Below are 234,836 nucleotides of genomic sequence, written 5' to 3'. Positions count from 1 at the left end.
TAGCTGTGAAAATTTAATTTAGTTACATCAATAATTAATTATAAAAATCAATAAATATAACTTATGTATATTGAAAATGCATAATAAACGGGGCGAAAAAATTATAATAAAATAGATTAATGAGTGTTTCAAAATTATCAGAATTTTCTTAATTTGTAAAAATTTTAAATTGTTATATTCAGACTAATTATCTTAAGCATGTTTATATATATGTATATAGGCCTATATATAAAATACGCAAGAGAATATATATATATGTATATATTATATTTAAAATCATAAATTTTAGAATAATTTTCTTAAGTACATAAGCTTAAACAAGTTTAAAATATTAAAGGAATTAAAATTATAAAGGAAGCTTATGGTAAAAAACTTGAAATATTTTCCAAAAATATTCACCTGGGGCTAAAAATATGTTTTTTTTTTGTGTGTGTAAAACGAGTAAAAAATTTGCTTTTCGAAAAAAATTTTAAATAAAAGTACAGAGAAAATGTAAAAATATTCATTACTTTCGATCAATTGAAAGAAATAAAACAGCTTTTCTAATAAATAAATAGCGATAAAATATATAAAATTTTGCATTTAAAATATACGATAAATTTGTTTAGTGCTCTTTATAAATGTTCAATTTGGTTTGAAATTAGGTTTGAAAATTTAACTAAATATTATGCAATAATAATATAATTCAATAAATATTTCATTATAATTATATTTTCATTTGTAATTTTATAAACACAGTTAAAATTCAATCATAAACTTTACTATTGAAATAATCCCTTGATACGTTTTTAAATAATACATTTTCTGAAATTGTGAAAATATATAATGAAAACAAAAGGGCCTACAGATGCTTAAAATGGTTTGTTTTTTTTTAATTATATAAAATTTAGTACATATTATTTGTAATTATATAATAATTTTTTTTAGTTGAATGGAAAATTTTGACGTCCTCAAAACTTCAATTTCTGTGGGCGTCATTTCATTTCTTCGAAACTAATCTTTCTGTCAATTATTTTTAACAACTTCTAATACCATTAAGGTATGGTCTTGTATCTTATAACAGTCTCACTTGTATCGATCATTAATTACTGAAATGAGAAAGTTTTTATTGAGCTAAACTTTAGATTTTCGTCGTGAACTCAATGAAATTTCACTTATCCTGCTTTGTAAGAATGAGTTCGTTCAATCAGTTAAAATCAAATATTATACATCAAAGTTTGCATCATTTGAAACCTCTGAAATTTTGAATTTCAAGTGAATAATATAGAAAATTATTCGGTCTTCTTGAAAATCAAATTCTTCAATCCACAGACACTACAATAATGGCCATTGAAATCGCACCACTGGTATATATATGGTAATAATGGTATGTATCACTTATGATACATACCAAAAACCGTTCAATTGATGTGCAAAATAGCATATTTAAATTACGATTGTAATTTATAACGATAACTTATGTAGTGAAGAGAAGATATCAAGAAAAATAAATATACAGTAGATCCCCCTATAACGCTTAGATACGTTCCATTTTATAAGAATTTTACGTTGTAGGAATCCTTAAATACACGAGTCAATCACAGCCCGATACGTGGGAAGTTTACGGACTAAGGCTGTTTGAAAGGTTTTCTTCTATAAAATTAACCGATTCTAGACTAATTCGACTCAACATTTCCAAAACACGTATAATTTTATGGGAATAATCCGTATAAACAATGCTATAAACAAAAAATTGTATCGTTCGACTACGCCGAGTGTGCACCGTTCGATTACGCCGTTGCTTACGCTTGTTTTCGTCGCGGAGCGGCGCACCAAATGGCGGCCGCATTTTCTGATAAGTTATTTTTCTGCGAAAAATTCGTTGAACTTTGGAGACATCATTAATAGAAATAATTTTTATGGCCGTTGAATAAGAAATGTTTTCTCACAAGAAATGTATAAAATTAATGCTGTATTAGACTTACGGTACCTAATTTACATACTGTACAGACGATAATAAACTCAACTTACTAGCCTAAAATCTCCGTAGCGTGTTGCCAGGCGGCAGAAAGCATATATATAATTATAATAAAGTTACAATAAATTAAGTTAATATATAATTATATATATAGTACCTAATTTATATATAATTAATATATAATTATATGTACAGTACCTAATTTATATATAATACTGTACAGACGATAACAAACTCAATTTACCCGCCTAAACTTTCCGTAGCGTGGCGCTGGACGGCGGAAAATAGTTCGGCTGCTCATCCACTACTGGTCCAGATTCGACCAATGTTGTCGCAACACCAGTCGGCGACGACGTTTTACGAGTCCCTTTATACGAATACTGCCGCATTTTTTTCGCTACGTTATAGGAATTTCCGTTATAGGAACCCACGTTATGGGGGGATCGACTGTAATTTAAAATTTAATTAAAAAAACATATAACTATAATTCTAAAAATGTTAAAAGATGTAAAATATAAACCGTATATGAAACCTTTTTTTAAATATAAATTGTTTATATAAAAAATATAAAAGTAAATTAATGATTTTTCTACACGTATCATCGCCTGTCAAAAAATAGGTAGTAGTGTAGGTTATGAAATGCATTAAATTTTATTTATAATAAAGAAGAAAAAGGAAAAAAATCAGGAACTTGATGTCGCAGGTGTAGTATATAAACTTTTATGTAGGTGTCCTCAACCAAAATTTACCCAGGCGAAACAAAACGGAAGCTGGAAAAAAGACCAAAAGAACTTGAAGCAACAATACGATTAAAATATAAAGAATCTCCTTGGTTTCAACATTGTAATAAATTTGATTGTAAAATTAATAGAAATAATATAAAACGTCTTCTTGGAAAATCGTTCTTGGAAGATCTCATAAACCCAAATTTAATTCTTTGCCTAAAAAAGTAAATATAGTTAAATTGTAATTAATTATTTTATTTAAAATTCATTTTAAACAGTTAAATTTAATCATTATGTTCTACGACGTAAAAATTACTTCAAATTTTATATTTGTCTTCAAATTATGAATATTTTAAACCAATCTATTTCTTGAATTTTTATTTTATTTCACTGGCAAACTTTTTTACTTGCATNAATCTCCTTGGTTTCAACATTGTAATAAATTTGATTGTAAAATTAATAGAAATAATATAAAAATAATTGTTTAAAGAAAATAATATAAATAAACGTCGTGTTAAAGAACACTTCGGTATACTGAAATATATAAATAACATAAGCTTAAATACAGTACTGGAATGCCATTAGATGCATGCTGGGATAGGTATAGGGGGAGGAGAGGGAGCTCACCAATGATCCTGGTCTGGAGGCCCAGCTGTAGGATGTGGGGGTCACGGTTTTAACTATTCTATATTTTAACTTTTTAAAATTTTTTGAATTATAGTTTTTTTTTTAAATTCAATTTTAAACATATAACCGATCCTATTGAATAATTTTTCATCTTAAAAGCAATTTATTAAATTGTACTTGCGTTATTTTGCAGCATAGCTTCACTAATTTAATAAACCATCCAGTTATGAATGCAAAAAAGATGGTTTTACAGCATAAGTGCTCTATGTGTTATATTTTTCGGGCCTAATTTCTCATTTAATGGGATCACAATACTTCATACGGCCACTTCGAGTCTTAATAACAGCTTTTCGGAGCTCCGGCATAGAGCGGATGTGTTTCTTCAAGTATTCTATAACAAGTACTGTACGTGATACCAAACTCTTCAAAATACACTTCCGCAATTGCAGTTTATTTTCATGCTTCTTCTTTACAATTTTCTTGCCCGCAAGGTTGAGATCAGAGCCAGCTTAGGCATCTGATCAAGGCCTTTTCCAGTAATTTTTTTTTACTAAAACAGCAATTTATGTGGCAGTTTGATTGACAATAATACTAACAAACCGTAAATAAAGAACAATTATACTTTATCACCATCTTGGAGCAGCGACATCGTGCAGAGTCGTCCAGGAAAATGCAGGATTTCGTGACCCGAAATTATTCCTTGATTGAATTAGCTTGACAGATAAGATATTTTCGTAGCACTATGCATTCACAGACCCATTTATAAAGTGTAGTCTGTCGATACTTTTACTGGATAAACATCCACTTACAGTTTGACTGACCGGAAACTTCACTGTCTGCATCAAGCAATTCCTGTTTAAGGCTTTGCCTTTCTACATCTAACACAGCGTTTACTGTAAGATCCGTGCAAGTTGATTTTGGATTCATTTGAAAACAACAGAACCCCACATGTCAACATTCCAGTTTGCACGCTGTTTAACTCAGATAAGCGATGTCTGTGAGCGTTTTAGTCATAGTAATAACTTCTTACGCGTGAACGGCAGACTTTTAAACGCGTGTTGCACAGACGACGTCACACTGTTTATGCACTCGCTTTTACGCTTCTATACTTTTCTCACTTTAATTTTAATTTGGAAGAACTACAAGTTGCATTGCTGCAGGCTGAGACGCTTCAGCATCCTATCCTGATACAGTGGACTCATACGTTTACCTGCTGGTCCAGCTTTGCTTTTAATGTTATGTTCACATCCCTTTTGTAACAAACGCACAATTGTTGATGATGACGATGCCCTCAGCGCTGTTTTACGAGACAAAACACCTTAAGTATTGAAATAAACAATTAAGAACTTACTTTTTACACAGTGTTAACTATTGGAACTTTCCACTTTGTAAAAGTGTACCACCTTTGCACGGAATTTAAATCAATAGATGATACAATTACAGGTAGTGTTGTTGCAATAGATTTTGTCACGTAATGAAAAGCGTTTTTATATTTTCATCATCCATGGCATCATAATCATTACGGTTTCTTATAGGTCTGCAGTAATATGATGTTTTAATTTAAAAAATAACATATTTTAATAGGATTTTATAAGCGAAGCAATTTTCCGTGCCCGTTTCTACACAAATAGGCTATCGACTATACCAAAGCCAGATCGTTTTTTTAGACAATATAAAGTTCTACTTAAACATTAAATAAGTTTATATGACAGATATTTTTTGATAATTCGTTAAATATAGTCAAGATCTCTATGTAAATGTAATAAGTAAAAGAAAGAGAAATTTGATAAATGTTGTCAAACGAATGCGATTTACTAGATCGTTTTTCTCTCTTTATCTAAAAAACAAAACAAAAAAAAAACAAAAACGAAAATTTTCTGAATTTCTTCTTTTAATAATAACTTTAAAGAAATATGAGATATATTTATAGAAGTGATTAAGTAGCAAGTCATAAATAATGGCGAAAAATTAATTTCAAAATATTTGTTTTTAAGTAATTTAAATTTAATATTTTCCCATTATATACAGCTTTATACTTAATAATTTATGTAAATAGTTTTATTATTTATTTAGAAAAGTAAGATTTTATAATTTGCCATATCCATTTACTTTGGTTCATTCATTTTCGGAATGCAATGAATAGTTACTTTATAATAATTGAAGATTATTGAATATTTTCTTAAAAATATGTATTGATAAATATGCATCGTATTTAAAATTTTTGACTTTAGAATTTTGTGATATATTTGCCAGTTGTTTGATTGTACGTTTGTGTGTTTCTGTTGAACTCTTTTCGTATTGTGTACTTTGCTATTGCTCTATGTTGTGTACCCTCTCCAGTTGTTTGCTGATTAAATTTTGAGTTATATTTAATGATATATTTTCAATTATTTTGCTGTGATTCGTCAATGAGCAGGATATTTTAATTAAAAATTGCATTTACTGACTGAGTTGTCATTGTCATTTAATTATAAATCATAATACAACGTTTTGATTTTTTAAGTCTCATTCCATAATTTACGTTTAAAAAGTGTGGCTTTAAGTCTCCCAATTGCATATAACTTTATACTAGAATATTATTGACAGTGTCTTTGCATTCTGAATTATCTTTCTTCGAAAAAAAATATTTAAAATTGTAAATTAGTTATGGCATTTAAAATTTTTAATGTATTTATTACATTTACTCGATTAATTTAAATGAAATTTAGTTTTGTATTAGATTGCAATAAAGCAATCTAATACAATAACAATATTCAAGTTTTGTGTATTATTTATTGATTGATCGATCTATCAATTCATTCTACTACAAAAATTTTACTTTCAGAAGATATTTATTAATTATTTTACTTTAAAAAAAACTATTACTTAATAAGTAAATAGTATCTACAGTTCATTTCCTGTTAAGTACTCTGGCCTACTTTAATTACACGATTCATGCTTTTTTGAATGCTCTGAGGGAAAATTAAAGAGTGTTGAGTAGTTATTCATTTTCTTCTAGCAATCAATTACTTGCATCAGCTCTCAATCTAGAACCATAAAATTTTTTCCTTCCAACGCATGGTTTTTGAACTGTACGAGATTTGAAATATATCGACATATTCCATTAAAAACTATTTTAAAAGATTTAGTGAAAGAGAGAATTTCTAATAGAAAATTTTCTAAAATATCTAGAAGAAATACGTCAACAACATTCAGAGAAGATGTTTTAGGAAAAATTTTTCATGGACTTTCTATCGTTTCCATCACCCGCAGAAAAGTAATTTTGAAAAGGAAATTGTTATAAAAAAGAATATAGGAGAGTAATTGAAGATGTGATGAATGTTAATTCTGAGATTTAAATACATCAGAAGACAATTGTTTGCGAATGGAAATACGTTGAAATACGCATTGCGTTTATGAATCTTCCCAATTGGGCAATAAATTTAGAAACAACTTTTTGAATTAAATGGTAAAGTATTGAATTTTTTACATTTTGAAAATGCTTTACTCTATCCAAAACAACGTTTCGGCTGTATTAAATAGCTATTATCATTAATAAGAAAAATTTATTTTTAAATCAATTATTGTAATTGTAGAATCAATCATAAAAACTTTATAAATTTCAATTTTAACTTCTTATCAATTGCTTTTTTTTACTCAATAATGAATAGCTTCCCGCTACAGATAAGAAATTGCTATACTTTAAATCGAGACATTCTTCTCCATGCTTTCCAACAGATATCTATAATCACTGGCTTAACTGAAAATTTTAGTTCCTTTACCATATTTTCCATGAAGCCATAGGAATTTAAATAAAATTTTTAATCGTTAGGAAATATTATAGTTACATAGGGGAGACCGGGGCAACTTCGGCATGCGGGGCAAGTTTGTCAAGCGCTTTTTTTTAAAAACAAATTAAAAGGAGACTTTGGTTATAGGTTAGGCAGTTGAGTTTTATTGGTGGCTTGTTGATGTAGTGTTTTTATTGTTCTCCAACAAGCGTAGTTGAATTATCAAGCAAATTTTCATTTTCGTTCAATTCCATATAATATTTTTTTTCCATTAATATTGAATTGGCAGGTTTTGTTATAATTCCATGATAACGAAAGTTACTTTTCCTGTTAGAAGGATGTAACTTCAACTTATTCACGTGGCCAGATCGTGGCTTGGCATTCTGTTCTCAGGGTTGTACTTAATGTTTCGAAATCATGACTAGCGGGGTAAGATCGGCAACATAAAGCCACATTAGAAGCAAAGGATAAAAATCAAACAGATGATAAATGAAAACATGTTTGCATTTGTTATTCATGTATATATGTCTTTGAACTTGCATTTCGTTGTAATAATATTAAATGGGTGTTGGATTTGTATTTCTTTGTTTTAATAGTGAATTCCAATTTATACATTGTTAATAACATAATTTTATATACGTGCCTATCTTGCCCCATTACTGTTGCCCCTATACCAGGGGCAACTTTAATAAAAAGAATTAAAATAATTAGAACTTTACAAAAAGAGAGAAGTTGCCGATCTTGCCCCTATACACGGGGCAACTTCGTCAATTTCTCTCTTCTTGTAAAGTTGTAATTATTTTAATTATTTTTATTTCCAAACTGATTTTAACCAGTTCTATAGTAAGGTAACATTCCAATAGACAACATGCAAAGCTTATTTTTCAGTTTACAGCAGTATTTATTACACAAAATTTAAGTAAAGCTTAACATGCCGATCTTGCCCCGGTCTCCCCTATATTCAAAATTTCTTATGTTGTAAGTAAAGTTTAATATCAAACAAAAAACGAAAAATACATCCCAAAAGTAATTTGTAAAAACATTTATAAACAAAATACAACTTATTAGTTGTAAGTCTAACAAAAAAGTAATATAGATTTTAAAAAATTGCAAAATTACAATAGAATTACAAAAATAATTACAATAATCGCATAAGGTTTACAGTCAGTAGTTCGGTTAAATAATTTGGTAATGGATAAATAGTATAAATACACGTAATACGTTCACCAAATTAAAAACTTGAAATCTATTATTTCTATTAAATATATCTCGTATAAGTGATGCCATTATAAAACAGACTCGTTCTCGGCATATTATTGGCCAACTATAATCAGATAATGTTGTAAATAAAGTTATACTTGCCATTTTATAAAAATAAACTGTAATAATTGTCTAAAATAAATAATATATGTTTATTTAAAATTAATTGTTCGTAGTCAGAGAAACACAAAAAATATTAATATTAATTTAAAATTTTTTCATATTTATACTGTTTCATAGAAATAGTACACAGGGTTTGGTCTGGGTCCTTTGTCTCGCTTATAAGCGTCGCTTAACCGTGCTAATATTAATAGTAGTTATGCTACTGAACTATAAGATGACTATTAAAAATACAGAATGTGTGTATATGTAAGTAATATTATTCCTTACAGAACTACTCATACATTAGAGAACATGCAGTTGATATTCGGAGTTAGAATGAAATGTCACATTATTATCGTCATAATTTAGTTCCTTCATGTTTTCTCTTGAATGTTTCAACTTTTCAACAAATTTAGCATGGTTAAAATCAAAGTTTGATATAATAGCGAGGGCTTCTTAAGATCACTTTAGATTCACTCAAGCTAGCATATTGCTAATACCGCGATGTTACTCATAGTTATCTTATAGATATCTGTTAGAAAGAGAGCATCTCTTTAACGCTTTCTAACAGGAACTAAGTGGGACTCTTTCATGCTTTGTAACTGGAAATACAGATAAGAAATTAGTGTTTAAAAAAGATAGCAATTTATTATCTGTAACATGGAACTATTTATTATTCAGATAAACAAGACATATACTTAATAGGAATTTTGTTATTAAAATTTACAACTATTAAGTTTTATATTATTAGTTTAATTTATAAATTTTTAAAATATATATTTTATTAATGTATAATTTGGTTATTATAATTTAATTTATTGTATTTAAATTTGTAAATAATAGCCTAAAACATATGTTGTGTAGAAGCTAAAGCTCTATTGGGTATGAAAGAGTTGTGAGCAGATACGCATTGCGATCAGACCGCAACAGGTTGAATATAGATTTACCATTCCTATTAATTCTTTAATAATGAAACTGATTCGGGAATAGAATTTTGGTATTTTTCGATGATCATGGTAATCGTCAAAGTTCAAATTCATTATTATGTCGGTCGTTAATTAAATTCCATCTGCATTGCGACGAGTCTACTTCCCTTTTCTGTTACCATAGTTACATGAGATGCTGTGGCATTTGAACTTTAGTCAGGCAGCCTATTTGTCGCTCGGCTTGTCACTTCTTAAGAACCATATTTAGATCTGTAATATAACTATTTAATTTCAATATATCGGTTTTGAACTAAATAATATTCAGTTCTATTTTTGTTGTTCTGTATTCAGTTCTGTTCGAACTGTCACCATAATTATTATTCGAAAAATCCGTGCATGTAAAATTACCTTTAAGATTACTTTTCTAAAAATATTTAATTGATTATCTATAATTAATTCAAAAAATGTTTTTATATTTAACAAAAACATTATTACAATTGTTAAACTAAATTATCAAATATTATCATTAATGGAAAGTTTGCCTATAACAACATCAAAGGAAATAACGTAATAATAGTTATTGGTGCATATTGTTACACAAATTAATTGTAGTTAATTTACTGTACTATATTTCTTAAGTAATTATAATTCACTTATTAGCCTGATTATTAATCGATATACGGATATTTATGTCTATTAAATTTATTATTATACTCTTTCTAATAGCTTATATACGGATTTTTAGATATTTTTTCCTGTAAAGTTTTGAGGGAAAATATGTTTAAAATTTTAATGTTTTCAAATTCATATTCATTCTTTCAATTAAATTATTTTTTCGGAGTATTACGAGTCGAATTAATATCTGCACGAAACTTAATTATTTAAGTTAACAGGAATTCTCTGTTACAGTCGACTGATATAAATCTTAGTATTTTTTACATACTCTTTGGGAAAACTTAACTTTTAGTAATTTTTTTAGAATTTATATTTGTAAATTTAATTATTTGCAAATCGCCCGAAAGGAATTTCCCAAAGAAACTATCCGTTTAGAGAGTTGTCACAAAGGAACTCTGATCAAATACCTGCCTTTATTCTTGCCATACGGGAAATTAACGAAGTGCTAACCGCAACGATCACAGATATACCGCTATACACAGGATATCGATTTTGTGGTCTCTTTTGTAACTATCCTTTCATTTTGTTTCAATATCTTAAGGCTAAGAAATACTAGTACTTTAATTAAAACATCGTTATTTAATATTAATAATCATTAAATTTAAATTTGGTTTCTCCAAATTTAAATGTAAATAAAAAGAATTAATTGCTTGAAAATAAAAAAAAAACAAATGTATGTCCTAAAAGATTTTACAGTTAAGCTTGATGTTCAATAAAGAAATTTCTTAAACGAAATGATAAAATATTCATTCACTTGCTGAATAATTGTAATATTTTTGCTGCGTTCGAAAATTAAGAGATTTCAATCTACTAAAAATGAATTACCGAACTTTATTTCTGGAAAAGTGGTGGAAAAACCTCAGCCAAAAGTCGAGCTAACAGAATTACTAAAGGCTGACAACAAATTCGATTCTGATTGAAAGTTGCACATAAGAATTAAAGTAAACATATTACATTGAAATTAAATTTAGTAAGACTTCCATGTTGCTTAATAAAGGAAAAAAAATTTTCTTACCTATCCAATTATATAAGCAGTAAAATTTTAAGTTCTCGCTAGAAAGAATAATAATCGAGAATTCTCTGAATTATCTGTCAGACATCGAATTGTTTTCTAGTAAAACAAAACTGCATGTATAAAGATTTTATATAAATGAATTTAATTAACATAGTGCTCATCAGAACCCGAGTGGACAAAGCCACAGAACAGTGGTGGTTGGTTCGTGCCTCACCAATGGATTGGTCACGTGGAGTTTTCCGTGTTTTCTTCATGTGTCTAATACTTAAATAGGGGCCAGTTTCCCATAAAAATACTTTCGAGAGAAATCGCCCTTATATTGCGTTGCCTAATCCTATAATTATCGTATAATTTTAGGGAAAGAGAGTTTTTAAACAGTACACAAATTATAATTAATTACTGTTATAAATTCTAAACTACAATAAGAAAGGGAAGTGTTATATATATATATATATATGTGTGTGAATAAAATTTTTTAAACTGACCAACAAGCATTTAAGGCTATTTATATTTCAGTGTTAAAATATTTTAAATATGTTTTCTTATAAAAATATATAATTTCATTAAACGAAATGCGAGAATAGTTAGAAATATTTAATTTATATCAATTTATATTTAAAAAAATAATAATAACAACTCAAGATAATTTGGAAAAAATATTTATCTTTAATAGAATAACGTATTTACAAAAAAATTTAACCCATCAATTTTCTGTAAATTTATGTACATGAAAACGACTAATGGGATTTAGCCACTGGCAATATTTTTCTTTACAAAAAATAAAAATACGCATATTGAATTTTATCACAATCTAATATATTTTTTTTTAATTACAAATTTTCATTTAGTTATTAGATATAAATTTATTCCAAAATTTTACCACAAAACAAAATTATTATCTCCATGATTAAGGATAAAAATGCAATCCCTTCAGATATAATAAGTAATTGTATCTTTGCTTAAAAACTAGAAAAAAACTTTCTTTCATCAATTTCTTTGCTCAATTTGTTTTAGTATTTTTCTCGTATCGTGTTGCTTATTAACTTTATTCTCATCAAGATAATCGGCTCCAATTAAAATAACTGATTTGTACATTCGNAATTTAATTCCTATGGGGAGGTCATGACGTGGTGGTCATGGTTAACAATAATATTGTTTGCGTGGATAAGATTGTTACGAGTCTTTATTCGGCAAAAAGAGAGAGTGCTTCTCAAACGTTTTCAAATTACTGTAATTATATTATGAACAATTCGACATTTTCAACAAATAAATTATAACTAGCTACCAATATCACATTGAATTGTTTTATATGTAACAATGAACTATCATCTTTCAATGCTTCTCTGGTTGCTTCTCTGGTATCTTCTCTGGTTTATTATTGTTTATATCATAACCATATTCCCTTTTTTAGCTAATAAAACAAGAGGATAGTAAAAATGAAGTTATAATGTAAAAATTATAAAATCTTAAAGTAAAAAATACTTATTCATTCCAGTTTTAAAAAAAAAAACTTTAAATTTATTTTAAACAATCCCGAAAACAAAAAGAAAATGCACATTTTTTTAATATGAAAAAGAGAAAAATTCCGTAAAATATATCTACTCATAAATCGCTAGGGATTTTTAACTTCGATTTTCTTGAAAACGTTTGCAAATCGCGCTTTCTCCATTTGTTCGATAAAGGTTCGTACCAAGGTTTACCCACACAAACAATATCACTGGAATCTGTGATGAACACGTCGTGACTTCCCTTTGCCATACGCTGTCTTCACGTCTTAATCTTCTTATGACATATAACTTACTAATAATATTAAAATTTATTCTAATCACCAATTGTACAATGTAATATCGATTCATTTATCATTATCAGGCTGTGTGAATATCGATCAGGATAACTTCACATACTGTAAAGAGCACACTACATTTTTCAAACGATATAACTATAAATAGTAAAATCTGTAGGAAAGTTTATACTGTTATCAACACTTTTACAATATAAAAACTTCGAATTATTTTTTTACAAATCATTTGTATCGTTTAATAACTTTTATATTATTTCATACCAATTTGTACTGTTTGCTATTATAAGAATAATTTGCGGACCACGTGGCTCTTTCGTTAATTATTACACAATGCTTAGCTATATAATAATGCATTAAACTTGAATTATCACGAAATATCAAGAGAATGAAATCAGGGAAGGAGTAGGATGTCCTGGTTTTATTGGGTTGCAAATTTGGTCTGTCTGTCCTTCCTTAATCTTGAGAACGGAGTTAGATAGATGAAAATCGAGACTTAGATATGGAAATATTAGGGGTAGGAGGCCTGGATTAATTATATACGAACTTCCGGTTTGATCGGAAGTCACGTTATTTCAATTAAAAAGTTTTCTACAGAATAGAGTTAGATAGATGACTGGAATGATTCTATTGTCAACAGGAAAAGTACAAGGGAAAGATTTGCTAAAATCGAGAGGATTGTGACGATGTTACAATAAATAATTGCTCGTGGTAACCTATATTTTCCTCGGTGTCCTAGATAGTCCCTCCGACAACTTTGGTCCGGATCGATCAAACTGTTTAGGAGATAATAGGAGAATGAAATTAGAATAAGGGATGAGAATCCAGGTTGTATTATAGACACGTCCATTGCAACTTCATCAAGGGGGGAATGGAATATATACCAACTATCACAATTATTGTTGAATCAAACTAATCGAGCTTATATCAGATAATTTACCACACTAATGGTAAATTACCTGATATAATATTGATTAGAATGTGGAAGACAATAGAATTTTCCCACGCTCTTTAGGGAATTAACTATAAGGTTCCAACTTCCAAACTCCCTGATTCGGTGGAGGCAAAGAACCTGTTCCCCCAGTCAACGTTGATGCTCACATTCATTAAAAAATACATTTTTAATAGTCTATACCAGTGTTTCTCAACCTCTAACGAATCATCGCCCCTTCAATAAAACAGTTACGAAGTATCGCCCCCTTCACTTCAAAATTCCGATGCCGAGGGCCAAGGCTAACGCCAAATTCGTACTGCATTGAATAGACTAGTGACTAGTATAATGTTATTTGTTTAATTATTGTACGATATAATGAATAAAATATCCAATTATTCTTAATATAATGTTTTACTCTATCGCCCAAAAAATTGTTTTTCGCCCCCAAAATATAAATTGTTACTAATCGCCCCCTCAACATGGAAAAACGCCCACAATTGAGAAACACTGGTCTATACAGTCCATTTTTATTTTGAAATATGTAATTTTGTATAAAATGCTTTTGCTTTATTGCATATTTCTATTGTAATTTACTACAAGATTTGAATTTTAAAAATTTCTTAGAAAGAAAAAAGAAATCTATTTTTTATAATATGGAATTTAATAAAATATGTATAAAATTATATATAGAAATTTTTATTGTTTTTCTGTCTTGGTAACAATATCATTTCTATTATTATTTCATAGTTGATAATATTAATATTCATAAATTTGATAGTTGATAATAAAGACTTTAATTTAATTCCTATGGGGAGGTCATGACGTGGTGGTCATGGTTAACAATAATATTGTTTGCGTGGATAAGATTGTTACGAGTCTTTATTCGGCAAAAAGAGAGAGTGCTTCTCAAACGTTTTCAAATTACTGTAATTATATTATGAACAATTCGACATTTTCAACAAATAAATTATAACTAGCTACCAATATCACATTGAATTGTTTTATATGTAACAATGAACTATCATCTTTCAATGCTTCTCTGGTTGCTTCTCTGGTATCTTCTCTGGTTTATTATTGTTTATATCATAACCATATTCCCTTTTTTAGCTAATAAAACAAGAGGATAGTAAAAATGAAGTTATAATGTAAAAATTATAAAATCTTAAAGTAAAAAATACTTATTCATTCCAGTTTTAAAAAAAAAAACTTTAAATTTATTTTAAACAATCCCGAAAACAAAAAGAAAATGCACATTTTTTTAATATGAAAAAGAGAAAAATTCCGTAAAATATATCTACTCATAAATCGCTAGGGATTTTTAACTTCGATTTTCTTGAAAACGTTTGCAAATCGCGCTTTCTCCATTTGTTCGATAAAGGTTCGTACCAAGGTTTACCCACACAAACAATATCACTGGAATCTGTGATGAACACGTCGTGACTTCCCTTTGCCATACGCTGTCTTCACGTCTTAATCTTCTTATGACGTATAACTTACTAATAATATTAAAATTTATTCTAATCACCAATTGTACAATGTAATATCGATTCATTTATCATTATCAGGCTGTGTGAATATCGATCAGGATAACTTCACATACTGTAAAGAGCACACTACATTTTTCAAACGATATAACTATAAATAGTAAAATCTGTAGGAAAGTTTATACTGTTATCAACACTTTTACAATATAAAAACTTCGAATTATTTTTTTACAAATCATTTGTATCGTTTAATAACTTTTATATTATTTCATACCAATTTGTACTGTTTGCTATTACTTTGCTATTAAATGTTAATTTTGAAATTAAGTAAATCAAAGAGTGCTTCATTTATATTTAATATGATTCATTAAGTTTAGTTTATTTTATTATTTTAGTTTTTTTTTAATTTATGTTTTAACTTAATTTATTTTTTACATATCAGGTTTCAATATATTGTATCTTTACTTATTTTAAAATATTTCTTCCTAATTAAAATTAGATACATTTAGTGAGGGATAATTTATTAATAATTCTAATAAAATTTATTTCTCCTAAACAAATATTTAATTGTTTGTTTACTGTACGAACTGTAAAAAATTATCTCAAAACCAGTTTAAACAGGACTAATTTGCATAATAAAAGTAATTTTATTATGCAAATTAGTCCTGTTATCGAAGTCCTGTAAAAACATAAAGAAGATAAATATGTGGCTTCGTATAAAAAAGAAGAAAAACTGTAAAAATTGATCTGTAAACAGAATGAAATAATTTGTATGTAGATGTTTGGATGCATTCTACAATTTCCTAAGATATTTGTTTACTTTTTTAAGTGTTTGCGTTCGTAAGTAAGGAATTCTGTGAAATGATACTTGACATCATTATATATTAATTGTATCTCCTGTTTACGCAAAGGAAAACTTTACCTAACTCTAGTAGAAAATCAGTAACGGATATAAATAAGAAGAAATATATATACTTCGATTTAAATTATATTGAAAAAAGAATCGATACAAAGTAAACACTATTCTATGCAACTACGGCAATAAAATATAAACACTCATAATTTCTGTATATCATGTTTGTAATTTTAAACCTATGTATATATTTGTACTTAACTCTTTCTGAATCAGAATGTTTCTTAAGCAATCCCAGGCTAATATTTTAACGAAAATCCAATTAATAAGATGTTAAAGTATGGCATAATAACTGCAGAAAGTAATTTTAAATTAATAGTATTACGTGAAAGAAAAAAATTACTTTACCATTATCTTCGAAAAAATAATAAAAAACAGATGAATTTTAATAGAAAAGCGTGCTTTTCGAGCTAATTTTCGAGCTATTAGGATCATTTACTATGAGTTGTGACATTTATAGCAGTCTTTTCGAACGATATATATATTTTTTAAATGAAGAAACTTTGAATAGACTTTTACAGACACACACACTACAATATCATAATAAATAATAGTCTACATTAAAAAATTTAAATAAACTATTTTTATTAAGTAAATTTATAAAAATGAACCTCTTACATCAGTAATAACTACTTATTTATACACACACACACACATACACACACACAATCTTTTATTTAGGTACATATAAAACGTACATTTCCGGTACCGCATAGGCATAACCGGATTAGTTATATATTTGTAACTATATTTAACAATTATTTAATAACAAATCATGAGTTTTTAATTAAAGTTTTCTTATTTATACACTGGAAAATTATATTCTAAATTAACTAATATATACAAAACACAGTAAAGACATTATTATTTGAAGATAAAGTTGAAATTTTCATCGCCAACTTTCTAAATTCTACTTGACTGACCATTTCCTGACCCATTAGCGTGATGCCAAAAATTACTTTCTGTAAAATAGACTAATCAATTGATCAGCCAAGTAGAATTGAGAAATTTAGTAATATAATTAAAATTCAAATTTTATATACTCAACATTTAATCTTTCATTTAAAAAAAACGAAAAAATTAGGCAATTTTAAAATCATTTTAAAATGAATTTGTTAAATAATTAAATGTATAAAAGTAGAAAATTTTCAAAATTAACATTGTTTTAACATATTAAAAGCACTCTGTTTCACATGGTAGCTCTTAATTTTCGTTGAGAGTACTGAACTATAAAGAGTGCATCTAACGTTACTTGAAAATATACAGTATATTGTATATACCTATATAGAAATAAAGTAAATCATGTTATATCTAAAAGAAAGCCCTTGATAAATTTAATGAAGCTTTGTTAAGAGGGCCATAAAAATAGTAATTTCTTTACTATTGGCTTTCCGTTGGCATTACGTCGATTTATCAATATTGTATATTAGCCTGTGCTGCCAATAAAGAAAATTAATTAATTGAATAAGAGAAAAATGATTAATTCGTTTTGCTTGATTATTTCTATTATTATATGCTCTATATTTACTATTATATAATAAAAATAACGAATGATAGTATATGATGCTACTATAAATAATCAATTACTGATTAATTTCCTCGAGTAATTTAAAACAACTAAATAATTTTTAACCAAATATCATTAAAATACATAAAATTTTCCATTAATTACTTGCTTTATTAAAGCATACAAGTCTTAAAACAAAAATAACTTTCATATTTTGTCAATATTGGATTTTTACATCAAAATTAAACAATAGAGACAAAAATATATAATTTGTAAACAATGCCAGGAACCACATAATCACTGTTGAAGTGCATGTAACTAATCGATAAGAGCAATTATGATACAGAAGATTATAGATAATCACATAAGACAATATGTGAAATATTAGTAGAACCGCCGCAACTCTATGCTGTAATAATAAGATATATATACTGTATNTTGGATGAAATCTTTGTCCGTTTGTAATTTCTCTACTTGATGTTTCAAACCATCAATCTCCCCTTTCATTTTTTTTCTGATTTTTCTTCGTTTCTCGAATATTTTCATGGATAATATCTGGTTCTTGTTTAATCACAACTATTTGATTAAAAAGTTTATCGTTAGTAGTGTTGATTAATTCTGATATTTTATTCCAAAGCACTGAAGTATAAGTGTCTGGGAATTTATCCGTTACATTAATCGAGGTCTGATCAGAAATAGTTGACTCACCTGAGTTGTCGTTTTCATAAATCTGTGATGAATTTAAATTGTAATTCTTATCACTAATGGATTCTTCATGAAGATTTTTTTCGGAAGTAAAGTTAAAGTCTATTAACGACTTGGAATTTGAAGAAGATGGCTGATTCTTCTTAGTATCTAATTTAGTACGATTCAATGGGGTCTACCCCTCTTGACTGGAGAACGTTGCATAATTATTCTTGTTATTACCGATATAAATAGTATTAATTAATAACAAAATTAGGCTTCTTGTAGTAGCAAATAATAAAAAAACACTTAATTCTTATTCTAGTATGAGTGGCCAGGTATAAAGAAAAATACGCCAACAGCCTCGACGGATGAACACGCCCCCCTCAATACAGGAAAGATTATTAAATAAATCTAATTTGAATTTAGTCGTCTAACTTTCGTAGTAAATAAATAATGGATAGGAAAACTTTATACTGAAATATAACCACTCCTTTGCTCAATAGTCGAATCGTTTGTTGTTTATGGAATTCTTTACATTTTTTATTGCAAGAGAATAGTTTTAAGCATTTTTTTTCTTTGCTTGCATAAAAAACATATTCTACATAATAAGTTTTCTATGAAAAAAAATCCATTTGTATCTGATTCATCATTAATAAGTGTGTTTAAAATGCATATAATATTAACACATTAAGAAAAGAATATACAACAATAATAATATAGAATAGAACAGAATAACATAATAAAGAATATACAATAATATATTCCTACAATAATATTATTATTGAATTTAAAGAAAACTTTTCTACGATAATTTTTCAAATACTGTATTAAATAATTATATTTTAATTAACTCGCCTTTGTATATCGATGCAATATCAACTACTATAATTTGTTGAATAGTCAACTACAGCAATTATAATAATTAAACGAAAATATTTACTAAAAACATAGATTTTAAACGAAAACTTCATTAAATTATAAAGAAACCTGTTTAATTTACACATATAATTTTTTAATACTAAATTAGAATTTTTATAAATATAATTAATTAAAGCATCATTTATATAACTTTTTGAGATTTTTATCCTTTACAAGTGTGGCAGAGTGGATTTTTTAAAACTCTTTCCACCCTGTGGGCAAGCTTCTTATGGGCTAACAGGGTCCCAGGTTGTAACAACAGGCTAACAGGTTGGTGAGGGGCGGGACCCGAAATATGTGAAATTCCTGAGGTTTTTCGACTCGTCCGGATTCGAACCCGGGTTACCCTGAGCAATATACTGCCACCTTAACCGTCCGGCCGTCTGACAGTATGAATGAAACTACTTAACATTAGTCGTTCGCGCCTGATCAACGAGTTAGACATGTGGAGTTTTTTCGTATCTAATACCTAAATAGGGACCAGTTTCCCATAGAAAGACCTCCCAGGAGTCATCATCTCCTTTGGCAGATCGCACATATATTTGTCACCTTATTCCACTAATCCAATACTTTACAATATTTCAGATATTTAATTTACATCATTTTATTACATATTAGTTCTTTCTTTACCATTATTATATATGAGATGCCCTATTTTGTTATATATGATATAGTAAGATTTCAGAGAATATTATGTATCAAATATAAAAGAGAAACAATAGACTAGATATTATTATTTGCTCAATATTAATTAAAATTTAGTACATTATTCAGTCAAAATGAGTTCTTGTTTACAAGAAAATTACTTTTCAAAATGAAAATAATTAAAAAGTATTTTCATTAAATTCTAAAATAGAACAGAATGTAACTTTATCGCCAAAAATATGGAAAAAATTCAAATTTTTACTTAAAAATTCCATTTCTTATGTAAAAACATTGCAGAATCGAAGAACAATATCTGACACAAAGAAATAATTGCAGAGTAAAAATATATCATGAAAAATTCTCAATTTTACAATAAAATATTTTAATATTTCAAGAAATATAAGATCTTTAAAAACATAACATGGTCTAGCAAGACCACTTAAATAACAATAACATTATTTGGTGAATTTAGACAATACAAACATAAAGTAACTTAATGATACATTATCAATGATTTAAAACAACAATGTAAATCAAATAATTAAATATTAAAAAGAAATTTTTTCAGTGTATTTGACAAAAAATTATAAATTCTATAAACATTATTTTCTTTTGATATTTTTTAAGTTATTTTTGAAGTCTAGAGATGAGCTACCAGTACATATATTTCTATTAATTATTATCCACGTCTGTTTACATGCTCATCCCTCGAGAGGCGGTTGATTTGCATTAAAAAATTATTACCTTCATATTTAGAGTCCATATTATCCGCAATTCTTGCATTGAAATCGCCCAAAATTATGGAATGAGGAGTCATATTTTGCCAGATCTTCATTTGTTTAGTTATTTCATTCAAAGTTATTATGTCATCAGGTGAAATATAGGTAAGCATCAAAGTTATTGAATTATTCGTAATATTAGCAAGAGCAGATTTAATGATTTGAACAAGGAGCAGAATAAAATTATTAGATTTTTTTTGTTTGTAAGATTTTGCAAAGATCTCCACTTGGGCGGCCTGAACCTATTAGTTTTTTTTTTTTTTTTGTCAAAACTATTGTAAAATTTTCAAAGAAGGTAGAATTGTAGTTTATTTCAGAACATATCCAGGTTTCAGTGATTGCAATAATATCCGGATCATATTTAGAAATAAATGCATCTATTTGAAGTATTTTATATTTAAGTCCTTGACTATTCCAGTTTATAATTGAGAGGCATTGATTATTAGGGTAGAGTTTGCAGGATTGAGTTTTATCTTGCTTATTAATATGTCATTTAGTTAAATTTGCTATTCTTGTTGATGGAAGAAAAGTATCTATATGCACCAGTTTTCCCGTGTTTAAATTATAAGTTAGCTTTTCGCGATCAATTATTAAGATGCCATTTCGTAGTTTTATCTGAGGGTTTTGTTTACGTAATTCATAAAAATTTGGCAGTAAATGTTTCCTTCTATTTCTCGAGTTGTTAGTTAAATCCTGAGAAATCTGTTATTTTGCCATCCCTCTAGTAGACTTTAGTTGTATTTTTTCGTATGAAGGTAGAAAAAATAAGATCTCTAGTTTGATTATTATTAAATGTTATTCTTGTTGTTAAATTTGGCGTTTTCGATAGTTGAACTACCTCNAAAAAAAATTTTCCTTGCATAAGAGTTTCACTTTAGTAAGGAGTTTGGGAAACTGTGGTTTAATATATTCTTTGATATTTTACTTAAAAAATAAATTTCAAAGGACTTTGCGAACTTGTGTATTTGAAGTAATGATTGACTTGGTGTTGTTTTCAATAATAATACCGAGAGCAAATACTATTTATTTAACAAACATAAGAATAATATGTATAATAAATTTTTATATTAATTATATAAATTATTATATTACTTATCCACATTACATTACATTGACGATAGTGGAGTGCTGCAGCTCTCGCCTTTCACTCCGGAAGAAGCAGTGGGGATGATCGCACAGCGACCGAAGAGGCGGCCTTATCGAAGACTACCAATCCGAGGAAGACAGGAGAGAGATCACGAAACGACCAAAGCCGGTGGGCGAGTGGTCTCCGTTGCCGCTCATTGCGGTGACCAGACCCTAAACACTGGGAAGTTCGGTCGTGGGTTCGCGCCACGATCGGACAGGCTGGCTGCAAGGAGTTTTCCGGGTTTTCTCCTTGCCAATAACGACTGAATAGGAGGCCAGTTCCCCATAAAAGTCCTCCCGGAAGGCACTCTTTCCCGCGTGCGCGTATAAGCCGTTAGATACGGCTGGCTCTTCGGTCGCATAGCGATCAATAAATTCGTCTCTCGGAGAAAAAGCATTTCAGGCTATAATCTTCATATGAACCAAAGGTGTTGAATAAGAATAAGAACGACCAAAGCCGGCTTATAGTAGACGACCTACGCGAGAAGGGGAGACAGAATGCCTTCCGGGAAGATTTGGAGGGGAAGCTGGTCCCTATTCAGGCGTCATTGGCAAGGAGGAAAACCCGGAAAAACTCCCGCTGCCAGCTCGTCCGAGTGAGGCACGAACTCCGGTGTTTAGGGTCCGGTGGTTAGGGTCCAATTACTTATCCACTTACATTTAATCACAATAAATTATCAGAGTGCAAGCCGTTCTCTCTTCCTTTCTTTTAGAAATTGTAAATTATTGAAAAATTGTTTCAATATTTAATTAATATTTGTATGTTGATGAGTTGCTGCAATGTCATGACATGAATATTACTATGGTAACTAGAATCGATATTAGTAGGCCTGAATTAGAACGTGCAAAAATTTTGTTTTTCGAATACAAAATAATATTTAAAAGAGATACAACAACTACGCAGAAATGAAATAAAAATTGATACATTTAATATATTTAAAACAAAAAATGTTTATAATTGAAAAAAAATATCAAACACCGATACATATTAAATTCTTGGAAAAGTATTTACAGTAATAAATTTCCTAATTGATTGATATCATTAAATTCTTTTAAGAATGGTTTATTTAGATAACTAATATAATATTTTTGATTAAAATTCTTGTTAGGTTAATGGTGAAAGACACAGACATTAAAGTAAATGTATCATATATTTATTAACAAAATTTTTCTTGTCAAATTTCTCTATAATAAAATTTTGTATAATTAATGCTTCGATATTTACAGATTTTAATTATTAGTACTTTGCTTTTTAGTTATTAAAGATATTAAAATTAATTTCTATACTTATTATAAAAGTTAATGAGTTGGAATAAGTCGAATTATTTTACAGGTTTTTTTTTGTTTAAATTAAATTTCTAATTATAAATAGAAGACATTTTTGTGGAAATGGATGAAACTTCAAATAAAAAGTCTAGAAAATTTCAAAGAATAAACGGATTATCTTTTTATATATAACATTTGTCGATGAACCGAGAAAAAGCAAATCTTCGAAGTAAACTTAGGTCAAACTTTTGATAATAATCGGTTGATAATAATCCATTTAATAGGATCTATAATTGAACAGGCCCGTCCCGAAACGGGGCTGGGAATTTTTTTCTCGGACTCAAGAAAACTAAATCGTCCGTATAGGTTTATATTTCAAGAAATATAAGATCTTGAATCATATTCTGAAGTTCGATTTTCACTCATACAAAATAATAATGTTAGTTAGCCTTTTCTTAGGAGTTTCGTGATGTATATTACAGTATATTTAATATTTTGTACTTTCCCGGCTCTATTATATATAACAGAGGAAAAGTATGGCGATCGGTCAGAAAGTGACCCCTCCCAAAAATTTTTATATTTTTAGGCTCAGAGAACTTTGAAACATCGAGAAATGCGAAGTAATTCTGGGGATTTCTGTACATATGGATATTAATGTGTGTGGTACAATTTTGTTTACCCTGTTTAAAGCTTAATAACTCCTGTGCATTTTGTCNGTTAAAAACTGGAAAGAAAAAATCGAGAATCATGATATTAACTCCTTTCACTCTAGTGAATTTTACATTCTAGGCTCAAAGAGGTGTGGAGATAGAAGGGGCATGGGACTTAATGAAAATTTTACTCGCTATTGGCATTTACAATATTTTTTAAAAACTAATCTCCACTTTTTTTTGTCTTTTTGTAATACTGTAATTTCTAGTATAAAATCTGTTATAAGCTTTTAATAAAAGCTTATAAGCTTTTAATAAAAGCTTTTAATAAAAGCTTATAACAGATGACGCTACAAATAATAATTACTTTGAGCAAGTGCCATAATGTTTTTAAATTTAAATATTTTTTAAAGAAATTTTTATCATAATTCAAAAAGAAAAAAAATTACTCCTTTTAAAATTTTGTTAGTATTTAAATTTTATATCGTAGTATAACTGAGCATTTCCGAACTTTCTAATGGCCCCCTTAACCGCCTGTTCAAGTGCCAGAAAGCCCTTGCCAGCTTTTCTTTTTAATAAATTTAGTTCCATGTTTTATATAATTTCCTAAGCTGTATTTGAGCTATTTTTATATAACATATAGAGATCGAAAATTACTTTTTTCATAATATCAATTGTAAATACTAACATGTACCGGCTTCATGGGAACGATGTATTTATAAATGGCTCACGTTTAAAAGGGTTTACAGAGACTCCTCTCAGTTAATGCTCGGCCTTCTTGAAAGTCCCGGAATTTATATTTTACGCTACGTTTAAAGTGTACATTTTAAATAAAATAATATTTATATCAATGCAAAAATTAATTTCAATAGTAATTACATATTTTTTGTAATTACAATGATTAAAGTGCATGTAACAAAATGACAAAATGTTTTAGGCTATTAAAAACTCTTCTATTAGCTATTAAAGAATTCTTGGTTATAAATAAATTAAAATTCATGTTGTTAAATTCTACAGTTAAAGTAACATTACTTATGTAACATCTGAGAAAAATATCGGATACTTTAGATGAACGCTTCAATTAATTTTATTTCATGTAAGAAATAAAAGAGAAGGCATTAATTATTCATTAAGAGATATTTTACTTTATAAATGGATGGAATTATTCAGAAGGCTTTCATGAATACAGACATTTTATGGATAGACCTCGTTTAAATCGATAATTCTGATAGGAGGCTAACAACAATTCCTGAATCAATAAATATACGATAATTGTTATAATCGCGTGATTTTGAAAATTAAAATAACGTTTGAATATATTTATTCGTTTTTGAGAGATTTTCTGACATACTGTTTGTCGAACGTTCATTTAATTCATGAAATCGGGTTGAACCATTGCTAGCCACGGTTTAACATGATTTCAATCATTGATCCAATGGTTTAAAAATTTTTTAGGATTTCTGTTGGAAGTGCTGATGAAAATTTAATATAAGAATAAATACGTTTGATGATTTCCTGAAAATAAATTCATCTTAAAATTACTTGTAAAAGAATTGTCTATAAAAGAATTTGTATTCTTTTGCAGGTAACTACGTAGAATAATGACTAAATCTTACTTTATTTGATAGATATCTTAAATGGACATTAATGAATTATATTTTAATACATTTAAATGTTTAAATATCTTTCTATCGTTTTAGTGTTATCGTTTAGCGTCTCACTAATGTACTGGCTACGTGAGGTATTCTGGGTTTACTTCAAGTGTCTAACACCAAAATAAGGGCCAGTTTCCCATAGAAAGTCTACCCTTGGCAGATCGTTCATGTGTTGCGTTACCTTATTCCATCAATCCAATTCAAAGTAATGCAGAGGAAAATAAAATCGATCAGATTGTGAGCTGATCGAAATGGAATCCAGAAAGAGAATAATTAAGTTTTTAAATGATTTAATTCATTGAATTTTTCGTAGAGTTTCGAAGTTTCATCATTAATATAAAATTTAGAAAGTAAAATTTTCAAATATCGATCAATAAATTGATAAGTAAACCGTTATGGAATGTTTACATAATTACATTACATAAATATAATATTATGCATAATTATACGTTATATAATTATAATATAATATATTATAAAATATAATAGAAATTATTTAAAAATTATTACAGGTAGAACAGTCAAAAAAGCATTAATATGAATGGTTTAAAATTTTAAAGATAACTGAAAACTTTTAATACATCCAATACATTTCTTCTTAATCATTACACGACGGTGTATTAATAGCATTATATAAACTGAATCTCTTACAATACACTAATTAAGTTATTAGTGAATGAATTCAAATATAAGTAATTTCGTTTAGTACATTTCATATAAATATTATATTAATTTCATTTAATATTATTAAGCTATAAAATAATCTGACATTATTAGTAATTAATTTAGCTGAATTATTATTATTCATAATATATAATATTATATATTAAATTATAATATATATTTCAGAATGAGAAATTACAAATTAATATCGAATAGAATTTAGTTCTACGTTATAAATGACAAATCAAAATTTTCATTATATCGTCAATCTCTTGTTATTATAAAGTTTCCAAATATGAATATGTATATATAGAAGTACATGGTGCTAGTAAAGTAATAACACTCAAAATATTAATATTAGTATATTAAACTATATTCACTAATGATCAGACAGGAAAGAATGGACGAGTCCCTAACCTTGGTTTTTACTAACATAAGCAGAAAATATTTAATTTTATGGTGAACACAATGAATATTTAGCTAAATGCTAAGCATATTCAACACGACACTCGTATTAAATCTTGAAATTAAAGTATCTCACAATGAGCCTTCGGTTATACAGTAAACATGCATATAACTATATATACAGGCTTAATTTCTGAATTCTTCGAAATAAGTTATAGGAATTTCACACGGATAGAGAAAGAAAAAGTCAAGATTAGCAAATATTCAACGTAACTTTTATTATATTTTTGTTTAAATACAGTATAAGCACTAAGTTAATGTAAATGTTAAGCTTGGATTTATTGTAAAACACACACAAAAATCAAATATCAATTAACTCATAAAAAAATTTAAAAGCAAATTCATTAATAACATTTTTAAAATGATTCTTATAACTTCATTATTTCTTATTGTAAATAGTATAGAGTATAAATAAAATATATAGTTAAATTATAATAAAATATTTTAAATTTGTGAATTTTTATTAGAATGAAAACTTAAAAATGTGTGAGCAAATGTAAGAACGATATTTAATAATTATAACATAAATTAGTCTATTGAAATATTATATATGAATACAGATAGTAAAAGTAAAAAAATTTGATAAATTAAAGCAAATTTAATGTAACTTTACAGTGAAATTACGGTACATTTATCGTTTGATCTATTGCATACGATGAAAAAAATAGGATAAGATTTTTACAAGGTTTAAAACTAAATAACAAATATATACTTTCTGTTTCGATCCACATTTACTTTAAAATAACAATTGGATAGATATATTTGGGTCTTACAGTTAAATTTATGTGAGTCACGAATTTAAAAAGGAATTTGATGAAGGTATCAGATTTTACACTTATCCTTTTACCAATAAGCTACTCTAAGAAAAGCTTGAGATTTGTTATCCGCATGTATTGTGTCTTATATTGATCAGTAGAGATTTCAGAGACGAGAGTGATTTTCTTTTTAAAAAAAGAAAAAATCTCCGAAACTATTCGATGCTGAGATAATGCGTAACAGGCAGATATCTAACTCTATTACATTACGTTCTTGAAATTCGAATAAATTCTATTCCAGAAAATAATGCGAGGAGTACGTAGAAGCACTAACTTTTCAGAAGTTTATTCGCAACATGTTTGGTCTTCCAATGACCGAATGATGAACTGTGAAAGTAACGAACACTAATAATTGGTACTGGGTTCGCCGATACCAATTATTAGTGTTTGTTTCTTCACATTATTAGTTCAATAGTTTCTTCACGTGTGTAACACCTAAACAGCGGCCACTTCCCCATAGAAAGTCTTCCAAAAGCACCCTTGTCCGATCGTCTGTGTATCGCCTTAACCCATCAATACAAACAAAATTTTTAATTGAAGGTTAAATTTTATTACGGATGTTCATTCAAACATTCAAAAAATTAATCTATACTTATTGAAATCTTAAGAAATTTAATTTCGCAAAATAAGAAGATTTGCATATTAAATTATCCAAATAATATATAGTGTTTACTTTTATTTTAATTTTTAATTATAAAACAAAACACTTTCGTTTTAAAATTTATCCAAAATTGATAATAAATTTCGAGAATATGATTAATATTTATCAGATGTTGCCCGACAGTTTAATTAAATTCACTTGTTTAACTTTGTGACGTTAAAATTTTTTAAGCCCAATAGAGAAAATGAAGTTAACATCAGTTTTATTAATATAAAATTTAATTATTTTTGAATCGTTGCTGGAAAAAACAAAAAAGAAGTCTTTTTTATGCGGTATTCTCACAGGATAAACGTTATAAAGAGATAAATTAAAATTAATAAAAATTTAAAAGAAATAATTAAAAAGTGTTTTATATACATAAATAAATTATTTAAAAATTAATAACGGTTTAATTGCTAATTTTATTAAAAGAAAGACATAAACTTGCATTGTAAAATGAAAGAAATATAAAAATATTACATAAAAATAATCATCTAATATTATCTTAAGCCAAATTATTGTGAAAGTTTTAAAATTCAACTATTATATCATAAATCTTCTGTAGTATTTCTTTTGTTTATACCTGTATATTTATTTAAAAGCCGATAAGTGCTCTTATATGATTTTCTCGGTACTCATATTTACAAAGTTAAAGTTATGTATGGTGCCATCTGTTATGAAATTTTATTAAACGAAAATAATTTTATATTATTAATTATTATAAAAAGGCAAAAGGCTTATTAGGAGTGAGTTTATAAAGAAATTGTAAACGCCAATAACGAGTAAAATTTTCATTAAGTCCGACCCCCACTCGAGATATGACACATGACCTTCTTTATCTCTCCACCCTCTTGTCCTTTAATCGTCAAACTTTAACAGCATCAATTCCCCATATATAAAAATAATCCTGCTAAATTTCAGAATGTTTGGTTCATCCAGTCCTGAGATATAATGCGAAATAGACGCCCACACACAGAATTTCATACAGTTTTTTGTTGTTTTTCTTTATATTTTTGAACTCCTGGAGTGTCAAAACATCGAGAAATAAAGACCGAGGGTCAAAATTTGACCGATTACCATACTTTTCCTACATTATAATCTATAACAGCTGGGAATGTAAAAATAATGGAAAATATTTAATAAACATTCAACTAATAAACATATTTTATAAAATAAAATTATAAATTTTCAAATTAAAAATATTATTGAATATTGATATTGTTATAATGATTAACGAATTTAAAATATTCTTTGTTATACAGTTAATTTATTATGCATTATAGTGTAAGTTGAGTATGGTTTAATCTTTCATTATGATACAATTGATAATGATCTGAATGAACTAATCTGATATCGGAGATGATTACTACTTGAATTTTTTCATCTAAAAAACAGTTTAAACTATAAATGTCATTTTAAATTATTCTCATAAATAATTGTTTCGAATAAAGTTATAAACAGTATTCAAACGGTGGATTTTTAATAATTTAAAGTGGTGTTTATAATGAAATATGTTCTTAGAGAAAATTCAGTAATTGAGGATAAGAGTTTTATTGAAAGATTTTAACCCATCTGCAATTAAATATAAGTTTTAAAATAATGTATAGAGGGTGTCCCAAAACAATGTATACATACGTCTATCGTTATTTTCTTAATTATCATTTGAAAATTTGAAAATATAGATTTCAATTTTACATTGTAATAGTTATTCTACATTAGATTATTAAGTTAAAATTAAGAAATTAACAATAGAAATTATTAACAATCAAAGTGTGTATACAATCCTATATATAGTTTAATACCGAATTGTTAAATGGGACAGATTATTTAACCAAGAATGTATTTAATAAAAGCTTAAACACTTTGAATAAATCAATAAATGAATACATGTAATTCATATGACGCAATAGGAAATTACAATTCCTGATATTACATGGAAAGTTATTAACTTCAATAGTATAAATATATTTTTAGGCATTTAAACTTTCATATTATTCACTCCTTTACATCAACGATTATCATTTTAATATATTTTATTAATTTTAAAAAATATTGAAATTGTAATGTTGTAATATTTTTAATGTTTTTCTTTAAATTAAAAGTAAAGACACTTATAAAATGACTCTTTGTTTAATATTGATTTAATAATAATAATAATTTTCCTAAAATAAGAAATAGTGTGATTTAAATTAAGATATTTTGAATCAGACTTTCTTAAATAGTAACTTAAATGTCATATTTATAATTTTTAAAAGTTAATTATTCAAAAAATAAGTAAATATTTCATTATTTGAGGCAATTTTTAGATGCTGAATTAATGCCTCAACATTAACTATTTTCTTTTCTTTTCACAAAAGTTAATTTTAATTTTTTATAAAAAGTAATGATAAATTACAGTAATTACATATAATAATCGAAGGCAATCTAAAAAATTTTAAAATTTATTTTATAAAAAAACATTTGCATTAAATGAATTATAAATTTCTTCATATTTTAATAAAGCTCTCACTCGTCAGCTTGGAATTAAAAATTTACTATTGATAAGTTGGTAAAATTTTATCGCTAACGGAAATTGACAAAACAAAGTAACGTTTTCAATTTTAAAACAGTAATTTAATAGGCAAACGTTTTCTCAGTTCAGAAAAGAGAAAAGAAGAAGAAGAAGAAGAAAAAAAATACAATTCTTGAAGATTTAATAAAGAATTCGTGCAGATTAAATAATTAGAGATTGCTTGTAGATTTTACTTTATAGAATTTTAGAACCAAAAATATTTAAAAATCTCTTTATAAGGTTGATTGATTGGTGACGCGAAATATTTTCACTATGAACGGCATGGCCGGTTCCAATTTTGTCCATTAAGGCGGATCTGACTAGCAAAAGAATCTATCTGTGTGGCTGGAGAGCAGTCTGAATTCTTACTAACCGTAAAAAGTCAGAAGAATCTGAATAGAATTTAAATGTGGATTTCTTATAACTTCGCCGTATAACTTAACTTCTTATAAAATATTTTCACGCTCAGTTATCCAACCAATTTTATGCTCACCAGTAGCCGAATGGATAAAACTATTGAATGCTAGTAATTGGTCGCGGGTTGCTCCTCACCAACCAGCTGGCCACGTGAAACTTTCCGGGTTTTCTTTACGTGTCTAACACCTAAACAGGAACCAGTTTTCCATAGAAAGTCCTCCCGGGAAGCAGATCGCCCATGTATTGCTTACCTTTTACCTTTTCCCATCAATCCAATCGAATCAATTTCAGTAAAAAGAAAAAAATTAAGTGATTTTGAAATATTTTTTCAAAAAACGATAAAGTTAAAACAAATAAAAGGTATACCTAATAGAAAAAATGGGAATTTCGTGATAACTAGAGCAACATCTTTAAGAATATTATAAAATAATTCATTTGAGTACTTTAATTGAACTAAATAAAACCTAATTAACCTAACAATATTTTTAAATAATTTAAAAATAAATGTAATAAAATATAGAAAAAAATTATTTTTGTATAGGTGCAAAAATTTAGAAAGTAAGTTAATTTTTGTAGTTTCTAGGCATTAATATTTATTTTTATATATTATATCTCAATCAGCTGAACTGGAAAACGTACCTTGTATATTCATCTTAATAACTAAACTGCACTATTATAATTTTGTAATTTTTGTAATAATAATGCAATTTTTAAATTCGAAAATTAATTAATTAAAATAAATAATAATTAAAAATAATAATAAATAAAAATACATTCGAATAATACGAATACCTCAAGGTATTCGTAATATTCGAATGTATTTTTTATGCGGATCCAGAAGTACTCAAAAAGGGCTAACTCAAAAATTAAAAATACTTGAATAATTAATAAGTACCTTAAAAATAAATTTCGAAATTTAATTAAAATGAATATTGAAAAGAATTCAAGGATGTCTGTATCAAGAATTCCCATTCGAAAAAGTGATACTTAATTACTAATTGCAATCTTGAATGCTATGAATTCCATAATAACAGAAATTCGAGTAAAAAGTAAATTATTTATTTTATATTATTTTATAAAAGCTATACATGTATGATATACTTTATAATACTAAAGCCACTATTTACATAAAAATGCATTTATTTCATGAACATCTGTAAAGTTATTGGCGATAGTAGAACGGTTTGTTTTGTGAAACAATCGTCTTTCCTTGGAAAAATAAACCGCATGAATAAGTTTTCAATATTAAATTATTCCAAATTATATTTAGTTATTCAATACATTATTATTTAACGTAATACATATGTATTATTTAAATTGTTTTATTTATTTTAATACATTAATATACTAATAAAGTAAAGCAAAAAGTAAAACAGAAAAGCAATTTACTAAATTTTAGGAAATGAAACTAAACTTTTAATCTTGACTTTGAGTTATAGAATGGCTTTTTTTAGGTACGCCCATCTGAATTACATTAGATTAACAAATAATTATTCTCATTTTCACCTATACAGATTTTTAAGAATTTGAAAACGTTAAGTGTCTATTTTACTTGTTTTCTAGTTACAAATTAAACTAAAGATGCTGAAGAAGCGCTGTCTGTAAGTAGTGGCGGATATAATACCACTGACACAAAAAAATATATATATTAAAATTCATTTGTTCGAACTTCAAAATGGTTTTTTTAAATATATATTTAAGATGGTAAATATAATTTATTGGGCAATTCTCAATACAATCGCCGTGCAAGTGTTAATAAAAGTTACTTAGTAATTATTCAAGTATTTATAATTTTTGAGTTAACTCCTATTTGAGTACTTTTGGATTCATCACTGTGATTGTGTATGGAATGGTATTGGAGGTATTCGTAGTATTGGAATGTATTTTTTATCAATGCAATGTTCGAGTATTCACGGATAGAATTCTTCTATTTCTAATTTTTAAGTTATATTTTTGTGAATAATATTTTAAATTTTAGAAAAATTTTAAATAAAATTTTAATATAAATTATTATTAAGATTGATTTTACCACGATGTATTTATACTGTGAATTGTTAAACAAATAAAATAAATTATTCAAATGTTGTGCAATTTAGTAATCTCTGTTAAAAGAATTAAATAAGATATTAAAATAATCAAAACCTTAACAATATATTTAAAGCACGAACTGAAAGTAAAATTCAATAGAATCTTTTCTGTTAATTATTTTACTCAATTTGATAAAATTAATTAAGTAATTTAAAGAACAATTCACATATTTATATATATAAATATTTTTCTTGAATTTTATTGATTTTTTTCAAATCATTAAAATAATCAATTTTAACTTAATGCATGATATTACTTGTTAAAAGTCATTGTTTTATTAATCTGTATTTTTAAGAATAATTTATAATTATTAACAAGCACCTAAGCCAAATTATATAAAGCTGAATATAACGCATGGAAGATGCCAAACAAATATAGAAGAGATCAATTTCTGAAGATAAATTAATATTTAAAGAAATGAAAAATGTTTTATGTAAAAAATAGCTAAATATAAATTTGTAGAAAAGAATCCTGAGAAATCTTTACCTGGAGCATTGGCACATGAGTCATTAATGCAGCTGGAAAGAAACTGAAAGCTTTTAAACCCTAGTCGTACATAAAATGTTAAAGATCAATGGGATAAAAAAAGAAATCAAATGGTAGAAATTGGAGAGCAAAGAACATTACTGTCAATAAAAAGAAAGCAAAGATTAGTGTGATGGTCCACACCATATGACATGATAGTTTTTCGTAAGAACCATTGCTGAGGATTATATTGAAAGAAAAAAAATTTTAATATTTGCCTAATAAGAGACAACCTATGCAAGATTTCCTTGATAAGCGAATATGCAAAGATAAAAATAGTAAAATACATTTCAATGAAACAGAACGAAATGAATATAGACTAGTACTGTCAAAATTTAGAAATTCTCGAAATCAGTTAATCTGCTTTCAATAAAACCGGCTTTTAAATATTAGATGCCAAACCGGTTTCAAAACCGTTTGGAATTTAGTAGAATTAATGTTTTAATATTGTATTTTACTAATATAAATAAAGTACTACAGTAAATATTAGTCACGTATTATTCCCACACAAAAGAGGTCAGTGTTTCAGATGTTGGTAAATTCTGGAGTCTTAAGTATTTAACAAATAACATTTGAAAAGTTTGTAATTTTAAAATTAATTTACTCTAGTTTCTACATTGATTTTAATTTTAAAATTTAAATATGAATAATGTGTAGCGTTATTTGAAAAAAGTCAAGGATGATAAATTGATTTTGTGTACAAATTCTAACGTTACACTGAAATTTTCTACTAGTACATCAGCTATGTGGAATCATCTTAAATGTAAGCATGCTTTACTGCCAACTAAAAGTAAAAAATTGCAAGTAAACACAATGATACCATAATAATAACACTGATTTCATTACCTTTTCAAAATCGGTTTTCTGTTTTTTCTAAAACCGCGGTTTATCGAAAACCGGTTAATTGGTTGGTTTGCTAGAACTAATATAGACGTCTAGTCTAATAGCAAACCAGTCCAAATGGGTTACAAAAATAAAGAATTCAATTTCAAAGAATTTCAGAAGATACTCTTGATCTATAATCATTGCTGAAATTCGCATGATATTACAGTAAAGCACCAATTGGGTAAATTGAAACATTTTCGATAAATATTTGCAGTAAAATAATTAATTTTAAAAAATAACTTCTATATTTGAAACTTTTAAAATTTTGTAATATTAATAATTTACTGTATTTTAATGTATATAATTCGTTTTATATTAATACAAATACATGTTTAAAGAAAAACTATATCGACTTGAATGTTTTTCGGTTATCGAAGGAAAGAGACGTTAAAAATAGACTTGGTGGGAGAAAGTTTCCTTTTTACTGAATAATGATTGCAGATGTGATCGTTATTTTATACTTTTTTCAGAAATGTGATTAAATAAGTTATTTTTTTTAACAATATAAGTTAAAATTATTTATTTTTCATAAAATATTTTATTATAAGTAGTGTCTATATCCCTTAACCGTATCATAAGATACTGCAGTTTCACTGTCGTCCAGAGAGGGGAACGAGGATTTTTATCCGTATCCGGATAAAACTTAGGGACCTGTAGTGGTTTCTATTTATATAAATTAATGCTATTTTTACTTACAAAAAATATTTAAAACTGATATGTATTATTATATAAACATTCTATGTGTTATCATTTGTTCAAAAATATTTTTAAAAAATGGCAAAAGGGGGCCGATCACTCCAGGGTTCTATACAAGCTCCACGCCTGGATATTATGCAAGAGCTTATAGTATAATCTTAATTTTTATTACGTTATTTATTCCGTTTGATTCCATATAAATTCTCCTAAAAATCACTTACATTGTTTAGAAAACAATGTTATTTTAGACTATCTCAATTTTGTTTTTATTCCATTTCTGGTTTTCATTATAATCTTTTTATCTAAATATAAAATTAGAGATAAAATCTTATATTTTAAAATTTATAAATTTAACTTAAGAACTAAATTAATTTTTTGTATGATTTAACAGAAGTTTTATATTTTAATTTGTAATTAGTTGAGACTGGTTGTTTTTTTTTGTGCAAATAGAATAAGATAAATTATTGTATTAATGCAGATAAATATTTATTAATATCATGTGTAGGTGGAAATGTTTACGATACGTTATAATAAGCAAATTACATTATTAACTGAAAATATAAAATAAAAAATACAATTTATATAAGGTCAAAACAGAATTTTTAAACAATTTTTCAATATTTGCATATTTAAAAACTACGTCTCGATTCCATTATTAAAGTACTGTAATTGAAGAGAATTAAATATTGAAGAGAATTAATTATTCAATTTTATTTATCTTCATGTTATTTGGTTCAAAAAATAATCAAAATTTTATTAAATACTATTGAGTAATAAATTATATTTCTCAATTTCTTAAATAAACTACAGTATTTCTAAATTTAATGTTTTCATTTTTCAAATTTTGCCTATAAGGACATTGCCTGTAGTATTTGTAAATATTCATAAATAAGTAAATAAATAAAACCTTATACCCTATAAGAAATTTATTGGTTTAGAAATTTCAATATAATATTTTTAAATATATTTTGTTAGTAATGAATAAACTAAATAATTAATTACCTTAAATTAGATCTGAATTATTTAAAATTTATATACTAATACATTTCTACATATCAAGTTAAAATGCAATAGTTTTTAAATACTTAATGAAGCAATTTTTTCCCTTTACATGTTTTACATTATTTATTAATGAATAACATTTATGCTTAATAAATAAAATTACTACCTGATAAGCATATCTTCTTTAACGTACAGTAAATAAAGTTATCAGTAAATTAGTGATAATAACGTTTTCTAGAAGTTATATCACATATATTTATATATCTGTAACAACATATGAGTAAATAAATTAATAATTTCAATATACTGTATATTAAATGTTAAATGTATTTAAGTCATGGCTGAAATTATAAGAACAATATATGGAAATAAAAACAATGAATACACTCGTTGACAAAGAAATGAGCAATACATCCAGTTAGAATTGTCCGACATTGCTAAATTCGGCATATATTTGTCTCAGACAGGTATGTAAATAATTACACATGTGGTCAATTGCACGCCAGGTAATGTCTTAAAATCGCTATCCCAGTATTCTATAAAAAGGTCTACAAATATTCAATGTGTTCACAATTTTCAGTGTACCTGTTGTTTGGAGATCTTCAAACGCCAGACACGTCTGTACGACGCTGTCAAAGACATTACGCACAGCTGACGGAGTTCGAGAAAGGCTGCGTCATCGGGTTCGTGGAAGCAGGATAACCGTTTCGGCGAATAACTTACCAGCTCGACCGTTTGCATAATAGATGCATAACAGCCAGGCTCTGGACACCCAGACAGATCACAGTATAGATAATCGTTTGTCTGATCGTAAGATAAGCAGCAACAGCTTCAACGGCATGTTGAAATCCTCAGCGATAGAAAAAAAGCCTCGTTACAGAAGGTTGTCTCTTACAAAATCATTGGCAGGTAACTAGCAAAGATAAATTTGTAGGCGCCGCGACAGCTACGCAATCTGCCATTAGCAATTCACTTGGCTTCGTTCGCAGGTGTGTGCCATAAAAAAATGGACTGCATTAACAATTATCATCTTTAGCGACAAATCTCGGTTTTGTTTGAAAATAGATAACCACCGTGTTGTTAGTCATGGGCTCCAACTTAGAAAAATTATTGAGGGCCGGAGCAAAGATTTCCACAGAAAAATGGTAGTTAAAACTCATGTTTTACAAATAATTTATAATTTCAAATTTATTTGAGTTCATTGAGATATTTTAAATGTGCTAAGAACACTGGGATCGATTGTTGTGAGTAAAAATAAACTTTAAAAAAATTATTTAAATTTAAATTTATATCTTTACAATATTTATGAAGATTGACTTTCGCATCTCTGCTCTAGAAATAGCACAGTATCCAAGTATGGTATCCAAGTTTAAAAATTTAGTTTCCTCTAGATGAACACTCAGGATAGCAGGATGGTTCAGACGCCTCTGGGTCATTATAGATTTGAGGTAACTTTTCAGTCTCCAGAGGCTGGAAAATGATCTTTCTGCTTTAGCAGTTGATACAGGAAGAGTCGGATGAACTTCACTAGCAGTGAAAACGTCCTTAAAAAAAATCTGCAAGTGAAGATCGTTTACGACAGATTCTACGTTGTCATCCCTTTCATGTCTTGTTTCAAGATGTCTAGAAACATGTATCTTTAAAGATACATGTTTTTTATATATTATGTATAATTAAAGATGATTATGTATATTTTAAAGATTACACACAGAGTGTGTCATCTTTAAAATATTCACTGAGTCCATAGAAATAATTTTCCACGCCGTAAGAAAATGTTCTACGTTTACTATGAAGGCTATTTATTGTTTTAAATCTTAAGCGGGAAGTAATGCATTCTACAATCGTATTGACAACTTCGTTGAAAGTCTGAAAGTACAACTTTTGGAACGTTGGATGGAAGAATGTCTTTGTTGCTTGAATAATCCAATCTTTGGAAGCCCTTCTTCCTTTTGGTAATGTTCACTATAAAACATCCATAATTTCTGCTTTTGCATTAGTTTTATTCAGGAAAGTTGATGTTGTGTCGTGAGATTTCTCAGGATTTCAAGCCGTGTCTTGAGATTTCTCAGGATTTCAAGCAACATAGTAACCATTTCTGAAATCTGCTGGAAGTAAAACATTTTTCCTTGAAAAACACTGTTTACCATATTTACTAGGCCAAAAATTTTCCAAAGAAAAATTCAAAAGTTGCCATTTGAATTAAGAACTTGTTTGCTTTAGCACCAGCATCCGATTTTCTGATTCACCTAATTCGTCCATGTTTTAAGAACTCAAAATTTGGGAGCATAAACAAGGTATTAAAAGCAGATTGCCCACTTAATTGAACAAAAAGAGAGCGGATTATTCGAAGGTTCGTCTCCAACCTGATTTTGAAGAGTTTTGAAGAAGCTCAATCTTTTTGGAAAGTCACGAACGAAGTTTGTTATGTGTTGTACCCTGGTTAATTTCTTTTGCTATGTTCTGTACCGCAAGACTCAGAGACGATGTCTGTCCGGAAAGTTCGCGAACTTTTTAAATTACATATCAACCGATAATTGAATCTGAATGCAACATGCACAACGCTCTAGCCGCAAGTATTTTGTATTGTCTGTGGAAAGAAGTTTGTTCTATCTTCATTTGTTGTTACGTTACATTCATTTGTGTAAATAAACACTTGTTGATTGCATTTTGCGATTTTCTTTCCGTGAATGCAATTGAGTGAAGAATAATGGGTCGGGCTACGTCTGATAAAAATTTCTTGAAAAACATCATCACAAAACGTCAGTAGGTGGGAAAATCTTTACCGTGGCCCAAAAAGGCGCGACAAGTTAGATCGAATGTGGAAGTCTTGCTCACTGTTTTGTTCGACTGCGATGTCATTCAACAGAAATTTCTTCTAGAAGGGAAGAAAGTAAATAAAGAATGTCATCTGGAGGATGAAACGTCTTCGTGAAGCAGTGACGATGAAAAGACCGACTGCAGGGAGAGAACAACATCGTGACAATACTTTCGTCCACGCATCACTGCTGATAACAGTTTTTGGCCAAGAACTTCATTACCTTTCACTCATATCACACTCACTTTTGAGATGACTTGTGCTATTCGTTTGTTTCTGAATACCATTTCGAATCAGTAAAGCTGAATAAGTGTAAAGTGAGAGTGAGTGGTCATTGAGTGATGTTTCTGAATTCCACCTTTAGAGTTTGTGTTCGCATGAAACCCAGAAATAAGTCCTCAATTTTCAGAATTTGTTACCATTCTGAAGCATTTAAAATTTGTTTCTGAACAGATATGTCAAAAGTTATGTCCACGATAACCTCGTGATGTTTGGCATAAAAGATCTGAGAAATCAGAATACGTCATCTGATGACTCATTATTTCCAGAACATTGTTATAAGCTTTATGTGCGCATTATTAAAATCAATCCTGATTCGTCCACTTTTTAAAAACTGGGCTGTCTTCCATCGCACTCTCAAAAAGTTTGCAAAGTTGCCTGAGTCATCAGTGTGTCCACGGATTTCAAGTTCTTGGATGACCAGAAATTGAAGAAAAAACAGTATTTTTAACTTCGAGATAAGGAAAACAACATTTGACATTAAAAAGTTGGTACGAAACATTCACTCCAGCTTTTCATTGATCCTCACTTCAAGATAGCTTTTCATCACATTTCAATCTTTCGTGTTTCTTGAATTTTTCCAGTTTTTTTCTATTTTGAAAGCCCGTTTCAATGAAAATCAATTTTAATTTTGAAGAGAAATTCAAGCATTTTTGATCAAATTCTGGTTTGCAAATTTTACATAACATTTCATCTTTTGATTTTTCATATTCCAGCCATGTGTAAGTTTTCAGACAGTGGGACTGAAAATAACTTTTGTGAACGTTTTGTTCTTGTTTTTTTTGCACACGAATAGTTTGGCCTCAAGAAGACGAACTGACTTCTGCTGCTGACATTTTTCTCTGTTCCTGTGAAGTTCTGACCTTCCTTCCTAACATACAGACGATACTTTTCCGCTTTCAATAGAAGGTTTTCGTTTTTTTTTCACTAAAAACATATATCCATTTCACTTTTTTCTTCGCACAAATACTTCTATATTCTACTGAAAAATAGAAAAATTTATAATACGGTAATGTACTGTACATCTTACAACACTATTTACTTTCAACACTATTAAAAGTTGCTAATTATAATATTGTTTAGTAGTTAGTAATATAAAACGGTGAATTCGAAATTCAACTATGTAATTATTTAATTGAGTTATTGTTTAGTTTAAATAAAAAGTGTGAATAAGTAAAAAGTAGCCTTTGAGAAAGACCGAGGGTACAACCAAATTTACGATGTGTAAAAGCTGATAAAACACTGCATTTGAGAGTACAGACTAACTTCCGATAAATTTTGACTGCTTTAAACCTTTTGAGTTTGAGAAAATTCCTGTATTCTGTCGCTAGAATTGGGTAATGATCGAGAAAATTCTGGAACGGGTTAGAATTTTCAGTTTGTCCACGTAGATTTGGTTATTCTTCTTACAAAAAAGGGGCATATTGATAATTTTTGTTTTTTTTCCTTTAGTATGCGTAAAGTAATAAATAAAATGAATAAAAATTATTTTAAAAATTAAATTGACAAATAACTTTTTAATGAAATGTTTTAAAATTGAATTGAAATGAAATCTTTTAAACTTATCTGACAAACGCTCTCTAAAAGAAAAGCAAAGTCTTTAAATAAAGTGAAATTTATTTTGTTTATTTACTTATTTTACTATCTTCGTCAGTCTATATTTTTTTATATTTTTATCCTTTAATTTTGAAGGTCGGCCCCTTTTAAAATATTATTGAGGACCGAACGGATTCCAGCCCCCTGGGGTTGGTGCTCATGAGATTAGTGCATGGAAGATAATTCAAGAATCCTTCAATCCCACCTTTACCGTTGAACGGCACACTGTCCTTACTGATGTTTTGGGGAGCCATCTCGTATGACAGCCGGTCAATGACGCGAGGGACATCGGTACATTCAGTAAATCTTGCGTTTTCATGTGTTATCTTTTATGGCAGGGCTGCAAATAGCCATTTTCCTTCAAAATAATGCTAGACCGCACACAGCTAGGATTCCCCTAGAATGTCATGATGCCATATTTGCTTGGCCAACCCGATCTCCAGATTTGTCACCATCGAGCAGTTATGGGATGAGCTTTTACCTGACTCCCACAGTCTCCCACAGTCTTGATGACTTTGGGAGTCCGAAGTGGTAGCTACAACTTCTGTAGGTAATCTGTTGCAGGACAGTTTACGGTACTTATGTTTTCATGCATAACCGTATTTCCGCATGTATCCAGGCAAGAAGATGTCCTACAAAGTAGTAAGGATTCCTTTAAATTACATTGTTGTTGCATAGGAAATTGTCTCTTTGCATTTATTATTATCTGTCATTACGTTCGCACCAATTGGAAATGAGATTTCACTCAATTCCAATGTATCGTTCTTAGTGATTTATATTTTTTGTCGCTTTATCCTGTATCCTGGTGCATTGTTCTTGTTCCTTCCTTTTCCTGCATATATTGTTTGACTTATTTGGTGTCGGAACAATCTCTATATGGGACACCATCAACTTGAGTAACTGGGCGACAAAATAAGAGATGAACAATAGATAAAAATACAAATTTTTCTGTTCTCTTTAAAATCAGCATTCTTTTCTATTGGTCTACTACCCGGTAAATTTAAATAATATTTTTAAGAAACGAGTTAAATCAGTTAAAAGAACGATTTTGTAATTAACAAACATATTTTTACATAATACATACCTTATTTATTTATTTATTTTTATAAGTAAATAGAAAAGTCTCGAAGGACAGTTGATATCTACCCCCAAAATTAACAAACATACATAAAAACAATTATGTGTTACAACAATTGCATAAAATTAAAAATACATTAATATTATACATTAAATACAATATAAATTAAAAGAAAAGGTATAAAAGTTTTCGAAGAACTGCTCTTCTTTGATTTGCTTTGTTAACCATTCTGACATAAAATAATTAACGATGCTGCAGTATGTTATTGGAAAACATTTCCTTTTTTTTAACTTGGAAATAATCGTAACTCGTAGTTCATAACTTATAACTCTTATTTCGTAAGTCTTAACCATATTTATATTTATATATAATTTACCAATATTTACCAAAATAAAAATAAAAAATATCCGCTCAAATCGTATGCTTCTAAGCGTGCAAAAATTTTTAAGTTTCTGTCGCCTAGTTGTCGTGTACCCCTCTATATTAATAACACTATTTCTTCTCGCCTCTATAGGGTCTTCTATTGTTCTTTCACGTCGATCATTGAAACACCAAGGTACTTATCAACGTTTCGGTATGTTGAAAAATTTTTTCTTTTCAATTTTTAATTTGAAACGATGATTTAGTAACTCGAGAAAGGAATGTGTAATAATCTGAACGAGTCCAAAAACTGATATTGCCGCGCGGGCCTTGCTTTCTTAGTGTTAGTGATTTCCCGGAACTATTGTTTTTCTCTATTTAGTTTTATATTCCATTCCTTAAAAACACAATGCATCGAGATTTTAATGTAATTGGAAATTTTTTAGTGATAAAACAAAATGAAAATTTTATCTGCGCCCTGTCCCACCGTTGTGTCTTTCTAAAGTATTTGTAAACACGTTTGTGTTTGAATTCGTGGTATTGTTGAATTTGGTCTTTTTTTTTTTATCAATTGTCCTTTTAAAAATTTATCTTTGTTTCTATATATATGCTCCTACAAATCTATTCTATTATATTTTATAGAAAAAATGCACAAATTTCTTTCAAATAACTTTAAAAAAGTTATTTTAGCAAACGATTCTTTGACGTCACTGTCACAAAAACACAACACGGGTTATTTCCCGTTTGCGAATGGTATATTAATAAAACAATTTAATTATTAATTCGTTAGATATACTGTACATAAATATGATTATAAAATAATCTGAAAATATACTTAAAATGTTTATTAATCAGAATAAAGTTATTCGATTTGGAAGCAATAGTGAAATTAAAGTGGTAAGTTTATTTTTATATTATTATGCTAATATGAAAATATGAAATTTCTCTTTTACTAAACTATTTTCTTACCCTCTAAGCTCGACGGCCGGATGGGAGACGATTAAGGTGTCAGTCTAACTCTGGGGGCTCTGGGATCGAATCTGGATGGATTAAACATGAAGAACATAATTACTGTTTTAATTGCTCGGTATATTCTTAAAAAGTTTTTCCGGGTAATTATCATATGTTATAAGTATTGCCAGTGTAATTTTAGATATGGTAATCCTTGCTAAGTTAGTAAAACATATTTTAAAAAAATGAAACGTTTATTTTAATTCACAAACATTTAATGTTTATAATATGCTTACAAGAGCTAGAATTCTGTGATATTGGAGTTGTGAAGAAATACAGATTTCGAAGAATTCGGGAAACTTAAGAATTATTAAGCTACAATTTGAAAAACTTGTAGACCTGTAAATTCCTACTGTCGTCCGTCTGTTGTCTGTCCTTCCTTAATCTCGAGAAGGACGTTAGATAGTCGAAAGCCGAGAAAGGTATGGAAATATTAAGGGTATGAAACCCAGATTTGTACCAGAAGTCATGTTATTTCAATTTAAAAACTTTCCTTTGAATGGAGTTAGATAGATGATTGGCACGACTCCATTGCTAGCGGAAAACTATGATGTACAGGGACAAGACACTACAGTACTAATTTTGGATGGAGAGCATATATTTTAAATTAAATAAATTTAAAAATATGATTAAAAATTGCAGCCCGGCTTTGCGACGATGTCACAATAATTATTTGTTATTATTCGAATTATTCTTAAGTTTAAAAATATATAATATTTAAATATAATAATAATTTTGTATTTTTAGCGCATTTAGTTATATTATATAGAAAATAAATATAAAATAGTGGCCATTCTTCTTGTTTATATTAATATAAAGGTATAGTTTTAAGTAGATTTTAATAAAATATGTATCACGCGTACATATTACAAATCGTATATCAAACACAAAGAATTTTATTATTCTAATAAAAGTAGAAAATGTTTTATTTATTATATGCGTGTTTTTCTTGTAGCTAATTCTATAATATATAATTTAATATATTAGATAAAATGTTTCTAAATTTATATAATAAAACAGTACGAGAGGTTCATTAAATAAGCAATTTCTTAATAAATTAGAGAATAATTATCTGTTTAATTAATTAAAGAAATTTATCAGCAAAATAAATTAAATAAGTTTAACAATACTATAAATAAATTATAAGACAATAATCGACATAAAATTCGTGTAAATTTAATTAAGTAGATAAATAATTATTAATAAGTTAGTGTAATAGAAATAATTCATTAACTTTTATTCGAGAGTTTATATTTTAAAAATAAAACTATATTGTGCGTCTACGCAATTGCCAAAATCAACGTTCAAACATACCAAAAAACCTCTAAGGGCTTCTTAAGCTTTCTTTAGACTAAGCGGTTAAGGTGGCAGTCTACCACTCTGGAAGATCCGGGATCCGAAGGGTAAAAAAAAAACAGAAAGATTTCTGGAGGTGGTCCATCCGGATATGTCGGGAAAGCTCATTATGGTTCGATGGTGGTCACACCATCGAACCATAATGAGCTTGCTAAGAAAGGCCTCTTAGTGCCAACAGGAAGGAAAAAACCTTTCTTCAGAGGTTTCTTATTCAAACATTCCTAAAAATATTTCTACAAATGATTGGGTTGTACATAATTTTTAGCATTATTCAGAACGGAAACATTTTAGATACGACTCAGAAATGTCTACAAATAGGTTAAGACTATTATGTTTTTAATGTTGATTTTGGCAATTGTATGGGTGAACAGTACTTTTATTCATAAATAATTAATTTAAAATTTTAAAAATTGATTTTATTTCGTTGTAAACAAAATGTACTGTTTCTAGCATAAATTTTTCATAAAATGAGATTAATTTTATATAAATCTGCTAAAAATATATTGTAATATTTGAACAGAACAGAACTATGTGTTAATAATATATTATTTGTTCTGTAGTCGCATGTAACTTGAAATATATTAAAACATAAAAGTTTAATAATATATCAATAGAACTTTTATACTTTAAAATTTTTACAAATAAAAATTGATTGTGAAATACTTTAATTGTAATTATTATTATTATTATTATTAATGAAAGAGAAATATCAATTGCGGTATTATAAAAAGTGATAAAATATATAGGAAATATTCCTTTTGGTTTTAATTAAAAAACGAAATACAAGGTGAGTCAGAAGTTTCTTAACATTCTTATAAAACCGAACTGTGCTGGGCATGGAAAATTTTGGCTTGCATAAGAGCATAACACGTTTCTATCATGCCAAAATTATTTACAGTCGACTCCTCTATAACGCGGGTTCATATAATGCGGATACGTATATCGCGGGGAAAAAATTGCGACAATATTCGTATAAAGACGCTAAAAGAGATTCGTAAAATGCGGTAAAACATCATCGCCAACTCGTGTCGCGACAGGATTGGTCGAATCTGGACCAATAGTGGACGAGCAGCCGAACTACTTACACGCTACGGAGAGTTTATGAGGGTAAGTTGAGTTTACTATGGTCTGTACAGTATATAAATTAGGTACTGTAAGTCTAATACAGTACTGTAATTTTATACATTTCTTATTCAACGGACATAAAAATTATTTTTATTAATGATGTGTCCAAAGTTCAACGAATTTTTCGCAGAAAAATAACTTATTAGAAAACGCGCCCGCCGTTTGGTGCGCTGCTCCGCGACGAAAACAAGCTTAAGCAATGGCATCGTCGAACGGTGCACACTCAAAAAGTAATCCTACAATTTTTTGTTTATAGCATAGTTTATACGGATTCTTCCCAAAAAATTATACGTGTTTTGGAAATGTTAAGTCAAATTAGTCTAGAATCGATTAATTTTATGGAAAAAAAAACCTTTCAAACAGTCGTAGTCCGTAAACTGCACACGTGCCGGGCTGTGATTGGCTCATATATTTAAGAATTCCTACAACGCGAAATTCTTATAAAGTGGAACGTATCTANTTTCAAACAGCCGTAGTCCGTAAACTGCACACGTGCCGGGCTGTGATTGGCTCATATATTTAAGAATTCCTACAACGCGAAATTCTTATAAAGTGGAACGTATCTACCGCGTTATAGGGAGGTCGACTGTATTTACATAATTTTTCCCTACCCAACTCGATTCGTTTTTATAATGGCGTTAAGAAACTTTTGAGTCACCCTATAGAATAAAAATCAACATTCGTTAAATTAATATATTTAAACTAAAAAACCAAAAATTACAACAATTACATCGATTTATTAAAATTTTGATTTTCATAAAGTTTATATGTTGATCGTAAACATAGAGATTAGAGATTAACATTTTTTTATGTATATTAAATATTTTATGAATTTATTTTATAAATTTTGAAATCTTACAGTAATTCAGATTTGTAACAGCAGATCTAAAGTGCAATACAGACGAAATATATTAAACTCCATCCAAAATTTTCTTCGGAATTCAAAATTATTGTCATAATTTATTATTGTTTCCATTAAAACTTGGATTATTAAAAAGGAATAAAACTGTAATTTTCTTCTAGCAAAACGGCATAAAAGAATAAATATAATTAAGATTCTACTATAAATTTTATAAAATATTTTAAAACTGTGACCTTAATTTCTTATCGAAGCTCGGAATGGGATTCTTAGAAACTCAAAAGATTTATCCACGTTGAATACAAAAATCTTCGTGATCGGGGAGTAAATTGGTAACAAGGCAAACATTTCCCTTCTGTAAGTTAAAGATCAATATTAGTATTATTTCTAGAAGTACGGCTATCTGTCTTTTACCAACCAAATTTAGAATAGATAAAGACTAACTCAACGAAAGATAAGCCTGCTTTGTACTTATCAGAAGGATCACCTGATCGTATTCTTATTGAAGCTGTCAATTTTCAACACATCCAACTCAGAGAAAATTAATAGGATGTTATTGTTACTAAGATTACTTACCTGATACATATATTTTCGTGGTTCCGTCCGTTGTATGGAGGTTATTTTGTATGTATGAAAAAATGGCCGTTATTGAGAGGTGGTATTGGAAATTATGGTCGACTAAAGTAAAATATGTTAAAGAATCTTTTATAATCAATAAAATCTCAATTTTTAAAATATGTGTAATTAATATTTATATAAATATAACAGATAAGAAGCCGAATGTTACTTAAAAATTTTAAAATACAAAATCAAGAGGCAATTCAAATGAATATTCATTTATTTATAATAGCATAATTGATGCACAGTGATTTTCATGGAAAATTTTTATCGAATTTATTTAGCGGAAACATTTTACGTAAATATAATTAATATAATATGAGTTAAATAATTTAATTTAATGAAATGAATGAAATGAGTAGATATAATCAATGAAAATTTGTCAAGGTTCTTTCTCTTAAATTATTTTAAATTAGATTATTCACTATTATATTTCCCTTCTAGAATAATCGTAAATTAGTTCTTCTAATTTAACATTTTATTATTACTTATATAACATGCATTCATATAAGCGGTTAATTTAAGTAAAATTAAATCATTGATTTACAGTGTAAACTAATTTAAATAATAAATGCAAAGAGCTTATCCTTGTTATTTTCTCTAGAAAATATATTTAATTTTTAAATATACTTTGATGTAATAAAATAATCATTCATAAATATTTATTAATGCTTTAATAAATTAGTTGTATGCGTTAATAATGACTTTTCTATCATTAAAATTTATTTTTATAACATTTTATAATAATTAAAAGGTATTAATTAAATTATAAAATTTTTGAAATAGTTGTAAAGATTTATTATATTTTATTTAATTTGATAAATATTTTAAAGATAAAAATTTAACTCTTATAAGTCTTTAGTTATTTAAAAGCAGATGTCCAATAGGCAAGTAAAATATGTCCCTCTGGTAACATTACGCAATGCAGCAGCTGGACGATTTTTCTCGAAGAACAATAGTTTTATTCTGACTTTCACTTTATTCTCCGCGATATAATTGTATCTATTTGTCTCATAATTTCTCCATTCAACAATATCTATACGGTTAAATATTCTCATAAAGCTTAGTAATGAGATAATGTGTCGAAACCAGATCTGGAAGGAAAAATATCCATGTATACTACTAAATATATTAGATAATCACTCGAGAGCGTTATCCTTTGGATTTATCAAAAGCTATTAGTATCGTATATCAAATAAATACGTTTTAGTCGACATTTAGCTGTTGATATCACGAAACAATATTCACTTTTCTATTGATATTACTTTATAAAAACATCGTGGAAAGCGATATTTTTATTTTAAAGAAACATATTTTATTAAATTATAATTATTCAGCTTAATAACATTTTTAAAATTAAATCTCTTAATTATTATCTTCCTTTTTACTTTCCCGGCTCTGTTATATGTAAAAGAGGGAAAGTATAGCGATCGGTCAAAAAATGACACCCAAGATTTTTACAATTTTTGACTCAGGGACCTTCAAACGTCGAGAAATGCGGGTTTTTTCCTGTTTGTATGGATGTTAGTGTGTGTATAGGGGACATGGTTTTGTTCACCTTATTTGAAGCTTAACAACTCCTGTGCCTTTTGTCGAAAATTTCTGAAATTTTGCAGGGAGATTTCTATATTAGGGGAATTGATGCTATTAAATTTCGGTGTAAAAAGGTCGAGGGGATGGAGAGATAGAGGGGGTCGTGTGTCATATCTCGAGTAGGGCCGGACTTAATGAAGATTTTTATTTGTTATTAGCATTTATAATTTTTTTTATATAAAACCCATCCCTACCCTCAAAATTAAGCTTTTTGCTATTTTATAATAATTCATTAAATATTAAAAAAATTAATAAAATATCACAATAGATGGCGCCACACGCAGGTTTAAATGTTGCCGGGAAAATTAATCAACTCGTTGCTAGATTTTTTTCAGCCTATATAGACCCTTGAGTAAGATTTACAAATAAAAGTAAGTTAAATAATCAATTTTTATTTCATTATATTTGCAATATTTTAAGTTATTATTCAGAGTTTATTTTATTTCTAATCTATTTTTTCAAGTAATAGCAGAAAGTAAAGATAATCAAGATAATAAATAAATAGTGTATTTTTCACACTTTGAGATGAACTAATAAACTATTTAGATGAATTGAAACAATTTCTTTAATAAAAAAAGAAAAAATAAATCAAATATTGTAAATCAGGGCATTTAATAAGCTCCAGAAAATTTTCTTCGGAATTCAAAATTATTGTCATAATTTATTATTGTTTCCATTAAAACTTGGATTATTAAAAAGGAATAAAACTGTAATTTTCTTCTAGCAAAACGGCATAAAAGAATAAATATAATTAAGATTCTACTATAAATTTTATAAAATATTTTAAAACTGTGACCTTAATTTCTTATCGAAGCTCGGAATGGGATTCTTAGAAACTCAAAAGATTTATCCACGTTGAATACAAAAATCTTCGTGATCGGGGAGTAAATTGGTAACAAGGCAAACATTTCCCTTCTGTAAGTTAAAGATCAATATTAGTATTATTTCTAGAAGTACGGCTATCTGTCTTTTACCAACCAAATTTAGAATAGATAAAGACTAACTCAACGAAAGATAAGCCTGCTTTGTACTTATCAGAAGGATCACCTGATCGTATTCTTATTGAAGCTGTCAATTTTCAACACATCCAACTCAGAGAAAATTAATAGGATGTTATTGTTACTAAGATTACTTACCTGATACATATATTTTCGTGGTTCCGTCCGTTGTATGGAGGTTATTTTGTATGTATGAAAAAATGGCCGTTATTGAGAGGTGGTATTGGAAATTATGGTCGACTAAAGTAAAATATGTTAAAGAATCTTTTATAATCAATAAAATCTCAATTTTTAAAATATGTGTAATTAATATTTATATAAATATAACAGATAAGAAGCCGAATGTTACTTAAAAATTTTAAAATACAAAATCAAGAGGCAATTCAAATGAATATTCATTTATTTATAATAGCATAATTGATGCACAGTGATTTTCATGGAAAATTTTTATCGAATTTATTTAGCGGAAACATTTTACGTAAATATAATTAATATAATATGAGTTAAATAATTTAATTTAATGAAATGAATGAAATGAGTAGATATAATCAATGAAAATTTGTCAAGGTTCTTTCTCTTAAATTATTTTAAATTAGATTATTCACTATTATATTTCCCTTCTAGAATAATCGTAAATTAGTTCTTCTAATTTAACATTTTATTATTACTTATATAACATGCATTCATATAAGCGGTTAATTTAAGTAAAATTAAATCATTGATTTACAGTGTAAACTAATTTAAATAATAAATGCAAAGAGCTTATCCTTGTTATTTTCTCTAGAAAATATATTTAATTTTTAAATATACTTTGATGTAATAAAATAATCATTCATAANATAATTTTGGAATGCTTATAAATTATTTCGAATTTAATTTATTATATGCTTAAGTATTATTTACTGTTGTCACAAAAGGATCAGAATTAGATTAAATGACAATTAAAGATAATTCGATTCAGTGCGAAAATGTCTTTCTTCTTCCTAAATAAATTATAATTTGTCATCGTGTGATAGTGTTAAATAATATATACAGCATACACATGCTTTTTATAAAGTGTAAAATTTTACAATTTTATTTTTATTATTTTTCTTGTTGTTACACCGGCTTCGATCATTGATTAATATTATTTTTATTGTATTATTTAATTATTTTTAATTAAATTTTTAAATTATCATTAACTTTTTAACGTATAAACAAAGTTTTATTTTGTATTTTGTTTTAATTTAAGATTTCTAAATTTAATTAAATTTTATTCAATTATTTTAGATGTTAACATTTAAATTTCACATGATTATTATTATTTAACGTTTACGTTAAAACTATTTATCATAGTATTAAAAGGAAAGGATATTTGTTTGATTAACAATTTGGAATTTTACGTTCGTCCTGTCTTGTTAGATTGTTGAGGACTTTTGTTTGTTTGAATTTCACCAACTTGATTGAAGAGTTTCTATTTATGTCTGTAATTTTTTATCTCTTGTTAGGAACGGGAGAAAGACAACATCCTTTTTCTTGCCGAAAGTCTATGGGCATGCATATTTAACAGAGATTTTATAACTTGTTTAAAATACTATAATTATAAAGATAATTATTATTTAAAATACACTTATAATATAATCGTTATAATTACTGCTTAATAATTTAATTAAACAATNTTTGGTAAGAAGTAATTATAAAAGATAAGAAAAATGAGAAATAATTAGCACAAGAATTTCGAATTTTTAAAACTATTTAAAGAAAATATAATCTTAATTATTTTTAAATAATAAATTTTACCCTCAAGAAAATGTGAAAAATTTACTTACCGAAAAATATAATATTTAAATTATTTATTTTTAAAGTTTTTTTTTATTATTAAAAATGTAATTAATGGTTACACATACCTTAAATATGAGAGAATAAAATATATTTCGAGAACTGAAATAGTTTTATTTATTGTAATAGATTAAATAATGATAGATTATTGCACTGAATGGAACTTGGAATGGAATCCAGAAAAATAAAGGAGATATTAGATAAATCCCTTGATATATCGGAAACTGAGAAGTATCGAAATAGAGGAAGAATATTATTTATGATTTTAAGAAAAATTTAATAGGAATATATATTTTAGTCGACATTTAGCTGTTGGTAACGACAAACAATATTCACGTTTCTATTGATATTACTTTATAAATTTTGATCAGTTTGAACCAAATAAAATCGTCCCCACTCACTGAAAACGATATAAATGAATTTAGGCAAAGGACACGCGTTAGAAAGTTTATTTTAACATTATTTAAACGCGTAGAAACGTAGATGCTGTCCTTGCGCTTCTGTGTATGCGAAAACATGTTCAGACTGAAACTTATGTAAAACGTTGTTGTCAATAGCTTCTGAGAATGCTTTCTTCCAGTTTGTGCAGTTTTGAGATTGATCTCATACACTTTCCCTTTTAAATATCTCCTATAAACTTAACCTCACTAATGCTTCATAAAAAGTCCTTATAAAATTACTTATTTTTCATTACATTAGTCGATCCGCTATTTCTGACACTTCTTCATTCTTTATATAATTAAAACTGCATTTCTCTTTAAATATATTAATATAATTGTCCTTAACATTAAAGATTAACGTTTTTATTTAAGGTAATTAAATTTAAACAACATTATAAATAATTTATTACTGTGTTGTTTAAAAAGGACAAAAAATTTAAGTCTGTTAAAAAGCTTAAAAATTTTTAGATAACTTTTACTACTTAACTACTTTAAATTAATATTTATTATTTATTTCATAAAAATTTTACAAGTTATTTATTGATAACTTGTTTAATTTTCTATGAAATTCTATAATTTTATTTAGAAACATATTTAAGTATTTACTTTAATTAAGTGTAAAGAAACAAAAATAGAAAAGTAGAATGCAATGATCTGTACTTACAGGATTTTCTTTTATTTTCTAAGATAAATTACAACTTTACACAATCTAATAATAATAATAATAATAAAATCTGCAAATATAGATTATAGGATTGTTTCTTTACATATAATGAAAGTTCATACTTATATAAATTAAAATTTAAATGATCGAAAATTAATAATTTATTACTTTTACAATTCTATTCTAAAACTTTTATTATTTTATATACAATTTTTTAATTATTTTTATTAAATTTTTAATCATTTATATTTACAAATTCTTAATATATTTTTAAAGCCATCAATTTGCGTTATATTTACAGATAATTATACATTTGCAACCTCATTTAACTCTCATTTAAATATTTATCATAAATCACCACATTATTTTTAAAGATATTTGAGAAAAAGTAAAATAAGAATTCGTATTATTTTATGGCTGCTTAAATCTACCTGTTTAATGTGAAATAAATTATAATTTATTATCTCATTTCTTATAATATTTTTTCTTATTCCTTATAGGCCTAAATACTCGTATTATATAAGACATGTTGAAGAAAATTGTTCATCAGCTGTCAACTTAAAAACAGTAATTTTTGTCTTTATCAGTTTCTTACTGAAACACGCGAACGAGAAACATAATTTATTTGAAAAAGAATGAAACTTAATTTTTAAAATGTCTTCGAGTGTAGGAAATATACAAGCCTACATTTCAAGAAAATACAATAGGCTTCGATTTAACGGAATAATTGGGGAAAGGGGGTGCGCGCTATTATAGAAAGTCCATTAAATCGAGTGTGTTTTAAAAACGTATATTAATAACGAACTTACAACGTACAGGATTTATTAAAATGCTGTTATACTGTATAAGTATAAATAAAATATTATAATGTAGGTTATATTGAGTAATTTATACGCGTTGATCCTTCTTTCAGCGTGCTCCATTCGCGAATTAAAAATGAAGTTTTTACGTTTATCTTTAAGGCAGAAAGTTTTTTGTTCGTTAAATTGAGGGTCTACCGCTCTTTTCTTATATATTTTCTTTCAATAATAGATTATTATTTTTTTCATATTGGAATGTAATGTTTAGAATCAAATAGAAATTACTTTTCTCAGTTGAATGAAAACATGAAAGAAATATTAACATAATTTTATTTGTAAAGAAGACCATGCGTAAAATTTAATTCTAATTTTCAAATTTGCAATGATTTACGAATCAATGATCTACATAATTTACAAATGATTTTTGGAAAATATTCTTAATGACAAGAATCTAAAACAGAATTTTTCTTCCAAAAAAACTACTAAATTAATTTAGGAAATGTTATCGAAATAATTTTGGAATGCTTATAAATTATTTCGAATTTAATTTATTATATGCTTAAGTATTATTTACTGTTGTCACAAAAGGATCAGAATTAGATTAAATGACAATTAAAGATAATTCGATTCAGTGCGAAAATGTCTTTCTTCTTCCTAAATAAATTATAATTTATTATCTCATTTCTTATAATATTTTTTCTTATTCCTTATAGGCCTAAATACTCGTATTATATAAGACATGTTGAAGAAAATTGTTCATCAGCTGTCAACTTAAAAACAGTAATTTTTGTCTTTATCAGTTTCTTACTGAAACACGCGAACGAGAAACATAATTTATTTGAAAAAGAATGAAACTTAATTTTTAAAATGTCTTCGAGTGTAGGAAATATACAAGCCTACATTTCAAGAAAATACAATAGGCTTCGATTTAACGGAATAATTGGGGAAAGGGGGTGCGCGCTATTATAGAAAGTCCATTAAATCGAGTGTGTTTTAAAAACGTATATTAATAACGAACTTACAACGTACAGGATTTATTAAAATGCTGTTATACTGTATAAGTATAAATAAAATATTATAATGTAGGTTATATTGAGTAATTTATACGCGTTGATCCTTCTTTCAGCGTGCTCCATTCGCGAATTAAAAATGAAGTTTTTACGTTTATCTTTAAGGCAGAAAGTTTTTTGTTCGTTAAATTGAGGGTCTACCGCTCTTTTCTTATATATTTTCTTTCAATAATAGATTATTATTTTTTTCATATTGGAATGTAATGTTTAGAATCAAATAGAAATTACTTTTCTCAGTTGAATGAAAACATGAAAGAAATATTAACATAATTTTATTTGTAAAGAAGACCATGCGTAAAATTTAATTCTAATTTTCAAATTTGCAATGATTTACGAATCAATGATCTACATAATTTACAAATGATTTTTGGAAAATATTCTTAATGACAAGAATCTAAAACAGAATTTTTCTTCCAAAAAAACTACTAAATTAATTTAGGAAATGTTATCGAAATAATTTTGGAATGCTTATAAATTATTTCGAATTTAATTTATTATATGCTTAAGTATTATTTACTGTTGTCACAAAAGGATCAGAATTAGATTAAATGACAATTAAAGATAATTCGATTCAGTGCGAAAATGTCTTTCTTCTTCCTAAATAAATTATAATTTGTCATCGTGTGATAGTGTTAAATAATATATACAGCATACACATGCTTTTTATAAAGTGTAAAATTTTACAATTTTATTTTTATTATTTTTCTTGTTGTTACACCGGCTTCGATCATTGATTAATATTATTTTTATTGTATTATTTAATTATTTTTAATTAAATTTTTAAATTATCATTAACTTTTTAACGTATAAACAAAGTTTTATTTTGTATTTTGTTTTAATTTAAGATTTCTAAATTTAATTAAATTTTATTCAATTATTTTAGATGTTAACATTTAAATTTCACATGATTATTATTATTTAACGTTTACGTTAAAACTATTTATCATAGTATTAAAAGGAAAGGATATTTGTTTGATTAACAATTTGGAATTTTACGTTCGTCCTGTCTTGTTAGATTGTTGAGGACTTTTGTTTGTTTGAATTTCACCAACTTGATTGAAGAGTTTCTATTTATGTCTGTAATTTTTTATCTCTTGTTAGGAACGGGAGAAAGACAACATCCTTTTTCTTGCCGAAAGTCTATGGGCATGCATATTTAACAGAGATTTTATAACTTGTTTAAAATACTATAATTATAAAGATAATTATTATTTAAAATACACTTATAATATAATCGTTATAATTACTGCTTAATAATTTAATTAAACAATCTCTGCTTATCTTATAATAATTTTTGTTATAATTAAATAAAGTTTAAATAATTTTTTCTTTTACTTTTAATTGAAATATTTGTTTTTTTTACATAACTTTAATTTTCCTTGTTATATAGGAGTTATGAAGTAAAGCTACATTTACAGGCGCACTTGTAAATTTTTAAAAGCGTTACATAAGATTATATAATAGCATATTTGAGTTTTCAAAGTGGATAAATAACAAATTTTATATCAACTAAGAGTATAAGAATATTCCTTATCTGGCGCGGTTATTCTTAAATCAGCCAATAGGAAGGTCGAATATACTACAGATGGTTGCACGCGCAGGTCTGGCACCCTGACTAACGTCAGTTGAACACCGACCACCTACCTGCTAAGAGCCACACACCATCAGGTCTAAGTATTTTACTTATACTGTGTGATTATTTGCTTGAATATATTCATTTTCGAAACGCAAATGAGTAAAATTTGGAAGAAAGAATATTTTTTACTTCTTAAGCTGAGAGGAAGCTTTTACATTTATTTATAAATTTTAATTNGTATATTTCAGAAGAAGAATAATGATTTTATAAAGTAGCCAAACTGGAAATGTTTTAATGTTAGAATGTTTTTATTTAAAAAGAAAAAAATTACTACTGAATGGTTATTACAAAGGTACTGAAAGAAAACATTGTTACACAATAGCTAAACAATAACTTTACATTGTGTTACAGAATTAGTACTGTAACAACGTTCTAACATGTCAGTAGGTTATACATTAGAAATGCTATAGTCTACTGTTTTTTATCTTTTATACTATTTTATCATTTACATTAATAGTTAAAGATATTAACACTAGTATTATCTTTTTTAGCAAGTGACTATTGCATTAGTATCCCGGAACAGTAAGTAAATAAAGCATACACGTATCCACCATTCAGTTTGACATATGAATAATACAAGTAATTAAAGAACATTTCTAAATCTTTTACAGTTTATGGCCTCTTTTCAGGTGAATTTCTTTCAATTTTTGAAAAATTAAAAAAATTTTTTTCAGTTAAATTTTAAAAAATTAAAATATTTTAATGGCAGAAAGAAACTTTCACTAAATATACGAGTGTAGATGTGTGTATTTGTCTTTAATTCGGTTCGTGTGCACAAACGAAATTCTTTTGGGAAAATAGACTAATGTTTGCTGACATTCGATGTAGCTGTTTTCAATAGATATTCTACCGAATGGATTAACACTCCTAGGCTTGAAATACTCTGATTACTAACGGACGACTAAATATATTCTACATGATTTTCGACAAAGCCAACTGAACCTTTGCCAGATTTAAGTCGAAAATTAAAATTAGTATTAAGAATCGTCTTTGGATAAACCCTAAACACATAATTTACCTTGATAAATTTTTACCTATCATCTAATATATACTCTATTTTTATCAATTACTTTAAAATAATTCCCGAAAATTTTGTTAAATTTACCATTTTATAAGTTTAATACGTAACAACATTTATATATTTAAAAGAGGATTAAGCTAATGCACGTTATTCTTTCATTTAGGAAAAATTAATATCTCCTATATTTATAAATCTAATTATGTTTTTAAAAATGAACAACTTGAAGCTTAAGATAATTAGTTTTTATTTGTTTACTTATAAAATTTGTTTATATTAGATTTAGTTCTTGTAAAAACTAAGGATATTTTTCTTATTAAAACAATATATGCAAGTTTTAAAAAATTGTAAATTTAAAATTTTTATACAATTTTATAATATATTTATTCTTAAAAAGTTAATTAATATTTATGCAAAACTTAAGTTTTTATTTATTATTATGTAATATAATAATTTCAATTTAAAATGTTTTATATCATTCATTTTAGAGTTATGAGGAAGTCGATCTATGAAAGATTGTATGCAATTAAGCATTTAAATAACTTAGACACTATTAATAGCTTGTTGATAGTAATTCTCATTAGCAATTAGTATATATATATATATATATAGCCTATATTAAGAGATGGTAAAATGGATAAATTTATTAAACGTCAATATCTTTATTATAAAATCTTAATTAAACCATATGCTAAATCCCAAGCTTAAATTAAAGATATTATTCGAGGTAATATATTTATTTTTAATAAATTAACAGGAAATAGTATTATGATATGTAATTCACAAATTTCTCGCGTTTTAAGACAATAAATTCATAAATATAATATAATATGAATAAAACAAAAATTTTATCATCTTCCCTTTTGGGACGTATATTAAAAAAAGTAAACAATATTTATTAAAAATCTTATTCGTATTTTAATATCTACAGAATCGTTTCTTACATTCTTTTAGCTCATATTTCTGTAACGTAATAGAAGTATGAGCTGTGGAAATATAAAGAATAATTCTGGAAATTAACAATTTCTTTACCTATTTTCAAGATAATTATACACTGTTATCGTTTCCTGATTCATCTTTTATAAATTAGATTTTTATTAAATATATTTATCGCGTAATATTTGTCAATAGCGCAACTAGAACCGATACTATAACCTGAAAACCTACATTCACTGCGGATATAGCCACAAGCGCTGTGAATGAAGATAAATCCTTACATATTGTATATAATGTCTATAAATGCGTTTGTCATATTCAAATTATTTTCCCTTAATTATTTAATATCTTCTTCATTTCTTTATTCGCAAAGGTAAGGGAGCACGGGCCTCCTCCTTTTCCGTCTTACGCTACTGATAATTGTTATTTATCTATGTTCCATTTTATCATAATGAATAGTGACCATAACGTTGAAGGTCAAGTCATTAACAGACAACTTCTGATAAATTGATTTCTGTAAGAGCTTTGTTTGGTACTGTAGGTCCTTCCTTCAAATTACCTCTTTTATAAATGGTAGAGATACATATAAAAGCAATTGAAACATTGATATTTTTCTCATATTTAATATTTATAATGTAATAACGTTAAATTAAAGCTTCAATAATTTTTATATTCAGTTTTATTAACGGTATATAAAACTCCTAACTTAAAATATTATTTTTTTGATAAATATAGCTATAGATAAGTTGAAAATCTTAAAAATGTATGTGATTAGAAGCGTTATGATTATAGTTATTTCCACTGAATGATATTAGAAAGTTTCAGAGCGATGGTTGCATTTTTAGTAGCCAATGTCTTGTTCGATTTGTCATAAACCTCGGAGGAAATTTCTCAACTTCCAGCATAATAGGGATGCCAATGAAATGTCAAGAAAGCCTAAGAGAATATAAACTTTTCCTACTTGCCAAAATAATAAATAATAATTATAATAACTGAATATAACAATGTTTAAAAATTAAAATGAAAAAAATTTACCGATAGTAGATAAAATTTTCTTTTCGAACTTTTAAATTTAAGAATATATTTAGACGGTATTACATAAGTTTTATTATATATATATAAATTCAAAAATTCTAAAAGATTTTAACTTTAAAAATAACTTTTGTGACAAAATATATAAATTTTGAAATTTTAGATGTAGAGATTTTCTTGTAGAAATGCAAAATAATAGACATCAGTTCTTTTTGAAACGTGTCATAAAGATAAGAATTCTTTATCGGGTTTTCAAAAGTCAAAAGTTAAAAGTTATATAATATATATAGGTCTGTATATAGCCGGACCGTCGAAATCTTGACACGGGGACGAGGTAGAGCGGGCCTTTTTGCTTTTTTTTTATTATTTTTTTTAATACAGGAGTACGTAGAGAATGTTTCTTTATTAATTAATAGCAGTCTTAAAGATTTCATATTTTGTTTGTAAAAATAAACATTAATTTTATTCTGGGATCAGAAAAAATTCCCCCAACTTCCTCTTCTCAGTGGCCCTGTATATAGGCTACAATTTAGCCCCAAACATGTAATAACAGAGAAAATACTTCAAAATTTTGAAATAATTCTTAATTTAATCTTTTTGTTTCGTTCCGTTTTATTTAAAAAAAGCATTTATTTAATAGAAGCTAACTTTCTAAAGACGACGTTAATGTACTTTTATTTCTTTTTTCCTTTTCCTTATTGTTTTTCCCTTACGTGTAAAATAATAACTTCCGGTAAGGCATGTATCCGCTTGAAGGAAATAGCTTTTCAGCTATCTAAAAATCCTCTTGTTATTTTTGTCTGATATCTGACATTTGTCAGGAAATCTTTCATTTTAACAGCTTAGAATCTCCACCGTGTATCATTGATTTAATACTGAACTATCAATCCAACATCTTCCTGTTTACACTATTTCAAGATGTGTTAATATGTATTATAGCTTGCAGCAGTTACAGAATAACTAGAGAATTATACAGATAAACAATTGTTATTTAACTTCTGATAATATATTTTAATAAATTGTATATTTATCCTGTTTGTTAAAATATTTATTAAAATTAATCTTATTTTTTCGCTTGATAAGAAATAGGAAAAAAAAATCAATATTTAAAAATGGTTTCTTTAATAGCTTATGACCAAAAATATGATCGGTAGGGAACCGAGCAATGCACATAAAAATAATATTTGTGTCTATGCTAAAATCACCATTAGATAACACCATTAAATATTGCTTCATTTGCTACATTAAACGCGATAACTTTATGTTATTGCCAATATTTATTGCATTACTAGAAAATTTTTCACTAGTTTATTCATTTCTTATATTAATTTAATGCCTAGACTTTTTATTTAATGATATTTACAGAGAGAAAATTATCTCAGGAATTATATTTCGGTTTAAACGTTATAAATCACTTTTTAAAATACTTTTTGCGTCTGATTTTTTTTAAAATATATACTACAAGTTTAAATAGTTGTAAATTTTAATAATTAATAACTTAAGAGATACTTAATTTCCTTTCATAAATGATTTAACAAAATAAAAAAATGATAATGCAAATAAATGTTATTATTTAAGGATTATATTTTACTTGTTGCTGATGAATGTATTCAGTAAATTTTTGATATTCATTAATTTATTACGGTTTACTAAACTCATTTAAATTTTGTTTGACACTTGAAAGTATAAAGAGGAAGAATAATTAAGCCTGATTAAACTAATATCATAATCTCTTTAACGTTGAAACATTAACAACAAATATATTTTAAATTCATAGAAATAAATCAACAAAATTGAAAGTTTTGCTATTGATTCTTAGTAATTTGTTAAGTTTACATTGTTTTATTTCTTTATTTTTATTTGTTGAACTTTTAAATGCCATTAAATTGATTTAATCTCAATCAGACAAATTACAGTAAATCAGTAGATGCATTGTTATAATGTGTTTCTCTTCTAATGCAATTTGGATTTGTATTCAAAGCATAGTTTACTAATTTCAACAAAACTTTGTTATTTAATTTACTTAAATAATTATACGAATTTATACATCTTGAAACAAATATTAAAACGTTGAACATTAAAAAAATATTACTTAAAACTTAAAAATATTATGTTACATATTCACTTTAAAATTTGTAAAAAGTATTAATGTTTTGATGAGTATTGTTTATGGCATTCATAAATATGTAATTTAAAATAACAATTGTATATAAATCAATTATTTAGCATAATTTATAAAGTTAGAACTTTATAACAATGGGTTATTTTAGTTAGAATTGGATTTGTATTAATGGGTTAAGGCAATACAATACATATGCGATGTGCCAAGAGGATTGCCTCCCAGAAGGACTTTCTATGGGAAACTGGTCCTTATTTAGGTGTTAGGTACGTGAATAAACCTGGAAATTCTACGTGACCAGCTCGTTGGTGAGGCGCGATCCCACGACTAACTACCAGTGCAGTGGTTTTATACACTCGTCTACTGGTTGGCTTATTCTAATTTTAAAATAAAAATAATTAATTTTCACACATTTTTTATTGGTCAGCTTAATTCTTAGATAATCTTTGAACTTCTTAAGTTTTATGTGAGAAATTATATGAGTATTAAAGACAACAATAAGCGTTTAAACATAAATAATGAAATAAATTTAAAAATTTTAATTTCCACGTTAATATTAAAGTATGTAAAACTTGTTACCGGTTAACTTCTGATGAAATTATGATTCAGATACTTGTTTTTTACATAATATTTCGTGTTAATATAAATTACTGAAGATAGTTTGTAAATTTAAAAAACAATACGTTCACCACAAACATCTAATCTGATTCAGCTGTAGAATGATCCATAACTGAATATCAGATAACGTTAGGTGACGGAAGAAAGGAATTCTTTTTGCGTTTTTGAAGATTTTTCTCCATCTTCTGAATGTCTGGTATATATCTTAGCTTTCAACGGAAATTTTTTGATTTCGCAGTTGAGTGAGCAGCAAGAATTGGTCTGTTCCCCAAATGCAATTTCAATAGACTAAATGCTATAACAGGGAGTCAAAGCTGATATTTCATTCCATAGAAACAACTTATCGAATTTTGGTTAAGTTAAACAGAACCCATACATCTTTATAAGATTAAGAATTTTTTTTTAAAATAAAAATAAAACATCGACGTTTTTTATAGTTAATTATTTCACTCGAGTTTAAGTTAAATATACGAATTATTAAAAAAATAGCGTTGATTTTAATTAACGTAAATTTTTTTCATTAAAATTGTAGAAGTCGAGAATGAAAATCGTTATTTATTGATTTTTATTCACTAGTTATTTGTTCTTAAAAATAAAAGTGAATGAATAAGTCTTAGTATTTTAATAATTAGACCACATGAGAGTTAAATTTATTAGTTTAATTCTGTCATTTTTTAAGTTATATTATGTAAAACTTCAATTTACTTAACACTTTCTGAAATGTTTAATTCTTTTCTTCTTTTTAAGTTCTTTTGTATTTAAATTATCATATCTTATATACTCGTCTGTAATTAAAGTAGAGTAAACTTAATAATAAAGCTTTTGATCCTTGTTAGATCCTTCTTGACGACGATAATAAAAAAAACTTCGGAAAATTTGATAGAATATATTTAAAAACTGCTTTAATATATTCAAAATTTCTTTTCTTATTTATGAGCATTATCTTTTCATAAAGATCTTACTAAAAACCTTTATTGTTATATAGCTGAGTTTTTCGATTCAAGAAGCTTAAACTGGGAAACATGTTTAATATTTAAAATTACCACATAATCTCTTACTGATAAAGTTTAATCATCAGCAATAGAAAACATTTATAAATTTTATTTAAAAATATGAATTTTCTACAGAAAACAATTACTTATTATGACGACAGAACCATCTGTTCGATTCTCAACATTATCATCCCGTAAGAATTGAGATGCCAAGTCAACTCTCATTTTTACTTACTCGATTTAAGTATTTAATTATTATTTTTATACGCTTTTCAATTTTATAACGAACGAAAAGACTCGTAGATAAAAATAAACAATTTAAATCGGATGCTGAAAGTTCTTAAACAATGATAATACGTAAAGCGCTTTCTACATATTTTTCAAATTGATTTTTCGCATAATTCACTTAAGCCTTACAAGAAGAAACGATTAAGATATTATCTGGATAGGATTTCGATTCGTGTTAGCCATTAAGTTAAAGTTTGATGATCAGCAATTTAAAGAATGACAGAAAAAGCCTCCGAACTATTAAGTGATAGAATAGCCTTTTGTGTGGGCTTGGCATCCACCACCAATTTCTTGCACAAAGAACATAAATGATGCCATTTTTTTCATCTTCTTTCAAATTAACTTCTTTCTAATTTACTATTTAATAGTTATCAATTATTGCTTTTAAATAAGTTCCTGAATATCAAATATCGAAACTTCGATCTTCATTTCAGGAAGAGCAATAATTTGGTTGCATTCGTGAAGTCAGTTAACTTTACTATGGCAGAAACTTTTTTCTACACTTAAATTATTCACCAGCTTTTAAAATCATCAACAAAATAAATTTTATTCAGAACTTTAAAAGAATTTCTTAGTTTTAAAATGTAACATTGTTTCATTTACTTTTCTTTAACAATAGTAGCAAAGAAAATCAAACTTCAATAACTATCAGTTTAAAATATGTTGTTATAAAAAAATCATTTTTAAAAGGTTAAAAATCGTTAATTTTATTATATAAATAAATATTTAATTTATGTCGTATCAAAAGTATACAACAAAAATCTCCATTCCTGTCACTTGCTGACATCAGCTAACATGGTAATGCTCTTCCACAACGAAAATCTGCATATCCAGTCAAGTATAAAATATGCTGTTGTTGGAAACTACATATTTTTGTTCTCAAACATTCTATTTTTTTGCTATACTGGCGATTTAATATTCCGAAGAATGAAAAGTGACAAATGGAACAAAAGAATTTTTTGCACAAAAGCCTTGGAAAAAATCTCTTTGAAAAGAATGTCTTTGGTAATTCCGTTCTTATTCAATAGAACAATTTACTGGAATATTTGTAAGCGATGTGTGATATATTTTGTTTAGGCTTTTAAGCCATTTTTCTTCTCTCAAAAGCTGTGGTAAGGAGACTTCTTAACAGCTAATTCCCGATTATCTTCGAAGATAATTAATGATTTTGACAGATTTTTCGTATCAATTTTTTATCAATTAAGATATAAGNAAAAATGGCCGCTATTGAGAGGTGGTATTGGAAATTATGGTCGACTAAAGTAAAATATGTTAAAGAATCTTTTATAATCAATAAAATCTCAATTTTTAAAATATGTGTAATTAATATTTATATAAATATAACAGATAAGAAGCCGAATGTTACTTAAAAATTTTAAAATACAAAATCAAGAGGCAATTCAAATGAATATTCATTTATTTATAATAGCATAATTGATGCACAGTGATTTTCATGGAAAATTTTTATCGAATTTATTTAGCGGAAACATTTTACGTAAATATAATTAATATAATATGAGTTAAATAATTTAATTTAATGAAATGAATGAAATGAGTAGATATAATCAATGAAAATTTGTCAAGGTTCTTTCTCTTAAATTATTTTAAATTAGATTATTCACTATTATATTTCCCTTCTAGAATAATCGTAAATTAGTTCTTCTAATTTAACATTTTATTATTACTTATATAACATGCATTCATATAAGCGGTTAATTTAAGTAAAATTAAATCATTGATTTACAGTGTAAACTAATTTAAATAATAAATGCAAAGAGCTTATCCTTGTTATTTTCTCTAGAAAATATATTTAATTTTTAAATATACTTTGATGTAATAAAATAATCATTCATAAATATTTATTAATGCTTTAATAAATTAGTTGTATGCGTTAATAATGACTTTTCTATCATTAAAATTTATTTTTATAACATTTTATAATAATTAAAAGGTATTAATTAAATTATAAAATTTTTGAAATAGTTGTAAAGATTTATTATATTTTATTTAATTTGATAAATATTTTAAAGATAAAAATTTAACTCTTATAAGTCTTTAGTTATTTAAAAGCAGATGTCCAATAGGCAAGTAAAATATGTCCCTCTGGTAACATTACGCAATGCAGCAGCTGGACGATTTTTCTCGAAGAACAATAGTTTTATTCTGACTTTCACTTTATTCTCCGCGATATAATTGTATCTATTTGTCTCATAATTTCTCCATTCAACAATATCTATACGGTTAAATATTCTCATAAAGCTTAGTAATGAGATAATGTGTCGAAACCAGATCTGGAAGGAAAAATATCCATGTATACTACTAAATATATTAGATAATCACTCGAGAGCGTTATCCTTTGGATTTATCAAAAGCTATTAGTATCGTATATCAAATAAATACGTTTTAGTCGACATTTAGCTGTTGGTAACGACAAACAATATTCACGTTTCTATTGATATTACTTTATAAAAACATCGTGGAAAGCGATATTTTTATTTTAAAGAAACATATTTTATTAAATTATAATTATTCAGCTTAATAACATTTTTAAAATTAAATCTTTTTAATTTATAACCTTTTAGTTATTCATAAATTGTAAAGAAATAGTTTGTTAAATATTCAGAATTGTTAAAAATTTTTAAAAAGAAATATTCTTGTAGACATTTTTCAATGTAAAAAATTGATGATAAATTGTATACGTCGCTTATTCTACATAAAAAAAAAATTTTGATTTATATTACTTCACACATATTTACGAAACAAGTGTGTAAACCTAAGGAGATTCTCCATATCCAGAATCTTATTCCTATGGGAGTGAAGTGTTCAAAATACACGTTTCAGTTGAAAAACCGGCATTGAACTTCGTTCTAGATCGAGTACTTTCGTTTAAGAAGACCAGATAACGAAGAAATGCATCCATAATTTGTTTTCTCCTCCATATAATGGGAATGGGGTCAAATATAGTTAGGATATCCAACGTTTTATATATAGGGAAAGAAGCCCTTTCTCAAATTCAATTTTACTATTGCTGTACAAAAGTCTATAATTGATTTTAAAAACGTGCAAAAATCATTACAGTATTATAATAAAATTACATCAAAAATAATTTTCCTCATCTAATTCTTCGTTAATAGAGTAAAAATGAGAATGGTGTCCAATTATCTTAATCAACTGCCAATAAATTGATTAAGATAACATATTTTGTTCCTATTATTGAAATATGAATGCACTTAGAGATTTAAATTTTAAATAAAATTATATCTTACAAAGATGATATTTTTGAAGAATTTTTCTTTATAAAAACTATTTTCGCTCTTCTATAAAAATGTAAACAGTGTACGCTATATTTGCATTAAAATTTCAAATGTTTATTTGTACCTTGACATTTTTTGTTGACATTGTATTCTATTATTACACAACTATTTAAAGTATTTTCTTTTGANTGCTGGTATAAAGTATCAAAATTGGGAATTCATTAAATTAAATTTGCCTGTTACTATAACTGTGACCAGCATCGGGTTACAGTACAAGAATCGAATAAAATTAGATTTACTACTGTAGCAATAAACCCAAGAGTAATAAGAACAATAGAGAAATTTTCAAAATAGTTATAATTCTAATTTTTATTTTAATTTTACTAACTGTAATCACAACATCTGCAAGTGTAAGATATAAGATAAATTTTAAAAATATGTTTTTCACTTACTTTATGTGTAATTTTTTATCTCTAAAGCCGAACTTAATGATTAATCGCTTGTAGTCATAATGAAAGTAAACAAAGATCACTACCTCCATTGATAATTTACCGCATTCAACATCAACACGACAATGTTTGTCGAATTAAAATTAAGAAAAACAAAGTATTGGAAAGAGAAATTGATGTTTGATCTTAATTTATTAATAAAACTAGTGATATATGGCTTGTGAGTTACAAGAATCACATAAATTTATTAAATTTCAAGAAATTTTTGGTCTTTGTTAGGTTATATTTACTTATGATTTCGAAAATTAAATGATATATACTCTATTTTTATCAATTACTTTAAAATAATTCCCGAAAATTTTGTTAAATTTACCATTTTATAAGTTTATACTTTTAATTGAAATATTTGTTTTTTTTACATAACTTTAATTTTCCTTGTTATATAGGAGTTATGAAGTAAAGCTACATTTACAGGCGCACTTGTAAATTTTTAAAAGCGTTACATAAGATTATATAATAGCATATTTGAGTTTTCAAAGTGGATAAATAACAAATTTTATATCAACTAAGAGTATAAGAATATTCCTTATCTGGCGCGGTTATTCTTAAATCAGCCAATAGGAAGGTCGAATATACTACAGATGGTTGCACGCGCAGGTCTGGCACCCTGACTAACGTCAGTTGAACACCGACCACCTACCTGCTAAGAGCCACACACCATCAGGTCTAAGTATTTTACTTATACTGTGTGATTATTTGCTTGAATATATTCATTTTCGAAACGCAAATGAGTAAAATTTGGAAGAAAGAATATTTTTTACTTCTTAAGCTGAGAGGAAGCTTTTACATTTATTTATAAATTTTAATTAGCNATTATGATATGCTTAATCCTATTCTTAATGTTTTTTTTTTTTTTAAATACGTACATAAACTTGTGAAATTAAATTTAATAACAATTAAATTTACAATTACTGTATCACTGTATTCAATTTCCCAATAATAAGAACTGCACAGTTCCAAAATGAATCAGTACCGAACTGTGACAAGTTACATCATTCATTGCTCTTAGGCAGGTCTTACACTTGATAATCCTACACATTCGCTAATCTGGCGGCAGTCTATGCAAGGAATTGCCGGATTAGCAAGTGTATATGTGTAATAAATTCAGAAAATACGGTTTAAATCAACCACTATCATAATATAGTTATTTTTATTAATATCAAATATAAAACTGAAAACGAATTAAAAGTTTATCTTAAACCAATTTAGATAGATAATTGAATTAGAATAAGATAATTGAATCTCATTAATATTCTAAAGTGAGTTAATTATAATTAAGATAGTGCATCTTCGAGATTCTATCGTAATTCATAGAATTGAAGAATATTTATTTTTATATCAAACAGAATGTTTTTAGACATGGAAAATAATTTGCATAAAATGAAAGTTTATAGTATGATTTTTCTATTTATATTGAAACTCGCGTAAGATAATTAAAGGGGAAGAAAATGTAGAATATCCAAAATGCAAAACAGATTTCCGGAAATTGTCGAAGTTGTTTAACCGTTAAGCATATTCTAATGAATATGGCGAAGAAAGAAATCAAATCAAATATATTTGCCGAGAGAAGAAGATTTTTCAATTTAGGAACCGATAACGACGGAAACGAAGAGAAAATAGAAATGTCCTTTATGTAATTGAATGTTTCCGAAAGGAAATGTGTAAGTAAAACTCTTTTAATCATCAAATAAACGATATCTCATTTTCCTAATCTATAACATTTTAAATTTTAATATTTCAAACTTATTTATTTGGTCGAAATTATTTTGAACTCGTCCATATCTTTCCTTTCTTTTACAGCTTACCAGTGGTCCAGTGGATAGAACCACAATACTGGTAGTTGAACGCGGGTTGCACCTCGCCAACGGGCTGGTCACGTCGAGTTTTCTGGATTTTCTTTGCGTGCTGAACATCTAAAAGTCCTCTCGAGAGGCAGATGGCCCTCGTATTGCGTTGCCTATCCCATCAATCTTACAACCCTTTCTTTATACAAATACTCTGTTTCTTTGCTTTAAGATATAAGAAACTTAGATGTGATAAGCAACATCATTGCTGATTTTTCTTTAGTAAAGATAATGTTTTTATAATTACGATCTTCCAATCAAATGTATCCTTAATTAGTTAAATTAATATCTTCCTAATTATCTAGCACAGTGTTTTTCTGTTGTATCAAAGAATCGATATTCCTCATTACGTAACTCTTTACGACTTGTTTGTTGATGTTTGTGAAAGTACTGTTCAAGATATGTTTTAATTGTATTAAATATGAATATTTTATTTTAAAACGTTATAAATAAATTTCTATAAAGCTGTGAATTTAATTAACAAATATTAATTTTTTTTTGGAATATCTATCAACGTAAAAATAGTTTTAAAATGAATTATTCTGCATGTTACACTTAAACGCAGATAAATTAAACTCGAAAAAGTTTTTTCTGAAAAAATAAGTTATTTTTTAAGGAAAGAACTTCTAAATACACTAAAGTAACATTATGATTAATTTTATTTTTGATTAATGGTTATTTTCAAGTTTAAAACGCATATTTATGTCGTGCAAACATCGTTTTCAATTCTACAAGATACACAGTTGCATTAGTATATAACTGAAAACATCTGATAGTATATTTAGGTTTGAGTAAAAAGATTTTCGCAAGGGAATCAAACCTTCTGTGTTCTTTCTATCCACAATTGAATGTTTCTAAAATACACTTTTTATATCTATATCTTCAATTCAACTGTTTCTTTTGGAGTTTTAAAGTCTTCACCTCAAAGCTCGGGATGCGGGATATTTTTAGCAAGAGTTAAAGCAGAATTTGCTTCTGTAAAATGGATTGAATTCTCTCCATCACCAAAGAGTAAAATGGGAATTCTTCGGGGACGAGATTTGTGAAAAATTTCCTAGAGTACCTTAAAAGCTTGAATAACTTGCTGGAGAGCTTAATGGGGTTTTGAATTCCTCTATATACTTCTAAAAACAGAAAAAGAAAGTTTGAAGAGATCTATTGATCGTAATCAAAAACAAAAAAAAAACGAAACTAAATATATTTGGATACTTGTAGATTGTAACCTTAAATAAAATAACTTAAAAATTTTACTATAACTTTCATATTTTTAATCATCCAAATTCTGTTCATAATCGTACTTTAATAAATGATATGTAAATATTTAATTAAACAATAAAATAAATTATAAAATAAACTATATATAAGTGCATTTTATAATAATAAATATAAATTAATTTACGATAGATCCATACTTTTTATAAAGGAAATTTGACATTCCTAAATCCAGAAAACAGATATCTTAAATAAACTTTACAGGAAATTTACATGTAATATAATAATGTAATTAATTGATCGTTAATTTTAAAATATTTGTATAAAATTTATCTCATTTAGATGTCTAAAGAAAATTTCATACATAAAGTTACGTAATAATTAGTGGGAAGCAGCATGAGAGAGAGAGAATACTTTAATACCCTGAAACAATTGTAAACGTGTTAATTGATCGTAAATTATATTTGCAAAACGTTAATTTAAGCGTTAATATCAGCCAATTATAGTTTAAATATATTATTTTGTTTATAATTTAAAATATATTATACATCACAGAAAAGGATATATTTGTTGTTTCCTGTTTTTATTATGTCTGCTTGTATTATTCTGCTATTAAAGTAGATATGACTCTAGTTAATAAATAATATATTAATTTAAATATTTAAGAATAAAACATTTCTTTATTATTAAAAAGAATGAATTGACAAAATCGATAATTTAAAGTTGTATGTATGCTTTCGAAGTTAAGATTTTATAAATATTTCATGTAACATTCATAAAGATTGCATTATGTTTTGACCATAAGCAACAGTATTTATCCTACTTTATCAATTCTATTAAGAAAAAGATATTTGAATTTTTGTTGTCTGATAAAATCTTTTGGTTTTAAATTATGTGACGGACAATGCAATAATTGATAAAGAAAATTAAGTTCGAATTCTTTAGTGAAAAAATGCACTTAAGTGTTTACAGTATTTTCAAATTTATTAAAGCGCGTAATATCTTTATACTAATTACTTTTACTAACTTTGCTGTAGATGAAATCAATTTTTGAAGAATCTCTCGAATTTCGGATAAAGTAAAGAAGGATTTGATAATCGATGTTCATCGACTACAACCATCTGTCATTACTAATGACGCTTCTCGGTGCTCCTTGTCAATAGCATATGCTCTTATTAAATCGTATAATTATCTATTCTGCACATGTTCATGATTGACTAAACAGCTCCGAATTTGAAAGTTTTTAATCTATAAACAAACGATCGATTAAAATAGTTTTTAATTAAATTGGTTTTTATTATTTAATAACTCTTTCTAAACTAGTTGTTTAAAACTTTTTTAATTTTATATCAAAATTTATTTAGAAATTTAGTAGTTGTTCTAGCTTGAGCAAACTCTTAAGCTAGCGCAAACTTGTAAGATTCTTTTGATATAAGTATTTTATAATATAAATATTTAATAAAATTAAATACAAAGCCCGTAATACTTGATATTGTATAAGATCTATGATTCTAACTAGTTAATACTGATAAGTTCTGATCCAATACTAGGTAGCTATATAGTACTGGATCAGGAATATATTTGATACAGATATGAGATATTTATGTGTAAATGCACAAACAACTTAAACGAAAAGATGATTAAAATTACTCAACTTTTAAAAATGTTTCAAATTTATTTCAGGCCCACCAGTGGCCGAGTGAATAAATCCACTGAACACTGGTAGTTAGTCGTAGGTTCGCTCTTGATCAACGGACTAGCCGCATAGAGTTTTCAGAGTTGTCTTCACGTGTCTAGTATCTAAATAGCGACCAGTTTTTTTCACATAAAGTCCTCCTATGAGACACAGTTTCCGAATTTGCTAACTAAACTATGTAGCTGCGTATTCCCCATAAAAGTACTTCCATTAGGACTTTCTATGGGGCATACGCAGCTTCATAGGTTAGTTTTTTCTTCAAACGGGTAAACTTCAAAAATTAGACCCTCTTTATCTGTAAGATAAAGAGGGTCTAACTTGTAACACAAAGATTTTACATCTTAACAAAAGTATCGTTATTTATTGACACTTTGCGTGCCCGGGAGGCACTGTTTGGCAAATCCCATGTTGAGTTGCCGTATCCCATAAAACCAACCAACCAAATTTATTTAATTTTTGATTGAATACTGTTTTGGAGTTCAATCCTGTCGGCGCAAGGCGGCATTGTAACCCTACTTTCGTTAAGATATAAAATCTTTGTGTTACAAGTTAGACCTTTATCTGTGCCTTTTGTGGCACAGAGACTAAATTATGTAGCTGCATATATATTTAGTTTGCTTTCTGTAGTCTACTCTACTTGTTCTTTAATAAATTAATGTAATCTCAGAAAAAGCTAGTTTATTGCATTTTATAACATATTTAATACTGTACTGTACATTAATTTATTTAATACATATAAGGCCGTGCTTTATGAAGTAGTGTATGTTCCCAGCTCACTGTTAATAAAGAGAATCGTTCGTAAATTGAAGAAAAATTATTTCAATATATTCCTTCAATATGGAAAGTTAATAAATTTTTAATTTTAATAAACAATTGAGGAATTTTATGGAAATTTGCATGAAGTTTTCATGAAGTGAATATCCACATTTATAAAATTCTGTTTGATATGCGTAATAAAATACTTAACTGTAAAAGGTATCCAAGTACTGTACTGTACATTTAGCTATCTTATTCCATAGAAATTCCAATTGTTCTTATTTCATAATTGTTTTACATAAATAATATTTATAAATAAAATAAGATAAAAATTAAAAACATATTTTAAAAAATCGTATAAGGAAAAAGCCTCAATAAAATGATTTTGATTGAAAATGATTTTGCATTTAGACCGATAGGCTTCGAAATCTTTCTGGCTAAGAACTGCAGTAAAGGGTGTCTTTTCCTAACTGTTTAGATGGTCTTATCCAGGTTCCTTAGAAATCGCTTATAAATGGTCTTTTCTCAAGTCTTTTCCCTTCTTTCCTCCAACATGTTATAATATGGCTTGAGAGCATTTGTTACGGCTCTTTGACTAGAAAAGCTGCGTTCCCAATTAGGATTATTATCCTAGACAAGAGATTCATAGGCAGTTTGTATCTGTGTTAAAACTTCTGTAAGTGTCTTTTTGGTGAGAGCACTAAATGGTATTATTTCCTAAACTTCTTTGTCTTTTTATTGACCTCTTTAGCAAGTTATACGGTCAACTCTTCCAAATATTTCTTTGAAAGTGGCTCTCAGTTGACACTAGCATTTCAAAATTCAATGTTTACATTTTGGCCATTTCACATGCGTCATCAACTATATTTGAAATAGGTTCAAACTCAGAAAAGTAAAAACTGTATCACGCCAGTTTCCTCCATATAAGACTGTGGCATTTCTTCTCAGGCTAGTGAAGCATTATAATGTTCGTTATGTTCATAAGAATATTAAACGCTTTCCAAAAAGTAGTTAGTCGTTTTTCACCAAAATAGCGCCAAGTTTGTTAACAAGTCACAATAGCATACTGTCAACATGTTTTGTCTTTTGATATGTTGAATTTTTGCTGCTCATTTTGAAATGTCTGTTAATGCGAATCTTCGTAAAAGAGAGAGAGAAAAAAAATAGACCTTACTGTATTCTGATGTCTTACTTAATTATAAAAACTTCTTTAACCTTGTTCGTACATTTAAAATATTTCTTGATAAATATTAATTGCAAGTATTCGGGTTAATTTTTTCCTCAAATTCTTGTAAAATAATAATGTTGAAATATGAAATTTTTTATAATTTAATTTTCTAAATATAACCTAAAAATTACATTGGTTTTTTTATATTTTGAAATAGATTCTTTCCACTTTTTTCTTTTTTAAAGCCAATATTGATTTAATTACGATTTAGTTTAGAAATAATTAAATTAGAAAGACTTCATAAAATATTTATGGTATATAACTTATTAGTTTCTATTCTCATATATTATTATTAGAATTTATGCTTAATAATTTACAGAAAATTTTTCAATTTTTTCCATTAAAAGTAAATTTTAAAATTTAATTAAAATTATCGCAATTAATTATAACATTTTCATCTTTTTTTTTTACTCTTTCCGCCTTATAGGCTCAAAGAGGGCCTTTTAATCAAGCTCATCATAGCCCATAATTGGGAACGAGGCCCAGATATACCTGGATATACAACACTCGAAGAATATCTGGGAATTTTCGACCGTCCGGATTCGATTCCGGATTCCCCAGAGTAATAGGCTGGCACTTTAACAGCTTGGCCATCCGGTCGTTTCGTCGGATTTATTATGAAAAATATAAAATAAAACGCAATGAAACTTTTGATAAAGCATCTCAGATAATAAAATGCAAATTTAATATATTCATATTCAATGTAGAATTAATAATGGAATGTAATTTAAAAGTTTATTAATGTTGGAGTAGTTAGTTCCATGACATTGTCTATACGGTGTCCTTGAATGTCTCATTTCTATTTTCAAATAAATGAAATTAGATTGGGTGTGAAGGTGTTGTGTGATGCAATATTAATAATTATTTTCATAATTATTTATAAATAGAATTTAAATTGAAAATTAATCGAATATTTGAATTTTAAATATTGGAAGTTGTCTTAATTAATTCAACTTTTCAGAGAGTTTGTATGAATAAAATTAAGAAGAATTTTAATGTGAAAGAGAAATGAGATTTTAGCCTCGTTAAGTTAATATTAAAAGTATAAAATTTGCATTTTTAGCATATTTCATTTCGAACTATTTAATCTGTGTTTTCGACCGTACTTTGAAGGTTATGTCTGAAGCATTATAAATATTTATGAACTTTTTATTTATCATTGATTCTATTTTTGTCTTTTGTTTACATAAATAATATTAATTATCGATATTATTGGTTATCATTCTAATCTCAAGCGTTTGCAACTAATCATCCCGCACTCTCGAGTGAAAAAAAAAAAGGAAAAACAGATAGAAAATTGATTTTACTTTACGTTCAAGGAGCCACTATAACCAATTTTACTTTTCATTTTATCGAATAGTTGAATGAATTCTGCAGACATGAAGTTCTACAATGTAAAGGCATCTATTCTTAGGTTAAATCAATACTAGATGCACAGGTTGTTCTTCTATAAACAATGAAATTTAATTGGGTTCGAATCGTGAAAATGATCTGAATTAGAAGAAAAAGTTGGTAGCAAAATATAAAACTTATTTACGAAATTCGAAAAAAAATCAATTTTAATAACCTAATTTTTATAAATGTACTGTACACAATTTCTAGTATACACACATTCACGACCATCGAGAGCTCGGAAATAGGGTGGGCTCATTTAGCCTTAATTTTATTTATTTATTTGTTTATTAAACCAATGAAATACGTAGATGTTTCTTTATTAATAAGAAGAAATTACAAAAAATAACATTAATTTTATAGGGGTGGGAACCACTACGGGCCATAAGTTTTTTTCGGACTTTAGGAAAATTTTCCTGCTTCTCCCTCTCATAGGCCCTGCATACATTAAATCTTAACTATTATGCATATTTATTCTTTTTATTCTAGGTTTTTTTAAATGCTGATGTTTATAAAGTTCCACTGTGTTAATTTTTAATCATTTTCTAGTTATTTTTGTATGCTATTTCAGTTTTTATTTCTATATTATAAATAATACCGAGAATAGTTTGTTGTTTAGACCAATCATAAACACACCTACTGTATATAAATAGATAAAAATAGCACATAATTTATATTTTATGTAAACTATTAATAATTTTTTAGGCGTAGATAATAAATTTAAAAAAATAGTCTATGTTTCAAGTGTTCTTTTCTCTTCTAAAATAAACATTGAGTGAAAGAATGTGGATGAGTCAAACCTCAAATTATGGGCACCCTACGAAGAATCTGTTGACTCATTGACAGTAAACGGAAAGACTGCTTAAAGTTGCTATAAAACGAAGTCAGGAAGTTCGAAGATATTATGGCCATGCAGTTTCTGTCAGCTCTAGAATTTCAAATTAGAAACAATCTCTTCATCTGTAAAGATAGTATAGAAGAAGAGAAATTACGTTACCCTGTCTATTTAGAGAATGAGGGATAAGACAGATATAATTGCTTTTATCTCTGCATTCGTTCGTGAATGGTTTGCTTACTTCATTTATTTTAATGTCTTTTTGAAAGAGGATAGCAGATAGTACGCTTTAAAAATCATTTAAATAAATTGTATCAGTTTAAAATAAATTATTTTAAGTAAAGTTTGTCATTTAAATTATTATTATTTGACAATTATAGTACCAAAAAAGAAATATATATATATATATATAAAGAAAAATGTTTCTCTTTACAAATCGATAATGAATAAAAATGTAATAAATAATGGTTCAACATAAATTACAATTTTATTCTAAACTTAAATAGAATCATTTAAATATATATTAAAAATATAAATTTTCATTTACGTTTACTAAAAATATCTTTAATCCTAACATTAAGATGCAAAAGTATTATCAATAATTGCTTATGCATTTATATTAAAATATGCTTTAAAATTAAAGAGTACATTAAAAGAATTTTCTAATAACTTTATTAATAATTATCTAATAATACTTGTTTTTTTTTATATTTATAGAATGAAGGTAGTTCTTATCGATCCATTATATACTGACTTGTATAACATGATGTAATCATTCCTTGAATAAACAAGAGCGTTTCTACTCTATACATCTAGATCCAGGTTATTATTTTATGATTAGATTTAAGCTAATAATTTAGTTTTTTAAACAATTTATTTATAATTTATTAACTGAAAATTTATAATAATTTTAAGCAAGGTAAGTTTACCTCCAATTTTTAAAAGAAAAGTAATATTCAAATGCCCTAACGCATCTATAAAGTTATTTTTATTGTGCATTTAAAATTGATTAAAAAATGTTTATATTTTTAATAAATTTCATTTATATCGTGGTAATGGTTTGTGCAGACAGACAGTCAGTCCATTTTTTATTTTGTTTTTTGCGTAGAATACTTTCTTCTTCAGCTGCATGGAAACATTCTTCCTCTCATTTCCTCAGGGATATATGTTAAAATTATTGAATTCGCAATAATTCAATAATTTATTGGATCTGGATAATTCTATATAAGAATCTCGAGGATAATTTTTTAATAATTAAGCTTTACGAATCGATAACTACCAGCGCTAAACATTACACAGTATTTTTTTAAATCTGTAAGAGTTACAAATTTAATTAATTAAATTATTTATCTTTTCAAATTCAATATTTACTTGGTATATTTAATTGCGTTATTAATTTCGTTTTTAAATTTTATACAAATAAAAATATATATATATTTTTTGTTTTAATGGATTTAAAGAAATGTGCAAAAATGTCTAGTATTTATTCAAATTAACATTAAATAAATAATAATAAATTAATGCTATACTTCTTTCATGTATATGCACAGCGTATTTTATCAGAAATGTGTCCTTTATGTTCATAAAATAAGCGTTTATTCTTTGTGAATTAAATCGATTTTTAATTTTGTATTACTTACAAAGTAATCCCTAAACTTTAGTTTTGAAAAATATTTGAATGGTTCTTGAACATATTTATCAGAGAATGGCTCTTGAAGATAATCTAATTAAGTATTCTGTATCTGAAGCTTCAAACCCAAGCCAACTGCTTAGAACAGATAAGAAATTACTGCTTTTATTAATTTGATTAGAACAAAATCTCCTTGACTACTTTTTGAATAAAAAGAGAATTCAATCTCCTTCTCGTATCTATATAACATATCATGAATAGCCTATACTAAAAAAATTCCAGATATATTTTATTAAATATGTTAGAATTTGAATGACATTTTAAAATTTTATGAACTGTTAAAATGTCATAACAACCGATCTAATTCTAACATGATTATTTTAAATTGTTAGAAAAATTATTTAATTAATAAAGTAAATTAAAAAATTATAGATTTAAATATAATTATGTATTGCTAAATGTCATATTAAATTTCATTTTTTATGTCGATATAAAGACAAAACAAGTAAAAGATTTACATATATTATTTAAGTAATAAAACTTACTTAATTGAATAAGTTTTTATTGTACAGATGTATCAAACATCTAATATTACAATCATTAAATCTGTTTAAAAACTTTTTTTAGAATAGTTAAAACTTTTAAAATATAAAAATTTTTTGGGTTTTTTTCTTCATTAAGCATTCTTTTGTTTCATAAATTTTTTCGATTTTGTTTTAAATTACATATTTATTTTGAGTTTTGAAAAATATTTGAGTAGGTCTTAAACATATTTATTGTACTGTCGAATATATTCATTATAAAATATATGCATGTGGACAATTTTCAATTATAAACAATATATGCTATTACAGTAGCAACGATGGAAGTTGCATCACCAATGACATCTGTTGAACGCTTTTTTCTTTGTCATATATGCAAAGAAGCAGGTGATTTTGATCGCAATTTGCAATGTGTAGTACAGAGAAGAAATCAAGAAGAATAAATCAAATGCAATTTATTACATATAATGCTAAATTGAACCCTACTTGTTATTATACCCTAGCTCATCCGTACTGTTATTGAGTAATGTAGCTAGAACGAAGCGCTCAGTTATAGAAGCGAAAAGGGAAGCGTTCACGGCATAAAAAGGCATGAAAAACAACACGAACAGTTATTTCTCGTTGAATTGGATCTTGTTACTTTGTAGGGAATCTCCAACTTTAATAACAGCTTTTCAGAGCTCTGGCTTAAAGCAGATGTGTTTCTTCAAGTATTCTATAACAAGTACGTGATACAAAACTCTTCAAAATACATTCTTATAGTTGCTGTCTATTTTCATGTTTCTTCTTTGCAATTTTCTTGCCCGTAAATTCCACCATTCTCAATAAGGTTGAAATCAGAACTGTCACTTAGCCAGCTTAGGCATCTGATCAAAGCCTCTTCCAGTAAATTTTTTTTTTACTAAAACAGCAATTTATGTGGCAGTTTGATTGACAATAATACTAACAAACCGTAGAGAAAGAACATTTATACTTTATCACCATATTGGCGCAGCGACATCGTGCAGAGTCGTCCAGGAAAATGCAGGATTTCGTGACCCGAAATTATTCCTTGATTGAATTAACTTGGCAGATAAGATATTTTCATAGCACTCTGCATTTACAGACCCATTTATAAAGTGTAGTCTGTCGATACTTTTACTGGATAAACATCTACTTACAGTTTGACTGGCCGGAAACTTCACTGTCTGCATCAAGTAATTCCTGTTTAAGGCTATGCCTTTCTACATCTAACACAGCGTTTATTGTAAGATCCGCGCAAGTTGATTTTGGATTCATTTGAAAACAACAGAACCCACATGTCAACATTCCAGTTTGCACGCTGTTTAACTCAGATAAGCCGATGTCTGTGAGCATTTTAGTCACAGTAATAACTTCTTACGCGTGAACGGTAGACTTTTAAACGCGTGTTGCACAGACTACGTCACACTGTTTATGCATTCGCTTTTCCGCTTCTATACTTTTCTCACTTTAATTTTAATTTGGAAGAACTACAAGTTGCATTGCTGCAGGCTGAGACGCTTCAGCATCCTATCCTGACACAGTGGACTCATACGTTTACCTGCTGGTCCAGCTTTGCTTTTAATGTTATGTTCACATCCCTTTTGTAACAAACGCACAATTGTTGATGATAACAATGCCCTCAGCGCTATTTTAGAAGACAAAACACGTTAAGCATTAAAATAAACAATTAAGAACTTACTTTTTTACATAGTGTTAACTATTGAAAACTCCATTTTGCTTAGAAAAGCGCACCACCTTCGCATGAATTTTTATACCACTGAATTAATGATACTGGTAGCATTGTTTGCAGTAGGCTTTGTCATCCAATGAAAAGCAATGTTATAGTTTATAATGTCACGAACGATGCAGATCTGCAGTAAGATGACACTTAAAAAAACTAATAAAAAACATTTTAATAGGATTTTATAAGTGATGCCATTTTCATGACAGCTACTATATATTTTAAAATCGAAATGAACTTATTTATAATTTCCGGAATTAGTTTATAAATATGTAAATATAACCGATAAATTAAAGTATTCCAACACTCTGTCATTAAAATTCTGTGTTTTTATCTGGTAAAATACGTAAATATAAATATTAATATTATTAATGGATAAATGTAGAATCAAATTAAATGCATTGTTTTTCTTGATCGAACTCTTAATAATGCGTGATTTTTTTTAATTCCAGTGTTTTAGGTGTTTTAGAATAAAATAATGATCGAAGATAATATGTTAAAATATATCACACAAATTAACTATAAAAAAATAAATTATTAATCGATAAAAATGATAATCAAGTTTTTGATTTAAATGGCATTTTTGCCTGTGGGAAAATAATTACTTATTAAAATGTTTGTGTATTACAGAGAACTTATAAAATATGTTTATTATTTTTAGTTAATGTAAAATAACATTTTATGATGTCTGTAAAAGTATTGTTTATATTTAACATGATTTGCTATTTTATTGATTTGTGGCCTACATCAGTGTGGCTAACCTTTTTCCGAAGGTGGGTCAAAATTGAATTCGAAATTTATTAACTTTAAATCGCTGGTCAAATGTTTAATTTAAGTAGTTATACGTCAAAAATAACAAAAAAAATTATAAATTATAAAAATAGGCCTACTTGTTAGATTTGAAAACTGCGTATGTAGTGAGAAAGCAAGCTCCTAAAGTTATCGTGAAAAGTCTTAAATGCTACTACAATAATTATGAATCTCCTTGAAATAGTCACAGGTTCGCCATCTGTGGCCAATAAACTAAAACCACTAAACACCTGGTAGTTGTCATGGGTTCGTGCTTGACCAATGGACTGGCCACGTGGAGTTTTCACGTGTAACACTTAAATAGGTACCAGTTTTCCATATAAAGTCCTACCGCAAATTTACTCAATTTAAATATAAATTTCATAAATTTCATAAATATTACATCAATATATATCATATATAGTATTTTATAATATATAAAGTATATTATACGCGTATATAATACACAATAATATTATTCGCTAATTATTATATATATTACAAACATGTTTATTAAACTTCTCTAATTATATTACAAAAAAAGTTCAAAAATTATCAATAGGCTATACGAATTNAAACTGAATTAAGTTTGAATACAAGTTTATTTTAAGCTTTTATATTGATTTCTTTCAGACATTCGAAGTAATTTATTAAGCAGCCTATTTCTTTTAATTTCTGCAAACTTTTTTATGCGGTTTTAAGTTAATTTTAACTTGTTGTTTTGGTTTTATGCGATTTCAGAAAATTACGGAACGTATCCCTACTTTTTCAAGGCAAGTAAAGTCTTTTTTTTAAGCGAATTTTTTATATGCGCTTTTCTGTAGAACGTATCCACCGCATAAAACGAGACTTTACAGTATACGATAGTATAATATTTTGTTGTAATTGCATAAATATCTTGAAATGCTCAAGAATATTTCGCCATTTAATCAAAATGGCGGGATCGGGCAAGTTGTTACAAAACGATTGGGGAATGTTAACTTTGTATTGTGTAAAATTTTGTGTAAAATTGTAAAAACATTGTAACAACTATGTTTGTATTCACTGTGTTTCTGATATATCAATGGACTCTCATTATGTTTTGTAAGAGCACATTTTGTTTTAAGAAATATGTTTTGAATTGGTGCAATGGCTTTTTCATGTGGAATATATAGCTAAGAGAATGCTTAACCTGTCAGCGGACTAAATTTTGTGATATAAAGAAAATCCAGGTTATCGTGGCGCTCTGCATAAGTAGATGATTTAAAAGCATCAAATAACATTAACCCAAAGACATTAAAGACAACACATGCTTAATTTTCTGATATACTAAACGGCAGGACATCGATCAGCTTGCGTTCTAATAGTATTAGAGCAATGTCCATTAATGTTTTTTTTTCACAGCACTTTTTACATTACATTCAAAATTACCATCTTTTAAAAAACAGTTCGCTATTGGCTCTCTAGTTTTTTTGGAAAACATAGCACTTTTTAAATTTTCGCTACTTACTTTCGATAAAGAAAAAAATTGTATTTATTTAAAACTTTCTCTCGAAAAAATATATGGAGGCATCTTGATAGACTTTTTTTTTGTGGAATAACATTATTCTTAATTTCATCTTCATTTCATATTTTTACCTTTTGAAATGTATATTATATGAAGACGTTTTATATTGAATTATTTGCGTTATACATTATAATATGATATTTACCAAATGTTACACTCCTATAAAAAGAAATTCTGCTACAATAGGTAGACTTTTATAGTTTATATTCTGAAGGAAAATTATTTTCTCACTTTATCTCGCATTTTTCCAAGTACAGTACTGTACATATGTATGTCCACTGAATACAAAATATATTAAAAATTGAGTAATATATGCTGATATACATATAATAATAACCATAATATTTATCATGAACAACAATAATATAAATATAAAACTATAAGGACATTCTCTGTTAAATTTAAATTAGAATTTAAGAAACTAATAATGTAAAATATTAGAAAAAAATATACATTTTTACGTTCTTGTTCTTTATAAATTTGTATAATACAAAATATCGACTTGTTTAACTTGCATTACTTAAAGCAATTAAAGCAATTACTGTAATTGTCTTTAAAAATATAATAGGTGGTCTTTTATTTTTAAAAACTTAAATATAATAATTAAAAATAATAAAAGTAAATTTCTAATATATATTAAAATCAATTTATTAAAAATAATCTCATTTTTTAAAGGAGACAGAAACGCTAAACTTTTCCCTAGCGGCTGAATTTTGAAGCGGAAATTTTTTCCGAAAACCAAAACTGCATACTCAATACAGCATGTAGGGAGACCGGGGTTAGTTGTTACACTAAGTTTTCTGAGCACTCGCAAGAGGCAGAACTTGCCAATTAACATGGTATTTGACACTTACGTCATTCTAACACTACGTGAAATTTGGCGGTAGGAGGAGCTGTTAGAGTTGTGATATCTTCGTTTGTATCATTTTTTAAGCTAAAAGTAATTTTTTTGTATTGTGATCCCTATCTACTTTTGAATACAAAATTGCGTGGTAAGTTTTCATTATTTAACATGCTTATTAACAGTACTGTAAGGTCTCTTTTTATGCGGATTATTTTTATGCGATTTTGAAGTTGTGCGGTTTGTATTTCATCCAAAAATTTCTTGGACAAACATACATATAGGCTTGTTTAGGAAGCCCGCGTATAGACAGTCTCCAAAAATCGTGGAACGCTCAAAGCTCACTCCATTTGTTCCACTGACATATAACGTTTATGGATGTAAAGGACAGCTAGATCTACCTTAATCGCTTTAGTTCCTAGCAATTTTTGATATAAATGTAATTAAACATTAAAAATACTTAAAACTAAAAAAAACGAAAGAAATGCGTTAATTTTGAAGAAAAAGCTTCAAAGTTTAACTTCCTTTGTCTTGCCCTTCTGTGAAATTTAACACCGATGAGTCATTGTTTATACATCTGGATGACCTTGAACACAGCTGGAGTTGGATTTCCCGGGGCATTCTCATAAACGTCGCGGGAAGACAAGGGTTTAAAGTAGAGTGAACACTAGCTGGCCGTATATTTTTTAATATTTTTAAAAAATTTGGAGACTTAAAAAACATTCCATAAATTCAAAAAAAGTGTAAAACTATATTACTTTTCAATAAAATAATCTGAATTAAGTTTGAATACAAGTTTATTTTAAGCTTTTATATTGATTTCTTTCAGACATTCGAAGTAATTTATTAAGCAGCCTATTTCTTTTAATTTCTGCAAACTTTTTTATGCGGTTTTAAGTTAATTTTAACTTGTTGTTTTGGTTTTATGCGATTTCAGAAAATTACGGAACGTATCCCTACTTTTTCAAGGCAAGTAAAGTCTTTTTTTTAAGCGAATTTTTTATATGCGCTTTTCTGTAGAACGTATCCACCGCATAAAACGAGACTTTACAGTATACGATAGTATAATATTTTGTTGTAATTGCATAAATATCTTGAAATGCTCAAGAATATTTCGCCATTTAATCAAAATGGCGGGATCGGGCAAGTTGTTACAAAACGATTGGGGAATGTTAACTTTGTATTGTGTAAAATTTTGTGTAAAATTGTAAAAACATTGTAACAACTATGTTTGTATTCACTGTGTTTCTGATATATCAATGGACTCTCATTATGTTTTGTAAGAGCACATTTTGTTTTAAGAAATATGTTTTGAATTGGTGCAATGGCTTTTTCATGTGGAATATATAGCTAAGAGAATGCTTAACCTGTCAGCGGACTTACAGATGTTAAGTCAAACCTTCATAAAAAAAAAATTTAAGTAAAAACTAAGTTCACAACTAACCCCGGTTTCCCCTATACCAAATTTGGTTGAGATTTTCAAACTAGTTCTTTCTACAGAGAATTCTGAACACCTACTCTTTAATAACGATTATCCTGTAGAATAAATAAAACAATTAAATAATTTAATAAAGCTGTTTAATAATTATTCATGCAATAAAATTTATTAATTTTACAAGATTAAAACTTAAGTGCTGAATTTTCTATGAGAAAATATTTTTAGGAGCACGAAATTTGTTTTAAACTTTACGCCTTGCAGGCAATACGAAAGCGATATAAGAAACTTTTTATTAAGTTCTCTGAAGTAAAAACTATAAAATTGAACTTTTGGATATTATTATTGAATTTTCGACACTAAAGTTGTCAATAATTTTATATTTATAATTATTAAAATAGATTAATTTATTTAAGAAACATTTTTTCGATTATTAAATTTAAAATGGCTATCCACTTTTAAAAATTCTGAAACTATATAAATGAATCAATTATGTTTAAAACTTTATTATTTAGATTGGCATGATAATAATTTTATATGTTAATTAACATGTAATATGATGCTAACAATAATATATGGTAATGTTGCTTCTTTAAAAAAAATACATTTATTTTATTAAATTTTTACTCAATTTTTTATTATTTATTCATTAAGAGAATTTTAAAATATTTCACAATTAAAGTTTTTGAAGTCATAACGTTTGTAAATTGTTTGTTTTGATTAAAATATTTATTATAATTTAATAAGTTATTTAGAAATTGTTTCTTAATTATCTGTTAATTCATTATATATTAATTGTATTATTAATGAAGAGAAAAATTGAAATGCATCATTTATCTTTAATAAAATTAGACTACAGGGAATTTCGTGTAAAGGAAAGTGTATATACGATTAATAACCTTTCTTGATTTATATTATACATATATCTTTTAGTTAATTTTTGGATGATTTCTGCTTGATTATCCAACATTTCTTTTATAACAACGAATTCAATCGTTGTAATATTCTATTTTCACGTTTAAAAAATATATAAAAACAGAGCAAGTAAATAATTTTAATAAATTTATAAGCTATTAATTATATTTTAATTATACATTTTCCATGTAATCCATTTCATATTAATACAACTTTATTAATGTATAGATACGTTCTAAAAATTGTTTACAGTGATTTTTATGATGTTACAATGTTAAATTCTTGTAGAATAAGTTAAAAAATTATATTTGATTTTAAAAAAATTACATCTTAAGCGAGTTTATAAAACAGCAAAAAACAGTTTACGTGAGGTATAAGAACGAAATTGTTCAATCAAAACTCGGACAGCAATATTTACACTGGCTTTTATTCGATTACCTATAAAAATGAAATATGGTTATAGTAAAATATAATATTCTTCCATAAACTTATAAAAAATTGCATAATAAATCTCACTCTCGACAGCTTATTTTAGAGTTAATTACATATACTCGTTATTTTATTAAAGAAATTTATACTTTAATTACATAGCTTATAACAAATATCTAGATACGGCTATAACAAAGCTACAGCTAGAATTGTGTGCAAGAGCATTCATCGATCATTTCTTATGATTTACTGCAGGGATTTTGTGGTAATGACTGCAGCAGAGTTTCTCGCCCGATTGACTTCTGAAATCGCTTTCCCAGAAATTGCATGACTAAACTTTCTAGTTCCTTATTGAGCCAACCAATGCCAAATAGGAAAATACTTCAAAATAAAAATTTTTTAAAAGAAAAACTCCAGTCTGTTGAGCTCTATGCGCAATTCCAGTATTTACGAACATTTAGTAACTCGAAGAAAATACTATAATTGACTGACTGACAGGAAAATTATAATACATTTGACATTTTCTCAATTTCCTTCGAGAGAGTGCATTTAATGTACGTTATATCATTATCCTTAGGGATTATTATATTTAATTAAACACATTGTGAATAGTCTGATAATGTTACCTCTTTAACAGTTAATTTCTGATATCTACGAAATTATCATCTAAATTGGTAACTAGAATGGCGACGTGATTACAAATCGATATAAAATGTTAATAGTAATAGAATTTCTTAATTTTTTTTTCATAAATTATTTAGATTATTAAACGATTTTCTTTTATAATTGTTTTATTATTTGATAAAATATTAATTTATTGTTAGAAACCCCCTGGCATTATAGAATTCCCTTATAATATACTATTTTCATTGCAGGCAACAAACGCATTGCAAGTTAAAAACTAATGTTCGGTGATATAAATATAGAAAATCTTTTCAACTTAGTTCCTTTCAGCTCAACAACGACTTGGTCATTTCTCACATTGTCATAATATTGACGTTAGAGCTGAGTGAATCTTTCATCTTTCTCGTTGGATTCTCCAGAGAGATAGTTCTAGCTAAAAGAATGAAAATGGGCATGCGCATTGCGACAATAACTGGAATGAAATATTACTAGACGTTCGTTAGTTCAAACATCTCTAGCGTATTTTTTATTATATTTTGAAATCTCTTGTCGTTACGAAACTATTTCCTTTTACGCCGTCTCGTTCTGTTCTCCTAGCGAATCTAATTTTCAAATCTTTTGCAGATGTTACCGAAGTAAACATAGATTCCTCCGAGGAATCTATTTAGTGTTAGTGAGTTTAATTTGAAACATAGAACATCCATTTTTTTTCTTTTTCGCTGAAAAAGCAAAGCTTTCTTTACCACAAAATAAAATAGAACTCTTAAATCTCATTTTGTTTTACATTTGAATATTGATAACTCTTGTTTTAAGCTTTACCGTTTAATGCAGATTCTCTATAATGTAGTTTATTTTCTAAGTAATGGAAACATTTGATAAAATTTAGAAAATCTTGAAAAATATTTGGAAGTGAATATGTCGAAAAGTTCTATAGTAAAGTATTTAATATCTCAGTTTTGTTGAAGATAAAGCAATTGAATTTGGAATCCAAGATGTAACGGAGTTATTAAATTCCTGTAGTGAAAAACTCACTAATAATGAACTTTAGGATTTACAATTCGGTGCTACTGTTGAAGAAGAAAATATTGACAATAATCTCTCATTAAACAAGAAATGCATGGATTTGTTGAAAGAACATGATAATGATTTATTTAAATGGGTGCTGCAAGACGAGATTATGATTAGTTAATCAAATATTACAAATAAATATTATGCACGAAGCGAAGAGAAGTAAAGCAAACTATCCTAGATTTCTTCTTTAAGATAGCCTATAAACTCAAAAATTAAACTGATCGATTTATTATATAATACTAGGACGCTCTATACGTTCTTGTAATTTTATTTAAATTATTTATAAACAAATTTTTAAAATATTATTTAAAATTTTCTTATTAATTCGGAGCGAATAAATAATAATAATAAGCATCTATTAAAGTTGGCAGATGGGGCTTAAAATCAATTTTTCGGGAGCAATAACTTTCTGTGAAAAATCGAGAATTAAATTTCGAAGATTCTTACAATATAAAATACTTTATGTTTTCTAGATTTTGATTTTTTTTTGGTAAGATTTGGAATTTGTTCTTTCGATTGTGTCATTTCGTTTTCTATAAGAATTCTCTTTCTGCTGAAATATTCCATGACAATCAATGAGTCAGTGAAAACAAATTAGCTTTATGTAAATACGTGAATATGTATGTATATAATGTTTTAATAAAATTGTAAATAATTATTATTTTTGTTATATTAAAAACCATTTAGGGAAAAAGCAACGAGTTACATAAAATAAGAAATAGGAAATTATTTCATTTAATGTAGAGATTCCTTCCAAACTAATTCCAGCATTAAATGAGAACTAATTATGTAGTTTCATTTGTTTTGATTTTTAAGTTTACAATTACTGCTATAAATAACAGAAAAGACAGAATGGCGTAAAAACCCTATCACTGTGATTGATAATTGAGACTGAATCTAACATATAACATCTAACAATTCTATTTTAATTTAATTAGTTGACGTGATATTAGTTAATTCTTGTAAACCAATAATATTCACGAAAACATGTTTATTTCTATAAGTAATTTATTTATTAGATTAATTTCAAATTATTTTGTTAGATAAAAAAAAAATATAAAGAAAATGATTGAAAGTATTTTTTTTTCTTTTTTCCTATAAATAAATAATGTAATTGATAATAGAAACATATATATTTCATGTATTCTTTAAAAATCTTTCGTTCAAATAAATGTTAACTGATATAATATATGTTATGTTGAGTAATAATAGTAAATGTTAACTGATATAATATATCAGTTAACATTTACTATTATTACTCAACATATTATGTTGAGTAATAACTACAGTATCTTTCAGAATTGTCACTCTAGAATCTTTATTTTCTAGGAAGTACACACATTTCTAGATACAATCAAAGCCTGTATGATTGAAGTTGGTAATGTTTACTCGATGTGTATTGAAGCCATTTTCAACAACTTTGATAAAAGGACCTATTGAATGTCAAGGATCATGGATCAAACTGATAGATTCATGATATAAAAACAAGTCATAAAATTGCAATTTCGATGCTATCTTTTAACAAACAATAATTAACTATAAAATCTCTTATTGGAAGTAAATATATCATTTATAAAATATCATTTTTGTTAAAAGATAATAATCTCGGAATCCCATGAATTTCTCTCTATGTACTGTACTGTACATACTTCTGACATACTTATTATGAAGTACTCTTCAAACTGTTTAATGGTTTTTAACTAAGTATAATAACAGCACAAATCATTCTTATCATACTGAAGAACCTTCAAAAACTAAGTTCAAAAATTCGGAATTAGGTTTGAACCTATAAATGTAAAAACATACAAAATAGAATTTTAAAGATCCTATAAAAGTGTCAATTGCAAAGGTTTAAACCAACAAAATCACAAAATTATACAGCAATAGAAAATTCAGTTCAAAAAATATCACATCTCAAAGGATAACACTATATTTTATTCGACGTTTGGACGTTCGATATGAATTAGAATTTTAAGGAAAGTCAAACAAACTAAAACTATAAACTTTTGAATTGCTTTCATTGAATATGACATGCAGCTTTTGTATCTATAAACTGTACAGTACATCATTTATTCCAAACGCTTTCATTCATAATGTGAATTAGTTTCTCTGCAGACATTCCCTGATCTGAATTTAATTGAAAAATATCAACTTTATCAGCATGTAAATGATTATAATATTTGATAAATATTTATAAACATGTTTTCTTAAATTTAGCTTAAATTCATATATATGTAAATTTATGATAAAATGTTATATAAGTTATATACTTTATCATAATGAGAATTTTATTTCAAAATATCTAATATAAACAAAGATTTAAAAATGTAAATAATTTATAAATAACCTGTAGACTGTGTTAACAACAATATTTCTTCTCTAATTACCTAGTAATTAGAGACGATGATCGAGTCGTCTGATACTGGTTATAATTTGAATAGTATTAAATGGATTTTATATATTAATTATTGNTATAATATATGTTATGTTGAGTAATAATAGTAAATGTTAACTGATATAATATATCAGTTAACATTTACTATTATTACTCAACATATTATGTTGAGTAATAACTACAGTATCTTTCAGAATTGTCACTCTAGAATCTTTATTTTCTAGGAAGTACACACATTTCTAGATACAATCAAAGCCTGTATGATTGAAGTTGGTAATGTTTACTCGATGTGTATTGAAGCCATTTTCAACAACTTTGATAAAAGGACCTATTGAATGTCAAGGATCATGGATCAAACTGATAGATTCATGATATAAAAACAAGTCATAAAATTGCAATTTCGATGCTATCTTTTAACAAACAATAATTAACTATAAAATCTCTTATTGGAAGTAAATATATCATTTATAAAATATCATTTTTGTTAAAATATAATTTCGGAATCTCGTAAATTTCTGTCTACAAATATTTTTTTATCATGCTTTATTAAGAAGAACTCTTCAAACTATTTTAAACTGTTTAGTGAATTGTGCCTAGGCCTGTCGATGGCCCTGGGCACACAATTCACGAAGTAGTTTAATTTTAACTATACTGATATGATACATTTTTTTCGTTTTTTACTTTGTCTAATAGGGTCTGAAAAAGAGTAGTGCCCACATGGGTTTGCCTAGGCTCACAATATGGCGGCTAGATGGTGAGGGATGGGGCCTGATATATCCGGGACAGATCCTCTAGATTCGATTCCGGCTCTTGTTTCAGCAATCCGACGATATGATACATTTATCATTTAATGTATTGTCGTATTATTTAAATATAATGTTTGCATCATTAACTGGAATGATTATTATATTATTAAATTATAAAATTTACTAAATGTACATAAGAAAATTTATTTTAAAAGTGTTTTAAATACATTAAACTAATTAAATGTAGATATTTTTACTGAAGAAATTACATAATATTTACACCTTTTACACACTTTAAAAAATAAAAATGTATGCGCTTTGCATAAATATGTTAGCAATAATTTAAATTAAATTTATTACGTTTAAGTCTATCGTTTACGGGAAATTTTAAATGTAAGTTTTCGCTAATCTATTAGGAAAAAAAGGGGATATGAAAAAAATTATTTTGCTATCATGTGTTTGATAAATATTAAATTCCCATGACAAAAAGTAAGGCACTAATGACTGAATCTTGAGAGATTAAAAAAATGTCTTTTTTCCATGGAGAGAGTAGTGATTGCAGGATTTACGTAGAGTTTTATTAGACATACCAAAATAATTATTAAAAATAATCCGAGATCAGTGTTTTGTTGCATAAAAAATGATTTTAAGAGAAAAAAATATATTTGAAAGAAGGTAAGAATATGTGCACTAATTTTCTGCTGTATAAAATTATCATTCTAAATCATTTGAATAACATGGAAAAGATTGCCGTGTACTAGAAGAGATGAATTTAATATTAAAAACAATAAAATATCGAAGATTATGTAATATAAATATTTTAATATTGTAAATTCAATTCTTGCATTTTAAGAATTTATATTGTATTCATATACATGATTAATGGCAAAGATTTGAGTTCTGCAATATAAGCAATGATAAACAATATTTTAGTAATCGTTTTTTTAAAAAAAAGTAAGTAAATTGTTGTGAATTTTTGTGAAATTTGTTGTAAGAAGAAGGACCTGTAGACAAGATATACTGTTTATATACAGTATAGCTTATATATAGGCTATAATAGTAATAATAGGAGATTGAACCGACAATACAGTGAACCATCTAATTATATACAGAACAGGAGTGCTTCTAGGAAAAGTTCACAAAAGTCTTTTAACATGTTGAGGCGATAAGTAAGGAATGTATTGATTATAGAGTTATTCTATAGTATTAAACAACAGAAATATCTGCTTCAGAAGATACAAGATCTTGTGCTTTATCAAAAAAGAAATTTATACATTAAAATAACTAAATATAAAATTTTAAAAAATGACATAATTAGAATCAAAACAGATTGTTATTCAATCAATAATATAATTTGAAAAACTTTATTATATTTCGTTAAAAAAAGTTACAACATGCATTTAATTTTTTGTTCTTGTTTAATATTTCTACTTACTGTGATAAATGTCAAAGTGGTTAAATTTTGATTAAGCGTCATGTTGTAAATAATTTTAAGTAGAATTTTTAGAGTATTACTTTAATTCTTATTAGCTACAACAAATCTTATTTTATAATAAAGTTAAAAAATAAATTATTTGTAATAAAAACTGAAAACCCTTTTAACGATTCTTTCAAAATTATGCGAATATGACCCACCATTGGCCGAGAGGATAGAACCATTGAACAGTGGTAGATGGTCGCGGGCTCGCACCTGACCAACGGGCTTACTGAGTGGAGTTTTCTGAGAGTTTTTACGAGTCTAATATCAAAACATGAGCTAGATTTCCATAGAAAGTTCTTCTGGGAGGCAGATCACACATGTCTTGAGTAGCCTTATTCCATCAATCCTATCCTATGTTGCTCAATAAAGAGACGTTAAATCTTAAATTAATCTTTAAAAATCTATAATTCTGTTTTAAAATAATCGTTAAAAATATATCTATTGAAAGTTAAATTTCATTCAAAATTACCATTATTTTATGATATTTTTAATAGGTTTAATCGCATAAATCATGAAATTATTTTGGGAAACTTTTGAAAAAATTCAATTATAAGGAGATATATGGCAATAAATTAATATAAAATCCAATTTTTTTTACAATCTTTTTATTTTTATTTGAATGGATGCTTTAATTCATTAAACAAGGTACTGTGCATATAAAAATTTAATTTGTTTTGATCGATTTTTAACACTACTAATAAGTTAATAAGTACGTTATCTAATGATTAATTAATTAATTGATTTAAATAATAAATAAATAATATCTGGAGTGTAAACTTGAATGTCAAAGGCATGTATCACATATTTATTCAATATAAGAAACTTTATATAGAATATTGCAAATGTATTCCATTTAGTGAATGTTTTTATATGGCGAGATAAAAGGTATTGACTTGACTCTTTATAAATAAAACTTAAATAGGAAAATGTTTTCTTTAGCACATATCCATTGAATCAATTTTAAACGTGACAACGTGATTGGCTTGGTCCAATGAAATCATTTGCATAAAATGAATTTTAATTATTTATTTTATAATCGTGATTAGTCGTTTCCGTTTATGCTTAAAAATAATTTTATTTACTGTTCGAACACACTTCCAATTTAATTTTTTCCTTTCTTTTTTTGAAATTTTATCAATATTTACGATTTTTACATTTTTTAAAATTTATATTTGGCATATAAGAGATATACAGTACTGTTATATAGTACTGTATACGAATGCTGATTGGTTACTTCTAATGACAAAGATATTGTTATGAACAAAGGTGACATGAAACGAATTTAACTCGAATATACTTGAACTTACATTATATTATGTGGTTATTTATGCATATATCATACTTTGCAAAATGATTATTCACATATTATACTACACTATACTAATAGTAATACTACAGTATCACACGTTTGTTTGTTTAGTTATGGCAACGCAACACTTGGGCGATTTGCCTAGGTGGGATGCCTTCCGGAGGGTCTTTTTAAGGGAAACTGGTCCCTATTTAGGCGTTACGGACATGGAAAAAACCTGGAAAACTCCACGTGGCCAGCCCGTTCGAGTGAGGCGCGAACCCAAGACAGAGCTCCCAGTGTTTAGGGTACGAAGACCGCTTGGCAACTGTGGGTCCAGTATCACACGTACTGTACAAGCCAACCAAGGATCGAGTAGATAAAATCACTGTTGCATCGTTATTTGGTCGCGGGTTCGCGCTTCACCAACGCACTTATGACGTGGATTTTCTTCACGTGTCCAACACCTAAATAGTGGCCAGTATCCTATAAAAGGTTCCTCCTTCGTGGTACTCTTTGGTAGATCGCCGTATATTGCGTTGCCGTATCCCACTAAAATAAAAGTAGCCTATATGTGTAAGATAAAGTATTAATTAGAATTTAATTTTTTATAGTAAACGAATATATGTAGAGTAATTTATGTTTAACTAATTAAATACAATTATTTATTTTTTAATCTCTAATTACTCTTTAATAATTATTAAAATGAAAACAATTTTATTTTTCGTTTCCAAAAGAAGTGTGTAATGCTCCTTTATTTATGTACCGAACAGCAAAATTGATAAATTTATTTACTTTCCCGAAAGAGCATTTTGTATCGCTTCAGGAAAATGTCGGATTAATCCAACATAAATTGGCAACGGTACGAAATTTGATAACTGATTAATATGCGTGTGACAAGATAGATATGAAGTTTTTATTTATAAAATTTCCTGGCCTATATGCTTCGAAAGAAAGAAGGAAAATTAAGGAATTATCTAGAGAAAGGTCCAGTAGCTACAGTTAGTTCTGTTCTTATTTAAATTAAGAAACAACTAAAATAAAATTTAATTTATTTCCTTGAATTATATCAATTGTCAATAAATGAAGTCATTTTATTGCTAACTTCATTCTTAGTAAGGTAAATCTCTTACTTATGTTAAATTGTTTTCTATACTTTGAAATGGCTTAGATTATTTGCTGAAATATAGATCGATAGAACAGACTTTGAAACGTCGATAAACCATTAGAAAAAAATTGATTTTAAAATTTTCAACCTGTCTCTGTTGATATTAGTTTGCTCTTAGAATACATAATGCTGTTACATTTCACATGTTGTCAAAATTAAGTACTTTTGACAATATATGAAATTTCTCACGTAAATATACGCTATACTTTATTAATTTTGAAATAAAATTCTTCACGGATCAAATCTTATTTTCTAAAATTCATAATAATAAGATAGGTTATAGATCGATAGATGGAAGAAATCTTTCTCTTAGAGTCTTAAGAACCTTCTTTTTAAGTAATATATTTTGTTCCTAATCCAATAGCAGATCCAGAAGCACTCAAAGGAGGGGACTAACTCAAAATTAAAAATATTTAAATAACTATTAACACGTGAACGACCATTGTATCGCGGGATATTTGCCATCATAAATGTTTTTTAAAAACAACGTTTTGAAGTCGAAAAAATCAATTTTAATTTTTCTGTTAATGGAGTGGGTTAAGACCCTGTAACACCCTTGAATCCTCTTTTTGCTTCTGTCGTAGATTTTTTCTCGGAAGTAAAAAAAAGAAATTGTAAAATTTCTTTATTCCAAATTCTCTAAGCTTAAACAGTCGCTTTCAAGTTTTATACATCTATTTTTAGTTCACTTATTTCGTCTTAAAATCAAATTCCCTATCAGATATTTTCATTGGTCTCCAAAATACGTTTAATAACTCAGTCTGTCTGACACATATTGCTTGTCAAGTCCTCAAGAATCAACACCTTTCTATTGTATGAATGACAAAATCTCCAGGCTTGGAACTATTGTTAGACATTTACATGACGATGGCTTCTTTTCTCGGATTTTCTTAAAATTCAAAGAAAATTCTCTGAACTAGAACTATTAACGCACAAAGTTATGTAAGAGATTATCCGCCTGTTTTCACTAAATATTTACGTCTATTTTAGCATTACGATTTAATTGCGACTCAACAAATATAAATTTTTATACAATAAGGTTACACAAAAATACAACTTATGCTAAAAAAAATAAATTTGCAATTTTTATTTCGGTGTTACAAACAATAAAAACACATATTCAATTGCTGTTTTCTCAAATAATAAAGGAATTTTCCGTAATAGAAAATACTTTTTTTTTAAATATAAATTCAACATTCTGTCAAATCTTTACTCAAATACCACTTTACTTATTTGTACAATACAATTCGAATCAGATAAGTATAACATTAAATTATATCCAATATTGTCTCTATAAGTTACATAAACCTTTGGTTTTCTTTATATGAATTTAATTTTATTTTTAATTTTTACTTCTTTAATGTTACATTATAAAGTTACGTCAGTGTTTTTATTAACTCGTGTAATGTTATGTAATATAAAAAATAAGGATAAAAATTTATATTAAATTCTTGTAATATATTTACTGTATTTATCATAAATAATATTAAATGTTATTCATCATTATCGTACTAACTTTAAAGGTATTTTAAATCATTTTCATTTTCAAATTAACGTTTAAAATCAATTAAGAGTTTCAAATTACAAAAATGTTGAGTGACATTGTTGAAAGCAATAATAATAATTAATTAATTTTAATGCGTGTAATTATTTTCTAAAAATTTATAAATTTTTAAAAAAACTTGTCATAGTTTTTCTACTTTTTAATACTTTTCTAATATAATCGAACCTCTGAACAACGGCCACTGACGGGTACAAAAAAATGGCCATTGTTTATAGATTATTTTGTTTAAAATAATCCCTGAAAAAATGGTCGCTGTTTAAAGATAGTCATTGTTGAGAGGAAGCCGTTATTAGAGATTCGACTGTATTAAAAATAATTATTTTTTAATTATAAGAGTTTTTTTTAATTATTTAGAAAAGGAATACTGTATAACCTAAAAGATTTAAATATCATTTTAGAGTATCTCATTACAACTTTCTCGTTATCATTTATAATTTATAAACGCCATTTTTTAAAGAAAATTTTAGTTTTGTAAAACGTAAGAACAACGTTTAATTATTTTAAAAGTAAAAGTTTAAATATAAATTTTAAAATAATTTTTAATGGGTTTGCATTATTTTCTTTGTTTTTGTTATTGTAATTATTAATAAAATTATATTTAAAATAATATATACAAGTAAATAATTCTGTTTAATACATAAATTTAAGCATATATTCTCTTGTTAACAACCGGAAAATAGAAAGATTAACAATAAATTCCACTTAATCTATTATAAGTCTGATGGCTATAAAAATTAGAAACGAGTTAATTCCATTAGACTTGTTTTCTAAAATTACAAAAAAAAAAAAATTTAGAGATTTAAATAGAATTTCTTTTAGATCAATAATTGTCAAATAATAAATGATATTCCTTAATTTATTTAAGCTAAATAAGTAATTACTGTGCTTATTATAAGTGTTTTTTTTTGCTAATAAATTTTGACATTTATCTATATAAAAATAAAAACTTAATAAGGACATAAATTTGAATTACATCTAAAATATTTTCAAAGAATAAAATTATGGTTAATATCAATCCTTACAAAATAATAATTACAAACGATTCTCGGCTTTCAGATAACTTACCATTTGTACAGTACTATACATACTAATTCAATACCTTTAACTCGATTTTCGTACAATTTTGTACATTTATGTCAATGGAACAAGTAAAACTTTCGAGCAATGCCGCTTTCTACTAGTTTTCTTTCGGTGAAATCAAATCATTTATGAAACTTAATTTATAATTTTAACGTTTTTACTTTCTCGGCTGTTATATATAACGGAGGGAAAGTATGGCGATCGGTCGAAAAATGACCCCCCCCCCAAGATTTTTACATTTTTGGACTCAGGGACCTTGAAACGTCGAGAAATACAAAAATATTCGGAGTTGTTTTCTGTATGTACGGATGTTAGTAAGTTATGTGTGTTGAGAGAGGCACGATTTTCTTCATTCACTTTGAAGCTTAATAACTCCTGTTCCTTTTCTTCAAAAATTTATAAAATTTTGCATGGAAGTTTGTGAATTAGGGAGATTAATGCTAATAAATTTTGATGATTAATTAAAGTCATGGGGTGGAGTTTGAGTTTTACATATCGTATCTCGAGTGGAATCGGACTTAATGAAGATTTTACTCGTTATTAGTAATTTTTTAAAAAAGTCGTCTCTCCCCTCAAAATTAAAGGTTTTTCCATTTTATAATTATAAATAAAAATATCATTTTATTAATTAAGTTTTATAACAGATGGCGCCATACACAATTTTAATTCTTTTTCCTGAAAAGTTACGCAACTCGTTGCTGAATTTTTAGTAATGTGTTGTATTTTGTTACATATTTACCATACAAAAACAAAACTTTCCTATCTGAATAAGAGCTTTTATATGGTATTTATTAAACTCTGCGACTCATTACAATATGCAACTATATTCAGGGCCAGATTTGCACATCAGTTTAGGGCCTTTATATGGTGGATTGGAAGGACCTGTTATACGTTATATCTTAGGGCCACAACAAGATGTTCAGTTCTGATTATTGCTCGATTTTCATACAAATTTTTACAAACTCAAATGGTTTTCTACTATTTGCATAACATATTATATTGCTATTGATTCTGACTATTCGTAACATTGGGTGCAGTATTTGAATGTAATAAATGATTAATGAATTAAATATTTTTAGTAATATAATTAAATAATCTGACACTTATTATTTGATGTTTGAAATTTATACAAGTGTTAATTCATTATCTAAAGGTTTAGATGTGATAATAACGCGCGCTTTCTCGTAGCCAAAGAAATTTAAAAATTTTTAAATAAACTTCCCTATTTTTTGTTGATATACACTTCATTTGATAAATGAGAATTTGAAAATCTTAGTCAAATTAGGTCGAAAATGTAAAAAAAAAAAACTTAATTAGTTTATTAATTCTTGCAGCTTTCAAAATAAGATTTTTATAGCGTTGAAAGGAAATTTTCTTACATATTCGATAAGCTTTCATCTAGATTGAAAAGGTTTTCATAATAAAAATTTACACTGGCAGATTTCTATTTATTCGCATAGCAAAACTAATTTAGTTATGACGTTTTCTTATCTTGTTACTAAAACAAAAAATTCTTTCTGTTTCAGAATAATTGATATTAATTCAAAAAGGATAAATTTCATTCAAATATTTAAGTTAAAATAAAAATATAATCCTCTTAAAGGATATATTTTAAACTTGATAATAAGATTTGTTTTTTCCTTTGCAATTCATAAAAGAATAAAATAAAACAATAATATTGCCAAATAGAATCTAAATAAATAATTATGTTCATCGATTAATAATAATTAAATATTAATTTTAAATATTTTATGTTTTATTTAAAATTTTATTATAATTTCGAAATTTTAACCAAATGATCAAACCTTCTACATTTGTGGAAAGCCTCATAATTTCTCCATATATTATTGTATACAAACAATTCATGTTATTAGAAGTTTAAAAACATTGAAAAATTTAAATTAAATTAATAGAAAATGAGAGAGAACAGTAAAAAAAAAGCCTTGCTTAATCTGATTCACGGTGACTTAGCTTATTATAATTCATGCAGTTTAGTATATCAGCTGAAATCTTTCATACCTACTGGCTAAAATCCACAAGGAAAGAATATATTTCTCATATTTTGTATGGTCAAATTATTCCATACACGCATATATGTGCCTGGTATTTATGCTCTCTGTTATTGTTATAAAATTAATTGGATAAACTCTTTATCTTTAAAAAAGAATAAGTAAAATTATTTACTAATAATTTAAGAGTTATTTCGATCGAAAAGCATTACATAAAATACCATAATTATATTTTCTAGCTGCAAATAAATTCTTTAATTTTTTATATAAGAGGAATCTAAAAATATGAATCCATTTTTAACTACAATATTAATTAATGTTAAGATCCATTTTTAGATAACATTCATTAATGTCAAACTTTTTCTAACAATATTAACTCTTAAGAAAACAAAATCTTAAATTTTAAAAATAATATTATGAAATTATAAATTATGATGGTGTAATCCTTTATTAAATATGTTTGATGCATTCTTTAACGATAAAGCGACAAGCTATGATGGGATGATGTATTGAGTTAAAATGCTGTTTATCACGAATTTCTCGATAATTATCTCTTTGTTAACTCTTTAATTAAAATTCATTTCATAAGAAAAATTATTAGAATTAATCACATTATTTTTAGTAAAGCGTATAATGATGAAAAATTAAAGAATTTCCCCGTAAAATTAAGGTTTTTGTTTTAAACTATACGTTTTTTACTGTTTAATAAATGAGAGAGAGACAGAGAATGTGTATGTAAACTAATTGTAATAGGGATTGACACGAAGAGATAGAATTGCATTTATAAATAGAACGAACTTTGGTTTCGAATGACAGAACGATCGGAAAGTGTAAACAAGAAAGATTAAATTCATATTTTATATTTCCTCGCTCAAGCATAAACTTTGGTTGACTGATGAAAGACGAATGTAACAAAGCTTAAAATATCAAAAGACATTTCAATAGAATTTAAAATCAAGCATTTTTGATGCTTGCTTTTAAATTCCGTTGAAATATTATATATTATACAAAAATATTATTATAATATTTTTACCGTTTNCAACTCTTCTAGAGTTTTTTTTTCCTTGTATTAAATTTTTTAATTCGCTTCTTTTATGGATTAAAACTAATTTCATTTTATAATTTCAAATTTCGCGTATTTTATTTGAACGAGACAAAGATATCGAAGCGAGTTTAAATTGATTTTATTTACAGAAATAAAGGGCTTATTTTGGCATCCGGACTAAAGGTCGACGAAGACGGTAACACAAACTGGAGGTTAAAGTATCGCGTTAATCACCAAACACGTAATTTAGACTATATAATCATTTATCTTCCGAAACAGATTAACATTTCACAAATTGCATTACTTAAATTTTATTTCGCTTTCTAACAAATTACATTTACATTCGACTTTCGGTCGCGAGTTCTTGTGCACAAAAATGTAAAATTTAACTTATTTAAATTACTTATGTAAATATTTTAAAGTCCGTTTAAGAGACAAAAATGTAAAATTTAACATTAAAACTACAATTTCAGATTTTAAACAAATGGTTAGTTTAGAATTTTGAATAATTTTGAAGGTTTTAAAATATTATAAACTGATTTATCTTCTTTAAATAAGATGTAACAGGTTATTAAAATAATAATTCATTAGATAAATACAGCGTATGGTTATAACTATGCAATTAAAAGTTAATTACAATGTAGTTAATAGCATATAATACACAGCTTGATTGGAAATACAATATATAAATGAGAATATAAATTATAATTATTGTTAAAATTAGACTCTTTATGGATTTGATTTTTTCTATTCTGTTTACTTAGTCGTCTTCTAATATCAGAGTACAGAATAAACAAAGTTTGATCTTTTTTCTATCCCTGGATTTTCCAGTCTTATTGGTTTCTTCTCTGATTGGTTGATTGATAAGTTCTATCTGGATTTTCTTTTATCCTTGTTCTTTTTCACTCTTCTCTATGTTAGAATTGATATGTTATTTCTGTTCTCAAAACCTAATCTACCTTTTTTCCTTTCTCATGTGGAGTTTGTTCGTAGAAAACAAGTAAACATTTCGCTCGCCTTGATATATAAAATAACTTACTTTCAGCGAATTGCAGTATATAATAATTATCAAAACTTGTACTTATAATTTTTTCTATCTGAATGATTATTATATATCCAGTGATACTTGTTACAGCTTGGTTTACAATTACTTGATGCCATAAGTGCCTCTTATCTATCAGGTTTTTGACGGTATAAGATTTCCTTCTCATTTTTTTCCTTTTGTATGAGAGAGAGAAAACGATCCTTTTGCTTTTCTCTATCACGAAACGCTTATTATTTTTCTCTTTAAAACACTAATTTGTATTTTATCAAGTTGTAAATATTTGAAATTTTTTAATGATTTATACAGCTCATTAAGCTGTATTTATTTCAATTAAAATAAAATATTAAACTTTTCTGTAATTGTAAGGATAATAATTTTTATTAATTAAAGATTTTAAACGTAGAAATATACTTCATATTTAGATGATGATTCATTAAGTGATAATTGTAATAATATATTTTAAATTTTTATCGACAAAATATATTTATGTTTAACGGGAAATGCAGAAATCAACTTATAAATTCGATTTCAACGAAAAGTAGTCTGCAGATAATATAAGCAGAGAGTCTACAACTCATTCAAATGAATTTTCTAGTCAGTGAAGTGAACAGGAGAAGTCTCTTCTACGCGATTGTTTATTTGCATCTAAGAAATTCAATGATCATTTGTTATTATAATTTTCCAAACAAAACAGTAGTGATATAAATTAGACGCTTATCCAATTACAGATAAACACTGTATAATGTTCATTAACCTAATAAAATTTAATTTTTAATTAAAAATCATATTGAATTATAAATGCAGTTAATTGCTTATTGAGTGTGTTTCGGTAGAAAACTTCGTGTTTCATTAGTAAACTTTCAAGGAAAATTCTTGTTTAATGATAAATGATGATATTATGCTTCAGTGATGAATGATTATATTTAATGATCTTTATTCCGGGACTAATGACATTTCGCTTTAATGATAGCAAAAAAATATAAATAAATAAATATAATAAAATAAAAATAATAATGATATTTCCTTCCCTCTTTTAGTATTTTTTCATTTATAATATTTACCGTAACGATATCGATTAATTATAAATATAATAGCTTATAATTTATAAATATTAATTTATATAAAGAATATGTATTAAAAATTCTATCAAAGCAACACAGAAATGACTAATTAATTAATTAATCCATTGTGAAGTTGAATCGTCAGTCATTCAATGAACTTAATAGCTAATTGCTAATTAATTGACATGTTGCATTAACAGTAAACTAATACATAATAATTTCACACACATATATATAATACTCTTAGTAATTAAGTTTCGAGATAAGTAATTTCAGATACAGTTTCTTATTAATATTTATTCTTAGTAAAGATTAATAACGCCTTCGTTTTCTTTATTAAGAATAAAAAGCAATTATTGTTATTAACAAAATTAATTAAGAATTATATATTTGCAGATAACATTGAAGATGAGTATCTGTCGTTCCTCACCCTTTTCTAGTCGTACTAAATCTCTACGAGAACGATTTGGTTCAAAGAGGAGTTACTCAGAATCCTTCAAGGATCCACCTACCACAACAGCCAGAAAGGACACCACTGGCGTTCGACCATCGTGTCCTGTACCTTTACCAGAATCGGGCAGGCAAGCAAGTACCGGAAGTATAAGAATCACGGAAATTCCCCCTGATCATTTTAATCCTTTTGCAGTATTACCAGAAGAAACGTATTGTAGCGCTTTAGATATTAACTGTCAACAAGGCGATCCACGCTTTCCCTGGCAAAGAGATGTTGCCGTTCAGTGCGATTTATCTCCAGCGGATAGCGGAATTACGATTTCTACACGAAACGGAAGAAAAAATTCCACAAAAAAAGATTCGATCTTATCTCAAATAACATCGGACTTAACTTCTCGATCCATCGGTTCTTCGATATCGTCCCTTACAGGATCACAAAGATCGATGAAGATCGCATCTACTATAGACGAAACACTAGCGGCAAATAAAAAAGTCCAGCCTAAGAAGAAAACTTCCATGCTACAAAGAGCTATGTCTCTAGAGCGTGGAAGATCGAGGCAAAAGTTGGTACATCAAGTATCGGTTGATGAAAGTAGAGTCGATCAGATGTACGTACCCCATCACGTTCAAACGTTAAGTACAAATCCGGAAGTGACCGTCGTGGCGGAAGACGAAGAAACTCCTATAATTACTAAAAATGTCACTCCGCCGTCCGATACTCCACCTCATACTCCACCCGCAACTCTACCACTTACAAGAAAGCCTAGTGTCAGTGATAGAAGAAAAATGTGTTTTATGAGGCAGCAAACTAATTCGGCACCAGATTCTTTCGATGAGAATATGCCACAAGATAATCCGGATAAATCTACTGTGGGCTATTTCAATTTTGACAGCATGCAACGTTTGCTGGATTTATCGATAACCGCTGCAGCTTCTCAGACGGGAAAACTCGATAACAGGACATTTCTTCTCAGCATACCAACACCTGCAGGTGAGTAATAGGTGTAAACATTTTTCTATCATTTTATAAATATTTAATTTATTATCGAAGTGATAAAAAAACTGACAGAAAATATTTAATAAAAAGTTATATAAGACTTTTACTGGAAAAAAAATTATTAAAGCTGTCTTATCTTTTCTTTTCTTTAAAGTGTTATCTCTTGCTATAACATGTTCTACTATTGTTAACAATAAATCGAAAAGAACGTGAGCGATATTTAATAATTAAAAACTTCTATATCGAAAAGTAAAGAAAACACTCAAAATAATTAATAAATACTTATAAAAAGATCTTTTATTATATACATTATTAACAAACTTATTACAATTATAAACAAAGATGATACATACAAATTAACAAGTGGTTTCTTAATTTCAAAAATTAATATCTTCGAATCGAATAAAAGAAATTATTTTTATAAGTTTTAGTTGAATTAACACATAATGAATCGTTTAGTAAGTTTTATACAATAAAAACCAGGGTTTTAAAGGCTTTTTTAACTAATTGTTCAAACATATACTTTGATAAAAAATCAATTTTTACGTATATGTCTGTAGGATATTTCTAATTTTATTTCTCTCTTCTCGTTAACGTTAAAAAAATAACTTGCAGCTAGAAATAAATCATCGAAAGCTCATTTTACATTTTACAAACTTCTTTATAACTTTTATTTAATATTGATTATCGCATTAATCATAAAAAGTTTCGAATTTCGGTCATCTTAAGGAATAAGATTCGAGTTGAAGGATTTACGATTAAAATTTAGCAATAAGCTTGTTTAATGGTTGATAAAATATTTGCGTTTTTAAATGTATTTATCCTTATTCTTTAGTGAACTTAAATTATAAATCACGCAAGATTCAGTTTACAATACGTAATCATTTTAACTCGTATAAATACCGTTAACAAAAAAATAATTGTATCCGATTGTAGATCTTTACGGAAGAAAATGTAGGAAAATGTTTTACTCTGACCCAATTAAAAACTGGCAAAAATCCATTTTGACACTTTTAGAAATATTTGGAATGGATTCAAATGTCGAAGCTGTTAACAGACATTTGGTGAATCAAACGTCATTTCGACAAGTGGTTCGACTCAAAAACAATTCTCGCTTACGTAAAAAAATAAGAAAAGAAAAAAGAAAATCAGAGTGGCTTATTTAAAATTCAACTTGAATAAATCAAGTAAAAAATCAATTGTCCTAGTTTCTAAGGTTTGAGATATGAGATAACTCATCGATTTAGACGCTCTCTGATCAATACACAACCGTGTCGATCGTTAACGATCTTTTCCTCCTTTTTGTAATTTTAAAACGTCAAAACATAATATTTAGTGTAAAAAGATGAATAAATTCTACTCTGTGGATAGTTTTATTTACTATGGCCATCGATTTATTTATCTCCGATATTGCGAACTAAACTTTTTTTTTATCATTAACAGCTACTGTTTACTGTTTTATTTGAAATCTCATTCTCCATCCCTTGTAACTATTCTTGGATTAAATCCTATTAAAAATAATTGGAGATTATTCAAACTTACTTCATTAGAGAGTTCTATACGAGTCATTAGATTCTAGTAATCACATTTTAGTAAGATGGGATTAAGTAGCTTTATGAACAATGTTCAATTCGAGTAGACTAATTTAAAGCAAAAAATAATAATAACAAAAGAGCTTAAAAAATGTCAACCCTATCAATTCTGTATAATCGGCTAATGTCTTGTTGATTAAAATTAAAAAAACCTCAATTTTCATTAATTAACGTCTATTAATTTACTTTCAGAAGTTAAAGCCAATGTAATTTCCTGTATTATTTTCTAATAAGAGCATATTTTCAACTAAAGATTTAAAATTAATTAGGCGCATGCATAATTTAAATGCGTTATTAATATAAATTGTCAACTCGCCTTCGGGAGAATGCCAAAATATTAATTTATTCTTCTATACGTTGAATATTTATTGGTATTTTGTATATTATTAATTCTGCTTCAATACTAAAGAAAATGTTAATATAGATCGATATTCATGTAAACTATTATTCAATTAAAGCTATTCTTTTTCTTCGTAAAATGATTCATTGGGCTGCAATTTTAAAAATATTGTAGATCTATAAATTCCCGCTTTCGTTCGTCTGTCTGTCTGTTCGTTCTTAATCTCGAGAACAGTGTTAGATAGATAAACATCAAGACCGGATATGGAAAGGGTATGGGCAGAAAGTCCTGATTAACTAAATACGAACTTCCGATATACATTGGAAGCCATATGATTTAAATTCATAATTCTTCCTCTAAATGGCAATACATAGATGACCGGCATGACTTTGTTGTTAGCAGGAAAAGTATGATTTACAGGCGAAGACCCTACTAATTTGAGATGGCGAACATATATAGTATTTTAAATTAAATAAGTTAAGAATATGATTAAAAATTATAGCTCGGCATTGTGACGATGTCACAATAAATAATTGCTCGTTTTGTGTTATATTTGATGTACTTTATTATTAATACCTTTTTCATTATTTGCATTATATTTTCTACATAATAGTTAGTTTCTTTTTTACTATATTAACTTTAAGTTTAATTGAAGAATTAATATAGTAGAAATTAAACTAATTATTATGCAGAAAGTACAATGCACGTAACGTAGAGTATTAATAATAAAGTACATCAAATATAACATCTTTGTAACGTTCTTCAGCTGTTCAAAGATGCATAGATTAATAGTTTGTTACCATTTTTATATTTAGCGAATCCTATTTTTAACTTTTCGGCTGTTTATAACGATTATAACAAAATCTATTTATAAATCTTGCATGTAATTATCATAAACCTATTTTTAGTATATCTTAAAAGTTATAGTATGCATGACATTTCGCTTCCTTTTTTTAGTTTATATAAAGATTTTATCAGTCATATTTTTTATCTTCTATTTTTTTAAACGAAATTTTAAGAATTTATACAGAATCATACGTATAACTTTTCAAAATTGAAAGTAGAAAGTTATATATTATTCGTTTTACGGTTTATCGCTATTTAGTTGACAGTTTTTTTATTTTGAAAGATTTATGTATTAAAGGAAGGGAAACATTCCATTGAAGTATAAATGAATAGTTTAAAAAATTCATTTTTTTAAAAGTTAAAAAACTTTTTCATCTTCTTTCCATTTTTCAATTGGAAGATCATTTATTTAAAATTACGTTCTATCATTGTCATATGTAAAATCGATAGAATAAAGTTTCACGACAAATCATAATCCGGAGGAGTTGTACAAGTTAGAAGTGAACGACAAAATCTGCTTTTTTTGGCCCTGTGAGCACTGAGAGAGTCTTTTTTCCAGGTCCATTATGGATTCGGCCATGCCAACAATGGAAAAAGCAGATGACCTGACATATTCGGGACAAACTGCCCATGAAAAATTCCCGGGGAGTTGATCTCTCGATCCGATCTTCGTTTCCTCATAAATGCAGGCTAATAACGTCTTAACTTCTTTGGCCTTAATCTGTTTAATTTAGTAAATCTATGATTGGTGAATGTAAGATGATGTCAGCTTGTCAAATCAATATCAATTTCCTCTTCCATCTTTCTTTATTCGGATAGCATTTATCACTAAAATAATATTTCTGGAAACAATCATATTTACATAATTTGTAAAGATAATATCGTAAATCTGCAAAAAAAAAAAAAAAAAAAATACATTATACTAATCGCGTTGGATAACTTGGAAACATCACAATCTTTCTTTTCGTTAGTTCCAAATATCATCTTAATATATTCTTTATTTTGTATACACGATAGGATATTGGATTTTTCTTTATATAAATAAGACACCACTCTTCCGGAGAGAAAAACAAATATATGATATCTCAAAAGGTATATTTTGATAAAGAGCATTCAACTCTGCTATATATTATCGTTTTCCATGATAAATATCGTGCTTTCTAACTATATATACATTTATGTGTTTTCATGTATCCTTGACTTGAAGTTCTCTTATGATATTTTTGTAAAATAAAACACATTTCTTGTTTCTATAAATGCAAAACTAATTAATTTATTCGTTTATCTTGCAACATTTTTAACTAACAGAACTTAATATCTACTCATTTTTATTCCATCCTTTAGAGCAAATACAATAATACCATAATATTATGTTAAGTTTATATTAAGTTTATATTATGTTAAGTTAATATTATGTTAAGTTTCCGAAATCTGCATTTTCCAGCGCTTATTCCAGTAGATAAAAGTAGAAACACCCCATAAGAAGAATGGAAAGCAAGATTTCTGTGTAACACCAGTTCCTTTTTTAAAAAGTTTTTTTAATTGGATGTAATTGTGTTTTTTAAAGGACTGTTTTTAAATTCTGGCGGCATGTAGCCTATAAAGGAAGGTCTGTCGCCGTGAATGTGAAGTCTGGAACACGAAAAATAAATGGTGGCCCCTTTTTGGGCAGACTGTCTTTAATTAATAATAATAATCTCCATTAGATGAAAATTTACAAAAATGTTAAGTTTAGTTATTAATTTTTTCAAAATTTTCGTAATAAACATTCATAAATTATTACACTTTTAATATAATATATTTTTTACTAATTGAATATTATAAGCTTTAAATAGACCTATTTCTTTAAAAACCACCATAATCTTTATCTGGCTCTGTATATTTTCCATAAATTTCCATTCTACAGTCGTTCATCATCGAACGGATCGACTTTTCCATTTTTGTGTAGTGCATAAAACTATTGAACACTGGTAGCAGGTTCGCACCTGACCAATTGTGCTGACCACGTGGAGTTTTCCGGTTTTTTTTGTACATGTCTAACACCTTAATCAGTGTCAGTTCCCCTTAAAAAGCCCTCCTGGAAGACACCCCCCTTGGCAGTTCATCCACGTGTTGCGTTACCCTCTTCCATCAAACTAAACCAACAAAATTATTATTTATTTTCCATAGATAAAAAATATACCTTAAACAGGAAGAAATAATCATGTTTATTGAGTCATAAATGATGTCATAATTAAAATGTATATATTAATAATTGATAAAATTAAAACTTGACACTGACAGATTTCTTCAACTTATTAAGTTATTTTAATAAGTAAATTTATAAATTAAAACATGCAAATAAAATAGTTGCATGGAGTATACCTAATAAATATTACAGATATAAATTAATTATTAAAATAAGTTTAGCTTTAAAGATTTTTAAAATTATTTTAAATAAATCTATTAAATTTTTGTCTTTTATCTGTAACTCTATTCAGATGTAATCTTATTTTATTTTTAAAATCTAATATTGACATAAATTCTAGAGAAATTCATTAAGAGAAGGAAAAATTGCTATAAACAAAGAATTTAAATTTAGTAGAGAAATTCAATAATTACAAAGAAACGAACGGAGAAAATTGCAATACGGTAACAAATATTTACATAAATTTCAAAATATATATATATTAAAATTTATTGATCAATAAAATAAAAAATTTAAATAATCAAATAAACGATTTAAAAGAATATTTTTGTTGAAATAAAAACATTAACGTAGAATATCCATAAATTATTTTATATCAACTTCATTGTGAAATTACACATTTCTTTAATTTTTTTATAAATATATTAATTTAAATTGATTTATCTCATGTTATAGTCTTCGTTATGTGTTATATACTTGTTATATTTTATTCTTCTAAAAATATTGAAAAGTTTTTTTAACTGGAAAGAAATTAGATAAATCTACTCGTTAAAATATAATTTATAATTATTTTATTTTTAAAATTACAATAATTCATATGATTAAACTATAACAAAGAAATAATAATTACATTACTTAAATTTGTTTAATGTTTAGAGTAAGTGAGAAATGTGTGGTAGTCTCTCACGAATAAATTATAAATTCAACAAAATAAAGCATTAAATACCTTGTATACAAACAATAGATATTCTAGTACAAAGTTCAAGGTTATGTACATGTGCATATATTTAAATTATGCAAAAATTCGAGCATAAAAATAGTAAATTAGAATGTGATACAAAGTAGATTAGAGATATATTTGAATGGAATGTTTTATTTGCCCTTCAATCATTCTAACAAAAAATTAATCTTCACTAAATGCGGCTTAAAAATTGATTAAAGAGTGAATCATAATACCTCGAGTTAGTATAATAGAAAGGCGATTCAAATGTCTATATTGAATTTTGTTATTATAGTGAAAGGACGTGTCAAGTATAATAAGTATACCGGAATATATAACTCGTCCTCAGTTAATTATTTAGTTGGTAAGTGATGCTATTTTAGTGAAATACGTTTTGTTGGCGTGGTGGGAGGCCGAATGAAGTGTTCCTTTCAAATATATCTGTCTTTTTTTGCATATAAATAGCATCGCATTTTAGTATAACTATTTCTCATAATAAAACTTTTGCATACAGTAAGTGTTAGTGCATTTCATTATTTACAAGAAATATATTTTACCAAGTAAATTTTTACATTTTTTTATAGTTTAAATTTCAAATTTTATTTATATTTTAAGAAATATTAAAATTTTATATCCTGTTTTACATAAGCATACATTTTTGAATAATAATAATTAAAGTAACATTCATCAAAAATTAGTTATGTGAAATGTGTACTTTATAAATATCAAATGAAATAAATATACAGGTTTGTGCAACTTAATGACAGGGATACATTCCGAAAAATACCTCGTTAAGCGAACATCATTTAGACCAGTGTTTCTCAACCTCGAATGAATCGTCTCCCCCTTCAACGTAGTATCGTCCCCTTCAATAAAACCGTTACGTAGTATCTCCCCCTTCACTTCAAAATTCCGATGCCGAGGGCCAAGGCTAACGCCAAATTCGTACTGCATTGAATAGACTAGTGACTAGTATAATGTTATTTGTTTAATTATTGTACGATATAACGAATAAAATATCTAATTATTCTTAATATAATGTTTTACTATATCACCCAGGAAATTGTTTTTCGCCCCCAAAATATAAATTGTTACTAATCGCCCCCTCAACATGGAAAAACGCCCACATGGGGGCGATATCGCTCCCGTTGAGAAACACTGATTTAGACAAACCTTATTTGATAACTTATGTGCAACACAACTGCAACAAAATAAGTATTAATGTACCTGAATATACCTAAACATAGAAAGGTAAAAAGGGCTACAAATTTTTCATCTCCATTATAAGGGATCGTTCGTAAATTAAGTGACGCTACTTTCAATGGCGTCCGCAGAACTATAGAAAAGGGGCAAACTATAAAAAAGGGCATCGAAGATTATGCAAGAAGCTTCAAACTATGATTCAACGTCGGATCAGCGCTCCCATAAGGTGGCGGTGGTTGCACTCGAGACTAATTTATCCTTCAGAAAAAGGAATGTGATTTTGGTCAATATACGACGAACAAATAACTGCATAAAAATAGCTGCGTGGGACAATGGACAGATATCGTTCATTGGTTTCTTTTATATTTGCAGAATAGGTTGGCCAGATGTCATGAATTTTTTGTTATTTATATTGATAATGAAATTTATGGCGCCCTTGGGGATAAGGAGAAAGGTAACACAAACGAAAAAGGGAGTACATGCCCCAAATGCTCCAATGTACAAGGCCCCTAGCTATTTTTACACTTTTCAACTAGAGTGCTATATTATCCCCCTATAATGTTCTGTAACTCTGTTTGACATACTCACTCCCAAAATTACGTAGCGCATATATCCTCCACGATCCCCTTAAATGTACTAAGGAACAATACACAAAAGTAAAGATTACATTATTTTATTAATTATATGTATAACAAGACATAAACAGTAGAATTTACTATGTAACATTCCAGAAATAAAAAGGAATCATTCTATATATTATACAAGGATTGCGTAACTTTTTATAAACACCCCCACTCTTTTGTAACACGTCGTACAATTACCTACATACCCACCTACTCATATCTTTGGTACATAATTTATGGACAGCTTCTAATCGTATGTTATGAGATCTGTCGTTAAACGGAACGTCGTTAAGTGCCGCATACCTGTACTACATTTTAATAATAATGTGTACTTTATAATATATGTAATGTATTATGTGTTATATTAATGTATACTCATGTCTCTCATTATATTTATTATATGAACATTTCGAATTTATCGCATTTATATTAATTAAAATTCTTTATTTTCTAGAATTTATGTAAATTGTGAATAACATGTAGTGGTCTTTATTATTGAAAACGTTAAATAATAAAAAAAAATTATCGTGAGGTTGTCATAATTCCTGGCAGCAATTTTTCATGATATTCTTAATTTATTTAATTTAAAATATGTTTTCTATCTCAAATTAGCGGTGTCTTGCCCCTTTACATCACACTTTTCCTTATAACAAAAGAGTTATGCCAATTACCTATGTAACGGCATCCAGGGAGAAATTTTTGAATTGAAATCACGTGACTTCCAGTCTAGACCGGGGGTTCCTATATAGTTAATAGGGGTCTTCTGCCCCCTAAGCTTTCCATATCCGGTCTTGAATTTTATCTATCTAACACCGTTCTGAAAAAAAATTATTTTTGGGGTGAAATTTTTTCAAATTTCAGCCCAAAAATAATTTTTTAATAGAAGTAATAACTTTTTAGTCGTTTAATATTTACGTTAATTTAAAGTGATGGTCATCCGAATTTCGCAGGAAAGCAAAAACAATATTTGAACATCAATTCATTTGCGTAACGATCTGAGGAGTTCAGATTCGAATCCGGTTAAAACGTAGAGGCTAAAACTTAAGAAAAATTTGAATAATTTTAAAAAAAATTCCAAATTAAATTTACCAATAGCTTTATTGGAGTGTAGAGTGATGAATTTAGTTTGTAAAGACAATCTTCGTGCATTCTATCATGAAGATATAGCTAGATATAATCTGGTTTCATTCAGATTACTCATTACTTCTGATATGTCTAAATAGATAGAACAGTTTTGGGGTTTTTTGAATTAGTTTCCTATTTCATTCTTTTATTAACCTACCGTTCAAAACTTTGACAAACGAATTCTCTAATTTTCTGTAAATTTATAAAATCGTAAAAAATTCGCAGAAAATTAATGAATTCGAGTTTCAAAATTTTGAACGGTAGGTTAATAAAAGAATTAAATAGAGCCTTAATGCAAAAAAAGTGTTTGGTTCTACTGTTTTAGTTTTCCATAATTTTCTGAAATGAATTTTCCCATAGAAATTCCCATATTATTTCGTAACGCCATCTGCTGGAGATTGCGTATATAACCAAAAAAAAGGTTACAATCAACCTTAATTCACGTCATTACCGATTATAACGTCAATCAATGGGAACAATAGAAAATGATATATAATTTTTCCTACTATTTAATAAATTAATAGTTACTCTATATACTATAACATCGAGTGCACTTGTGACTCTCAGTATCATAATGATTAAATGCATGATACATAGAGAGTCAACTGTCATTACCACAAAATGGAAGTTATTTTTATAGAGCTATCGACAACTTCCGGTTAAATTTCCGTTATAAGATACATTGTATCCCATGTAAGATACTTGGTAGCATCGTTGCTAATGTATAGACTACTCGACTGAGAATTTATCAGACTTCTAGATTTTATGTAACTTNCAAATTAAATTAAAACTAATTTAATTTTAAATTTTTATTTATTTTTCTTATTTTAAAATTATTTTTATTATTAAAGTAATTTAAAATTTTTGATTTAGAAACATATATAATAGTTGTCACTAATGAAAATTCAATTCGCTAGATGGTAGCACTAACGACAGGTATCGATTAATAGTCTTGCCATCTTTTCTATATGAGCGAAGTTATTATTTTAGAACAACAGATGGCATCAAAATCGAAGCATATAATTATACTCATAATCGAATATTTTTTTTCTTTTATTTCGTTTCAATTAGTTTTATAACATCGATTAAAGATGTCATCCGGTCATTGAAGTACATCTTTTGACATCTGTTCCGCCTCTTCTGTCATAAAATACGTGATTGAAACAATCTGCTAAGGTGTCAAACGCCACCTGTCTGTCTTCACTTATTTATGTCACACAGCAATAACGTCACAACTACAGAAATAGCACGAGACGGTACAAGTGATTGATGAATCCCAATAAATATATCACTTTATCGCATTTTGTTAAACCAAAACTTTGTTCTGCTATCAAATCTATTCGACCACATCTATAAATCCGCTGGTGGAGGCATTACATCCGGTTTATTTATTCTAAAAAAAGATTAGAATCGGTGACGAGAACGTTCATTAAATTGCACATCGAGTAATTTCAGCCTGAGTCACTAAACATACGCATCAGTTCGGTACAAATTTATACAACAGATCGAGTTACATCGCTCAAAATTTCTGAAAGTGTGAAGCAACGCAGCCTTTTCTGTATATTTCAAATGTTTCTTCCTCAAAATATTGCAAAATATGCAAAATACGTTTCCCTCTTTTGATTCATCTATCATTCGAAGTAACGTTCCAAAATATTCCAGTTCTAACTCCAGTCTCGCAGTTGAATTTATTTTATACTTTATTATGTGATAATAGCTAGATATAATCTGGTTTCATTCAGATTACTCATTACTTCTGATATGTCTAAATAGATAGAACAGTTTTGGGGTTTTTTGAATTAGTTTCCTATTTCATTCTTTTATTAACCTACCGTTCAAAACTTTGACAAACGAATTCTCTAATTTTCTGTAAATTTTTAAAATCGTAAAAAATTCGCAGAAAATTAATGAATTCGAGTTTCAAAATTTTGAACGGTAGGTTAATAAAAGAATTAAATAGAGCCTTAATGCAAAAAAAGTGTTTGGTTCTACTGTTTTAGTTTTCCATAATTTTCTGAAATGAATTTTCCCATAGAAATTCCCATATTATTTCGTAACGCCATCTGCTGGAGATTGCGTATATAACCAAAAAAAAGGTTACAATCAACCTTAATTGACGTCATTACCGATTATAACGTCAATCAATGGGAACAATAGAAAATGATATATAATTTTTCCTACTATTTAATAAATTAATAGTTACTCTATATACTATAACATCGAGTGCACTTGTGACTCTCAGTATCATAATGATTAAATGCATGATACATAGAGAGTCAACTGTCATTACCACAAAATGGAAGTTATTTTTATAGAGCTATCGACAACTTCCGGTTAAATTTCCGTTATAAGATACATTGTATCCCATGTAAGATACTTGGTAGCATCGTTGCTAATGTATAGACTACTCGACTGAGAATTTATCAGACTTCTAGATTTTATGTAACTTAATATTTAAAAATTGTACATTTGATGGGAGGAAAAAAGTATTTCTTTTTAACATATTCTAAAATTTGAAATAGCAGAAACTATTACTTTCATTTTAATTTCAAACAACTTTAAGATTGTAAAGAATGTCACTTTATAACAAATATACAAACAAAATACAGACATAGACTGTTGATTTGGCGGATTACGTTCCAGACCACTAAAGCGAATCATGGTCTTTTTTCGCTTACCAGTGCTTATAAATGCCTAAAAACATATTTACACTGGAATTTAAGTGCGCTATAGTGCTAGGACTAAATAAAGAAGTTAGATAAAAAGAATAAATAAGTAAATAACAAATATTCCCTTGAGAGTAAGGCAATTGCCGAAAATAATAAACATGAATATAATTGAAAAGCGATGTATTAGCAGAAATCGCTGTAAAGAAGTTAACTAAATACAGTTTAACATTTTAGAAAGTTGTTTCAGAATGATCATATTTCTACGAATACTTTATTTTAAAGATTTTTTTAAAATTTAATTATTATTACTGTTATTAACCCCTTCAGTATGGTATTCCACATTGTCCTTAAAAGTTTTGACAAGACAAAAACTGATAGGGACAATGTAAGAAACTCATCTATGGCTATTGATTGGTTGGGTTCGGTGGGATACGGCAACATAACACGTGGGCAATCTGATAAGGGATGCCTCCCAAGAGGGCTTTCAATAGCTCCTATGCATATGCTTATTAAAAACGATTCAAATTATCGAAATTTATAAATATAGAAAATATTTTTACATTTATTAATTCAACAAAATTATTGATTCAAATGAATGTATCTTTATTGTATTTAAATATTTGTATAATTTAACATTAATTATTTATAATTGTGAAGCAAAAAGTGTTAATGATAAGCTGGTAATCGAGTGAACCCATTTCACGAGCAATAATGATAGATTCGACAATCGTTTAACGTTGTTGCTACTAGATGTCAGGATATAACAGAAATGACAAGAACGCCATTCAGCGACTGACATTGATACTACAGGTGACATTTTCTATCTGTAGCCTTGGCTTTCATCTATGTTAATGCTGATATAAACAATAAGCCGATTGCTTGATTTTTTCTTTCTATCGAAAGTTTTCGTAATCAAATTTTGAATCTGACTTTTCTTTTTTTTAAATTTACTTTTATATTTTTAATAGATTTAAATTCTTGTTAATCTTGTTTGTAGTGGTCTTTATTATTGAAAACGTTAAATAATAAAAAAAAAATTATCGTGAGGTTGTCATAATTCCTGGCAGCAATTTTTCATGATATTCTTNTCAAAAATGAAAAACAGAAAGGAAAAAAACTATAAAAATTTACTGAAACTATTTATTACAACTTTAAAGTTTTCATTTCAATATACTTTAATTGGCTTTTAAATTGAATGAACTTAAATATTTTTTAATTATTTTGAATTCAAAGTTTTTGAAACATTAGTAACATATACGACTGATACTTCGAAATTTCTTTGAATTAAAATCAGTAGTTTATTTAATATTAATTCAAATGTTATTTGAATAGGTTAAGCTGATTATCTTTTAAAACATTACAACAGTAAGAAAATTTTCAAAGGATTATAATTTTGTAAATAAAATGTTTGAAATAAAAGAAAATATAAGATTTCAGTATTGAATATTTTCTTCACAAAATTTCAGATTTTTATACCATTTTATAATCTATTTTTCAATTTTTATTCGAATTTGTCCATCAACTATCGACTTTAAATTTTTATGTATGGCTTCTTAGCATTCATGACTTATTCAAAACAATTTTCTCTTTTATAAAACCGTACAGTACATATATAATTAAAAATGTTATAAATCATTTTTATGTTGAATCAAGGGGAAAAGGTTTCAATAGAAAATATCTATTTTTCCTGCAATTATTTGGAAATTTTGATGAGTCAGCTCAAGTCACGTCATTGGAATACAATGATTTTCATAATAGTTTATTTCAGTTATATATATATTTACAAGGACAGATATCGGAGAGGATTAAAATTCCGGAATTTATTGTTTAATATAAAATATAAAAGAATATTTAAATAAATCGAATTTTGCTAAAAATAATCTGTTAGTTGCATCTCAGTTTAAAGCGATTGTATGAGGATAAAATATTAATTGGGAGCATTGAGAAGATTGTGTAAGATGTTGGTGGAGTGTCGACCGCTTCTTTCATTCATGCCACTTTCAAGATCAACCAACCTTTACGGCCAATTGCGCAAACATGACGTCAGAGGGGTAGCGCAGGCGCTTCTAAACATTGCCTTGTTCCGTCTGCGTCGAAGTGCTTCTGTCTGTTGCGGCGCCTCGGTTTGTAACGACATTTACAGTGGGAAAGTAAAGCTCCACAGCATGAATGTTAAAGTGCGTGCATTCTTTACTATCTGAAGAAAAATTCGTCTTTCAAGCTTAAAATATACCTTCGAAACGCAAAAAAGAATGAGGATAATAATTTATCATTTATGAGGGGAAACATTTCGGTCAAGCTAACACGTTCGAATCAAGTGATTAAAGCTGTTCCATGTTGATTCTCATGGCTGAGGATTTCACTCCCAATCCGACTCCACGTTTCGTTTCGTGGTCCCGATTCGGAGGGAGTCAGTATAACAAAAGAAAGCACAAAAATGCACTTTGGGGTAAATCCTCCATTGGTTGTAGGGATGATGAAGGCACTCCTTTGGTGAACGAAGATGATGAAGATTTCATTAAATCCTCTCCAGTAATCAGCTCTTTATCAAGGTCCAGAGTTAAAGGTGAACAGTTTATTATAATTTATATTTTACAATTTTATAACTCTGTACTTTTAAAAAAACTTTTTATTCTCGAAACTGCACATGACTTTTAATACGATTAAATCATTTAATTGATATTTAATACGTAAATATGCTTTTTTTAAACGTTAAAAATATTAAAAGTAAAATTCCAATACTAGTAAAGTTTTTCAAGTGGTAAATACAACGAAACGATTTATTTCCACGCTCCATTTACATTGTAAAAGCCAACATTTAGAATCCGCTGTAGGTTAAAAAAAACGGCAATGTGAGGTGAGTATAGCATCTGCTTTGATTTGTGATATACACAAGAGACATGGTTTGACAAGGTGATATTGTCTGGATACGCCAGACGACAGCTACATGCCAAGTTGTAAAAATAAAATTCATATTATGTAAGAAACAGTTTTCATATCTTTAAATGACCATAAAAGTGATAAGTTTCGAGCCATTTGTTGCATTTCGAAACAATTTTCTAAGTAATATAAGAATATTCGCCAATGTAAATTTTTAGTTTCCAAATATTCAATAAATTTATTAACAAATTTCTTACACGATATATTACTTATTTACAATTCATATTTTTAAAAATTAACACTCAATAATATAATTATCAATTACAAAAGCATAGTGTAAGAGTACTTTTCATCATAATAAAATTTAACAATAAAGTACTTAGAAAAGGTGCGATACAATACACTATTAATGATTACTCGCTTAATATCTGATGATAACGATAATAGCGGTAACACCTGTCACTGCATATCTTATTTTGTCATATTGTTATCCATTGATATACAATTGGTAACACTAATTTTTCTACATTTATAAATCGCTATATAAAATTATATGTTAATAAATTCATAGTTTGATAAAGTAATTGAAACCATAAATAATAAATTATATATCTTTTAAAAACTTTTAAAATTATTAATCATAATTGAAATTTTATTATATAAAACGTAACTGCAATAGAGTTTAAGTTATATCGTTTATAAAGATAATAATATTTCGCTATTGATTCTTCATTAATAATAGAATTCATTTATCAGATATAAATAAATAAATAAAATTATTCAAATTTATTATTTAAATTTATTAGTAGAGAACATATCAATTTTTTTATCCTTTAAATTTGCTATTATAAAAAACAAATACGTATATAAAAATTTAATTTATTAATAATAAAATAGCATAAAATGTATATTAAAGTTACATAAGGGTTTAATTTTTATTGCTTGTTCTCTATTGTAAAAAGTTTATAGTCAGTATATAAGATTGCATGAAATTTTTATAACAAAAATAATGCAATAAAATAATATCTTTTTTTAGTAAATTTAATATGAGTTTCGCAATGTTTTATTACAAAATATATAGACTGTATATTATATAATAAAATAACATGCAATGTCTGTACATATGCAGACGTTCTATATTGCAAAGTTTCTATTTGCGATGTACTGAACATGTTTCATTCATATATAAATTTTTACAGCATACACATATATAAATATTGTAAAATAGTATATAATATAAAACATATAAATCACAAGTAAATGAACGTTCCTTATGTCATATATAAATTATTGCTAAAAGCAAAAAAAAAATTGATTGTGTTATGCGATTTTCTAAAAAAAAATGAAAATACTTTGCGTAATAACAGCATTATATTGGTATTATCTAATAATAATAGCTTCAATATTAAACATATAAATAAACTTTGTTCTACTTTTGATAATATATTTTAAAGCGTTGTTTCGTTTTACTTTTATATTGAAAAATAAACCTGTTACCCGCATCTCGAAAGAATGAATTAAAATCGATTTATAAGCTTTACATCTACAAATATGCTTGTGTAATAATAGAAATACTAAGCGTGAATAAGCTATTTTTAACCCTTGTATACTGAGTTGTATACTGTTTATATACTGTGAGTTATACATATACACGTAAACTAATCTTTATATATTAATACATGAAAAATTTAGAAAGAAAAACTGATTTCTTTGTATTAATTATACAAATAACTTTAGCCGCGACTAATTCCGTAACGCTTAGATGATGTTTGAGTCATTTGTCACATCCTGACTACATTAAAACGAACTGTTACGGTCAACGATTGTAACGGATGTAATGTTGTGACCGAGTTATCTGTTCAGGTAGTTTATAGTGGGGTATTCACGCGTGAGAATTATTGAAATCATTGATCAAACTTCTCACAGCGGGGAAAAAAACCCTCATTAAAATGGGATTAGTTCGGGAAAGAAGAAAATGTCTGTGTGAAGCCAGTGAATTAGATTCTAAAGTACATTGGGATCTTAAATCATAGGAAATGCATCACACAAGATGTTTTTTTTAGAATTAAATTTTAATTTCCATTATAATGTATCGGTGAATGTGAACTTCGTATCAAAATAAATAGTTTAAATAAGTTTCTTGAAGTCTACGAGATTTACTTATAAATTATACATTCCTGAACTCTATTTTCTAAATATAGAATAAATTCAATAGTTATGAATAAAATACATTTTATGTATGGTTCTATGTACGATGTAGTGTAACAGAAAGAAGGAATAAATATTTAGTTATTATTATAAATAAGTATATTTAGTAAGCTTTGGCATAAGGATATCTGATATAGAAAGACGTCAGATAAAAAGAAGAGCAAGTGCCAGACTTTAGATTAACTGAAGGACGAATCGAAAGTAGGTGGAGATGCTGACTTTGAGTATTTCTTGTTCTTGAATGTTCGACAAAACTTAACCAAGGTCATACTTTTCGATAGGTATGCAATCGATAATTTTTAATTTTCTAACATATAAGTTTGAAATTAAACTCGATTAAGAGTAAAAATTACTTTTTTTATTTACTAATTTTAAAATATTGAATAGTAGTCATTAAAAATAATTGATGCCGTGCCTTATATTTATAGAAATTTAAAATATATAATTGATATATATTTTTTAATAATATATATAGAAAATTCTGTAAAAAATTTTATCGTACATTTTAATATAAATATAAAATATAGCGTGAGAAATCGTAATTCTACAATAGGTAGGCTTATATCTCTTGATCATGACTGTTACATCAATACACAGTTTTACTAGCAATTTATTATGGATTACAATGTATTTAAAATAATAACCGTTATTAAAGGTTATCAAAATTGTTATAAGAAGGTAATTCAGTCGATGTAATATTTTCTTTTAAATTGGTTCACGTAAGGTCTACGCCCTTATTATTGTCTCTACCATGAGAAAATTTCAAATTAAACTGTTATATACTAACTCTACTCTTGAAAGATCGAGGTTATCTCACTTTTCGACGGATTAATTTAGATTATTGATCTTTATGATTCTTGAGAAGTTTGTAATGCACCACGAAATCGTGTAAGAAAGAAGAAGAAAAAACATTCGTATGAAATGAATAATTGCACCCTTTTAAAGAAAACATCATTAATACATTTTCGTATGGCATTCTTTTAAATCCTTATCGGTATTCAATTATAAACGTTCGACAAATTGATGATATAAACAGATGCAAGCAGGCAATTAACGGAAAGATCGATCTTCTTTAAGTAAAGGTCGCTTCGTTTTCTTTGGATTAAGCAACTCTCGTTTGATGCTAATCTTATGAAAATTTTATAATGATCTTACTTTAAGGTTCATTGAACTTTTTGAATTGCGTGTTTCTTTTACAAATATCAATTCACCAATACTATTTTATTAAAACTTTTTAATTCACTCTATTTAACTTCATCAGGGATTAACTTTAAAGTTTTAATACTAAATAATAATAATCAAGTATCGACTAGAACTCTCAGATCAAAGAAAATGTGGGTTTTTTTAAAATTGTTAATGGAAACAAATGGTATCTCTATATTAGATTAGCATTAGATCTATTTATTTAATTTAAATTTTCTAATTTTATTTGAGGTGAAACATGATTCAAAGACTGATAATATTTCAAGTTTTCAACCATCAATTTTACGATATTGTGAAACGAAGACTATTATAATTAAGGTCAATATTATTGTATAACGTCATAAATTCGATGTTTATGAAACGTTTTAGATGATTTTCCCTTTAGCAAACTTTTGTGCTAAATATAGTTTTGATATAACAAGTTATTTAATAAATATAACCCCCGTTTTAATCTATAACCATTTTGGAGTTGAATATTTATTATTCCAAATATAAGCAGTTAAAATAAAGAAAAAGTGGGTTATCTTATTAAATTAGTTGAATATTTTTATTTGATTACAGAAATATTACTTTTAAATACTAAAACTTAATATATTTATATCCATAAATGTATTGATTAAATTATGATATATTTGAGTAGAGAGTGTATAATATATATATAATCTACTGTATATTCTACGATTATTTTTCAAAAATTATATGAAACGTTATCTAATATTTTATACAGAAGTTATAGTGAAATAATAATAATCATACATCTCCGACACTTGAAAGATTCAAAGTTTTGAGATAGGTTAATGTTACAAAATAAAATAATTTAAAGATAAAGAAAANAAGTTGACTTTGTAATTTTCTTCAAACGTCAACACTTGTTCGTAACTTACTTGTCACTGTCGTGTTTTTCACCTGAAATTTCTGAAAAAAATTACAGTAAATAATACTAAATACACGTTAAAAAACGATATAAAATTTTTCTAATTTATATTAACTGTTTAATTAAATTATACTATAAATTTACTAACCATAATGTCTCAATAAAATGGAAATTAATCATTACTTTTCTATTTTAAAATTAAATTTATTTAGAAATATTGAATAAATTTGAAGATTTCAAAACAAATTAACATTCTCCACATATTTCAATCTAATTTCATTAAATAATAGTTAACAATGTTTAATCAACGTTATTAATGAGTCTGCTAATTGTATGAAACTCATCTCAACAGATTAGAAGTAAAATTGATAAACAAGAGTGTGAACGAACTCTTTCTAAGATGAATAACCTAGTTTCAAATATTTTTATACGTGACAAAATATATTTAAATTATAAAATTAATGTCTGTAAATTAATAATTTAAATATATTTGGTCACGTATAAGATAGACAACACTTTACAACAATACTGTATAGGTGTGTTTTTTAACATCTCCTGGCACTTTATTGTATCTCACTCTACATTGACGTTGGGATGCATTATGTATTTTTCGATTTTATCGGCCTACATTGAGATTTTCTATAAGTTTGGTAGAACTTGAAGATATGTATTGTTGGCTGAGGAGGGGATAAAAACCCCGAAACGTATCCCACGTCCATGTTGTACGGTGAGATCAAACAGAGTTCTGAAGTACAGTACCTATACGTCTAGTATTTGTTATACACATCACTATTTATATTTAAAAAATTATTTTATATATTTACGTTATAGTCTTTGGTTTTCGTTTCACTTAAAGAATCATTAAAATGTTAATAAACTCATTTCAAATTATATTTAAAGCTGCAATTAAATACATCTTAATTTATATAAAATAGCGTAATTAATAAACTTTAATAACCTTTCTAGATTATAAATTTTATTGACGTAATACAATTTTATGTCTAGAATTTGTCTATACAAAACATTTTTTTATATAGAATATTAATTAGTTGAATGTAATCCTCTTATGGAATTTTGAAAGTATTCGTTCAAATAATTACTTTTTGGATTAAAATTAAATGTTCAAATATATCAGTGTTTTAAATTATGTCGAGCAATGTTTAAATATGATATTTTTCAGTTATCTTATTGGAGTTAGAACATAGATGTCAAGTTACACAGCAACTTATATACAAGTTAAGCATAGTATCGCTCATTAAATATTAAATAATAGCTTAATATTTAGTACAGAAATTCTTGTTTTATAGGACGTTAATGAATGAATTAAGAAAATGATATAATTCACAAGACATTTTAGAAAAATGTGTAATTTTAAAATGAATAAAGCAGTTATTTCTATTCGTTTTTACGTCATTTAATAAGCGTTAAAATTTTGTAGGTCGCAACAATAAATAATTAAAGCTATTGATAAATTTAGATGAATTATCATTGGGAAAGCATGAACAAGTAGGTTAATGACAGTTAAATCCATGTTATATTGGAGCAACTAGTTGAATAAGCCGATTACAAGTATCGATTATGCTAAGGTAGTCAGGAGAATCATTTCGTGTGCAGACTGATACCAGTTGTTTGATTGTACCACGTTTAATTAATACAAATTATCACAATATTGTTACTTAATGTTTTAATGTATTTATGTTATTAGTAATATTTAAGTTTTTAACCAATAAATTCAATCGTGGCATAAAACATAAGGAATGATTTGGTGGAAAGGTATGCCTTATATCAATATAAATAAATAAATCTGGTGTTTTCTTTATTGACATTCAATTCTTTTTATAATTTAAATTGTATTTATCATTACATTACATACACAATAGTTTTTAAATTTTTATAACATTTAATATTTACATAATTTATAAAATAAATATAACATAAAAATCAGTAATTTATCAGAATTTCAAGTAAATAAAACTATCAATTTACGAGTTTGTTTTATAAAAATAAATTTTATTTGATATGAAATTCAATGAAGATAGTTCAAATGATTATTTTTATAATGAACTTTATATACAATGTACTATATAAATTATAATAAACTTATGAAAATTGACGAACGGATGGCCTATGCGATTAAGACGTCAGCCTATCTCTGGGGATCCGTCATCAGGCAACTCCAGGAATTTTCCCAGAAAAAATGTGGTCTATTCCAAGTTTTTTGGGCCTTGTCCCCCATCACTCGGTCGCCCATTGTGGACCTAACTGAATTGAAAATGGGTGTGGTTTAAAGATAGTGCCTCTTAATTAATGCCCACAGGGAGGAAGAGTCAAAAATGAAAAACAGAAAGGAAAAAAACTATAAAAATTTACTGAAACTATTTATTACAACTTTAAAGTTTTCATTTCAATATACTTTAATTGGCTTTTAAATTGAATGAACTTAAATATTTTTTAATTATTTTGAATTCAAAGTTTTTGAAACATTAGTAACATATACGACTGATACTTCGAAATTTCTTTGAATTAAAATCAGTAGTTTATTTAATATTAATTCAAATGTTATTTGAATAGGTTAAGCTGATTATCTTTTAAAACATTACAACAGTAAGAAAATTTTCAAAGGATTATAATTTTGTAAATAAAATGTTTGAAATAAAAGAAAATATAAGATTTCAGTATTGAATATTTTCTTCACAAAATTTCAGATTTTTATACCATTTTATAATCTATTTTTCAATTTTTATTCGAATTTGTCCATCAACTATCGACTTTAAATTTTTATGTATGGCTTCTTAGCATTCATGACTTATTCAAAACAATTTTCTCTTTTATAAAACCGTACAGTACATATATAATTAAAAATGTTATAAATCATTTTTATGTTGAATCAAAGGGAAAAGGTTTCAATAGAAAATATCTATTTTTCCTGCAATTATTTGGAAATTTTGATGAGTCAGCTCAAGTCACGTCATTGGAATACAATGATTTTCATAATAGTTTATTTCAGTTATATATATATTTACAAGGACAGATATCGGAGAGGATTAAAATTCCGGAATTTATTGTTTAATATAAAATATAAAAGAATATTTAAATAAATCGAATTTTGCTAAAAATAATCTGTTAGTTGCATCTCAGTTTAAAGCGATTGTATGAGGATAAAATATTAATTGGGAGCATTGAGAAGATTGTGTAAGATGTTGGTGGAGTGTCGACCGCTTCTTTCATTCATGCCACTTTCAAGATCAACCAACCTTTACGGCCAATTGCGCAAACATGACGTCAGAGGGGTAGCGCAGGCGCTTCTAAACATTGCCTTGTTCCGTCTGCGTCGAAGTGCTTCTGTCTGTTGCGGCGCCTCGGTTTGTAACGACATTTACACTGGGAAAGTAAAGCTCCACAGCATGAATGTTAAAGTGCGTGCATTCTTTACTATCTGAAGAAAAATTCGTCTTTCAAGCTTAAAATATACCTTCGAAACGCAAAAAAGAATGAGGATAATAATTTATCATTTATGAGGGGAAACATTTCGGTCAAGCTAACACGTTCGAATCAAGTGATTAAAGCTGTTCCATGTTGATTCTCATGGCTGAGGATTTCACTCCCAATCCGACTCCACGTTTCGTTTCGTGGTCCCGATTCGGAGGGAGTCAGTATAACAAAAGAAAGCACAAAAATGCACTTTGGGGTAAATCCTCCATTGGTTGTAGGGATGATGAAGGCACTCCTTTGGTGAACGAAGATGATGAAGATTTCATTAAATCCTCTCCAGTAATCAGCTCTTTATCAAGGTCCAGAGTTAAAGGTGAACAGTTTATTATAATTTATATTTTACAATTTTATAACTCTGTACTTTTAAAAAAACTTTTTATTCTCGAAACTGCACATGACTTTTAATACGATTAAATCATTTAATTGATATTTAATACGTAAATATGCTTTTTTTAAACGTTAAAAATATTAAAAGTAAAATTCCAATACTAGTAAAGTTTTTCAAGTGGTAAATACAACGAAACGATTTATTTCCACGCTCCATTTACATTGTAAAAGCCAACATTTAGAATCCGCTGTAGGTTAAAAAAAACGGCAATGTGAGGTGAGTATAGCATCTGCTTTGATTTGTGATATACACAAGAGACATGGTTTGACAAGGTGATATTGTCTGGATACGCCAGACGACAGCTACATGCCAAGTTGTAAAAATAAAATTCATATTATGTAAGAAACAGTTTTCATATCTTTAAATGACCATAAAAGTGATAAGTTTCGAGCCATTTGTTGCATTTCGAAACAATTTTCTAAGTAATATAAGAATATTCGCCAATGTAAATTTTTAGTTTCCAAATATTCAATAAATTTATTAACAAATTTCTTACACGATATATTACTTATTTACAATTCATATTTTTAAAAATTAACACTCAATAATATAATTATCAATTACAAAAGCATAGTGTAAGAGTACTTTTCATCATAATAAAATTTAACAATAAAGTACTTAGAAAAGGTGCGATACAATACACTATTAATGATTACTCGCTTAATATCTGATGATAACGATAATAGCGGTAACACCTGTCACTGCATATCTTATTTTGTCATATTGTTATCCATTGATATACAATTGGTAACACTAATTTTTCTACATTTATAAATCGCTATATAAAATTATATGTTAATAAATTCATAGTTTGATAAAGTAATTGAAACCATAAATAATAAATTATATATCTTTTAAAAACTTTTAAAATTATTAATCATAATTGAAATTTTATTATATAAAACGTAACTGCAATAGAGTTTAAGTTATATCGTTTATAAAGATAATAATATTTCGCTATTGATTCTTCATTAATAATAGAATTCATTTATCAGATATAAATAAATAAATAAAATTATTCAAATTTATTATTTAAATTTATTAGTAGAGAACATATCAATTTTTTTATCCTTTAAATTTGCTATTATAAAAAACAAATACGTATATAAAAATTTAATTTATTAATAATAAAATAGCATAAAATGTATATTAAAGTTACATAAGGGTTTAATTTTTATTGCTTGTTCTCTATTGTAAAAAGTTTATAGTCAGTATATAAGATTGCATGAAATTTTTATAACAAAAATAATGCAATAAAATAATATCTTTTTTTAGTAAATTTAATATGAGTTTCGCAATGTTTTATTACAAAATATATAGACTGTATATTATATAATAAAATAACATGCAATGTCTGTACATATGCAGACGTTCTATATTGCAAAGTTTCTATTTGCGATGTACTGAACATGTTTCATTCATATATAAATTTTTACAGCATACACATATATAAATATTGTAAAATAGTATATAATATAAAACATATAAATCACAAGTAAATGAACGTTCCTTATGTCATATATAAATTATTGCTAAAAGCAAAAAAAAAATTGATTGTGTTATGCGATTTTCTAAAAAAAAATGAAAATACTTTGCGTAATAACAGCATTATATTGGTATTATCTAATAATAATAGCTTCAATATTAAACATATAAATAAACTTTGTTCTACTTTTGATAATATATTTTAAAGCGTTGTTTCGTTTTACTTTTATATTGAAAAATAAACCTGTTACCCGCATCTCGAAAGAATGAATTAAAATCGATTTATAAGCTTTACATCTACAAATATGCTTGTGTAATAATAGAAATACTAAGCGTGAATAAGCTATTTTTAACCCTTGTATACTGAGTTGTATACTGTTTATATACTGTGAGTTATACATATACACGTAAACTAATCTTTATATATTAATACATGAAAAATTTAGAAAGAAAAACTGATTTCTTTGTATTAATTATACAAATAACTTTAGCCGCGACTAATTCCGTAACGCTTAGATGATGTTTGAGTCATTTGTCACATCCTGACTACATTAAAACGAACTGTTACGGTCAACGATTGTAACGGATGTAATGTTGTGACCGAGTTATCTGTTCAGGTAGTTTATAGTGGGGTATTCACGCGTGAGAATTATTGAAATCATTGATCAAACTTCTCACAGCGGGGAAAAAAACCCTCATTAAAATGGGATTAGTTCGGGAAAGAAGAAAATGTCTGTGTGAAGCCAGTGAATTAGATTCTAAAGTACATTGGGATCTTAAATCATAGGAAATGCATCACACAAGATGTTTTTTTTAGAATTAAATTTTAATTTCCATTATAATGTATCGGTGAATGTGAACTTCGTATCAAAATAAATAGTTTAAATAAGTTTCTTGAAGTCTACGAGATTTACTTATAAATTATACATTCCTGAACTCTATTTTCTAAATATAGAATAAATTCAATAGTTATGAATAAAATACATTTTATGTATGGTTCTATGTACGATGTAGTGTAACAGAAAGAAGGAATAAATATTTAGTTATTATTATAAATAAGTATATTTAGTAAGCTTTGGCATAAGGATATCTGATATAGAAAGACGTCAGATAAAAAGAAGAGCAAGTGCCAGACTTTAGATTAACTGAAGGACGAATCGAAAGTAGGTGGAGATGCTGACTTTGAGTATTTCTTGTTCTTGAATGTTCGACAAAACTTAACCAAGGTCATACTTTTCGATAGGTATGCAATCGATAATTTTTAATTTTCTAACATATAAGTTTGAAATTAAACTCGATTAAGAGTAAAAATTACTTTTTTTATTTACTAATTTTAAAATATTGAATAGTAGTCATTAAAAATAATTGATGCCGTGCCTTATATTTATAGAAATTTAAAATATATAATTGATATATATTTTTTAATAATATATATAGAAAATTCTGTAAAAAATTTTATCGTACATTTTAATATAAATATAAAATATAGCGTGAGAAATCGTAATTCTACAATAGGTAGGCTTATATCTCTTGATCATGACTGTTACATCAATACACAGTTTTACTAGCAATTTATTATGGATTACAATGTATTTAAAATAATAACCGTTATTAAAGGTTATCAAAATTGTTATAAGAAGGTAATTCAGTCGATGTAATATTTTCTTTTAAATTGGTTCACGTAAGGTCTACGCCCTTATTATTGTCTCTACCATGAGAAAATTTCAAATTAAACTGTTATATACTAACTCTACTCTTGAAAGATCGAGGTTATCTCACTTTTCGACGGATTAATTTAGATTATTGATCTTTATGATTCTTGAGAAGTTTGTAATGCACCACGAAATCGTGTAAGAAAGAAGAAGAAAAAACATTCGTATGAAATGAATAATTGCACCCTTTTAAAGAAAACATCATTAATACATTTTCGTATGGCATTCTTTTAAATCCTTATCGGTATTCAATTATAAACGTTCGACAAATTGATGATATAAACAGATGCAAGCAGGCAATTAACGGAAAGATCGATCTTCTTTAAGTAAAGGTCGCTTCGTTTTCTTTGGATTAAGCAACTCTCGTTTGATGCTAATCTTATGAAAATTTTATAATGATCTTACTTTAAGGTTCATTGAACTTTTTGAATTGCGTGTTTCTTTTACAAATATCAATTCACCAATACTATTTTATTAAAACTTTTTAATTCACTCTATTTAACTTCATCAGGGATTAACTTTAAAGTTTTAATACTAAATAATAATAATCAAGTATCGACTAGAACTCTCAGATCAAAGAAAATGTGGGTTTTTTTAAAATTGTTAATGGAAACAAATGGTATCTCTATATTAGATTAGCATTAGATCTATTTATTTAATTTAAATTTTCTAATTTTATTTGAGGTGAAACATGATTCAAAGACTGATAATATTTCAAGTTTTCAACCATCAATTTTACGATATTGTGAAACGAAGACTATTATAATTAAGGTCAATATTATTGTATAACGTCATAAATTCGATGTTTATGAAACGTTTTAGATGATTTTCCCTTTAGCAAACTTTTGTGCTAAATATAGTTTTGATATAACAAGTTATTTAATAAATATAACCCCCGTTTTAATCTATAACCATTTTGGAGTTGAATATTTATTATTCCAAATATAAGCAGTTAAAATAAAGAAAAAGTGGGTTATCTTATTAAATTAGTTGAATATTTTTATTTGATTACAGAAATATTACTTTTAAATACTAAAACTTAATATATTTATATCCATAAATGTATTGATTAAATTATGATATATTTGAGTAGAGAGTGTATAATATATATATAATCTACTGTATATTCTACGATTATTTTTCAAAAATTATATGAAACGTTATCTAATATTTTATACAGAAGTTATAGTGAAATAATAATAATCATACATCTCCGACACTTGAAAGATTCAAAGTTTTGAGATAGGTTAATGTTACAAAATAAAATAATTTAAAGATAAAGAAAACAAGAAACACGATTTACTCTTTATGCTAAAATTTATTGGACTGCAATTCAAATTGCAGATCTATACATTCCCACTGTCGTCCGTCTGGATGTCCGTTCGTCCGACCTTTGTTAATCTTGAGAACGGAGTTAGATAGATGAAAATCAAGACCAGACATGGAAAGCATATAGCCCTATTAACTATATACGAACTTCCCTCTGAACCGGTAGACACGTGCATTTTAAAATTAAAATACGATTAAAAATTGCAGCTCGGAATTGTAACAATGTCATAATAATGTATATTCGATTTTAACAAACTATCTTTAACCGAATATTACGCAACTTGTATTAAAGTAAGAGAATAAAACTTTCGAGAGTTTATTTAAATGATTGTAATTCTTTTTAATTATATTTAAAAATGTATTATGATAACATTTATGCACTTTTTTGTATCTTCCTTGTCTTTGCTATTTCTTTACAATTAAACGGGTATTAAAGTCTATATTTACAGTGTATAAACGTTATAAATCAATGGAAATTCATTACAATACTTTCGATTAACTTCTTTATTTATATTTTTTAATCTTATTTACAGGATTGCTATTTTAAAAGAGAAGCAATTTTCGTAATAAAATTTGTTCAAAAATCGATTAAAATGAACAACGATATTAAAGATTTATTAAATCATAAAAATTTTATTTTCTATACGATGTTATCGAATTATATTTTGCTATTGCTAAATATAGTTTAGCGAATTAAAAATAAATCATTATATTATTACACCGACAATGACGTTTAACTTACTTATTAGAAATTAAAAAATAGATTTAAATTGACTATAATGAGTTTTATCATAGAAACATCATAAAAAATTTTTTATTTCTTTTATAAAATTAAATTATGCTTGGTTAAACGATTAAGTGCAATTGTTTACCATAACCACTTTTTAAATTTATTATTAACCATTTAAGGAATTTCTTTTTTTAATTAGCTTAGATATAACAACTTAACTTTAATTAATTTCAATTTATTTTTTTTCTTATACAAACAACACATCTTACATAAATTTTCGTAATTATCTTAAATTAATGGCTTTAAAAGTTTATTTAAACGTATTTTTAAAACTAATTTTATTTTATATATTGCTCGAGTTAACAGTTTATCTTATACATATTCAAAATATTTGCTTAATTTGTCCAGAATAATAATAATTGTCACTTTTTATCACCTATTATTCAGCATTTGTCGACGCAAACACAAATTAAATAAGTCAAGTTACATCGAAATATTATTACTGTTGCGTTAAATAAAACACTAGAGAACCGAGTGACATTTGTCTTACACCTATTACTTAGTCCTTTCAGAGAGGAGTCCCGAATATTTTATCTCTTCCATCACCTTGACTGACAGCAAAACATAGCTCACAGACATGAATTACTGCCAAACATACGCGCTCATTTTTAACTAAAAGAATATAAAATTCTTCCATTCTACTTATTCCTTTGTCTATTATCATATAAACTATAAAAGTATTCTTATTAAACTATATTTTACTTTATAATTGACTAACTAAATTAGATTGGCTACATCTAAAACGTTTACTGAATAAATTTTTGCTTAAATCTTTAAATTACTTCTTAGAACGTTTGTTATATTAAATTTGTTTTATTTTATTCCTCTTTATTATCAATGAAAGTGCAAAAATAAATAATAAATTAATTAAATATAATTTAAAATATAATTAGTGTTTAGTATAAAAAATTTTGAGTAAAAATATGAAAATTTTCTCAACTTTTATAATCGATAAAAATGGCATTTTTATGCCTAACTTAGAAAAAGTTAGAATCCAAAAATCATAAAATCCGAAAGGTAAAAGTAAAGCAAGCGTGGAAATGACAGCAGGTGTTCTCTCTCGATGGGCTATCATCTAGAGCCTCTTATAGCCTAAATCTCGGTGTGTGACGTCAAATTGTTCTCTCCTCTTTGGAATCTATCTGCAAAGAACTGAAAAAGATATTATTGATGTTATTTGCTACTTTAGAGGACACACAAATAAAAATATATTTATCTCGACTTATTTATACATAAATTATGTTTAACGTTATATAAATGCAGTTTATATAATAGTAAATATAATTTGTTACAAATAAGAATTATTGAAAGGATACTTTTATCTTCCGACTCTTCCGATAAATTTATTTTCTTCAGAAATTCCGATTTGCTATAGATTTAACATTAACATTTATAAGACCACGTTTTTATTTTACTTAACTTATATAAATTCAAATAGATAAAAAATTTGTAGTTTTATTTATATTATATTATCAGATTTCGGAGGAATGATATATTTTTATTGCAATTTAAAAGTTATTTAAGACTGTTTTTAAAATTTTTATTCATTTTTCTGTTTAGTTTTATAAATTGAAAAATATTTTAATAAATGTTATAATTATTTATGAAAGGGATAATTTTCTTGGAATTGTTTTTTATGTAATGAAATCGAAGGAAAGAAACGTTGGACAACTTGATTGATTGATAAAATACAACCGTTTTCAGCAAGAAAGAAATAAGAGTTTTGTTTTTACTCAATTATCTACATGATACATAAATGTTTTTCTTGTTTATAAAGAATGGAACATAAATATATTTTAACATTTATCATCGAACTGCATGGATGTTTAAATGGATCTTTAGGGAAAAAATACACTTAGAGAAGAGAAGTTTTGTCAATATTTTCTATAGAATTTATTAAAGCGTAAAATAAATAAATTGAAAATATAAATTTGTAGTCTATGCATAAAATTTATTTCATAATGTAGTGTTTTGCATAGCCTGCAACTTTATAGAAATGTGTAAACATAATTTCATCCTCAGTTTTGTTATGGAAACTACTACTTTTATTTATAATATATTTTAAATATTTTTTATTATTTATATTTAATGATCAAAACTACAACACAAAGATAAGTTATAGTTCTGTATATTGCATACAATAGTTAAGATTATTCTACCTTTAAGTTATAAATTATTCTGGTACTTTTTATATCAACATTATCCAATACGAATCATAGCTTTGTGCAAAATGGTGGAAAGATTTTCAGCTAACAGTTTAGAAGTGATTTGCTAGCAGAAGAACGATTAGGAGAAAAGACATCCGAAAAATAAACGTGAGGCAAATGACAGTATGTCAGTGTAATATATTTTGATATAGATTTTCTTGTACTCAATACAGATTAGGATTTTATTTTTCTCCAAGAATTGGTTTTTTTAACGCTTTTTCCACATCCTTTCTGACTCTTATTGAGTAGATTTGAAGCCAATTTTTAATTCCAATAATATTTTCGAATGTTTCTATACCCTTTTTTTGTTAGCATAGGAGTAACTACGCCCAAATTCGGTAAAATTTGAGAAAAAGGACCAAAATAAAGATTAAAAAAAAAACAGGTAGAGAATGTAAGAAAAGGTCAACAAATCAGCATTAATGACAAATTAAAAATTGATACTTATGGTACTTATGTTTTTGTGTAAAAACTAGGACAAATCCACTCCTGTCTGTCCCCATAACTAAAGTGTCTCTATATACCCATGTTATTAACTGAAATAAACGACTTATTGTCTGTTATTTTATCGGATTAATTCTACTTTTCGTATATTATAATAAAATCATATTTCATGATTTACTCTTGACATAATTTGTAATAATGTTAAAAGTAATATAAGATGGAAAACCATTCGTCAGCTTTCATAATGAACTTTGTAATTCATAGTACTATATTTGCGTTTATATAAATTAATAATTTTTAATGTTAAAAAATAAAATTTATTGTTATTTTAATTTAAAATGCAATTAATTAAAAATTATAATTATAATTTTCTTGAGGACAAGTTATTACAAATTGAAAATAGTTCTAGTTGTGATTAAGATTGCAATATAAATTGTTAGTTTCCATTATCACTATTAGGTGATTATTTTCCTGATTTTATGGTTAAAGTTGCTGAAACATTTTGTTTAATCGCTTATTTTTAGTTACATAGATTGCAATAAATAAAATAATTGAATTTCTTGAAATATCTTTGTCAAATTTTTCGTTTTATTCTTACGATATTAATTATTTTCTGAGTAAATCTGTGTATTTTTTTTACATGCACAAGTACTATTTTATGGGCGTAGCATAAGAAAAACACATGTTTAAATCGATAAGAGAGTTACTAATTTAAGATGTATCAACTTCTAGATGGTGTTAGAAGTAATAATGAAGCAAATTCGGTTGATCGAAAAAGAAAAGAAAAGATTCTAATAATGGAAAGGTAATCGGTATTGGAAAACAGATGTTGCAATCCGGGTCAAAATTGACACAGAATTCATTTTTAGTGAGCTATCAAAATTTACTTTATTTTTTCCTCAATCAATCCCGATGTGTTTAAAGAGAATTTTCTCTTTTTTTTTTCTACTCGCTTAATGATATTTATCTTGCGACAAAATATTTGTTCGCTTGCTGAAGATTAAAATTCGTTTGAATTTTGTTTTCTTTAGGTTAATTTTTTTATGTTTTTTGTTATTTTTCCTCGAGAAAAGTTTTGCTCTTTATAAACTTGTTAACAATTCTTTATTATATTAGTTTTTAAACATGTCACGCTGCTATAATTTATAAACTCTCAATCAAAGAAAGTTTTCGTTTCTAAATATAAGGTTTTAATTTTGTGCAAAAATATTAATTTCTCTTAAAATGCATTTAAAAGGATATATTAATTATGTGATACAATAAATCTCATAGCATGCTTTTAGTAATAATAAAAAGCATCGACAGTTTACTTGAGATATTTTAATCTTACAATAATAAAACTATAATTATTATTATTTTTATTGTCTCAATTCGTAGTTCAGTCATGATAAAATTAGCCAAATTTCTCAAAATATTTTATTTTAAATTGTTTTTGTTTTTCAAATAAAAAGATGTTCCAAAATTTCACTGTCGTTGTTTGTGTTACCTGCACTCGTGGTGACTTTAACGAACTTTTCATTCTTTAAGAGTGCACATCAATGCAAATTAGTAAAGAAGAGCAAACTCTGTTTCCAACACATGATGACAAGATTTTTGCGCATGCTCTTTATTTCATACCGCATTAGCCCAATTGTCTGTCAGTCGAATTTTCTGAGCCCAGGTAACGCTCTCCAAATCGAACACCTACGTTGTTACTATAGAAACCAATCTTCTTTACTTCCGCATCGATACAGATCATACAAACAGCGCATGCTCAAAAGATGCGAGGGATACTTCTGAGGATGTGGATGATAATTCCATCAATTGGCTTCCCATCTTATGAAATGTCAGAATGTTGTTTATCTTAGAAAATATTTTATAAGTTAAAAGTAGGCCCTATTTATAATTAATAAATTAAAAGCTTTATAAATCTTACTTTCAAGACGAAATTTTTTCTTTTATTCGGAATTTTAACTTTTTACGAATTTATGAAAATTTTATTTAGTTGGCAATTACTTCCATCATCTGATGATTGGAGTGGCAAATAGCTGCAGAGCAGTCCACAAAAAAAGATTAACTTTGAGAAGGNATTCATATATAAATTTTTACAGCATACACATATATAAATATTGTAAAATAGTATATAATATAAAACATATAAATCACAAGTAAATGAACGTTCCTTATGTCATATATAAATTATTGCTAAAAGCAAAAAAAAAAATTGATTGTGTTATGCGATTTTCTAAAAAAAAAATGAAAATACTTTGCGTAATAACAGCATTATATTGCTATTATCTAATAATAATAGCTTCAATATTAAACATATAAATAAACTTTGTTCTACTTTTGATAATATATTTTAAAGCGTTGTTTCGTTTTACTTTTATATTGAAAAATAAACCTGTTACCCGCATCTCGAAAGAATGAATTAAAATCGATTTATAAGCTTTACATCTACAAATATGCTTGTGTAATAATAGAAATACTAAGCGTGAATAAGCTATTTTTAACCCTTGTATACTGAGTTGTATACTGTTTATATACTGTGAGTTATACATATACACGTAAACTAATCTTTATATATTAATACATGAAAAATTTAGAAAGAAAAACTGATTTCTTTGTATTAATTATACAAATAACTTTAGCCGCGACTAATTCCGTAACGCTTAGATGATGTTTGAGTCATTTGTCACATCCTGACTACATTAAAACGAACTGTTACGGTCAACGATTGTAACGGATGTAATGTTGTGACCGAGTTATCTGTTCAGGTAGTTTATAGTGGGGTATTCACGCGTGAGAATTATTGAAATCATTGATCAAACTTCTCACAGCGGGGAAAAAAACCCTCATTAAAATGGGATTAGTTCGGGAAAGAAGAAAATGTCTGTGTGAAGCCAGTGAATTAGATTCTAAAGTACATTGGGATCTTAAATCATAGGAAATGCATCACACAAGATGTTTTTTTTAGAATTAAATTTTAATTTCCATTATAATGTATCGGTGAATGTGAACTTCGTATCAAAATAAATAGTTTAAATAAGTTTCTTGAAGTCTACGAGATTTACTTATAAATTATACATTCCTGAACTCTATTTTCTAAATATAGAATAAATTCAATAGTTATGAATAAAATACATTTTATGTATGGTTCTATGTACGATGTAGTGTAACAGAAAGAAGGAATAAATATTTAGTTATTATTATAAATAAGTATATTTAGTAAGCTTTGGCATAAGGATATCTGATATAGAAAGACGTCAGATAAAAAGAAGAGCAAGTGCCAGACTTTAGATTAACTGAAGGACGAATCGAAAGTAGGTGGAGATGCTGACTTTGAGTATTTCTTGTTCTTGAATGTTCGACAAAACTTAACCAAGGTCATACTTTTCGATAGGTATGCAATCGATAATTTTTAATTTTCTAACATATAAGTTTGAAATTAAACTCGATTAAGAGTAAAAATTACTTTTTTTATTTACTAATTTTAAAATATTGAATAGTAGTCATTAAAAATAATTGATGCCGTGCCTTATATTTATAGAAATTTAAAATATATAATTGATATATATTTTTTAATAATATATATAGAAAATTCTGTAAAAAATTTTATCGTACATTTTAATATAAATATAAAATATAGCGTGAGAAATCGTAATTCTACAATAGGTAGGCTTATATCTCTTGATCATGACTGTTACATCAATACACAGTTTTACTAGCAATTTATTATGGATTACAATGTATTTAAAATAATAACCGTTATTAAAGGTTATCAAAATTGTTATAAGAAGGTAATTCAGTCGATGTAATATTTTCTTTTAAATTGGTTCACGTAAGGTCTACGCCCTTATTATTGTCTCTACCATGAGAAAATTTCAAATTAAACTGTTATATACTAACTCTACTCTTGAAAGATCGAGGTTATCTCACTTTTCGACGGATTAATTTAGATTATTGATCTTTATGATTCTTGAGAAGTTTGTAATGCACCACGAAATCGTGTAAGAAAGAAGAAGAAAAAACATTCGTATGAAATGAATAATTGCACCCTTTTAAAGAAAACATCATTAATACATTTTCGTATGGCATTCTTTTAAATCCTTATCGGTATTCAATTATAAACGTTCGACAAATTGATGATATAAACAGATGCAAGCAGGCAATTAACGGAAAGATCGATCTTCTTTAAGTAAAGGTCGCTTCGTTTTCTTTGGATTAAGCAACTCTCGTTTGATGCTAATCTTATGAAAATTTTATAATGATCTTACTTTAAGGTTCATTGAACTTTTTGAATTGCGTGTTTCTTTTACAAATATCAATTCACCAATACTATTTTATTAAAACTTTTTAATTCACTCTATTTAACTTCATCAGGGATTAACTTTAAAGTTTTAATACTAAATAATAATAATCAAGTATCGACTAGAACTCTCAGATCAAAGAAAATGTGGGTTTTTTTAAAATTGTTAATGGAAACAAATGGTATCTCTATATTAGATTAGCATTAGATCTATTTATTTAATTTAAATTTTCTAATTTTATTTGAGGTGAAACATGATTCAAAGACTGATAATATTTCAAGTTTTCAACCATCAATTTTACGATATTGTGAAACGAAGACTATTATAATTAAGGTCAATATTATTGTATAACGTCATAAATTCGATGTTTATGAAACGTTTTAGATGATTTTCCCTTTAGCAAACTTTTGTGCTAAATATAGTTTTGATATAACAAGTTATTTAATAAATATAACCCCCGTTTTAATCTATAACCATTTTGGAGTTGAATATTTATTATTCCAAATATAAGCAGTTAAAATAAAGAAAAAGTGGGTTATCTTATTAAATTAGTTGAATATTTTTATTTGATTACAGAAATATTACTTTTAAATACTAAAACTTAATATATTTATATCCATAAATGTATTGATTAAATTATGATATATTTGAGTAGAGAGTGTATAATATATATATAATCTACTGTATATTCTACGATTATTTTTCAAAAATTATATGAAACGTTATCTAATATTTTATACAGAAGTTATAGTGAAATAATAATAATCATACATCTCCGACACTTGAAAGATTCAAAGTTTTGAGATAGGTTAATGTTACAAAATAAAATAATTTAAAGATAAAGAAAACAAGAAACACGATTTACTCTTTATGCTAAAATTTATTGGACTGCAATTCAAATTGCAGATCTATACATTCCCACTGTCGTCCGTCTGGATGTCCGTTCGTCCGACCTTTGTTAATCTTGAGAACGGAGTTAGATAGATGAAAATCAAGACCAGACATGGAAAGCATATAGCCCTATTAACTATATACGAACTTCCCTCTGAACCGGTAGACACGTGCATTTTAAAATTAAAATACGATTAAAAATTGCAGCTCGGAATTGTAACAATGTCATAATAATGTATATTCGATTTTAACAAACTATCTTTAACCGAATATTACGCAACTTGTATTAAAGTAAGAGAATAAAACTTTCGAGAGTTTATTTAAATGATTGTAATTCTTTTTAATTATATTTAAAAATGTATTATGATAACATTTATGCACTTTTTTGTATCTTCCTTGTCTTTGCTATTTCTTTACAATTAAACGGGTATTAAAGTCTATATTTACAGTGTATAAACGTTATAAATCAATGGAAATTCATTACAATACTTTCGATTAACTTCTTTATTTATATTTTTTAATCTTATTTACAGGATTGCTATTTTAAAAGAGAAGCAATTTTCGTAATAAAATTTGTTCAAAAATCGATTAAAATGAACAACGATATTAAAGATTTATTAAATCATAAAAATTTTATTTTCTATACGATGTTATCGAATTATATTTTGCTATTGCTAAATATAGTTTAGCGAATTAAAAATAAATCATTATATTATTACACCGACAATGACGTTTAACTTACTTATTAGAAATTAAAAAATAGATTTAAATTGACTATAATGAGTTTTATCATAGAAACATCATAAAAAATTTTTTATTTCTTTTATAAAATTAAATTATGCTTGGTTAAACGATTAAGTGCAATTGTTTACCATAACCACTTTTTAAATTTATTATTAACCATTTAAGGAATTTCTTTTTTTAATTAGCTTAGATATAACAACTTAACTTTAATTAATTTCAATTTATTTTTTTTCTTATACAAACAACACATCTTACATAAATTTTCGTAATTATCTTAAATTAATGGCTTTAAAAGTTTATTTAAACGTATTTTTAAAACTAATTTTATTTTATATATTGCTCGAGTTAACAGTTTATCTTATACATATTCAAAATATTTGCTTAATTTGTCCAGAATAATAATAATTGTCACTTTTTATCACCTATTATTCAGCATTTGTCGACGCAAACACAAATTAAATAAGTCAAGTTACATCGAAATATTATTACTGTTGCGTTAAATAAAACACTAGAGAACCGAGTGACATTTGTCTTACACCTATTACTTAGTCCTTTCAGAGAGGAGTCCCGAATATTTTATCTCTTCCATCACCTTGACTGACAGCAAAACATAGCTCACAGACATGAATTACTGCCAAACATACGCGCTCATTTTTAACTAAAAGAATATAAAATTCTTCCATTCTACTTATTCCTTTGTCTATTATCATATAAACTATAAAAGTATTCTTATTAAACTATATTTTACTTTATAATTGACTAACTAAATTAGATTGGCTACATCTAAAACGTTTACTGAATAAATTTTTGCTTAAATCTTTAAATTACTTCTTAGAACGTTTGTTATATTAAATTTGTTTTATTTTATTCCTCTTTATTATCAATGAAAGTGCAAAAATAAATAATAAATTAATTAAATATAATTTAAAATATAATTAGTGTTTAGTATAAAAAATTTTGAGTAAAAATATGAAAATTTTCTCAACTTTTATAATCGATAAAAATGGCATTTTTATGCCTAACTTAGAAAAAGTTAGAATCCAAAAATCATAAAATCCGAAAGGTAAAAGTAAAGCAAGCGTGGAAATGACAGCAGGTGTTCTCTCTCGATGGGCTATCATCTAGAGCCTCTTATAGCCTAAATCTCGGTGTGTGACGTCAAATTGTTCTCTCCTCTTTGGAATCTATCTGCAAAGAACTGAAAAAGATATTATTGATGTTATTTGCTACTTTAGAGGACACACAAATAAAAATATATTTATCTCGACTTATTTATACATAAATTATGTTTAACGTTATATAAATGCAGTTTATATAATAGTAAATATAATTTGTTACAAATAAGAATTATTGAAAGGATACTTTTATCTTCCGACTCTTCCGATAAATTTATTTTCTTCAGAAATTCCGATTTGCTATAGATTTAACATTAACATTTATAAGACCACGTTTTTATTTTACTTAACTTATATAAATTCAAATAGATAAAAAATTTGTAGTTTTATTTATATTATATTATCAGATTTCGGAGGAATGATATATTTTTATTGCAATTTAAAAGTTATTTAAGACTGTTTTTAAAATTTTTATTCATTTTTCTGTTTAGTTTTATAAATTGAAAAATATTTTAATAAATGTTATAATTATTTATGAAAGGGATAATTTTCTTGGAATTGTTTTTTATGTAATGAAATCGAAGGAAAGAAACGTTGGACAACTTGATTGATTGATAAAATACAACCGTTTTCAGCAAGAAAGAAATAAGAGTTTTGTTTTTACTCAATTATCTACATGATACATAAATGTTTTTCTTGTTTATAAAGAATGGAACATAAATATATTTTAACATTTATCATCGAACTGCATGGATGTTTAAATGGATCTTTAGGGAAAAAATACACTTAGAGAAGAGAAGTTTTGTCAATATTTTCTATAGAATTTATTAAAGCGTAAAATAAATAAATTGAAAATATAAATTTGTAGTCTATGCATAAAATTTATTTCATAATGTAGTGTTTTGCATAGCCTGCAACTTTATAGAAATGTGTAAACATAATTTCATCCTCAGTTTTGTTATGGAAACTACTACTTTTATTTATAATATATTTTAAATATTTTTTATTATTTATATTTAATGATCAAAACTACAACACAAAGATAAGTTATAGTTCTGTATATTGCATACAATAGTTAAGATTATTCTACCTTTAAGTTATAAATTATTCTGGTACTTTTTATATCAACATTATCCAATACGAATCATAGCTTTGTGCAAAATGGTGGAAAGATTTTCAGCTAACAGTTTAGAAGTGATTTGCTAGCAGAAGAACGATTAGGAGAAAAGACATCCGAAAAATAAACGTGAGGCAAATGACAGTATGTCAGTGTAATATATTTTGATATAGATTTTCTTGTACTCAATACAGATTAGGATTTTATTTTTCTCCAAGAATTGGTTTTTTTAACGCTTTTTCCACATCCTTTCTGACTCTTATTGAGTAGATTTGAAGCCAATTTTTAATTCCAATAATATTTTCGAATGTTTCTATAGCCTTTTTTTGTTAGCATAGGAGTAACTACGCCCAAATTCGGTAAAATTTGAAAAAAAGGACCAAAATAAAGATTAAAAAAAACAGGTAGAGAATGTAAGAAAAGGTCAACAAATCAGCATTGATGACAAATTAAAAATTGATACTTATGGTACTTATGTTTTTGTGTAAAAACTAGGACAAATCCACTCCTGTCTGTCCCCATAACTAAAGTGTCTCTATATACCCATGTTATTAACTGAAATAAACGACTTATTGTCTGTTATTTTATCGGATTAATTCTACTTTTCGTATATTATAATAAAATCATATTTCATGATTTACTCTTGACATAATTTGTAATAATGTTAAAAGTAATATAAGATGGAAAACCATTCGTCAGCTTTCATAATGAACTTTGTAATTCATAGTACTATATTTGCGTTTATATAAATTAATAATTTTTAATGTTAAAAAATAAAATTTATTGTTATTTTAATTTAAAATGCAATTAATTAAAAATTATAATTATAATTTTCTTGAGGACAAGTTATTACAAATTGAAAATAGTTCTAGTTGTGATTAAGATTGCAATATAAATTGTTAGTTTCCATTATCACTATTAGGTGATTATTTTCCTGATTTTATGGTTAAAGTTGCTGAAACATTTTGTTTAATCGCTTATTTTTAGTTACATAGATTGCAATAAATAAAATAATTGAATTTCTTGAAATATCTTTGTCAAATTTTTCATTTTATTCTTACGATATTAATTATTTTCTGAGTAAATCTGTGTATTTTTTTTACATGCACAAGTACTATTTTATGGGCGTAGCATAAGAAAAACACATGTTTAAATCGATAAGAGAGTTACTAATTTAAGATGTATCAACTTCTAGATGGTGTTAGAAGTAATAATGAAGCAAATTCGGTTGATCGAAAAAGAAAAGAAAAGATTCTAATAATGGAAAGGTAATCGGTATTGGAAAACAGATGTTGCAATCCGGGTCAAAATTGACACAGAATTCATTTTTAGTGAGCTATCAAAATTTACTTTATTTTTTCCTCAATCAATCCCGATGTGTTTAAAGAGAATTTTCTCTTTTTTTTTTCTACTCGCTTAATGATATTTATCTTGCGACAAAATATTTGTTCGCTTGCTGAAGATTAAAATTCGTTTGAATTTTGTTTTCTTTAGGTTAATTTTTTTATGTTTTTTGTTATTTTTCCTCGAGAAAAGTTTTGCTCTTTATAAACTTGTTAACAATTCTTTATTATATTAGTTTTTAAACATGTCACGCTGCTATAATTTATAAACTCTCAATCAAAGAAAGTTTTCGTTTCTAAATATAAGGTTTTAATTTTGTGCAAAAATATTAATTTCTCTTAAAATGCATTTAAAAGAATATATTAATTATGTGATACAATAAATCTCATAGCATGCTTTTAGTAATAATAAAAAGCATCGACAGTTTACTTGAGATATTTTAATCTTACAATAATAAAACTATAATTATTATTATTTTTATTGTCTCAATTCGTAGTTCAGTCATGATAAAATTAGCCAAATTTCTCAAAATATTTTATTTTAAATTGTTTTTGTTTTTCAAATAAAAAGATGTTCCAAAATTTCACTGTCGTTGTTTGTGTTACCTGCACTCGTGGTGACTTTAACGAACTTTTCATTCTTTAAGAGTGCACATCAATGCAAATTAGTAAAGAAGAGCAAACTCTGTTTCCAACACATGATGACAAGATTTTTGCGCATGCTCTTTATTTCATACCGCATTAGCCCAATTGTCTGTCAGTCGAATTTTCTGAGCCCAGGTAACGCTCTCCAAATCGAACACCTACGTTGTTACTATAGAAACCAATCTTCTTTACTTCCGCATCGATACAGATCATACAAACAGCGCATGCTCAAAAGATGCGAGGGATACTTCTGAGGATGTGGATGATAATTCCATCAATTGGCTTCCCATCTTATGAAATGTCAGAATGTTGTTTATCTTAGAAAATATTTTATAAGTTAAAAGTAGGCCCTATTTATAATTAATAAATTAAAAGCTTTATAAATCTTACTTTCAAGACGAAATTTTTTCTTTTATTCGGAATTTTAACTTTTTACGAATTTATGAAAATTTTATTTAGTTATAACTTTTGATATAAATTGAATAAAAATAATTTAAATTAATGTTTATTTTTTAAAATTTATTTTAAGGAAATAGAAACTTTTTTTTCCTTCTTTAACACGCTCTACAGAATTTACATGCAATTCTTTTTGAACGAGTTAAATTTTTCCAAATTCAATTTTATTAAAACTTTAAATTATTCAAATGGTAAGATTAGAAATGATTTCTCATTGATTTATTTATGTAAATTATATTTAAAATATATGCAACTGGTCTAAATTATGTATAAATAAAGTTTTCCAGAATTGTTTATGTAATTACGATACTAAATCTTCGTTATCTGCAAGAAAATTTTCCTGAAAATAATTGAAATATTCATTCTCTGATTTTTTAACGTAAATAATTTGAATAATGCAAAGTATCACAGAGAAATAAATAAATTAAATAATTTGAACGGTAATAATATATTTAAAAAAAGAATTTTTATATAGAAAAATTGATATTTGACTTTAACAGTATTTCGTGAGCGAAATAATTAAAATTTCTTAATTTTAAAAGATTCAAATATAATATTTAAAATAGTTTACAATGGGAATATTATTAATTAATCAGCTAGTTCTTTTTTTAATATTGTAATTTATAAAGAAAAAAATAAGTCAAGCGTTGTCTTCAGTGCAAGGAAAAAGAGAAAATTTTATGTGTGAACAACATTCGCATTTTAATTTATTTTAAAACGTCATATATTTAATAAAAGTCATAACTTTTATTAATTATAACGTTTTAAGCGTTAATAATAGGTCGATCCCCAAGAAATTAGAAATAATTTTTTTATACTGAATTATATTTTAAATCTTGTGAATTTAGAAATTTCTATCGGAATATTTAATTGAATATTTAAATTTTAAATCGGGAAGAGATTATATAAAAGTGGGAAAAATACATAAAATTAAACTTTTAAATAATTACAATAGAAAATGCTACAGAATATTAATTTATATTATCAATTCATTTAAAGAAAACGAAAAATTAATCCTTGACCGGAAGCTTGACAGATTAAATTATTTTTTTTAATTAAAACCCTGATATTTAATTAATATGCAAGAAAAAAAATTAATACTTTACTACTGCTTAATAATAATTGTTTTGTTGGTATTATCTTCATTTTTAATATTTTCTTTGAGTAAAATTGTATTAAAAGCATTGTAGTAATGGTGTAAATCCTTTACGTATTAAAAATTAATGTAGCTTTTAATTGTGATAGTAATTAAATTTATCAAATGTAAATTTCCTTCTATTATACTGTATTTAGATAAATAATATATATTAATATTACATTATTTTTCAGCAGAATTTATCTTTAAAGACTTTGTTTCTATAGCATGTATCTATTAATTCCCAATGGAGATAGTTTCTAGTGCAGAATAAAATCAATCGTTCGAAAATTAATCGTTAACATCGCCTACTTAAAGTAGACAGTTATAGGTTATCGTTATTTTAAATTAATCTTCCGAAAATTACTCTAAAATACTAATACATTCAATAATTGTTAAAGATAAAGGTATACTAACCAAATGAATAATTTGTAAAATATTCTGATTTACGAATTTAATATTTATAATGAACTATTATTGATTTAAGAACGAAAATTTGATTTACGACCATATTCTTGGAACATTATCAAACATAAAATTTTGAAATTTTCGATTTTTCTATTAATAATTGAAGACCTTGGGGCAAAAAGGTGTTAACTCAGTTTCTTTGTTGAACGTTGTTGAATTTCTACAAATATAGAGCAGATATAATTTTCACATTCATGACCCATAGCTTTTCATAGACTAGACAACTTTTCTCAAACTATGGGTCGCGATTCAATATTGGGTTGCGTTAAATATGCATTTAATGGGTTGCGAAATGATACAACCTTCCGCAGAAATACTCAAAATATTTGTAATACTGAAATATTCAATAAGAACTAGGAACAATAGATGCATCTGTTGAGTACTGAAAATTTTTAATTACTTTTTTCTTATAATTATTTTTGTCATTTAGTAATAAAAGTTAGATTATAGAATGCGTATATATGAAATTGATTTCTCTTTTCTATTTTGAATAACATCAAAATTGATATTTTATGTAAGATTGCATTCATTTAAGTTGCAATGGTTTTGAAAATATTTCCTTTTTTATTCAAACTTTTAGGTTTATTTTTACACATAACAATAAATTATAAAAAATAAATAACGGATGAATTTTATCACAAGTAAATCATTAAATAATTATTAAAGAATTATTTTTGAGTCTATACAGAAAATGAAATTGATAAAATCCTCTTACAACCTGAAAAATACAGTTTTAAAATATGTTCATTGAGTTTATTAAAAAAAAAACTTGTAATACTTTTCAAATAAAAATAGACTCCTGAATAATTTTGAAACAATCTGTTTTATTCACAATCGTCAGTCTTACATTTATTAATAGTTAAATTTCAATAATAGAAACTAAAATTGAAGTAAGTTATTTGTTACAAATCGAAATTGGCCTGAACCGCTCTTAATAGAAATGTACTCGATGTTACATTTCACCTTTACAAACCTTTATAAACAAATATATTTGGCCATGAAAGCAAAAAGCTTGAGAAACGCTGGACTAGACCATCAACCTCTGATATTATTGTCCTAAAATACAGATTGATTTTTCCCTGAAACTTGAAAAAATGAGTTAACATGTTCTTTCCCTAAGATCTTCAATTATATTACAACATCTAAAATTTTATAAAATTTTGATTTTTTTAAGCTTTCTAATAAATATTTTCATTTAAATGAAAATATTTATTAAATACATGATCGAAGATAATATTTTAAATTTATTTATTTTTTATTATATTTTTCTCGAGAATATGTTCTTCACCAAGCTATATTACAGAAGTTAAAAATAGAATTGTCTAAGATAGTCCAACACAAAAGTAATCAAAACACAAGTGAGCAATACAATGTATACTTTACTAACAAGTAATATCTAAGTTTATCGATAGAAAAATACATGCTCTATATGTCTGCTATCGTGAGATTTCGATTACACACATTGCTGCTTCATTACACGACACTTACATTAACAATAAACTTCGGTTACCATATTTTTGGGCCACCCTGTTGTATATATACTTTTTCTATTGTCTTGAATTTCACTTCTATTATTAGATTATTACTTAAATCTTATGTCAATGTTACGTAAATTTTAATTTTAATAATAATTAGTTTTTCCGAAACGTTACAGTTTATAGTAAAACTCGAGATCATTTTCATTTATAATTTATAGAAAAATTACAATAAGGAAAATAATATATAAACTTAAGCACTTGATCTGTTTCATGATAATAAATCTAGGAATAGTTCGATTGAGATTAATATTTTAAATTTAAAAATAAATTTGTTTTGATGTATTACGATTTACTTCTCAATATTTTACAATAAACTAAACAAAATATATTTGAAGATAAATAAATTGTTCGAAACAATGGATAGACCTATTGAACTAATACATAATTTTGCGAATAAAAAGTTATTTATTGGAAAGAATAATATATTGAAGAATTTAGATTAAGTTAGAATAAAAGTAAATATAGATCTATATATCACTTTTAAAATAATAATATTTAGAGGGAAGAAATAGTATAATTTAAACTTTTAAAATAGTGATTTTATGCTAGATTATTAAATAAAATGAAATTAAGTAAATTAAAACGATGCATTGTTTAATATTAAATTTTTATGAAAATAATTTGGGAAATATTAACAGAATTATTTGAAAATAATGTACTTTTCCTTAATTCTATATATATATAGAATTAAGGAAAAGTATATTATTTAGCTTTAAGAATCTCCTATAATTACTTGTATTAAAAATCAAAATAAATAAATAAATTGTTGAAAATAAGGAAAGTATTCCTATTTATTGCATAACATTTTTGTAATAATAATATTTTTTAAAGTAGTAAAATCTTTTAAGTATGCAATGAATGTTGAATTTATAAACAATATAATAAAATCGAACATGTTTATGTCGTTTTACTTTTAAACAATCATCAAAGGCATTTGCTTTCTAGTAATAACTATTAAAACCCACCAGGATAAATCGATTAAAACAATAATTCAGCTTAAGTAATATGTTGCTACACATTTTTCTTTATACAATTAAAAATTATTGTTTTGTAGCTGATTATATAGGCCTATATATATTACTATTATTTGTAGTTAATTTTTTATCTACGTAAAATTTTTATCTATCACACTTAAGTTCTGATTCGATTTATTTAATACATTAAAAATTTATATGTCGTCATTTAAGAATATTAAAGTAATTTATAAAATTAAACAGACTAAATTGATATTTATACATTAAATACTTAAATAAATAAACAGATACTCGCTAGCTGTCAAGAGAGGATAATATAAGAATTTATAACAGTGATAAAATTTATTTTTATGATTATTATAAATTATCGCGTCACTTCATAACAAAAATTTATTTTAAAAATCGCAAATTAATTTTTCAGATAATTTTCTTCATTAAATAAACGAAACAAACTTGCCTGTAATAATTAAAAGTGCATAAAATCTATCCATAAGTTATTCTTATCATTTAATAACGTGCTTCGTACAAAGATAAACTTATAACAACTCAATTGAATTCGCAAACAAATATTTAATGTAGTAATATTAACATCGTATTACATAGAATTTGTTTGTTTACTTATGATACTTGTAATAAAATAAAATATCTTAAATTCTTTAAATAAAATTATATTTTTAATTTTAAAAAATTTTAAAAAGAAATAAATTAGTAGCAAGTAAAATATTAATCTTATATATTTCTTATAGGTCTTGCCACTAGAGACGGCAAAGAAGGTCCAGCCTATCTAAATCTTCCGTCTCCCAATCTACAAAACGAGGTAAGTTCGTAAATATTATTGTTGCAGATGTTAGAGAGAAACTATTTTAAATATATATATATATATATGTCTATGACGTTCCAATAGCAATTTTTTATCCGTCAGACAAAATATAATTTTAAAATATTCATACTCTAATATTTATGAGTTATTCATAAGCGAAATTTTCATTTTATTTGTCCTTTTTTTGTATTGAATCCTAAATTTTTTTTAATATGTTACTTCATATTTCAAATTTCAAACATTCATGTAAAGAGATATAAAATACAATCTTAATAAAATGTTCTCTCTATTTGTTTTTTATATTTTCTCAAGCAGAATCTTATTAATCACTTCAGTCGGAGAATAAGAAGTTTTAACACACAAAAAAAAAAAAAAAAAAAATTCATTGCTCAAATTTTTTTTTACTTTGTTACGAATATTTGTCGAAGTTTTAAATTATTAAGCCCTAGAAAATATAAAATTTAAATTAATTTGAAAAAAAAAAGTAAAATTTTCTTTAGACGTATAATTTTATCAAGGAAAAGTAAGAGCTTCTATTCCAAGATAAAAATATTTCGTACAATATTGGCTTTATACATGTAAGTAATTCAGGTAAGGATTGATTTTTAGAAAGCTTGGATCATTTCCAAGCTTTCATTTTTGCTGTCATCTGCGATAAAGGAGAAAGTTACGAGTTGGACTAATTCGCATTTCTCTGATTTTGGTGCTCTTATCGACCAAAATCACTCTTTAAATTTATAAAATGTGTTTTTCCCCTCATTTTCCATTAATTATTAACGTATTTACTTATCGCTATTGAATTTTATTATTATTTATATGATTATATAATTGAATAGGCTACATAATTTAATGAATATTATTCAGCGATATTAACTAAATCATGTCAATTAAATAAGTTTAATCTGTGGTACATTAAATTTAATTTAGATTTTTTTATTATTTTTTTTTTTACATATTTCGCTGAACTAAAATAAATTTCAGTAAGATAAATCTTCATCAACAATTTATAACTCTAATAACAATTTAAAATTTTATTAAAAATGAATATATTAATTATATCCGAAAGTAGCAGTCAGGTAATAAATTATATACGAATTATAGACATTAATGATTTAAAAAATTAATTGAATAGTTATTTACGGACATTAACAGATCAATTTTAGATAAGGAATAGTTTAGTTGATTTAAAAATGTTTTTTTTTTTCCATTTATTAAACGCGAATCATTTTTGGAAGGGTTCAATAATGAAATATTTAAATGATATATTCACATATAAAAATCAAATATCTAACTGTATCTTGCCTTAGAGCATAAACTAACGACTAGACAGAAATTCTAGAAGAAAAATGAGGAATGATAGAATCATCATTAGGTACAGTACAGTCTGATAGAACGGAATTGAGGTCAGACGGGAAATTTTCCACAACTTTAGTATCTATATCACTGACGGATTTCTCATTAGGTTCAGTAGACCCGGGCCTAGAGGCGCAAAAATTGTAAATAATAATAATAGTAATAAAAGAATAAAATAAAATAAGACATGTCAGTTGAGTAGTATAAATATATAAATGCATTTTGCACGAATAATTTACTAATGATGGGTCCTTTGCCCGCTTTTCTATATCGAAAATACAATTATTGCAGAATAAAAATTATAAAATAGAATTATTCGATGCAAAAATGACGCTATTAGTTTGGAGGCACTTGCATATTGTGGGCTAGGGGTTCCATATTTTTAATGTATACTAATGCACCCTTTCCTTTATAAGTATTAGCCAGGTTCAGGTGATTAAAAAAATTAGTTAATTAATTGCAACTTTGTCAAGAACTGAGAGTAATGATAAGACAATTAAAGACATTCTCTCGAATTACATAATTAGCGATAAAATTATGTTTTAAGGAAGTTTTTAATTTAAATCAATCAATATCAAATATAGGCTTCTCTATTATATGCAATTATGAAATTAAATTTTTATTAATAAATATAACCATTACTCGACAAGTTTTCTATGTTTAAATTTCATTGAAATAATCGATATATATTGAAAATGAATCCTTGATATATAATTCGGACCACACAATTGATTCTTCTATTCAATTGAGATCAATTGGAAGGAAAGCAATTTGGACATGTCATATAAAGAACTTGTGGTTGACAGTTCTTTGTAATAGCCGTCACGATTGCTTAATTACTATTAATTAAGTTTAAACAAGAGGAAGATCATTTTAATTTTGACGTTGTCGAAGCTCTTAAACTTAATAAATTTTAACATTATTACTATGTACGGTTAACGTTGTTTTTAAACGCATATTACATCAGAAGCAATTATACGATAATTTACAGAAGAAAATGTAAACAATTCTACTGGAAAAATAATTTGTTTAGAACCCGAAACTTACTTCAGGGAAACAAAATTTAATATTGAAACCCATTTTATAATATAGTAAAATGTATCTAGTTCGAATCATTAATCTGAAACGTTTGCATGTCTTCTTTACGAGAGAATAAGCAAATTAATTATNAATTAAAAATAAAACTCTATTAGACATATAGAAATTTAAAATAAATTCAATAAATGAATAAATAAAATGAATTACAGTAAAAACCTCGATTTAACGGACTAAATTTACGGTCAGTATATCATACGTAAAAATTAACACCCTATTAATTTTAAATTGCTTTTTATATGTAATTCAATTAACGGGTTATTTTTTTCAAATCTAAAAGTCACTATTCTTAACTTTACGCCACATCGATATATTATCATTGGAAGACATAAATGTCGGTACTCTCGACGCAAACCAATTTGACCCACTAGAGGGACCTTCCCAATAACAAAAGAAAAACGTTTTATGACCCTTTGTCTTCACTTGTTCCTTTGTTCGGACTACTATCTGTCGACATGTACGGACGTTCATCCTACTGTTATGTAAAGACTCATTTGTACATTAATTACTTGATTAAACGAAGATACCTTGATCAATACAATGTGTTTCGTCTGAGTGTCTCTCCGCTGATTCCGGATTAACGACAATAAATTGGAATATTTTTTTGTCAAATTTAATTTATTTTCTTTTTAAGGACATTATTTATCTGTAGTATAGTAAATTTATACTTAAATAGTTTCTAAGTGTAAATTTACTCCTCTGCAATTTATTAATGAATATACATATATATATTAGAATTAGAAGTTGTTGAAAAGTTCAAGGTAACAGTGTACAAATATTTAGACATTCGACATAATTAATCCAATCAATAACATTATATCAACAGTTTAATGTTTAGAAAGAATAAAGAAACAAATTATATAGTTGAGTCAATAGAAGAGTTTTCACTCTTTATGAGACATGGATGAAGATAATAAGTTCTTCATCCATCACGGGTTGTGACACATGTGGGTTGTGCAAAGAAAGATGGATAACGAAAGAGAAAACATCTTCAATAGCCAATGTTTTGCAAAAACATCCATTTATATTACTATTTAAGAAGAATAGATAAGCTGGAATAATAAATTCCCGTAAATTCCTTTTATTTTTGTTTTGCATGATTCATTTATCAATGTTAAATTAGTTGTGATTTGTGTAAAAATCACTTCTCTGCTTTGTTTTTCAAGTGTTAAAAATGATAATATACACGGATAATTCAATAAAGTAATTCTTACGTTAAATAATATATTTTATTATATAAATAAACTAATATGTAGTTTTTACCTTTTGAAATATTTTTAAAAACGAATTTAAAGCATTTTAAGTTATTTTTGACAGATGTCTTTAGAATTTGACATAAAAATTAAATAAAATCTTGGAAGCGATATTTTATATGCAACAAATTTTATGTAATAGCTGACCTTTCTTTAGATTTGTATTTATGATAATTACTGTAATAAAGAAAACAAACACAAAAACAATCAAAATGAAATAGAGAGAGATCGATTTTGCTGATCGTTTTGGAGATTAAACTGTATCGATTCCGGTCATGTGACATCAAGAATGACGTCTCCGCTCGATTCAGCTTTGAACACGTCATATAAAGAAAAAAAAGGATAATTCTATAATAACAATGTTAATAACAAAAGTATATCAATTTATAATATTTTAATTGTATTAAAAATTAATCATAGAACTTTTCTTAATACTTTATTGCTAATTATGGCAAAGAGAATATTACTTATATTATTTGGATTATTTTCAAAAAGAATATTTTAAAAATAATAGAATAAAAACATTATTACAAGACGTAATCATGTGTTGTTATTTAAAAATTTGAATAAAAATTATTATAGCATTTCTGATGAATTTGAATATATTAGAAATGCTATGAAATATTCGAAAAAATTTGCAAATTCAAGTCCATTTACAGTTTTATACACACAGAAAACAAACTTGTGTATGAATATTTATGTGTGTTTGTATGTGTAAAAACATATATACATACATACATACATACAAGAGTATACGATTAAAGTACGCAGAAATAGTAATAGGCATATACCTTATGAAACATTTGCTGGAGAAGCAAATTTTCTGGTCTGTTCAACAAGTTAAAGTCCTTCAGTATTATTTCAATATAACAATGAGCTTTGATTCTAATTCAAGTATATTTGATGGCTCAGGAGGTACGGGGATATAGTTATAATATAATTTTTGAAAAACCTAACTATCAGAAAAAAAATAACAATAAATAGAAAGCACTGTAAGGAATTTGATATTTACGTATGACTTAAATGGTGAAGTAATTGATGACTAAAAATTTAGGATTAAAAATTTGGAATTGTCACTCAGTCCCGTAGCAGGAATACATACAATTTAAAGGAAAGCTTGAGGAGCAAGTTGAACAAATTGTGACAGATGTTTTTTCTCTTTTCTAGCCAACACTATTCCTATTAGCTACAATTAGGTGAAAAAAATAATAGTAGTCTAAATTAAAGCGAAAATATTATCGTATATACTGCATATGGGTACCGCCGACCGAGTTGGGGGTCTTAGCTACCTCATAGCCCCATAGCTACGGCTCTTATGGACTCAAACTCTATACTTCTTAAAATACGACTCATAGAGTTATTCGAAAGTGACGTTGAAAATTGAAAACAAAATTATAAATTAAAATATATAAAAAATTTAAAAATCCAAAAACACTGAAAGTTTGTTGATAAAGTCAATTTCTTTTCTTTCTTCTTTTTCTTTTTGTAATTTAAGATCCGTTCAGTCTTGTCTTGAGTAAGGCGAGTCGAGAGCGTTTACCCTGAATAAATCATTAGCATGTTCGCATTTATTTTTAATGATGTTTAAGCTTTACGAATTTTCCTAAATATTCGAAAAAATTTGCAAATTCAAGTCCATTTACAGTTTTATACACACAGAAAACAAACTTGTGTATGAATATTTATGTGTGTTTGTATGTGTAAAAACATATATACATACATACATACATACAAGAGTATACGATTAAAGTACGCAGAAATAGTAATAGGCATATACCTTATGAAACATTTGCTGGAGAAGCAAATTTTCTGGTCTGTTCAACAAGTTAAAGTCCTTCAGTATTATTTCAATATAACAATGAGCTTTGATTCTAATTCAAGTATATTTGATGGCTCAGGAGGTACGGGGATATAGTTATAATATAATTTTTGAAAAACCTAACTATCAAGAAAAAAAATAACAATAAATAGAAAGCACTGTAAGGAATTTGATATTTACGTATGACTTAAATGGTGAAGTAATTGATGACTAAAAATTTAGGATTAAAAATTTGGAATTGTCACTCAGTCCCGTAGCAGGAATACATACAATTTAAAGGAAAGCTTGAGGAGCAAGTTGAACAAATTGTGACAGATGTTTTTTCTCTTTTCTAGCCAACACTATTCCTATTAGCTACAATTAGGTGAAAAAAATAATAGTAGTCTAAATTAAAGCGAAAATATTATCGTATATACTGCATATGGGTACCGCCGACCGAGTTGGGGGTCTTAGCTACCTCATAGCCCCATAGCTACGGCTCTTATGGACTCAAACTCTATACTTCTTAAAATACGACTCATAGAGTTATTCGAAAGTGACGTTGAAAATTGAAAACAAAATTATAAATTAAAATATATAAAAAATTTAAAAATCCAAAAACACTGAAAGTTTGTTGATAAAGTCAATTTCTTTTCTTTCTTCTTTTTCTTTTTGTAATTTAAGATCCGTTCAGTCTTGTCTTGAGTAAGGCGAGTCGAGAGCGTTTACCCTGAATAAATCATTAGCATGTTCGCATTTATTTTTAATGATGTTTAAGCTTTACGAATTTTCCTAAATATTCGAAAAAATATATTTTTAAATGAGAAAATCATTAAAAATTTAATTTATTTCAGAATTCGAATAATAAATTATTTTACGTTTTTTTTATTATAAATATAATTTTTCATAATATTTTTTCTACTTAATAACGTTTAAGTTAGAGACTCAACACATTTCTTCCAATAATAAACTTATAATCTCTGAATGAAAAGTTTTTATAATTTTACATACAAAAACCAATATTATAAAATCGAGATAAATAAATATTAAAAATAATCGAAAATTAAAAATAAAACTCTATTAGACATATAGAAATTTAAAATAAATTCAATAAATGAATAAATAAAATGAATTACAGTAAAAACCTCGATTTAACGGACTAAATTTACGGTCAGTATATCATACGTAAAAATTAACACCCTATTAATTTTAAATTGCTTTTTATATGTAATTCAATTAACGGGTTATTTTTTTCAAATCTAAAAGTCACTATTCTTAACTTTACGCCACATCGATATATTATCATTGGAAGACATAAATGTCGGTACTCTCGACGCAAACCAATTTGACCCACTAGAGGGACCTTCCCAATAACAAAAGAAAAACGTTTTATGACCCTTTGTCTTCACTTGTTCCTTTGTTCGGACTACTATCTGTCGACATGTACGGACGTTCATCCTACTGTTATGTAAAGACTCATTTGTACATTAATTACTTGATTAAACGAAGATACCTTGATCAATACAATGTGTTTCGTCTGAGTGTCTCTCCGCTGATTCCGGATTAACGACAATAAATTGGAATATTTTTTTGTCAAATTTAATTTATTTTCTTTTTAAGGACATTATTTATCTGTTTAGTTAAATACAATTAAAGTGTATTTTTCAAAAGAATGTTTATTTATCTCAATTTAGATCGTATACTTGTTTATTAGTCTCAGAACTAAGGTGAGTATATAACCAATAATACATATAGAAAAATTTTTCTGAGGAATTAAACTTCTCGTACATATTTAATTTAAATTACATAAACTAAACGACACTATGGCCTTTGGCCGTTTTCCAAGTGTCACAAAAAATTATACAAAAACAATAAACAAAACAAAAAAACAGCAAAAAAAAAATACACGAAACTAGATACAGTTCAATTTTTTAACAACTTGTTTAAATTGTCTATAAGTTCTCAGATCCTTAAATTCTTTTTTTAAAGCATTCCAGTTGTATATGAATTGGTAGATCGGTGCGTCTCGACGAAAACAGTGCTTAACTTTTGGTAGAATCAAATTATTTTTCCATCGATAGTTGTAGTTACAGGGCCAGAGTGTTTATTTAACTCATCACTTATATAAGATTCTTTCCTGCCAACCTTTATTAGTTTAAAGCTGTCTAAAAGAACTTGTTTTTTATATAAAACTTTTAATTTGTCGATATTGGTCTGATTATAATAAGAGGTGACAGAAGAATATAAGGTAACTTGTATAATGTTCTAATAAAGTTGTTTTGTGTGACTTGCAACCTATTCAATACAAAAGAAGAAGCTGTACCCCATACGGAAATACCATATCGATGTTTGGGTTCCATACAAGCGTGATATAAACGCTAAACAGTCTCAAAATTTATGTAACTCATTATTCTGTTCAATATTCCAATAAATCTAGATAAAGACAGTGTTAGATTATTTATATGATTGTTCCATAGTAATTTATCATTAATTTCAATACCCAAATATTTTACGGTATTAATGCATCAATTATAGAGGCCTGTCTTTTAAAACAATACTGGTTATTAGTTATTATATTTATTAACAAATCCAAAAATATTTTATAGAAAGCCATTTCAATTATTTTAGTTATACTCTGAATGATAGTAATCGGATGATAGCTCTCTAAGTCCTGTTTAGATCCTTTGTTTTTAAATGTTGGTATTAAGAGATTGTGTTTGAGCTTCTCTGGAAACCTACTGAAGGATTTATTAATTAAATAATATAATGGTGATGCAATAATATCTGCTATTTGTCTTAGAATAAATATATTTAACTTATCAATGTCCTGAGTATTAGCTTTTACACTCATAATATAATCAAAAATCTCTTTAGGAGAAGTTTCACCTAAAACAAAAGAATCGACCATACAGCATAAAGGAGGAATGTGAGAAAGAATTAGTTTTTAACGGTGATGTGACAAAACCTCCCATCTGTCTATAGTGATCAGCAAAAATATTACTTATTTTTTCTTCATTTTGGAAAAGTTTTCCATTACACTTCAACTGATTAATATGTATGTCGTTCTGTATTTTAACTATATCGATAAGCAGTTGTTTAATCTCTTGTCAAAACTCTATTGAGGAACGTGTTTTAGAGAATTGTCTCTCATAGTAATCTACCTCTTCTTTCCTAATTTTATTTTTAATATCTTTGGAGAGCCTTCTCACTTCCGTTAATATTCTTGCACGTCGATCTCCTGAAATACAACACTTGTTTAGATGTTTGAACAACCTCCTCTTCTGGCTAATTAACTTTATTGTATCACTTGAGATAATCTTTACCAAAAACGCCTTTTGCTTTATCTTGGTTTTCTTATTCAGTATTATAAAAGGAAGATATTTATTAATAAAAATCTGCAGGATATCCTGAAAGTAATCCGCCAATTGGTCAACAGAAAGATCTGAGGAATAATAGTAATCCCAAGCGAAACAAGCTGTCAGTGCATTACGTAAAAGATGTATTGACGTATTATTTATTTTTCTACGTGTTTTTAATGAATTAACACCAATTTCCGTATCTTTCCTTGGGAGAAAGAAAACTATCCGACAATAAATCATGGTGAATTAAAAATTCTGACTCACCAAGATTAGTTCATTAAATCGAGGTTTTACTGTATTTAAGACTGATTACTGTATCCTTGTATTTGAAAGGATAAATACTTTACATATTACCAAATATTACATCTTTATAAGATTTAATAAATATGATGAAAGTAATTATACTATTTTCTATTTTATCAAATCAGGAAAAAAAAAATATAGAGAGGACTAGAATCGAATTTATTGCATGTCGCACATTCATTATCCAATGGCATCTAGAGTATGTGTTTTATCTGGATCAATTAAATAGCGAATACTGCAATTATTGGATGCTTATTTATTAAAACTTTGAGTGAAAGATAAATCTTTTCTAATAAGAAACATAAATCCACTTCAAAATTCAAATTAAAGTAATTTTAATTAATTGGTTTTTTTCTTACGTTTATTTTGACCTTTGTCTTATTTCGTTATTAAATATATCATATCAAGTGAAATTATAAGAAATACTATTCAAAATATAATATGATTTTTCTAAAAGCTACGTACCATTTTACTTTTCCTAAAAATTTTTAAAATAGGCCTACTACTATTCTTTTCATTATTTAATTACCCAAAAGTCCAGTTAAATTTATACTGATATTTTTACAAATTTTTTAAAAAAATATACATTAAATTTGGCAAAATTCTCAATATCTATATTTATGAAATGTCTGTCTGTCTGTCTGTTCTCTATACAGGGTGACCATTTAAACGTTTATCCAGGAACAAAAAAAGATCTTTCCAGCAATGGTTTGGTCGGGTTTTGGACTGCAGCAGACGAATACACCGGATATTACGTCGCCATGACCAGTCCTCATTGCGCCGCTATCTGCAATCAGTACAACATGCTGAGAATGACGCAAAACGATTTGAGTGATGCAGCACGATGTTAAATTTATAGCATGACGAATCAAAACTCCTTCACCACACTTTACGGTCCAATGAGGTTTTCCCGGAATGGAGTATATAACCGTCACAATATGCACCACTGGACAGGGCGTGCCCCACGATGCACGCGACATATGCGACACCAATTGTGTTTTACCCTAAACGTCAGTAGTGGTGTTTGGAGTGAGCAGGTTTTTGGTCTCGTATTCATTGACGCACCCTGGATAGTGATCGATATCTGCAAATCATTAGCCACAATGGTGGGCGAATGGCTCGATAACTTGCCTTTGGTGCAACTACAACATGTTTGGTACCAGACGATAGCGCACCATCTCATTCCTGGACAGACGTGCTTCAGTGGCTCTCAGAGCAGTTTTGAACCACTGGATAGGACATGGCCTCGTACTATGGCCACCACATTTCCCAGACTTGACCCCTCTGGAGTTTTTCTAATGAGTCACCTAAAAGCATTAGTGTGTGCCAGCAGCATCGCGTGACGTTGGCGAACTGGAGAGCATACAAAAGGCCTGTTAAACGGTGACATCAGGAATGTTACATGCCATCCATAACCCCACGCTCGATCATTTGTATTGCTGCTGAGGGCGGACGTTTTGAACATAACAAAATAAAGTTTACTTTTATGTATCAATTTCTGCAATGTTCTTTTTATCCTTTACAGTTAGAGATTATTTGTACGCTATGATAAATTGTCTAAAATTGATTTCCTTCGGTTATTTTATCGCTGAAATAAGCATGCATTACATGCCTACAGTCATGTAATGCTGGAAAGATCTCTTTTGCCCTAGATAGTGGCCACTTTGTATTACACATTTCTAAACCTATGACCTAAATTTTTTCATACTTACTCTCTAGGAACCTGCGGAAAATATAAACTATCATAAAACCTCGATACTTCACCCCTCCCTGATTCCATCCTTTTGATATTTCGTGATAAACAAGAATAGTAGGCTAAAATAACAAAACTTTTAATGTTGCTTTTCATTTTAATGTTTGTCTTGTTACTTTTCGCCCGGGCAGCAGCAGGAAATTTTAATTTAATTTAAAAGTACTATTGTAATTTAATGAAATTAATGTTTTAAATATTACTTTTTAATTCTAAAGAAACTTGAAGTTTACGTTATCTCTCAAAATGTCCATTTACTAGTATTTTCTTATATGTAAGTGTTGTAAAATATTCTAAAACACTTTTAAATTTACATGTTGTTGGTGGATTTTAATTATCCAATATATTCCTGTCAGTGTCATCAATAAAAATAAATCTTAGGGATTGTCATATTCATTTTATTAGAAACATTTTAAAAACTCTATGTAGTCTATTATACATATACAGATATTCTTCTCTGTAATACTGCTTGTAATTTATTTTATATTGTAATTATAATTAACAATAATCATGTAAATATAAGTCCCACCAGTGCCAGAGTGCATAAAATCACCAAACACAGGGCGAACCCACGACTAAGTTGGTTACGTTTATTTTGAAGTTTATCTTATTTCGATATTAAATATGTTACATCAAATGAAACTATAAGAAACAGTTCTACTATTGAAAATATGTTACTGTTTTAAAAGTTAATTTTGTATTCCTTTATACACATTTTACTTCCTCCCAAACATTCATTAATATTACTATTCTTCTCTTTGTCTATTTAACTATCGAACATGTATTTAAATTTATACCGATATTTTTATAATGAAAATTTTTAATTATATATTGAATGTGACACAATTTTCCTTATCTACATATGTAAAATAGAATGTTGGTATGTCTATATATGAAAGCGCGAACCCACGACCAACTTGATTGTGGGTTCGCATCTTATCAATTACCTGGCCATGGGAAGTTTTCTGGATTTTCTCCAAGTGTCTAACGTGAGACAGTTGATAATGCGATTTTTACGATTGCAACATGTAGCGACAGTAAAGGATTCACATTGAGCACATACTGTAAATGTGTAAAATGTAATTTTATTCTTCTAATAAAATTTTGTTCACTTGTCTTATAATTGTCAGCTTTGCAGCACCACATTTTTTTCTTGGTGGTAAAAATTTCAACTAATTTTTCCCTTTGTAAATCTCTTCTTCATGATCTGCATTGCATATGAATCAGTGTTTTCATTCGATTCGGTTCAATACATATATACTGAATCGAATCGTGTATGTGTATGTATATATAACATACACGTGTATATTGTATAGGCCTATATATATATACGTGTGTGTGTGTTTATATCGTTAATATTTTTTTAAATATTCTTCTTCGATTTATAGTGTTTGTTATATTCGATATATCTATATCTGGCCTAGCGCATTAAATTTCCAGTAACAAGAAGAACCCTTCATGGGATCAAATTTCTATAAATTATGTTACTATTCAAAATTTATTTACTCTTCGTTATACAAAGATTAAGTTGTGGAATAAAAATAATTTCCTCTTAAATTTTCTTGAATTTGTTTACTTACATTAACAATTTCTTTATAATCTTAAGAAAATTTTATAAATAATTTATATAATCTTAAATTGTTATACTGTTTTATAATATGATATAAAATATTGTGGTTTAAACTAGAGCGACCCAAAAAAATTTTGTTTTCGTTTTATTTTATTATCGTAACTTTAAAATTACGTAGATTCTGTAAGACATTGATTCGATAAACTGACAATAGAAAATCTGATTTTGTCCTTTCCCTGATTTTACCTATTTTTGATGTAAAGTTTGTCTCATCACAATTCAGTTCAATAAATGAAAAAAAAAATAGTTCAAGTATAAAAACTGGCTTAAAGATTAAATAAAAGTTTTACTTATATTTGTAATATATAGTATAATATCAAAATTAATTTATTGAGAAGATATTTTTATTCAAAATGTTGTAATTCATCTATAAAACGATTCAGCCTAACATGGAGCATTTGAATTGAAAACATCAATATTTTTATGAAAACGAGATTGTTTTATTTGTGTTTATCGTGCGAACGAATTTCTATCTCTTTCTTGTCTTAAAAATAAAATAAATGGCACATAGTATATTGATAAGCCTTCATTACAGTTTTCACTTTTTAGATTTTATATATTTACTTATGCTGTAGCAACTCGATTATCTGAAACGGTTTACAAAAAAAAAATTAATAATAATAAAATATAATAAAAAGAAAAAAATAAAGCAAAATAGAACGCGTAGCGTTGTACTTGTATACACAGAGACCAAATTCTTCTTGTAACTGGAAATTACATCTGTCAATTGTAGCGCCGCGAAAATAGTTCACGTAACATTATGTTAGATTTTGAGTAAATTAACTTTCAAATACAGTAATTACTTTATAGTATTTATAATTCACGAAACTAATACATGGGTGTTTGATATACTCCAAACACAAAAACAAACGAGTTTCTGCATTATCCGAAATTTCGTTCATTGGAAAGATTCCTGGTGCCATCAAGTTCGGGTAATAGAATTTCCATTTCCAATTCCAACTTTTGTGTTTGTAGCTTAGTTAAAAGCTCGATAAAAATTTTATAATTTTCATTTCAAAGTAATCGTCAAGGCAATGCCAAAGCACAGTCAGTTCAAAAACTTTAAAATAATTTATCTTCATCACAAAGTGCCAAGCCTTGAGTGACAATAACTAGGTGAAATAAAAATTTATGAAAAGATTAAATAAATGGATATTTCTGACTTTTAGCTATATTTTAAAGTGTTAAAGAATCATAATTTTTCACTTACGGGAATAATATTCAAAAAATTTAGAATACTGTACAGTCGACCCCGTATAACACTGTTGATTATTCCGTTTTATATGAATTCCATGTTGTACGAGTCACTTAGATTTTACAAATACGTGTGCTGGGCTGTGAACGGCTCATGTATTTGTAAAATCTAAGTGACTCGTACAACATGGAATTCATATAAAACGGAATAATCAAGTGTTATAGGGGTCGACTGTATTTGAAATCGTGTATAAAAAGTTTAGAATATTTCATTCTAATAGTTGGTTAAATTTCCTTTATTACGAATTACAGGTTTTATTCTTTTTGGCATACTATCAATAAGTGATTGACATTTATCCAAGACTAATTTCAGACCAAATTTTTGTACATTTTTCTTACCTTATTTATTGGTTGGGTTAGATTCTTCCAGTCACATTTTACAAATGAACCAAATAATTTCAATTTGTCTTTAATTTAAAAAAAAACAACAAATATTTTCAATTGAGAGTCAGTTTCCGGGCCAATCTAAGAGCTTTACATTTTTATATGTAAATCATTCTTTGAATCTTTTGCATTAAGACATTTAACTCCATCCTGTTGAAAGATTATATCATCTTGAAAGTGATCTTCCATTGTTGGGATGAGAAAATATTTATTGTCTCATTAAGATATCAAAATTTTTCAAATCTATTATTGTCAAATGAGCCCCACACCATAAATTTAGTGGGAAATTTAATGATCGTTGTAAACAATCTGGATTGTTTGTTTCATATTTCAAGCGCCAAACTTTACCTCCATAATTTAAATCAACACAAAATTTACTGTACTTTTGTCGCTAAAAATGACATTTTTCCGTTATTCAGGTGTAAAATACTTATATTTTTTGGCCTAGATTAATCGTTTTTTCTTTTGAACTTTTATTAGATGAGGTTTCTTTTCTGGTTCTATCTGCTTTACAACCTATCTCCTTCAAACAATTGTAAACGGTTGTTTTTTGAAACTGGTTTCCAATCATAGATTTCAATTCTTATGACATTTGTTCCAAGCTTGCATGTCTATTTTCTTTTACAATTTTTCTAAGTGCTAATTTTTCTGTCGTTTCTGAAGTAAATTTTGGAAGACCAGAGCATTTTTCAGCATTCAAACTTCCAGTTTCACTAAACTTTTTCATTAGTTTAAGCACTTTTGACTGTGAATAATTCACTTTTCTCGCTATTTCTTGTTGCTTAATATTTTATTCGTGTAAATCAATAATTTTGGCTCTTTAATCCAGGCTTAATTGTCATTTCTTGCTCATTTTATATATCCTTCTTTTGTGACAATTGCCGAATTGTAATTTATACAACACTTCCTGTGGTACAATTTACATAACTGCAGTAAATTACACGCACTATTATTTAAAATTGAACATTATTTTATTAATTTATTTCATATTATTTTGAACATTTTGAACAAGATTTCAAATATTCTAACTTTTTTGAATATCGTTTACTTAAGAAAAAAATATGACTTTCTTAACACTTTATTTAGAAATTAATATTTTTAGATGAAAATATAGTTAAAAGACCAGGCTAATTATCCCCTATTTCGTCGTTTCATAATTTTTTATTTTACCTAGTAATTATCATTCAAAGGTTGGCACTTTGTGATGGAGTTACATTAACTTATTCTAAACTTTTTGAAATGACTATTTGTTAACACTTGTGACGTTCCGAATGGATAATTTAGATGAATTAACGATGAACGAATCCTACGACATCTCGCAAATTTAATTATACGAATAATCGGAAAATTCCTTGATTGAAAACATTCTGTTCTTTTTATTTTGTATTTATATCTTTGCAAAAATAATAATAATAATATTTTTATACAAAAAATAATATTAATTCAGCAACTCAACAGGTTTATATTTTATTTGCGATGACAAATGTATAAAATTTTTTCTCCTTTGATATATTTAATCGAGTATTACACAACGAGATCGTGTAATATGATTACATATATCATGAGATAGAAAATATTATAAGTATCAAAATTCTCTTTTAATATTTATAGGTTTTACTTAAAAAAACCGTTATAAATATTCAAATTTATAAAATTATACTGTGTCGAGCCTCTAAAAGAAAAACATTATTTCCTTAGTAAGAATTCTTTATTCTAGAGTATTTTTCCTTCCCTCATCTTTTCAAGTTTACTTGTGCCTTTCATAAAAATAGAAAATTTTTATATATTATTAAACGTCTATAAATCGAAAATAATAAAAGGATGTTGTCAAAAAATTTTCGAAAATTACGGAATTTAATGTTTTAAGTAAACTATAATAATGTAAACTAAAAGTATAAAGTAAACTAAATATCATGTGACGACTGCGCTTGTTTTCATTTGCACGTGTAATGCAATGTGTAATGCCGCTGAAAATTAAGTTAATAGATAAAGTTAAAAGAAAATAGTTAAAGCCACTGTAAATCTAATTTATCATTGAGTCTATTTCTAAACTTGATTTTCAGATTTACTTATAATGAAAACGTTTTTTTTTTACGTATTTAGATCTGTTGTAATTAGCAAACAGGCTTGATTTGATTTGATGTGATACGGCAAAGTATAATGTGAGCGATACTCCCAAGGACTGTCCTTCCAGAGGACTTTCTATGAGAAATTGGCTTCTATTTAAGTGTTAGATACGTGAAGAAAACGCAGAAAATGTTCAGGCTCAAACCCACGATCAGTGTTTAGAGGTTTTATAATATCTTCTAGGTTACATCAAAAACAGGACTACAACTGCCTTATCTGCCAATAATAAATATACATTTTATCCATTTCTTAAAGAAATCCAAAAATTAATTGCTCCGTTACAATTGATTTATAATTAGTAACTTGTAATTTAAAGTACTTTAAATTTATTTTAGTAAAAGACACTAAGTTAGGGGGGAAAAAATTAAAAGTAACTGAACTCAGACATTCTGAAATGTGTAAAATTTCGTAAATAATTAGTTTTTAAGAACTTCGGTATAGAAAATTTTAAATCTCCTAGAAATAAATTTATTTTAAATTGATAAAAAAAACTGCTGATTTAAAATTATATTTGGCAGCCATTAAAGATTTATTTTTCGCTTACCCTCTGGAAGTGCTTCGATGCCCCCAGGTTGGGAAACGGTCTAGGAACAATACGGTACAATATTAAAGAAAAATTTTAATTTAACATTGTTCAAAACTAATAATGAGGATAAAGAAATATAAAAGGAACTTTCGGATCTCAACGTTTGCATCTACCCAACAGTCAATCATCCCAAAGAAATCAAATTAGAAATTAGCAAAGTAGAAAAATAAATAAAATGGAGAAAAATAATAAAAACGGACATTAACTGAAACCTTTAAATTTATTCTATTTTGATTTGATTCAAATTATTTAAATGCATAATTTCATTTCAATTTTATTTTTGAATATACACTAGTGGAAATTGAAAGTGTTACACCCAGATGGAATTAGTGGAAATTCGCGAAACTTGGTAAACATGTACAGGGACATACCCAGAAGAAATGAACACAAAATGAAATGAATTACGCAAGTTTTATTGCTGTTTGGTACATGTTTCAGTAAGTGGTATGCCCACCCTGAGCATGGATACACTCTTGGATCCTTGCAGGCATTGAATCAATAAGTGCTTAAATGTCTTGTTGGGGTATGTCTCTCCATGCCTGCACAACCTTTGCAGTCAGTTGTACAGTGTGCGCTGGATGGCTATGAGATGTAATCCGTCTACCCATGGCATCTCAGACATGCTGTATGGGGGATAAATCTGGAGACCGGGCAGGCCAATCCATGATTGCGACACTTTGCAAGGCCTGTTTTGTGATGGCAGCAGCATGAGGACAGGCATTATCTTTTTGGAAGATACTATTTTGGATGGTGTTCATGAAAGGTATGACTACTGGATGGATCACCCTGTCCACATAATGGCAGGCGGGCATTGTGCCTTCAACAACCACCAACTAGGTCCTGCTGTCGTAACTGATTGTCTCCCAAACCATGATACCGGGAGTCGGACCTGAGTGGCACTCTGAAGTTACAGCAGGGTGGGCTCTTTCTCCAGCATGCTGGCGGACATGTTGCTAACTATCACATTGGCCTAAACAGAATCGGGATTCATCACTAAACACAACTGTACACCATTCATGTGTCCAATTACGTCTAGCAACACACCACATTAGCTGTTGTTGGCGATGAAATCTGGTTAAGGGAACACATTGCATGGGGGTCCGAGATCTCAGCCCAGAATCAAGCAATTGGTTTACAATTGTCCGTGGGGTGACTCTGGCAGTAACTACTGCTCGGATCTGTGCTGCCGTCGCCCATCTGTCAGCAACTGCCATCCGCACAATATGTCGGTCTTCACGTGGTGTCGTCCTTCTTCAAGGACCTCTGCCAGGTCTGCGAGTACTGGACCCTTCCTGCATCCACCTTGTGACCACTCTGTGTACTGACATTGCAGTAAGGCCAGTCCTTCGGGCGATTTCGCGATATAATGCTCCCATTTCTGACATGCCAATTATCCGACTTCTTTCAAAGTCAGACATTTGAGTGTACGGAGTTCTCACTTCTTGATATGGCATAGCTGGCCACTGACAACCTGTGGACCAAAAAAGTCATGTTCCCTAACACAGTTCACAACTTATAAACTAAACACTATAGCAATTTTGCATAACAAATGTCTCCATAATTTCCATATCACTGTATGTACTTCATTTAATTTTTGATCATTCAATACCCTTTAAAAAGAGATTCTTCTGCCCCAATTTCATATGTCTTTGACAATACTGGGTGGGTGTAACACTTTCAATTTCCGCCAGTGTATTTAGCTTGACTTGTTAAACATTAATTTTTTTCCTCTTCGTTATCTTTCTTTGTATCACGCTATGTTTCGAGATAAAAACGATAAAAAATTTAAAATTTTTAAATAGAAAAATTATCTAAAAAATGAGAAATTAAAATGTATGACAAAATTAAGAAAATATTAAATATGCTAATTTCATTAATTTATTATAATAAACGTGCATTTTTCTCATATTATGATAACAAATTACGTATTAAATACAGTATTAAAATAATCACAGCAGATTTTAATACAATTTTAATTTTATTTTATTTCATTTTTATATATATAGGCCTATATATATTAATTTATTTTAAAATTTAAAAAAGTATGAAATTTTTTAAAATATAAACGTTTTATAATTATATTTAGACTTTTATTTTAAAGAAAAAGTTGTTAGATATAATTTATTTAGTAATAATGGTCAATCTATGCAGTGATTATAGTTGCATCCATCCCAAAAAACTTTTCCTAACTTAAAGCAACGTTACGTTATTTCGTTGTTTTAAGCTAAAAACGAAAAATTCATTTATAAAATGTAAAATAGTTTAATTTGGCTTCCAAGCACTTACATAGGAATAAAATTATCATGCGTTCAATTGATTGACTCGTCAATTACAAAATACTTGTCACACAAATTACATGGAAATCCTTTCACATATGAACGATATCTTCATTTAATTCTATTATGTATTTATAAAGATATGAGTTATTGACATGTCTTACATCTTAACGAATATATATACGATGTGTTCTACTTTCGTCCTAATTAAATCAAAGTTTTTCGGGAAAGAAATGTTTTCAAAATTTCATTTCTTTATTTAATTTATCAAGATAATGATGCACTTAATTCTATTAAAATGAATAAATTTTAAATGAAAATAATATTTAAAATTACACAAAAATTGAATATAATTCAATTTACTCTCGTAATAATTAAAAATTAATTCATTAATATATTTAAAAATATATTAATAAATTGATTTTTAATTATTGTTCTATACATACTTATTCATTTCTTTGTTTTAATTTACATAATGTAATGGAAATAATGTTTTAATACGTTATTGTGTAAATAAATGAACACGTTTATATTACAAATAATTTAAAATTTTGTATTTTATTATTTAATTCAATACGTTTTATTGTATATTTTGATATACTGTATAAGTTACATAGTTAATTTTGTAATTTATTCCTTAACTTTTAAATGTGCTTTACTATAAGAAAGAGGCACTTAAACATAAATTTTTATAAGCAAAATAATGCATTAATTACGCTTCGAAAATTTCATATATGTTTCTATTATTTAATGATTTATAATTTACTTGAATAGACTTAAATCAACGAATGATTTAGTTCTATCCAACCTTTACAACAAATGTCTAATGATCAACGCTTGTCTATTTATTTTATTGATACAAACTGTCGACAGATTGCAAAACAAGCGTCGAATCATTAGACATTTGTTCTAAAAGTAGAATTTAGAGAATTAAGAGATGTTTCCAGCTTAGTAGTATTCACCCTTATATTCTGTTTCAAAAGTATGACATTAAGTACTATTTTATACTTTTACTTTCCCAGTGTTATAGATTATAAATTAGGGAGACTATGATGATCGGTCAAATTTTGTATATAAATTTTGCACTATATCTTAGGACTGGGCGAAACAAACATTTTGAAAATTGGCAAGATTATTTCTATAATTAGGTTATTGATGCTATTAAATTTTGGTTGTTAAAGGTCAAGAAAATGGGGAGATAGAAAAGGATCACGTGTCATATCTCGAGTGGGGTCGGACTTAATAAAAATGTTACTCTTTATTGGTATTAACAATATTTTTAAAAATTCATCTCTAGAATTAACCTTCAGAATTAAGCCTTTGTCTTTTTATAATAATTAATAATATAGGGGAGATCGGGGCAACTTCGGCATGCGGGGCAAGTTTGTCAAGCGCTTTTTTTAAAAAACAAATTAAAAGGAGACTTTGGTTATAGGTTAGGCAGTTGAGTTTTATTGGTGGCTTGTTGAGTGTAGTGTTTTTATTGTTCTCCAACAAGCGTAGTTGAATTATCAAGCAAATTTTCATTTTCGTTCAATTCCATATAATATTTTTTTTCCATTTATATTGAATTGGCAGGTTTTGTTATAATTCCATGATAACGAAAGTTACTTTTCCTGTTAGAAGGATGTAACTTCAACTTATTCACGTGGCCAGATCGTGGCTTGGCATTCTGTTCTCAGGGTTGTACTTAATGTTTCGAAATCATGACTAGCGGGGTAAGATCGGCAACATAAAGCCACATTAGAAGCAAAGGATAAAAATCAAACAGATGATAAATGAAAACATGTTTGCATTTGTTATTCATGTATATATGTCTTTGAACTTGCATTTCGTTGTAATAATATTAAATGGGTGTTGGATTTGTATTTCTTTGTTTTAATAGTGAATTCCAACTTATACATTGTTAATAACATAATTTTATATACGTGCCTATCTTGCCCCATTACTGTTGCCCCTATACCAGGGGCAACTTTAATAAAAATAATTAAAATAATTACAACTTTACAAAAAGAGAGAAGTTGCCGATCTTGCCCCTATACCCGGGGCAACTTCGTCAATTTCTCTCTTCTTGTAAAGTTGTAATTATTTTAATTATTTTTATTTCCAAACTGATTTTAACCAGTTCTATAGTAAGAAAACATTCCAATAGACAATATGCAAAGCTTTTTTTTCAGTTTACAGCAGTATTTATTACACAAAATTTAAGTAAAGCTTAACATGCCGATCTTGCCCCGATCTCCCCCTAAATATTATTTTTAATAAAATATCAAAACATCATACACGATTATAGCTTTGAGATAATGTGTCTTAATTGTTTTTTTAAACTTAAATATTTTTTTCAAATAGAGATTTTTTTATCATAATTCAAGAACGTTACTCCTTTTACGATTTTTTATTATTATTTAAATTTTATATCGTAGTATAATTGAAAAATATCGGACCTCCTAATGGTCCCCTTAACCTCCTGTTCGAGTGTGTAGCCTACAAAATCGAGGAAGAGCTCTTGCCAGCTTTTTAAATCTTTTAAAAATATAAAAACAATTATTTACTATTTTATTATGGTAAATTGACTTTATACATTTTTTGAAAAGCATTTTTTTTTTCAATTCTTCTAGTTTTCTGTTTTACAGACGTCAGTAATAACAATTCTTAAGAATTCTAAGAAAAGTTTAATACTTAGTTTCGATGTTATAACCGTATTATTGTAAACAATGATACAAATATTACTTTTTACGAAATATCTATGAATATTTCTGTATTTCTTTATGATTATTTATGTGTTATATGTATTGATAACTACAGTTAAACCTCTGAGCAACGATCACTGATGGAAAGATAAAAAATGGACGTTGTTCGGATGTGATCGTTGTTTGGAAATTATTTTTATGTATTTTTGTTAAAATATAAGTTTCTGAAAGATGGCCACTGTTTAGAACAAAGTTAAGCACATTAATTTGCCTAAGTTTTTGAAAATTTTCAATTAAATTATTATTATTATTATTATTTTATTAATTTAATTTTCCTTAAAATACAATGCTAGCAACAAACTATTATTCATGTTCCTTATAATAATAATGAGAATAGTGCACGAAATCTTCTTAATTACATTTTGCATTATTTTAATTAATTTATAAAAAAGTTGCCTCGGAAGACTTTCGAAAATAAAATAAATGTTTAATCGTAATAAACACTCCGATACGCTTAACCAGTGTACTAAGCTTAAGTAATTCTCTTGTGGCATATATTTATTTTTATAGTATTAAGACTTTGAAATGAAGTTATTATTAGCTAACAATAGGAATAAATTTTTTCTTTTGTGCACGTAATTACAAAAGATTAAATTCATGATTTATAAGTACAATAAACTTTTGTTCGTATAAAATCAAATATTTAAAACACTTTGTATTAGATCTTAATTGTTTTAAGGTATTATTCGAATTTAAAAAGTTTCCATTCTTTAAATTCTGCCGAATGGATAAAACCACTAAATAATAGTAGTTGTCGAGGGTTCGCGACTCTCCAATGGATCAACCCATTGATGAAACCGCGAACCCTCAACCCACTTGAACTTTTCCGGTTTTCTTCGCGAGTCTCACATCTAAATAGGGGTCTGATTCCCATAGAAAATCCTCCCAGGAAACTAATTTTTGTTTAGCAGATTTCCTATGTGTTGCGTTGCTTTATCCCCATCAGTCGAATTCAATCTTTTGACTCTAAAATTGCTTTATTTGTTAAAACGGTTTAAAACAATTTGCAAAAGTACTCTAGTTTTACTATTTTTTTTAATCATTCGCTTCAAAATGCTAGTAATTTTTCATTCGTTTTAAGATTGTTATTGCATTAACAATCGATATAATACTCCCAGTAAAAGATTTAATTCAAATGAGAAGAAAGAAATAATACATAAAAATAGATATGCATTGTAAAAGAACATTTTTTAAAGTATTTCCGATATGTTGAGAAAGAGTGATTCTCTCAATAAATTATAGGTTAATATGTAAATGGTTATTGAAATGTTCTTATTAAGCAATGGTCGTGTCAATGAAAGCAATTTATTTGGTCGAATTTCTCGCTAAAGTTTTTCAAGTCCTTGGTGTTATCTACTTAAATTTCGTGCCTTATCTTTTACTGAAGCAAAGTAAAAATATAAAATAACTTAAAGAGAGGAACATGGGAAAATAAAACATAAAAATAAAGATAGGGATAGAAGTACGGTGTAGTTGTAGCAACTTCGATAATATAAGGGAAAGTGCTGTGTCTAGAAATAACGAAAGATTAGAAAATTTCTTGTAAGAAATAAAAATTGAATGTTAAAAAAATATACGCATATGAAACAAACACTAAATATTCTTTTATATATTATTATTTATGTTATAATATATTTCATGCCGATAAAAAATTTACGCTTATTTACTTGCAAAAACTATTTTAGATTTTAAATTAAATGTAATATTTTAATACGAATTATACGCATTATTATATTAAGATATAATTTTCGGTATTCAAGAATTTCTAAATACAGTATTACTAAATAAAATAATCAAATATCACTGAAATCTTAATGTAAAAAGTTAATTCAACGTGATCAGTTTACAAAGATCAATTCTTTCTTCGAATGTTCTATGTTGCAACAAGATTTTTATAATACTGTAGTCCTAATCCTAAACCATAACAGCATCAGTAAAACTTTATAGTGTCGTAAAACAAAAGTGTACATGTCTACGTTGCCATAACTTCATGTATAAGATGTGTACAAATTTCATAGCAGTAATTACATTTTCCTGATGCCATGAATTACTGTAACGAGGTCGACTGTATAATAACGGAAATTTAACTTATTACTCGAAGATATCATTAAGAACATTTTTAGTATGAATATCTTTGGCGTGACTTCAAAACTGCATGATCGCTGAAAGCGTGAAGAGAATATAACTATTAACTGCATTTAATAAACATTTTAAAATTATTATTGAAATATAAATAAAATTCGTGCAAGTTTTATTTGTTTTCTGATAATTTTCATGATTTATATTTTAATTTTCTTTTTCCAAATCAAGTATGTTTACTTAGAAAATATGTCACAAAGACAAATATAAAGGAAATTAATTTATTTTATGGTGTATCAAAAGTGATGACTTTATATTTTCTAGTGAAATTTTATATCATTATTAAATAAATTTTATGAAGTTAATTATCGTCTCTAATTTAATAAAAAAAAATTATAAAGCATTTATCATCTAAAACGCGTTACTAACGTTATTTCTGAATGCTGGAGTTAGCTTTCTTTATCNAATTCGTGCAAGTTTTATTTGTTTTCTGATAATTTTCATGATTTATATTTTAATTTTCTTTTTCCAAATCAAGTATGTTTACTTAGAAAATATGTCACAAAGACAAATATAAAGGAAATTAATTTATTTTATGGTGTATCAAAAGTGATGACTTTATATTTTCTAGTGAAATTTTATATCATTATTAAATAAATTTTATGAAGTTAATTATCGTCTCTAATTTAATAAAAAAAAAATTATAAAGCATTTATCATCTAAAACGCGTTACTAACGTTATTTCTGAATGCTGGAGTTAGCTTTCTTTATCTGATTACTAAAAATATTCAAGATAAAATCATTGATTTCAAGATCCTAATCTAAAATTTTCTTCAAAGTTTATTACGTAGTTAATATGAGAAAATCAGCTTATAATTTGTAAAAAGGTCGCGAAAGTTCATTCAAACCTACAATTTTCACATCACTTATGATCACTTTTCATGTGGAAGTAGTTCATATCGATCGATAGTTAAGGAAATGTGAACTTAACAGATGCTTGTTGGGATCGGTAAAATATTTTTAAAAAATGACAGGTTATAGTAAAAATATTCATGAATTACTTAAAAATAATAGTATTAGATTATAAATAAGTTTCTAAAATTTCAAAATATCTATACATTGGTTTTTGAATAATTCTACAACTTAAAAAATTCGTGATTTTTTAAATATTAAAAAAACTCACGATATTTATGTTTAATTTAATAGTTATACGTCTAATATTAAANCTTTCTTATTTCATTGCCTTTTTCATACGATTTATTCTATATTTCAAGCTATTTTAAATGAATGAAGTTGATATATTAAATGTTTGTAAAATATAAATTCTCTTAAAATAAAATAAACAAACTATAAGTAAATGAGAATTCAAAGAACACGATTCGATTCCTTGGAATTTTAATTTTCTTGCAATAACAATTTTAATCTAAGACTGGATTTATGAATATCTGTTACTATATTTTAAATTAAATTAGAATTATGACAGTTTATGAATTTATTAAATGGTAAACATTTAAAAGAAAATTTCTGTATTTTTTAAACTAAATTTTAATGTAAACATGCCAGAATAACATCAACGACACGTTAAACTTCAGATGAAATTTTTAAATTCATCTATATCTAATATACAGTCAAACATCTAAACAACGGCCACTGACAGGAATATAAAAAATATCCATTGTTTAGAAATTGTTTTGTACACATTTCAAAATGAAGTGCGTACAAAAATGGCCGCCTTTTAGAGATGGCTGTATTGAAGATTCGACTTTATGACAAGTACAATGTAAAGATATCGGTGGAACATTCTTGCTAAAAGCTACTTTTAATCTATAAGAAATCATATATATATATATATAAATTCAGTATATAATACTATTAAGCAACGTGAAAAAATAACATTTATAACTTTGAAACGATGAAAGATGTAAGAAAAATTTTAAAAATACTTTACTGTATTTTGTTTGTTTAAAGTCAACAATATTTTGGTAGATCTTTTTCAATAATCTATAACAGTCGGCGAGCATTGCGTTAAACAATTTCCTTTATATAATATTTATACAATAACAAAATAATAATATTTTATTTTCGAATTCAATAGAATATCGGCAAATAATTTATTGATTTTTCAATCGTTTTCGAATTTTTATTTGTAAAATTTCCTTGTAATACCTTTAGAAAGAAGAATTTTAATTCTTTCTATAAGAATTAAAATACAAAGAGCTTAACGAAATCGACTTTCTACAAAGTTGATTTCGTTAAGCTCTTTGTAAAAATTGAGTAGGAAAGTCAACAAGTAAAATTTATTATTAAATTAAAAAGAAATGAATCTGTTTTATCATTATAAATGGTAAAAAATATTGAAAAATTATTATTTTTTTTTAAACTATTATATTCTAAAAGTTTATATGATATGTCATAAATGTTTATTCTGTATCAAATGATTAGAAAAAGCCCAAAAGAACAAAACTTATTTAAAATATATTCAAATTTGCTAATATACGATATAATTTGTTTATCGTCATCAGATGAGGTCAACCACTGTCTATGATATAATTATTATTAGAAAGAGTGGGCTAATAAGCCTTGGCATTCATAGAGACCTATTCGACCTTGACATGTTTCCCAGAATTCCGTTTTTTCGCACTAACCCTTCCTTTCGATGAATACCACAACTGCCATCTACCGGAAAAGATATTAAATAATAAATTTTAATATAAATAATAATAATTATAGTAAAAATTGAATATTTATATTAAAATAACTTTATTTAGAATTGTTAAATTGTAAAATAGCAAAAAAAGTTTTAAATATATATTATTTTTTTATATTCAAATTTTATACGATTTAATTCTTATAGCGCCATCTATCAATAACAAGTACAACTTAAGAAAATTTTTTCGAAAAATAAATACAATAAGGAATTTAATTTCATTTGTATATCCTGTGTATACATTGTATTTATGTGCAAATATGTATATACTGCATATTATATTATATATTATATGAGCAAATATGTATATATAATAGAAATTATACGGGTATATTATATTGAAATATGTATAAAAAGTAATTTATTTGCGTATTTAAGAATATAAATTCGGTAGAAAATTTTCGTTGAATCTGGAAATGTTTTTTTTTCAATTAAACAATATTTTTAACGGTAATGGCATAATGGTACCAGCTTCACGCTGAGCTATGACACCGTTATCAATTTTCGAACGGTTATATTTTTATTTTTGTTTATAGGTTAGGTACTTTAGATTTATTATAAATGCAGTGGACTCTCGTTAGCTTCAACCCGTTTACCGTCAACTATCGATTAGTATCACTTTAACGTCCAAGCAGAAATCTATACACTTAACTCCACTTAAGGGAAACCCGGTTAACCGTTAACCTCAGTTTTTTCTAATTCGAATTATATACTTACTTGTTAGTGTACTAAATAATATTGATTAACGTAATTCTTACAAGTGGTCCTGTAAGAGTTCATTTTAACGACAATCTACTGTGTATAAATTTTCATTTAGATGTTTTATGTTATGTTGTATATAATTTTATTTTGTATGTATATACATGATGTATATTAATTTATATACAGTAGAAGTTCGTTAATCCCCAATAATCCGGAATTGTCCGATAATAGTAATTCCGCAAAACGAGATTTGTTTGAACACATAGTGCGCTAAAGATCCCGTGTGGAAATACAGTACATGTTTGGAAAATAAATATTATATACACATGAATCATTGTAAATGTTGGTTTCATGCAATAACGTATTCATTAATGTTTTTGTAGATTTTTCAATTAATCTGAACACGATATTGTCATGCACTGTATCATTTTCAGACTGATTAAAGAGTGCGTGTAAATAAAATGTGTGTACCAGAGTGCTGTATATTTTGTAACCGTGCTCTGGTACAAAATGTACAGTACAGCATTCTGTACCGCATATCACTTACCGAATTTTGCGAAAATATAAAATATTCCGGTAATCCATCATTTTCGATAATTCGAACCACTCTAATCTCGTAGCTGCAGGATTAAAGAACTTCCACTGTATATATATGTAGCATGTTTTTCAAATATATAGAAAATACAGCTTTATTTTCAACATAAAATAAATTCTATATTTAAAATAGCAGATTTCTAAACATGTATTTCTTTATTTATAGGATACACTTAATAATAATTAAGTTAATTGACTTACACGAGTACAATTAAAAAGCAANTCTAGATAGTTTTCTTCGATATTTTACCGACTTTTTTGTACAATCATTTATAGCTTTAACGATTTATTTAGCTGCAGTAATGAAGTAAACCAAAACTGTACTTTATTGTGTCAGCTCATATGATATTTCTTCTATAGATTAAATATATCGTGTCCTATTTTAACAGAGTCAATCAATGTTATGAATTTATGCTGCTTTTCTAAGAAAACTGAGTCCGAGACAAGACAAACCTTATTCGTAATTAAGACAAATTGTCATTAAAGAATAAGAAGGATTAGGAAACATTCAGAGGTCATTAACACATCGAGACTATTTCGAGCAAAACTGTGTTGAGGCACCCAACAGGGATCGTGTTCGAAAATAAATCTTTACTGGTTCCTTAATTGGTACCTTTCAACGAGATGTTGGATCATTTGTCCCGATTTCTTTGCTATTATAACTAAAAAAAATCATGACTCTATCCGGTCCAGTTTGGCAGGTGGTATGGAAAACATTTGCAAACAAATAAGTGCTGATCATAGAAGGAAACGAACACTTTTCTTTACCGAAACTACAAATTACATGTAATTGCATGCTTATACATAAATTTTATTTATTTTTTAAAAGAAATCCACGATATTTATTTCACTTTCACTATTAAATATAAAGGATGAGATTGTTATTCTTGTATTGAACTAGTGTTTATTAAATGACTTACATCATCAATTCATCTAACTCCTTGTAAATATATTTTTCAAAGCCAAATATTAATTTTACAAAAAGAAGAACAAGACATCGATAAAGTATTTTTAATATGCAACATAGAAAAAAATTTGAACAAATGTATCAGAATGAAGGCAGTTGGATAATAAAGAAAGTAAAATTAAGAATTGTAATGATGATATAAATCTCGATATATAAACGCTAATTTACGTTTTTATGGGTTTTTTTTTTCAATTAGAAAGATTGATGTAAAGATTAGAAAAATAATATTAAAAAAATCCATATCTGATAAAAGAACTATTTATGGTCTCTTAAAATCACGATATTTATGTTTAATTTAATAGTTATACGTCTAATATTAAAATGTTTAATTATATTTCCTGGTTGTAAGGAGTTTGTAAGACAAATGAGTTGTTCTGTCGCATTATTTAACTCAAGTTGAGTTATTAAATTCAAAATAAATGTAACTATACAATAGATTTTTACTTTGTTAAATCTGATATTTTCAGAAGAATGAAAGTTCAATGACTTCATAAAATTCTGCACATTATAAAAGCCGATTATATGACATAGTTTGAAAGAACATGCTCACATCTCGTTAGGAAACTCCTATAAAAGATATATGGAATATCCATAAAAAAATATTTTCCATTAAAAATTTCGGTATAGGAGAAATCCCTCATAAGAGGAATAGCAACAACTGTGAAAAAAGCAATGAAAAATAAATAATACTGCAAATACTTCCGTTTATACTAAAGTAAACTTCTTCAGAAAATAAAAATTCTATTAATTCTACAAGCGACACTCTTAAATAACGTTGTTTGTTTAAAACAGAATTTTTATTTCAAAAATATAAAATAATTTTTTGTTTTATTTATTTATTTTTTTAATTCAAGAAAATTTAAGACAAGAAACTAAATGTGAATTGTCATGAATCTGTTTTATTTAATTCAAAATTCACTAAAATAATATAAAATATAATGTGTAATTGTAAAAAAAAAATTATGAACGTGGATTTTAATTGAGTAATTAAACATAATATATGCACGTTTGATTGTTTAATTTAATAGAGAATGATTATTTTAATTTAATTGTACGACTTTAATAAGCGTATTTACGTAGTGGATGTATTAAGAATCAAATTTATTTAATCATTTCAATTAAAAACTTCGTTAAGAAATGATTACGTTTGTTAATGATAATTAGTTTATTTACTTTAAAATGAATATTTAGATAATTGTAAAAGCATAAAAGCAAGGTTTAAATGACACTTAAAAATAATATTCTTTTGCGTTAGTGTTTTGTTATTATGTATTGTGTATATTGTTATTACAGCGTTTTGAAACCAAGTGTCAAATTAATTATTTATTATTCACTATTATTTGAGTTTCTTATTTAAACTACTGCAGTTGAACATATTAAATAGGAGGAAATTTATGTTCTCAGAAGAAAGTAATGAAAGTGCAACAAATTTTCGACGTTCTCTATACTCAAAATTGTTATGGTTTTTCTTTCATATTAGAAACAGAAGACGGTAAACTGCTAAGGAAATGATATTTAAGTAAAATCGCGAAGGATAAACTGGAGGATGTTAACATTATATGTCCTTGCATTATTTGTAAACATGTTGAAATTATAAATTCAATATAAATTCTTGTTTTGTGCGCGTGGATGTAGTTCTAATCACGTGGCAACCCTCCAATCACATGTTATCTCTCACTAGAGGTCGACACGGCGATTGTCGACTTGGCTAGTTGCGATCACAGCTGTTCCAGAGTCAACGGAAGATTTACCAAACCGGTAATAATTCGAATAAATAAAACTGTTCAGTCATCTTTAAGGCCTTTGGCCTGCCTAAGGCATGAATGTTGAAGATTTAAGGAAACTTAAATTGATTGCTGAAGATTGTTGCCCTTGGCATCGTCCCTTATCACCTTTACTCGTCGCAGGTCCCGTTTGCGATGCTTTTTCTGATTATGTATACGAATTATATGCCGATATAAGCGGATTATTTCATTTTATGCCTCCTTTAGTTAAAGACTGTACCGAACAAGTAGCGGTGAGTTTTGAATTAATTATTATTTTATTTTTTTTATCTCAAGTTTTAAACGATAAAATTTATCACTTTTTATATTATTTCGTTCGTAATTTTATTCGTCACCTATAAATTATATTTATATATTTGTTTATGAAGTACTTATGACCTTAATGATGTTTATAATATCTTTTATAAACAGAGATGAGGGTAATAAATATATTTAGAAATTGTATTGAAATAATGTGATAGATGTGAAATTTTATATGGCTTGTTTATTCCAAGTAAATCCCAGTAGATTTTTAAGAAGAATAAATTAGAATAATCTCAAATCGTAACTTGTTATAATTTGAACAAGATTTTGATCAAAACATATTTATTATTATTATCTAAATTTTTAAAAATATATCTTGTAATTAAACTGTACAAAATGGCATAAAATAATTAAAAATTTTTACATTTCAGAAAGTTCTAAATAAATAAACAAGCAAACTTTTCTGTAAATTATAGTTTAAATTTAAAAACTTATAAAAATAATATTTAAAAATGTTTATATATATTAAACAATTTTTGACTTTTTTGTTTTACAATATAATTTATTTAAGGAATTCTATAGAATATAAACCGAAATTAATATTTAATTTTATTCATTAGAAACAATATTTTGCCCACTAAACATGTATTTAATAGCTAGTGAAATTGCATGTAACTTGCAATAACTTCACTCATAATAGTAATCTATGGTAAAATATTTGATTTTTTCTAAATTTAAAAGATATTTTTTTAAATATAATTTATGAACTATTTTGATGTTAGTAATCTTCTTATCGCGTGAAATATTTCATAAAATGCAGTTATATTTTATTATTACTTCTCTGGCTCTATAATATGACAGAGGGAAAATATAGCGATCGGTCAAAAAATGACCCCTCAAGATTTTTACATTTTTGGGCTCAGAACTCGAAACATAGAGAAATGCAATAAAATTCGGAGGTTTATTCTGTATGTATAGATGTTAGTGTGTGGGGGGAGAGCACGATTTTGTTTACCCCGTTCGAAGCTTAATAACTCTTGTGCTTTTTGTCGAAAATTTCTGAAATTTTGCAGGGGGGGTTTGTGTATTAGGGGCATTGACGCTATTAAATTTCGGTGGTTAAAGGTGGAGAGGATGAGGAGATAAAGGGGGCACGTGTCATATCTCGAGTACGGTAGGACTTAATGACGATTTTACTCGTTATTAGCATTTACCATTTTTTATAAAACTCATCACTACCCTCAAAATTAAGGTTTTTTTTTTTTTTTTATAATAATTAAAAATATAAAAATTGCGTGTGGCGCCATCTGTTATGATATTTTATTTTTAAAATTTTTTNTAGTTCTAATCACGTGGCAACCCTCCAATCACATGTTATCTCTCACTAGAGGTCGACACGGCGATTGTCGACTTGGCTAGTTGCGATCACAGCTGTTCCAGAGTCAACGGAAGATTTACCAAACCGGTAATAATTCGAATAAATAAAACTGTTCAGTCATCTTTAAGGCCTTTGGCCTGCCTAAGGCATGAATGTTGAAGATTTAAGGAAACTTAAATTGATTGCTGAAGATTGTTGCCCTTGGCATCGTCCCTTATCACCTTTACTCGTCGCAGGTCCCGTTTGCGATGCTTTTTCTGATTATGTATACGAATTATATGCCGATATAAGCGGATTATTTCATTTTATGCCTCCTTTAGTTAAAGACTGTACCGAACAAGTAGCGGTGAGTTTTGAATTAATTATTATTTTATTTTTTTTATCTCAAGTTTTAAACGATAAAATTTATCACTTTTTATATTATTTCGTTCGTAATTTTATTCGTCACCTATAAATTATATTTATATATTTGTTTATGAAGTACTTATGACCTTAATGATGTTTATAATATCTTTTATAAACAGAGATGAGGGTAATAAATATATTTAGAAATTGTATTGAAATAATGTGATAGATGTGAAATTTTATATGGCTTGTTTATTCCAAGTAAATCCCAGTAGATTTTTAAGAAGAATAAATTAGAATAATCTCAAATCGTAACTTGTTATAATTTGAACAAGATTTTGATCAAAACATATTTATTATTATTATCTAAATTTTTAAAAATATATCTTGTAATTAAACTGTACAAAATGGCATAAAATAATTAAAAATTTTTACATTTCAGAAAGTTCTAAATAAATAAACAAGCAAACTTTTCTGTAAATTATAGTTTAAATTTAAAAACTTATAAAAATAATATTTAAAAATGTTTATATATATTAAACAATTTTTGACTTTTTTGTTTTACAATATAATTTATTTAAGGAATTCTATAGAATATAAACCGAAATTAATATTTAATTTTATTCATTAGAAACAATATTTTGCCCACTAAACATGTATTTAATAGCTAGTGAAATTGCATGTAACTTGCAATAACTTCACTCATAATAGTAATCTATGGTAAAATATTTGATTTTTTCTAAATTTAAAAGATATTTTTTTAAATATAATTTATGAACTATTTTGATGTTAGTAATCTTCTTATCGCGTGAAATATTTCATAAAATGCAGTTATATTTTATTATTACTTCTCTGGCTCTATAATATGACAGAGGGAAAATATAGCGATCGGTCAAAAAATGACCCCTCAAGATTTTTACATTTTTGGGCTCAGAACTCGAAACATAGAGAAATGCAATAAAATTCGGAGGTTTATTCTGTATGTATAGATGTTAGTGTGTGGGGGGAGAGCACGATTTTGTTTACCCCGTTCGAAGCTTAATAACTCTTGTGCTTTTTGTCGAAAATTTCTGAAATTTTGCAGGGGGGGTTTGTGTATTAGGGGCATTGACGCTATTAAATTTCGGTGGTTAAAGGTGGAGAGGATGAGGAGATAAAGGGGGCACGTGTCATATCTCGAGTACGGTAGGACTTAATGACGATTTTACTCGTTATTAGCATTTACCATTTTTTATAAAACTCATCACTACCCTCAAAATTAAGGTTTTTTTTTTTTTTTCATTTTATAATAATTAAAAATATAAAAATTGCGTGTGGCGCCATCTGTTACGATATTTTAAAATAAAATATAGTAACAGATGGCGCCACACGCATTTTTAAATGTTGCCGGGAAAGTTAAGCAACTCGTTGTTGGCTTTTTCTTTTTTTAACGTAAGCTACACTATATGAAACATAGCATAAATCTTTTATCAATTTATTCGATAAAGATTGAAATTTTCTTTAATTAAGAATTTATTTATTTATTTATTTTTTCTAATAGATTAAAATAACTCGAAAGTTTAAATCTTGTATTTAAAAACATAAAAATATGTTTAAAATTATGAAAAAAATTATGTCAAAAATACTAAATTACAAATATTTATTCGACTTTATTAATAAAGTTTTAGTTTCACTTTTGGTGATTAGTAATTTCATTCATGTGCATTCATAAATTCTTATAAAAGTAGAATATGTGTGCTCAACCATTCATATTTTTATATAAAGCATTATGATATTTTTCTTTTGACATGCATACTTAATTTTTAGCATAGAATTAAATAAACATAGCTCTTGACATTAGAGTTATGTGTATATCTTTAAGGTCAACATTAATTCCAACGATATCAGATTTAATTAAATTCTGGTAATGCTGCCACTGACATAAGATTTTGATTGAAAATCATTAAAGATGCCAAAAACACACTTTGAGTATATTTAATTCGAGTAAACACGCCAACGTTATATAGTTAATGTTCTGATTTCTTGTTTGAAAAACTAACTCGCTTTTAACTTGTCAATATTTCTCTCAAGAAACCTTCTAAAAAAAGGAATACCTTTTATAATTAAAGATAAAATTCGTTTTTGATGAGCAGACAAAAAGAGTAAAGATTCTTGTTTATCACAAGAGTGCTAGTTTTTTTAAACATTCAATAAAAATAATTTAAATAATAAAAAAGCTGTTTTTTTATTAACAATTACATTTTAAATTAATTTAAAGAAAAAAAAAGTTTGAAGGACAGATAATAATAAAGTGCTTTAACCTTAAAAAAAGATTATCAGATTTGTGTTAATCTTGGTCAAATCATCTTATTTTTCTGTAAATACTGGATAATGAAGGACTATGATGCTCTTCATGTATGGTTTTAGTACGGTTTATTGCTTTTAGTACAAGGTCTGAGAATATCATTAAAAGAATAAAAATACAGTAAGTTAATTTATTTGATATAATTGATTACTATATTTTACAATACAGTATTATATATGTTGTAGACTCAGTTTCATCCAATCCATTTTTGACATGTACTAATGTTTCCGTAATTCAAGAAATGCAAGTAGCATTAATAATGTAGTATCAGAAAATCCTATTTTAAAATCATGACGTAATAGAAAAACATGGAAGTGACGTGACGTCGAAATTGAATAGTCACGTGCTTTTCATGTCACGCTTTGTACTGTACTGTACATCCTCAAGATCACGTTACGCGCTCCACATTTCGGTATTCTTTTCTATCGATCGATAAAAATTTTCCGTTTAACGTATAAAAAAATTAAAATACAAAGAAGTTTTTCGATTATATGAATTATATTAAAATTAAGGATATTTAATTATTATTAGACTTAAACATTTAACTGGATACGTAATAAATAAACAATTATAATTAAATACATATATACTAATTTGTATATTTAAATTCTTCAAAACTTTATAAAATATTTCTTTTTGTCTTAATAAGAATCGATAGACTATATTTTATAATAAAAAAAAAAGATAATTTAAAAGCACTAATAATAAATTATTTTTACTTTAAATATAGCTTTTTTGTGTTAAGAAATAAATGCAATAATAATGAAATCATTTTTTTTTTTATCACCATCCATAGAAAAGCATAGACAAGTTATTGAACTCATCTACTAAAGACGAAAAAGAATTCGCTATAACTAATGGACAATTACTAAGTTATTTCTGTACATATTTAAAATGAAATAAACAAAAGTTGTCCTTAATTATTAATGCCTCGAATATTCTTAATGACGTTTTCATAATTAGTATATAATAGAGATGGGAGAATATCACTTTTCTCGAATTCAATATTAACCAGATCTCGAATATCCCGAATAATTTGTGAACTTGATTACCTTATATAACTTATTTAGTTAAATAATAAATATTAAATAAATTGTTTATTTTATTGTAATATATTAATACAGTAAAAAAGACAAACAATTTATTAAATTTTTAAGAAATGAAATTTCAAACTTTTAAGATTGACTTTGATTTAAAGATTCCCAACTACACCAGATTAACAAATAATTGTTCTCATTCTCATCTAATGCAGTGTTTTATTTAAGAAAACAAGAATTCGAAAACGTTAAGGATCTATTTTGCTTCTTTTCTTGTCACAAATAAAACTAGAGGTTCTGAAGAAACACTGCCTGTATGCAGTGGCACAATGGAGTGTACTGTAGTACAATGGATGTATTATTGACACACACGCAAAAAAAAACAAGTTAAAATGTATTTGTTCGAACTTCAAAAAATTGTTTTTATGAACATTTATGATGGCAAATATGGTTTATCGGACCATCCGAAATACAATCGTCGTGCACGTGTTAATAAAAAGTACTTATTAATTATTCAAATATTTTTTATTTTTAAGTTAGCCCCTCTTTGAGTACTTCAGGAACCGCCACAGTAACTGCACGTATACGGAGCAATATTGATGGCATTCGTATTATTCCAATGTATTTCTTATCGAGGGAATATTCGAGATCTTTAATACTTTCTAGTATTGGAGTATTAGCGGATAGCATTCGTTCATCTCTAGTATATCTTGTTTGTTCTATTTTAAGTTTCTGTAAGGAAAAGAATAAACAAACTTATCCAGCAAGTTACATTGAAAAAAAATTAAACTGCAGAGTATAATCTGTAAAAATTTTTAAAATTTCAACAGATTTTTAATAAAATACTGTAATCTGTAACATTATTTAGTTTATATTTGCATTTTTGTTCGGACTAAATTATTAATAAATTTGTAACCACATAAATTCATGGTAATAAAGTTTAGAAATCGGGCAAGATTTTAAATATGTGAAATATAATAAAAATCAAGAGTAATTTGTATAGTAATTATAGTCAAATTTTCAAAAAGAAGTTTAATATTTTGTTTAGATATAAACTTATATATATATTTCTTCTGATAATTAATATATATAATTAAAATACAGTATAGCCTATCCATTGTCATTCCACATCAGCTGCTTATGAAGTAAATAATATTCTAAAAATATTGGATTTTTAAATATTTTTGAACTGACATGTTATTATCAATATTTATTCAATTGATATTTATTTGTATTAATTAAAGGTTATATTTCTTTTTAAATTGAATTAATGCTGATAAAAATGCTATTATTTGTTTATATTAAGTATAAATTTATATTGAACTTATTTAAACTGTTGAATAACATCACCGATTTTTTTTACAAAGAATTTAATTTTTTAAAAAATTTTGGAGACAGAAAATGCCTTCTTTCGGATATAAGCTACAAAAAGGCAAAAGACTACAGGCATTAAGAGGTTCCGTTTTGTAAGTCTTTCATAAATTCGACTGGGAGATGAAGACCGTGGTCCGAAATTTCCTGGTTAAAGCACACTTAAATGGAATTCGAATTCAAACCAAATTACCTCCAGAATAATAGAATGACGCCTTAAGCACTCCACCATTTGACCGTTCGACGTTATTTATCATGATATTAATTGATAATATATTAAAAAGTTAGGTTATAAAATATAAGATATAGAAAAGTTTTGTTTTGCACGTATTAAAAAGAATTTGAACTAGATTTACGCATTGATGTTAAAAATAATTATTATTTCAAACAAATATAAAAACATCGCCTTACCTTTTCAATGTTAACTTTCTAAATATTGTTTTACTGTAATCGTACTGGTCATTCACTTTGTATCATTTTCTTAATCATTTGTTTCTTCAACTAATTTCTACTCTCTTAAGATTTTATTTTACTTTTTTAAAATGTTATGGAACTCTATTTGCAATCTTTAAACTTAAATATACGATTTTTTTGTATTCTAGTTTTGTAAAATTTAATTTTAATATAAAAGTAGATTTTTTTAGCCTCTTTGTTATAAAAATGCTTCAAATTTTTAAAGAATTTTTATGAAAATGTAATTGTTTTAGAAAGCTTTTAACACATTCTACAGAGTACAAGTTTGTTATTCTAGATAGTTTTCTTCGATATTTTACCGACTTTTTTGTACAATCATTTATAGCTTTAACGATTTATTTAGCTGCAGTAATGAAGTAAACCAAAACTGTACTTTATTGTGTCAGCTCATATGATATTTCTTCTATAGATTAAATATATCGTGTCCTATTTTAACAGAGTCAATCAATGTTATGAATTTATGCTGCTTTTCTAAGAAAACTGAGTCCGAGACAAGACAAACCTTATTCGTAATTAAGACAAATTGTCATTAAAGAATAAGAAGGATTAGGAAACATTCAGAGGTCATTAACACATCGAGACTATTTCGAGCAAAACTGTGTTGAGGCACCCAACAGGGATCGTGTTCGAAAATAAATCTTTACTGGTTCCTTAATTGGTACCTTTCAACGAGATGTTGGATCATTTGTCCCGATTTCTTTGCTATTATAACTAAAAAAAATCATGACTCTATCCGGTCCAGTTTGGCAGGTGGTATGGAAAACATTTGCAAACAAATAAGTGCTGATCATAGAAGGAAACGAACACTTTTCTTTACCGAAACTACAAATTACATGTAATTGCATGCTTATACATAAATTTTATTTATTTTTTAAAAGAAATCCACGATATTTATTTCACTTTCACTATTAAATATAAAGGATGAGATTGTTATTCTTGTATTGAACTAGTGTTTATTAAATGACTTACATCATCAATTCATCTAACTCCTTGTAAATATATTTTTCAAAGCCAAATATTAATTTTACAAAAAGAAGAACAAGACATCGATAAAGTATTTTTAATATGCAACATAGAAAAAAATTTGAACAAATGTATCAGAATGAAGGCAGTTGGATAATAAAGAAAGTAAAATTAAGAATTGTAATGATGATATAAATCTCGATATATAAACGCTAATTTACGTTTTTATGGGTTTTTTTTTTCAATTAGAAAGATTGATGTAAAGATTAGAAAAATAATATTAAAAAAATCCATATCTGATAAAAGAACTANTCAAAGTTCTATAATCATTTCGTATCATAAAGTATCAAAGTCCTGTAGAACAATTAAAAAAGTGACAAAAAATAACACGAATACTAGAAATTAATTTTATATTTTCTATTAATTATATTTTATTTCAAATATATTTTTATATGGACTGGTCCATAAATTATGCAACGTTACGTTTTAACTACTATTCCAGTCGCTCGTAACGGTATGTAATGCTTTCGCACATACTCACCCCCAAAATTACGTAATGCTTGTCCCGAATCGACCTCTTAATTGTACAAAAACATAATACACAGCACGGAATAATGAAGGTTACATTATTATATTAATTAAGTACTGAGTATTACATAACTTAATAATACACAAAATTATTTCTTAGAACAAAAATTTGTCTTATTAATTACAAATAACACAATTTACGTATATTTATCGTTTGCTAAAATTTGTTAAAATTTGCTAAAAACTTAATATACCTAATTTTATAAAAGTTATAAATTCTAAACAATTTTCTTTTATATTAAGTTTTGTGAATATCAATGAACTAATACAGTAAAACCTGTTCAAAACGGAACCTGAATAAAACAGAAACCTGCCTAAACGGAAAAAGTTTTTCGGAACGGAGCGATTTTCTATGTTAAAAAAGACCTGTTCAACAGTGGTGCGTTATCCTATGGGCAATAAGGGCAATTGACTGGGGTCCCCTCAAACAAGGGGCCCCAAACCAATCTTTTATAAGAAAATATTTCCCTAAAAGATTCCTCTGAAGACAAACGTCTGATGTCAACATTGTACACGATACCCCCTAATTCAAATTTGAGTGGGTCCCACGAAGCTATAATGCGCCAGTGCTGTTCAAAACGGAAACCTGCCAAATCGGAAAAATATTCGGTACCATGAAATTTCACTTTACGCAGGTTTAACTGCTTTTTTCTCCTGTCTGAAACCCATATTCCATTAATGTAATAACAAAAATACTCTTTTAACCGACGGATTTGTTCTTGATAAACCTCATCAACCTGTGCCGGTTTTTATGATTCATATTATCGTTTCTAAAATAGTTAAAGATATAAATTCTATGATGTTCTGTTGTTCATTCATTTAACCTTTAATTGATATCATGTTCATCCATGTAAAGTGAATTCAGAAGTTTCTGTAAAACAAAATTTCATAAAAGTTTCCTGGTAGAAATGAGAGTAATGCCTGTTTCGAAGGCATTTACGGAGATACCGGGACATAATGTTTTAAAATGAAACTGTCCCGGTCGAGACGGGACGCCTGGTTACTTTATGTAATATATATGTGAAATATAAGTGATCTAATCGTATTACGTAGTCACTAATGTCCGAGTGGATGAAACCACTGAACGCCGTTTGTTGAACACTGAAGGTTTGTCGTGGGTTCGCACCTCTCCAACGGGATGACCACGGGAGTTTTCCGGGTTTTCTTCGTGTGTGTAGCACCAAAATAGGGGTTAGTTTCCTATAACAAACATCCCGGGAGGCATCACCCATCTGTCGCGTTATCGTATACGAATAAAACCAATAAACATTCTTCCTTGCAGGTTCACAACTTTAAATGTCTAAATATTATATCCTGAATTAAAAAATTATAAACCTTGCGTTAATAATTCTGTTTTGTTTATTAATATTTATTTAAATATTAAATATTTTCCAAAAAATTATATTTTATTTTATAGAAATGATACAATATTTAGTATGGAAAGGAAAATTATACTTTCGAAAAGTAATACAAAAATCATACAATTTTAAATTAAACAGATTAAATAAAAATAAAATAAATGAAATATATTTAAGTGAAATCATTTATTCCTGTAAAAACAGTTCAATTAATATAAGGTTTCTGTAAGTTCCTCAAAGGATTCTCAGTGACGTCATTCTTAGCACTCTTTCTGAACTGAGAAATTTCAATACTTTATCCGGGATTACTAGGTAAATTTGCTGGCAGAGTCACAGCTGCGAGTTATTATTCATCTTAACAACCGATTTATTCATCCTAGTGATTTAAATTGATGCAAATTAAATAAGTTTCTTATCAGTTCTTTTAATCAGTTTTGTAATATATTTTTTCCCTTTTCTTAGTGTTAAAATATTATTTAATAGAAATGTCTAAAAATAACAGCTTAATAAATTATTTAGAGTGAATATTTCTACAAGGTCATAATAATTTACAGTTTAAAGATTTAATATTTGTGAAAAATTCTTTATCCTATATATTACACTTTCAATCATGTTGAGTGACAACCAGAAGTGCTACTTCAATTTACGTTAATTACAGTTACTCTTGAAAAGTTAAGTATCCTAGTAACAATAACTAATACTGAATAAATATTCTCTTTGCTTCTTTGATTGAATACTTCTTTATAAATTCTTGTTTTATGATATATTTTCCAATTGCTCCATTTAAATAAAGGTAATTCATACGGATAACAATACTCGAAAGAGAAATTATGCTAATTTTTCTTGATTTTTCTACAGTAAACACGTTATCTTTGTTTATTACAGGAACAAGAAAGTTCGAATGTTTTTAAGAAATTATCTTCGTGTGAAGATGAAGAGAGTGAACAAGAGGAAGTTGAAGAAGGTCCTCCAGTATCTGCTTTGCATAGAAGGAGAGCTTTGGTGCCTCCAAAGGTTAGTTTTGTGATAAATTTAATAAAATTCTTTATTTAAAAATACAAAATGCCGTGTTAGTTTTAATATTATTTTTATATTCATTATTTATTTCGTCGTTTTTATTGAATATAAAGAAAATTTATAAAATTGAAGTTTCTTATTTCCTGCAAGTTTCGAGCATTAACAACATTACTTTCTATAAAGTTTCTTATAAAAAAAATTCGTGTTCTTTACATTAAAATCTGTATTTTAATTCAAAAAACTCTATGCAATCCGTTATCAATGAGTAAAAGCGAGAAATATCAAATCGTTAATTATCAAATTCTTCTGTAACTTCTACAATTAGAAATGATTTGTGATTTCATAACAAACAACCAGGATATCCTTGTTAGCAAAGCTCGACTGATTTTGTAGGAAAACTAGAGTAATGGCCAAAGTCAACATTAGAAATTAAGAAGTGGAATAGTAGGTCGCGTGTTAAGGTGAAAGCATAAATATTACTTTATCTTTTTAAAGATATTATTTGTCGTTATCTCTTTATTTTAAAAATTTATATGCTTTAAGTAAATCTGTCGAAAATAATTTTTCATGTGTTTTTTTAATATTATTTTAATATTTCGTATATTTTACTCCTCAATATAAATAACTTGTAGAAGATATCTCATTTTAGTTCGTATGTAGGAAGTTTATATTTATGTTATTCTATGCTTAATTAAGATATTTACCAACAACTCGAATAGCGTAATGTTTCCTCTATCGACTGTAAGCAAGATAATTTATGCAATTATATGAGAAAATAATAAATTATTAGACATGTGGTATACATCTGGAAAGTAACGATCACTTATGATACGAGTTTTCCCTTAGGAGTAAAAAATTATTGGTGTGTTGGAAATAAGTTGGCCAGAAGAAACCGTATGTCTCAATAAACTAGTATCATTGTATCATGTTAGGGCTTCTTAAACTGTGGATCGCGAATCCAAAAGGGGTTGCGAAACATTCGACAACTGCAAAGTTTTGTACTACGTATTTATGCGACGATTATAAAATCAAAATGTTGGTCAATTCTGAAAAAAGGTTGAAGATATCTTGCATTCTGCAGTGTCGAATATTCAGCCAAGATTTAATTCTTTATGTAAAAATAAACAAGTATATGATGATATCAGTACGCAAATTTACTTTTGTCTTTAATAAATGGTAATAAATTGTAAAATAATATGTTTATCAGAGAATTGTTTTGGAATAAATTGTTCTATGAATTATTATCAGTAAGTGATTTTATTTGTATTTATTATCTATTTTACATACCTGTAAAACGTGGGTCGCGTAAAATTTTCTCGGGTTAAAGAGGGTTCGCGAATTGAAAATGTTTAACAAACCTTGGTCTATGTTAAAATTCATTCATTTTTGCGCCAATTTTCTATTCCTCTCGAATGTTTCTTTTGGCTTGTTTACTCTTTTACTCATCCATCATTTCAGTTTCTTCTCATTAACGCTTTAAAATCATTTCGATTCATCGAAAAAGTAAAAATTTTACAAATATTATATGCATTATATACGTAAACATTAATTCTGAAAACTCTACTTCTACTGTAAAAAATATTATTTATAGTTAATTCTCGAGTGATCGTTATATATAACATTCATTATCTGTAAAAAGTATCTGATAAATGAGCTGATGAAATCAATATTTGTGTTAAAAAGAAAAATATTTAATTAATTCTAATAGGAAATAGTTATGTGGGCCTAAATGTAAAACATTTAATATGGTATTCTACGTTTATTTATATACAAAGCGTTATATGAAACGTTTATGTTTGCTTTTTAAAATCATCTATATTTGGATATTTTTATTATTATAAAATATATTCTTACGTTTAGATGTGTTTTCTACAGCAGTAACTCGCACATAAGTATAATCTCTAAGCCTGTAATCTCATAAAAGCCCGTCTATTTTTGCTTTCAAATATTCTGATAGTTTCATAAACTTATATACAGGTGAATGAACTTTTAGTTTGCATATTGATTAAATTTCCATAAAATTTCTAAAATATTTCCTGAATGAAGAGTGTTTTTAAAACAGTTTTACTTAAATCTTGGAAAATATCAACTTTATACGCACATTTTGTTTTATTTTTTTAATATTGTATCACGTAACAATACGAATTTGTAAAAACTTTATGATTTTCACAATGATTCCTATAAACTTTACGTTAATAATATTCAAGGAATTAATCGAAATAATTTTCAAGTAAATTTCATAAATTATTAATACATCAAACGAAATTAGTAAATGCATGAGTGATTTCATATTAAAATCTAGATTAAAAAATACGATTTTAATTTCGTTTATAAAGAAAATTATATTGACTTTTTTTTTTATTTTAAAAATGTTTATACTATAAATTTGTTAGTACGAACTGATTAAATTTAATAAAAAATGAAATAAAATAAATATTTACGAGTTGTGTCCCTGAAGAGTCATTGAACACCGTTCTCAATTGTTTAACATAAAAGTATACTTTAACATTAAATAACAACAATAAAATATATATCTGAACTTATTATATAACTTTTCAAAAAATTGATATTAAATAAATTTTATTTTAATTTTCTATTACAAATAAATTCCGTGTGACATTATTTTTATAGAAGAATTTTTGTCAGAAAAAGATATGTACGAATATTTAGCTATAGAAAAATAAATTTTATGATAATAATATTTGATTTCTTTGTTAGTGAAAAGGTTTTGAATAATTGTACAGGTTCTAAACTAATTTTTGGGTTATTTCAACTAAATTAAATTAAATTAAACTAACTTATTTTTGAATTTGATAACAAGATTCTTGTTTTTCTTTATTTATGCTTATAATAGATTTAGTAAAAATGTTATCTTTATTTATTTATCTACTGTTAACAGATACTCTTTATCTACTAAATTATTTTATATCACCCCTATAACGAGTCTTTTCCTTTGTGAAAACAATTTTAAATGTTTAGATAATACTATTATAATTAAATGTACAGTCAATATCTTTATTATATACAGCAGTTTGTATATGCCCGGCTCCGCATGGCACTACCGGGAATGAAAACCAGATACAGTAGTTGTTAACTTGTTTACAATACAGGAATTACAGAGATATCAAGAAGTAGGTTGGAATAGAATACAAGAGTAAATACAATGGTGATGCATGTATAGCAATGATGTTGTAGTTAAATACAATGATAATGTAGTTAATTACAATTTGTTAACAGTATAAGGTACATACAGAATTACAAAGTGATGGATTTTGAAAGCTATACAAGTATAGACACTATGCAATATTACAAGTATTAATGCAAAATAAAACATAAGTGTATAAGTGTAGAAGGAAAAAGCACATAAAATACATAAAATTGAGTACAATACAGCAAATAAAGTAATAATGCATTATAATAGAGTGTAAAATACAATTTGAGTATAGAATACAATACATAAGAGAAGTAATACGAGCCATTACATTACAACTTTGAAAACAGTAGCAGTTAGGTGGCATATGTACAGTACTGTACAGTATTTACAGATGTCCGTAGCAGTGGCGGAGGTAATGAAAAGAACGAAGCCTGGTGAGGAACTACTCATGCGTGGTGATGGGTGCCACTTGCTCATAAGCAAGCACTAGGTTACGAAAAGCTGTATAAAGATCCTTGTGTTTAATTAAGGAGATTGTGTTGCTGACACGGCCAGGAGATGTTTGATTTCTGTGCAATTAGTTCAATTTCGAGATGTTCCCTTTCAAGGCACACGCATCTGTAAAGATAGTGGTTGGGACAGTCCACCTCCCTACAGATGGCACAAAGGGGAGTACGTTTACCCGTAAAGCGATGGAGATAAGTGGAAAATCGACTCTCCTATAACACTGTTGATAATTCCGTTTTATATGAATTCCATGTTGTACGAGTCACTTAGATTTTACAAATACGTGAGCCGTTTACAGCCCGGCACACGTATTTGTAAAATCTGACTCGTATAACATGGAATTCATATAACACGGAATTATCAACAGTGTTATGGTGGTTCAACTGTAGTTATAATTGTTATTGGTAACTNTTACGCATTGATGTTAAAAATAATTATTATTTCAAACAAATATAAAAACATCGCCTTACCTTTTCAATGTTAACTTTCTAAATATTGTTTTACTGTAATCGTACTGGTCATTCACTTTGTATCATTTTCTTAATCATTTGTTTCTTCAACTAATTTCTACTCTCTTAAGATTTTATTTTACTTTTTTAAAATGTTATGGAACTCTATTTGCAATCTTTAAACTTAAATATACGATTTTTTTGTATTCTAGTTTTGTAAAATTTAATTTTAATATAAAAGTAGATTTTTTTAGCCTCTTTGTTATAAAAATGCTTCAAATTTTTAAAGAAGTAATTTAAATGTTTTTATTTATTTATTTATTTTAGATATAAAAATAATGACATCTTCGTTAAGAAAATAAATTCCCGGAAAATAATATTTCAAATTAAATATCTATTTTCCTCCTTAAAGACGAAAATTAAGTGACGTTTTAATCCTAGTAAATGCCAAAATTTATTGCTCTATCAGATTTCAAAGATAGGCGACAAATAATTTTTAAAAATCTTCAAAATAAGTGAAATTATGTTCGATGTCTGCAAAAAATTTCTCTCTTATTATTGTTTCTTTTTTATTATAAATCTTCTAGCATCATTTTTGGATCCCAACATTAGATTAATGAGACGAATTACAGATCATAAATTTTAAGATTTATATGCGTTATATAGATCGATATTTAAGAATTGCGAGTGCAATGTACCGATTTAGTAGTAGCTTCTTTAATAATTGATTTATTACCTGTCGATAATACGATTTATTTCGCTCTTATTATAGAAAAATTGATTGTTTTGTTTAAAAAAAAATTCAAAATTGAAATTATTGATTAGTTTAAACATTTCACGACATTTTTCTAAAATAGGTCTATTCATTTAGTATCATTTTACGTCAAAGAAACGTCATAGATGAAATGTTCGCCAAAATCGTTAATAATAGTAACTGGTGAATCAAATAGTGAAGTCTAAATAAAAAAAAAATCGATTACGAATCGTTCTGATAACACAATGGTACAATAACGATAAGCAATTCTCTTAAACGAAATAATGAAATATGCTGAAAATTGCAATTTAAGATATAACATACATAAAAGTCATTTAGTAAATTCTCCGACTTGTAACATATCTTAAATTCTTATCATTTGAAATCCTACATTCTAAAAGTTTATAAAGAGCAAGAAAACAATAAAGAACAATGCATAAACCCCTATCAACAGCTTGAATGCTATAAAAATAAACTTCGTCCATTTTTCTTCTTTTCTTATCAAACGATAAGAAGAACAGAACGCATAAAGTTCATTCATAAATAATTCAAATATTACTGTTTATAAGAATCACATATTGACTTTTTGCCATTCAGTTTAATATTCAACCACATAAATAACTTTTTAAAAATATTTATATGCTAATGTACAATCTGTAATAACTGGAGATTATTTTTAAAATTGTTATAATAAATTCCAATATTAATATTGCTTTGAAAAGGACTTTGTTAGGAAGATCTTTACGAGATAAATGAATTCTCCAAATAATTTGAAGGATGCTGTTACGTTATTTGTGCTAACTCGAAGATTTTTCCTTTATTATAAGCCTTTTCTGATTTATTTCAAACGAAATTATCTCCTTATTCGCAGAAAATCTAATTTTAACCTATCTTATAGAATTCTAAATATTCCTAACAATTATCATTAAATTATGCACTTTATCTTTAAAATGCTATTATTATAATTGAATCGAAATACTGAACTGTATTTGTAATTCGTGACGAATATAATAAATTAAATAATTTATTCAAAATTATTTAATTACTCAAATATTAAAATTTTTTAACTTTTACTGTAACAATCAAATAACAATTATAAGTTTCACTTATTAGAGTCGATAAGCGTTACAGTTTATTTTTATATAACACTAGCTGCGTACACCCGGCATTGTTCCACCTTTGAGGCGGTATGGGTTTGGTAAGGTTGGGTTGGGAGAGAGTGATAAAAACAATGGTTTTAGTAACTAAATTGTACATTTATTGATCCGAGTATTTACTATAATTAAATCGCAAAACATAAAAAATTGCTCGAGCTTAGGTTAAGAGGGAAGGGGTAGTTAGGAGTGGTTGGGAATGGGAACCCCACGGTATTCTTTTTAAGGTGTTGAAGAATATTCATGCCAAATTTGGTATGGGACGTTGAACTATATAGAAGCCTTTAACTAACCGTAAATATTTGAAATTCATTAATTATTTTTTATTGTAAAATATAGACTTATCAAATTTATGTTTAAGAAATATGTATATTTTTATACAATGAAAACGTAAGGTATCGTTTAAGTAAAAAGACGTCTACGGCCAATAGTTGAAGCGGTTGAGACGTCGGTTTCCCTCTCTGGGGGAACTCAATGTTCTTCTCAATGTTTAATAATAAATTGTAATATATAGCTAAAATAACATTAATAAATTAAAATAAATTAACATATATAATTTATATTTATATATAATAATTTATCTGTAATAAATAAATTATTGTTTAAATATATTAACTATAATTCCCAAAATCGTTTCATACAGACTATTTTTTAATAATCTATTAAATACAGTCAAACCTCCGAACAACGGCCACTTACAGAAACAAAAAATGGTTGTTGTTCGGAAGTTATGCATTTTTATTCATGTAAAAAAAAAATGCCGCTATTTACCGGTAACTGTTGTTAGTAGAAGGTCGTTATCGAAAGTTCGATTGTAATATAATATTCCCAGTTGTTATTTTAAAAAATTACAAGTTTAAATCATATTTTAAATAAGATAATTGCATTTTTATCAAGTATCTAATTTAAAGGATAAACATTCGCGTAATATTGGCAAATAATTTTTTTCTTTTTAACCTTTTTTCTACGTTTATAGACTTTTCAGTTAAGGATATTTCATTAAAATTCTATGATTTGATTATTTTCTAGAAAAGATCAAACTATTTTTCATTCTTACATAAAATGAGTAAATTTATTTGCATAATTAACTTTGGAATATAATGACTTAATCAACACCTGATCACTCCTTTGGAATATAAGTTACTTTCTAACATTTGATTTGCTTTAAAACCGTCTGAAAAATTTCAAAGAATTTATTTGGAGCAGAAAGAACAACAGAAAATCATAACAATTTTCTTTTCAATCAACAGACTCGAAATTAAATCGAAAACTACTTAGCTTTTACATATTTTCATTTCATAACTATTTCCCATAAGCATTATATACGTTTTAAAAAAATGTAAATTGTAAAACTAAATTAAATTATTTTTTGTTACTTTATATAGCCTAATTAAAAAGAAATATTTGTTGAAACGAATTAATGAAAAAATAATGCTGTGTGATATTTGATTGCTTAAAATTGTACAAACAATACAAGTATTGTATAATTGATTGTTGTTGGGTGTGATTTGCGTGATGAATATAATCAGTTTGATAGATAACTTTATATATAGTTCTAATATTAATAAATTTGGAAAAATATATATTTGTATTTGTTTAAATATTAAAAACAAATTTATTTATTTTAGCATTAAATCTGATACTTTATTATGATTTTATATATATATATACTGTACAGTGCGTAAATAAAATAACACAAATTCACATATGCAAATATATATTAATTAGGCTTATTGCATTATTAATATTTATTAAACTAATTAATTAAGTCCTTGATAATTATTAAGAGTTTGTTGGCGTTACTTGCAATCAGAATTTTATGTATTTCTTATTACAGTATTGTTGGTTAGGATTACAATACTGTATTGTATTAAATTCAGGAAATAAAAAATTGATAATGAATATTAAATTGAAACTTTTATTTAAAGTCTAAAATATAAATGTGCTGCAATTATTATTTTCTATTTTGCGATATATTTACTGGTTGTAACGTTAATAATTTATTAATCAGCAGTATATGAATTATTTTCAGNCAATGAAAATAACATTCTTAAAGTCATAACAAGTTCCTTAATTGCAAATAATTGCACAAGTAAATATGACAAAGTTTCTAATTATTTTTCATCTTTCTAACATTAGACATGAAAAAAAAGCAAGTGTGCCTGCCAGGGATCGAACCTGGGACCTTCCGCGTGTTAGGCGGATGTGATAACCACTACACCACAAGCACATATCCCAAATTTTTCTATATTTTCTATTAATTTGAACTAATGAATTACAATTAATTTGTAAGATAATAGTTTGTTTTCAAGTTTTTCAAAATTTTCTTTAATTTTATTTATTAAAACATATTTATTCATTAAAGAAATTGCGTAATAAAATAAAATCCATGAACAATTTCAAGAGTTAAGAAATAAAATATTATGTATTTATAACGTATAAAATTTAAGTTCGATGTTTACTATTTATTATATTTAATGAGTGAAGAATGGAAGAGTTGAAATATATATCTTATATTAAGGTTAATCAGTAAAATTCTCACGATTGTAAATCTATATTTTATATAAATGACGTCATGACGACTTTTAAACATATCGTAAATTATCATTCCACACAAGAATACATAGACGATTCTTGGAATTGACGTTAATTTCGAGGACAGAATTGAACCAATATTTATCTTTAGATTTTTAAGGAGTGATATTTTTCTTACTATTACAATATCTGTTCTATTTACATCCTTTTAAAGCATATATCACTTTTTTTTATTGTTTTTTGTCGAAAATATAACATTTCACTTTTAAAATATTTAACTTTTTATGTCATTCTTAATTTTCTTGAAAATAGACATATTTATATAATCGATTTTGGAATATTTTAGTCATCATATGATCCAGAAACTGTGATTAACTCTATCTTTTTACTGTTCATGATGGAAATTAATAAATACACACAAGAAATCCTATATAGTAATAAGATTTCTTGTATGTGTTTATTAATTTGCACATNATATATTTAAATCTTAAATAAATAAATAAAAGAAACAGTAATATAAATGTTAACTTTAGCGTCTTCAATAAAAATTCTATAGATAATTACATAAAAATTCGAAGAGAGTTATATAAACTTTAAGTGTTTAAAGAAAACTATTAAAACTACATCAGATAACGTTATTATTGACCACAAAGTAAAGAATTGTAATGCATTTTTAGTAAATATGTTTAAATTTTAATCTTCTATAAAAAAAACACTAGTTATAGATAAGAGAATATGCTAAAAACTTTCATTGAAACCTAATTAATTTTTGTGTAAACAAATTACAAAATTTTATATACGACTCGAGAATTTTACTGATATTAATTTACGTCCGATGTTCTGAATAAATCTAATATACAAATGGAACTTTTATATTTGTTTTTCATTTAAATTTAATATTAAAATTGTAATAACAGTTATCAATCAAACAAAATTAATGAATACATGTATTCAACTGAGTTTAAATTTTGACTCATGATATTATAACATGAATTGTAACACGAAGAATTCGCTAATGTATAATAAAACATTTTATATAAGTCTTCCACTCTGGAATTTAAACATATCTTGAAAATTTAATGTTTTTAATGCATTATATTTGAAAAGAAAACCCGGAAGGATGAATGGAAAGAAGAATAGATATTACGTGTATGTAGCAAACAAACAAAACATGAGTTTTCGGAAAGAAAACACTTGAAAGAAAGATTAATATAATAAATATTAAACAGATTTCATTATTTATTTACAAAATTTGTATTTTTTACGATATTAAATATTTATATAAAAAATAAAGTTATTAAATATTAAGCATTTTCACGATATTTAAAACGTATAATTAATAATACAAATGTATAAATGTGACTTTAAAATAATAATTAAAAAATTTATAATTAATATTTAAAACAAATAATGATATAAATTCAGTATACGACATAACTTTATTTTCCTATTCGATTTAAATTTGATGATGCTCTTCACGGATATAGACCATCCTTGTTTGCGGTAATGATATTAGGCAAAGATTTATGTTAGAAATTCCACGAATTCCTATATTATTGCTCTTTGCTTTGAAGAGCGAACGACTTCTGAACTTTACTTACATGTGAAGAAGAATGAACGATATTTTTTATTGCAAAATTAAATCCAATTTAATTCAACATTCACTAAAAAGTTAGCATCATTTTTTACTTGGAAAATTTGTTTTCAAGTAAAAAATTCTAAGGTAATCAAGTAAAATAAGAAGTATTATTTCAGGTTTTATCCTTTAAATTTTGTTTTTTTTTAATTTAACAAACTTTTTATAAAAGCTGATATAAAGTATTATTTTTTAAAACGTTCTTTTAACATACTATTTTACCATTTAAAATTTTTTTATATCAATCAAAATTATATTTTAACATTTAAACCGATTAAATTAAAAATAATTTCATGTAGATTTTGTGCATAGAAAAACAATAATATTAGATTTAGCAAAAAATAGTGGAAAGCAGCTTATGAATTTATGATCTTAAGTACTTAACCTAGAAGTTCTAGAGCAATAATTGCTTTCTTTTTTTTCTACAAAATTAGACTTCTTGTTAAGTTTTAAGTCGATTTCGATCATTTGTTCGATTTCAGGTGTTCATGGAACCTTTGAAGAAAATCCAAGTGGAAGGATTTGCAATGTTCGCTGAACCAGAAGTTCTCTTTGGTAACCTAGATGAACTATGTTGTGTGAGTTTTTATTACATTCTTAACTTTTTCTATTTATTAATAGATAATGTACAGTCCAAAAATTTGTTTTAAACACCGTTAATTGATTAATTAGTAAGATTGTCATTTCGTTAATACTCTATTCTAAATTTATTAAATAGATTAAACATAATTTGTATTAAACTTTTACTCAAAATATTTGATATTCTAGGTGACTTATGCCTTTTGTAAAGAATTTCTTAGTCTCATTTTACAAAGAATGAACACGGGAGAAGTTGATACTACAGAAGTTTTGGTAAAATTATTTCGAAAGGTATATATTATGATTATGATTAGTGTATGATATTGTTCCGAAAAATACATCTGTTAATAAATTACAATATTATTAGAGTTCTAAAGCTACGGCTCTAACACAAGCCTATCATAGATATACACTCAACTATATTAATGCTCTTAATTACTTGGAAACGTTACGAAGACAAGTCGAATTTAATGAATTTGAAAAGGTAAGACAGATCAATTGTTTTATCCTTTGTGTTAAACAAGTTTAAGCCAATAAATTAAATTATATATATATATAAGAACTGAAGAATTGACGATAGACCACACGTGCAAGTACTTCAGAAGTTGTTCCATTGACATGTCACAGAAGTATCATATTACAAGTATGAAAATATTAAGCACTTATAATCTTAATTAAGATAGAAGTAACATATTATGCTTTTTTTACATAGTCTCATCTCATTTTACACAGCTTGACGAGGAATATATTTAAATTCGTATAAAATTAAAAGTTTTTTTTCCTTTTTTTTATTATTATTTAGCATTGCATACACTGATGCAATCTCATTGATTCTAAGATTTATAAATATTATAGCAACGATTTTAAAACAATTTCTTCAGTTCGGATTAATATACGATATTGAGTTCTTTTAAACTATTTTCATTTTATTTTCATCGTAAAAAATAGCATAAATTGATTTTTATTTTATCGTAAAATCAGTAATGAATCTGAGATTATTACTTTTATATTAAATTCTAATATATATAAGCCTATAAAAGGAAAAAGAAGAGGGGGGGGGTTGTCAGTATTATACAAGGTAGAAACATTAAAAATTATAGTTGAATACCTATATACTCATATATGTATTAAACTATGGTTTTTACAATGTTCAACATGTATACATGGAAAGTTTTTACAATGTTTCTACTCCTGCACTCTATAAGTTACAATGCTGACAACTCCCTCTTCTTCCTTTTCTTATTTTCCAAGAATAAATGTGATTCGAAATGGAATTTAAAACAAGCGAAAAAAAGAAAATTTATTTTAATTGCATATTTAAACTGATTCACACGTTTGAAAAAGCTTAAAAATTTTTATATCGGGTTTCAAATGACCTATGATTGATTATACAATTTTTAATACACAGAAAATATTACTCATTTCACTGGAATATATTTTTAGATGCAAATTGATTGGTTGTTAAAATAAATTTTAAAATATTTTAAAATAAAATAACATAATTAAAATAATATAAAACATGATTCATATTAATTTCAATGTAAGGAGAAAATGCCATATTTAAGAGATAAATAATCAAAGTTGCATAAAGATTTCTCAGTTATTACAATAATATATTTGAACAAATTATGGTAATTTCTATGGTACAAGATTTTATATATTAGTTAAATTTATTATTTTGCATAGAAATCAATATAAATACTGAAGTATAGTACGTGACAGACTTCACCTACTTTCATTTTCGTGTGACAAAATAGAATTGATGGCAACGTGCATTGCTAATGAATTAATGGAGGCACGCACCGACTTCTCAACAAAAGTTAATTATTTATGTTTAACAATATATTAGCCTCTTTTGAAAATGACTTTTGAAAAGATGAATTCTCTAAATGTAATGTACTTAGTTCTATGCAGAGAATATTGGAAAAATTGCAATATTTTATTTTTCTAGCTTCTTTAGAAATTTTTCAAAAAAAAAAAAATTATTGAATTTGCTTCTTTATTAAAAAATATTTCATTTTTATTTTCTAGATTTTTTTCTCGATAAAGTTTTATTAAAGATAACTTGAATTTGGCGTATGTCAATTTTTTTTTATTAGTCTATCTCGGAAAGATTCGTGATTTTGTCAATAAATAAAAATAAAAATACACGTTGATCTAATTTATAGACTTATAAAAAGTTTAATATTAATTATTATAATTGATTATTAGATATAAATGTTTTAAATATAATTATTTCCTATTATGACTATTCAAATTTATATTTTCTGAACTGTTTAAGTGCAAAATGAAGATTTAACGTTATAATTTTTTCGCAAGTTCAATAACAGCATTTATGACTGCAATAATATTTTTATTCGAATATTTACTTTTATTAGACAGAAAAATAACATGTAAAAATATCAAAAATGCACCAGTATTAGTAATAAAAAATTATTATATATAATCTTCTATAACTTACTTTTTTTAAGGTACAAAGCTGATGCTTTGGAAAAGTTTATTATTTAAATTTTATATAAATATGTATATTTTATAATTTGAAATACAGCCTAATTTGTTTAAATTAACAAATTTTACTTTTCAGATGTTAACAGATGGCTATGAAAGTGCAAATGAAGAATTAGAACAACCTTCCGAAAATCTTGGTCCAAATAACACGTGAGAAATTTTTATTCGTTTAATAAATGATTTTAGAACTAAGTTACTTTACAACTTTATAAATCATAAACTAAAATAAATAAACGTTTTCTTTTATATTCAAAGTAGTAACAAAAAATATTTTTCAGAAGTGCTGACGCTCTCAACCGATCGAGGCGCAGAAGTTCCATTGTTGTGATACCTCCAATGCAGATTTGCCCGGGTGATTTATTAGTTTATAGTAAGGTTTTGACACACAGAAATACTCTCTTAGGTGAGATATATTATTCTTCGTAATAATTCATTTTAAATATATTTATCCACTAATATTTCCTTCATTTTTATTCAGTTTTCAATTCATTAATAACTGAATTTTGATTTTATACATGGATAGTCTTCTATGGACATTCTTCGTTAATTATTAATAAAACACACTATATGACAAATTATCGTTATTATAGTTCAAAGTCTTAAAGATTTTCATCCATATATTTTTAAACTAAAATAATAATAATCTTACACAGTTGTTTTATAGGACAGAAATGATTCATAAAACATCGAAGTCATATTTAGTAGCTGTTTATTGATTTTTATATTAGTAATTTTTTTATTAAGATTTTATATGGGATTCTTTGATATTATACATAAAATTTATATTATCTGTAGACTAATTGATAGTAAACTTTATAAAGAGTTCATTATATTAATACAATATGCAAAAGTAGATTTTGCACTTAAATTAAAGCATGAAAATGAATTGAAATAAAATTTAATTTATAACATTAAAATGAGCAAACATTAAGTAATTTAGATTTAAAGTTGCCTTTAATCTTTTAAATTAAATTTTTCAATAAATTTACTTTAAATAAGAAATAAAATCAAATGTTGCATGTATTGGGAATGCATTAACGTGAAATCAAACAAAGTTTACTTATATTCTGGAATATGTGAAAAAAAATAACGAGGTATCTTAGGCTTAAAACTTGGTTTAAAGTAAGTTGATCGTCACAGTTATCGACGTCTATTATCGATTAGTTTGATTTTAACAATAAACGTTTACTTTCCTCTTACGTCATCTTTTCCCTGGATTTCTCACAGTATTTCTTGCTTACTTAACTTGATCATATTTGATAATGAGATTTTTTACATTCTTAAGAATTCTTCATTTCTGTGCCTCTCGACAAATAATTTGTATTAGGCTGTACGAATGACTTCTGGAATATTTATACAAAGAGAATAAAGCATTTCTCCTTTTCATTTTATCCGTATGTCTTCTCTTTGGTGGTCTGTTTCTTCTTTATATTCTCTGTTCTTTCTAACTCTTCGTTTAGTTCCTATTTCTATTTCAACTTTATGACATTAAAAAAATTTAATAAATTATCAAAAGTAATCTCTAAATTAAATGTTTTTTTCTTTAGATTTAGACGGTTCTACTCAATGCCTTGCTGTATCAGAGGGTCAGTTATATATTTTTTTCTTATTAATTAAACTATTTCCTGCATGTTCCATTTTTAAAGGTAAATAGGATTTTTTTCTTTAATTGAATATTTAACTTTTCAGACTCTACTAGAAAAAATAAAAATACATGGTCGCTTCTACGGTTGGTAAGTATTTTAATAAATCTTGGAAATTTCTAGATAAAAATAGATTTTAGTTTGAAATAGTAAAGTTTCCTTTTAGTTCTAAATTTAAAATAACAAAATTCCTAAGTATAAATATATAAAAACAGTGATTTAGGTCTTTAAGTAGTAATGTTAAAGATAGATAAAATATGCAGCAATCTTCTGTCCATCCATATGTGTGTGCAGTTTGATAGGTCAAATAGAAGTAAATCGGAATCTCTATGCGGATTAGAAGAGGTCCTGAGCAGTCTTCAACCATCCGAATTTGTAGACGAACAATTATCCAAATATAAGGTAAACGCTAAATATATATTAGCTTAATATGTTTAAAAATCAAATTTATTTAATGCTGATTCTTTTGAATTTGTAAATAGGGTATGCAGTGGTCCGACTTCGTAACTCTATGTGAAGAGAAACGTCAGCAGAGATTGGATTCCGTGCAACTGCCAACCACGTCGAGTTGGTTGACGTTTACAGATGATTCTAGTGACAGGTCTCCAACGGATTCTCAGAGACTGTCGAGAAGTTCCGTTTCCTCTTCTGTAATATCCGAACGCTCTCAGGATTATTCAACATCCGACAGAAGCAACAGTCAAGATCAGCAAACCAGTCAAACACTCGACGAAATCGAAAACCAGATAAATAGTTGGTGGAGTCATACAGTCACTAAACACGAAACTAAAAGAAAAGAAGCGCTCTGGGATCTTTTTCAAAGCGAATGCATGTTTCTCTATGATCATCTCATGGTTTTAAAAAACGTAAGACATGTATTTTTACAACTGTTCCAAATTTTAAATATATCTATTCTAGAAAAAAAATAATCAGTGTTTAGTTTTGATATTTATGATTTATATCAAATCAAATTTTGATTTATATATTTAAATCTTAAATAAATAAATAAAAGAAACAGTAATATAAATGTTAACTTTAGCGTCTTCAATAAAAATTCTATAGATAATTACATAAAAATTCGAAGAGAGTTATATAAACTTTAAGTGTTTAAAGAAAACTATTAAAACTACATCAGATAACGTTATTATTGACCACAAAGTAAAGAATTGTAATGCATTTTTAGTAAATATGTTTAAATTTTAATCTTCTATAAAAAAAACACTAGTTATAGATAAGAGAATATGCTAAAAACTTTCATTGAAACCTAATTAATTTTTGTGTAAACAAATTACAAAATTTTATATACGACTCGAGAATTTTACTGATATTAATTTACGTCCGATGTTCTGAATAAATCTAATATACAAATGGAACTTTTATATTTGTTTTTCATTTAAATTTAATATTAAAATTGTAATAACAGTTATCAATCAAACAAAATTAATGAATACATGTATTCAACTGAGTTTAAATTTTGACTCATGATATTATAACATGAATTGTAACACGAAGAATTCGCTAATGTATAATAAAACATTTTATATAAGTCTTCCACTCTGGAATTTAAACATATCTTGAAAATTTAATGTTTTTAATGCATTATATTTGAAAAGAAAACCCGGAAGGATGAATGGAAAGAAGAATAGATATTACGTGTATGTAGCAAACAAACAAAACATGAGTTTTCGGAAAGAAAACACTTGAAAGAAAGATTAATATAATAAATATTAAACAGATTTCATTATTTATTTACAAAATTTGTATTTTTTACGATATTAAATATTTATATAAAAAATAAAGTTATTAAATATTAAGCATTTTCACGATATTTAAAACGTATAATTAATAATACAAATGTATAAATGTGACTTTAAAATAATAATTAAAAAATTTATAATTAATATTTAAAACAAATAATGATATAAATTCAGTATACGACATAACTTTATTTTCCTATTCGATTTAAATTTGATGATGCTCTTCACGGATATAGACCATCCTTGTTTGCGGTAATGATATTAGGCAAAGATTTATGTTAGAAATTCCACGAATTCCTATATTATTGCTCTTTGCTTTGAAGAGCGAACGACTTCTGAACTTTACTTACATGTGAAGAAGAATGAACGATATTTTTTATTGCAAAATTAAATCCAATTTAATTCAACATTCACTAAAAAGTTAGCATCATTTTTTACTTGGAAAATTTGTTTTCAAGTAAAAAATTCTAAGGTAATCAAGTAAAATAAGAAGTATTATTTCAGGTTTTATCCTTTAAATTTTGTTTTTTTTTAATTTAACAAACTTTTTATAAAAGCTGATATAAAGTATTATTTTTTAAAACGTTCTTTTAACATACTATTTTACCATTTAAAATTTTTTTATATCAATCAAAATTATATTTTAACATTTAAACCGATTAAATTAAAAATAATTTCATGTAGATTTTGTGCATAGAAAAACAATAATATTAGATTTAGCAAAAAATAGTGGAAAGCAGCTTATGAATTTATGATCTTAAGTACTTAACCTAGAAGTTCTAGAGCAATAATTGCTTTCTTTTTTTTCTACAAAATTAGACTTCTTGTTAAGTTTTAAGTCGATTTCGATCATTTGTTCGATTTCAGGTGTTCATGGAACCTTTGAAGAAAATCCAAGTGGAAGGATTTGCAATGTTCGCTGAACCAGAAGTTCTCTTTGGTAACCTAGATGAACTATGTTGTGTGAGTTTTTATTACATTCTTAACTTTTTCTATTTATTAATAGATAATGTACAGTCCAAAAATTTGTTTTAAACACCGTTAATTGATTAATTAGTAAGATTGTCATTTCGTTAATACTCTATTCTAAATTTATTAAATAGATTAAACATAATTTGTATTAAACTTTTACTCAAAATATTTGATATTCTAGGTGACTTATGCCTTTTGTAAAGAATTTCTTAGTCTCATTTTACAAAGAATGAACACGGGAGAAGTTGATACTACAGAAGTTTTGGTAAAATTATTTCGAAAGGTATATATTATGATTATGATTAGTGTATGATATTGTTCCGAAAAATACATCTGTTAATAAATTACAATATTATTAGAGTTCTAAAGCTACGGCTCTAACACAAGCCTATCATAGATATACACTCAACTATATTAATGCTCTTAATTACTTGGAAACGTTACGAAGACAAGTCGAATTTAATGAATTTGAAAAGGTAAGACAGATCAATTGTTTTATCCTTTGTGTTAAACAAGTTTAAGCCAATAAATTAAATTATATAGAATAATGATTGTTCTCATGATGAAAATAAACTTTTGCGTATTAATTTAATTGCTCTTTTCAAATTTTATTGTTAAAATTATGTTAGAAATAGGAGGAATAGATTACATTATACAATTTTAAGTATGATTGAAGTATTTTGTATTTCTTTAAAATTCTAGTGATTTTTCTGGAAAAAATAGGTTAATGTCAATGAAATTGTCTGTTAAATTTCATTCTGAAGTGTGCGATAATGGCATTTTCTTCATTAATTGACGTTTTTGAAAACATGTAAATTTTAAGAAACTTTAGACGCGAAAATCGATAAATTCTTAGTGCTACATAAACGAGTTTCGAATGAAACAAAAGCAGTAAATTGACGTCGCTTAAAGTCTGCTTAATAGTTTTCGGTGTCAAGTACTTGCTTTTTGAACAAGCCTAATTGATGCCTCAGAAAATATTGAACAGTTTTGTTATTCCAATTTAAAATACGTTAGTTACTAGTACAAAGTTGTATTACTTAATAAATGAACATTTAGTAACTAATTTATTAAATTTGGACTGTCTTCTAAATCGACACAGATTGTAAATTTAAAATTCTCGAAAACGAAATTCGATTTGATCCATTGCAGAATTTAAATGAGAAAAATTTCAGTGTGTTTTTTATTTCAGTTTTATTCGACGTAAATAAGATATCCTTGTTTATCGATTATATTATATAAATTTTATTTTTTTTAAACAATTTTCAGTTAATAAATAAAATTATCTAAAAAGTTGTTAACGGTTATTGATATAGATATTGATTATAGATATCAATTGATCTAGGCAATAAACATTTATTGTTTACCTTACACTTGGTTTTAAAGGATACAAGTTTATAAATTAATCTTTTTAAAGATTTATATATTTTAAAACTGATTTATGACTACTTTATAGTCATATCTTTTATATTCGAATATTAATAATTATTAAATGCTTTTATTTAACTTGTTTTGTATCATGTCCTCAAATCTTGCAACTGAAATTTCATTCACTTATACTAGTAAGTAAGATAGAAAGCTGATACTTTGAGGACATGCCTACCGTACTTCACGCCCCATATAAAACGCACGGACATATAATACGCACCCTACTTCAGCACAGAATATTTAGGAAAAAGTATTTAGTGTATTTAAGCTACCCCGCGCCTTTGCAGTCGGCCCCAATTATTTTTATTGTATTCTGGTTTAAAAAACAATAATAATAATCTGTTTAATTAAGCAATAACATTTTTATTCAAGAGTTGAGCTAAGTAACGGTTATCTGTAGTCTACTGGTCATTTGGGGAATTCATTAGCCTATGGATAGCAACTTCACATATAAGACGGAGGGTGATTTTTTCAGTCTTTTCTTTGGACAAAAGTTGAGTCTTATATGCCCTAAAATACGGCAAGTCCGAAGATAATGTATTTTAATGATGTTTTAGGGGATGGTCTTACCTTCACATCTTTCCCACTCCGAATCTGATAAACATAACCAAGTGTACTATTTAATTAGTAATATCAATTGGACAAGGATATTTTAGATGTTTGTGTGTAAATTCACTGTAATGATACACTGTATATGGTAGGGCCGTCCCATCTCTACCATTCCCCACCCTTATCTAAAAAAAATAGACCAAAAATATAATTTAATTAGTAACCATATTGTAAATATTTCAGATGTGTGTATGTAAATGCATTGAAGTGGGGTAGGGATGGCCACTCCTGCTCTCGCTATAATGCAAAAATTATCAAAAGTAAAATATAATCAGTAATATCATTTGTAAATATTTTAGATGTAGGCCTATATGTGTAAATACATTGTAATGATGTATGTGGTGAGGGTGGCTCAACCCCAACATTTTTTTTAATGTTGGGGTTGCGTGTTTCTCAACATTTTTTTAGATTATTATTTTAAACATCACTACTACTATTTTATTTTAATTACTAGAATTTTAAGATTGTCTAATTAAAAAATATTCAAGTATTATTAGCATAATTATTTATATAAGCTACCATTTTTACCTTCTTCTCTTTTATATAAGTAATTACTGTATATGCGTTATATTAACCTTCACCCTTAAATAAAGTAAAATCTACGAAAGATCTTGAAATTCTTTTGTGATAATTTCCAGAAATCCATTTACTGAAATTAAATTTTCAAATTATTAACACTTATACAAAAGAATCAGCATTAAACATTTATTCTCGTTATTTTATTAAAAATCAAATTTATTTATTTATTTATTTAGTGGTGTTCCAGAGATTCTAGATGCAAGAAACTCCAGCTTACAGATTTACTAGTATCTCCGGTACAACATATAATGAGAGTTCCTCTTATCCTCAAAGAAATAGAAATGAGAACAGAAAATAGTGATGAACAGAAAATCATTGCCAGTATTCTCGAAGCTGAAGAACATTCGCTAAGTAAATGAACATAGTAATTTAATTAGAAATTAAAACTTAATAAATTAAGTTTATATATTTAATTTTGAATATTTTCATTATTAGACACAAATAATCTTAAGGAAATCTTATAAGTTGATAAATGTATATTAAGAAAATACTGTTTATCAGAGAAAACAATATTTTAAACCAATCGAGATCAAGGAGTATAACCTTAGGAATCTCAGATAATGTTTCTTCATTTCTAGAAATACAATTTCGATTAAAAATAATCGTTACTTCTGTGAATTCATTTTGAAAACTATTTAATCAATAGAATATAAATTATTCAAGTATTGAAACGAAAAATTAATATTTTAATTTGAATTTTATTTCATTTTTTGTGGATAGAAAATGTACATTTGAGATTCAGAATGGCTATTTCATTCTAATATTTAAATTATTTATTCTAAAAGAACTGTTGTTTATTTTGCTGGTCTAAAATATTTCTTTTATTTTCTATTAGACTAAAATAACGTAATTAAAAGTAGAGGAGAAGGTGGTATTATGGAACCCCAATTACATTTTAGTGAATTGTAAACAAGGTATCATACCTACACCCACATTTTTTGTGCGAAAAGTACTGGTAACTATTAAACTAAATGTTCCTAATTGGATTTTTCGCTAGTGTAACTATAAGTATGGTTTTTGAAGGCTTTTGTACAAAAAGTCCGAAAGTAGGCTTAGAGAAAATCGGGTGGTAATATGGAACCTTACTGTATATTTTCAAAAAAATGCTTTAATGTAGCCAAAAACAAATAGGAAAGGACAAAAAATGTTAAATAATTACAAAATTATTTACTCCAATGTATTTTATCGCAAAAATGCTTTTATAATAGAAAAATATGACCTCCATCAACAATATATATTCCAGCAGCTCTTTTTCGATATTCTCAGGAAGAATTGGCTTTCTACCTAGTGTCTTTTTCACAAATTGCTCTGGAGGAATGTCTGCTTGCAAATAGAAAGTTCGGAGGAGTTGAGTTCCATATTACTGTAAAAGCACCAATGGGGTCCGTATTTCACGCATCGCCATCTCGAATTAACTTATGTCTGTCAAGACCAAAATTTAAAAAACGTGAACATCACACAGATTAATATGTACCCCTAAGTCTCTGGAACGGAATACATGCACCAGTGAACCTACAACTACACGATTTATATTTTAAAAATAATTAAATTCACTTAGCATTCAAAACTTGTGAATTTTGAAAAAAACAAATTTGCTGATTAAATACGGACAACTGTTTAACTGAAGTAAAACGGGTTTTCCCCTTGCTATGGATGTCTGCCTAGTTCAGTTCAGCCACATTCCACTACAGTTCGCCTTTATTATCAGTTCGAAATGGGGTGGTTCCATAATACCTGCAGTGTTCCATAATACCACCTTCTCCTCTAATATATAATTTACAGATTAATAATTTATATCAAACGATACATTATCAATTTTTGAATTTTATTATTCTAAATTGAAATAAATAAATATTCTGATTTAGATAACACATTTATTGAAAAACAATTATGGATTTAAAATATTCCTTTAATTTCTTAAGAAATAGAAACATCATTTCTTAAAAATAAGCTTTATAAATGAAATATCGAAACTGTTTTGTTATACAAAATGGTATGAAATTAAATGAATAGTGTAAATTAACATTACGTTATATACTTTTTAGTTATATATTTAATTCCGTTTTATAATATTTCTTTATATATGCTGAAAGTATTAGAATTGATTTGCTCAGTTTGAGTTCGTCAATTGTCAACAATAATTGTTGGCAATTGAAAGCAATATTGAAGTTAAAAACCAGAAAGAGAATTTGCGTTAATAGTCTATATGAAATTTTTGAATATACTAAAGTGACAGCCAAATAATATATAAAATTATTAAGTATTATGCTCAAAATTTAATTAATATATGTAATACTTGTTGAAGTGTAAGTAAAGTAGATTCTGAAAATTTTCATTACAGAATTTCCAAAAAATACACTTGAATTGTGCTTATCTTTTTCTTTTCTTCTTTTTTTGAAAGGCAAAAACTAAGTAAAATTTTAATTATTAAATTTGTAAAATAATGAAAATTTAAGTTTTCATACTCCAAAAATAAGAATTTATCGTTATGCAATATACAGAATATTGAAAAAATAATTTTGTTTAGATGTTTTTTCGTATAATTTTACTTAAATATAGAAGGATACATATTACGAATTTTAGTAGACAATATTTATCGACTGAGCGATTTAAATTTATAGCAAAAATAGATTAATAATGACGGTTATGAAGCCATGTTACGATTTGTAACTTTTTAATTAATTTAATTTCTGCTTTTTCTAATGAGAAAGTTACATGAGAATAATAATAATACACGAATGGATACAATTTCATAAACTATCGAATTGGTAGCGTAATTATAAACTCAAAACGTAGCTTATCATTCTTGTTTGACAGGTTCTAAACAAATCGTAAACTGTCTATTTGCAGATTTCTTCACAAATTAATAAATATTTCCATTTTTCCATTAATCACTATTTGCTTACATCCATTATGTTAATATTACTACAAATGATTAATTTTGCAAGTATTATGACAATCTTTTAAATACTTTGAAAAACCGATTATCTGCAAAATAAAAATGTGCAAGTGTTTAATCAGTAAAGCAACTTTCCAAGCAGAAATTTCTTGTGTGCATAGTATCAAGCGGATGATAAATTACATTTTTTTAATTTATAACTCCATCATGAAACGATTTTTTAATACAAATATTTCTGCTTCTGTATTAAATGTGTGACAAGAATAATTTATAATTGCAGAAATTCAATTTAATATTATAAATTTAAAAGTTAGAAATCGTAACAATATTACTGTTATTTATTAAACATTTTTAAAATCATATCTTAAATATAGTATATAAGTTTTCTAATTTAAAATCAGAAAAATTTAATACTTTTTCCTTGCTGAATGATTTTACTTTAAAGAACTGCTTTAAAGAAATTATTATAAAATAAAAATTACTAAATTTATTTTTTCTGTAAAATAAAATATTGTATTTAGATTTAAATACAATTTTTATTAAGAATCTATTTTGAATTTATTTTTATCAACATTACATAAATTTTCAATATAAACGGATTAAGATCTCTTTTCTGAAGATTTGTTGTTAATTCCTTAGCCGTGAAGTGGCAGGAAATGAGTTATTGCTAATGGCTTTTATTTTGTATCATTCTTTAGGAGAACTAGATGACAAAATGAAGTGGCTAAAGAATTTCGAACGGCTGCTTGAGATACAAAGGAATATCGTATGGCCTTCTGTCACCGAACTCGATCCTAAAGCTTTTATTCCCGAAGTAAATATAAAATATCTTTTTATATTATAGATGAAATATAATTAACTATTTAAATTTATAATTAATTCCTTTTTAGTTTTTACGAGGTCCTCTTGCAAAACAACCTTGTGAACGTTTAATTGTAAGCCCAAGAAGACAGATAATTTTAGAAGGATGTCTTCAACTTCTTGGTAATTTTTGAGTATTTAGCAATTTATTAATATAATATTGGATATTATTAATAATTATTACGTTTAAATTATTAAGAAACAATAATGGAATTACCTTTTTAATGCTTTATATTACTTTAGAAGACCAAACACGTCTGTTAGAAAATATATTTGATGTCAATTTTTAAAGGAAATAAATTTTGTATTTTAATGGTTCAAGTACTCTATAGTATTCATATTCAGTTTCTCGATGTTGTTAATTTTTATTTCGAATAACATTTTCATCCGAATTTTTCATGGCGTGATTTTAAAGTGAAAACACAATGATTGACGTAATAATTGCGAAATGATAAATTATGAAATTGTATAAAACCTCTCTCTTTAGTAAACTCCTTGTCATGATTACGGTTATATTTAATCTAAAATTTCTTAAATATAAAAATATTACTGAATTCTTGGATACATTAGCGGAAATAAATGTTTAGATTTATTTTTCGATAATGTTACGTTAGAACAAACTACTATAAAAAGTATTTTTACAGTGTAGTCAGCTTATTTTATATAGCAATGTAATAAAAATAGCTCAGTTTGCTTTCATTACTTAAGCATAGCTATATTTAATGCTTTTCAAATATCTGAAAATTCAATTTGTTTAATTCGATCAGAATGTGATATTGTTTCCCATTTTTGAAATTCGTATTCTAGTATTAGTTTAATCCGTAATTTTACAACTTTCAAAGAAATTCAATGAAATCTAATTTATGTTAAAATTCTCATAAAAAATTTTGCATTTCAAGTTTTTCTCATCTACTGATATTTTTTGAAAAATTGTTAATTTTACTTACATTAAATCTAACTGTATAATTCCATAATCCCAATATTCTGGATATAGTATCAAACGAAAACATGCCGTTTTCTTCGTGCAATGTAATAAAATTTCATCTGGAATACCAAACATAAACGATTACCGTTTATGTTTGGTATGTTTGGTATAAATGTTATGGTTGACTTACCATAACATTTTTCTTAACATGTTTTGATCTTTACAGACATCATCTTGAAAAATTAGTCATTTATACTGATTGACTGACTCACTGACTGTTTTTTGATGTACCGACACATTTCATTCGGTTTACCTTGTCTTTTGAGTGTGCAGTTCGTTTCAATAACTCATTTTTTGTACACATTACAAATACGTCTGAAAGGGAATATTATAAAAAATGCCATGTATTATTTTTACAATAAATTTAAAAAAATTGCGATATTTTATCTCTTTCAAAATTAAATTTAATAAATAAACTTGTAACGTGTTGAATCGATCAAAGCCACAACTATCTTTCAAGATTACTTCTGAGATTAACCGACTTCGTTTAGTGAGTGTGTGTGTTAAACGAGTATTTGTTTGTTTTGGTTCGTTTACAAACGAATGTCGACAAACATCGACTTTTCGCACCGAGATTACTTTCTGTGTTTATAATCGTTCGTCTACTTTCGGTTCTCGGTACCAAGATTCAAAAATCTCACATTTTTAAATATGAATATTCGTAGAAACGTTTTCATCATTCGAAACACCTTTAGTATTCTGCTTAGAACGGCGACTCTCAAAAGATGAGAAGAAAATGTATGTATAACTCTTATATTTATTAACTGTACTCACTGTGAAAAGTGTTTATGCCTTGATCATTGTTTACTTGTCCAGTTACACGCTCTGTACCTAGCACTTTCTGTACATCAATAAAACTTTCGTTTTTGAAATCTCAACATTACGTTATTTTTATACGTTAATAACTTTTTATCTATTGGGCGATGACACACACGAATTTTTTGCGTCAGCATATCTTTTTACGGTCATTCGGATAAACCAGGTTCGGTTTTCCACCTTTGTCCATAACAGTGTCTTTTCCTGGTGAAGACGTCGCAAGGAAGAACCATTTAAAACTATTGATCATTTAAATTCATTCGTCGATTTTTCATATATGAGTAAATATTTTATGATCTTTAAATGATCATTATTTTTGAATAGATTTCAAAATTATAATTTATTTATATTAGACATTTGAATTAAAAATAATAAATGAAAGAAATTATGTAGTTTCAACATAGAAAAAGCTAAGCCAAGATTTTAGTCAAGTTAATCGAAAAGCGATATTAAACAATACGAATAAAAAACTTGTATTTAATGTATTCTTTTAATTGATAAAGATAAATACAGTTAAATATTATATATAAATTTCAAATTAAGTTTGATTTATATTATGCAAATGAAATAAAATGTTCTCGGTTGTTTTCTTTAAATTGATCATCGAATATTTAGTACACGTTGTACTTTATTCCAATCTTTTGTTTTGATTTGAATGTATACAGTACATACGAATATTCTTATATATTTTTATCGCTTTCTTTAGATGAACTCAAATCGTATGTAATAATTGAATAAAGAATAAAAAGAATCCATAATGTTATTAGAACAAAAAAAAACTTATTTTTGATTTATTGCACAGTTCTAGATTCTCAAATGTTTTGAATGTTGTATCTTTTGAAAATTGATCCAAAATCACAATGCAGCCTTGTTAGTTTGTATTATTATTATTTTTAATATAAATTTAAGATTGTTTTATGATTTATTCTTATTCATTTAAAATAAATTTTACTCATATCTCATGTGCATCTATAATATATTTTAGATATGAAATGATTCGTTGTTTATACAAATGTTAAACACAAATATTTATTTAATTTACATTTAAATGGGAAAAAGTTAAGTGCATTTGGTATGATTCATAGTATGGATATAACTTAATTTGGATACAATTCCAGATAACAATAACAATAAAATTTATATTTTTGGATGAAAAACTCAGTTTTTATTAAAATTATCCGACTTCTATATATTTATTTGTCATATGGATTTCAACTAAATTCTAGTTTTTTATATATTATTTATTATTTTAGCAGCCTGTTTACAAAGGAAAATAAAATTGTGTGGAACTTTAAAATGTTCACTACATTTTAAAAGTTTTTGTTTGCAAAATTGATTTATACAAAATTTGACTCGATCGATTATCTGAAATTGTTTATTTCTTTTCTCTAACCAATAAAGTAAATCGATTTTTTATGTATTATAAATGTTTTCAAAACTTGGAAATCATAAAAAATAAAAATTATAAAATGTAGATTATATAAAATTTATAGAGGTTTGTGCGTTTACGTATTGTTTATAAGTTAACAAAATAATTTATTTTTGTATAATAACTTTATCATAAGAAAATTGAAAAGAATTAAGCGAAAATTAGCTATTTAAAAAAGTTGAAGTTTTTAAACAGATAATTTTCATAAACTTTTAATATAAAATATTTTTATTTAATATTTGCATAAACTTTTCAGATAGTGGAAAACCGATTGAAATGTTTGTCATTCTGTTCGATGATATGTTACTTATTACTAGACGAAAAAAAGGACTTCATAAAAAAGTAAATATTTGTATGATTAACTAGTTGGGTGATTAATTGATTAGCAATTATTATAAACTTAAACAATATAAAATTAATGATAATTTCATTATTTTTAGAAATCTTCCATAACAGAAAATTGGGCAAGTTCATGTAGTAGAGGAAGTAGTTCCGTTCACGAAGGAGGATTCAAATATGTTGTTTATAAGCAACCTCTTTCGTTGGATAGATTTTTTATTCACGACGTTGGTCCGCAGGATTGTTGTGGTATTCCACTCTTATTTTCTTAAATAATTAGAATTTTTAAATTCGAATTTAACTATAGTAGCACTTTAGAATTAAAATATTAAAATATATTATTAAAGCAGATGTTTTTTCAGTTTACAAATACAAATAGTTATAAATGGAATAGTTTTCTAAAATTTTGTTTTTAATTTTATATTTCACATGTTTTAAATCCTTATAACTAAGAAATAATAGGCTATAAATGAAGTTTAAGTTATAAGAAAATTATCGATATCATTTTTCTGAAATAGTTAATCAACCGTAATTTTAATTAGTAAATGCAACAAGAATATAGCAGTTGATCATAATTAAAAGTTTAATAAAATTGAAGACAAAGTCTACCCAAAAGGGAGCATCATTTATTTTCTCCGTGTTCCAGACTATACACAGACAAACATAATTAAAGTACAGTAATACCCCGAGCGATAACCGCGTAAGTCGAATTCGCGTAAGTCGGGGTATAATTTCGCAATTTGTGTAAAATCCAAGTCGGATGTATGTAAACTAATAAATGTTCTCGTTAATCTTATCACGTCTTTTGATTCGTTCACGGTTACAAGAAATGATCACATAGAGTCTCTCGAGTCTCCGTAGATATAAGAAACACAGAAATAAATAACACAAAATAAATTGTAGCTATGCGTCGATTCCGCGCGACACGTCCGAACATGTAAGCCGAACAATAGTGTGGGGGGAGTGAGTAATCAAGAGTTGCGTGGCACTCAAACAAAAGACGAAACCACGAGATTTGAAAATCGCGTAACTCCGGGTTCGCGTAAGTCGGGGTAGCGTAAGTCGAGGTATTACTGTATTCAACGCTATGTGGAAACGTATTCAGTAGTCCAAGAGCAATCAAATTTGATATGGTGACATTTCAGGATACGCAGAAGACATTTCTGTAAAAAGAATTAGTATTAAACTAGCCGCTATGGTATCATGGCACCGTAGGCAACGAAAAAGCATTTTTATTTGTGGGGACACTTAAAAAGTGGTGTTTATCGATGATCTGCTGCATATTTGGCAGCCTTGAAAGACAATATTACACTGCGTGTGAGAAGCATTATAAAGGTCCAATTACAGTCAACCGTTAGAAATGCTGTTCATTACATTCAGGTTTTACACTTTCAGAATTTGGGGGCAACATTGAGCAATACTGTATCCCATGCATTGCTAATGCCTCTATGTAGCATGAGTGTTTTGTACAAATAAAATGTTTATTGTTTACAGTGCAAAAGTGCCATAGTGGCAAGTTTTGGTACTATTTGTTTTACATTACGGAAATATCTTCTGCATGTCCTAAAATGTCACTAATCAGATTTGTTTGTATTTGGACTGAAAAACTGCTTGCTCAGAAAATGTCCTCTGAAGTGCACAAAGGACAGAAAGAGTTTTAAAAAATTTATTCGATTGCCCCATTGTATCTTATAAATCCTAAAAGTATCCTATAAATTTGTCAATTAAATTAAACTTATTTTTTTTAACTCATGAAACTCGAAATATACTTTATAATTCTTTTATCGCTATCTTTTATAATTTTCAATGATAAAAATAAGATTTTTCAATGCAATATATTTTAACTAATAACGTTTTTCAACATTAAGTCATTAACTATTTTAATTGATTAGAAATTGCAATAATTTAAAAAATAATTTGAAACTTTTTGAGAGTAGAATATAAAAATAGTTCTCAATATTAAATCGCGAAAAATTTCTATCATTTTTCTGGATATTTGTATTAGTTCACATATAACTTGCATTGCCATATTTGCTAAAATAGTGCGTAAATCATTGCCAAACTTGTAAATAGTCTAAAATAGAGTAAGTGGCAAAAAGAAATTTCTGATATTAAAATACAGCACGAAATTTCGTAATTTGCGGGAAAATTGTGAAATCTAATAAATGGTTCCGAGGATTTTATTTTTCATATTCTTACTAATAGTCAGATAGCACAATCGGCTGTGCGACCAATAACAAAAATAGTTAATGATTAATAATTTATTATTTCGACACAAATCATAATATACCTAATATTTTTTATTACTTTAAAGCTAAATTTTTATGCTGAATTTTATTTATATTTGATCTATGCTTTTTTTAATTTTAAATATTTTCATAAATTAAATTATTAAAATACACATATCTGGTGCTGATTACAGTAGAGCGTCGTTTATCCGAATCAATTGGGGACTGGGGTTTTTCGGATAACTTATTTTTCGGATAACCAATTATGTACGAAAAAATATATTAATTTATCCCGTGTTGAGATTTTTCTCCATTGCGTGTCGCTTCGAGTTGAATTTTCGTCGATGTTAAGCTTAACGAAGACTATTGTATCGTTAAAAATTATTTTTTTATTTTATACAAACAAAATAAATATATTGAAAAATATAAAAACAATAAAAATTATACTTCAGAAGTTAATTTAGTATAAAAAATATAAAATATTTGAGTAGCCGAAGACATAGCCAAAGATTACAGAGCCACAGCACTGGCGAAAATTTAAATTTGTCGACTGGAATTCCTTCGGATAATCGACGTTTCGGATAACTGACCTTCGGATAAACGACGCTCTACTGTATTTCAAATTGATCTCAGAATCTTCATTGAAAAACACCATTTTAGATTAAATTATTGGGTATTTCGACTAGTTTTGCTAAAATATTAAATTTCATATAATACACAATATTTACTTATTGTAAATATAATAATAAATTTTAAAATACATTATAAAGTAAATTCATTTACTATTTTTTAAGTAATAAGATTAACTTCTTTACAGCCACCAATCTGAAGAATGCTTTTGTACTTGTTTGTCTGAATAGATTTCAACAAATTGTTACAGTACATACTTTTCAAGGCGCTAATGAAACAATAAAGGTAAGGTTTTCTAACGTTACCTGAATTTTCAAGCAAATTTCGTTATATTGATTTCTTTGTCAATGTCTACTTTTAGAGTACTTGGCTTTCTAAATTAAGAGATACAATGGATAGGTGGAAGCGTACTCTACAAAATACAGTATTCAGAAATCAAAGAATAGCTAATACTGCTGTCAAGTAGTTATTCAGTAAAATTTGTATGAATCTGTGATGTTGATGACCAGTATAATAGCGTTACTAAATAATCTTCGTTGCCTCAAGTGCCAAAAATAGAGAATCGATGTTTTTGTTAACATGAAATGAGGGAAAAAAATCAAGGTCTAGTTTTGCCTTCAGAGACTTTTATGATGAATTTTAATTTTTGTATAGTTATTAATGACGGATTCCCGAAAGAGTTGTAAAGACTCGTTGTATCCAAAAACAAGCATTTGGACTAATCATGATAACGACCAATTTTCCATGATGTGATATTCATGCTGAAGAAAATTTTTCAATATCATTTTCTTTGTATTTTTCTTCATCCAAGTTGAAATTAGGAAGATGTTTGATGAGCGTGATTGTATTTATTTCTGGTAATGGTCTTTTTATTCGCGAATCGTTGTGAAAGAAAAGAGAATAGAATGCGCCTCTTCTGTTTAATCGCATTATACGGGCCTATAAAGAAATTAGATGTTAGTTAAAATGGCATTTTAATTTCTCAAATCAGAAATGTTTTATTTTAAAAATCCAAATTGGGCATTGAATCCGATTGGAATTTTTTAAAGAATACAAATTATTTCACCTGCTCAAAATGTGGGCCTACCTTTTTAGAAAGAAAAGTCACTTAGAGTAAATTTTGACAAATTTTAGATTTAAATCTATATTTTGAGAATAAATACCTCTCTTCGCTTTAATCATACCAAGGAGCCTGTGAAAATTTAATCAAATTTTGTTAAGGAAAACATTAAAGAAAATGAGGCTCATATCAATCCGGCTCGGCTCCGATATTTTTGCTAATAAATGTCCCAGTTTTGTTCCTTTTTCTCTAAAATGTTTTTCTATGTTACGAAAATAGATCGCGTTACATTGTTCGTCCTGCCTTTCTAATGGAAATAATCATTTCTGTTGTGTATTTATATAGTTCTGAACTTGATACTGAATAATACAGTAAAATGCTGTATACAACGTAAAATATAAATATACACAAACTTATATATATATATATATATAAATATATGCTGAGATGCCTTACTATAATAAAGAAAATATGGAAAAATAAAATATTTTTCAAATTAATTATAAAATAATATTTAAAATTTTTATATTTCAAATTTATTTCTCTTTTATCTAAAATACTCCAATTTGATCTATAAGAAAAGCATTCTATGAAGAGTACATTTTTTTTCTTTTATCTTCCTTTTGAATAAAAACAATTTCAACTTATCGTGTTGTATAAACTTGAAATAAAAATTTAAGAATATTAAGTTTCGTCTTGTTCATTTAAATATTAAATTATTAAAGAAACTTATACAAATAAAGAAACAAAACAACTCAATTATTTACTTATATATATAATTTTTTGGCTATGATTTGTCAAGATAGAAAAAGATATTAACAACTTAGTTAACAGACCATATTAAATTAAAATTTATGCCAACATTTTGTTAATTAAATAGTGAAACTTTTGAAATAAATATTTTTCATTTAAATTAATTCATAATTCCTATTTAAATTATTACGTTAAATTTAACCATATAATAGTTATAAATATAGTCTACTTAAAAATCAAGAAATTTATATACGATTTAATAACTTTTACGAAATTATTTTATTCTATACTCATATACATATTATATTACGTAGCTTATTTAAATACTGTATTTTATACTGTTATACGTAGAGCGAATTCAAAATGATGTCATTATGTTGTATGGAAATTTCGGCGCTTGCTGATATAACATAAATGTTAAACGTTCTTTCAGTGCACAAATTCACATCCTGTTCATACATAATATGTACTGTATATATGTGGGATTTGAAGGAGAAAACTATAAGAATTACAAGCAGTTTCTTCTTCTTCTTTAATGCTGCCGAATGGCGTTTGCGACTTCGTTTTGATATTGTTCTCTGTCTAGCACTGTGTGTAGAACTTGTGCTGTTGTCATGTGAAACCAGGTGTTGATGTTATCTAGCCAGGCCGTTTTTGGTCTACCTGGACGTTTCTTTCCTTCAATCCTGCCCTCCGGATGAGTGGCAGTAGATGGTATTTTTGGTAGTTCCTAGCAATGTGGCCTAGGTATTTGCATTTCCTGCTGATGATGGTTTTGATCAGGTCCCGGTCCGTGTGCATGTACTGCAAGACCTGTGCATTGGTTATCTTGTCCGTCCACGGAATTTTCAGCATTCTTCGGTAGAGCCACATTTCGAAGGCCTGGAGCTTTTTTGTAGTGGCTGCTGTTAGAGTCCAAGTTTCTACACCATAGAGTAGAATTGGCCAGATGTAGCATTTCAATGTGCGTAATTTGAGCATGATATTCAAGCTTCTGTCGGTAAGGAGTGTTTTCCATTTGGTAAATGCCTGCCTGGCTTGTTCGATTCTGCTCTTGATTTCGGTCTCGTGATTCAGCTGGTCATCAATTAGTACTCCAAGATACTTGAAGCGGTGTACCTGCTCCAACTTTTCGTTATTTAATTTGATCGTGATTTCGCTAGGAGTCCTGCTGACCTTCATCACCTTTGTTTTCTTTTTGTTGATTCGTAAACCCCATGCTTGACTTTTTGTGTTCACTTCATTCAAGATAGTCTGTAAATCTTGTTCGGAATCCGCTATTAATGCTGTGTCGTCGGCATATCTTAGGTTATTGATGTAGTGTCCATTAACTTTTATGCCGATCTCCCTGTCGGCCAGTGTTTGGTCAAAAATCATTTCCGAATAGATATTGAAAAGAATGGGAGATAATGGGCAGCCCTGCCGGACGCCTTTTTGTATTGGGATTGGGTCTGTCAGGTCGTTGTCATAGCGGAGCCGGGCTGTTTGATTCCAGTAGAGAGTGGTGATAAAGTTGATATCGTTAGTTTCAAGCCCAAGTTTTCTCAGTTGATTAATTAGGCGGCCGTGGTCCACTGAGTCAAAGGCTTTCTCATAGTCAATAAAACATATGTACACTTCTTTTTGATGTTCATAGCACTTCTGTAGCAGTATTTGTAAGCAGAAAATTGCCTCTCTGGTGCCCAGCCCTCTGCAGAAGCCAAACTGTGTGTTTCCTAGTGCACGTTCGCATTTACATCTTATTCTTTGCTGAATCACCTTGAGGAAGCAGTTTAAGAATTAAAAAAACGTGAATTTAACATGAAACGTTAATTTGATGATTACGTGAATGGACAGTTTACAGTAACTCAATGGTTTGCAACTTTTTGTATCTTGCGCCACATTAAAACTAATTTCAAAAATTTTACACACGAGTATTAAGAAATATATTGATTGTCTCAAAAAAGACGAAACCCGTTGCAACCGTCTTTTTGAAACATCTCTTTGAAACCCCGTTTATTTAAAAAACCTCGTAATGAAATACAAAAGATAATAAATAGTTGCTGTCATAAATAACTAATGAAGTTATTTTCAAATACACATGCATGTAACAAATTATCTTATTTAGTCAATGAGCAATGTAAGCACAACACATGCTATAATTGTCACAAAACTGGAGAAATAAATAAACACATATAGCGATATATATATATAATAACAGGTATAGACCTAATAAATCTATATTATACCAATATAATTATAGATTTTATTCAATCACTCTTAACAATTCTGCTCGATGCAATATAAACATTGTAACTCCTCATATACCATGTAGGTAAAATGCGCAAAAAATCTTTTTATACCAATTTTTATTCCTTCTTATATTGCGGCATATCTGTGAATCTTCCACAAAACACCGGTTGAAAATTGCTGAAATAACTTATTTGCCTCTCTATGCACAAAATTATTCTGAAAACTGACAGTGATTATTGTCAGTTTCCAAAGTACAACATAAGTGTGGCCAGAACTTCTTGACTTCTTAGTCTTATCCAGTCTTTCTTTTCTTTCTCTTCCCCTGTTTTGATCTTCCGGCCTTTGCTGTTTATTCCTTCTAATCAACTCCCGTCCCGTCTGCTAATTAGCTTGATTCCGCGTTCTATCTGTTAATTGGCATATTATTCAATTCTGCCTTCTGATTAATGCAACTCAGTGTTTCATTGGCCGATCTGCACGTGATTGATTATGATTACAAGCAGATGCCAAAAAGAAAAAAATCCAGCAACGAGTTGCTTAACTTCCCGGCAACATTTGGATGCGCCATCTATTATGATATTTTATTTAAAACTTTTTACATTTTTAACTATTAAATGACACTAATATTAATAAAATATAATAAAATGGCAAACAGCTTAATTTTGAGGATAGCGATGGGCTTTATATAAAAATTGTAAATGCTAATAACGAGTAAAATTGTCATTAACTCTGACCCTACTAGAGATATACACCACCCCTCGACCTTTAATTACCAAAATTTAATAGCATCAATCCCGTAATAAACAAATCTCTCTGCAAAGTTTCAAAAATTTTCGACAGAAAGCACGGGAGTTATTAAGCTTCAAAGAGTGTGATAAAATCGTGCCCCCCCACACACTCATAAACACTATTCATACGTACAGAAAAAATCTCGAATTTTTTTTTCATTTTTCAAAGTTTCACGATGCTCTGAGTCAAAAATGTAAGAATCTTGGGGGAGTCATTTTTTTCCCGATCGCCATACTTTTCCTCTGTTATGTATAACAGAGCCTGGAAGTAAAAACGAATAAAGCAACAAAAAATTAAAATTAATTTTGACCCCACACATATATTTAAAAATGCATTATGCTTTTTTGAAATTTAGTAGGCCTATTTCTACGCAAAATTTACAGTACTTTTGAATATTTAACAACCCAAGTAGACTATTTGATATTGTGATGACTTTGATAGTAAATTTAACATCGATTCGACCGTTTCAGCCAACATTTGTCCAACATTGAGTCATTGAAGGAAGTCAATTTAGTCAGTAGGCTACTAGAAGTAGTCGACATAACACAAGACTACCAAAATGGTTTGTAATCCTTATCTTATAATTTCGTTTTAGATTAGATTCAAGATTCACGTTGGATCCCGTGTGGATTAAATATTGATAGACGCTGGGCTATTTGCAACTTTTATTATTGAACTCTTGTAGTAATAACATATTAGATTAAGTATGGTAGACTATACTAAAAAGCTTTCCAACATCGTGTACGATATTTCGAAAGTAATGCGATTTGTGGAATGCTTTTTCATAATAGCCCTATAAAGTATACTCTTAAAAATTGTATAAGTGTAAAAATTTTAAATAAAAGTTTAAAGATTATTTTTCCAAAAACCTACACAAATCCATCTTTGTAGCTTTTCTTGCAAATTTTATTAATACGTGGTAGGCGCCAAAAGTTTTCGGCCTAACTATATTTTAGACATGATAGGGATAAAATAATGATAGTATCAGATAACACCATCTGTATGTGACACCATCTGTTAATTTGCATCATGTTCATCTCTTGCAGGACAATGCTCCATTGTACACGGCTGTCATTGCCGAAGCTACTGTGAAAGAATATGGGTTTGAAGAGCTTGACCATCCACCCTACATCCTGGACCTGGCTCTGTGTAATTATTATCTGTTTCCAAAACTCAAAAAAAAAGCCTTCGAAAAAGTCATGAAGCAGGGGACAGTTTATGAGCATTTTACAGAAAAAAATGTGGATTATTTTTTCAAGGGTATTGAAATGCTAATTCTAAAATGTAATAAGTGTGTTGAATTGCAAGGAGACTATATTGAAAAATGACACCATTGTTTTATACCTTTAATATCTAAAACATAGTTCGACCGGCCTACTTTTGGCGCCTACCAGATATTGTACATTACACTCCGCTGCAGAATTTAGCGAAGTGATTTCACAAATAAATCCCATTGAAAATTTTTGAAAAACTTTTTTTACAAAATTAAAAATTAAAAATTTATAAATAATGTATAAGAATAAAGATTCTCCTGATGACATCTCTACTCGAGTAAGTAAGAATACTGTTTATAAATATATAGATATTTCAAAATTGATTTACAAATTTTATGAATGAAAATGAAGGATTGCGTAAATCATGGAAAGCATTTTTGTTTTGATCGAAAATATTTCACAATATAATGAAATGTTTTCAAGGAAGTATGCAAATTATGCAGAATAAAAGCAACGGATTTCACAAATTAAAGAAAGTATTTCAATAACTTGAAGACAAAATATCGCGTTTCATCTAAAATGCTGTTTTATTACGTTTCTTTCTTTAAAAAAGACCACATTGGACATTACAAATAAAAGGGAAAATATAGAATGGAAAGAGCAAGGGTAGGATTGGAAGTGTTACATGGTGTAATAGATTTATCATCACAAGATTCTGAAGAAAATATTACGTATAGGCGAATGGTTGATTTTAAGAACCTTTAACAAAATTAAAAATTTGTAAATAATGTATAAGAATAAAGATTCTCCTGATGACATCTCTACTCGAGTAAGTAAGAATACTGTTTATAAATATATAGATATTTCAAAATTCGAAGAGTGCGAAGGATATCTTGAAAATATCAGGAATAGTTTTAAAACGGCATGGCAGGAAGATAGAGAAGAATATCAGCAGCTATGAACAATTTCAGGCAGATAATTCGTAATTCTTGATGACATCAAAACAAAATTAGAGACTAACAATATCAAAAAAGTAAAACTATGTTTTGCAGATATCTGAAAGAAGTAAACAAGTAACGAAAAGTAAATAAACGGAAAAGACTAAAGAAAGGTAATATGTCAATTATCAATTCAAGAATAATGAATGAAAGAGGATGTTATGCAATACATTTTTATTCCATCAGATGGAGCCTATGGCGAGTACAGTTGCATTTTATTGTACTGTACAGTGCCGCTTACTGTCAGAAAACAAACTACTAGCCTTTCTAGTTCATTTTCTGGCCACTAGTAACTAGTTCGCTTTTAGTGTAAACGAACTAGTAACTTTAGACGTATTGCTGCTTCATGTTCTTTTAGTATTTCTTCCAGCTTCCGTTTAGTTTCGCCTATGTAACACATTGGTTGAGAGCACGTACAGTATTGTACATGAAAGTTATATAACCAATGCTACGCCTGTGAAATTGCAATTACAAATAAGAAAACTAAAAAATACTGATGATAAAATAAACAAATAAAGAAATGAATATGATAAAAAAAAAATACTTTATTTATATGTAAATTGATGTATAAAACATAAATAAGCTATCTAATATAGCTAAGATAAAAATTCTTTCTTCAAATGACCTATCTTCTCCGCTCTAGTATGAAATAACAATAAGCAGCTAAGATGTCAGTGTGTGATCGCACAAGTGTTTTATTATGGCTAACGCTTTACAAAGAGAACATTCTCGAAGACACAAGGGAACAATATTTCATGTCATCAGATAAAATATTATTTAGTAATTGACCTAAGAAAATTAAAACAAAAAGTCTTTTTCTCAAACAAAGCAAACGAATAATAATATATAAATTTATATACAATAAATTGATAAAGTAATTAATTTAAATAAATAATATATAAGCTTTTCTATAAAAATGATCTTTTGTATGCAAGTAAAAAATTTTCATGTAAATGATCTATTTTATGCAAGTAAAGAATTTTTATTCACCCACACCTCATCGGCAGATTATTTACAAAAGTAATAAAACTCTCGCAACTTTTTCGACTACAGGTATTATTGAATAAATAAAACTAAAAATGAATATATAGGATTAGCTATCAATAGATAAAAGTTATAAATTTATATATTTTTTAATAGATATTTGTATCAACAGTCTTTAGACAGAATATATATTCCATTTTCAGTAGTAATTATAATAGATCCCGGTGAACAGGTGAAAGGAATTACATCAAAAATTCAAAAAAACCTCCAAAACAAAATACGAGTGAATCCAATGTACGATAGAGTTTATCTGTTGAAAATAAACAAACTTTCAACGAAATCTAAAGATTTTATTACAATTTAAATACTTGGATAAATAGATATTGATAATTTACAGGTAATAGAATGACGATGAGACCACGCGATGTAAACAAAACCCACGTGGCCACGGCTTTTTACATTTCCACGTGGCGCTTGCAACGAAGTTTGAGATAATAAAAATAATTTTAACAAACAATATTATTTATCGAAATAGCAATTTATATAGCCATTTCTATTATTTATGTAATTAAATAATACAAAACAAAAAATAAACGTAAATTTACTTTCCGTATTTCACGTTTTTCAAATTGACTGGAAACAAATGAATATAATAAAAAAATTACTTTATTCATGTATATATCAATGTATTTAACACAAATTCATAATTTGAGACGACCATAATTTAGAATTAATGTTCGCTCAGAGGCTATATGCTTGCGCTCCCAGGTGGTTTTCGGTCAGTAGAGAATGCAACCAGCCGTGCTAACTGGTCTTCGGGACAATCGGCTAGGAAGGTGAAAAATGTGGATTAGTGTGAAAAATTAATTAATTCTTTTTTACTCTATTATTGTTACTGTTGGAAAAGTGAGCTCTGCCCATTCGAGTAGAATAGCACAATCTCAACCAGAAAAAAAAGTGCGACATCGTCCTCACACCGGTCTGACTTGAAGAACTGTCCCCGGTCTTGAGACCGACGACAGGAAGTGTCAGGTGGGCATCCTCAGGAAACGTCCTCTAGGAATTCCGAACATAGGTAAGATGCCTACTACTCAATTATTAACCTACGCAATGCGACTAAACCTTCGGGGCAAAATCCTACCAATTCGCCATGGATACTGAACGCGTCGCGGACGCGAGTACGGACCTATATTTGTATTAGGACACAGAGCTAGACACAGATAAGGCGACATACATTGGCGCGCGGCTGCCGGTTGCGGCAATTTCTGTATATCGCATCCATAGCATTTGGGGGACGCCCGTACGTTTTATATGTTTATTTCGAACGAAATCATATTTCACACGTTCGAAGCTTAGTGGAGTCATCTCCATGCACACTATGATTATTTTTTAGTTTGTTTAGCGTGACATATACTCCAACAGTATTTCGATTTGATTTTAAGTAGAGGAAATGTGAAGCGAAACGTTTTGAAACAACGTTCCAAGCATCGAATACAATCTCTCGTTAGCAATACACTGTGAAATGTCAGAACCGTTATCGTTAAATCGCACATCTGTGTGAAGTAGCGACAAATGTTGGAAAACTTTCTGTCCAACCCAATAAAAATAATAGCGAGGTTGAGGCCGAAGTTTTAAACGCGAAAACGTGTTTGTCGGACGTTCAGCGCCGCTTTTTTGTAAGCCTAGAAGTTTGACAATGGTGTTTGAAATGTCGAGCATGATTCCAATGATATAGGAAAGCGGCGCTGAACGTCCGACGTACACGTTTTCGCGTTTGAAACTTCGGCTTCAACCTCGCTATTAAATGCATTTTAGACGTTTAGTGTTATATTTTCTCGTATTCTTTCTGGTGGACAACAAGAGCCAACGTATTCTCTGAAGCCACGAGCTCAGTTACATTGTTCTCTGTTCCATCATCGTTTCTGACAGTGGCCCAATATCGCGGTTGTACGACTATGGGCTTCTCCGGACATAAGACCGGGGCCCTCCCGGGACCCCGCTGGCTGTGGGGTCCCGGGAGGTAAGGAGGATGAAGCTGTGCAGTGTGCTGAGTGAAAGAAATGAACGGGTGTTACCAATCAATCAAACTTTATTAGCAAAAAGAGAGTTTCTCTGTTGCCGAGTTGGCCCACCAGTGGCCAAGCGGTCTTTGTACTCTGAACACTGGCAGTTCGGTCGTGGGTTCGAACCTCGCTCGGATGGGCTGGGCACGTGGAGTTTTCCGGGTTTTCTCCACGTCTGTAACGCCTAAATGGGGGCCAGTTTCCCTTAAAAAGACCTCCCGGAAGACATTCCCCCTAGGCAAGATCACCCAAGAGTTGCGTTGCCATAACTAAACAAACTGAAACTGTTATAGGTTTTTAAAACCCTTTCCGCCCTAGGAGGACCTCTTTTTGCAAGCCCATTATGGATTTGACTAGGCCCACAATGGGGCTGCCGGGTGGTGAGGGACGAGGCCTAACATATCCGAATGGACCACCCCCGAAAAATTCCTGGGGATTTTTCGAGCCCGGGTCCCCCAGAGCGGTAGGCTGCCACCTTGACCGCTCGGTCATCCGGCCGCCATTGCAGTGGTTAATACATATTTTGAATAAAAATTTACAAAGATACTGTAGCAGCTTACAAATTATCAAATTTATACACATAAATACAGTAGGTACCGTGTAATCCTGTTTTAACATAGAATACAATTTTATCGGAAGTAATGATATAGATACAATTGACTTTTATTCAATGTTGAAATATATTCAGTGGATTTTTTAGTTTTTTATTATTTCTATGATTTTGATGAAATAGTTATATAAATTATAAAGGTCTTTTTTATTAAGGTTTTTTAAGTTATTTCTGAAATCGAGAGATGGACTACATTGAAGAATACACATAATATTGTATGAGTCGACAATTTTGTAGTAGATGTTGCATCGAGAAATCATCGGATTTGCACCACAAGCATTGGTATTTGAAAAATTGATATAGGTGTTGCTAATAAAAAGTGGATATTTATTGAGACGTAGTTAGGATATTAATCTTTTCACACTAAGATTTATCGGTTTATTCATGTACGGTTAAGAGGATGATATTTTTAGGATATCTATATACCAAGAATGGTAATTACTTCGACTTAGGCTGACTTGATCGTTGTTTATAGATTGAGAAATTGCAGATTCCAGTAACAGTGTGTAGCCGTATTTCCAGTCCTGAAGATTATCTTTAAATAGCAGATCAAAAGAATTTAGTACAGTATTTTGTTAAATTTAGTTTGCCAGAGATGCTCTGATTTTGGTTTTTTACAATATTTAGTTATTTCCATGTGTAAAAAAAATAATGTTGTCATCATTTTTAAATTTTAGTCAATAATAAAATTTAATTAATCGTTTTAAGAAGAAAGGATAAGATCGTATGCGATTAGTTTCGTAGCGTATAGCGTAACGGAAACCGTGAAATGAACGGGCGTTATTGAAAACGACATTTTTCTCTTTTCTCCGTGCAGATTCGTCGACACATAATCCCGAGGCCCACACTCGGAATATCGAGTGAAGAAATCGCTGGCTGAAGAAGTCCATCAAGTCGCTCCGCAAGGACAGCTGCACCTGCACCCGCACCTACGTGTACAGGATGCGGTTCCTGTCCAAGTTGCTAACAACATCGGCAAACTTCCGGCAGTTTGTCGGGGACATCGTGGCCGTCTACTCGGGCCCCGGTCGCCAGGGTCTCCAACTCCTGACGATCGGTGTGCCTGTGGATCAACATCTGCCGCCAGAGGAGCCCTATTTCGATGTTCCCGTGCACGAGGGCGATGAAGAGGAACGGCAGGAGGAAAATGACCGCCCTGTGAGTAGTGTAGCTTGTGTATTGTGCGCGTGAAACCTGGATTATGCGATTTTTCAGACAACATTGGGTACCACCTTTGTCATCAACCCCCAGGACCAAGCCGAGGTGGGAACCAGCGACCTCTCTCCGTCCTCACCTACACAACATCAAGAACAGGTATCGCCAATTAGCGAGAGGACGTCGCGATAGACGCAGGATGATACACTGTTGAAGGTGAGTGTAGAATCTGTTTTCTTGGTCTTTTACATCGGCAGTTAGAATGTGTTAGAAATAGCGCAATAGAAGCGTGCTAGCCGCGTGTTAGGTTGCAATAGGATCGGCAGCGTAGGAGAAAACGTCGCCTAAATAGCCGTAATAACTTGGCGATTTTAAACTGATTTGTTTGGGTGCTAATTTTTTCCACCTCCTTCATATTTTCCTATCCCCTAATTTTAGATGATGTGAAGGAGGCAGAAAAAATAGGAACCCGAACAAATCAGTTTAAAATCGCCAAGTTCATTTATAATAAAAACATCAAGAACAAGTTTCGGACAAAAAACATTCCAAAATAGTTTTCAAAAGAGCTCCTAATTTATATAGTATTCTCAGAAATTATAAAGATGCTTAAGAAAGAAGAAAAAGCGGACGTATATAAACTTCCATTTGAAAATCAGCAACTAGGAATTAAGAAAG

At 27.1% G+C, this 234,836-nt stretch overlaps 1 protein-coding gene and 1 non-coding gene across 5 annotated transcripts; one reads left to right on the top strand and one right to left on the bottom strand.

The window, feature by feature from the left end:
- The first annotated feature begins 72,989 nt into the window (after positions 1 to 72,989).
- On the top strand, positions 72,990 to 223,849 carry LOC111629076 (pleckstrin homology domain-containing family G member 5-like). Of its 4 annotated transcripts, none has more exons than XM_023372937.1 (21): positions 72,990 to 73,234; positions 76,731 to 76,835; positions 102,857 to 103,904; positions 149,910 to 149,980; positions 191,721 to 191,849; positions 205,205 to 205,278; positions 205,407 to 205,531; positions 206,676 to 206,714; positions 206,818 to 206,861; positions 207,066 to 207,173; positions 207,254 to 207,637; positions 209,396 to 209,491; positions 209,682 to 209,783; positions 209,860 to 209,976; positions 212,293 to 212,467; positions 215,714 to 215,829; positions 215,906 to 215,999; positions 219,363 to 219,448; positions 219,547 to 219,694; positions 222,491 to 222,588; positions 222,665 to 223,849. In XM_023372937.1, the coding sequence occupies exons 3-21, from the start codon at positions 102,869 to 102,871 to the stop codon at positions 222,767 to 222,769; spliced, it is 3,147 nt and encodes a 1,048-aa protein (XP_023228705.1). In that variant the 5' UTR covers positions 72,990 to 73,234; positions 76,731 to 76,835; positions 102,857 to 102,868; the 3' UTR covers positions 222,770 to 223,849. The 4 variants fall into 4 exon arrangements, with proteins under 4 accessions (XP_023228705.1, XP_023228706.1, XP_023228707.1 ...); XM_023372938.1 differs by having other exon boundaries at positions 72,992 to 73,234; positions 205,410 to 205,531; positions 222,665 to 223,848; XM_023372939.1 differs by lacking the exons at positions 72,990 to 73,234; positions 76,731 to 76,835; positions 102,857 to 103,904 and adding an exon at positions 125,718 to 126,406 and having other exon boundaries at positions 222,665 to 223,848.
- On the bottom strand, positions 200,028 to 200,100 carry Trnav-aac. The gene has a single exon. It is a non-coding gene; the product is annotated as a tRNA-Val (tRNA).
- Positions 223,850 to 234,836: the final 10,987 nt, after the last annotated feature.

Source organism: Centruroides sculpturatus, unplaced genomic scaffold, assembly GCF_000671375.1.
Source record: "Centruroides sculpturatus isolate CEXI.00-Female unplaced genomic scaffold, Cexi_2.0 scaffold538, whole genome shotgun sequence".
Lineage (NCBI taxonomy): Eukaryota > Metazoa > Arthropoda > Arachnida > Scorpiones > Buthidae > Centruroides > Centruroides sculpturatus.
This window is presented reverse-complemented; position numbering and strand designations above follow the sequence as displayed.

Excerpts from the sequence above, each read along its gene's own strand:
- LOC111629076 (XM_023372937.1), top strand. The coding sequence starts at position 102,869 with ATGAGTATCTGTCGTTCCTCACCCTTTTCTAGTCGTACTAAATCTCTA. Across the intron at positions 205,532-206,675 it reads ACACAGAAATACTCTCTTAG|ATTTAGACGGTTCTACTCAA; the intron begins GTGAGATATATT and ends TTTTTTCTTTAG. Across the intron at positions 212,468-215,713 it reads AGCTGAAGAACATTCGCTAA|GAGAACTAGATGACAAAATG; the intron begins GTAAATGAACAT and ends ATCATTCTTTAG.